Raw genomic sequence first — 288358 nt, forward strand, 5'->3', positions numbered from 1 at the left:
TAACACATAATCACTCTTTATATAATTCATATAAAAATTATAAACAAGGCGAGTCACGCCTGGGACACTGGAAGAACCGCCTCAACTAGAAACAAGAGCTCTGTCTCCTCATAACATAAGACAAATTCCTTCATTTTCCTTCATATATTGCCTTCATTTTTACCTGACACCCACTGCAGACAGCGGTGTTTCGTGACAAGAACACTTCAGCGTTTGATAAAGTGTTCTCTAGGTGAGAACAAAGATTTTTAAAGCAGAGTTTAAGTTATTGACACGGTATTTTGTAACTGGACTAGACTAGCCTTTATTTAGCAAAACCTCCTTAACTAACGGGTTCCCACTTACCTGCGACAAATATTGTCACCTGGTTGAAGACATGTTACACCGTAACTTGTCCAGATGTGAAATAGTTTGATTGAGACTGCTTTTTAATACTGCACAGTTGACCAAATCACCGACGACACTGTTATCCGAATAATCTCAGACAAATACCAAACACACCTCTAACTAACTTGACAGGAAAAGGCGGGACATAAACACAACCGAGGAACGGTGATTGGCTTTCATTGTGCGTGACAAGCCCTTCACCCTATCATACATTCACTACAGCAATCCACAAGGTTAAATGTCTCCAGGTTAACGTTTAGCCAGAAAATGTTTGGCACATACCGATCATTTTAGATGGAAAATCGTCTAGGAATGACATCAGCCGCAAAGTGTATTGAGAATGTCGTTTTAAATCAGCTGACAAAATACGTTACTTGCTTCCGGTGTTGTCACCTCAAGTTTTGATTTAATGGACGCGAGTTGTAAAATAGAGCTTACAGTATGATATACATGGACGTATCTCCGTTAAACGTTCATAAACATTCCTGCATTAGAATGGACTTCGACAAACTTACCGTGCTTAAACTCAGGACATTTCACACGTTTTTAAAACACGTAGTATTCACCCTCCCTGTTGACTGATGGTACAGAATGGATTCGTGTTCTGTCATTGGCTTATAGAGATTCGCGGCAGATTCTATTGGTGCTTTTCCCTGTTTATCATGTCAGACCAATGTAGTAAGTTCGGATTGGTCCTTTTATTCATGCTTTTATGTGAATTTATGAAACAGATTCATGGGTAGCTTCATAATACATAATAAGAGGTCAATTTATTACGAGCCTCAGTGCACCTTTTAAAGTTAACCATTAATTTCATATAAATTACATATTATAATAACAGGGATATCTAATATTTTTCTTTATTTTTATTTTATAAAAACAATACTTCAAATATTACTGCGCTTTTACTCGTCGTTTGCAGGTGAAATGTTTTAACATATTTAATATATCAGTTATCTTACTAAAAAATAAGAACTTTTCCACATCCAGGGTTCTAGAATAAAGAAAAGAAGGAAATACTTTTTCAGCACATTGGCATTGGCAAGAGATTTGACTGGTTTTGCAATGCCCCCTTTAGGACAACAGAGGGAGTCAAATACTCAGAATTAGAGTAAATCAACAATCTCCCTAAATGACTGCCTAATTTAATCCTCTCTGAATAGGCACATGGGCTTTTACTTTGTAAAGTAGTACTGTCATTATCAAGACTGTTATAGATGATGTCATTACATGGTTAGTTTCATGGTGGCCTACTACAGTAACATATGACTTTTCCTGCTTAATTCTAGAGTAATTGCACTGTAAAATTTGGTACCTGCTTGATTGATTGATTGATTGATTGATTGATTGATTGATTGATTGATTGATTGATTGATTGATTGATTGATTGATTGATTGATTGATTGATTGATTGATTGATTGATTGATTTCTTGAGGGATATGCCTAATAATAGCTAATTTATGAGGAACACATAGGGGAGAAAAAAGAAAAAAAGTAATTTACTGCTTCACCGATTTACCTAATTGAGGAAAATGACATTGTCCAGGACTGAAAGTGGAAGCTAATTATTGACTTAATTATTGTTCAATTATCTGATTCCATTTTGTTTTTCAACACAGTCTGTTAATAGGAGTACTTGGCCTGTGGTTTCTTGATGCAGCCAGTAAACAAAACAAGGTCACTGACAGAATGAATTTGACTGGATTCCAGTGGCATTTCCAAAATGTAAATGTTGGACATGAAAAAGGTGGTTGCTCTCAAACTCAAATGCTAATACCCTCTGGCGTACCTGACCTGGATGTGTTCATAATGTTAACAAAAATGACAGATTGCTTTGTGTAGCAGGTAAAATTATTTTTCAACCAGATCTTTTTCATGACAGCTTAACACTGAGATTGTAAATACAAGTAAACACTGAATTTTTAATATGTTCTGCTATGAAATAGTTTAATATTTGTGCTACATTTGTACTATCTCTCATGGGTTGTAACGTCTGAGCTCAACTATAATGAGGTCTGACAGAGAGAGGTCAACAGAGCAAAAATTCAGCACATAGATGTTATTTTGTCCTTCCATTTAGACCTTAACATGAGCAGGAAGACTAAAAAATGCTTTTTGAACGTTAACCCGAGAAGACTTTGAAATAATGGATTTCCAGCAGGCTTTGCACAAATTTTTGCTTCCTGAGACCGTTGTTTGAAGCGAAAAGGCAAAACTAATGAGCGCCTGGGTTATTGTTTTGTCCCTTGTTTGTTAGTATTGATTAATGTACCAAACTTCCTAAAAAGCATACACTCAGTAGGCCATTGTGTTGAAACTGCAGATGAAAAATATCCTGCGCTCATCCTCTCCATCACTCTGTGTCTCCTCTGAGACTCCAAAGGCCTGCTTATTCTGATCTCCAATTTGGTTTAAATGACAGTTAAAAATTGCAATTGGCAGCCCCCCAGTGAAATATGCCACGACAGCAAAAGCCATAAAACAGGCAGAACGAATGACTTCACGTCTAGATAATAAGTAATAACAATGTTAGTTTGAATAAGAAAAGCCAGAGCTGGATTCAGATGCAATATTCATTGTTGGAATATGCACAACTGGGGAGAGGAAAGAGGAGGGGAAAAAAGCATCAACCGAGTCCCACACACAGCAATAGTCTTGTCTTATCCCTTAGGCTATGGCCCGGCTAGCACCTCAATGCAGCAATTATTTGCTATAATGACTGCAGTTCAAATAAGCCTGGAGATTTTATTAAACCAAATGAGGAAATCTTCAGTGTATTATCACCTTGTGATTGACAGTGACAAGTGTTGGGCAGGCTCAGATGTGAGTGTGATGAAGAAGCTCTCGGCAAAGCTCTCAATAATGTTCCCCCTGATAAAGTTGCCTATTGAACTCCAGCGAGAATAGAGAGCAGCAGAACTGTACGCATATTAATTCTCATTGTCAAGAGGTGGTTGAGGGAGCAAGGGCAGACGGAGAATCTGGCAGGGCTGGAAGTCCCTTACACTGCCTGGCTGGCATTTTACTGCACTAATGAAAAGGAGATCTATTGTGCCCGATCATGTGCATAGATTTTACTATACGATAGTAATAATGAAAGAGAAATATTCATATTAAAAGCAAAGGTCATTCACAGAGTAGACTAAGCTTTCCTAAGCTGCAACCTTTATAGGAACAGGCAACCTGTGCTGCAGATGAAGAGGAAAGAGGAGAAAGAGAAAGTGCTGTGTCTTAGTATGGACAAAGGGGGGAGTTCTTCAGCTGCGGTTAAACACAACCAAAACCTCCTGTAAGGGATTTATTTTGAGATAATGACCATTATTCCACCTTACACAAGCTATTAAATACATGGACATATGATTTGAGATGAAATTATTTTATAATCTACACGTTACATTAATGCTTCTGTTAGATGTGTCCATTACAATAGGCAATCAGTGTAACAACAAGATGAACACTTTAATAATATTTACAATATCTAATACTTTTTTATCTCTTCTGTTCTCTGATGACGTCTCTCAACCTGTCACTCACACAAGATCACAGCAATAGCAAACCACAATGTTACTTTGACACATACCACCTACCTAAGCATTGTTGCAGACCATGTACACTCTTTCATGGAAATGGTATTCCCATAGTGGCTGTGGCCTCTTTCAGAAGGATAATGCACCCTGCCACAAAACAAAAAAGGAATGGTTTGAGGAGCACAACAATGAATTTGAGGTGTTGACTTGGCCTACAAAAAATTCCCCATCCCAATCCAATCAAGCATCTGTGGGATGTGCTGAACAAACAAGTCTGATCCATCGGATCCAAAGGATCTGCTGTTAACATCTTGGTTAAAAGTGGACCAAAACAATATTAAGAAGGTAGTCATAATGTTATGCCTGATCGGTGTACATCACAATAGGGAATAAAAGACTAACGCAACTACATGCTGACCTTAAGAATTTGCAGGGCAGATGGGGCCAGATTCACAAAAATCTTTTCTTTAAAAATATGACATACACTTTTTATGCAGGCAGCGCAAAAATACGACCTTTGAGGTGTTTTCTATTGAGTTGATCAGTGAGTTTTCCAATAGTATAAACCTGCAATTCTGATGGCTTTAGAATAGCAGTCTGAGGACAGCATTTCTAGGATCCAAGTTTTTTTGTGACAGCGCCACCCAGTCAAGACTATTCCATCAGAGAAGATTCAAATCTGAAACAGTGCAAAGACCAGACCCAGAGAAATGTTTCATTGTTATTATCTTTCAACCTTTTAACGTAAGAGTGAGTGTGATCATTTTAAATTTGTGAAACTAAATGTAATGGTTAATGAAACAGAAGTCTCGCACATTAATAGAAAATAGCTTACTTCCAAGAAAACGGAAATAACTGAATTTAGACTGAATATCTTAATACATTTCTTAACTTCTTTCCTAAGAAGATTTTTGTGAATTGAAAGTAAATCAATAATTAAATATAATGTAATAAAATGCATGAATGATAGTCATATTTTAGCTATAATGCAATATTATGCAATCTGTATATTAAGCTCATCTCAACAGATCTGTACATAGAATAACATTATAACTACGAAACTAGTGTCAACACAACAGTTTTAATCAAAAACATAGGCAAACTCACTTTTAATAACCAATGCACAGACGATATGAAGAATTCTCTCTTTAGGCCGGATGCTCTCTGCGTTCTTTTTTTAGACTCGGGCAGAGATGCTTTGAAAGAGAGTGCACACATTATTGTCTGCAGTATGTGAATGAGCAAGTAAGTGATGTGGGCTCTATGTCCGCATATGCATCACACACGCCATCATTTATTAGAGCCGTGCACTAAGTACAGGCCATGTTATTGGATTTGAGTACCGACTCCCAGACACGTTCTCTGGCGCTGGATATATATTAAGATGAAGCAATCTCATTTAATAACACCCAAACTAATAAAAGGCAGAGAAGATTGGAAATTAAATTTATGAATATTGCTCAGCAGCAGGGGCTAGCCCAAAAAGTCAGGCTTGAGCTGTCAGTCTTGAGGCAGATGAGTTCTTATGAGGTTCAGACAGTCTCCTAGAGAAACAGGGAGACACTCTGGTAGCCTACAACCTTCAAAAGCAGGAACAGAGAAAGCACTGTGACTTATCTGAGGTCTCCGTGTCACCATATTAAACTGAGTGAATTAGACATCTGAACATATGCTCCTTGTGTAAATTCTCTATGTATGCTTGAGGATAGAACACTTCATATGTCATGTAAGCTTTATTTATGCCTGTATATGACATACTCTGTGGCATATTTCATCAGCAGAAAGCATTTTATAGGCTATATTCTATAACAAAGACAAAAAAGATACTGAAAGATAAATAGCCTATCGGATAATATTGAATGATACAAATCACCATTATTCTTAGCATTATTATTGCACTGATCTGTCCCCTTTGTAATGGTTCATTTGTGCCTACTTCCAGCTTCCACAAGACATTATCTATCTCTATATCTATCTATCTATCTATCTATCTATCTATCTATCTATCTATCTATCTATCTATCTATCTATCTATCTATCTATCTATCTATCATTTTTGTTATTATTATTTTCATTAGGCTATGTTGTACACTGGTGTGTTTTCTTCCAGATCCGGGTAGCTAATGAGCGTGTCCCGCGGTTGCAGTGAGTGTCTCTGCCGCTGATTGGCTGCAGGCATCGATCTGCGCGTTCATCTTCCGCTGCACTTCACAAACCTCCATCAACAGATGTAGCGCGCGATTGATTAGCAAGCGAGTCTCTTCGGAAACATATTTATTTATGTGTGTATGTAGATAACTTAGACGTCCATTACTGTGATTACCTTTGAGAGTTGGTGGAACAACAGATGCTCAAGGACAGCTCATTCAATATTACTTAGTGAGAGCACCTGTCCCCACTGTGAGCGGAGCAAGAGATGAGATGCCTAAACAACAAAGCACTTTAATTTATTCGTCGTTAATATTTGCCAGTCTTAATCAATAACTAATTGTACAATGTAACCTACTCTGGAAATATAATTAATCAGGGGAAATATTGCTTATAAACCGAATATTGAGCGTAAATATGACTTGAAGGAAAAGCTTCTGGACACTAGAGGGCGCTCCAATACAGCATTTATTATTTTCACATTAAACCGTGTGTGTACACGATGTCTCAAGCCCCAAACACAACATTCTACACAGCTAACACATGGCTTATTTCGAACACCATATGAGCATAACTAAACCAGTTTAGAAACATGTGCACTCGTGATTATGATAACCTACTATACCATAATCTATAGGTAGGTAATTGTAGCCTATACAGGCCTACAGACTTCTGAGGGAATTAAAGAATGGTACTTGACATGGTACTATCATGGTCAAATGGTACTTTCCTGTGTAGCCTATTACATTATTTTTATCTGTAGACTATAGACTGTAGGCTATTAAATAAATATATGTTTACATTTTTTTTTTTTTTTCTTGTCGAATAGGTCCTCAACATGACTGAATTTCAGAGATGCATATTTAAAGCATTTTTACAGACTCATTCTCTTGCAATTTTATTATGGATTTGCCACAGTGGAATAACCCAGCAATATCAACATTATTATTATTATTATTTTAGCTCATAATATGCAAGGTAGAGGGCTTGGTAGGATTAGGATTATGTGATTTGTAAAGGATGTGGTAACAGAAGAATGAAGGCATGTATGCAAGACACTTCTCAAAAAAAAAAAAAAAAAGAAAAGAAAAAAAAAGCACAATACGACTAGTTTATTTCGAATAAAAAAGTCAAAGTTATGTGATATGAATACATAGTCACACAGCTACATCTAAATTATATTTTATATATTATGTCTATATATTTTATATCCATGCTTATTTTTAAAAAATAAAAATAAAGTAAGGTAGTCGGCAACAAGTATCTTAGGCTACACTTTACTATTAGCTTCATCCGCAGACTTCTGTTAAAACACAAGCAAAAGCATAAATCATAACACAAAATGAAACGAAAAGTTTAAGTGAAACAATTTGCATTGGGATTGGATTAAATGTTAATTCGTTCTCAAACTAAGCCCCTAACAATCTACTCTCTTCCATTTTTTCCCTCTGATTATTTTTTCCACACGGATGCGCCCATTCATTAAACTAAAATTATAAACATAAAGGATATCTCGGTATTAATATTTCCTCTTTTTGTTAAAGCTCAATCAACCATATTGTCCTAATTTTTCTCTCCGAACCTCATTTCGCATTATCTCGCTAACCAAAGATGGGTGTCCCAAAAGGGATTTATTTCATTTATCGGGATTATTGAATTAAATTAAACTAGACACTTAACGCAGTAGGGGAACTGCGAGCCCGTCTACTTAAAGCTGCACTTGTGTGTGATTTAGGCATAGGCAGTCGACTTCTGTTTGAGAGGCATCTGCAGTCAACTGCTTTTGCCTTAATCAACGACGTTCATTAGAAGAGCCGTGAGCTGAAATGAAGGTGGGCTCGGTGTTCGACACCACACAGTCACTAACGTATTCTGAATAATGTAAAAAAAGAGGAATTGAGACAGAATCAGTTAAATTTAAGTTGATAGTAAAAGTAGGCTATTCAAGTTTTGCAGAATCATTTGCAGACATATGAGGCACTGAAGCTAGGCTATTGAAATGATGTCTATTCATAAAACAAGACAATTAAATCGTGATGAAATTCAGTGTTTCTGGGCCCCTTCCCCTGAGCTGCCAAGCTGCTTGACAAATTTGAAAACAAAATCTTAGTCTTAATGAATTAAAAGCCGTTTCATGTTTTATATTCACGGACAGACACACGCTTTTTCGCCTGCAGTAATTCAGTACACAATCAGCAGGTGGCAGGCTTTCTCCATCACTGCCTTGGTATGTCTCTCCTGGGCTGAACTTCTAAACCCCATTTCTGTGATGTTGCTTTCCCAAGCCTCGGAGCTCTTGCCTGTGAAACGCACTCCCTATTAAAATGATTTTAAAAGGCAGCACCACGGTTTTACCCATCATCTCCCCAAAGCTGGTGCCACACCAACACCATGTGGCGGCTGCCGCAAACAAAGGCATGGCACTTTCCTCTCCGATCGCCACGGTTACAGCCCCAGTCTTGCCAGAGGCAATTACAGCCCTAACCAAGTGTGAGGTCTGAGAGAACCAATCACTGCTAATAAGATCAAGACCTAATGCCATACCACCCTCCAACACCTCTCTCTCTCTCTCCTCTGGTGTGTTAGTCATAAGACAAAAACAGATTGGCATTTCACACACTGGAGAGTTAGAAATTGTTATTTTTACTCTAGATTTACACTAAATATTTTTGGGCTGTTTATGCTCATGCTGTCATTGGACAAAAGCTACTTCTAATATGCTAGCATGGGCACTTCCTGGGTCAAACATTTAGTAGTCAACATTTGAAGTGGATCAAAAAAAGTTCATCAAAGTTGTCCTAAGAACTAAGTTGACCTAAGAATAAGGTTTTAGGACAACTTTGATGAAAGGTTTTGATCCACTTCAAATGTTGACCAGTAGTTCAAGTACTTTTTTTTTTTATTATCCTGATTTAGGTTTAGGCACTATGGGCCATATAGACATGTGGCCAGTTTTTCCCTGTATTGTCATACAGGTGTGGCCAGCGAAGTACAATTTCCGAGCTTGACTCTTCCGATACTTTATAGTGAATCAAAAACACACAGCGGCTGCGTCCTAAAACTGGAAAATGCTGCCTTCGGAGGACACATTTCAAGTTAGGAAGGCATCAAGGCACCTCTGAATCCAATGTTAGCTTCATTTCCTGTTTCCTGAGATACGTCATCTGATTGATTTTTGAGGTATCCTTCGCTGCCTTTGATATCCCACAATCCTGTGATTTCCATTCTGTGACAGTTGGCGTCCAAAAGTTGTAAATGAAGACTTCAGATGCAAAAGCCTCTAAGTGCCGTCTGACATTTTCTTCTAAATTGAGCATTTTTATGAAGCTTGTATGTTTAGGTTCAGTAATTTCACTTTAAAGGCAATTAATAGGTCATTTTCATTGCCATGAAAGTGAAATAACTGAACATACAAGCTTGATAAAAATGCTCATTTTATATATATATATATATATATAAAAAAAAAAATCAGATGGCACTTATAGGCTTTTGCATCTGAAGTCTTCAAATGTATGTTTTTGACCAAAATTTTCCACTTTTGATGTAATTTCTAGCAACACTCTAAAAAATGCTGAGTTAAAAAAAACCCAAGCTGGGTAAAACATGGACAAACCCAGCAGGTTGGGTTAAAAGGCACCTATTATGCCCTCTTTCACATGATGTAATATAAGTCTCTGGTCAAGTTTCAGCTTAAAATACCCCACAAATTTGCCCCTATTTGAGGGTGAGCAAAACACACCTTTTACTATATTACTATATTGGCTTAAAAAAATAAATCCAAAAATGGCTGGGTGAAAACAACGCAATCCCTGGTTTTGTCCATATTTAACCCAGCAGTTTTTAAGAGTGAAGAAATAACTATTGTAGTAATTAAATGTTTGTTTAGTTATCTATTTTGCTGTATATCAATAAACCGTTACGCTGCCTCAGAAGCCTGTCCGAAATCAGTTTTGTGAGTTGCCTTCATGCACAAACGCTGCCTTTCAAGTCATTGCCTGATAAGGCAGCAAGGCAACAAGTCAGCTTCCTAGGTTTTTGGATGCAGCCAGCATGACCAGTGTAGTAGTCTGATTCCTAAGAAAATTTATTTTATGAGCCAGTTCTTTTTAGTGAATAAAAAGCATACAATGCAACCAGTGAAGTTAAATTCCCGAGATTGGCTCTTCTGGTCCTTTTATAGTGGATCAAAAACATACAGCATGACCAGTTACTGTAAGTTGATTCCTGAGCGAATGACTTTTACGAGATGGCTCTTTTTAGTGTATATTAAAAAAAATATACACCCTATGACATTGCGTTCAGACATCAGCTATGTCCGAACACTGACTCATTATTGGCCAACACTACACGTGAGTAGCACAATGCATGTGTGTGATGCTGATGCAGGAGCCGGCCAATAATGAGTCAGCTTTTGGATGTAAACACAGAAACATGCATTGCATTCACTACATCATCAAGGTAAAAGTCATTTAGGCATAGGCTTTGAGTGTGTTTCGACCAAAATGGTATGTTTTGATTGTGTTTCTGTCATAAGACAAATATAAGAAGTAAATGATAAAGAATTAAGTGTTAAGTTTTTTAGCTTTTAACTTATGAATGTTAGCTTTTCATCAGATTTTCTGTCCAATCAAATGCTCTCTAGAATCTAAAGTGTCCGCCCTCTACATTATAAATAGACGCCGAAGCTGCAGCTGAAATTGGTCACTTGTTCACACATTTACAATTTTCTACATGGTGAATGGCACATAGTGCACTATATAGGGCATAGGGAACGATTAAGACAGTGTAAATATGCTTTCCATTGAGGCGAATGAATTCTGCTTTCACGTTAGTGTCACACAAACCGCAGCTCACACAGTCTGCTCCAGCCCAGAGACACGATAGCACAGAGCGGATCATATCCGTAAGTCAACCACAAAACGTATCAGACCCATTTGAATTCTGCACAGAACGCTATATTTTAAAGTGATATGGAGGAGATTAGGAAGAGAAATGGTTAGAGATTAGAAGGAAACTGAGGTTTTACCAAGCTCAACGGCTCAGGTTGAGCTGTGATATAAACGAAACGCTATTGGCTATTTTTAAAAAGGGGAGGAGTTCGAAATGTCCCGCCCTGTCTTCCTGTTTCAGTTGAAATTACGTCAACACATTGAATAATGCTGCACGTTCCAAGGCACTTCAGTAGGCCTTCTTCTAGTCTTCTCGATGCTCAAAGTTAATGAGGAAGCGTGATTTTTCAGTTGACACTAGCGCAACTAGTGAAGTTTCTTTCCTGAGAATTGCTTAGTTCTTTACAGTGATTCAGCAACGTACAGGACGACCAGTGAAGTCATTCTGCAAACATTTACGAGCTGTTTTTTTAGTGAACTGAAAACGGCATGACATGTAAAGTCTCATTTTGAAGCAGATGACTTTTACAAGCCGGTCCTTTTTAGAGAACATCAAACAGTACAACTAGTGAAGCTGGATTCTCGATTCTTTTTAGCAAATCACAAAACACATATGAATTTCACTTGAAGCATTTTTTCAATGATGCAGACTCGCTTACTGAAACACAAGTCAATAATTGTGTCATGTCCTACTCCATGAACAAAGAACTGATATTGTATTATATAAAGATGTACATGAGTTTCATCAGTGGCATTTAGAAAAATGAAGCAATGAATGAAATCCCACATAATTTATTCTTCATTGATTTACTTTGATTGATCCCAGTATAAAATAGGTTTGCATCTCAGAGAAATATCAATATTGTGTCCATTGAATTCAGGCTTTATTATATTCAAGGACATAATTAGACTACGGCATCAACTATAAGGCAGTCTGCCGCCAAACCCAGCATGTGTCAGCTTTCAGGTGCTGGTGTTGAATGCTGGGTACAGAGCGGACACCTGAGACATCAGCGGTGTGCTAGTGTCCCCAAACAACCCTGAACAAGTTCGGGTCCTGCCGCTATCATCTCATCACCTGCTACAGGAGTCTCTCCGTACATTCTCTTCTTACAAAAGAGACAGTCGATGAAAGAAAAACAAAGAAAGTATTCTTAGATCAGCGTGTTAATGAAGGCCTTACTCTCACCTGCTGTTTGGGGAGACTAGGACATTAGTGACAATGGGAAATCAGAACATCTGTGAGCTGATGCAATGGATGAATATGTATAAGGTTCTCTCTCTCTTCGTCTCCCTCCCTCCCCCCGGTGGCCTCGTACACCCGTGGTTGTGCTCAGGGAGGCTGCGCTTCACGCGTGTAGCATCACTATCGCTCTGGCAGCTTGCTAAATAATTTGTGCTCTGTTAGTGGGGTCATTGGATAGAGAAGCTGAACTCTGAATAATTTATCCACAGATACAATCTGAGCTGCCCTCTCTCATATCCTTCAGCTTTCAGACGGCCGGCTGCGTGCACACTCGCACACAAACCTGTTACCGTTAACACGTTCATTTAGATGGAAATAAGCACCGACAAAATGGGAAATACAGGGCTGGCGGACTTTGTCCTGATTGCGACCCAGAGGATCTGTAAGAATCTCATAGTCTTCCATAAACACAGAAAAATTTGCCTGTGGATGGAAAGGAGACAAAAAGCAGCATACGCCAAGGGGCTTTGTATACCTACCTAATTGGTTTTCATTATTAAGTAGACAATGGGAACCTGAGGAGAGGGATGAAAGGAGTACAGTTGTTCTTGTTAGGGTATAAATGTACTGTATTGATGTGGCTGTGTCTCAGATGTGCTGAAACAAATAGTGAATCGTACCTGATGGCTTGTTGTGCCTCCCGCTGAATATTAATGAGAGCATCCTTCGTTACAGTGAGATCAGACACTTGGACAGAAAGAAATGCACACCTGGACACCACACACACACACACACACACACACACAATTGAATTCTGAACAATGAGCAGATGAACCTCCTGTAGAGCTTTTTGTCAAGGAATCAAGGTTTTCAGCTCCTGGAACAGAGCGGAACGGTGGGCGGCCTCTTTCTCGATGACCTGGGTTGCTTGCAGAAGTGTTTTTCCATTCATTTTCTCCACAGGAACTTGAAAGTTATTCAACAAGCCAGACCTGAGATGAATCACAACATTACAACAGTTGATTCAAAGCAAAAAAGCATCTAAAAAAATCTAAAAGAAATCAAAAAGTGCTTATAAGTGAGTGAACTACTAATCCCATGAAGCTTTGCGAAAGATTTTCATGATAACAGTGGCTTCTTTGAGTGTGAATGTTATTTAACTTTTGAAATTTTAAGATAAACTTTTATTCTTAAAGGGAATATAAGATTAAAATCTGAACATCTTAAACTGACCTACATATAACATATAAGGCCCCTTCATACCAAGGACTATAACTATAATGGTAACTATACAGTTTTAATAATTGTCCTAATTCTATGAGAACAGATGTCCACACAGGACACAGAGGAAGAATATGATTGGGATCACTTTTAGAATGATTGAAAAAAAAAAAAAAATGACAGCCAGAATTCATCGAATATAAAGAGCTATAATGCGATATAACTACAGTGCACGCTTATAATAAATATAATTTTATTATCTGTTGGTGTGGATGATAATACAGTTATCGCTACACTCTAAAAAATGCTGGGTTGTTTCAACCCAAGTTTGGGTCAAAAATGGACAAACCCAACTATTGGGTTAAATTTTTAAATGCATTTTTTAACCCAACAGTTGGGTTTGTTCATATTTGACCCAAATTTAGGTTGAAACAACCCAGCATTTTTTAGAGTGTATAGTTGTCTTTATCATTCTTGGTGTGGATGGGCCTTTATAGCTGTTTACAATGCCAAAAATCTTGCTGATTCACATGCACAGACAAACTGAAAACAAGACGTACGCTCAAAGCCTAAAACCTAATCTTACCGAAAACCCTAACACTATTCTTTTGCTGCGTTAGTTTTTATTTTTCTATACACAGAGAAGGACCTCACAACAACTCTGGTGAACCACTGGCGGTATGATCAGCCAATTACCATAGAAAATCCCGAACAGACAATTATGAGAAGAGAAGAACGAGACAAAAAGCAGAAAAGAGGCTAGTCATCAGATAACCGCACTATGTTGGACGTGTCTCTCTCTATCAGAGCTCACCAGTGTGGCAGGCAGATTTGACTGGTTCTCACCACAAGAGAACTTTAAACTGGGGACATCCTGTTTGCTGCGAACAGCAACTACAAATGACATAATTACACTAAGCCAATGCAAATCACTCATTGTATTACTATCCCTGAGATTCCCTTGCAGTACAACAAATTTTGCCTAAACACATCACAAGTACTACATTTCCGTGGCTAAGAGCTGCGGATTGTGTGCGTGTGAATGAGAGTCTCTCTGTTCCTGTTGCTTCCCAGCAGAAAAGCAAAATTACATTTCAATAAAGCCATAATGTGCTAATTTTACCCAGCCTACAAAGATGAATTTTTTCAATAAGCCCAATTAGTGCGACAGGCCTGACCCTCTACCCCTCACACTGGCTATAATGAATTGTCAGCTAATCTATCCCATCCCCTGGACATTAGTTGACTGGAAGCATAAGCTAATATGAGCAGTATAGCCTCATTTTCCAGATCTGTGCTCACATAGCACGCCTCTCATTTAACGCTCAAAGTCAGATGTGCCACACGGCTTTAATATATCATGCAAAATTAGGTCGGTATTAATAAAGCACAGATCCAAATGAATGCTCCACATGTGCTGCAAGGATGGACGTTTTAATAGAGGAAAGGTGTGTGAAATAAAATGTGCGTCTTCTGAACTGGAAAACGAAGGCTGTTTTTAGCAACAGAATGGGTGGAGAGAAGAGGGGAAGAAAGGAAGGATAGATATGAAAATGCTCCATAAATCATGACGTTTTACCTCAAACCAGTCCGCACATGAAAAATGCGAGTTTACGGGAATAACTCCGACTGCGAACAATGCGGCAGTGTGTTTGAGTGGGAGTGTGTTTGTGTGGCAGATCTGGAAGCACTTTGCATCCAGCTTTTCTTTTGTCTTACTTTGGACAACTGTCCTTTGAAAGCTGCTTGCATGATCATAAATTCAAAGTGCTTTTGGATGACGATCTTGTCAACACACCCTCATAAAGAAACGGCACTCTAGAGACTTTTATCATTCTTGTGCTGTATGACGCAGCATTCGTCTCATTCCAGAGGTTTCCATTACGAAGTAACCAAGGCTTAACCAATATTTCAGAAGTTCTTCCAGAATGTCATGTTATTTCCGAGACACTCTTTTCACAATTTAAATAAGTGAATTTAAGAAACTGTGAATAGGAATACATTTATGCTCTGAGCAAAATGGGCTAATCTCCCTCACGCCTATTTCAGACCACTACGTTTAATTGATAGCTGTTGCTACATGAAAGAAAACACACACTGAGATTTAATTGGCATAAAACATACATTAGCATTTTTAAAAGCTGGATTAAAACCTTAATCCGAGCAAATTTACAGACAGCTCTTCTTGCGAAGAGATGGTCTCCGGTTAAATGGCCCTAATGGAGAATTACCGGCTGCCGCGCTGAAAGACACTCACAGGGATAAAAATAAGGTTTTCCAAAAATGAAAGTCTGCACTTAAATCCCTTAATCTGTATTTTGAAAAAGCAGATCATGTGTAAAGGATGTCCAACTGACATGTTGAACATCTAGGACGTGTTGGTTTTTACGTCAACATATCAGGATCATAAAATACAGCGAGGTCCATTGAGACATAACCATAACAAGAGCACAGCAGCACATACAACTACTTCTTGCTAAACTTCATGCATAGCCCATCTTGTCACAGAGAACATGACATTGGCCATCAAAAACAAGTAACAGTTCAGATCCATAACTTTATGGTCTTACAGGTGACAGGTAATCTATCTGAAAGTGGAAAATGAAAATAATAAGTAAAAAAGAATAAACAAGTACTCCACTTACAACCTGAAAAAACAAAGGCGATTCCGGAGCTGTTAGGCTGGTTTGAAATCACATGCATTAGAGAGTCACCTGTTTGTTAATATTAATATCCTCTCCTCTCATCTCCCTGTACATCACTCATCAGACAAGGGTTTGCACTCAAGTCAGTGTAGGAATATTTTATTACATGGATTGTTAAAATCAGAACACTGCTGAGAATTAATAAACAACAGACTATATTGCTCTAAGAGGGAGAAATCCTCTTATTTTTTTATTAGCTGGTGTTATTTGAGGATCATGATTATTTTAGTAAGATTGTACTGGTGAGATATTTTAAAGTAAAGATCCATTAGACAGAGAGGTTTCTCCTGTCCTTCCGCCATTATCAGAATCGCACAGCTCTCAAAAAAATAAAAATAAAAAATAAATGTTTTTACCTGGTACTGAAAACATCTGTGTGCACACATCAACCTATAATGACATGTGCTCACATACCTCTGCAGAGTGCTCTCTCTCACACACACACACACACACACACACACACACACACATTCATTTGAGCTCAAAAAGGGTCTACAGAGACCAGTGCTCTCATCCACCTACTAAGTTTGGTCTGTCTTTGCGCATGTACAAGTGAAACTGTGCTTCACATCAGCGATAGCACAGTTAAGTTATCCACACACTATTTAAGGTAAGGGATTTACACCTTTCATTTTCAGTTTTCTTTATTGACTAGTTAGTGGCTAGACGAACATGCCCAGGGACAATAATCTTCACATTTCCCAAAAATATTTACAGGAAAAAGCACAAACATTTGACAACAACAAACAACAAAAACATAGAATCAAGAGAAGCAATAAGATACACAAAAATAAATTTTGAAAACTGAAAAATCTAGAATAAACCAGCAAGAATTCCATGTTGGTCCAGGCTGGTTTATGCTGGTTAGAGCTGGCATAGTGCTGGTCTAGCTGGTGGACAAGCATAGTCATACTGTTCTCAAGCAAACTTAGCTGGTCACTCTTGCTTCCCATGCTGGGGACCAACAAACCAGACACCAGCATCCCATGCTGGTCTTAGTATGCAAATCTTACCAGCAATGCTGGATTTTTCATCAGGGCATGCGTCTTCATGAATTGATGAACATAAAACGATGATCATGTTCTCCAGCATGATTTGAAATGATCCACAGAGCATCTTCAATGGAGGTCAAATGAAAATCTTGTACAACTGCACAAATCGTCGATCAGTGTGGTGGTGGACCTTTGGACTCCACTGTTGTCATGGACTACATTTCCCATCATCCTCCCTGGCACCTAACCACATGCACCTGGAATTCATCTGGTCCTCATCACCAACACTATTTTAGCCCTGTCCCAAATGGCCCACTCCGGACTTGTGGACTTCCTCAGAGTCCACACTTTGGTGACGTCATGTAGTGCAGACCTATAGGGCCCTTGGCGCAAGTCCACGAGGGCGCATTGAGAGGTTTTTTTGGGACAGACTCGATCGTCACGCCGGAAATAATGGTCTGGTCTGTGCGTGAGTTTCAGATGAATTTACAGGTTTAAATATAAATACTAGGTTTACATATGACTCAGTAAAGCCCTGAAATTCAGTTCTATTTATTTAATGAATTGTAATGTGATCGTATTATTAAAACGTGCTATTATTATGTTTGAGATATCAACCACTGGTCAATGACCATAATGTTTGTATAAACTGTAGGTAACAACTGGTAAAATGTACACCTAGGTCATAAAAACCGTAATAATACCTACACTTAAATATTTTCTTCTCATCCATGTCATCAATCTCCTCCCATCCGTTGTCTGATTGGCATTTCGCAAGGATTCCTGGGCAGTTAAAGTGTGCGGAGCCTGTATCTATGCGGGCTTCGCGGAAGACTGCTTCAAGGGTACAAAGGGAGCGCTGCTGAGCACACTTCAGAGCATTAAAATGCTGAATGGGATGGCCTACGGACTCGTAGACTCGGCGAGCACGTGCAATTTAAGTCCACGAGACCGAAAGTCCACATGAAGTGCGCCATTTGGGACAGGGCCATAGAGCACATACACTCCCTCATTCATTGTTTGACCTTGTCTGATGCTATACAGGATACTTACCTGCTTTTTCTGCCTGATTATTGCTAGCTACTGCTGTTATCTCATCCAAGTCATCTTTCAGTCATCCTTCGTCTCAAGGTGTTTGTGCTCCAACGCTTTTGTAAGACCGTGGTCTCAAACTCAATTCCTGGAGGGCCACAGCTCTGCAGAGTTTAGCTCCAACTCACACCTGTTTGGAAGTTTCTAGTAATCCTGAAGCCCTTGATTAGCTGGATCAGTTGTGTTTGATTAGGGTTGGAGCAAAATCATGCAGAGCTGTGGCCCTCCATGATTTGAGTTTGAGACCACTACTGTAAGACAAAGACTCAAAGTTAACATTTACAAGTCTATCTTATCAGCTTTCAATCTCAAGTATTATCACTTACCTGTTTATGCATTGTGTTCCCGCAATATCTGCAAATAAACCTACTTGTTTGAGTTTTTTCTCAGTTCAGGTCATTGCGTCTCTCTGTCATTATAATAACAAACTACCATTGAGAAGTCAAGGCACCAAGCTTAACCTGTTTACCTCTATTGCCCTCAAGGGTCATGAACTCGTAAACCCTCCTTTTAGTTAGCTGGTTAAGATTATACATTAAACTGGGTGTTTTTACTTAATATGAATTTACTGAACTGTGTGGGATTGTGGTTTTAAAATGTGGAATCATGAGTGCTTTTCATTAATGGAATTGACACAAGTAATGGCAGCACCTTCACCCTTCATTTAAACACGCGAAGAACACTGTTAACCTTCTTCCAAAGATAACATCACTCCTCAGTCCATAAATCACTGATATCCAGCCTCTCCCAAATCTCACTCTCTGCACTTTTTCTGTGCGTCTAATAACAACTGGAATCAAAATCTGGTCTGAATTTGTGAAAAAAAAATACAGATAAAGGAACATTTTCACCCAGGGGCAGAATAATGGTTTCATATTTGAAACAATATCCAAAAGTTATTTTTCCTTTCCAGATTTTTAGAGTTGTTGTGTATGTGTGTGCATAATTATGGTTATCTTCTCTGTCTGATGTACATTAGTGGCTTGAGCATTGGCCAATGCAGTTGGACACACCAAAGGATAAAATTCATAGTGAGGAGATTGTCTTTTGACATGGCTTGGCAGAGAGTACCGGCCTTTAGTGACGATAAAGCTCAATTGCTTTGAACAAACTGATAGAAATAATTTAAAGCTGCAAGGACATAAAGTTAAGTGGAATCCAAATTGAAATAATTTTCCTCAAATAATCCCAATGTCTCTCTGGAGGGGAGATGCTGTTAAAAGGAATAAAATCAGTTTACAATGCCAACAGTAATATGGAAAACAGCGCAGATGACAAAATGAAAAACAGACCATCTAACAACAAAAAAAGGACAAAATCGAAACAAGTAAAGGGTTAATGTACGGTCAGTCATTATCACAAAATCTTTTATATTATCTTCCAGCTTCTGCTAAGTAAAAATAATCTACTACAAAACAATCATGAAGGACACAGCAACTATATTACAGTAATATTAATACTGAAGTCCTCTAAGATCATTTTTCACATGCAGATAATAAATGAGATGCGAGATGGCAGCAGTTGCATTTGTCAGAAACAAGTCCACAGTTATACGAGAGACATAAAAGTAGTGCTAGTTTCAGAAATTTTGTGGGCAAAAACATCACTTTCAAATCAATTAGATTTCTGTTGGTCAAAGCGGCAAATTCACATGACCAACTTGAACCCGTTGTGAAATATGAGTGGGGAAATCTTTCACCCTCACATGAAATTCCCAATTGCATGAAAATTACTGGATTTTGCCCGCAAAAAAATTGCAGAATAGCGGTAAATGTGACCAAATGACTTTAATTCTGATGAGCGGAATACATAATTTACTATTAAATTATCGTAATTATTAGTAATTTAGTTGCGGTATGGGAGAAACCATTCAAGAGTGAATGGGAAAAGCGATTCTCCAAAGAACACTGCTGTACGATTAAAGTGGCACTCTACGCAAGTAATGTGGAAACGAAGTTTGAGGAGGAAATTCTCAATAAGGAATGTTCGCCGCTGCTGTTGAATTTGGATGTAAAATATTTAAGTCCATGTATGATAATATGTGTAGACCTTAAAATATTATTCTATGCAAAGTATAAACAATCAACGTGGGCTTGGCAGATTTGGAGGCACCACTGATGCTCATAGAGATGTACCAATCTCATAGTTATTCTAGCAGAGGAAAAGCACGCAGTGTTAATGTGACTTGCTGTATGTGTATGCGAGTGTGTGTTTGTATTTTAATGCATGGCTAGGGCGATATCGCGTATTCTTTCATCATTTCACATTACCCATGAGCCATCTCTTGCTCGCAGACAGACACAGGTAAATAAGGCCCAACTCTTGTCACTGATCCGCATTCCAAATCAACGCTAATCATCATCATTGTCTTCATCATCATTACCATAATCATTATCCCTGTCATTTCTGCCACTATACAAACTAGATTTCTCTCCTCTCGCTACCCATCCGCTAATCTCCATATTCATAATGGGGACGGATATTCTAATGATGTGTGTGAATATTCCTGAAGGCAGTGTGGATAACTGAGACTAGCAGCACTGACAGCGTGGTCTGGTCACATCCTGCTCGCATCTCAGGTGTGAGTCCTTCATTTAGCACCGATTACCGTGACGCCCAGCTTATGCATGTCACTTCCTTTACTCTTCACAATTTAACCAAGACTGAGGCTGTTTCCATGGCCGCAAGCCCCAGTGGCGAATCAGGCGGTACGCTTCCGACTACCGGCATCACCTCGTCTGTGAGCCTGCACTTGTCAGGCGTGTGAAAATCACCCGACCGGGCCTTCAAGGATCCGGCGCGCGTGCATGCTGCTGCATGAACTGACGCCTGCTATGTCCAATTAAATTCTGGAGTGCTGCGACGAGCGCTGTAACTACACATACAGACTCCTGGGCACGTACACACTTTGTGTCGCTATCTGAGTAGATTATTGGTCTGTTTCCTGATTCAGAGAGTGCAACATTCATTCCCTTTCCTTTACCAGGAGCCGTCACTCCTGTCTACTGAGTTAGTGGCAATGGAAACATGTATCTGCTATACTATTACACACACTCAGAAGCCCACCCTGTGTTCTGTCCTGCAAAGATGTGAGGACCAAGGTCTTTGTGCATTCCTCAGCGAAAGTGACAGATTAATGAATGACACTTGTCTGTGATTAAAACTCACTCACGTTTAATGCAACGATGGTCTGGTAAGACATGCTGCACCAAGCTGGAAGCAGAGGAACTGCCTTGAGACCAAGCATTCTCTCCAAATCTGCTGTTTTCAGAAATAAAAATACAATATAATTGGCATGAAATTAAATTTCATCATATTTTCTAAACAATTAACAACCAATGAATAGAACTCCCTGCCCTACTTTTTTTTTCCTTTTCGATAATCCATTTCACTTGGATGTATGTCATAATACAGAAGAGCTTGAATTTATGCCATTATTCACTGGAAATCTTTACATCCACTCACTCAAGTAACGATGTTGATTCAGAATGAATCGTTCTTTTTAGGTGGATCTTTTACATTCACATTTATGCATTTAGCAGATGTTTTTTATCCAAAGAAGAGGTTTTGAGTTTACTGACTGATTGATTGAATGATTGATTGATTGACTGAGTTTTTTTATATTCTTTTAAATATTTTCCTTTTGTGAAGAAAGTCACACACACTGTAAAAAAAAAAGTGATTTTAACAGTAAAATATTGTAAAAACGCCATGAGAAAAAAAAAAAAAAACTGTAAATAGGTAACATTAAGTTCCCGTAACTATATACAGGGAAAAACTGTAAAAGCTCTAACCAGACATTTATGCAATTTTCACAGTAAATTTTTACGATTTTCATAAATTAAAAAAGACAAAATCAATGTGTAATTTACAAAAACTGTAAACTGATGTTCCCACAATTCCCTGTGTGACTCCACATTTGAAAGTATTTTGTTTAAATAATCATGTTTCTTAATAGTTTTTTGTTATCAGTTATGTTCATTAGGTTTTTATGTTACATCTTCTGTTGTTTAATGAAAGTTTATTGCATTATTTAAGTATTGTGAGTTACCATGATGGTGTTTTGCATTTGCGTGAATGACTCTTTGCACCTTCTTTATAATATAAATACTTCAGCTAGTGGAAAAGCTACTTGTGATGAACTCCGATTCTTCATGTGGCTTTCTCTTTTACCACCTGCATTATTATGGTGGTTGTCAGTATATGTTAAAGGTACAAAACAGATTTTAGTAGTAGTGTGCATTGTTGAATTTATTGGATTACATTAAAATTTTCTTAAATTACAGTTTTATACTGTAAAATTTACAGTTTGATCTGTAAATGTGTGTACAGTTTTTTTAAATTTATTACTTACCCTCGTCATTCCAAACCCATAAGACCTTTGTTCATCTTCGAAATACAAATTAAGATATTTTTGATGAAATCCAAACTTTTTTTTTAATCTTTAATAGAAAGCAACGAAATTACCACATTCAAGGTCCAGAGAAGTAGTAAAGACATGGTTAAAATAAAACAAAAATACAGACTTTATTCGGACTTGATTATTTAGTCTGTTATGCCGTTGGCACAGTGAACGCATTGCAGAGCTTCCATGCTTCCGTCCGAATGCCAGCTCAGTATATCGGCCAATACTGAACCGGCGTTCAGACGTAAGCATGGAAGTTCTGCAATGCGTTCACTGTGCCAACTGCATAGGAGAATGACAGGGAAGAGGAAAAATTGTTAAATAATGTCATTATTTTTGTTTTGTTTTTGCGTACAAATAGTATTCTCGTCACTTCATTAAATTAAGGTTGAACCACTGTAGTCACGTTGACTATTTTAACCATGTCTTAACTCCTTCTCTGGAACTTGAATATGGTCATTTCTTTGCTTTCAATGGAGGATAAAAAAAACCTCTTGGATTTCCTCAAAAGTATCTTAATGTGTGTTCTGAAGATGAACGAAGGTCTTGTGGGTTTGGAACGACATGAGTACTTAATGACAGAAATTTCATTTTTGGGTGAACTAACCCTTTAATATTAAGTTTATAACCTTGTGTAACAAGTCTGACCTTATTGCATGAGACGATCTTGTTTTGATTTTTGTTGTTTTGTTTTCAACATTTGAATGATAGCCATCTAGCACAGCCACTGAAAATGTGGTCAGATCTTCATGGAACTGAAGGGTAAACTATTTAATTCTGATGCTAGGACTGCAACATTTATTGTTCGAAAATTGTTTTCATTTGCAAACCCACATTCCTGCAGGCCTGTTTAGTGACCTGCTCTTGAAATGTGTTTTCTCTCATTCTCCTGCCACACACTGAGCTGTTTCTCTGTCATCCCTGTTCACAAAAAACACCGAAACAAAGGGAAATGCTGGACGTTTTTCAGTGGTTTGTTGTGTGTGTAGTCACGGTGGCCTGTCTAACTTTCATCATGCAAGGATCTCCATAACAATGATGTCATCACAGGGTCAGTCTAGCACATGAAAGCGAGGACTGTGTTCACCAAGGTTTTGTGGGCAAAATCATTTTACCAACCGTGGAATACATACTCAGACATGCACTCTGCATTTCAGGCTTCACCTGGTTATAGTTTATTAAGCAATGCAAGAGCAGAGGAGTGTAACATCAGCATACAATTCAAAGTAGATGACGCCTGTTTCAAAAGCAAATGATTTTTGTGATACTTCTGTGCATAAACAGCCTAAAAACAGCTTAGAATCAACCTCTCAACTAAAGCCGCTCATTAATTCAGTATCAGGGGCCGAATGTGTGATATGTTTTAAAGCGCGGTGATAAAAAATTCACCATGTCAAATGTCAATGGAGTTCACGGCAGAGCCAAGACTGCTGAATATGGTTTGCCAGGAAGCTTGTGTTTCTAAAGCTACTTATGTTAATCAAATTTTTATATATTTGTCGTTGTTTTCACTTTTTCAAACAGAACAGATTTCCCCGCCTTTAATTTTTCTGTCCCTCATATCAGAGGAAAGCAGAGGGTGTGCGATCATCCCAGCTGTACCTTTCTCAGACATGTGTTATGTGAGGATAACAAGTCGTGTTTCTAAAGAGCTCGCTTTTTAGCCGCAATCCACGCTCAGATGAACAGGAAGGAGGAAATAAGACAGACAGAGGGGAAGAGACAAAGAAAGGCACTTTCAAGCTTTGCTTTTTAGTACAGGAAACAGATTTAGCAGAGCTGTGATTCCTGTCTTTTCTGCATCTCCATTCTCTCCATTTTTTATTCTCAAAACAGAGCGTGAACCTAAATCTCATTTTTTAAAGATTATTTGATGGGAAAGTCTAAATATTGCAATAAGAGGCTGTTTTATTATTCAGGATGTTCGCAGGTGTTTTAACATCCACCGACTGGTGCTTTCTACACACACCCACCCACACACACGTTTGTTTTTGTGAATTGTGGGGACATTCCATAGGCGTAATGGTTTTTATACTGTACAAACCGTATTTTCTATCCCTCTACCCATCACAGGAAACTGTGCTAATTTTTACTTTTCTTTTTACACACACACACACACACACACACACACACACACACACACACACACACACACACACACACACACACACACACACACACACACACACACACACACTCACACACGCAGGTAACCTGCTCCAGCCAGCAGATTAGCAGAATGTATGAAATATTTAGTGTATTCTTCTCATCTTTCCAGTCCTAATATCTAATAAATCAAATGACTGCCAAATGACATTAACAAGACAGACGTGAGAGAGAAAGCTTTTCATATTCAAATACAGGCCAGGGGAAATACAGCAAAGGAAAAGGTTACTTGATTTACCACACAACCCTGACTGACCTATAGTGAAGAAAGCCATAGAGAGAAGGAAAATTACTAAAGAAAAAGAGATTGAGAGAAACATGACTGATAAAATACATGAAGTAACTGAATGAATAGGGATAGTTCACCCAAAAATGAAAATTCAAAATCATTACCTCACCCTAATGTCGTTCCAAAGCTGTGCGACCTTCTTTTTCCCATAGAACACAAAATTTATTTTATTTATTTTAAAGAATGTGCTAATTGTGATTTTTCTGTGCAGTTACAATACGGACTGGAAAGTTCAACCCTCAAAAATGACACAATAATAATAATAATGTAAATATCATAAAAATGGTCCTAGCTACACTCATGTGCAATAATCCACTAAAGCTTTGTGTGATAAACAAACATAGAGAGACCAATTCATGAATGAATCATTTTATTTTCATCTGCTCAAATGAATAATTTGTTCACAAATTGGTGAATGGCAACATATTTTCATTGAATAACTTAAACTTTAGGTCTGTTTATAACACAAAACCATCTTACTGCTTCATAACATTTAAAATATTGCACATAAGGCTATTTTTTATTATACTTTTTTGGTGGTGGTGTATTCTTTTTAAAGACTGAAAGCTCCAGTCACCATTCACTGTGTGGAAAAAAAGTGGTATATATATATATATATATATATATATATTTATACAACAGTTCTGTCTGGTTCTTGAATCTGATTGGCTGATAGCCATGCGATATTTCAGTGATAACAGCACTCCTACTGCCTTTTCACTGTTTGTATCACTCCGCTTGAAGTGACCGTCATGGCAGCTGATCAAATCAACCGTAATCTTCACAAATACTACTTCTTGTACCACGAACTGTAGTTTTAATAGTTTTTTAGGCGAGAATGTAGTTGTTTAGACCTGAAATATGTGACTCATATTTAATAACAGCGCCTATTTTACAATTTGTTTTGACGTTTTCGGAGATGCGTTCTCGAGTGCGTCAGCGGCCGTTCAGTGCTTCTGTGACCGCCGAGAACAGCTTCATCTCGGCCAGTGACTCGGGGATTTGCCGCTGGCTCTTATAGTGGTTAAACACGAGACATAATTCAATTTGAGTACATAGAACGGGCAATCTTTGGTCTTATTAATCTATTATTTGTTACAGAGCAAGTTGAATTGTGCTATATTAAATTTGATAATAATAAACGTTACGTTACATCCTTATATAGCACATTGGCTACAACTAGACGGGACATATCAGACTCTTCTCCGCTTCAGATATGTAAAACATTAAACTTTATAAACACATGTTTTTTTGAGTAAAGAAAACACTTAACAAGTTTTTTTTTTCCAAACATCAGATCTTTATATACCTTTGCATTGCACAGAGATGTCCAAACTGCGTGCGCACTTCATTCACGAGGTGAGGCAGATTAATGAGGTTTGATTGACAGTTTGAGGATCCAATGGAGTTAGGAGGTTTTGTCACAAGCTCTTTAAAATCCTTTTCATTTGTTAAATATTTGTAAAACCCACGTACCAATGTAAATGGTGACCTATTTTTTTTTGTAATAACTAGTGGTTTATGTTTGACTGAACTGTACAAATGTGCTTATATGTTGTTCAATAAATATTATTTTATATAAATATGTCCATTAAGTAATATGGATTGAGTGAACATTACATTAATACGCCATTAGATGGCGGCAACACTTTACAGGAGAATTAGTCAGTGAGACTTTTAAATTGAAAGGAACTTTTGCAAAAGGAAGTTGTTTTAGCGCTGTGGTGTTATGGATGGAAAATTCCCAAAGCTGAAAAAAAGACAATTACAAAGATCGCTTACCTCAGCGGACATTCAAATGGACTTGTATAAAGGATGTAATATTATGGACATCGACTTGATGAATGAATGTAATGCAATATACCAGACAGGTAATAGCCTACTCTCTCTCTTGCGCTCTCTCTCTCTCTCTCTCTCTCTAATACTGTAGAAAATTCAATGTGTTTCAATGAAGCGACTCAACGTTCCTTCGTTACTAGTTCTAAAGTGACGTTTTAGAGTTAGCAACGGAGGCTTGGTTCAACTGACAACTTGAGTTTTGAAACGTTCCTTCGTTACTAGTTCTGAAGTGACGTTTTAGAATTAGTAACGGAGGCTTGGTCCAACTGTCAAATTGAGATTTGAATCCGTGGCGGAAGGAAGTAGTGCTGCACAAAAGAGGGTTTTAAAGACACTCCGTTGTTGTTCTTATTTATTTACACACTCGTGCCGTCGAACTGTTGTATAAATGCAATATCACACTCGTAGCCGTGCGATATGGCTGTATATCAGCACGCTGTGATTACCTACGGCACTCGGCCTGCGGCCTCGTGCCTACGGACGAATCACAGCGTGCTCATATACAGCCATATCGCACGGCTACGAGTGTGATATTGCTGATATATATATATACACAGTGGGTATGGAAAGTATTCAGACCCCTTTAAATTTCTCACTCTTTGTTATATTGCAGCCATTTTCTAAAATCATTTTAAGTTCATTTCTTTCCTCATTAATGTACAAACAGCACCCCCATATTGACAGAAAAACACAGAATTGTTGACATTTTTGCAGATTTATTAAAAAAGAAAAAGAAAAACTGAAATATCACATGGTCCTAAGTATTCAGACCCTTTTCTCAGTATTTAGTAGAAGCACCCTTTTGATCTAATACATCCATGAGTATTTTTGGGAAAGATGCAACAAGTTTTTTTCACACCTGGATTTGGGGACCCTCTGCCATTCCTCCTTGCAGATCCTCTCCAGTTCTGTCAGGTTGGATGGTAAACGTTGGTGGACAGCCATTTTTAGGTCTCTCCAGAGATGCTCAATTTGGTTTAAGTCAGGGCTCTGGCTGGGCCATTCAAGAACAGTCACGGAGTTGTTGTGAAGCCACTCCTTCATTATTTTAGCTGTGTGCTTAGGGTCATTGTCTTGTTGGAAGGTAAACCTTCGGCCCAGTCTGAGGTCCTGAGCACTCTGGAGAAGTTTTTCGTCCAGGATATCCCTGTAATTGGCCGCATTCATCTTTCCCTCGATTGCAACCAGTCGTCCTGTCCCTGCAGCTGAAAAACACCTCCACAGCATGATGCTGCCACCACCATGCTTAACTGTTGGGACTGTATTGGACAGGTGATGAGCAGTGCCTGGTTTTCTCCACACATACCGCTTAGAATTAAGGCCAAAAAAGTTCTATCTTGGTCTCATCAGACCAGAGAATCTTATTTTTCACCATATTGGCAAACTCCATGCGGGCTTTTATGTGTCTTGCACTGAGGAGAGGCTCACTCTGCCATAAAGCCCCGACTGGTGGAGGGCTGCAGTGATGGTTGACCTTCTACAACTTTCTCCCATCTCCCGACTGCATCTCTGGAGCTCAGCCAAAGTGATCTTTGGGTTCTTCTTTACCTCTCTCACCAAGGCTCTTCTCCCCCTATAGCTCAGTTTGGCCAGAGGGCTAGCTCTAGGAAGGGTTCTGGTCATCCCAAACGTCTTCCATTTAAGGATTATGGAGGCCACTGTGCTCTTAGGAACCTTAAGTGCAGCAGACATTTTTTGTAACCTTGGCCAGATCTGTGCCTTGCCACAATTCTGTCTCTGAGCTCTTCAGGCAGTTCCTTTGACCTCATGATTCTCATTTGCTCTGACATGCACTGTGAGCTGTAAGGTCTTATATAGACAGGTGTGTGGTTTTCCTAATCAAGTCCGAATCAGTATAATCAAACACAGCTGGACTCAAATGAAGGTGTAGAACCATCTCAAGGATGATCAGAAGAAATGGACAGCACCTGAGTTAAATATATGAGTGTCACAGCAAAGGGTCTGAATACTTAGGACCATGTGATATTTCAGTTTTTCTTTTTTAATAAATCTGCAAAAATGTCAACAATTCTGTGTTTTTCTGTCAATATGGGGTGCTGGGTGTACATTAATGAGGAAAAAAAAAAACTTTTTTTAGCAAATGGCTGCAATATAACAAAGAGTGAAAAAATGAAGGGGGTCTAAATACTTCTCGTACCGACTGTATATATATATATATATATATATATATATATATATATATATATATATATATATATATATATATATATATATATTTATATCAGGGGCGTTTCCTCCGAGTAGGCAAGGGAGGCAGTGCCTCCTCAAAAAAATAGGATGAGAAAATAATCCATATTACATATAAAACAACACAAATATTACAAATTATGACATTAAAAAGAGCGCAAGTCACGCGTATTTCTTAAGGAACACTGCCCAACAGCGACACCCACAGGTAAAGTTACACAGAGGAGTCATGCCTCCCTTTCCTCTCATAGGAATCTATAGAAAATCATCAGAACCCCGGCGTGCGGTGGGTTTTGTGGGGGGCAATTGAGAATGAATGGGGGAAAGTCACGTGAGAGGAGGCAATGTCTCCATCGCGCTATCATTGGATGTAATTGGTTATGATTGGATATGATTGGTTTGTGCGATAAATCCCGCCTCTCGTTGACGTTCGCGTTTCGCGCGTAGATTTGACTGAATAAATGATGGCGTCAATCGGAAGACTAATCGAAAAGTAAGTAAACAGATCACCCAGTTAGATATCACCGCTTTATGTTACGTCAAAATCAAACTTGAAATGGACTGAAAGCATGATTACTGCGGGGTTTTTTAGTGCAATCAGCTTGATGAAATTAAAAATGCAATTCGTGTCTGTGACAGACGGTGTTAATGGAGCATGACTGATGATCCAAAATATTCTAGGTTGACAATTAAAAAGAAAAACCGCAATAAACAAATAAAATATATTGTTTACATTATTATTGCCTTTAGTTATCATTTTGGAATTAATGTAGAAATGCTTAAAACACTTGATGCTTGATGAGATTGACTTGGTTTTGATAAATAGAACATTGCATTGTTAATGTAAAATTACAAAATAGAGTTGTATTTGGTTTCTTTTTTTTTTTTTTTTTTTGATGTACTGTAAAGTAATGTTCATTTAACAAGGAACATTTGTCAACTTTAAGAGTAATGCACATGAATTTACAATGATTCATAAAAAAAAAAAAAAATGTGCCTCCTCATTTCAGAGCACCACTGCACGCCACTGATATATATATATATATATATATATATATATACACACAGCTATGGAAAAAAATTAAGAGACCACTCCAAGTTCAGAAATCAATGTTAAGTGGTCTCTTAATTTTTTTCCATAGATATATATATATATATATATATATATATATATATATATATATATATATATATATATATATATATATATATATATATATACACACACACACTTTTGATTCCCTGAAAAAGCAGCAAGACTTTAAAACACTGTATAATACATTAAATTGATATTGCAAACTTTAATAAGTTACAGTAGGACCATGAAATACTAATGGAGTCTCCAAAGTTGTTTTTCCCCCTACTTTTTATTCTCACATTTATGAGACTTTTTGAGTGTTAATTAGTGAGCCCCTGAGCTCTGGAGGGAGAAGAACAGACATCATCTTGAATCATCCTGACAGGACGGCATGGCCCAATTACAGCAACGCTCCGTTTCACTTTGATGTGACGGAAAGAGAGAGAGATTGGGGTGAATCACTTACAGACACATGCACACACACACGTTATGGTAATGATGTGATTTAGCCCCGATGCTAAACTCTATGTAGCACCTTTAAAAACAATGCTAATGCTATTTATTCCGCTCTAACAGAGAGGAAAAGGTGGGGGTGAGCTAATATTTTGCCTAAATGAAGAGGCTCCTACTGTATGTACATTGTCAATGAAAATGAGACAAAGTGACTTTTCACTTATCAGGGTTTAATTATACACGGGGTGAAGTGGGAAAAAGGTTACAGGCGGAGTTTCCTGCTTTTACATCGAACCTGTTGGGTGTCTTCCATTAATTAGAGCTTTGGAGAGAATAAAGACAGTGGAAGATGAGAGGTGAGGGAGAGAGGAAAGAAGAGAAGGAGAGATAGACTAGTCTACAAGGAAAGCTTGATATTATCAGGCTGTAATTAAGTTGTCACTTCAATTAGGGCGGCTCAAATTAGAATTGTCTTGGGTTGCAGCACTGAGCGATGTCTGTTTGGTTAATTAGTCTGGTGAGTAGCCAGAACATTGCGCACACACACACACACACACACACACACACACACACACACACACACACACACACACACACACACACACACACACACACACACACACACACACACACACACATCATCATCAAGCGGGGTCATTTACGGTCTTAGCTGACTGGTTTATTGTCAAGCATCAGGCAAACACGCTGGAGAACACATACAACCCTCTAAAGAATCATGTCGATTGAAGGTCAAGCACAATCCATCTGTTATTAGTGAATAAACCTGTACTGGAGCGATACGTAGATGTCAGATTTACTGAGCTCGTCCCAAGGGCTGGTGAGAACACACAGAATAAATAATCAAGTGAATGTAGATAGCAAATAAGGTACTCTATTAGTCTTTTAATGTGCAGTTATGGGAATGGTTTAATCTGGTAAGCTTTACGAAATCTGGACTGATTAAAGTAAAATTACACTAAGGCATTAACCGAGCACTCATTTAAGATAAACTGACAGATCAACTCTTGCAGTTTCAGCTCTTGCAAATCAAGACATTAAATCAAAACACTTTTTTTTTCTGTAATGAAGATTTGATTTTATTTCAAAAACATTTGTTTGATATGGCTTAGTTAAAGGTGCCATCAAACGTTTTTTTTACAAGATGTAATATAAGTCTAAGGTGTCCCCTGAATGTGTCTGTGAAGATGCAACTCAAAATACCCCATAGATTTTTTTTTATTAATTTTTTTAACTGCCTATTTTGAGGCATAATTAGAAATGCGCCGATTCAGGCTGCGGCCCCTTTAAATCGCATGCTCTCTGCCCCCTCCCGAGCTCTCGACTCTATCACTGCATAAACAAAGTTCACACAGCTAATATAACCCTCAAAATGGATATTTACAAAGTGTTCATCATGCAGCATGTCTAATCGCGTAAGTATGGTATTTATTTGGATGTTTACATTTGATTCTGAATGAGTTTGAGGCTGTGCTCTGTGGCTAAAGCTAACATTACACACTGTTGGAGAGATTTATAAAGAATGAAGTTGTGTTTATGAATTATACAGACTGCAAATGTTTAATAATAAAAAAAGTGATGGCTCTTGTCTCCGTGAATACAGTAAGAAACGATGGTAACTTTAACCACATTTAACAGTACATTAGCAACATGTTAACAAAACATTTAGAAAGACAATTTACAAATATCACTAAAAATATCATGTTATCATGGATCATGTCAGTTATTATCACTCCATCTGCCATTTTTTGCTATTGTCCTTGCTTGCTTACCTAGTCTGATGATTCAGCTGTGCACAGATCCAGACGTTAAGACTGCCTGCCCTTGTCTTGAACGCCTTGCCTTGAACATGGGCTGGCATATGCAAATATTGGGGGCGTACATATTAATGATCCCAACTGTTACGTAACAGTCGGTGTTATGTTGAGATTCGCCTGTTCTTCAGAGGTCTTTTAAACAAATGAGATTTATATAAGAAGGAGGAAACAATGGAGCTTGAGACTCACTCTATGTCATTTCCATGTACTGAACATTTGTTATTCAACTATGCCGAGGTAAATTCAATTTTCAATTCGATGGCACCTTTGCTGCTTTTTTTAAAGGTAGATCAGTGGTCAGCATATCTCAATTAGGGATGTGAGACTGGAATCTTTTGTGTTTTATTGGCCATGGAAACTGTTAAATGAATAATTGCCCCAAAAATTATTGTCACCATTTACTCACCCTTTTCACCCTAATTCACCATTTACTCACCCTGTTTCAAACCTAATTAACATTTGTTATTGAGTGGCACACAACAAGTGTTTTTTTTTTTTTTTTAATCTCATTATATGATAATAAAAGTGAATGATGTCCAGGGCCAGTAGTGGTTCTGTACATATGTAAACATCTGTTACATGAATTAGCTTATTCAGGGCAGTGCTAAGTAAAAAATAACATTAAATTTTTATGATCCTTCTTAGTTTGTTAAAATGATTAAAATTTTTGCAGATTCTGCTAGGGGTATGTAAACTTTCGAGCTCAACTGTAAGAGTCAGCGACAAATTCCTGAAGGACTGGCCGAGATAAAGCTGTTCTCAGCGGGTACATGAGCACTGAACTGCCGCTGACGGCCTGGAGCTCACATCTCCGAAAACATTTAAACAAACTACGCTACGTTTATATAAAGGTCACATATTTGAGGTCTACAGTAAATAACTACATTCTTGCCTAAAAAAACTCATAAAACTACATTCCGTGACAACAACAGTAGTGTTTGTAAATTTATGGTGGGTTTGACTGTGAGAAATGCTGCAAGTGGAGTGATACAAACGGTGAAACGGTTCCCGTGGTGATACTGGTAGAATATCAGATGGCTGGAAAAGGCTCTCAGCCAATCATATTTGAGAACCACAATGAACTGTTTTATAAATAATGATAGTAAATAGTAATTTTTGGGTGAATTTACCCTTCAACAAAAACACTGTAAAACAAATTGCAGTCCTTCAATTGTGATTATCCTTTTTTTCTTTTTTTTTTTACTTTTTATCCCATTTTCTCTCTCACTAGCCGATAAATACTGATGTGGGCTATATCCCATTAATCTGTTCTGCCCACTTCTTAAGTTCTTTTATGGTTTATCCATCACTTGCTGTCAGTGGCTTGCTTCATACTCACAATGAGATGCATTACAACTACACTTGAAGATGCTCTTGTAAAAGGCTGGCCCGCAGCAGTACTGATGCTTACTGCTGTCTGTAGATAAAGATCAGTTTATCGACAGCTGTCGTAGCACATGCTGGATGGTCTTGAGCTGTTAAAAGGAAAAACAACCGGGTCAAGAGCACTACAGTACACGGGCAGTTTAGATACAAATTCTGAACAGAACACAACCATGGTGCAAAGACAATTAGTAATGTACTTATAGACTCAATCTGACAGTGTTTACAACACAAAACACAAAGGACAGCCAACAACCACAATGATGCAATGTCTTATCCAAGGGCGGATCTTTGGACTCTGCTGACCATAGCTATCTGTTTAGCTAAGCACACAATATAAGAAATAAAGAGAGAGAGAGATTCGTACCCTTGAGGTCAGTAAAGATGGAGGGTTTGGCTGGAGACAGCAGGCTTTGTGGTGAGAAAAAACATGTGAAAGTATGTTTAATACTGGACCTCTCACAGTTTGTTTCCTCTGTGTTATGGACCTCATCCTGTGGTTTTAGGCCCCTGAAACTTTAAAATGAGAGTCCACACCACAAATCTAAGTTTAAAATAAAGGCTTTCTTTGGATGTATATGGCGAGGAGGGCAGATATGTATATATTAGGGTTGTAACGGTACACAAAAATAACGGTTCAGTATGTACCTCAGTTTTGAAGTCTGAGAAAACTATAAAAAAAAAAAAAAATCTTTTTTTTTTATTAAACAGTGGTTTACTGAACAAACTGTGTTTCTGTCTTTAAATTCATTCAATTATAATAAAAAAAATCTTAAAGGGTTAGTTCACCCAAAAAAACAAAACAAAAAAAAAATCTGTCATTAAGTACTCATGCTGTTCCACACCCTTAAGACCTTCATTAATCTTCTGAACACAAATTAAGATCTTTTTGATGAAATCTGAGAGGTATATGACCACCACTTTCCAGGTCCAGAAAAGTACTAAAGACACTGTTAAAACAGTTGACGTCACTGCAGTGGTTCAACCTTAATTTTATGAAGTGACGAGAATATATTTTGTGTGCAAAAACAAACAAAACAAAAAATTTTTATTCAACAATATCTTTTCTTCTGTGTCATTCTCATATGCTGTTTACATTCAGCGCTTCCAGGTATTCTTTTTGCTTCATAAAATTAAGGTTGCATTGCAGTCACGTGGACTGTTTTAACGATGTCTACCAAAAACCACTAGGCCAGTGTTATATATGTGACCCGTCACAGAAACCAGGGACACAAGTCGGCAGCACAACTATTGAGCAAACTGAGGAAGAAGCATTTTTTTTTTTTTTTTTTTTTCAAATTTGGTGATTTTCGGGGGTTTTTTCAGAATCTGTTAGTTGAGATCATGAAGAAGCATCTCCGTGTTTTAGATAGCAGTATTGGTTTATTTAAAAGCGTACATTTTGAGGTTGAAATCGGCTTGTTTTTCAGAGATTATATCTCGCAGTAGGGGCGTGTCTTTCCATACTGGAATCGGATACGCCGGCTTTTGTTTCTTTTGTTATTGCCGCCGCCCTCCAGGGAAGCGTGGCTACTTATTTATGCAGCGCTCTGGCCGGATCTAGCTGATATCAAAATTTAATGAAGATATATCGCAGACAAGCTGATCCGTGGCCGTTACACTGAAAATATTTTAAAGTACAACATACGGCTGGATTCTTTAGCTGCGGAAAAAGAGTGGCAGGACATGCGAATTATTGGACATTTAGAGGCAAACAGGCGCATAGTGCAAACTTCGGAGATGGTTACATCCACAAAGAAGACCCCGACAAAGAGAAAGTGTGCCCGAACAACTTATTTCATTGGAGGCAACAAGATCTTTTCTGTTTCTTATGGGGTGAGTTTCCATAAACATCATAGTTTGTCGTTTTGTGTTCATTCTAAGAACATGTAGGCTACACGTTATCTCATGTGTCTATTGTTATTAGCTAGCTCAGGACTGTTGTTTTAAATGTAATCGTTAGCATCGTATCACTTGCCAAAAACCCCCATTACTTTAATGGCCTTTTAGATGGTAATGTTAGCATGTTAATTTGAATAACGCTTCAACTGCTTGAATTGACTGGTGTGAATGTAAACCTTACTATTCTTGAATTGAATGTGACGCTAATAATTTTGCCAGTTACTACTACTTAACAAGGATTTACTGTAATAGTAAATGTATCAGATTAAATTCCTACATAAGTAAAAGTATAAAGTATCCATAGCCGTAAAATGTGTGTTATAAGTCTAAAAGTAAAAGTATTGAAGAGTTTAATGTACAGGATTTTTTTAATCCTTTGACTCAAACCAGGTCTAACCACTAACTGAGGTCTAAACCAGGACTATACGGTTATCACAGAATCCTGTTCAAAAAGTTCTAATGTCAAAAAAGATAAATTACTGACATTTACAATGCACATTATCCTTTATTATTAATAGTATGCGGTCCGATTTTCCCATTGCGTCTGTCGTTGCTATGCAACCATGCAGCTTTACAGGGGGTATGGCTTATCTAAATGAGATGTAAATGAGCCCTATTGTCACTCCCAGCAGGTGAGAACAGGCCAGAACTGCAAAGTCTTTAGGTCATTTTCTGCCCTTTGAGCTTTTTTGAGTGCCTACCTTCAAATGGCCACAACTTCTCCAAATATTATCAGATTTCCATGTGTTGCACATCGTGTTGCGCAATCGCTCCAGCAGGCCTCGTTCAGCTCCTTCAACACTCGCTCCTGCTCTGCTTCATACTACAATAATGGTAAGAATCACATCCATGAACATGATTTCTGCCCGAGTCCAATCCCAATTCTTTTCCACCGGCTGTGTGAGGTGAAGACCACATGTCCCAAGATTCCGCGCTCAAACTTGCCGTCATCAAGCTACGCCTTTTGTTTTGAATAGGCCTCTAGCGGACAGAAAATATTACATATTGCAGCTTTAAGGATAAAAAAAAAATCTATCTCTGATGCTGTAAACTATATAGTGAATCCTTACTTGCACATTACTATAATATGAAAGTGTGACGAGCAGGGCGGGCGAGAGCCGTGAGGGAACGGCGCGAGGCCGGTGACGCGAGTGATAATGAGCGTCACCGTTCATTAAAAGTTACGTTCAATGTTCGCCGGTTCCCGCCTCCTTCTTCCCATATCTACTAACCTCGTTACATTGGTGCCGAAACCCGGGAGGAAGGAGGCGGGAACCGGCGAACATTGAACGTAACTTTTAATGTAAAATAAACAAAGAACAAAACGAAAGTAATGCCGGCAGACCCTCGCGGACGTCTGCCGGCCACACAAACATAACAAAACATAAAATAAAGTCCAGGCCTGGTCCTCTCTCGTCTTTCATTGTAGTCGCTCTTCCTTTTATGCCTCCGGAGCTCCTCCGTGAGAGACTCGAGGCCGGCACGCCTCGCAGGTGACGCTCATTATCACTCGCGTCACCGGCCTCGCGCCGTTCCCTCACGGCTCTCGCCCGCCCTGCTCGTCACAGAAAGGTTATTATTAAATTCAGTTGCTATTTATTTTTAGACATAACAATCAACACTCAAATAATAAAATAATAATAATAATAAATGTTTGTAAAAATGTAAATTGCACATAAGGCAGTTTTTGCATTAACTTCTATATCTAATTATAAAATTATTTTTCTCCAATTCGTTGTTAAAATAAAATCATTTACACAGTGGTTGTCATTAACCTGTTAGTGATGTCTTGATTATTTAATGTATGTTTAAATAAATCCGTAATGAAAACAAGTTAAGTAAAATATAATTAATATATAGGCTATATATAGTGCATATTTAGCTAAAGAGTTTCTCTAGCGAACTTTGACGTAAATGTAATGCTACATGACATTGTTTACAAGCTGTTTTATTGACGTCTTTCCGAGGTTGAAACACTGATTTTTGAGCGATTACACATATTCTGTAACAATAGTAAAGAAGAAGGGATGATTGTGGACAAATGGACAGAATTTGAAAGATGGCACTTTTTTTCTTATCGAAATTAACAAAACACACAGCTTAGTGTGATTATTTATGGTTAAAGGGTTAGTTCACCCAAAAATGAAAATTCTGTCATTTATTACTCACCCTCATGCCGTTCCACACCCGTAAGACCTTTGTTAATCTTCAGAACACAAATTAAGATATTTTAGTTGAAATCCGATGGCTCCGTGAGGCCTCCATAGGGAGCAATGGACACTTCCTCTCTCAAGATCCATAAAGGTACTAAAAACATATTTAAATCGGTTCATGTGAGTACAGTGGTTCAATATTAATATTATAAAGCGACAAGAATATTTTTGGAGCGCCAAAAAAAACAAAATAACGACTTATTTAGTGATGACCGATTTCAAAACACTGCTTCAGGAACCATTGGAGCATAAATGAATCATGATTCAGATCGCGTGTCAAACTGCCAACGGCTGAAATCACGTGACTCTGGTGCTCCAAAAAGCAGATTCGCCACATCTGTGCTCTGATGCTTCCTGAAGCAGTGTTTTGAAACAACTAAAATATCTTAATTTGTGTTCTGAAGATTAACAAAGGTCTTACGGGTGTGGAATGGAATTTTAAATTTTGGGTGAACTAACCCTTTAATGATGGTTACAAGTGGTTAGGCTACAATGCATTAACACACAGACCCTCTTCTGGATTGGAGTGTTGATCAGCTCTGACTGACTGTGATCGTCGTCTGACTGTTTGCACCGAACCCTGATGGTTTGGGACGAATACATGTACCATAACACCCTTAATATATATGGCACATTGTCTTTAACATCATAATTATTATAATGTTAACGACACTGTTATTTGGACAATCAGTCTAATGATACTGACAAACAGCTGAAAATAATTATCAGTTGAGTTTAGTGAAGGATTTGTCAGAGTGATTCTAAACAGTAGCTCATTGTTTTGAACTATTCATTAAAAGAACTGACTCATAAGAGTAATTTGTTTGGAAACCAGACTACACTGGTTACCCTGTATGTTGCTTATTTAAAGATTTGTTTTCTTCAAAGTTCTTGCCGTTATTAGATAGTGTAATGAGGAGTGGACAGGAAGCAGGACAGAAAGAGGGATGGGATTGGAAAGTACAGTAGAACGAGATGTGATTTGAACTTGTGTTGACAAACTGCTAGTAAGGCTTCTGCTCTGACGAACTGATGTTTTCGATTCACTTAAAGAATTCGGCTCATAAAAGTAATTTGTTCGTAAGTCCTACTACATTGCTACTCTAAACTATTTTTTCCCATCATGTTCAACAATGACAGCAAACCCACATTCACAGCTCAGGTAAAACAATAACACCATCACAATTTTTGCCATTTTATTACCTCTGTGTTTTAACATGTGTTTACAACAGATCCACTGGATGTCCGTGTCATTCTGAACAATGAGAATAAGGCACATTTCAGCACCACCAGCGTCTTGAGAAAGACCAGATTGAAATACACAAGATGCTTAACAGGACAAATTTGAAGTGTACAGTTAGACTGTTGGATGTCAGTATTCTCTTGGGGTAGGTCAGGAGGCAAACTAATAGTGCCTGACAAACACCAAATGATACAACTAAACAAAAAGCCAAGCTATCAAAGGACCAATGTAATTTTGGGGAGAGTGAGACATGCAGAAAATGCAGCCAAGAGATTTTTACAGTTGCTGAGCAAAATGAGTACGTCTCTCTCGTCTTTGCTTCAGTTATTATGTGGGAGAGAGTAGGATCCAAACTTTCATAGAAACACATTGTTAAATGTTTGGCCAATAAATGTTAAAGACTGAAAACAACGAGGCAAACACAGAGGACTTGGAAGGAGACAGAATGCAGGGACGGATGAAGGCCAAGTTCGGTAATGGTTTTAAGTGCTCTTTGTCTCCAACATATGTAAGCTCTAACCCATCCACACATGGTCGCATTCTCTTCACAAACCTACACGTTCACGTGTGACGTGCCATTTTAACTCTTGGGTGGTCACGCCAAAGAATGATTTGTGTTGGCCATTTTAGATGACATCACAGTGAATTGCATTAATCATCAGGGAAATACATGGTTTATCTCTTCATATCAGGGACGCCTGCCCGCTTTACCTCCCCTAATAAATCCCATATGGGACTGAAAGCTGCCTCATCTGAACTGAGCTCTGGCATTCAACGTCTACGGCCAGGAAATGGCATAGGCAGAGAGGCGTGTAAACACTCTCTTGAGAAATAACAGCAGTTGCAAAGACCTGATCAACTTCACCAGGGCATGTTTCACTGCAAAGGAGCTTTAAGTCATTTTTTACTGTCACAAGCCATTGAATAAAGATCTCAGCTCACAAATAGTCTGGAGTCAGTTTATTAGTATGGAGTTGCGATCAGGGATCTGGGTATTATTAAGACTGACATTGTCGTTTTGAAATGACAAAGCATCTCCGCTACGGCGAGGCATTAAAAAAAGAGCAACAAAAGTGCTAACACAAACATGCTGATAAATTACATTTATGTGTCATCGAGCTTCAGCGTTTGCTGACAGTAATGTTTTAACAGATCTGCCGATGCAATGTGTTTTCATTATGATACTTGCGCTAACAGAGCAGAAGGCTAATTAAAAGCACAGTGACCTTTAGTAAAGTCGTTCAAACAGAAGACGCAAATACAGTAAGAGCAAAGAGAAGGAGAAAAAGATGCAGTGAGAAAAAGGTTTAAAGATCTTGCATGAACTCAGGGTTGAGGTCAAAACATTCAACACATTTTGACAAGCAATGAGTTTATAAAATCGCATGTGATACAGTGAATGTGGTTGTCCACTTTGACAAAGAGTTCATAAAAGGTTTTTGCCTTTGTCACCTCTCAGACACCTCACAGAGCAAAACCACAAAACTGAAATGCCCCTAAAATGCAGCTCTGAGTGCTTGGCAGAAGTCTAAAGAACATTACAATTGTATAATGAAAGCACAAGAGTTTCTAGAGAGGCTAATGGCTTAATTAGCCCATAAGAAATAACAAAAGGCAGAAAAAAATGGGGCCGCCAAATTATGACAAAACGGCAATAACTTTTTATCCTTGCAGATTCTTAAAAAAATATGCAGCTCATTAACCGAAAGGGTATTAGGCTAATTTCCTATTCTGCAGACAAAGTTTATTCGTTTTTATTAAAGATGGGTGTGGCCGACAGACAGCACATAAAATTATATTTTGTTTCCTTTTATGCACTCAGATATGTAGGCATCCCATTACTGTAAAGTCACATTAAACTTTAATTAAAGAAATACAGTTATGTTTTACAATAAAGGAACATGTTAAATATAGTTTGACCTTTCTTTGCCCTGCAGCCACATTTCTCATAAATATTATTTTGGATTAAAGGATAAGAGAGTTTTTAGTATGGTTTATATGAAGGTCTTTGCAGACTGGGCATGGTTACTCTTGGCCTGGTGTTTTTAGAATGTGGTTTTGCAGGATAGCAATTCTCTGGGTATTAAGAGTGCAGTGTGATCATTAAACAAGGTCTATAAAACACATCTCAAATGGCCATGGCTGGACAAATGACCTCTCGGTGACTGCAGCGTATGGCAGCGAGAAAAATTTCATAATTCGAAAAAAAATAATTTTGAGGTGCTGCTTGTCAGGCATGTAAATACCAAAAATTAAAACAAACACTTTTTTTGCCTTTATTTTAACAAAAACATAAATGTGTATGTGTGGAACAGGCCACAATTTAAACTTATTATTCACAAAAAAATACAGTAGTTACTCAAGTTGTGGCTACAAGTAAGTGATTAAAATGTTCATTCAACTGACTGGCTCAACACACCGATTCATTCATCATATTGTTATTATCATCCACGTAATTTTTGCCTACTGTTTTATGAATATTGTGAATTCAGACATACTGCTCTTTTCACATACTGGGCCCTAATTTAAAGACCTAAGTGCATGGTCTAAAGCGCAGGGCACAGGTGCGCTTAGTGTGTTTACTTAGTTAGCTTAGTTGCCAGTTTAAAGACTGAAAAAATGGTCAGCGCATGGTCCAAAAGCACATGATCCAAAAGGGCTGTACCTAGTCTCTTAAAGGTGCCGTAGAATGTCTTTTCAAAATATGTAATATAAGTCTAAGGTGTCCCCTGAATGTGTCTGTGAAGATTCAGCTCAAAATACCCCAAAGATGTTTTTTAATTATTTTTTTTTGGGGGCATCATTAACTATGCACCGATTCAGGCTGCGCGGCCCCTTTAACACTAGAACTACCAAGGCAGTCATTTTGACCGTTTTAAAGATTTGCAATGTAATAACTTTGTTGAAATAAAACCCATATAACTACAGTTCCATGACTTTTCTTAAATGAATGTAAATTTTATTTTAACATTGTTATTTTATTAAAATTACAAAACACAAAAGAGTTCTGAGTATTTCTACCTTGAATGGCCATAGTGGTCAATTTGACCGCACATATTACAGGCGTTGTATCTCCTCAGCGCTTTTTCCCGCCGTTAAAGATGTGCGTAGCTGTTGCCTAGCAACCTCTCTCTGGCAGTTTTGTATGCTTTTGCTAAGCTAAAACTTAGCTTTACCGTCAAAATGGCAACAAGAAAGAAAATTAGGTTTTATCCTTGCTTGAGAACATTGATGATGCAGAGTCTGATGGAGGAGCAGAGAGCGATGTCTCTTGGTCTCTTGACAGTTCGTCTGACACTGATTCTGAGAGTGATTCAGAGATAATTCCGGTTCGTAAAAAAAGATTTTCTAGATTTCATTAGAGGCTGCATAAAATTGTTTCCGATTCGTGTGGTCCAAACATTTCCGATAATGCTAAAGCATTGTAAACTCCAAAAGTCAAAATGTATTGAATAAAGACAGATGTAATCATTTCCAAAATTCACAATATGTTTTTATCTAACGAAATATTCTGCTTCATTTTATATTTGTTGACATTTTGACTTTCAAAAACAACATTTTAACTGCGGTGAAAAACTTTGATCTCCAGCTTGCCGGATGCAAATTGCGGAAAGCAAATTGAGGCATGCACTTTTGTGGGAGGTCTATAGCTCTTACACAATATCACGAACATATTATATTATGTATGCTTAAATTACCCCACATTTTTCATAAAACATGACCATAGAAGCTTTGAAGTAAATATAACATGACAAAAATGACATTCACTGCTGTCTGGTATGAACAGTCAAAATGACCGCTATTGGCAGTTCTAGTAGTTATAGAATTCCGGTAGTGCTAGTGTTAAATCTCTCGCTCCCTGCCCTCCCGAGCTCTCGACTATAAGTGCAGTTATACAGTGCATAAACAAAGTTCACACAGCTAATATAACCCTCAAATGGATCTTTACAAGATGTTCGCCATTCATGCTGCATGCATAGATTCCTGTGAGTATAGTATTTATTTGGATGTTTATATTTGATTCTGAATGAGTTTGAGGCTATATGCTCTGTGGCTAACGGGCTAATGCTACACTGTTGGAGAGATTTATAAAGAATGAAGTTGTGTTTATGAATTATACAGACTGCAAGTGTTTAAAAATGAAAATAACGACGGCTCTTGTCTCCGTGAATACAGTAAGAAACAATGATAACTTTAACCACATTTAACAGTACATTAGCAACATGCTAACGAAACATTTAGAAAGACAATTTACAAATATCACTAAAAATATCATGTTATCATGGATCATGTCAGTTATTATTGCTCCATCTGCCATTTTTTGCTATTGTCCTTGCTTGCTTACCTAGTCTGATGATTCTGCTGTGCACAGATCCAGATGTTAATACTGGCTGCCCTTGTCTATGCCTTGAACATGAGCTGGCATATGCAAATATTGGGGGCGTACATATTAATGATCCCAACTGTTACGTAACAGTCGGTGTTATGTTGAGATTCTCCTGTTCTTCGGAGGTCTTTTAAACAAATGAGATTTATATAAGAAGAAGGAAGCAACAGAGTTTGAAACTCAATGTATGTCTTTTCCATGTACTGAACTCTTGTTATTCAACTATGCCGAGGTAAATTAAATTTTTGATTCTAGGGCACCTTTAATGAGTCATGGGTGTGTTTTGGGCATAACGTGCAATAAACCAATCAGAGTCTCATCCATGGCTGATTTTCTATTTACATGGTGGAATTGCCAACAATGCACCTGAACACCTCGTTTTCAGATCAGCACGCCCATGGGCGAACAGATGGGTGCGAGTGCATTTGCTATTTAAACAACGTGGCATTGGACGTGACAATGATATCTGCATCAGGCTGAAACTAGCAAAAAAAACACGTTTTTCTGCCTATTTTCAGAGTATAAATAATTCTTTGGTTAGGCTAGTCATGAAGTGTTATTGTAAGGTTTCAGATGATTCATTTATACATTTTCATTGTGTTTTTTGTCCTTTTTGGAGGTTGACAGTTCAAATCACCATCCATTTTGTTTGAATGGAAAAGAGCATCATGAACATTCAGTAGAAAATATCCTTTTGTATTCCACAGAAGAATTTGTTCGGGTTTGGAACAACATGAGGGTGAGTAAATAATGATGGCATTTTCATTTTTGGATGAACAAGTCCTTTAAAGTAAATGCCACATTTATTTTTACAACGATTTTCCAGATTGTGGTTCCAGACTGCAGTATGTTGCAGCTTACATTAGCTTCGTCATTGCTCTTTGATGGAAACCTCTGCCCTTTCTCACACTATGTATGCGGTCATATGGCCTTAACTAGAGGAGGCCTCCATCTTCACACCACTAAAAAGGTGTCACACCTAAATAAGAGAAATCAAAGCTCTCCTCTGCCTTGAACACAACCAGAGAGCTGCACCTGCCAGACCACCCCGTCACAGATACAACCTGTCCAGCATTTTGCTCTGACTCACACACACTAATTCAAACTTTGATTCCAATCTTCCTGTATTTGTTATTCACAGGGGGTATGTGTGTTGATTATCATGGGATCTAACTTAACTGTCACATCACTGCTTTTATAGTTGTTTTGAGGTTGTAAAACCACAGTTTTATGTATTTGTTTGTTTGTTTGTTGTCATGTTTAGTCATGAAAAGCCACAGGCAAGAAGAAGTAATGCCAAAAAAAAGAGGAAAAACTGTGAGAGACAAGGAAAGGGTTCTGCCATCTCCACACTGCCAAGCCATAACCACCAAGGCTTAATTGTGATGAGGTTTCCACTTGTTAAACAACAGCTTTGGCTGGTGACAGAAACAGCTTTTCATAGGACAAACATGCTCACAGCCCACAGTTCTCCGCTTTCTTCACTGAGCATGCCCAGGGAGCTGTTCTGGGGACTGTCATTAGCGAATTCCACAGAGGCAAGCAAGATGATTAAATGCTAACTGCAACGAGGCAGCAACTTCTGTGCCTTGAAAACAATCACCAAAAAATGAGGGCTGTAAATTTTTTTGGGCATTGGCAAGGCAACAAATAAGCAAACAGGGGTGAAAAAATCCTGTGAGGAAGAGAAAAGGGGGAGGCGATTCAACACTATTCTCCGTTGTTGATTAATTAAGGGATATTTGGGATTATTGAGCTTTCAGGATGTAGAGGTTCAGAGACATGTGTTGGATCCCTGTTCCAGTATTCCACTTTATCCTCAGAAAATAATTAACTTAAGTATGCACACCCAATTGAACTAAACCTTTTTAGTCCAGATTGATTTGGGGAAATGTCATGGCAGATCACGTTAATGCTCCACTCTCGTTCTTTTCTCAAAACGGTATTTGCTTCTTCTCTCCTCACATTACTGCAAATAAAATGGTTGCCTTTAAATACTAAAATATTTTCCACCAACAGAGCAAAACATGTAATTGGGGGACCCTTTTACAATTTTTTAATTTAAAAAATGGAAATGGTCAGTCACAAATACCAAAAAGTTAAATATAGGTATTGTGATCTTACATGTATATTACAGTACCTTAAAGGGATAGTTCAACCAAAAATGAAAATTCTGTCATCATTTAGTCACCCTCAAGTTGTTCTAAACCTGTATGAATTTGAATGTATGAATGAATGTATGAATGAATTCACCTGTATGAATTCCTTTTTCTGCTAAACACAGAATAAAATATTTTGAAGAATGCGGGTAACCAAACACTTTTCCAGGCAATTTTCATTTTTGGGTGAACAAGATGAACACTGCAATAATATTACAGTTATTGTAATGGGCCAAGTGAAGTCCTCTGAGGTCATTTTTTCACCAACTCTATTAAATCGTTCACGGTGCTTCATGGAAGTGGGCAGAGCTGTTTTGAAGCAATTTGCTTGTCATGATTCTCTAATTGGTGGAGATGTCAGTGCAGAATTATGGGCATTGTTTTTCAAGTTTTTCAAGAAGAATTCTGCTGTTACAAGATTATTTTAATACATGAAATAATGCAGGCTGATGGCTCCAAAAAATCAGAATAAAACAAAAAACATATGCCATCTATTAACAACCCACATAGCTCATAGGTCTGTCTTTAAAGATTTGTAAGGTTAAAAATCAATTTCCCTTTGGATAAAATGAATGGGATTTTTACTTCTGGAAACTAACAGTTTTTCTCTACATCAGAGAGCTGGATGGAGCAATCAACCAATCAGAATTGAAAATTCCTGAAAGAGAAACAGCGCCATAAAGACAATATGGCTGCTGTAAATAATATCTTTACATTTGCTTTTTTTGTGTGTGTGTGTTGTGACATGGCTTAATTTAATTATAAATTAAGTCATACTGTGGTGAATTTAAGATAAATAGTTACTTTTTCTTGATAGCAACAAGTCTATATATAAATAAATTTAATAACTGATAAAAAAAATAAGCTTCAAATTTACAAAAGATGTGTAGCGTACTTGGGGAAAATAAGATTGGTATCATAAAACAGACATTTTAATGGTTTGGTATTTGGTAACAGCTTTGTGGCATTATGTTATTGATATTTTTCTGGCAATGAATAAAAGACACAGAAGAGAGGGAGCGGGAGATCGGGGGTGGAGGGAGTAGAGAAAGAGACCCAGGTCACACTTGAAAAAACACAGATGTTTTTATCAGAAATGAGTCAGTGTATGAAGTAAGAGCTTATCAGTCAAAAAGCTGTGACTGCCAGATGCAACTGTTTCAAGACAAAACCATTTTTTATGAGCACACTAAAAATGAGGAGAGCAGGCCTCATAGTGTCAACCACTGGTCAGTTTAGCATTCAAAAGCATTATCACAGACCTAAGTGCCCTGAGAGGCTTCATTACTCAGTGAGACATAAACATGTTTTCCCACATAACATATATCACCTATAATTATATCAGTATAGTGTGTATTAAGTAATATACGCAAAGTCTCACTGCAGGATTTGTGTGCAAGTGTTGTTGGAGACGAATGATATAAATATTTGGTTTTAACTTTACTTCTGTTAGTCCACTGTATTTCGATCATGGATTAAAAAAAAGAAAAGAAAAGAAGTAGTAACTGCACCAGGTCTGTGTTTTTACATTCTTTGAAATGTGGAAAAAAATAAATAAAAATAATAATCTTTGTGTAAATATAGCAAATATAACAGGTTTTGTGGTGCATAATGCAAAGTTAATTATTTATCTAAGGCTTTAGATTTCATTTTCACAGTCAGACAGACCTCATGCAAGGCATAGTATTCAACCACAGTGAGTTTTGCAAGCGTGGATACATTTTCATCTGTGGTTGTTTATGATAATTCATAGTCATACAATCATAATTCCAACAGACATGTTGCAAAAGTATTTTTCCTTGAAAGGTTTCATAAGAAATTCTGAACAATCGAAGGTCTACACTTCTAAACCTCATAGAGGGAAAATATTTATAAATGCTTTAATATGTCTGTTGTTTACCAATTATGAAAAAAAAAAAAAAAGCAATTACCTGTGTTTTACCAGCAGGCTGCTGTTTCCACAGGTGGCAATCTACTGGCTAAAAATAATATTTATTAGTTATATATCTTGTTTTTATAATTTCTTGCTATCATGCACAACAAGCAGACAAAAGAGAGAGAGAGAGAGCATAATATGTGATATGGAAAGCAGATTACATATTCAAGTTAATATTCAGAATGAATATGCAGAAAAAAAGGAGACATCTGGGAAGACTAGGAAGCTCAGCTTTTGAAGTACACATAGTGTTTTTAAATGATTAACTACTGCTTTATAGAGCAGATTATATATACTTGTTGTTTATTTGCGATGAAGAGTTTGCAATACCATGATCCCTCATGATCCATAGCCTCATTTTTTTCAAATCTGTGAGATACGGTTTATATTAGAAATGTACATTTTATTCATTTTTTCTTCAAGAATAAGACAAAAACAGTTATTTTCATTGACATTAAACTAATTTTCTAATTGAAAACTGCATCATTTATATTCGTAAGAATAAATATTGATACGGTTTTTTTTAAACGTTTCAGTTTTCAGTTGCTGTGCATCAATTTCTAAGTTGGATGTTCTGTAACTTTCTACACATCCTTGTTGTTACATTTGAACTGAATTAATTCAGTGAATGAATCGTTAGGAATAATCCTACAGTATATTGAATGATTAGCTATTATGTTGTCAGTCAGTGCTGTTTGACAGATCAACAGCTATTGTAAGATCAGTTTGATATTAGCATCTGACAGAAAAGAAACATCTTCTACATGAGGGGTTCTCAACTGACAGGAGAGGAAAGTTCAGTTTTCTGAGGTAAGATACTTTATTTCGTAACAAGCTACAAAAATAACGTTAGAATAATGACACTGACATATAGCCTGACAACATCTCAACTGACCACAGATACTGAATAGGGACAACACTTTTTTCTCAGGCACTCCGCAACCCACTCAGAACAGTCTGGTTCGCGACCCACCAGTTGAGAAACACTCAACTGTACCATTACCATTTTATTAAACATGCCATTCCCTTGGCCTAACGTGGTTCACCATGAACCGCTGGCTTGATGGGATTTATTGAAGATTTAATGGTGATGATTATCTGAGCTTAAAATTATAACAATACATTTCATCAGTTCCACAACATCGACTGCAAACTCTCCCATAATTCTGTAGAGTTTTAGAGAATTGTGGAAAGAATGGATATGAGGGATGGATTTTCTTTTGAAATGAAAAAATAGGGATGTTGCACTCCAGGTGATCTAGGACCAGTTTCCTGTGAACTGATCTGAGGCATTATGAGACTACACAGCTATCAGGTCAATGGCAGGGGGACACCTCTAACGAAACCAAATGTTAGGCACAAAGATGTGTGTTCATGTGCGAGGTGTTAGCGAAGGGTGAAAAGCAGCAGTCTAACGTCTCACGTGCTCATGTTGGCGCACATAGAGGATGGCTGAATGGCCACCAGATGTATCTAGGAAGGCAAAGACACAAAGGCAACCGAGTTGAAACATTTCAAAACTCACGTCAGCGTGTGTGAGCGCACACAAGCACGTCTTAATGAGTCTCAGTCACATCAAAGCCAAATTACACCCGTTAAAACCTGTCTCGCACTTCGGTCTAATACAGTGAGCGAGAGAGATCTGATACCAGAACAAAAACCACACAGACAAAAGCTAGCCATGTGCTAACCATTACGGAGCTGCTCTTTTCTTCCCCACTCTGATGGAAGCAACATGTATAAAACAAGAGAGACATAATCTCAGCAGCGGCAGCGAAGAAAAGATCTCAACATCAAAGACGCAGCGTGCATTACCAAAATGTACGCCTTCACCCTTCTTTTGTCTTTATTGCTTTTTCAGATTTTTACATTTGTTAGATCATTCTGGGAATGAAGTGTACAGGCTACACCGCACCGATACTGACAGCTGTTAGCAGACATGCCTGGTCCTGTCGCGATGGCAGAGAATGAGAGAGAGAGACTTGAGTTAAGTTGCTCAAAATGGACGAGTGCGGCGCGTAGTGAGGATGTGATGACTCGCTGACAGAGCACATGAATGAGGAGGGAATGTTCCGGCATGTCAAAATCAAGTTCGCAAAGATGTGAACTAGGCCATAAAACAATGCCGGAGACGAATGAGAAAAACAGAGAGTGTGCGAGAGAAAGAGAGACCACAACTGCTTTCAGTCTGTGCTTGTGGCTAAGTGACACCATGTTTGCTAGCGTGTCTCTGTTGTGTTCTTGTGTTTCAACAAAGCCAAAACAAAAACAGACAACAGGCACACCAGTGCCCCATGCTTGTAAGTGTGGCATGAGGCCTTGTAAGAGGCTGAAAGAGATAATAAGCAGCCGTCTGCAAGACCGACAGCTCTGTGTTTGGTCTAGCTTCATTTCAGTCACACATACACGCACATCGACTACTGCCCAAACATTTTCAACAACTTATATGTTATTTAAAAATACCATTTTATATTGGTTTAAATGAAGAATATGTTGTTTGAAATAAAGTAAAAAAAGGGCTGAGTACACTACATTTTAAAAGTTTGGTCTCAATGACTGTGTTTATATGGGCACCAATAATGCGATTTTCCTACAATAATCAGAGTAAGATTTTACTTTTTTATATATATATATATATATATATATATATATATATATATATATATATATATATATATATATAAAAAAAATGAATAAGGATTCATTAAATTGATCAAAAGTGACAGTAAAGGCATTTATAATGTTACAAAAGTTTTCTATTTCAAATAAATGCTTTTCTTATGCATTTTCTATTAAAAAATGAATTATGATTTACACAAAAAAAAAATTAAGCAGCATTATTTACATTTTAAAATATACTAAAATACAAAACAAATGGTAATCATATTTCACAGCACTACTGTTTTTACTGTAATTTTGATTAAACAAATGCAGCCTTGGGGAGCATAAAAAATATTACCACCCTCATACTTTATTAATGTATGTCCAGCGATGTACTGCGCTGAATAAGATTTAAGCCTTGGTCACATGTCTGAAGCCCCTGCAGATACACATATCAAAACATGAAATGATGACAAATTATATTTATGCAAAAACATTGCCAAGAGAACTCAAAAATCTAGTTCACTTTCAAATTAAAATTTCCTGATAATTTACACATGTCTTCCAAGATGTTCATGTCTTCCTTTCTTCAGTGGAAAAGAAATTAAGGTTTTTGATGAGAACATTCAAGGATTATTCTCCTTTTACTGGACTTCAATGGCCTCCAAATGGTTGAAGGTCAAAATTACAGTTTCAGTGCAGCTTCAAAGAGCTCTACACGATCCCAGACGAGGAATAAGGGTCTTATCTAGCCAAACGATTGGTCATTTTCTTAAAAAAAAAAAATAATAATAATAATAATAATTATATATATATATATATATATATATATATATATATATATATATATATATATATATATATGATTTAACCATAAATGCTCGTATTGAACTAGCTCTCTTCTTCTTTTTCTCTATTTGAATGCCAGCAGTGTAGACACTTCTAAGTGTATTACTGCCCTCCACAGGACAAAGTTTGAACTAAATTGTCATATACAATATGCTAGTTCAATAGTGTATAACAATTAGTTCAAACTTTGACCTGTGGAGGGCAGTAAATGCACTTAGCAGTGTCTACACTGCCGGAATTCAAATAGAGAAGAAGAAGAAGAGAGCTAGTTCAAGATGAGCGTTTGTAGTTAAAATGTATATAATTTTAATTTTTTTTTTAGAAAATGACCGATTGTTTCGCTAGATAAGACTCTTATTCCAGCTCTTTGGAGCTGCACTGAAGCTGTAATTTTGACCTTCAACTGTTTGGAGTCCACTGAAGTCCACTATAAGGAGAATAATCCTTTATTTATTTTCTACTGAAGAAAGGAAGACATGAACATCTTGGAAGACATGAGTAAATTATCAGGAAATTTTAATTTGAAAGTGGATTAATCCTTTAATGTGTCATGATGCCTTTTTTTTTTTTAACGGTATAGTAATGAGTCAGTAATTGAAAATCAGGGCTTGTAGTTTTGAACCTTGCTGCACCATTGTGCCCAAGACAATAAACATCAGAGGGAGGATTGTCTCTGTAATAAATGTACTGTACTTTAAATAAAAGACACCCACCCGTCCACTAGCAGTCAAAATGTTTTATGGGCAAATAAAGTCCACATGAAAACAAATGTATTATTTTGGGTTGAAGTGAGCCCCTCTTCCTTTCTAAAGGGAAATGGACGTATATGTGTTGCTATGCGTCTGATATAACTTCAGGTTCTTGCCTTACTCTCTCTCGGCCTGCAGTACAGCTGGTTTGGTCTCTCAGGTTTCCGCCTTCAAGTTCTTGATCCCACAGGATGCGAATCACACCTGCGAACAGAAATAGCAAAAGACGAATAAAGGAAGAAGAAGAAAAAAAAAGGAAGTAACGCCTGCCTTACATTGATTTCATTTCTCTCTGTCACTCCATTTCCAAAACTCTTTCTTTTTTCTTTATGAGGTGGGATGAGTTTCCTGCATGGACCAGTAGAAATATACTTGCTCAATTCCTCACTCACCATATTATCGTCTCTATATCAGCCTCACACACAGATCACTAGTTAAGACTAAGAGTCAGGGCCTTCAATTTTTGTGGATCCGATTCTGTTTAAGAGATTACAACAGTCCGATATTGTTCTATAGGGCATGAACAGATGAGTAGGTGAAATGTGTTTAGAAAGAGAATGAGAGAGCAATAGTATGATTTTTTTATTTTTTTTTTGGTCACACTTAATTAAATAAATAACCAGGACCAGAGCAGCGGGCAATGCCAATGTGTAGGCAGGTGATGTCTGAAACAACCATAAGACATCAGATCATCTTGATAAGAAACACAGGTTTGTCTCTCCCTCTCTCCTACTGAGTTTAAAGTGGATCCATGTGATTTTGGACAGGACACATCTGGAGCTGAATGCCATGACATGTGTGTGTGCTCTGGTGCTCAGCCCCTTATTAGAGAGCACATTTAGCTTCTTTGTTCATGAATATAATTATCCGTTTTTAACTTATGCAACAGAGCAGTAGCCAAGCCAAATGACAAACAGACCACAGCCATAAATTAAGATTTTTTAATGATTTTCACTCCCATAATGTTTGCCACTTACTTTGTGCTGCAAACTGCAGTGCTATTTATTTTCTTTCCATCATGTTTCTCTCTTGCTTTTTCTCTCACTGTCTCACTCTCTCTCATTTAACAATAAGTTTCCAAGCAACAAAACAAATGTGCCATATGTGGAATGGCTTTGCTCTGTGCATTTGGGTTTCACTGCTGAACACATTGAGAGTAAGTGCACTAAATGATACTGAGAGTTTATGAGGATATAAAAAAGTTGTGTGTGTGTGTGTGTGTGTGTGTGTGTGTGTGTGTGTGTGTGTGTGTGTGTGTGTGTGTGTGTGTGTGTGTGTGTGTGTGTGTGTGTGTGTGTGTGTGTGTGTGTGTGTGTGTGTGTGTGTGTGTGTGTGTGTGTGTGTGTATAAAGTGGTAGGCATTTTCTTACAAAGGTTTTTTTTTTTTTTTTTTTCAAATTATTTTTACACAACACACAAAATCAATCAGCAAACTTTCTCACAAATGTCCATTCTTTGTGGACCATTATTACATTGATAAAATAATAATAATAATAATAATTAAATAAAAAACAAAAATACATCACATTTTATACATTTATAGTTTTTCTTTTTATCATTATATGATAAAAAAAAATATACAAAAATATTGCAAAAACAAACAATTCATTTGGGACTGCAAGAGAAGGACAGAAGAATATGAATGCATTAAATCATATTTGCAACTTTTGTCACTTGATTGTTCAGGGAAACCTAGATTGATAAAAAAAAAAAAATCTAGGGTCCCCTGTATGTGTGTGTCACATAGTCTAATAGTTATGTGACACACACACACACACACACACACATATACAGACACTCCTGTATAAGTACATATCTTGTGGTGAATTCTGATTTACAACAGGCCAGATGTGGAATCAGTCGCAGCTTCTCCGACTCGTTCATGGTGTTTTTATTTTGACAGTCACCAGTAACAGCCAGAGATGCTGCTTGTTATTCAGTGTTGGCTGAGAGCAGATCCAATAACAAAACACATTTGGTTTATAAAAATAGAAATAGAATCCACATACTGCTTAAAATTTTGCGGTCTGAAGAAATGAAAGAAAAACAGCTCATATAAGCCCATTATAACCTCGCTGTCTCTCTGTTTCTGAGAAATGCTGTGATTTAGTGCTTAACACACACAAATGTGTAAATTAGGCTTATATGTTCATACATCCGTCAAATATTGTAAGGGTTCAAGCGTTTTCATTTCTCCACATAGCTTAAAAACACACATCTGCGGTGGATGGCAATAAGATGGCTTTAAATGCATGCCAATGCTTACCACTATGAGAAAAAAAAGACTAAAAACAGCTTTAAAACCAAACTAAAACCAGACTGAAATCAAACCTAAACACAAACCTAAGAAAAATCAGATCCCCTCCTACAGATACGCCAGCCGCATTCACTCACTTAGTGTGCAAAATACATTGGGGTTTGGCTTTTTTTTTTTTTCTCTCCATATGATAATCACTATTCCCCAATTGTGCTCATCCAGCAGACAAATCTTTATGTGTCTTCTTCATTATGACCAAATCCTCTTCAGCTTTAGCACACTTGTCAGTGCAGAAGCAGCTGGAGAGAGGATAAAACAGCTTGAACTAACGCGAGTTCCAGCTGCTGAGGTATTATTACTAAATTAACCACACCATGTATCTGTTAATTGCTTTCTGCGTAATGTGCTTTTCAAAAGCCCTGATGTTTTATTCTATCTTTGCGCACTTTAAAAGGGAAAGGGATATCATGGGCCATTTTAAATGAAAGATTTCATCTTTCTCTCTTGGATGGATGACCGCAAGACTCTCTGGTGAAATATAACCGAAATGGCAGCATTAAGCACCTGTTACTGTGTCTTTCAAACGAACAGTTATTATACGCTTATGAAACTGTGCATTATGTAGCATTTCCAGGCTCTGAGGTTTCTATTTCATTTTTTTTTTTTTTTGTCACGCTCCCTCTTGCTTTATACAGAATAACAGCCATTTTAAACATCCTAATGCCTGTATTTAAAGGGTTAGTTCACCCCAAAATTAAATTTCTGTCATTAATTACTCACCCTCATTGCATTCCAGATCCGTAAGACTTTCGTTCATCTTTGAAACACAAATGAAGATTTTTTTTAATGAAATCTGAGAGCTTTCTGTCCCTCTATAGACATCTAACACAACTAACACTTTAAAGATCCAGAAAGGTAGGAAAGACATAATTAAAGTACTCCAGTAGTTTAACCTCAATTTTATGAAGAGGCACGAGTGCTTTGTTTGTAATTTACCATTTTATTTACGAAAATATTGATCTGCAAAGCGCATTTATGATAGCATCACGACGCACGCACGTTGTGTTCAGACTCTCGCGTCAACACAAAGCACATGCGTTTTGAGTTCACGCGGGAGCTGACATTGTTGTGTGAACATGCTTTGGATAATATTATTTTGTTAATAAATTGTCAAATTATGTTTTTTGCGCAAACAAAACAATCGCGTCACTTCATAAAATTGAGGTTAAACTACTGGAGTCACATGGAGTAGGCTACTTTAGGGTGCGTTCACACTTGTCATGTTTGGTGGGATTGCTCGGTTAGTGCGGTTCATTTGAACATATGTGAACGCTGCCATCCGAACCCTGGTGCGCACCAAACAAGCGGACCGAGACCGCTGAAAAGATGGGTCTCGGTCCGCTTCCAAACAAACTCTGGTGCGGTTCGAATGATATATGAACGCAACACGGACCAAAGACATGTAACAGAACCAAAAACAAGAAGAAAGAGACCCTAAAACGGACAGAATCCTCAGGTATGTCGGTTTTTCTCGTCATAGACGCGAGTTTGCCCATGACAGACATCAGACGTGCGTCTCCACGCAGCAGATCTTTTGTGTGTGTGACGGATGGATTCCCGCCAGTGTTTTTACTACTTTACACAAGCTCTTCACGAGCTTATAAACACACACATGACGAGCTAACTTACCTCAGGATGTTCGGTAAGTTCCGTCTCAAAATAGGCAATACGTCATAAAATCCGACCAATCATGTTGTGAATGTATCCCTATATCTTTAGGTTCGGTATCTTTTGGTTCGGTGATGAAAATTGCCAATCTGAACGCTAAATGAACCAAACGATCCGAACTACAAGTGTGAACGCACCCTTAATGATGTCTTTCCTACCCTTCTGGACCTTGAAAGTGATTGTTGCATTGGATCTCTATGGAGTGACAGAAACCTCTCAGATTTCATTAAAAATATCTTCATTTGTGTTCCGAAGATGAACGAAGATCTTATGGATGCGGAACGACACGAGGGTGAGTAATTAATGACAGAATTTTCATTTTGGGGTGAACTAACTGAAAAACATTCCACAATTATCTGTTTACACCTCAAACATATCCAGTTTGATTGTTGTGTCATGTATAAACTAGTACCGTGTGTGTGTTTATGTGTTTTGTGTCCCCTGCTGCCAGGCTCCAGTAGGCTGTAATTGATTGCTGTAAAACATTAATTAGGACCAGATGAAGTGGGAGAGATTTCAAACATCTTTGTTTTATGGATAATTTGAGGTTATTTACACAAAATAAATGAGATAATAACAAGTCACTAACCAAGACTGAGAAGAGACAGAGACTTTAACGAGAGACACAAACTCACACAGGCATTTGATGAGCTTGTGCATCTCACACAAAACTGCTGTTTACTCAACTCTATCAAAAATCTCTTTTTCATTTTTAATGTGTTTATCGTATAATCCCTAACTTCTATTAATGAAACAGTCCAATTTAGAGTTTGAATTCCTCTATTACAGACAGAAAGTCAAACCTGATTTGGACAGTCATCCTCCTGGCTACAACACATTGCGTTTAAACCAACTGCTCTTGTTCCTTTGCTGTCCATTAGGTGGCTGACTTGTACAGCATCCATTCTTTTTCTCATTCTCTCTGTGCACACAGAGCCACAATTTGGGTACAGCCTTATTACATTAAACTTACCAAACATACTGAAGTCTGTCAAAAGCAGAGATTCGGTTCAGGATGGGGAGTAAGAGTGAGGTCTGTCACCACAAATCAGACACACACACACAAACATCTGAAGCAAATAAACGGAGTCACAAGATCAAAATGACAAGTGTATACTAGGTTTCCTGTGGTAAGAGTAGGAAAGAGACAAATGATTACATCTATGGTCTTAAAGGGATAGTTCACCTAAAATGAAAATTCTCGTATTTTCTCATCTTCACATTATTCAAACCCATATGTAGATGATATTTTTTTCTGTTGAAAACAAGGAAGAATCCTCACACAGATCTTTTCCATAGTGAGCACAGACTGTCAACCTCCAAAAGGCACAAAAAAGTATCATAACATTAGTCCCTGTGACATGTTTATTATATTCGGAAGCCATGTTGGTTTTGAGCGCAAAGATGACCAAAATCTAAATCAATATTCACTGGGATTGGGAATTTAGAGTTTTATTTGAGCCTCATGCTCCAGTCCCTCCATTACAGACAGCAAGTCAAACCCGTTTATCTCTACCACCATCAAAGATTAGTTAAACACAAACTTGTAAAGCAATGTTGAAGTCTTTCTCATATACCAGCTAGCAGTAGTTTGTAATGTCACGGAAAATTTTGACCCCCTAATGCCATCAGATAAGATTTGGACAGTCATCCTATTTTTGTCAGTCATTTGTTTTTGTGTTATCAAAATCGAACATCATGCCTGGAACCATATTTAATTTACAATTTTGGCAGGGAAGATTTGCAATGAATAACTTCAATTTTGGCCTGTTCCTCACAAAAGCTATATCGTACAGCTTCAGAAGAATTTTATGGTGTTTTGTGCTGTATTTCTGTGCACTATGAAGAGCTGGGTGAATATTCTTCTTTAGTTTTCCATGAAAAAATAACCAAGTAATGTACAGATTTGGAAATGACATGTGTGTAAACAATGAATGTCATTTTCTTAATTCAAGAATGTTTAATGTACATTCTTTGCGATCAATTCAAGTGTTATATATGACTTCCTGAAGAAAAAAAAATGTAGGAGAACTTCACGCTATCCTCTCACATGCAAATGCTTAATTGGTTTGATGTGAGGTTGCTTTGCTCTATAAATCTAACTCTGAGCATGGGGCAGCATCACATTCTGAATCAATGTTCTGCACTTTCAGTTGTTGTTAAGGTGTACAGCACACTGAACGGCCCTTAGCCCATGCATAACACAGAAGATAGATGTTATGAATTAATAAATGCCCATTCCACACCAGTAGCATCCCCTCTGCTTTTAAGATGCATATTGCTGCATATATAAAACATTATTTTCCACCTAGACAACATCCTGAGTAACAGCCCCAAAAAAAAAAAAAAAAAAATAGAGAGAGAGAGAGAGAGAGAGAGAGAGAGAGACAGCCTTTATGTCACCAGTCGCAAGTTGGAAATGTAATTTTTTCCTCTTTCTTTTCTTCTGTCTTCCATCATGGCATGATTTATTGTCACACTCATTTCTTGTTCACAAACTTGACATTTGTCTTTTAATTCACCCAACTTCCATGCCAACAAAACTGAGCTGTAACTTCTGGCTGACTGTGTCAAGTTTCTCTCTCTCCCGCTTTCTTTCCTCTCGCTCTGTCTCTTTCATTTGAGTGCTGAGAGGATTAAATCAATTATGTTGATTTTGTATTTATTGCGTGCATGCCCTCAGTCGTTTGTAATTAGCTTATAGCTTTTGATGTGAGGTAATGTGATGAGAGGGTTACAGAGTCTCTGGAGGCAGGGAAAAGAGAGCAAGAGAGAGTCGGGCGCCAACGCTGGTGGGTTTTTGGCCATCCCTTTGTTCTGACCCAGTCACAGTTGAACAGGTGAGTTCCACCTGAGCGGAGCGGGACAGAGGGGGAAAGGGGATCAGTGTCAGGGCTAAAGGGGCACATGACTCAGGCTAGGACCACCCAACTGACTGGCGTCAATCCTGATTCAAACGTTCATTACATACTGGGGTACCCCCCAATCTTGCCCCTACCCCACAAATACACAATTACCTTAAAGATGGTCTTACCAGCACTTTCCTCCCCAGCCCCCACCCCGTCTCTCATATTCCAAGCCACCACTCACTCGAAAGCCTCAGCCACCCTGCTCTTGCGAGATGTGGGTGGCCGCCTCTAAACTGGTCAGTTCGTGGGGATGTCATTTTGACCCCTGTAAAGGGCAACCTTACATATTTGGTAGCTTTGAGGAGGGAAGAGAGAGAGAAGCAAACTTGTCAGAGACAGTCAGAGGCTGGGACCTATACTGTAGGGGCTCAATCACATTAGTGATGTTAAAGTTAACTAAAACGAAAACTATTGAAAACAGTTTTCATTTATTGAAATAAAACTGATGAAAATGAGAAATGTTTCCTTGGAAACTATAGCTGAAATAAATTAAGTTTAAGTTACTGAAAATGCAGCGAGACATAGCACCAGGGTCAAAGATGTGTGTTTAGTGCAAGTTTACATATAGCGAAACAATTAAAAAGCTGTACAGGGAAACTGTAAATTAGTTTGACTTTTTAAAAAGTGTCACAAGACCTTTTCAGTCTCTCAGAGCTGTGTCTTGCACATGCTTTTTAAATGTTTTTATAGAGTATGTACTGTAGACAGATATTTTTGACCAGTATGCCATGTTTTAAAGTGTTAGTTCACCCAAAAATGACATTTCTGTCATTAAGTACTTACCCATGTGTCGTTTCACTCCCGTAAGACCTTAATTCATCTTCGGAACACAAATTAAGATATTTTTGATGACTTTTTTTTTGTCATGCCCCATAGAAAGCAACATAATTCAAGGTCCAGAAAAGTATTAAAGACATCATTAAAATAGTCAACGTGACTACAGTGGTTCAACCTTAATGTTATGAAGTGACGAGAATACTTTTTGTGTGCAAAAACAAAACAAAAATAATTACTTTATTCAACAATTTACTTTATTCTACTCTGTCAGTCTCGTACGCAGTTGACGCAATGAACGCAGTTCAGCGCTTCCGTGTTTACGTCAGAGCGCTGGCAGAGTATTGGCCGGCTCCTGCAAAAACTTCCAATACTGAGCCGGCGTTTGGACGTAAACACAGAAGCGCTGAACTGCATCTATGGGGGATAAAAAAATATAAAAAAAAACTCTTGGATTTCATCAAAAGTATCTTAATGTGTGTTCTGAAGATGAAAAACGGTCTTATGGGTTTGGAACAAGATGAGGGTGAGTAATTAATGACAGAATTTTCATTTTTGGTGATCTAACCCTTTAAGATGGTGTCTCAAGTTAAAAAGAAGTTTTTTAGTCTTTTTTAATTGTTAATTAACTTTTAATCTTTTTAATTTACAGTAGAATATATTGAACAGACAGCATATTAATTCCTCAAAGCAAATAAAATATGGCATCTACCCTGACAATGGCCCCATGTGGAGTATCATAGGGGTTAATGTTATATCTTATGTTGAACAAGAGATAAATGAACATTACACTACTATTCAAAAGCCTGGGGTCTGTAATATATATGTTTTTGAAGGAAGTCTCTTAAGCTTACCAATGCTGCCTTTATTTGATCAAAAATGCAGTAAAAAGTAATATTGTGAAATGCAAAGCTGGATTTTCAGCATCATTACTCCAGTCTTCAGTGTCACATGATCCTTCAGAAATCATTCAAATATGCTGATTTGGTACTCAAGAAACATTTCTTATTATTAGCAATGTTAAAAACAGTTGTGCTGCTTTATTATATGTTTGTGGAACTGTGATACATTTTTAGTATTCATTGATTAATAAAAAGTTCAAAAGAACAGCATTTATTTGAATAGAAAATAGAATAGAAATGTTTTGTAACATTAAAAATAAAAACGTCTTTTGATCAATTTAATGTATCCCTGCTGAGTAAAAACATTAATTTATAAAAAAAAAAAAAAAAATCTTACTGACCCCAAACTTTTGAACTGTAGTGAAGTTTATCTTTTGAAATGTTCTTTCAAAGTTTTCTATGCAAATGTCCCAATAGGAATCAACAAAAGGAGTGGAAGTCCACCTGAAGAGAGATGGAAAAAGTGAAAATAAGTTCAATTCATTCCCTTCTCCTCTCAGGATCTGAGCGAGGGGTTAAAGTCAAGGGTCAGACACTGTTACAGGCATTTAGAGCTGGAGTCGGATGGCTCTGGTTGGACCATAGACAGAGAGGCTGTTTGAAGATAATTTTAGTCCCATTCTCTGGTGTCAGTGAGGAGGAGGCATTTTAATGGGCCTGCTCTGAAAATGACTGAGATGGACTTCAGACAATAGACGACTTTCAAGTCTTGCCCGCTGTTTTTCAAAGACAGACGCCTAAATACACCTACTCATTTCCAGCATATATATTCACACAAACACACACAATACAATAAACGCACACAGACAACCATCAAACACACATACACACACATATCTCTCTCTTTGTTTATCTTAGGGGTCACTGTGCCACATAAGGCCCCAGTGCTAAAACACACGGCTGCTGCCACAGTTACTAAAATTGCTCTGCGGCTGTCTGAACATCCCATAATAAAATAAACTCTGCATGTTTCAAACTGCCTCACTGAGGATTTAATGACTGAGGATTTCAAACTTTGGTCATATTCGAACATGTTACAGAAAGGCAGAGCAAAAACACTCAAACATCTTAAAAAGCCTAAGGATATTGGATTGGACGTCAGCAGCTTTCAAGAGCTGTTTGCATTGGCAAATGGAGCGGCGGATATTCACGGAAGGAGTGTGTGTCGTGAGACACTGCTCTACGAATAACTGCATCACAGTAAGCCATAGGAAACTGGTGGTGAAACTCAACACATGTAATGGCAGCCACAGGCTAGTAATGCCAGCCAATGCTGTCTCTCCTCTGGAAGAGACAAATCCCACAAGTCTGCAGGGCATCTCTGATTTCTTAATTTTTTGTCTGCTATAATATCATAGATGTTCTGATGATATTCCTTATATATACACATTTATATTTTTTTATTTTTCTAATGTCTTCCTACTTGCAAATTTATGGAAAAAATGTAGTAATTTAAGACTGTTAGAGATCCTCAGAAACTGAGAGGTCAACTGACCCTTTGCTAAGCCCCATTTACTGATGTCACACATATTCAGGAATGAGGATGAGTGCATTGTTTAATCCACAGAATGAACTTATATATTTATATTAGGGAAAATACTGTTACAAGTGAACGGACAACAATGTTGCATTATTGAGTTTAAAACTATCCAAACACACAGATCCTCCACAGACTTGCATTAGAAAAGAATAAAAGCTTGTCTGAGAAAACGGCAGATGGCAACTTAGGTAGGTTTAGGTGTATCATTTTAAGGCGGGGCTTAGATAAGAGTCAACTGGATCCCAAAAGACCTTAGTCAGGGTAGATGGTCATGTCTGATTTATAACAGAATTTTGTTTAAAAAAAAGATTCACTCATGTTTTGAGATTGCAGGACATTGAATGGACTGTGCTTTTATCCCTCATCATGTCTATGTCAATGGTTCTCAACCAGTGGGGCAGGGCATAAAGGGTGTCAGCATTAAAGGGATAGCTCATCCAAAAATAAATTTGATGTTTATCTGCTTACCCCCAGGGCATCCAAGATGTAGGTGACTTTGTTTCTTCAGTAGAACACAAATGATGATTTTTAACTCCAACCGTTGACGTCTGTCAGTCAAATAATGGGAGTGAATGGGAACTTGATCAATAAGAGTCGAAAAAACCCTGCGGCTCGTGATGTCTGATCGAGCTCTGACAACGGCAGTGACGTCTCACGCATATACTTCAATGAGTGCTAAACATCACTTCTGCTGTCAGAGCGCGATCAGACCTCACTAAGCGAGTGCTGAACGCAGTTGGACATAGTGGTGTTTTAGTGGAGGTAAAAAATGATATAAATACTGTTCAGTTTCTCACACGAATCGATCGGTTTGTGTCTTAGGACATCAATGTGTCGTCACGAGCCACAGGGTTTAATTTGGATTTGTCTGTGCGTGTTTATTTGACTCTTGTTGTTGTTCCCTTTCACTCTCATTATTTGACTGACAGACGTCAACGGTTGGAGTTAAAAACATCATTTATGTTCTACTGAAGAAACAAAGTCACCTACTTCTTGGATGCCCTGAGGGTAAGCAGATAAACATAAAATTTTCATTTTTGGGTGACCTATTCCTTTAACTAGCAAGGGGGACTTAGAAATGACTTAAAACTTTAAAAATTACAAGTACATGCTTTAAGTTAAAATAACCATATAAATATTAGAAAAGCACCAAAACTAATTTTTTCTGCTGATACTGATTATTCAGAATGATGTCTGCTGATACAGATACCGACAGTTTGATTTTCTTAAGGAAAAAAAAAAATCTCCAAACTAATGCTGTAAACGGTGAAATCAGGTTTTGCTCTCTGGTACAAAGTGCAACATGTTCCTGGATCAACATCTTTGTGGACTTTGTGGATATCTTTGGAGCAACATTCTAATCAACCAATCAGATCTGATGAACAAGTTTACAGTTTATGTCAAGTTTAGGATTACAACCAGGGTTTGGTGCTTCTCCATTAGTGTTATTCACCCATCATTTCAACTTATGGGTAGGGTTAGGTTTATGGATAGAGATATGGTTAGGCTTAAATTTTCACACAGGAATGTTGTTCTAGGATCAACAAAATATGTTGACCCAGGAACGTGTCTAACTCAGCAAAATCAGGACGTACATACAAGGAACCCTCTCATTAGGTACAATACTATAATATTAGAGGTTAAAATTAACAGCAGAGCCCAAACTATTATAAACAACTCTTTATTTTCAGATATAATAATTTCACTCAAATAAAACTGAAATATTTGTATACAAGTTGCACATAAATACATTTCAGTAAGTTGTATTGTATCGTTCAACATACTTTTTGATGTTCATGCATGTTTTTTATAACTAGTATTAAAGTGGAAGAAAAAACCCATGCTGCTGCTTGAACTGAGGTGCTACAGCGATCTGTCACATTTAAGAGCATCAAAATGGCATTTGAATTTCATGATAAAAAGAACCCATCTGGAGAAAATACAATTTAGTTTTAAGTTATTTTGAATAAAAGCGTCTGCCAGATAAATGTATGTGGGTCAATGACGTATAAGACTTTTCGACAGGCCAATTTTAAAATACAAAAAATAATATAATATCTATTGCAATTGTTCAAACATTAAGAAAGTTGTGTATACATAAATTCTTATTAAAATTTTAAATTAAGTTTTATGTTAAATGTTAATTTATTTATTTTATTTTTTTATCTAGATGAGTTGGCCATAGCCTTAAAAAAATGTCATATGGTACAACCGTGATTTATCTTTAAATTCATTCATTTCCTTAACATGCTTAACATTTTTTTACAAGTTCTCAGTAATTAACGTGTTTAGAAACAAAGTATTTGCAGTTTGTTTGAGATTCTGTAAAGAATGACTTTTAAATAATATTTTTGCTCTGTAACTTCAGTTGCCTTCTTAAATGTAGTTTAATACTTATTTTTCCTGTAAATTGTTTAAAACTGATAAAAATGTTTTAAAAAATACCATTCACTTAATTTCAAATAAATGCTGTTCTTTTAAACCTTTTATTCATCAAAGAATCCTGGCAAATAAATTATATCAAAGTTTCCACAAAAATATTAACATTGATAATAATCAGAAATGTTTCTTGAGCAGCATATCAGCATATTAGAATGATTTCTGAAGAATCATGTGACACTGAAGACTGGAGTAATGATGCTGAAAATGCAGCTTTGATCACAGGAATACATTGCAGTTTACTATTTATTCACATAGAAAACAGATATTTTAAATTGTAATAACATTTCACTCTTCTCCTAGCAAGGTGTAACTCCATTCTTGCTGCAGGGTCAGAATTAACATGCCAGCGGTTTTACGGCCAGCAGTTTTTGCTTGGCAGTATTATCTGGTAAAATAGATTGAAATAGTTATAAATAAACAATAAACGACTTATAAATGCATAATTACCCAACTGAAATTACATGCTCTAAATAATTTTGTTTTACATTTTTCTCATAAAATCTATTTTATGAGAAAAATATATTCCAAATGATACTAAAATAAAGTACTTTGTGTATATAAATCATCAACTGAATATAAAAGCACAAATACAGCCAATCTAGGATATCTATCTATCATGGAAAACACTCTGCAGTGGTCGCACCACATGATATTTGGTACCACCACATGATATTTTCAAATTCAGTCAAAAATTAACAGGAACAGAATTGGCCACCTAAACAAAACAAGCTAGCTTTCCACAAAAGGTCACTATGAAATTTGTAATAAAAGTATATATTTGCAGAAATAACTCAATATTTGTTGTTTTTTTGAGGTCATACCACATGATATCCAAAGTATATGGTCATACCACATGATATCCAAAGTAGTGGTAACTACATACCAGCCGTTAAAAAGCTTTTTTTTTTTTTTCCAAATTTAAGACCATGGGTCCTTCGCAAATTGGTATATGATGCAACTTCTTTTCATTGAATGGATTTCAACATGAAAGTCACAAAGTGGTAGTTTTTTGATGGTCGCACCACATGATATTTCATAAAATGGACATCATCGGACAAACTTTGTTTGTATATTATGATATAATATAAATATAAATATAATATAAATACGAATGCTTTGCAATTTTGTACAGGATTACAAAACATGTTGGAAATCATGCCAATTAGTATACAAAATGAATTTGAATAAATTTAATTTCAAAGACATTTCCAAAACAGTTATGGCCGGACGGTAACACCACATGATATTTTGACACTTTAAATAAAAGAAAATTACAAATAACTGATGTTTTTTTGAAAAGTTAAAGTGAGTACATGCACTGGAGAGGTACTACATATATATGGTATCTTTTTGTGCATTTAAACCAAATTTTAACTGAAAAAAAAATGCAACCGGACAGACAATGTATGCGTTACGTCATTGACCCATGTACACGGTGTTCAGTGCAGCTTTAGCATTCTGTGCCATTTTGAACAAAGACAACAACACAATCAGACAGAGTCAGTGAAAATGTTTAGCACATTACTTGTGTTACTCTTGGAACTCTGGCATATCAAACTAGTTTCCTGATGCTGCCAGTATGTCCACACCCTAAGACACATATAGGGTAGAAAAAGAAAGCGTGATAAACAATGGAGAAAGAGAGCGAAAAAAAAGACACATGTGGCAGGAAAACCTGTGGTCTGTTACTTCTGGAAAATGTCAGTATCAGAAAGTAATAATTTAAGATACACAAACCAGAATAGGGACAGGAGGATGGAGAGAGGAAGACAAACATGACAGGCAAAGAAAGTTTAAGATGAAAATCAATAAAAGACATAACACAGAGCGAAAGAGAGAGTGAGAATGCTTTTTTTTCACTCGTGGCAGGGAGGCCACTGTCATCATGTCTCAGGAATTAGGCAGACACATGCGTTGGTGCTGCAGTAGGAGTGAGGCGCCGCTCTTGGCCTGCGGTTGGGGAACATAAAAGGGTTTGTGGGATGAGCAGGAGGGCTGGCCTGGCCCCTGGAGCGCCACGCTGCTCCTAGCCAGAGAAATTTGGCAGCGTGCTCTCTATGCAGCCCAAGGAAGGAATCCACTCCTATATTCCAGAAGGGAACCACAACTCCAAACAATCCCCCGAGAACAGGGCTTCTGACAAAACAACTCTGTCCACACACATCCGTACACACACTAAATCATTAACGAACACAAGTATACACACGCACAAATTAGCAGACATGCCCTCGGCGCACAAACGCACATCTCAGACTGTTTCACCTGAGAATGTCAATCTAAAGGGCCTTGCAATGGAATCACTGTCTCTCCATTTCTCTTTCTCCCTCCTCTCTTTTCTTCTCTCCAGAGGGGAAAAACTCTCTAGTCTCTCTCTCTCTCTCTCACACACACACTGACTCTGCCTCGGCGCTCATTTGGCCATAATATTCCCTTAACAAAGTTGGCTTTGTGTTTTATTTTATTGCAGCCAATTAAATGGTTAAATTTGATATCTATCATTGAGAGGTCAGCCGGCGTGGTGAGGGGGGGCAGAGACCAATGCAGTAAAAAGGTCAAAGGAAACCCTCTGTCACTCCTCTACTAATGGAAACACTGAGCAAATGCTGCATGTCTCAGCAAAACCTCTTCTGATATAGGGTGGCTATAACAATGTCTCGATTTTCCAGAGGAACCTTCCAACTTGGTGATGTGTTATTGTTTGAATCTCTGTATTACATTCATTTTAGGACGCAGAGTAATTACTTATGTGTATTGTGTGCAAATAAATAGGAATGAAAATTGGGTTCGGAAAAAAAAGAATGATGACAGTTATTTATTTGCCCTTTTTTGTTTGCTTGTTTTGCTAAATTTGAATAAAAATACAGTAGGAAATCAAACAAGGGCTATGAAAGTTTGAAATATTATATAAAAAACCCTTAATACTGTCTGAGAAAAATACTAAGCATCATATTATAAAGACAATACATTGTTTCCAAAATCATTTAATTTGATCAAAACAGAAAGTAAATACATTAATAATGTTACAGAATATTTCTATTTAAAATATTCTGTTCTTTTGAACTTTATATCAATCACATAAATAAACCTTAAAACAAATACAATTATTATTTCTTACTGTTTAAAACTAGGGCTGCCAACAGTAATCAAAATTCAGTAAATCTGTTTTTATGTGTAAAGCATATTTTATAAATATCTTTGGTCAGCATGTTAACTTTGACAACCCTAAAAATAAATTCTATAAAATCTTTTTTCTCTCTCGAATTTTCTGCAGACTTCTCGGCACTCCCTTGCAGCTCCATGGTCCCATACATTAGATTACTGCATGTAAATTAAACATTTAATAGCAATTTAATGTACAGGAATGTCATCTGCAAAAGAAACTTTTCTTTAATATAATGATTTTGCAATTACAGGTTCCAACAGATCTCCTGGCCATTCCCGTATTGTCTGCCTGAATGAGATGGCTAAAATATAAGCTCCGACAGTAGGAGGCAGCACAGACCGACAGATAAGCCAAGTACCATCAAACTCTCTGTCTTCTGCTTTCTTGCCTCTCTCTCTCTCTCTCTCTCTCTCTCTCTCTCTCTCACACACACACACACACACACACACATTCAAAAACAAAAAGAATCAACTGTCCATCCCTCAGGCCCAGTATCAATAGTACCAAGATGTGTGTCTCAGTCACACACGCACGCAGCACTGTGACATGTGGCCGACAGACAGAGAGAGAAAGACATGTGCCCGAAAACCAGCTTCCATCTCTCACGTTCTCACTTGCTTTCTCTTTCTTTTCATCTCTGTATTCGCATCTGTCATTTCCTCTTCTGTGCTACAGGGCCAGATTGTTTTTGGCTGCCGTTGTTGTTAGTGGCCGTCATTTTGTTGTTATCCTTCACAACAAGGGCTTACATGCAAACACACAGTTATACAGTTGCTACAGACACATCTTTCCCACAGAATCAGCAGAAAACACTGGTCTGACGCTGCCAAACCAGCAGCCGAGTGGGAAAATGACTTCTGGTGACACTCGATTCATCCGTACGACCACAAAAGATATTGCGAATGGCCACTGACTTGAGTTTACATCTGCAAATGATTTTGAGGATGTCACACTATCAAACACACAGAGGGAAGGCTGGTTTAGGACAATTTATAACCCTTCACAGGTATAATTTACAGGATTCAGAGGTACCGAGGTTTATGTAAGGCCAAAGTATATGGTCTGTAAAACAAGGCTTATTCAAGACTGTGTACAATGAAATCTGACAAGATGTTATCCCGAAGAAAAAAAAAAAAAAAAACCCTCAGTCACCTCTTCAACTGTTAATACAGAAATTTGTCTGTTCTGCCATAGACTACGGTTTAATGATAATGTCTCATAGAGCATGAGCAAGACACACAGAGTATGCACTCAAGCAGTAAATTGGCCATTAGACATAAAGAGATGAGTTTAAAAAAAGAACCATGAAGACAGAGAGAGAGAGGGAGAGAGATGCACATCATCAAACCCAAAAATACACTTCTGCGCATCTGTCTCTCTTTAAACACATTCACTCAGCTATTTCACTTTATAATTTCATGTTCGCAATTAAAACATCCTGGCCCGTCCCTGAAGCTGGCTGTAATTTACTGAAATAATGCTCTAAATCAAGCGTTTCCCCTCTGACAGACTCCTGTCTCTCTCCGGAGGAATCTGGGATTCAGAAAACCGCAGTCTGCCATCCGCATGTTGTTGTCTCTCGAAAACACATTTAATCTGCCATCGCTGACTAATTACCAGCAGCAAAGCATGCTGGGTAAAGCCTCAAAATGGCTGTCTTCTGTTTTCTGCGGTACAACTGCGCAATAACGTCCTTTCTTAGCGTTTTTAATTACGGCTGATTTACGAGGCAGGGAGCTGAGGTCAGAGCCGTATAAAAAAAAGGGGTCGTGCTAGGTTTACAGCTTCACTGCTCCGCAAATCTGACGCAGCCAAAAAGTGTCAACAGTTTACTATGTAAATTTAGGGGGAGACAAAGGGAGCACTATTGTATCCCAGCTTGCTTAGGGCCAAATGCTGTTTACTGCTTAAACGCATGATTATACGCATCCCTTCACCCGCTCATCAGGTCGGCGTAACCACATGTTAAGACATCTCTAATTGCTACATTCGTTGGCACAACCTTATCCTTTGCACAAGTCAGACCGTTAGCACTGAAAAGCATGTAATTAGTCAACATTTCGTAGCACTTGTACGTGATAAACGGTGTCAAAAAACATTCAGACTAAACATTCCTGTGGGTTATGGCTCAGGGAGATAGTCTTTGTCCGGGCTGTAAGTCAATAGATTTATGGGCTCAAAAGGGCCAAAAGAACCGGCATTGTGTGATATGCACATGTGCAGTTAATGTTGATCGAACAACTCATGGTCTTCTGGCGTGACACGTGGCAATGTTTTTCTCTGGACAGCACTAGGACGTTTCACCCCTCCTGCTGGGGTCATTTTGGGCTTTCGCAGCTGCCCGGAATAACGCCAGTACTTCTGTCACCTCTCTGGTTAAGGATAAACAAACATGCTTTATTCACTGGCTGAGAGAAGTCACTAATGAGAACGTCTGGAAGCAGTTTCTGCAAAGAAATAAATTGATAAGTCAGTAAATATTGTTTTGCCAGCATTTTGGTTGCAATTGCCATGTCAGTCGAAACAAAGGGAAAATAGATTATTAAAGCCTTGGACACATATTCCGCTGTTAGAAAACCCCCAAAAATCCAGTCGAAATTCAGCCTGCAACCACCATAAAAGTTAAAAGTCAGCCAGCTAGGCCCTTTTTCTTTAATGATAAGAGGAGCATTATATGTGGTCACATATTCAAATGCCACCTGCAAATTATTGGACCGTGGAGGGATTTTTTCCCTTTAACACATACAAATGCATTGTGTGCTTTTTATTGGGGCAAGCAAAAAAAAAAAAAAAGAGTCACTAATCTGATCCTGGTTCAGTCAGAGGACGCCCACCACCAACACATCTGCGGACCAGCTGAGCGAAGTGTTCTTACCCGGTCCAACTCCTCCCGCTTCAGCATATCAAAGAGCCTAAGGGTGCCTTGGCACTGCTCAGATAGTTGTCCTTTTTATAAAAGACAAATAAGCTCAAACCTCGGGCCGCCATCCAAAAGCCGTCTATGACACCATGTTGAAACGAGCACTTGGCCGGCAGACATGTGATCAACATGCGCTTAAAAGCTGTGGCGGTTTCAGGACGGCAGCTCTTGTCTTCCACATTCTAATACAGTCACACATTCTTTCATTAATCTGGCCCAGCGCTGCGCCGCAAAACAACATAATTTGCAAAACCACTTGATGGCTTCAAAAGGTTTTACCCAGACAGCTTTGGTCTCCCTGACAGTGAGAGAGACAGAGAGGGGGAGGACGGGGGTTATGGAAAGTGTCAGCACTAGGTGTGTGGTAGGCCTCTGTCTTTTTCGGCCTCTTGCGTGTGCTCTTTTTTCCTTGAAGGTTGTGTTTACATGTCAGATTGTTTGTTTGACATTCTGATATCATCATGAAAATCATGAATTACAGTGATGTTCAATTAAGAAAACATCACAGAGTGCTTGTTTTTCTTCCCCTCGGCCTCTCGCTGCTTTTGCAAGTGCTTTTGTAGTTGATGTTTGAAGGGTCCTGTGAAGGCTGAAATAATTGGGCATCAGGACAAGGGCAAAAGGCCTCATGATGATGTAGCTGGTGTGCTGATGATGTAGAAATTGAAAACAATACTGCTAGTAATGATGGAAACAGCCGCTGATGACCGTCAGCAGCTTAAGACACACGCGTGTATCCTCTAAACGGTCTCGTCATCTCTCGCTAATAAGGCATCCTGTTTAACACGCAGGCGACACATCGCCTCCACTGAGTCATAGAACAACTGCATCTAAATGGAAACAAGGAGCTTTTGGGTTTCAACATCAAAGCAATTAATGAACGATGGATAACCAGAAGCCACTCTTTAGCCCAGGCCAAACCAAACACACACGCATATACACACCAAATCAAAAACACAATTAAACACATGCTGTTTGAGCAGAGAGACTGCTTTCTTACTGCTTAGATTCAATCAACGGCTGCTGAAAACCTCAAACGGAAGATAATATTGCTTTATCCTCACACAAGCATGTCATTTTTATATCCTCATGAGGACAGAATCATTCACTGGGAAAGTAAAATATAAATAAATCATCTGCTGAGCACAGTTATAGGCCACAGAAGAGGTATTTAATGGTATTTTATTATTTGTAGATTACATTTAATAGATTACACTCTAATGAAAACATTTGCAGTTGGTTTTTTAAAGGATGTCATTGTAGTAATTGGGCAGAGATTTCTCTCCATTTACACAGTTTTGACCTGCAGTTGCCGCAAGGCTTTGGTGTATTTAACACATCGAAACAGAATCGTTTTGTGAAGCAATTAGCTTAATTTACTCGAGTTTCGAAAGCTTCTTTATACCCATCACTAATGAACGCCAATATCGACAACAGTGAAAGGCCCAATACTTTGTAGCTACGACGTGCGTGTTAGGAAATTTAATAACGTAAGCTAACGGAAGTAACGTTACGCGTTACATTCTCAGGTAACCTTAGGCGATTTTCGTTTATTGCCAGTCTTCACTTTGAAGTAAACTATAGTCATAGTGCAGCAATACGAAAGCTTGCTATGCAAAGGTAGTTAAAGGAAACCTTTATAGCAACTTACCTGAATGACACATCCGGCCGATTTAACGATGCAAACGTGAAGGTAACTCCAACATTGCCAACAGGTTTATGATTTCCTGGTCAACACAAGAGCACACGGTAAAACTCTCGCACGTTTGCGTAAAAGTACGTTTCTGGCCTAAGGACCTCTGCCATTCATGTTATCTTTTAATAAATAGCGTAGTTTTACCATGCTCTAGACAGCAGAAGAAAATACCGGAGATGAAAAACATGGCAATTCTGTCACAAACTTAATCACACTTCTTTTCTCCATTCAGGCAGGCAGAGAACTCTACTAAGCATGCGTGTCATCACTCTTTGCTCGACATGACTGACGTATTTTCAGTATAATTTCAAGATAATATGAAATTAATTATATATTCTGTTGTGTAGATTAATTATAGTCCATATACATTCATTTTAAAAATCTGCTTCTTACCTTTCATTATTGGTGTGCAGTTATGTTCTGATAATAATCTCTTGGTTCTGTGTAAAATGCAAAGTTTAAAAATAGTGGTAGTAAAACAAATATGTCACACTGCAGAATAACCTTTTTTTTTCTGTGCAATTCTCATGTCAAGTTCTCAGTGAACCTTTCTGATCACTGACAGATTTATTATTTTACATTTAAATAAGGCCTGCTGTTGAATACTACTTGGGTTTATAATTGCTTAGAGTTCTGTCACCTTTTTTTTTCTCCATTTATCTCTCTTAATACAAAAGCATTGACTCTTGAATAAGGAATCAAAAAGCATGTCACCAGCTTTAGTGACAACAATAAAACATTTAATTTTGCAGTTTTTATTTAGTACTTCTCCTTTTTTTGCCCTCTGCACTTTGGTAATGGCTCGTGCACAGTGCATCATGGGAAAAAATGCACAATGGAGTCCAGAGAAGCCCTCATAAAAATAACCCAAAACATTTGGGTTCAAAGAGTTTGCTTTTAATATTCATTTACCTCTTAATTATTCCATTATTGTTCTTCAGCTTTCATTTTGAAGAGGCTTTGATCTGAGGAGGTTGTATAGAACTGAGATTTCAAATATTTTGTAGAAGCTGCCAGGACAAAGAGATCAAGCAGAAGGATGGCATTTGTTGATCTGCAGCGATGTGCCCTTACTTTCCCTTTGAAAACTCAGAACAATGTTTTGTGTAGAAGGCAGATGACTTCAACCTACTGCAGTAATGCATGAATAAAAGCAGTCATTCCAGGGCAACCGCTTCAGTGGCTTAACCTTCACCATTAGGACTAGCATACGAGGCACAGACACACAGAAAAGATGTGTGCTTCTGTATATATAGAATTTTATAATGTCTTTCAGCCTGACATTGGGCATGAGTTTTAAAACAGGGCTCTTTTGTATGTCAAACCTCACATTTTAATGGATTTCCTATAAAACTGTTCACCGATCATGGTATTCAAATCACAGCTCTAGCAAAACTGCCCCCTCTGATGGCGTCTGGAAGCGATCCTAGCCAAGGAGGTACGCCACATCTAACGGCAGGCTGCACGCTCTTCCTTCAGCAGCCATCAGGCTTTTTCCTGTGGTGCGTGTGTGATCATTTATAGGGGGCTTAATCAACATGTATTTAGTGCATGTATTTTGTGAATCATTTTTATAGGCCCTGGTTGCCTGATTCTGTGTACATAAGCCAAAGGTTGTGCCAGATCTGAACACGGATCCAACAAAAAGGGCCACCGTGACATTCAAAGAAGGGGTTGTTAACCCTTATTTCACAAACTATTACAAGGTGCTGTAAATCAGAGACTAATAATGTTTGTAGAGCTTCATAGACTCTCAGAAAAAAAAAAAAAAAAAAAAAAAAGTACAAAAGCTGCCACTTGGGCAGTATCTTTTTATTTACTTCAGAGAGGTGCATTTTAGCACCTGAAATGCACAAATGAGTACCTTTTGAAAGGGTAGTGCCCTAGTGACACCTTTTGTCTCTTTTTTTTTTTCTGAGAATGTATGGTCCTTGAAACACTAATTATGTTTTGTACCCAGACTTTCCAGTGCCACAGGCCCTCTGACATCCGAGAGCTTTAAAGGTGGGGCATACAAACAGGAATATGAAAATAAAACTGAGAACAGGGGGGGATCCCTTCGAGAGGCAGGAATGCATAAAGTCAGCAAGAAAAGAAAATCTCTTTTGAAAAGGGTGCATAATCATTCTGAGAGCTCCAGTGTGGAACCTAAATAATACAGTTCAGGTTTTGATATAACTATTACTGCCTGGGAAGAGCGCTTTGAAGTTAATTGAAACCACTGGGCAGCAATCTTCTTTATAGCACTGACAAATAACAGTTTCCTACAGCTTATCATTGAAGGTTAGGGCATGGGGAGGCACATGCCTGTTCCATATGCCCACTCAATACAAATAAAACTCAAAAGGCCTCCCTTTTCTCCCAGGCACACCACGGAGGACACTGAGAAAATAGTCACGGACAGGATGTGGGGAGGACAAAATTGGTCTTTAGCAATCTTGAACAACAGCCTTAATGTCTGACCCCCATTACTGTGTGTGTGTTTTACCAGACTTTACCAACCCTTTAGAATAAACCACATCACAACTTGATAATGCTACATTAAAGTATAGGTGGCCCAATATACTGTATGCGCTCAAAGGGAAACCTATTATTATTCAAAGGAGAGACTGCTTTTAGTTACAAGCTGTTTTCCAAACCATGTAGCAGGTTCTGGTTCTAATATTTGAGCTGAGCACAACGGTCACTGAATTTGTCTTTAATGTTCCTTATTGTTTTTCTGGCACAAGGCTCTTTTTCACCTTTGATTTCAACCCTGTGCAGTCTCTCTCTCTCTTTTTTACATGCCTATTATATTTTGGTAAAACACAGGCCCGTTGGAGGGTCATCCGCTGCACAATAACACATAACATCCCCCATGTTGAAAAGTGAGAACAGAGAATTGGCCAGACAAAAGACAAGGAGGATTTGATGAGCTGCAGGAGTTCAAAGTTTTCCGTCTTCCGTCTTTTTTTTTTTTCTTGAACCCGAGCTTGTACCACATCTGAAAGCGCGCTGCCCCTCAACCTGCGTTTAAGTTGCTGATCACGTATTAAAAGTATTCTTGAACATGATGAGATGGATGATTGGATGCAGAGCAGGCTGACAGGCACCGGCTCAAAGACACAATCCGCCACTGCTGGGTCTGCAAAGTCCCGCTGGTGAGCGTTTAAACAAGCCTTGATTGACAGATGTAATATACGGAGACCGGTTTAACACGCACACCCTAAAGAAACGTTAATTGAATGATTGGATGTGAAGCATAAACAGACATGAACTTTTGTTTCCTAATAAAGCTATGACAGAATAATAATTTCCTTTCCATTAGCTTACAAAAGAATCCCCCATAGACACATGTGCTTATGCTCTTATATCCATATGGAGCCACTTTGCTCAAGGTATTTTTCAAACACATATTTCCCTCCAAAGCTAAAAGAGAAGGGCGGAAATGTAGGTTATAAATAGGAATCAAAAGAGCCCTCCTGTTTATTGCAACAAGATGACAGAGACACTGAAATCTTTGAAAGTATGAGTGCTTTGAGCTTTTTACAAGACAGGTGAAGAGAACACATGTGTTCAATCTGCGTACCAGGCTCGCCTGGCTCAGCCCTATCATAAAAGAAGAGAGATTACAAAGAAGTCTAATGAAGACACTGATCAAAGTCTGTAATGCTAATACATAGCAGGTGTTTTGAAACCTTTTAATACCCCCCTGGCCCTCCGCGGGGCTCGTGCCTGTATATCTTTCACAGAGCGGGGCTTTTTGTCCTCGGCTGAAACTGGGAACCAGCGGAGTGCTTTTCAACACTGCTTCACATGCATTACGAGATATCTGTTGACCTCAGACGCTCAGAGGGGGTTATGTCCATGTCATACACAAATGCTGCTACATATTCTATTACAGCTCAAAGTGGTGTTTTTGGAAAATGGAATATCCTGCTTTGGGGCCCTTCTGTCTTCAGCTGTACAGCACCTGGGCAAAGGCTGGAGAAGAGGTTGTAAGAGACCTGGCAAAGACTAACTTTTTGGAATATGCTCAAAGCACGATGACTATTTTTGTAAGAGCTGCAAAGCTCTGTTTCTGATTTCCATTCATTGAAGGCAAGGACAAACCTCAGGAGAGTACAAACAGTGGCTGAGCTGCTCTGTTTTAACTCAGCTATGTGTTATTAAATCTAATCATGGTATAATCATTTATTATTAATTTACTCTCTATTGTCCAAAGAAACTACACCCACCTGTGAGCCTTGAGTCAAACTTGAAAACCATAGTGATATAATCAGATCAGTTCAGGGGCTCTAAGGCAACCCTCAAGGAAAATGTGTTTTAATTTGATCCTAATATGTGTTATTTACATATTTTGGTCAAATTTGATTCACGTGTAGTCCAAGTTCAGTCTGATGCAATGAGATCCAGTCAGTCGAAGAAGTTGATGAGGACTTATTTCTTTGACAAACTTGATCTTACCATTATTTGTAGTGCATGGTGTTTAAAACCCTCTGAACCCCTGAAAATATGAATCACCTTCAGTGGCAAGTAAAGAAGTATTTTCAAGAACTTTACATTATATATCATCAAATGTTTTAGAGAAAATAACAAAAAAACTATGTGTTGCCTCAAGACAACATTATATTTGTAAGGAAAAGAGTATTATCTAAATATATTTGCATTTCCGCATGATGTTGTAATGCACTTATAAGAATAGTATTTCACATACTATATCTGTATATATTATGATCTGCACATTTTCTATTGCACTTCATAAAGGTATAAAACACAGGTATCACTGGCAGTTGATGAGGGGTCATATACTGTGATGAGGAAGATGAGGTCATAGTGACAGTCCATCAGGGAGAGAGTTGAGAGAGAAGATGGAGATGAGGATGAAGAAGGATATTATAACTTGATATAATAACATAGTAATATGGTTTGGTAATACTTGTGTTCCACGATGGTACAATGCCTGAGAGCAACAGCTGGATATAAAATGTTACTTTTTATTAAATATGAACTTTTAAAACTGGATAAATTTGTTTGTTCAAGTGTCTAGTTAAAGAAATCAATGTTTTCAATAAATATATTTCTTTTTTCTATGTGAAATGAAAATGCCAAATGCTTTAATTTGTCCATTGTGGTACAATGTTGCCTACAAAAAATTAATAAATTAAAAATTTATGAAAATGTTTATTGATATTGTTAAAGTGTCCAATTTTAAGCAGGAAAAACAACTCAAATAATTTTTCCTCATTGATATCATAGCATTCCATAGTTTAAACAAAAAAAAACAACAAAAAAAAACTCAATGCTAAAAAACCCGCACACAAATACATAACAATACATATTTACAATCTGTGATAAAACAAAAGGCAATAAAGTTTTTCTTTATCCCATTATTGTCTTTATCATAGATTGTAAATATGTATTATTGTTTTATGAAATAGGATTACATGAATATATGAAATCAAAAATAATATTGATAAATCATAAGCAATATATGATTAACATGAAATATGAATAAAATGCATGAATGGCCATTTTGTATCCACCAAGTCAAATGTAGATTGTTTTATGGAAGAATATTTTTATTTTTTAATACACACACTTAATACAATATTTAATACTAAAAATAATGAACATTTGTTTTTGTTATATTGCATTTATTTAAATAACATTGAAAAGGTCACAAAACCTGGTCACAAAACTGTGATATTAATAAGTATTCTGAATATGCATATAACTTGGTTATACCTAAACTCTATTCTAAGCTGAGTTTCCATTATTCACTGAAGGGTAAGTCACTTTATCAGATAGTTACACATTATTAATACATACTAGTCTACACATTTAGTAAAAACAACCATTATTTTAACATCAGGTCTAGCGCTACATAAAATCTCTCTCCTCCACACAACTGCGGAGCTTTTCGCCCATATCCACTTCCGGTTCTACTCAAATTACAAGCATGGTTTTTCCTGGCGCGAGGATTCTGGGAAACGCAGTCCTAACCGGAATGCTCGGGACGACTTAAAAATAAAACACCAATATAAAGTAACAACACCATGTCCATTGCCATACCAGTTTCCTAAAAATTCATAAACATCGCTAAGTGTATATTTACATCCACTCAAGAAAATTTTCACACGCTATCGGCACAATCTGAGGACTACATACCCCAGCACGGCGCGCTATGAAACCGAGGCAGCGTAAACAGTACTTCAGGAACATGAAAAGATCGGATGACAGTGAGAGGGAAAAGAGGAGAAAGGTATCGCTTGTAGTTTTCTCTCAGTTAGCCAAGCACCACATGTAGTTGTGGAGTTTGTGATACACCGTCCAGTGTGCCCGTTGCGGTATTGCATGCGCTGGTTGGTTCTGTGTGTTCATTTGAAGTGCGCATGTGATGCTGCTGATTGCTCCTGAAATGTTTCCTTTCTTTTATCGCAAGAGTTCTGTCTGTGTGTGTACACAGTCATCCGGCACACGAGTGTGTGTTGAGGCACAGCGGGGGGAGTGTTTTCTCATGACTGCCACACACTGACTTTGCTGAAATGGCTTCTGTGGCGGCATTACAGTGCGTTCAATCATGGTGCTAATGAATGAAGTAAAGAGAAGACGCGTGTCCAGGTGTCTGTCTTTTTACAGGTGTCTCTGCTAAACCAACTATTCCTAATTGATTTTACTTATTTATTAAAGCGCATGTGTCGTGTTTTTGGTCTGGGGTGATTCATCCATGAGCTGGTCTGGAAATGAATAGGTCGTGTTTGTAATTTAGCAGAGACTGTAATAGGTTGTGTTGCAGCTGTATTTATCTGAACAAGTTCCGTTACTTTGTCGGTGTGTCATTTTGAGAAGCTTGTTGGTACTGAAAGTATACAGTGACATATTGGTCTTTATCACAACATAAACGCATCTTTGACATAAATGATTACACTGTTTTTTTTTTTTATGTGCATAGAAAAAAATGTCCTCTTAAAGGAGCAGAATGCCCGAAAAATCGATTCCAGGAGCAACCATTGCCCCATTAAAAAAAAATAAAATAAAATGAAAAATAAATAAATAAATAAATAAAGACTCTAATAATTGTTTACTGTTTTGTTGAATGGAAGTAAGTTATGTTTAACAGGCTGGCATATTTAAAAATGTTAAATGTATTTACAATACTTAAAGCTGTCCGTAACTTTTTTTTTGGTTAAAAATTATCCAAAATCAATTTTTGAGCAAGTACATAACCAGCCAGTGTTCAAAACTATCTCATTATCTTGTCTCCATTCACAATGGTAAGCTTGTAATAATGTTTTATAATAAGAGCGACATGTTGGACTTCCGCGGGAAAATTGAGCATGCAGCAGTTCGTCTGTGCGTCATTACGTCACATCCGTAAACAGAAAGGAAGGAGTCCAGGCTAGTCGGTTTTATCACGTGAGGATGCAGCTGGTAGCGGATCATTTATAGCCTTTTCTCACAGCAGCTGAAATAATTAAACTTATCATTTTGATGGTGGATTGTAATCCAGAAAGATCCAAATGACAATCATCAGTGACAACTGGAGATTTGCCCATAGTCAAAAAGCAAAAGACTTTGGACTGTTGAGTGGCTACAGAAATTGAAATCTACAGGTAACGCTAATATACACTAAATACACATAGTCATAGTAATGCTGATGTTAACATTAACGATTTGAGAACAAAGTATAACAGTAATAATAATTTGCACGGTTTGGCATGATCCGAGTTAAGCGATCGTTAGATTTAATCATCTTTGGCAGCACTAATTATTGTAGGCCTAATACTTTTTTCCTCAGTTGGTCAAAAGTGGCAGATGTGTTACTTGTTCAGATTATATTTTTCAGTGAAAATTCTGATATTGGTCATACTTTCAAGACGTAGAATCTGTGATTCTGAAGTGCAGTATCCACACCAAGTGTTAGATTCATCCGCGCTGACGAGCTGTGCCAATGCACAACACGCGTACAGATAACTGTTCCGCATATGACTGCAATTGCAGGTTTCAAACAGAGATGGCGACAAAGAGGAAAAATCACGGACTGCAGCTTTAACAAGTTGACGTCACTTTCTGATCTTGTCTGTGATTAAGATGCTTTGGTTTTGATAATCAAAATACATTTAATAATTTGGCATTTTGTTTGCTTTTCAAATGACTGTAGTTTGATTTGTGAGTAGTTAGTGAAGTTATTAGAAGTAAAGTCAGCAGCCTATTTCTCATCAGTTCTCACTTTCTTGAACCATACAATTAATTTTCCACTCCTTGTTCTTTCTTTTGTTCAGTTTTGTTCAGCTCACTCTGATGCATGCTTTTGGTTCATGTCTGACAGCAGGGAATCTATGTAGTATGTGGTTCCTCCACATTATTGCAGCTGCCACAGGGACCAGATGAGTCTCTGACTTCTTGAGAACTTGATCCAGCTAGTTTTGGGTCTGTACAGCAGACATACAGACTGACAGCTCTGCTACCCTTCCCCATCTTATCTCTCTCCTTCACAAAAAAAATGGATCAGGGCAGAAACCGCAGATCAGCTAGACTGAGTGATTGGTGTGTGGATTCCTGTGGTTCCTCAATATAAAATGCAAGTCCATTTAATCATTTTAATAAATAAAAGGGAGTACATTGTTGTCTCAGCCATAAACATGTGTGCATTTATGCCCAATAACTGTAGGATGTGGATGGATGTCAGCAGAGGGCCTGTGAACTATCCGTCTCAAAAAGGAATTATATTTATCCTTAGTTCAGCTCTGCCAGGCATTTCCTAACCATATGTGGCACATGTGTATGATTTTTTTTGTTATTATTATTATAATTTTTTTAAAAGACCACTTCCATTATCATGCACTAAAAGAGGAAGACTATTGGCTAATACCCTTTTAAAAACTGACTTCATGCTTAAGGCTAAAAGTCACCTTACATGGCCTTCAACCCAAAATGGATGGTCAGAGACATTGGACAATCAGAGTTGCTATTTTAATATTGCCAGGGTGACCACAAATATCCCACTGAAATCATAAATGCCATTTTGGCCATTTTATTGCATTTGCAGAGGTATGTGGGCCCTGTTGTTTTTCTTTCCTTACAGTTATGAATTGGAAAAGCGCTTTCTTGTTGTTTTCTTCCATCTGTTGAGCATGTTTTATTTCTTCACACCCACAACTTTGTTGATGACTGCATATTATGTTCAGCTTGTACTGTGATGAATAGTGCATTTGATTAAATAAATAAACATACTAAAAAAATAGTAGTTAAATAAACAAATAAAAGTTTTTTGTTTTTTTTTTAAATAATGAATTGCATTATTTCACAGCAGCAGTGTACGTGAGGAGCACAGAGGGTTGCCAGATGTTCAGAGGCTTTCACTCCTCCCGTCCCATCTTTCAGAGAGTTCTCGGCTCATTGGCTTTCTCGGCTCGTGTGTTTTGCTGGGGAAAGCTGTTTAGGCTATTTCGTTCCTGAACACTCATTAAAATGTTTTGTGTTCCCCTTGGCGATTCTGTTAAATTAACAGCTAGGTTGAGTTCAGGCCTGATTATGAGGCCACACAGCCAGTCTTGATTAATCAATTTCTCCCACAAAATGTTCCTCTGTAAATTAGTGTTAAAGTAACGATTTATAGGTCCTAATGCCGAGCCGCTGTCATGTCGGAGCTGGTGTTTTAGCGGGAGGTGGTGTCACTTTCGGCGTAATCAGCAGCTTTTCTGCCCCCCTTGTCGTTTTCCCCCTCTCTGTTCGTCACCGTACGCCTACGTCCTATTAATGAGTCCATAATAGAGAAACAGTGTCGGACAGCCACATAAAACACACTCAGGAATACATAATTAGACCGGTGTTCAAGCCACGCTAGGGGCAGATTTATATCCGGTGATGAAAAAGAAAGAAAAAATGAAAGAAAATATGGAGGCAGTGTAGTGTAGCTCATGACTTCTGATTCCTGAAATCTGAAAAGACGAAAAAACAGTCGAGGGAACGAGGGAGGGTGGGAGTGTTAGAAAAAAATACTGCCACAGTTGATAATGATACCATTACACTAATGGAGGCAGCAAATGAAGTAGCAGGCGGACACTGTGCTTTATTGCCATAGGGGGTCGTTTTCTGCCGCATTCCTAATGGCTGGAACCGCTGGTATTGATCAGGCCATCATACCGCTAATCCACACGTGCATTACTTACTGCCACAACACCGTGTCAGTCTTTCCACTGCTGCTACCCACAGCCCACCCTGCTCTCTTCCCACAGGCCCTGCACAAGACCCTGCAAAGTCTGTGATTTAAGGGTCGAGGGTTGGATTGTGGTCATTGAATGTCCCCTTAGTCAGGCCTCTTTTGTTTTATGATACACAGAGGGAGAGTGAGTGGACAGAGTGATTAAGTACAGGCATAGGTGTTTGTTTAATTAAGAGGTAACGCATCATCTGCGCTTCTTCCTTTTTTATAGTAGTTAGTCTGTGTTCAGTTGAACCATGTGTGTGCCGCTGACTTTTCTAATGGTTTGGAGCTGTAAATAAGTCTAGGCTGATCCATATCCATTGGTGAAGCCATCTGCTAAATGGCAAGTAAAAACACCTGCCTTGCCAAATCCTTGATCAAGTGTTTTACTGGACTCCTGGTGAAAATGTTTTCAATTAAAGAACGACTGATCTGACAACACTACATAAAAAAAAAAAAAAAAAAGGAAGCAGATTTTTATTTTCACACTTAACTCTTAACTCATTTCAGATCTTTTTTTTTTATTGTTTTTTATTATTATTTCATTATTAATTTACACATTTATTGTTTTTATATAGGTTTTTTTTTAAATATAGAACAGTAAAGGTAACAAGTGTTTCATTGTCTTTTTTATTTATTAAAATATTAATATATTTCTTTCATTCTTTTACTCTGATGCAGCATTGGTGGCCCAATATGGCCCCAAATTTCATTAAACTACCTTTCAAATGTTTGTAAAGGCTGCATCTATTTGATTAAAAATGCAGTAAAATAGTAATATTGTTAAGTAGTATTACAATTTAACATAACTTTTTTTTATATTTGAATAAATCTTACTTTTTCTTTTTTTTTCAGCATCATTACTCCAGTATTCAGTGTCACATGATCCTCCAGAAATCATTGTAATATGCTGATTTGGCCGATTTGACCTTTGTAATCTTTATTATTATATTTTGTCATTATTAATGCTGAAAACAGTTTTGCTGCTTTTTAAAGGTGCCCTAGAATTAAAAATTGAATTTATCTTGGCATAGTTGAATAACAAGAGTTCAGTACATGGAAATGACATACAGTGAGTCTCAAACTCCATTGTTTCCTCCTTCTTATATAAATCTCATTTGTTTAAAAGACTTCCGAAGAACAGGCGAATCTCAACATAACACCGACCGTTACGTAACAGTCGGGCTCATTAATATGTACGCCCCCAATATTTGTATATGCCAGCTCATGTTCAAGGCATTACACAAGGGCAGCCATGAATGTCTGGATCTGTGCACAGCTGAATCATCAGACTAGGTAAGCAAGCAAGAACAATAGCGAAAAATGGCAGATGGAGCAATAATAACTGACATGATCCATGATAACATGATATTTTTAGTGATATTTGTAAACTGTCTTTCTAAATGTTTCGTTAGCATGTTGCTAATGTACTGTTAAATGTGGTTAAAGTTACCATAGTTTCTTACTGTATTCACGGAGACAAGAGCCGTCATTATTTTCATTTTTTTAAACACCAGCAGTCTGTATAATTCATAAACACAACTTCATTCTTTATAAATCTCTCCAACAGTGTGTAATGTTAGCTTTAGCCACGGAGCACTATCAAACTCATTCAGAATCAAATGTAAACATCCAAATAAATACCATACTTACGCGATTAGACATGCTGCATGACGAACACTTTGTAAAGATCCATTTTGAGGGTTATATTAGCTGTGTAAACTTTGTTTATGCACTGTTAAGGCAAGGGGAGCATGAGAATTTAAAGGGTCCGGAGCCTAAATCGGTTCATATTTAATGATGCCACAAAATAGGCAGTAAAATAATAAAAAAAAAAAAAAAAAAATTTTGAACTGAAAAATAATTTTTGTAAAATAATACATTTTCTGTCATCAATTAATGCATCCTTGCTGAATAAAAGTATTAATATCTTTCCAAAACTAAAAAAATCTTACTGAACCCAAACTTTTGAACGATATGAAATGAACCAAGAATTATCTTTAGGCCAGATTTCATTGTGTTTAAGATGAAAATGTGTGCTTATGTAACCTTTAAAAGAGCGATGAGTTACATGCTTAGATTACCCAATGTTCTTTGAGAACATTTTTAATGAATGCTCCAGTTCCTTCCGTAAGCCCTTAGCACCTGATGATGAAATCCGCTTCATCACTAATGACTTAAAGCTCGATTAACAAGTACGAACAGGCCTTACTTTAGCTCAGCCCTGTTCTGCTGTCATCTCCGCAGCCCCTGCCTGGCCTGAGCCATCAGTCTCATTTTCCTGTATCAGCATATCGGCACTAACCTCTGCCCTCCGCTAATCAAACACTTCACCTTAAGGGAAACATTCATTCAGCTCTCTCATTATGATGGCTTCTGTGGTCATAAAGATGTATATTTATATTTCCCCACCTCGTTGCTCTGCTGTTGCAGGGAAACTAGATATTGATCTGGATATTTAGTCATTTCTTTCTGCTGGGACATCAATATTACGCTAACATGTATGCGAGCTGTGCTTGACCCTGGCCCCTGTCTCTATCCATTCTCCCATTGGAGCTCAGTGATATACTATTTTGAAAAGCAAATCAATGAGTGAATATGAAGTTTGAGGAGTAATATAAGGCGACCCTGAGGCCTATAGCAGTCGCATTGATCCGATGTGTGGATTAAGGTTGATTTGTTTGTTGTGAAGCTTTTCACCTTTATATCATCAAGAGGTCCAGTGTACGCACACACACACACACACACACACACACACACACACACACACACACACACACACACACACACACACACACACACACACACACACACACACACACACACACACACACACACACACACACACACACACACACACACACACACACACACACACACACACACATGTTTGTTTTTGTGAATTGTGGGGACTTTCCATAGACTTCAATGCATTTTACACTGAACAAACTGTACATTCTATCCCCCTACCCTGCCCCTACCCCTAAACCTAACCCTCACAGGAAACTGTGCAAACTTTTACTTTTTCACAAAAACTCATTCTATATGATTTATAAACCCATTTACATTGTGGGGACCGCTGGCTGGTCCCCACGATGTAGGTGAACTCAGGTTTATATTACATCATGGGGACATTTGGTCCCCACAATGTAATATAAACAAAAGCACACACACACACACACACACACACACACACACACACACACACACACACACACACACACACACACACACACGCACACACGCACACACGCACACACGCACACACGCACACACGCACACACACACACACACACACTCATATCCCCTAAATGCCTTTTATGGTTATTTCCATCATTTCCATTATAACTTATTTGCATTTATTAAGAATAATGATTATGAAATAACCATTATAGGCTGTTGTTCATGCTTTGTTTATCAGATATTCATGTGGGGTTGTATTATAGGCCCATATTATGCACATTATGAACATCCTGTTAGATGTCTGACCATTTTTATGGTTCTATTTTATAATGTAATTTTTATAAAGACATTAATTCCTAAAGTTGGGCTTCAGTAGACTTGTTTCTTCTTCTTAAAAGGGCTGCTTTATCAGCTTTTATATTCTTTTTATAGACTGTCTGAGATTGTAATTGGTTTTATGAGTCATAGGGTGAGATTTGCCATTGACACTAAAGATTTTACCTTCATTCTAACATTTAGTTTTTGTGTTGAGATCCACTTATTGTTTTAAAATGTCACTTGAAAGGAGTTATTTATTCTTGATCATGCATACTCATAAGATCCGATCACAAAAAGGCTGTCAACATCATCCAATATGCCACCTGTTTTTAGTTTTGAGAGCCTCGTCAAATGCAGCTATGTTTTATGCTGTTATACTGTATTTGTGTGTAGTGCATTACAGTAGATTGGCTTTATATTTGTTTTTCACCTTTATGTGACCAGCTCTACACCCAATTGGATAAATGCATGAAGTAAGAACCAAACGTGCCTCTGTCAGCCGTATGGCTCAAGGGGGAGGTCTGGCACATACATAAGGGTTGATTTGGCAGCTATTGGCTGATCAGTGGTGATGTATAGTCAATAATCAATGTGATCAATTACAATAGGATCACCTTAGAAAAGCTTTGAATAAACATAAGATTGACCTTGTAACCTAGACATCAACAGTTTAAGTCACCCAACAATGAAAATTCTGTCATTATTAATTACTAACCCTCATGTCATTCCAAACCTGTAAGACTTTCTTTCATCTTCGGAACACAAATGAAGATCTTTTTTGATGAAATCTAAGATTTCTGTCCCTTCATTGACAGCTATGCGACCACCACTTTGATGCTTCAAAAAGTTCATAAAGAGATCGTAAAACTAATCCATATTAATCGAGCGATTTAGTCCAAATCTTCTGAAGAGACTCGATCACTTTATATGATGAACAGATTTAATTTAGGCTTTTACTCACAGAAGCTTAACCGAAACAAGAAAAAAACTCTTCCAGAAGCTCAAATGTGCTGCGTAACACATGAGAATGAACCTCATTGGTTCTCAAATGCATCATGCAAACATGCTTGAGTTTCCGTTTATCACAACTGATGTGCGAGTTGATGAATGTTTATGTGTGAATATAAGCCTAAATTCAATCTGTTCATCAGCTGTCTTTTAATTCTATTAAGAGTCTTTTCTTTTCATATGTTATAAATAATTTAGTTATATATTATAGTTATTATATTTGTTTACTTTTTTTAACATTACATAATGCAACAACATGGAATTTAAAAAAGAAAAAAGAAAAAAGAAGAAAAATCACTGTATAATTTTTCCATCTGGCTGCTCAACTGAACAGCAGGCCCCTTCTTTGCTGTTTATTTGTGAATTTATTTTCTTGTGTAATAGCTCACCTTTTCTTGTAAAGGGAAACTAGCTAATGGCAGCCCTTTGCCCAACATCTGCTTCCTATTGCCAGTCCAAAGTCCCTCTTTTACTCGAACTACAGGAGGCCACTTTCACTAGAGCCTGTAAACACTAACTCTTAATTTGTACATCATAAGTTATGTTCTATAAATGAGGGAAGTGAAAGTGGGCCTGAGCACCTGGTGTGTGTGTGTGTGTGGATGCCCAATGGGTGACGAGGCACTGCCCCATAGTTGTGCCAGTTGGAAGGCTGTGCTTATGTCTGCATGCGCCAGACAGGAAAATGTATCCTGCCCTGCCAACCTACTGCTGGGTTCGCACAGGCAATGGATTTAAAGAGAGAAACAGGAAGCTTTTAGATGCTTCTCAGATGAATTTGATGGATATACCTGCTGTTGCTTATAATGAAAAAAATAAATAAAATAAATTAATTAAAAAAAATAATAAAAGACGAAAAATATCTAATCTAATAATAATAATTTTATATCGGATTTTGGATGCTCATATTGTATTAAAGGATTAGTTCACTTTAAAATGAAAATTACCCCATGATTTACTCACATTTTTTACAGCACATTTGTCATTCCTCAAGCCATCCTAGGTGTATATGACTTTCTTCTTTCAGACGAATACAGTCAAGAGTTATATTAATAAACACCCTGATGCTCCCAAGCTTTATAATGGCAGTGCACAGAAACCACCTGTTTGAAGCTCAAAAAAGTGCATCCATCCATCATAAACGTACTCTACATTAGGGCTGTCAAACGATTAATCGCGATTAATCACATACAAAATAAAAGTTTGAGTTTGCATAATATATGTGTGAGTAATGTGTGTAAATAATATGTATATATAAATACACACAAATTAATGTATATATTTAAGAGAAATATGTTATTTATGTACAAAAAATGTATTTATATATAATATAAATTATATAAAATATAAATAAATACATATACTTGCAAATATTTCTCAAATATATACATGGATGTTTTTGTATTTATATATATACATAATAATTACACACAGTACACCCACATATATTAAGCAAACTCAAACTTTTATTTTGTATGCGATTAATCGTGATTAATCGTTTGACAGCCCTACTCTACATGGCTCCGGAGGGTTAATAAAATCCTTCTGAAGCGAAGCAATGCGTTTGTGTAAGAAAAAATATCCATATTTAACACGTTAATAAGTAAAATAACTAGCTTCCAGCCAAACGGCCATACGGATTCTACTTTTGTTTAAAATCGAACTTACTTATATGACGTATAACGTAGTACGTCATGGCGTATAGGGTAATACCAGTAGTATGTTGCTTAATTTACGTTATTTTACTTTATAATGTGTTAAATATGGATATTTTTCTTACACAAAAGCATTGCTTCGCTTCAGAAGGCATTATTAACCCCCTGGAGCCGTGTGTACTACATTTATGATGGACGGATGCACTTATTTGAGCTTGAACAAGTGGTTTCTGTGCACTGCCATTATAAATCTTGGGAGCATCAGGGTGTTTATTAATATAACTCTGATTGTGTTCATCTGAAAGAAGAAATTCATAAGCTATAGACCTAGGATGGCTTGACGGTGAGTAAATCATCGGGTAATTTTCATTTTAAAGTCAACTAAACCTTTAAGGGGATTGATCCTCACATTAAAAATGTTGTTCCAAATTTTTTTTTTTTTTTTTTTTTTTTTTTTTTAACCCCTGTGATCTTATTACTTGTTTAGGATGGAATTAAAGCATATCTATGTTCAACCAAAAATGAAAATTCTGTCATTTTGTGAATGTCTTTCTTCTGTGGATCATAAAGATATTTTGAGAAATTACTGTCTATATAATATAAGTCAGTGGTCACCAAAATGGTTTGGTTTGCATTGGTATCAAATCATTGGTAGCAAATACTGATAATCGTGATTTTTCTGAAATCTGAACTTTTCTTGACAGGTGACTGCATAATTGAGTTGACCAATGAAATCGGCTGCAGGACGGGGTTTGTGTTTAACCAGTTTGGAAAATAAATCTTTAAAATTTTTAGGATTGAAAATTAAGTCATCACCTAATGATGAGCAAAATATAATGTTACTGCAGAAAATGTATTCAAATGAGTGTGTGTGAGTTAGTTTGTGTGTGTGTGTGCAAATATGGAATACAGGGGTTCCCAAAATGGGGATGATTGACAGTTATAACCATTGCAACATTTTGACTGCTCACAGTTGTAAACTAGAAACACAAATGTCAATTGTTTAACCAGTTTGAAACTGTTTTTCCATTCATCAATCAATTTTTCAAATTGTTTGTTTGTCCTATATAGAGGAAGCTGTTTTTACCAAAGTAAAATATTTTTTGTAGATTTTGTCACTTTCTGATTTTTTTCAGCACGTTTGTCATTCCTGTAATTGACCAAACTCTTTGTGAACTGAATAGCAATAAGCATTTAGGAAAAGGAGTGACATTTGTGCAGTTTATACATGGCCATTGTTTTCTTCACTTCGTCACAACTTTTGTTGGCATTTTTCAAGAGTGGCATGACCATACTAACAGGTTAAATGACACCTTGTCAAATGTCTAGTTGTTTCAAGGTGAGGTGCAGGAGGAGTGAAAGTGAGAGCGAGTGCGAGCGCTTGAATGGTCACTGGTGCGTGACACTGGCCTCTCATTACTGTCTCTTCTGCCTTTACCAACCCACACACACAGTTTTGGTTGTGAGCGGTGGCCTATTGAACGCTCATTGGTATGCTTGTGGTAATTTTACTGTCAAAACTCCCTCTCTCTCTGTTTCTGGCTGTCCTTCTCGCTCTCTCGGTCTCTGTGCCCCTGGTCATCCAGCTGTAAGTTCACCCTGAACTACTGTCAAGCACATGATCAGGGCTGCATAAAGAAAGCTGCTCTGTTTTGCTGTCTATCATATGCTCTTCTTCCTCTTCCTCCTCTCTCTCTTTCTGTGTGTTTGTGATGGGGCCGGACCTCTCGTCTCTCTTTTTGTTTATTTAGATGAGATCAGCCAAGGTTGGTGGTTCAAGTTCAGTTGTTATGGTGATGAGCAGATGTCAGTGTCCTGTTCTTCTAGCGAGACTGGCTGAAGATGTCTGTCCCATCATGCCTTGTTTGAGGGGGATGTTTATGCACTGCCTTTTTTTTTTTTTTTGCTGCTGTTTGCAAAGTTTTAAAGTAAGTTTTAAACATATTTAAAAATATAATCCATATTGTAAATACATTAACATTTCAAGACTTTTTTGCTTTTATCGCAGATGAATCGCCTTCGATAATGAACGCGATATTGCGTAGCTTGTAAGTGAACTACGGTTCTGTCTATTAAATAGCGCTCCATTTGGAAGCAGGTGATGGTGATTTAGCGGTAATCAGGGAACCGGCTTTACTGATGAAATGCGCGTGACAGTCGCATGCGCTATATCACCCAGCCCTATTTAAAGGGATAGTTCACCCAAAAATTCTGTCATCATTTACTCACCCTCAAGTTGTTCCAAACCTGTATAAATTTCTTTGTTCTGCTGTACACAAAGTATACACAAAGGAAGATATTTGGAAGAATGTTTGGAACCAAGCAGATCTCGCCCCCCATTGACTATAGTAGGGGGAAAAAATACTATGGTCATCAGTGATTTCTGCTTGGTTACAAACATTTTTCCAAATATCTTCCTTTGTGTATACTTTGTGTACAGCAGAACAAAGAAATTTATACAGGGTTGGAACAACTTGAGGGTGAGTAAATGATGACAAAATTTTCATTTTGGGGTGAACTATCCCTTTATACAAGTAGTCGACTAATTGCACGTGTACATTAATAAGCCATATAATTCATAATAATGAGCATTTAATTGCCTATATATAACACATAGGCTAATCAGTGTCGTGAAAAAAACAAGGAGACTGTCTAAATATTTTAATAATTTATTAATGATGTTTTCTGTTTTTTCGGCTGCAGAGATTAAGTCGACGATACTGACTCATCATCTATATGTACGTTTCATATGGATTACATAGCTGATTTGAGAATATTTGTTTTCCACTTGATTTAGTTGACAATAGCTTGACATTTCTATAGATATATTTCTCATGTCTGTGAGTCAAGTATAAACTGAGTTTTGTTTTCATTTTTGATGCGGTCAAGTTCACAAAGACAGAGACAGCAGAAAGCACATCCTGTTTGTTTTCTTTATTTTACAAAGGCACAACGTTTTCATGTTAATGTGAGTTTACACAAATAAAAGTAGAAGTTTCGAATGGTGTATTACTCTTATCTGTTTGACCAAAAATGACAGAATATTTCCACTGTTGCCAGCGCCTCATGACGTGCAGTACGCACGCTAACTTCCACACTCTGCACAAACACATGGATATGCTCCTAATAGGCTAATAGCACACGTTTATCTAGGTTAACTTTAGAGCGAGCAGCCATGTAAAGTTGTTACTACTTACATGTTTCAAATGATAAGCCAAATTTGAGTTGATGGATAACACAAACGTTTGGATTTCCTGCCTGACATACTGTAATAACCACAGGGAACTGCTGTTAACAATCTGTCCCTTTTTTTTCTGTGACTAACTGACTAATAAAATTTTTGGTCAACCAAGCCTCTTCTAGCGGACTAACGATTATTCGACTAGACAGCCCTAGTGTAAATGTAAAACGTAACATTATTTTACTCCTTACTTCCAAAAAAGTTAGCGCCTTGCAAGCTCTCTGAGGAGGTTTGACTACATTTGGCCCGAAAGAATAACAAAACAAGTGTTCACACACACACACTCTGCAGGCCATTGTCGCACACTTAAAGCTGACGTATACAGTAATCTTTGCTTATAAACAGCCAGATCAGTATGACACACACAGTGATTATGAACATAATCCTTCTCTGATACTTTCCCACTGTGTATGTCTGTTTTTTGAGCTGTATATACGTGTCTGAACACATTTTTGCTTAATCGCATTGTCACACATAGTTTGTCTGACATTTTCTCCATTCGTAGTGTGTGTGTGTGTGTGTTTTTGTGCAGTTGACACTCTGACAGGCCTCTTCGCCATTGACGGATGGCACGTATGGTTGGACTAATCCAGGAACCTGGTTCCCCTCTCTCTCTCACACACATACACATACACATCTGCCACACACACTGTCTTCTGTTCCTCACATTCGACAGCTTCAGTTGGGATATCTATGTTTGTAATGGCGTCCCCTGCTCCATGATGACAATGGGGATTAAACGGCAAGGTTTTTTTAAACGTATTTCTTCTCTTTTCCTGGTTCTGAAGAAAGAGCTTCCTTATCAGCCCTTCCAGGATCCACCATCATCCCTCTCTCCTCTCCTCCGCTGCCAATTACACAGCGGATCATTTACTTCAAGGGTATAAATGTTCCAACACAAGTATTAGCGAGCAGAGCTGAGTCGCTGACAGATGTACCAACTTTAATTCTCTACTTGTGTGTGTTTTTTTTAACTTTAATTAATTTATGTATCATCCTTTCTTCCCTCCCGCTCATTCATGATAATCTGGGTTGCCATGGTGATGGGGAGGAAGTGTCACTGCTGTCACTCCAGTGTGTGTTTCAGTTAGCTAATGTATTCAGGAAGACAGTAAATGAGACAGTAAATGCTATGAATTGAGCCTGTGTGTATGTTTAGATGTGGGTCTCTGACGGTCTGCTGTCATTTCTGGCACATATAGTCTAATTCTTATTCATTCTTAATTATAGTTGTTTAATATTTTTTAATTTGTTCCTTTTTGTTTAAATTTGTTTTAAACACTTTTGTACTTTTTAAATTTAATTCTGCATGCTTTTATTTTGTGCTACTGATATTTATTTATTTATTTATTTTTACACATTATTTACTTAAATTTAATTTCAACCATTCAAACGTTTGGGGTCAGTAAGATTTTTTTTTTTTTTTTTTTTTTTAAATGAACACTTTTACTCAGCAAGGACACATTATTACATTTGTTCAAAACTGTCAGCAAAGATGTTACAAAGACTCTTTCAAATAAATGATGTTCTTTAAATGCTGAACTGAATCCTGAAAAATAAATGTATCATGGTTTCCAAAAAAATTTTAAGCAGTGCAATCATTGATAATAGGAAATGTTTCTTGAGCGCCAAATCAGCATATTAGAATGATTTCTAAAGGATCATGTGACACTGAAAACTAGAGAAATTATGCTGAAAATTCAACATTGAACAAAGGAATAAATTACATTTTAAAAAATATTAAAATGGAACATGGATGTCTTAAATTGTAGTAACATTTCATTATATTACCACCGTTACTGTAATTTTAATCCAATAAATGAAGCATTGGTGAGCATAATATTCTTCTTTCAAAAACATTTAAAAAAAAAAAAATCTTACAGACCCCAAACTTTTGAATGGTAGTGTAAATCACAAACATATTGGTGCTTTCATTTTTTTATATTTTACATTTTGCTTAATTTTAATTTTATTTTGGTGGGTTTTTAAAAGCCAAAATTTTATGTTTTGCATTCTGCTGCAAAGAGGTTTTATGTGATCAGTCACATGACATTTACTGGAGAGAGTAAGTTAGAAAAGGTAAATTATCATTTTGCTGATTTTTTGTGATGTTCGGTGTTATTAAAACTTCCAAATTTAATTGCAATTGTTTGTAATTGTGGTTTGTGAGCAGGAGGAAGACTTTAACATCGCTGTGTCAGTGCACTAAGGGTCTTTTGCAGATATGAGTGTTTGAAATAGCTGCTAATGGGCTAACTCGCATTGTTTCTCACGCGTTATCATTTGCTTTGTTTTTTCCTTCTCTGTCAGGAATTGTCAACTTTTTTTCTGTTGATCAAACAGTGCACTGACACCTGATTAGCCTGCTGTGTGTGTGTTGGGGGAAGTTTCCCCTGTGCTAATTAAACGTGCACCTGGCCTGTCAGCTCAAGAGGAAGCAGAAACAGGAAGCATGTTATACCTGCTTTTGTGTCACTGTCCTGACATCTCTTCAATGGACACTTTCCCCATACTATGATGATGTTTCCAAAGTTATTAATTACATTTGTAAATATAAAAAACGTTTGTTATTTTTTTTTATTTAAAGAACATTTATAAAACTACACTTTGTGTTTTATTACCATAAGCACTAATTTACAAAAAAAAAAAAAAAAAAAAAAAAAGAAATCAGTGTGAGGTTGTTTGTTATACAAGGGCTGAAGGAATGACTGTAAACCTCTCATCTCTCTATTTTGTCCTCTTCTTCTGAAATGCTGTCACCCCCAACACAAAAAATCATACTTGCTGTCATCTTCTTTTCACCACTATTGAGTTTTACCCAACTATGACTTCCGAATCAGTTTTGGTGACCATTGACTTCCATTGGATGGACAAAAAAAAAACAAAAAAAACAAATCATGTTTCAAATATCTCCTTATTTTCCATGTTCCACAAAAGAAGGTATGTCATCCCTTGTGATCCCTAAGGGTGTGTTCACACACTTGGCATGTTTGGTTTGATTAAGGGTGCTTTCACAATAGCACTTTTGGTGTGCAGTTGTGTGTGTTTTACTTACTTTCCTGATAAGCGTGACTGACGCACTGCAAGCAGAGAATGTATATCTAATTTCTGCTCGACTCCCACTTTCTTTAGAGCATTTGCAGTACATTTGCGGCAGATAGATGCAAGTGCCGTTATGTTCTGAAGCTTTGGAAATAAAATGAATGGTTAAAAAACAAAAAGAGATTTAACTCAGACTGAAAAGTCAAAAATTATTAAATACTCACGAGAAGGACGCAATACTAATGCAATACTAGAAATTGCAAAGTTAAAGCATGACCAAGGGACAGCAAACGTTCATTGGGTCAGCAGGGTCATACAAAAACAGGTAGAAAAGAAAAGACACGTTAACTGCAAAATAATTAAGAATTAAGGTGAAGAATTAAATGTGAAACCATCAGGAACCCTTTAGTCTCCAGCGCCACCATTTCCCAGTACTGAAACCTACCTGGAGTCTTCAGAAGTGTGAGGTGTCAGGATCTCAGAGACTTAGGTTAGCTAAAGAATCCTAAAAAATGACCCGTTCTTAATAAGAATCACAAGCTGAAGTAGGGATGTGCACAAATAGTCGAATATTCGTTCTGTAATTAATATTCGAAAAATAAAAATACTATTCGAATTTTACTATTGCTTTGCTGGCCGTAAATGCAGTGAATCCATGATACTGTACATCCTAAGCACTAAAACTCGCAGTTATAACTAAATGCACCGGGTGGCGCTGTGGAGCGTGTTTAATAAGTTTATTTTATGTGATCGTCACATAATGTTGTCGTCTGCCTCGCAAAGTTTGGAATTACTTAGATGAAAATAATCATACAAAATGAAATTACTTTTGATCAAATTAATTAATGAAACCGAGTTATCATAATATCAACACCATAATGAGAAAGCACATAAAATACCCATCGAGTGAGGAAAGACAGCTGTCCATCACTGCATTCACGACAGGTAAGTGCAGCTGTAAGTTATCCCCGAGTGAGCAAAGATGATAACTTATCTGATAGCCAAATGATTTTGAGACGTATGCGTCCTTTAACTTTCCTCGAGGGAGATATATTTACGAACAGAAAACAAAGTGCTACTGTTAGAAACTTAGCTTAGCATACAGTTATGTATTGTTATCTTATTAGTCTCTGCAACGTCTGTCAGCACGGCTCGTTTTCTCACCCGAGCATGTGGATATTATTGTTTTTCTCAACATGAACATGTGAAACAATATAAACAAGATAACCATATACTGACTCGAGTGTATTATGTACGTTTTATACAAAAACTGGCGCTGTCTGCTTTATTAGTATTTTTCCCGCTCGCGCTGCTTGAGATTAAATGCTTTTGTTCTTAATATTTTCTTTTTACACACATTGTTTAATGCTTTGAACTAAAAGAAAAAAAACCTTAAGACAATGTAAGCTTGTTGTGTATATTGCCTAATCGTAAGCTTGTTCAGAAATGGTTACAAAATATTGATGAATATAAAACAATAACGTCTTTCTCGTTTAACCTCATTTAAATAAACGAATATTCGTTTTTTACGAGCCCAAATATTCGAATACAATATTTTGGGAAAATGCCCATCCCTAAGCTGAAGTGTTATAAAATACATGAAGACTGGGTTTTTATAGGCCTTATAGACAGACAGCTTGAGAGTGACTCCTGAAGGTCCAGCACCACATCCTCTTACCACTGTTTGAAAAATGTATCTTCCAGAATCTGGCAGTGGTCTAAATTCTCCAAACAGTGGTACAAGAGGATGTGTACAGTATATATATAAAATGCAGAATGTTTTCTGTAAAACTTAGGTATAGAATGTAAGGTTAGTACAGTTTAAAATCATCATGTCTATGGAGAGCACTCATAAAACACTCGCACACACAAAACATTGTGTGTGTTTGAGTGGCACGTCCTTTTGCTCTCCACAGGACTATAATTCACTCCCACCCCTCTCCAGGCAGATGACTCCTCTGCCTGAGCTGGTTTGACCACTGGTCATGTGGTGTTACGCGGGTCAGTAGGAGTAATTATTTCTAGCCGCTGAATACACACTGAAGATGAATAGTTTTTGAAGAGAGTGTAATGTGTGGCTGACCCATGCTGACACATGGTTCATCCCAACTCTACAGCTGTGATTTATCCCCTCGGTCTGTGTGTGTTAACCAGAGGAGGGTGACAGTGCTCTTAGCTTCACTTCCATCTTCATCATGGAGCACACGAGACAGTTGGAGAGAGAGGCTAAAGGGGATGCCTTTGCACTCATCATCATTTCCTCATCTCTCTGCTGCCTCACTTATGTCTGATCTCTGACTCACAAAGAAAGGGAGATGCTGAGACACTTGTAGCCCTCAGACAGTGTGCCTTGTTTTCAGATTAAAAAGTTAATCTAAAGGCCCTAGTTTTGCCATCTGATTTAAGTGATCCAGTCACAAGTGGACAGTACTAAAAAGATGTGTAAAAAAGCTACGTTCACATTGCAAGTCTTAAGTGCGCAATTATGATTTATTGCTCAGAACAGATTTATTTGTGTGTCTGTTCACATTATTATTATCATTTTTTTTTAAAGGTGGCCAATATCTGGTCACAGTACTGAACTGACCTGAACTGTTAAAGAGGAGTTTCTCTCATTTTGAGTGGATGGGGGCGGATTTGAATGCAAGCTTGCAGTCAATTGTAAGAAAGGGCAAGGGTTTAAGTCAAGTGTATTAAATTGGAGAAGTCTGTCAGCAGAGTTTGTTGTTTCACTGTAAAATTGAGTTATGACATTTTGAAAAAACAAAAAAAACATATGCATGGATGAATCATTCACAATAAGATCGCAGGCTATATAAAAAATAAGACAAGGATTAAAAAAAAGAGAGCAGAGTTTTTAAACATTTATGATAGGAGCCCTCATGTTTTGCTTGCTGTCACTGTAATACTTCTAAGTTCTGATATATCACTGTCCTTCCACTGACTACCTTTCGCAACTGTCCTGATAACTTTGGGTATGCCAAATCTTTGAAGTAACTCCAGTGAGCACAGAATTGTGGCGAATGTTGCTCTAGAGTGACGTTAAAGTCCGATATGACTGTTCAGAATGAGGTCACATTACAAAACATCAGAGCTGTATCGAATTTAGGACCACATATGGAAGTGGCCCAAATCAGAATTGAAAGTTCAGATTCCATGTGGTTTGTTCCGTTCACACTGTTATGAAAAACAGATCTGAGTTGTATATGAGCAAAATTTGGGACACTTTTGCCTGCAGTCTGAACATAGCAGTATCTTGTGAACTATGTAGTAGGACCAACTCACTTACTTGATCACAAGTGTCTACTGGAGACACATGCATGTTGAGGTTTATTTACAATTTGTCAGTTTCGTCATTAGCAGCATTTCATTAGCTCTTCATTAGTTTTTACTGATTTGAAGTTTTGCATTTGGCGGGCGGTGTTTTTAAATTCAAGGTTGGTGAAGTCAAATTTGACAAACAAAGGGTCTAAATGTTACAGATTTACCTCTGGGCTGAATTCAAAGAACTCAAATTTTAAATATATATGATATTGGCTGTAATGTGGGGAAGAGTGTATTTCCACATTTTGAGTGTACCTGTATTGTGTTTTTCTCATTTATGATTTATTACTTAAAGTCCAGATGTAAAGTAGGTAGTGTCATATATTGTTTCTTCCATATTGTGATGTACATCTGAAAAAAAAAAGTAGGACGGCACTTGGTACTTTCCATCAGTTGTTGAGTGGATTGAGGTAGATCTGAATGCGAGCTTGCAGTCGAAGAAAGGGCCGAGGTTTAAGTGGACTAAATGATTGGAGAAGTCTTTCTTTTCACTGGAAGTTTGAGTTATGACATTTTGATTTTAAAATTACAAGGATGAATGAATGAATGAACGAATGGATCAGTCGTTAGCAATAAGATCAACAACATGCATTTAGAAAATAGATCAAATTTTTATTTTAATGCCGACTTCAAATGTTGATGTTTGGGTGTGTTGTGGAAAAAGGTAGATTTCCACATTTTGAATGTATTATGTCTAAAAACATAAGTTCTAGAGTATGACATCACATCCTGTTTGTTGCAATGGCCAATTTAATTTTGCATGCTCAAAATGTTGTATGAATGCATTTTAAATGTAAATACCAAATATAAACAGCAATCTATTGGATGACCATGAGATTAGATCACCCGAAACATAAAATAGTTAAAAAATAAAACTAGCATAATCATATCTGTGAACTATAAGAGGCAATGTTAATGGAGAAATGGGGCGGCTGCACCCGTTCCTGCTGTGATACTCTCACTATATAGGGCTAGAGATTTGTCACTAGGTGGCAGCTGGACATCATGAATGTATCTGTTTTTACCTCCCCCTCTCTCAGCAGATGTTAAAGTGTAGTGTTTTATAGGGTAAGGCTGCTCTATGATGGCTTCTCTTGCCTCTGTGATGCTGTAAAGAGCCCAGGAGCATGACCCGCCCCGCTCCGCCCTGTTAACCCTTCTGATTGGCTCTAATTCTTAGTGGCACAGTACACCGGGCACATGACAGTAACAGTGTTCCAGATCGCTGGTGAGCAAGCCGCCCCAAAACACACCCCACATGCTTTCTCCCACACACACACACACACACACACACACACACACACACACACACACACACACACACACACACACACACACACACACACACACACACACACACACACACACACACACACACACACACACACACACACACACAGGATCGTGTTAGTGTCACTTCTGTTTCACTGGTCTCATATGAACTTAAGTGCTTAAGCAGACTGTTCAATATGCCACCAGCAATTACATTTTCAAATGGGTGGGTTTGCAAACATCATCTGTGTTAATCTGTCTGTCACTGCCCGAGTTCCTACCGGAGGGAGGAAAGAGGATTAAGTTATTCAGTCCCGGGTAGAATATTCTCTTTGTTCACCCTGACTGAAGGAGAAGTAAATAAAGCAACAAGATTTCTTCCTGACGAGTTAAAAAAGGCATATTCCTCCTGCCATGTCTCTTGGATTTGGCTAATGCTGTTCAGATAAGTCGTCCTCCCAGAATCCGTTTAGAAATCATCAAAACGCGAGAGGACGTCATGAGTCCAGTGGTGGGAAGGATCAGAGAGCGGCCTTGGCTATAGGCTAGGGAATATGAACTTGGACGTTTAGGTATGGATATACACATTTCTTGATTCGATTCAGAAGCTCTCAATTTTGGTATATTTAGATGACATTTTGCTTACACATGAAATAAGTTCTCTCTTAGCTAATGCTGTAGATTATACAGGGAATCATTTGTAATGTTAGAAAGATTTCTATTTCTACTAATTTCTTTTTTTTTACCTTTTATATTCATTAAAGAATCCTTTCTATTCATGGTTTCCACAAAAATATTCAGCAGCACAACTGTTTTCAACATTGCTATAATAATAAGAAATGTTTCTTGAGCAGCAAATCAGCATATTAGAATGACTTCTGAATGATTATGTGACACCGAAGATTGGAGTAATGATGCTGAAAATTCAGCTTTGCCATCACAGGATAGAAATAAATTACACTTTAAAATTAAACAATGAATCAGACTAATGAAACAGTCTGAACACGTACACACTCAGCTCTGTTTGTGCCATATAATACCAAAGTGATACCCATGTCTTGATTCACAGTGCCAGGGAACAGCTGATAGCAGTGGTAAAATGATCTGATTTATTGTTTGAACTACCAAGAACGGCGTAATCAGTGTGTCACGCTGGGATTTTCAGATGTGAGTCTACAGCACAGTCCCTCACACAGAAACACATTCTTTAGCTCAGGTTGACAGGAACGCTTTTAAAACATCATACACCAGTGTGCCTAAATGTTATTGAGTTGTTTATTGTAGGAAGATCCCAGCTCCTGTTCTTTTCAGCTTGAAACGCTCCGAGCGGGGCAAGCATGCTCCATCACTCAGCTGGGCCAAACGAGCGTGACGCTCCCGCTAGCTGAAATTTAACGCCTCACTCGCTTATTGATCCTTCCTGCAGAGGAGAGGGAGAGGGAGTGAGTGAGTGAGAAAGAGGCAGCAGGTCTAGGCTGGGCACTGTCCTTGACTCCATGTCCGTTGGAGAGCCTTGGAGGACACACCACTTCTACTGCCCTCCACAATAGCAGCCTCCTCCCTTGGGCTCACTGCACTTTACAGCGGGATATTGATTTTGTAGGAGGAATGTAAGGGGGAGAGTGAAAGAGAAGAAGAGGAGGATGAGGAAAAGAAAGTGAATGAGACAAACTGGAGGCTTGAATAGGTGAATAGAAGAGAAGTAAAGGTAGAGATTTAGACACAGAAATAAGTGTTGATGGGTAAATGAAGTGCTTGCCTGCTTCCCAGGATGAAGGACAGTCTGAGTTAAACCGCTATGAAGTATCTTTATCATACTCTTTCAGCCGACACAAAGAACCATACTGCAGTAGTCGTTGCATAGAGCTGAATACTTGACTTATTCGCATGGTATTTACATGATACTAAAAGAATCCATTAAAAAAAAAAAAAAGTGTATTACCATGTCATTTTTTTACAATTGATTAAAAGCTACACTGTAAACAAAACAAACAAACAAAAAAAAAGTTAAATTTATGGTAAAAAAAAACAAACAAAAAAATGGCAGCTGTGGATGCCAGAAATTTACCGTACAAAATACAGTAGCAACATTTTGGGTTTTACAGATTTAGCTTAAATTTACAGTAAAAAACCTCATCAAAGCTCATCACAAGCAGTTTTTCCAAAAGCTGAGAATGAGAATACTAATAGAAGGTGCATTCACTCAAACACTAAACACCATCATGGTAACACACATGAAATTTTAAAAATGCAATAAACATTAATTTAACAACATTAGATGTAACATAAAACCCTAATATACATAACTGATTAGAAAAAAAACTAACAGTTTTTCAACGAAAATACATCAAATATGAAGTGTCACGCAGGGAATTGTGGGAATGTCAATTTATGTTTTTTTTTTTTTTACTGTAAATTATACAATGTCATTATTTTTCACTTCAAACAACTGTATTTTACTGTAAAATTACATTAATGTACGGTTAGATGTATTACAATTATTAACCAATTAACTTTTTTTCACTGCTTACAGTCTTTTACTGTTAAAATAAATGGTTCAAGTAGTTATTCAGTAGCAGATTTGTTTTTGGTATCATGAAATGTGAGAATTCACTGGTATTGTTACATTGCAAGATCCATGTCTAAAAAATGTTATTAAAATGGTATTTTATGACACTTTATGTTTGTAAGTAAACATCCTCCATCCATTTCACAAATTTTCACAATTTTCACCTCTTTGTATGGTGTACACTATTTAGGATTAAAAATACAGTAAAACATTAATATTGTCAAATATTACAATTTAATATAACTCTATAATAATATATATATATATATATATATATATATATATATATATATATATATATATATATATATATATATATATATATATATATATATATAATTATTTTTTTTTTTTTGTACTTTGTACTTTTTTTTACTGTAACATATTTTAAAATGTAATTTATTCCTGTGATGGCAAATAAGAATTTTCAGCATCATTACTCCAGTCTTCAGTGTCAAATGATCCTTCAGAAATCAATTTATTGTAAAATAATACTGATTTGATGCTGAAGAAACATTTCCCACTATTATAAATGTTGAAAACAGTTGTACAGCTTAACATTTTTGTGGAACCTGATACATTTTTTTTTTTTTTTTTTTTAGTGGTTCTTTAAAAGAACAGCCTTTATTTGAAATAGAAATATTTTGTATCATTATAAATGTCTTCACACCCATGCACTTTTGATCAATTTAATGCATCCTTGATGAATGAAAGTGAATAAAAGTACCAATTTCTTTAAAATAAATAAAACCTTCTGACCATAAACTTTTTAACAGTAGTGAGTGCTTATGAAATTTTCACTTGGATCAGCACAAACTTTGTGAAACAGAAACATGTGTAGTCTAAACTGCAGGTTAATGCTAAACTGTCCTTTCCATCAACATAATCCTAATATTGATGTTTGCTAACTAACACAGTGGATGGTGTGCCATCGACTAACCCAGTGCCTGTGTGTTTTTCTGCTTGTGTGAGAGTGTAGCTCCATCAGTGCGTCTGACCTTTCACCTCTCTTCGTTCCTCTTTCTCCTGTCCTGGCAGCTTGTGATGTGATCGGCCACAGAAACATCTTTTTCTGCTTTTGGATGAGGATGGGTGTGAAATAGATGTCGACACACACACCCTGAAAAGCACTTAAGCTCAGGGCTCTGTGTTGTGTGTCAGGCAGGCAGTGGAGCAACTCTCCTGTGTGCATTTTTAAATACTTTCAGGTGATTGATTTGAGAACCTGGGCTTCAGTCGCAGGCTTACACCTGCTAAAGACCTTACCAGAGAGAGTGAATGAGAGTAACTGGAAAAGACATGCGAAGTGTCGTGTGACATTAAAGCTTTTGATGTGTGAGAGTGTGTGAGTTTCTTGGGTGTGTGTTTTAAGCAGGTGTAATATTGTACTGTATTTAAAGCTAATAGATGATCCATGTCTTAGTTGGCACATTAGTAGTTTTAAACTCTGTGTGTGAGCTTCTGACCTAGCTATGATTTATTTATTTTTTCTTGTTTGTGCTGACTTTTCCCCCCAATTTTTTTCTGTTTATCATTTCAACAATACAAAACAACTCTTTTTAGAGACAATTTTAGTAACTTTGTAACTTCTGATTTATTTATTATTAACTTAAAATAAATATATAATTATTTTTATTTTAGTTATTTATTAGCCAAAAATGTCAGAAGTTATTCTTAAAATAGTAATTAGTCATGCTATAACTATCGCTCATACTTAGGGTTAGAAAAAAAAAAAAAAAGAAAAAAAATACTATTTACTATTAATCTTTGTCTAGTTTGCACAGTTTGTGCTCGCCCCGAAAAGTATGTGAATGCAATGCAAATACTTCTATCTGTGCAAGTTCCTGATAAAGGGGTGCTCTATAGCAGGAATTATGGTTTGTCTTTGTTCACTTTGTCAAAGTAGTATTTGTTGCCTCTCAGGTTTATTACCTCCAGACCAGCGGAAGAGCACATGACAAATGTTCAACCAGACTGCATGTTGGTGGTGCATTGGCAAAGCCCTCGTGCCTGCATTTGCATACTTGCGTGATTGTTTCATGTTAAATTGTTAATTATTTTAACAAAATGTGTTCTTTTTTATTTTGTACTGTCCTGAATAAGATATTTTGCATAAAAGATGTTTACATATAGTCAAAAAATAGCTGAATTTATAAAAATTACCCTTTCAAAAATTTACACAGGGGGTGAAAACTATTGAACAAGATGAAGATGTCCAAATTTGTTTTATTTTGTTTAAATATCAATTATTTTTTTTTTATTTAGTACTGCCCATCGGAAGCTATAGAAGATACTCACATGTTTCCCAGAAGACAAATTAAGTAAATTTATCTTGATCTTCAAATTCAATAAGTTTTCACCCCCCGGCTCTTAATGCATCGTGTTTCCTTATGGAGCATCAGTGAATGTTTGAACATTTTTTAATAGTTCAGTTTGAGTCCCTCATTTGTCCTCAGTGTGAAAACACAGATCTCAAAATCCTACAGTCACTGCTGGAAAGGGTTCAAATATGCAGAAAATGCTGGAAAACTTAAGAATTTGCAGGATCTGGAGGATTTTTCTCAGGACAAACAAGAGACTCATGAACAACCATCACAAAACATAAAAACAGTTGTGGATCATCAGGTAACCACACACAGTATTAAAAATCAAGGGTATGTACATTTTTGAAAGGGTCATTTTTATAAATTCAGCTATTTTTTGACTATATGTAAACACATTTTATGCAAAATATCTTATTCAGGACAGTACGTTGCGTCGCCTACTAACAATAGAAATTGGGTACTACAGGGTGTAATTTTGTAGACAAACCCAGAAGTTAGCATTACCCTGGTATAAAGTGTAAAAATATCTTGTGCTAGTGGTAACAACAGACCATATTTCAGGTGTTTAACCAAAACCCATTCAAAAAAACCCATTGGCTTTAGGACAGTGGAACCGTTTCCAGAATTTTCATTCAGCCTCACTCTAGTCAGCCAAATCTAAATGGTCAATAATATGGTGCCTGTTTCCATGGGACCGTCCTGTTTGAGGTGAGCTAACCGTGAGTTTGCCACATGGATCATCTGGCTGTCAGCTAAACCTCCTCTGCGGTGTTCACATCTTTTTAATATGATGGAAACTCTTTCCTGTTACTTCGAGATGCTGACACTCTGACTACATTTCCTCTTTAGTACGGCTGTGAGTCTGTTTGAGCCGGGTCCACGGGCGTGTGTCATGGCACCTATGTGGTGTGTTCTCGCAGGCAGGTTCGATGCAGTCACACACAAGCCTTCAGCATGAGGTAAACGGCTCTGTTTACTCAGGTGTGTCCGTTTTCTCATTCCCTTCCCTTCAAGGAGGACATCCCCTGCTTTTCCTCTTGCCTCTGTCCGCCTGTGCCGCCGTCACCCACAGAACACATTCCGCAACTCCCTGACAAATAGGAGACGTGGAGGAAGTGTGTTTGATGTGTGTGTCCACCGCCATGTTTGCGTTTGATGTTGTACAGGTTAGCTGTCGGAGTGTTTGATTCAGCAGGAGAAGAGGAGCTCAGTAACTGGTGACACACAAGCTCCAACCATGTACTTGCCAAACACGGGGCTCTATTATACACATGGATCTCAGTACCTCCAGATACACATACACATGAAACTCTCTGATGTGTTGGCAAACACACTGATTTTGCTTCATCAGTATTTTCAGTAGCCGCACCATAGAAATAATTGGTAGTAGCATATTTGTATGTTTATTACAAAAAAATATTAATTTGCACTTTACAACAATTTACTAGTTTTATTTACAAAAAAAAAAAAAATTCAGTGCTGTGAAAAAGTTAGTACAACCCATAAAAACTGTAGGGTTTTATATTTGTTTTAACATTTTTTTATATAATACTGTATTTACAGTGGCATGAAAAAGTATGTGAACCACTTGCAGAATCTGTGAAAATTAGAATTATTTTAATAAAATAAGAGGGATAATAAAAACTGCATGTTATTTTTTGCTTAGTACTGTCCTGAGTAAGATATTTTACATAAAAGATGTTTGCATTTAGTTCACAAGACAGAACAATAGCTGAATTTATTAGAATAACCCCATTCATAAGTATGTGAACCATTTATTCTCAATACTGTGTGTGGTTACCTGATGATCGACGACTGTTTTTATGTTTTGTGATGGTTGTTCATGAGTCTCTTGTTTGTCCTGAGCAGTTAAACTGAGCTCTGTTCTTCAGAAAAATCCTCCAGCTCCTGCAGATTCATCAGTTTTCAAGCATTTTTGCATATTTGAACCCTTTCCAGCAGTGACTGTAGGATTTTGAGATCTGTGTTTTCATACTGAGGACAACTGAGGGACTCAAACACAACTATTAAAAAAGGTTCAAACATTCACTGATGCTCCAGAAGGAAACACGATGCATTAAGCTTTTGAACAGGATGATTGAAACTTTTGAACAGGATGAAGATGACACAGTTTTTCTTATTTTGTTTAAATGTCGTTGTTTTTCATTTAGTACTGCCCTTCAGAAGCAACAGAAGATACTTGCATGTTTCCCGGCAGATAAATTAAGTACAATTTACCTTGATATTTGAATTAAAATGTTTTCACCCCTCGGCTCTTAATGCATCGTGTTTCCTTCTGGAGCATCAGTGAATGCCACTGTATATATAAAAAAGTGCAGTTATATTTTGCATATTGGCTCATACATTTAAAGGTAGCTGTTTCTCCTTGAGGTTTATTCAGCCACAGTTACACAAGCACACACATTTTTTCAAGTTTTCAAGTTTTTCAAAGGGACACTTGCAATGCATTAGCCAAATATTAGTTTTTTTCCTACCTAGAACTAAAAACTAAAATGCTAAATTTATGTTGGGTCTGTCTTTGACTAACTAGCATCTCTGATTTAAGAGGAGAGCTGTTAGTTTGGTTTGAATGATTGTTTGTGTGTGTGTGTGTGTGTGCGCACTTTCCCCCCCCCTTTATTTGTTTACATGTGTGTATGTTGTGTGTGTGTGAGAGGGAAAAGAGCACTCGCTTAGGCTCATCTGTGGAGTAGAATGGGTCTGTCTCTTTTTTTCTTTGGAATTTGTGAGCAGCTTGATGTATTTGACATCTGCGTGACAGGCCACTGCTCCTCGAGACTAGCCCAGAAACTGCGCTGTCCAGACCAGCTGTGTGTGTGTGTGTGTGTGTATGGCATTGTGTTTGCACATCAGAGCAGCCAAGCATTGCCACTGGTGGAAAAAATACACAAACACACACATCCATTGGCCCTTTTTTAATACCCATCGCTACTGTCATGAGATACATTTTGACACCGACAATGAGTGTGTGTCAAGTTGTCAGTTTATCTCTCTCTCTCTCTTCCTTTTATGCATTCACTTTGTCTCATTCTCACCCTCTTCCTCCGCCTCATTCTTCCCTTCTCTTCCTCTCTCTCAGGCCTTTAAGTCAAGACTGTCCATGAATAGTGCATGTTATTTTGTTTTGTAGATTTCTATTTGACAGTCTGTCTGTCCTTTTTCTTTTTATTGTTTTAGTTTAGCAGAAATAACTGGAAGAATCGGGTCCAGACTGGGCTGCACCAAACCCTCCAGGGTGCCTTTTTCTCAAGAGTCTCCTTGTGCCGTTATTGCAAAACCTTGCTGTAACTTTAACGATTATACAGGCCTATTTCCCCTCATGGACACATCCGCACACTCTTGCACGTGCACCCATGTCCTTTCTCAAATCAGGACACAACCTTTTTAATGCTTTTACTTTAATATTATTAACAGGACATTTTATTTTACTCTAAAAGTCAAGACCTATTTGGGTGAAGTCTAGCCGCTCGGCGCACTCACAAAAAAGCGCTTCCCATGTGAAAACACTGCCATTATTAACATGGCTGAAATGTGAAACTCAGTCTCCGTAAATGTCAGGGAATATAGGGCATATATATATGGCCCTCTTTCTCCGTTAACATCTCAGCTGTGTGTCTACGTTCTTAAGGGAACAGTGTGACCATTCTGACGTTCTGCTTGACGGGGGTCTCGGGCATGGAGGCTGGAATGGGGGTAACTGATGATGTAACACCCCCCACCATCCCACCTGAACGGGGTGAGAGAAAGCCGTCTCTCTTGCACCTGCAGTGAAGAAATGTAGGACGTGTGTATTTTGGAGAAGGACTGGAGTGGGTGCACTTGTGAAATTTATTTGGGTATCAGAGTTTTACACCGGTTGCTGTTGGATTTACAGGTTGGAATGGAATGTAGCCCAATGAAACGCTCTTTGATGGGCAGAGCAGGTTGAGTTTTAACAGACGAGCAATGCATAGAAGGCTGTAGTTTATGTGGCTTTGAGAAGACCCTCTGCTGCCTGCTAGAGTCGTAAAAGCCTGAGATACCCATGAACAGGAGCATTATGGGATGGCAGCAGAGGGTTCTGGGATATGTGCTCTGACTAGAAAGAGACATTTGTTAAAGTGTGTGAACTTTTCCTCTTTTGGAACTCTTTAATTGTGAGGTTGTGTGAATGTGTGACTTCATAAATGTTTTTACATCCAGTTTTGCATTAATTAGCTGGTAATCTATTGGTTAATAAAACCCACTATGGACTTGCCAATATGCCGCCTGATGAAAACATTAAAAAATGTGTGAATAAAAGTTAATTTAGGTGTGTGTGTTTTTTTTTTTTTTTTTGTCATCTCTACAGAGGCGGAGGCTTCTACAGGAACTGGGGGAGCAGAGGATTCCTTACCTTTCTCCTACAGACCCAGGATTTCAGGAACTGGTCAGAAATTCATGCAAATCTCCACAATACTTTATCATTTAAAATCTGCTATATATACTCTACCATTCAAAAGGTTGGGGTCAGTAAGATTATATTGATCATATTGTCCCAAACCTGTAAGACCTTCATTTATTTTTGGAACACAAATTAAGATATTTTTGATGAAATCCAAGAGTTTCTGAACTACACATAGGCAGCAATGTCATTTCACATTTTGAGGTCCAGAAAGATATTAAAGACATGGTTAAAATAGTCAACGTGACTGCAGTGGCCTTAAAGGATTAGTCCACTTTTAAATAAACTTTTCCTGATAATTTACTCACCCCCATGTCATCCAAGATTTCCCATGTCTTTCTTTCTTCAGTTGAAAAGAAATTAAAGTTTTTGATGAAAACATTCCAGGATTATTCTCCTTATAGTGGACTTCAATGGGCACCAAACAGTTGAAGGTCATAATTAGTTTCACTGCAGCTTCAAATTGTTTAACACGATCCCAGATGAGAAATAAGGGTCATATCTAGTGAAACTATCGCTCATTTTCTGAAAAAAATTGAAAATTTATAAGTTTTAACCAGAAATGCTCATCTTGAACTAGCTCTCTTCTTCTCCTCTATTAGAATTCCGGCAGTGTAGACACTGCTAAGCGTATTACTGCCCTCCACAGGCCAATGTTTGAACTAATTGCTATATACTATTGAACTAGCATATTGCATAGAAAAATTAGTTCAAACTTTGACCTGTGGAGGGCAGTAATACACTTAGCAGTGTCTACACTGCTGGAATTCTAATAGAGGAGAAGAAGAACAGAGCTAGTTCAAGATGAGCATTTCTGGTTAAAATGTTAAATTTTTTTCAGAAAATGAGCAATGGTTTCACTAGATAAGACCCTTATTTCTCATCTGGGATTGTGTTGAACAATTTGAAGCTGCAGTGAAACTCATTTTTACCTTCAACTGTTTGGTGCCCATTGAAGTCTACTATAAGGAGAATAATCCTAGAATGTTTTCGTCAAAAACTTTAATTTCTTTTTGACTGAAGAAAGAAAGACATGGACATCTTGGATGACATGGGGGTGAGTAAATTATCAGGAAAAGTTTATTTAAAAGTGGACTAATCCTTTAATGTTATGAAGCGACGAGAATACATTTTGTGCACAAAAACAAAACACAAATAACGACTTTATTTAGCAATTTGAACTGTTGTCATACGTAGTGAACGCAGTGCAGGCCTCCGTGTTTACATCCGATAGCGGACTCAGTATTGGCCAACCTGTACACTTGAACCGCACGACGCATGCATGTGATGTTGATGCAGGAGCTGGCCAATAATGAGTCAGCATTCAGACGTAGAACATGGAAGCCTGTAAAAAATGAACTAACCATTTAAAAGAAACTTTCTCATCTTCTGTCCAAACATACCAGGCCATCTTAAATGTATTATAGACTTTTACATACACCAGGTGACCTGTAAATGTGAAGTTTTGCAAAATATTCCGTTTTCGAATTTCCTGAAAAACCATCTCATGCAAGCGCAAAAACTTTTTTTTGCGATATATGGGAGTTTTTGCAAAATTTATGCGTTTCCAATGGTCGTATTTTCAATTTTCAATTTCAATTTGCACAATTTGTAGGGGTAATGTAAACGCTGCTATTGTTTGGTTGACCCAATGTTATGCTAGTCTCCGGCCAAATTGGGCAGTTCAAACTGACTGCAATTCTGTAATGTAATTTGTGAAATGCGGCTATTAGTGCAGAAATGACACACTTCAAATTTAAAAGTTTATTTCTGCTCTAAAATATTCAACAGTGAATTGTTTTTCAGTGAATTGGTTCACAATCAGTCAAAATGATTAGTTAGCAAATCAGTCTGGATTTTCAACAATTTAAAAAAAAAAATCTTATCAAATTGTCACAAACAAATGGAAAGAAGTCATTGAAAAGTCTTGGTCAGAGTATGGTGACTCCCGTAAATATCTTGACAGTGGCATCAGGACAGATTGCTCACATCCTTTTTTTTGTTTTTAATAATTACATTATTTTTTTTTGTGTCTGTAATCTACCAGTGGGACTCCAGTTATGCAGGACTGGCTTTACGGCAGTCTGGTACCCTGCCAGATGGTCTCCATGAGAAGGTGCAGTCTGCTCTGATAACTCTACAGCGGCGTGGATGTCTCCTCCGAGATCTTGTCCGAGTCCGAGACCGGGATGTCTTCACGGCTGTTTTGCGTGCTCTCGTGGGTCAGCCGGGCTACACGTACCGTTATCTGGATACCCGTCTGTTCACCATCCCCTGGCACTGTGAGGGAGAAGAAGGTCAGAAAGATGAGAAAGAGAAACCGTGCTGTGACCCTGACCTGAGGGACGCTTGCAAAGCATTGTGGGAGCTCAATCAGTTCTTTTGCTCGGATGTAAAGCAGCAGACAAATGCGAGAGGCGTCAAGCGTTCCCACAGTGACACCGAAAACAGCGAAGACACACCAGGGGAGGGGACGTGCGAAGAGAGTGTTAAGGACAGGTTACTTGAGAAGAAGGAGAAAGAGGAGAAGGAGGAGGAGGAGGAGGAGGAAGACAGTGGTCAGGGCTGCTCTCATTCCTCACCTCCTTCATCCGCTCCGCCGCCTGCTCTGGCTGGCCTCGTTCAGTTTAACGTTACCCTCATCAATTACATGGACCCCACTGCCATGACCCAACTGAAGGAAGAGCCGTATTACGGCATGGGCAAGATGGCAGTCGGTTGGCATCACGATGAAAACCTGGTTCCTCTGTCACCAGTTGCTGTCTACAGCTATAGCTGCCCAGCTGAGCCAAAGAATGAAGGTGAGAGGTCAAAAGTCTTTGGTAAAGCATGTAGAATAATATTGTAAATTAACATTCCAGATGATAGGGACATCCTGAAACTTAGTGTTTAGGCAGTTAGGATTTTGAGTTGTTTTTTTTTTTTGTTTTTTTTTTTAACACTAGAAGTTTAAATTACCATTGTTTATAAAATGTGCTACATAAATAAACTTGCCTTGCCTTGTACCAGAGCCATAGCACCATATACAGTGGTGTGGTTCCCAACCTCTTTAACTTCTTCTTTTTTTATTTAACATTTTAGTTAGGATTATGTTAATATAACTGCCCCCTGGAAGTTTGCAGAGGTCCCTGTCCTGAACCTGTGCTTTCTCAATAGTTTCATGTCCCTCTTCACTCTTTTTGTGCAATAAATCCCACAAATAGGAATAAAATTATTCATTTAAATAAATTTCGTTTTGCATCTGCTGATACTGAAATGAATATGGATACCTGCTTACCTTATTTGTTTTTGACTTGGTTAAATATCCACATTCTTCATGGTATTGTTTGCAGGGAAGAGAAGCTATTTTATCCCGTTGAATGATAATTTGGTGTTTTCGCTTAAGTTTTGTAGTATTCCGTTCACAATGTTGATCTGGTTACCATGAGAACAGTGTCATGCGCTGCTGCTTCAGCCATCATATGGTAGACATTTTTAACAAGCTGACAGAAGTCGATTCAACAACAAAGACAAAACTTTCAAAAACACTCAGCTATGTGATTATTTTATTGAGTGATAGGGAGTGGATTAAATCCGTGACATTATTAGATTTGATATACAGCGTCTTCCCGTCACCTCCTCAACCTTCCCTTAGTGTGTTTTTCTTTTTACACATATAAAAGGCAACAATTGTATTACACCATCCAGTTTTTTCTTTGAACGATGATGTGAGCTCCTGTTGTAATTCTTGATTCAGCAAATGACCTACAATTGCGACATTTTTCACAATCGCGGCAGAAAATCAAAAATACTGTCCTAACTTCACTAGCAGAAAGCGAGCGTGATATAAACAAACCCAGACTAGAACTGAACACGGCGTGACGGCAGCTTCACATCCTCTAGCTATATCTACCTCCTCGATGGCAGGAAAGTCTTTCAATTCAGTGGAAAAAATACTCATATTCATAACATAAAGATCACGTCCAGCATATCTTGTGATTTTCGGTCACCAGAAACCACCACGGTATTTCACGTGTCACCAGAACCACGTGATTGCAACCAACCCATTGGGCTAGTTTTGAGTAGCAATTGGGCGGGTTTTGTTGTGAAAATCTGGCAACCTTGGTGTTGTCGCTTTAATTCCAATATTATCAGGTGCAGCACAGCAAAAATAGGACTCGGTGCGGAAACTGCTCCTGGAACGCACTGCCGGACTGCAAAAACTCTTACTAGTAACTGTAAAGACATTGACCAAAGTATCATCAAAGATGACGACGTCCATAAACTTAAAAATCATATACCTTTTGACACGATAAGAGTCAATTTGAGCCATGAGTTCATTTGTCAAAACCAACAGAAGATTAAAATTCTAAAATAAACACGCACTAGCCGGGCGCCGTTGCACTCCCGTCTCAAGTCCTTTGCAGCGTCTCGCTGCATTTGAGTTGTGCATTAGACACTGCCGCTCCGGTGGAGAACAGTGACTGGATCCAAATCCTTCAGATGACACGCAGCTCATATATCCGTCACTGTATGTTACGAAAGCAAAACCACACGCAAAATCCCTTAGCAGAGCGACTCTCTGCACTGTATGACGTGACAGGGACATACAACTAGTTGTCCAGTGCGGTTCTGTTCACATTGCGGGATTTCCGAGAATGCGGTTGTGTGTACTGAAAATTTACGGTTGTGAGTTCGGTTATAGAATGCGGTTGTCACTTCCATAAATAACTATACTGTGGTGATCGTAACCATATTAAAGTGATAGTTCACCCAAAAATGAAAATTTGATGTTTATCTGCTTACCCCCAGAAGTGATGTCTTGCGCTTATACTTCAATGAGTGCTAGACATCACTTCCGTTGTCAGAGTGCGATCAGACCTCACTAAGCGAATGCTGAACGCAGTTGGATATAGTGGTGTTTTAGAAGTAAAAAATGATATAAATACTGTTCGGTTTCTCAAACAAACCGAACATGATGTCTTAGGACATCAATGTGTCGTCACAAGCCGCAGGGTTTAATTTGGATTTGTCTAAGCAAGTTTTATTTACTCTTATAATAGAAGTTCCCATTGACCCACATTATACGGTTGACAGACGGTAACGGTTGGAGTTAAAAATCATCATTTGTGTTCTACTGAAGAAACAAAGTCACTTACATCTTGGATGCCCTGGGGGTAAGCAGATAAACATCAAATTTTCGTTTTTGGGTGAACTATCCCTTTAAGGAGTCAAATTAGACTGACAACCAAATTCTGTTGCTGTGTGAACATGGCTTATGTGTGAACGAAACCGTATTAAGGACTCAAATACAGAACCGACAATCTTATTCTGCTGCTATGTTAACGTGGCCTATTGTCTTTAAAAAAAAAAAAAAACAACTGAAAATGTCTTAACCTCATTTCGTTACAACCCTGTATGACTTTCTTCTGTGAAACATAAAAAGAGTAGTTTTAAAGAACAGCTTTTGTCCAAAAAGTGAATATCATTGGGGTCCAAAACAGCATTATTTTTTCCAAATAGAAATATCAATGTTCTGCAGAAGCAAGAACTGCATTTTAATAATTTTCATTTTTTTAATTGAACTCTCTCTGTTAACATTCCTACCCCATTCAGTTTTCACTGAAGGAACAAAACAGTTCTTTATTTTTCTAGCTCACCCCTGCTGAGAACCTAAAACATTTATTTTGACACCAGCCAGTTCAAAACCATCCTTCACTTGATAGCTCAAATGTGCTCATGCAGTCATTGTATGAACATGCAAGGAGCCAGATCTTCCATATTTCACATGAATCTCACTGGAGAAGTTTTTCTGGACATCAGTCTCTCTTCACGTCAGCCTAACAGCTTAACATGCAGCTGTGTGCGTGTGTGTGTCAGTTCGACAGAACAGAGAGTGGTGTGCTAACCAGAACCACCTGCCTCACAAGCTCTGTTTCGCCAATCTCTTACTGACCGATTTGACCTTTGACCTCCCCAGGGCCCGCTTCAAACAGTGCATGAATGGTTTGTGTGTGTGTTTTTGTGTGTGAATGTGTCAGTTTGTGTGGAATTATTCCACAGCTGTTCTTTTGGAGGTAAAATTGACCCCTAAGTTCCAGACTTCAGAGAGACTCCCCTGATGGAACGCTTTTGCAGCGCGTACGCACCCGTGCAGAGCATCGCACAAAATGTTGCCTTCACTTTAGAGAAATCGCTGTGAAATGCTGCAGACCAGCTGAAACGGATTCTTGCTCAGAGGAATTCCACTTTGTACATCATTTATTTGTTACTGTGTGTGTGTGTGTGCTGCATGAATGGGTTTTATTTTTTTATTGCCCCTTTGGATAACATCTGTGTGTTGTATAGATTTGTGTTTCACCTGAACACGCTTTGAAGAGAATGCCTTACTGAAGTTTTTCATGATGCCTGCATCTTTTAACACATCTGTGATGGGTTTATAGAGTATGTTGGCCGTACTGCAGGGGAGTCGCTCGGTGACAAATCTGTTCAGCTCTTCATCCAACGCTGACTAGATCCAGCTCATTTCCTTTTCTAACAGGCATTGGTTTATGCCACTGTGATTTTGAAGTGTTTTTGAAGGAATCTTTTCCGTCGCTGCTGTGTTGGCTGCAGATGGCCTTTGGAGAGCTGTGTCAGAAATCACAGGCTGAAATTAAGTTACTATTTATCCCTGCTGAGCGCAGAGAAAGCCTTGCTCAGGGCTCATGCTTCCAAGAGTGCTTTAGTATTGATTTTACTGATAGGTGTCAGACTGCCCTCTTTATTTTTTCTCTCTCATCAGTTACACTTTTATTCTTTATTTCTTTTTGGCTCTGTATTTATTTATTTATTTTTTTGGTTAACAGATCTTTGGTGGAAGTTGAACAACATAAACTACAGGCCAAATATTTGGAATAGTTTTTATTGTTGAAAGAAGTCTCTTGTGCACAATAAGGCTGCATTTATTTGATCAAAAACACACTAAAAACTGTAATATTGTGAAATATTATTACACTGCTGTAAATTCTATTATAGTACTGTTTTCTTTGATGAATAGAAAATTCAAAAGAACAACATTAATTTGAAATACAAATATTTTAGAACATTATAAATGTCTTAACTGTCACTTTGTGTATTACTCTTTCCACAGATATATTAAGGAGCAAAAACTGTTTTCAACATTACTGAATACAAACTGTTTCTTGCACCAAATCAGCATATTAAAATGATTTCTGAAGGATTGTGTGACATTGAAGACTGGAGTAATGGCTGTTGAAAATTCAGCTTTGCGGTCACAGGAACAAATTGGCCTACATTTTAAAACATAATTACAATAGAAATTATTTTAAATTGTAATCATTTTTCATTATATATTTCAGTGTTCTGCATTTTGAGCAAATAAATGCTGCCTTGGTGAGGATAAAAAAAAAAAAGTTTTTAAAACTTAAACTGAACATCCAGTTGTTAATACAGTGGTCACAAATTCAAATTAAAATAAAATACAATTTTAAAGGGTTAGTTGACCAAAAATGAAAATTTTATAGTTAATTACTCACCCTCATGTCGTTCCACACCTGTAAGGCCTTTGTTCATCTTCAGAACACACATTAAGATATTTTTGATGAAATTCGAGGGCATCTGATCCACACGTAGGCAGCAATTTAACCACCATTTTCAAGGTTCAGAAAGGTACTAAAGACATTGTTAAAATAGTCGATATGACTGCAGTGGTTCAACCTTAATTTTATGAAGCGACAAGAATACTTTGTGAGCAAAACAAAACAAAAATATTCTCATGCACAGTGTTCAGCGCTTCCAGGTTCTACGTCAGAATGCCGACTCATTATTGGCCGGCTCCTGCATCAGCATCACATGCCTGTGTCGTGCTGCTCACGTGGCCTGCTGCTCATGTGACCAATTCTGAGCCGGCATTCGGACGTAGAACCTGGAAGCCTTGAACTTAAACAATGTATGAGAATGAACAGAAGAGAAGATATTGTGGAAAAAAGTCATTATTTTTGTTTTGATTTTGCACAAAAGTATTTTTGTCGCTTCATATTTTTAGTGTTGAACCACTGTAATCACATCGACTGTTTTAACAATGTCTTCAGTACCTTTTTGGACCTTAAAAAAGTGGTGGTTAAATTGCTGTCTATGGACGAGTCATAAACGTCTCGGATTTCATCAAAAATATCTTAATTTGTGTTCTGAAGATGAACGAAGGTCTTACGGGTGTGGAATTGCATGTGGGTGAGTAATTAATGACAATTTTCATTTTTTGGGTGAACTAATCTTTTAATATTATCCATTTAATGGTCATTGGCTATAAAAAATAAATAAATAAATAATATAGGTACATATCTGTTATAAGTGTCAAACTACATCTGTGTTTACAGGGGTGACTGAGAAAGAAGGTGAGGAAAAGAGTAAAGAAAAAGAACCGGAGACAGAGGGTGAAGGAACAAGTAAAGAAGAACTGAAGGAAGGAGGAGAAGGTTCGGTGAAGGAGGAAGCGGAGAAAGAGAAGGTGTGTTGGCGTGTTGGCCTCAAGGTGGCCTGGGACATTCACACACCAGGTCTCGCTTTGCCTCTACAGTCTGGAGACTGCTACTATATGACAGGTACACAATCACATTCATCTGTGTCCAGAAACAGTAGACTCAAGTACATGTGTAAAGAGGATTGTACCGTCTCGGTCATGTTGAAATGCATTAGACCAAGAATTACATTTCCCAGAGGATGAGCACATCAACATCCCTTTATATACATGTGTGTGTCTGTTTCTCTAGGATTTTGCTTCCACATGTTTCTTTTATCAAGTGTATCAGAGAGTTTAAGAAAACCAAATGCTATGTTATGAATCTCCGTGACCCCTGTCTGAGAGCAGGACTGAGACAGAGATAGAATCAGTAAATCAAAACTTATATTACTGATGGCTACAACAGATGCCCCCCGTCTACGACCCCACATTTGCACAAACCGTCTCTAAATATCCCATAAAGTGTGTCTGATGACCTTGATTAGGACACTATTTCCCGATTTCTGTGTACAAGCATGACTAATGCTTCCTCTCCATTTTACACATTTATCATTCCTGTTTGGACATTTTCATCTATTTGGAAGGGCTTTCCAGTGGTCATGCCTCTTTGTTGCTGGCTTCTCTAAGCTTAGAATTATTTATACCTACCTAATGGGGCTCTCAGTCCTGTGAAGTGACTTTAAGTGTAAAGCTAAAGCAATATAAACATAATGGGTCATAATGGGTTTTCTGGGCACAGGACAAGGGTGAAAGTGTGACTGGGAAACTGCCTTATGAACTGTTAATGATACTATGTCTTCTGGCTGAATTAGATTTTTTTTACTGTTGAATTTGTAGGAAGCTACTTTTAAAGTCATATGAAGTCTAGATGGCAGTGCTATGTGTTGGGGTTTTCAGCAAGCATCTATTCTCTGAGATGTGAAGAAAAGCACTCTAATAAGATTTGGGTACTGTAGTGTCACAACCTACATCTCACAGAAAAATGAGTCAAATGGAAAAGGAAGGGAAGGAAGGAAGGTCCACAAGTTCACAACAGGTGCTTTTTCAAAGGAAAAATAAAGAAAGGAGGAAAGGAAGTAATAGAAGTAAACATAGGACAGGCAAGAATGAAGAAAAAGAAGGTGAAAAAAGGTGAATGAAGAGAAAAGAAGAATGGAAGAAGCTGTAGTGTAGTAACCCACTCCTAATGTCAGGTGATTTTTCAAAGAAAAAAGTAAAATAGGAAGTAAGTAAAATAGCAAGGATAGAAGGTGAAAGAAGAAAGGAAATAAAAGAAAAAAGGAAGGTTTTAGGAAGTACAAAAAAGTTAAATGAATTAAAGGGAAGAAAGGAATGAAGGTAAAGGAATTATTAGGAAAGTAAAAAGGTAGGAAAAGGAATTAAAGGGATGGAAGAAAGGTAAAAAAAAGTAAAAAAAAAAAAAAAAAAAAGAAAGGCTAAGGAGAGGAAAAGGAAAGACGGAAGAAGGAAGGAAGGATGACATACAGTAAATAACTTGCAGATATTCAACTCCACATTCCCATCAGTCTCTAACACTGTCACAGCTCTTCCCCTCCACCCGCTGATGCCTGCGACTTCTGTGTGCAAATCTAATCAGTGGATTCTCAAAAATGGAATTTGGGGATGGTAGCAGGAGCTATTTGTTGGACCGACACCGGGCCCGGCTGCTAATAAGATTTCTTGTGCTCAATGCTCCAGGGACAGCGCAGACCTAGGGAGAGGTTTTGACCCAATAGATTTAAAAGCCCACTTTCAACTCGAGTGCAGCAGCCACCTGACGACGAGAGAATAATGATAAATATTTATTAGAGCAATTTGGTACAGCCCATGATTCACATTGAGGATGTGACAGAGACCAGGTTGAGAGATGCCGAGTGTTATTAGATAGCAAGTGTTTTAAAGACAATGTAATGTGACAGGAAAGAAAAATAGTGTACAGAGGAAATGAAACAGACGTTACTGTTGTGCTCACTCTAGTTTAGGCTGCTGTACGTCGGAGAATGTGGCGAATCCATTGATTTCAGTAGGGCATATCAGAGTCCCTTTCAAGGAAAGTTGCTTGTCTGACTTATTTGCAACGCCTCCTCAGCTAATTTGGGCATGCAAGACCAACTCTTATCTATTTAAATAGGGAAATGATGTCTTATAAATGTTGTTTCTTATTCTCAAATAGTGTTAAAAAACAACAACATATATTTTAGGTTGGTCCTGCCAGTGTGCAGCCCTAAGTGCGCGTCTCTAAAGGCAGTTTCATTGAATTTTATTGATTTATTTGCCATATGGCTCTTTCTTTTGGAAAACGGGACTTGTATTACTACAGCCACCCTGTAGGCATCAATCTTGGTGTATTTATATTCTTTGGATATGTATCTCTGAATAAAGGCCCCTATATACTCACAGCGAAGTTCTTGTTTGTTCTTTGCAGTGGTGAGAAAACAGAAGTTTTAAACAGTATTAAACATGGAAAAAATATTTAACTATAACCAGTTTCTACTATAAAGCAGCTAGGGATGCTCCGATCTGGATTTTTTGCAGCTGATATTGATTACCTATTTTTTGTCATCATGATTGGCCGATACCGCTCCCAATCATTCTAGCTTTAAGTAATGTAATAATTAAGCTCTCTGTTGTTGAATGTCAGTGTTTTTTTCCCAGATAAGTAATACCACAAACATTATTATTTATAGTAATGATATAGATTGTTTTAATTGAAAATCAAATAAATAATCACAACATATATTAATTTTACAATCAATATTTTATAGCCAGGGCTTATACAAAACACTATCTATATTAAAGGGTTATTTCACCCAAAAATGAAAATTCTGTCATTTATTACTCACCCTCATGCCGTTCCACACCCGTAAGACCTTAATTAATCTTCGGAACACAAATTAAGATATTTTAGTTCAAATCCGATGGCTCCGTGAGGCCTAACGTTACATAGGGAGTAATGTCACTTCCTCTGTCAAGACCCATAAAGGTATCTAAATCAGTTCATGTGCGTACAGTCGTTTAATATTAATATTATAAAGCGACGAGAATATTTTTGGTTCGCCAAAAAAACCCAAAATAACGACTTATTTAGTTATGACCGATTTCAAAACAATGCTTCAGGAAGCATCGGAGCACAGTGAATCTGTGTGTCGAATCTGCAGTTCGGAGCGCCAAAGTCACGTGACTTCACCCGTTTGGCGGGTTTGAACCGCGATCCGATTCACGATTCGATACACTGACTCATAACGCTTTGATGCTTCCTGAAGCAGTGTTTTGAAATCGGTCATCACTAAATAAGTTGTTATTTTGTTTTTTTTGGCGCACAAAAAATATTCTTGTCGGTTTATAATATTAATATTGAACCACTGTGCTCACTTGAACTGATTTAGATGTGTTTTTAGTACCTTTATGGATCTTGACAGAGGAAGTGACATTACTCCCTATGGAGGCCTCACGGAGCCATCGGATTTGAACTAAAATATCTTAATGTGTTCCGAAGATGAATGAAGGTCTTACGGGTGTGGAACGGCATGAGGGTGAGTAATAAATGACTATAAATGAATTTTCATTTTTGGGTGAACTAACCCTTTAAGATACTCTGGCATATTAAAGAGCCTACAAGACTTAATGTCAAACTGAACATAATTACAACCCCAAAGGTGTAATTAAACATTGTCCAATATGTGACTGAGGACAAAAACAAACAGAAACACTGCATCTTCTAAATGAACAAAATGAGTAACGTTAGTCTGATAGAAAAATGATCAGGATTATTCAGCAAGTGCTGAGTATTTGTGTCCTTCCTTCCTACATCCTTCTTAATAGGATTTTCTTTAAATTCTAGCATTTTGGGGAGATTCCTCTATTACTCTTTTCATGCAAAACATATGCTGCTGTACTGAATAGTTGCTCACCATCAAAATTCAAGTGTTAAACTTCAAGCACTAGCAATAGAAATACAACATAAATTGTATAAAGTATTGAAATGTACAAAATCAGTGCATAATCTTCATCTTTAGTTAAGAGCAATGAGAGACTTTCATTAACATGAATGGCAAGGACAGCAGCAGCAGCTTTATTAGCTTTTATTATGTTCACTTAAGACATAAACGACTGTATTTACGAAGATAAGGCAAGGCAATTTTATTTGTTTAGCACATTTCATACACAATGGTAATTCAAAGTGCTTTACATAAAGAAGAGTCAAATACATAATGCTGAAAGTGGAACACATAAGAAATAGAAATAACAGTAAAAACAGAGAATTTCGCTCTCTGGATGGAAGAGCTAGGAAGTTTCAGGGAGTTTTTTGTTGTCTGTCAGAGCAGATCTAAATGGATCTTCCTCACACGTCAGGACTGCTGTCTAGCTCTGCCTGTTAAGATAATCAGAAATAGATGGGCATTTTGACATATAAGTGTGATGTACTTTGTTTTGTCCTAATTTTGTTCAAAATGATGTCCCGCCAGTCCGTTCTTCAATTTCGCTTGAAATATATCAGGAGGTAGTATATTTGATCGGCCAAGACAGATGCTCCCTCCCACAATTTATGATATTGTTAAAGTATGTTTCTCCTGATTGTTATCTGTGTGTGTGTGTGGCTGTTGGCATGTGGTTGTATAGATGATCTGAATCGGACACATCAGCACTGTGTACTGGCTGGTGACACTGCTAGATTCAGCTCCACTCACAGAGTCGTACAGGTGAGCGTCATCTCTCGAGTTGTCCTGATCGCACATGTAGCATCATCAACTTTAATGTCCTCAACCAATATCAGCCAATTTCTGCCTTGAATGTAAATACGACACTATTATCTATCGTGTTTCTTCAGTGTTGTACAGGTACGCTGGACTACATACAGAAACGGTGCTCAGAGGCATTAGAGCATTTACACACTGACCCCGAGAAGAACACCAAGAGTCTGAGTTCCCTCCTCCCTTCCACCCTCCAGTGCATTGAGGACATTCACAACGAGGTGTGTATGTGAATGTTTTTTAAGCATTGTAAAATGTGTACTCGTAACACTAAATCCCAGATGTGTGTCTCAGGCTATAACAGATGAGGTTGCTCTGAGGTTTTTTAAAGGTTATACTTGGTATTAATTTTTCAAACCCCTAACAATAGCTCTTTCAAAGGGCCTAACTATCAGTGCGGCTTTGTTTAGGTCTCTGTTGAACCCCAACTCACCTGGATTATCGCTCAGCACCTTAAAAACCCTTTGAAAATATAAAGTGTTTATATATATATATATATATATATATATATATATATATATATATATATATATATATATATATATATATATATATATATATATATACACATACACACACCCCTGCCCGGGGGCGGCAGCCTCCCTGGAGGTTACCGACCTCAACACTCTGACCTGATTGAGGCTATTTTGTTGAAACTGCCCATGAGGGCCTGTGTGCGTTCTTAAATGATGTATTGTATTATTTATTATTGATATGTGTATTTATCTCAGCACACTGCTCTAGCAGAGCTCAGTGTCTAGCTCTTGTTTAGTGTGGTGGACTGCATGGGGATTGCAGTAAGCAGCCCCTGATGGGGTAATCTGTTAAGGAGTGTAGTGTGCAGGATTAATGGACTGTGTTAGTCTATTGATGTTGATAAAGGCAAATGTTTACTTATGTTTTTAGGGTTGATGCCGGTATATGGAGGTTAAAGGGTTAGTTCACCCAAAAATGAAAATTATCCCATGATTTACTCAACCTCAAGCCATCCTAGGTGTATATGACTATCTTCTTTCAGATGAACACAATCAGAGATATATTTAAAAATATCCTTGCTCCAAGCTTTATAATGGTTGTGAATGGGGGACCACAGTTTGTAGCCAAAAAATCCATAATAAAAGTAATCCATATAGCTCTGAGGGTTAATAAAGGCCTTCTGAAGCAAAGCATTGGGTTTTTGTAAGAAAAATATCCATATTTAAAACTTTAACTATAATAACTAGTTTCAGGCAGATGGCCGCATGCATTGATTTACGGCGGAAGAGTATCCTTTGACTCTACGCACGACGTAATGACACGGAAGCACAGAAGAGAGAGAAAAACAAAACTCTGGTCACGAATTAGAAGTCTAAAATGATACTTTTTAAAGAGGATTTCAATATAAGAGAAGAGGAGCTTGAGTTTGTTGACCAGCCCTATTTGTTTGAACCTCAAGAGGCATCTAAGCTTACGCTACTCCTATATCCTGTGTCATAAATCACTTCAGGGATTACTCACTGCACAAATTGACTTGCGCCAAATATGCGTACGGTCGTACAACTGAAGCTAGTTATTTGAATTTATAAAGTTTTAAATATGGATATTTTTCTTATAAAAATGCATTGGTTTGCTTTAGAAGGCCTTTATTAACTCCCTGGAGCCTTATAGATTACTTTTATTATGGATGGATGCATTTTCTTTTACTACAAAATTAGATCCCCGCCTTAACAACCATTAAAGCTTGGAGGAGCAAGGATATTTTTTTTTAAATATATCTCTGATTGTGTTCGTCTGAAAGAAGATAGTCATATACACCTAGGATGTCTTGAGGGTGAGTAAATCATGGGATAATTTTCATTTTTTGGGTGAATTATCCCTTTTTGTTTTTTTGATGGAGAGGTTGATGGGATCCTTTCCTCACATTCCCATTGTTTTGAGCCTGCAGAGTCTTCTGAAAAGGTGTTGAGCTTGCATTTTTGTGGAATTAAAGGGCTATTTCACATAACAATTTCATAATTTACTCAACCTCATGTGATTCTAAACACGTATGATATTTCTTACATGGAACACAAAAGGAAATGTCGAAATTACTTTTTTTCTCATGTAGGGCTTTCACAAAATCAGATTTTCACTACATGATTATGGACAAAATAATTTACTCTAACAACATTATCCTGATATCTATCGAAATTGTGAAAAACGAAAAAATGCTATTAGTCAAATTCATCATCATAGTTTATTTTGGGTTTATTGTTTAGGTTGGGTACAGAAGCCTAAAAAAAGAACTTGATATACTTTTGATCAGCACTACCAAAAAAATAAAAAATAAATAAATAAATAAAACAAAAAATTTTGGTATGATGATATGGTATGGTGATAGCTTTTATGAGGAACAGACAGAAATTTAAGTTGTTATTCACTGAAAATCTATTCACCATTGCTCTCAAGTCTAATTTGCTTGTGCATATTCAAGTTTTACATCAATAATCAGATTTCCGTGAATGTATTTTTATCAACCGATCAGAATGTACCAGTTTTGTATAAGTACTAGATATGTTTGTGTTCCCTAAGTTATGTGCAATAGATGGGTTTCTAAACACCAGGATGCAAATAAAATCACAAAAATACACAAAACTATATGCATAAACTACAACACATTTAAAAAAAAAAAAAAAAATCCTAGATATGCATCAATAAACCTTTCCTTCAAGAAGATATGTGACTGAATGCTTTAGTTATGTGTTCTTATATTTTACATCCCTACAGTTCTCATTGTCTGAGATGATGTATATGCACGTATATGGCTCTTCATTTGTATGACCAGGTGTGCATATGTGGTTTTACAGAGCAAACAGCACAGACTGGCCTCTATTGATCGAGTCACAACAGTTCTGGACTCGAGGGTGCCCTGGTAAAATTGATTGGTGGTCCTAACAGTGAGCCGTGTAAGAGAGATGTCTAGAAACCTTAACCCATTTGATATTTAAGATGCCGCATTGCTATATCTGCAGGTCACCGTGACGAGCACCTGACCAGTACCGTAACTAACATATAGTTACCACCATGTTCAGCTGGATATATAGAAAGACAGACTCTCCACCTGTCACTGAAAGCCTTTTTGTTTCTGTCTGTTTCCTCTCTCTCTCTTTCTCCCCTCCAGCATATGCAGGTGGCATTTAGTCTCAGTACCTCACAGCAGCAGACAGCTTGGCTCTAAATGCCAGTCTCATAGTTTCCAGCTCTGTGCCTGTTGCAGGCCTGCTCTGCGGGAAACTGGCCTCCATGTTGGCTCAAAGCTCTCGGCGCTGTGGGCTTTCAACACAGAAGGACAGACAGACAATCAGCGTGGGGGGGGGGGGAACGACAGACACAAAAGCGGCTGCTAGCATTTGTAGCCTCCGGCGACCGTTGAGAGGCTGTCAGCGGTCGGTGTTGGTCTGAAGCAATTGTAGGTTTGAACCAACACAAAGTGTAGCATTTCTTTGAAGGTGGCCATATGTGAAAGTGAACCCTGGATGTCTGATCTCAGTCCAACTAAAGATGAACCTGTTCAAGCCAGTTTGAATGCTTAAAGACTGATTGCCAGCACAGGTATTTATGAAGTAGAATAAGAGAGTCAGCTGTGCAGTTTTACAGTCCATCAGATAAATGACCTAATTTTTTTTTTTTTTTTTTTGGTGCAACAAGATTTAAAAATACATGCAAATACTACAATGCTATTAAAACTAAACATAATACTCAGAACTCAAAAGAAGCTAAACAGTGAGTTTTTTTTTTTTTTTTTTTTTTTACTGTTTTTTTACTTTTTATCCCTTGCCTCACCATGAAAGAATGTCTGAAATCTGTTTTTATTTTTGCAAATATATTTTCATATTTGCTAGACATATTTATATTTTCCATTATACATTACAATGAAATGTTTACATTTTCTTCCTTTTTTTCTTTTTTCAGCTATAATGTAAGCAAGGAAACTAGCTATTTCTATATTTTATATATATATATATATATATATATATATATATATATATATATATATATTATTACACATTTTTGAAAGAAATTGATACTTTTATTCATCTAAAATGCATTAAATTGACCAAATGTTGCTCCAGATCAAACCAGGCAACTTTACAGTTAAATTCAGTGCAGAGAGAGACATAGCGGATGTTCTGGTTGCTGTTCTGGTGTGTTGTCGGTGTAACTCTTAGCAAAGGCGCAGAGGGTGTCTGTTGTTTGGAGAATGAATTTTGGAGCAGTGCTTTGTTCATAGCTTGTGGGAGGGCAAATGTGAGGTGCTTACATTTACATGTGGGGCAGACACAGATACACACGTGCACGTGGCTACATTAAGCATCATTAGGAGGGTTAACTCATCACTTCAAAAGAGTCAAAGATGGGGAGATTCCCAGAGGAGAAAGGTTGAGAGCCTGTGGTGGATTCTGTTGCTCCCTGTAGAGAGAGAAAGTGAGAGATTGATGGGATGAAGAATGAAAGCAGTGAAGTAAAGTATGAAAAGAAAGAAAGAGAAGTGTGTGTAGGTGCAGTGTTTTTTGCCTGTGTGATAAATCTTTACGTCTCTCCTGGGTGTAACGTAGCAGCAGACATAAACAAAGGAAACGAAACAACAAACAGGAAAACAGGAAATGCAGATGTCATCACCCTCCTTCCTATTGTGATGACACAGTTATGATCAGCGCCACACAAAAACGCAAAGATGTCAAGTACAAAGCAAGCGGCTTGTGTTTGTATGTGGTTACAGAAGTGTGTGATTTGTTCCGCATCTGTCGTCCTCTAAGAGTATGTGCAGCTACCTGCTTTCCCTTGTTAGCGTGACCTTAACGTGGGTGTTTAGTTTTGAAAATCACTCCTACCACCATATACAAATGCCCTTCCCCCATCTCCCCACCTCACTGACTCAGGTGACTAGCACACAGTCCCCTCTGCTGCTCTATTTTGCTGCTAAATTGCCCACTGATGGATGGATGGAGTTTGATAAATGAATGGACGTCTGGATTGCTGCTGTTTCAGAGCGCGCTGATATAATACAGTACACATAAGCCAGAGAGCGAGATAGTGAAGAATGACTGGAGCACAAAACATTTTTGTCCAACAGCCACATTTTACAGACTATCAAACACACTTGACTGCTGTTTTTTCAGATGTTGTTAAGTAGATGTCAGCTTCTTGTTAGGGTTTGACCTCTTGTTCAAGGACTGGACTTCACTGGCCTAGTTTTAAAAAGTCTTTCTGCTTTAGAGTTTGTTTTGGCTTTTTTAATGGTCTTTGTATTCAGAAACCAATAATATTAACAGAGTAATGTAATAATAATTGTCTGTCTCAATTTTCCAGCACTGTGCTTGTTTTTTGTAAGTCTAATGTAGATTAACCTTCTTCGTCTGTTCTTTCTGGTTGATTACATGTTGTATACTGACTGTATACTTATATGTATTCATATTATATAGCAACTTACTGTAAAGCGTCCTTGGGTTCCTGAAAGGCGCTAAATAAATAAAATATATTATTATTATTAATGTCTGTATGGAATGGTGGTTCCAGACCCAAAAGCTTATGTCTAATTGTTTTTTTTTTTTTTTTTAACTTTATTGAGTGAATATTATAATTATAATCCTATGTTGTCTAAAATTCACATGTAGCATTTAAAATGAATCTTTTAGTTTTTAGTGTTTTTGTTTCTCTAGAGAAAATTTTATAGAATATTCTATAGAATAATGTTCTATAGAAAGACAATTATATTCTATACAATATTTAATAATTATTAAAATAGACCAGATAATGTTTTTTAGCAATGACATGACAATAATTATAGTAATTATTTACTTTATTATTATTATTATTTAATTTAATATTTTTTTAATATTTAATTAATTAATTAATTTATTTATTTATTTTAAGGTAAGGCAAGTTTATATATATAACACAATTCCTGGTATACAATGGTGCTTTACATAAAAAAATAAAAAAATAAATAAATAAAAAAACATTGTAATAACAGAAATAAAAAATAAAGGGCAGCTTTATATAAACCATTCATAGATTGTTTTCCCTGAAAAGTGAAAACACAGTGCTTCTTTTTTTAACATTGTTTGAGCTATGTGTAGTGTCATTTGTTCAACCAGTTGTGTGAGTTTGGGCCAGAACTGTTTGCCCAAACAATGGCAGACATAGGGTCCGATTTGGGAAATCAGTTTGAAAACACTCATTAATTTGTGCAGTTTTTTTGGTGTCTAGTGGTGTGAAAATGACATTCTGCAGCTTTAACGTCTTGACCCTGTGCTGCTTCTTTCAGGTGGAGTTTGAATGGCTAAGGCAATACTGGTTCCAGGGCCGGCGATACGCTCGATTCTGCAGCTGGTGGACTAAACCCATGGAACAGATGGAGAAAGACTGGAAGGAAATGGAGAGAATGGTAAGAGTGATGGAATGAACTGTAAGCAGGCCTGCACAGAATCTGCACCCAGATTTCCACTCAATTCAGCATCTAACATTCAGCTCTACATGTGCATGTTTGTTTATGAAATATTTTGGCTAATTTGATTATGCTTTCAGCTACCAGTACAGTGTTGTAATCCCAGCACTGCTTAACACATTTTACAATATTTAAACCCACAATCCATGCGGTAAATGTGAAACAAGTGTTCAGATTCTGAGTGTGGCTGGCTGTAAGTCAAGAAACAAGTATGCAGTAAAAGATGGAGAGAATAGGAAGTATAGAGTAGATTTTGAAAATCTGTGTTAACAGCATCACCACCTAGTCAATGTTTTTTTTTTTTTTTTTTTTTTTTTTTGAAGTTGCATTTGCCACAAAAACATAAAGACACATTGTCATTTTCTCCCTCATATTTTAATTGTGGTGGCTTAATGTGAGGGATATGCCACATAGGTGTATTTGCTGTCAAAAGTAACCATTAGGTGTCCTTTGAGATAAACCTGTGTGATTACATTTTTCCACTGAGGTAAATGTTGTTGGAAGATGTGCAACTTGTTACAGCTTTTTAGTAATAGATATTGTGTGTTTGTAGATGGTTGCATTGCTTGTCACATCAGCGCATTTCAGCCAATTTTATTTGATTTAAACCACGTTGTGTTGCTGCTTTTAATACTCACTGGCCAAAGTTATTTGCTACAGCCATTTTTTGGACCCTGCCTGTCACCCATAGTCACCCTTCTGCCCACAGATGACCCCAGTATGCAGGACAGGATGCACCAGAGGTTATTTAAATAGGCGATTTCAAATGATCAGTACTGTCTGACACATGTTTGATCCATATGTATGTGAATGTGTTGAGCACACAGCTCTCCTCTCAGTGTTATAGTTATTTTCAGTAGGGGGCACTGTTGTATCATCACAGTCTGTCTGTCTCTCGCTCTTTGAGCAGTAATCACATCTAATGTGCTTCTGGGGCTAAGGACCAGCTCTTGAGCTAGTAGATGTGTGTGTGTGTGTTTGTGTGTGTGTGTGTGAGAGACAGGGGTGAGACAGTCTCAGGATCACAGTGCAATACTGGTCCTCCTTCTGTCCAGAAATACAATTTCAAAAGGCTGACATCCACCCTTCAAAGATGTACATGTTTTTGTGTCTGTGAATACCATGTAAACTTTTTTCCTGAGGGGAAAAAATAAATAAATAAATAAAATAAATATATATATATATATATAATATATATATATATATATATATATATATATATATATATATATATATATATATATATATATATATATATATATATATATATATATATATAAGTTAAATGTAAATGTGAGGGTGCTTTAATATATATAATTTTTAATTTAGTTTGATATTATATTACTGAGTATATAGTATTTTCTTTCATTTATTTACATTATTTATGTTGAAATTGTGGGTGCATTTTACCTGAGTTTAACCTGATCAAGCTATTTTCTACGTTTTATTAGTTGTACAAATATTGAATTTGTAGGATTGTTAGAGCTTGAATGAATAACTCATGAATGTGAAAGCACTTTGAAAATAAATATTCATTTTAATTCCTAATCTGATATTTTCATGGCTGATTTAAATTCATTTAAGTATTATTTTGAGAGACAGTCATGGCATTTAACGGGGACATGTGTTTATCTAGATTCTTGGGAATTGTCTCGTTGGCCTTCCTGCACTTCTCTTGATTTTTCTGCAGTCTGAGCAGGTCCAGGGTTGGCTAGTCCGTGTGTTTCTCTGTGTGTTAACCCTCTTCCTGCTGTTTATTAAAACCGCTCCTCTCCCATGGGGGTTTCTCGCTTTCGTTTTCCTTCTTTCTCTTTTCTTGTGTCTCCCTCTCTTGCTCTTCAGGCTGTTGTGATGCAAATTTTCACCCCTCCATTTGAATGACATCCTGATAAAACAAGTCTCTCTCTCCTTCTCTCTATGGCTGTCTCTCCCCCTCTCTCTCTCCAACCTGTACCTCATGAATTAATGTGAACTGCTTAATGGAAACAACATAAGAAAAATGGCAGAAAATAGAAAAGAAGAAAGAAAAGAATAAAGATAGCCATTTAAATGTACTCTGATAAGATGAGGTAAATGTTATCAAACATCAGGTCTCAGGTCCTCTCCTCAATTTCTCTCTCTCTCTCACACACACTGGGTGAACGTCGGGTCCCTACAGAGAAGCTATCGTACTCCTCATACACCACTGACATTTATTTAGGCTTTAACCAGTGACACTTTCTTTCTCTCCCGCTCAGTCTGTCTATCCTGGCACAGGAGAGATAGTTGGCTATATGCAAAATATTTTAAATACCATCCAGGCATTTTTTTTTTTCTTTTTTTTTTTTCATTTGTATGTGGTTGCAGGGCTTAGAGTGAGACTGCTGAGAGTGAGACAGGTCTGTTAACAATATCACGGGTTTATTCTGATGTTTTAGGTCTAATTTGTCACTTTTTCCACCTCTGTCGCTGAGAGCGTCACATCAAAAAGCTTTTTTCCCCTCTAACCGTATCCATTCTGTCTTTCCTCCACATACGCCGTCATCAAATATTGCACGCTGAAACATTTATTTTCAGACTAAATAGAAACTATTATGTGTTTATGGGAACAGTGAGCCATTTAGATGCATCTTCTGTTCCTTTTCGGTGGTGTTTGTGTTGGTCTTTATTTGTGTGTGTGTGTGTCAATTCGTGCACAGTGACCGTTTCATAATTTCATCTTCTCCGTCCAATGAAAGAAACCGAGCGAGCTAGAGAAAGCGAGCAATCATGACTGCAGGGGTCACCATTGATATCTGATTACGTTATTGACCTAGCGTGCGCGTGTGTGTGGCAGACAGGAAGGTAAAGACCTCTCTCCCCAGCGAGAGAGTGAGAGTGAGGGTCAATGTAAATGTTATTGCAGTGTGAGCTCATTTGATCAAAGCCACTGAAAGGTTAAGCGAATCCAATCTGGTTTAGTGTGTCTGAGGGTAGGGGGTGTATATGTGTGTGAGGGCAGCAGAGAGAGAGGCGGACGCAGTGAGGGGATTATCGTTTAGCCGCTGAAATGCTGGATGTGGTGCGGAGCGCTTCTCTCTGTCTCTAATGCGTTTAGACAGCAATTGGCCTTAATAACCTTTATTGACTTCACTAGGTCAGTGCCAAGGATCTAATTATTCAAGTGTATCAATTTCATCTAGTTTAGAGCTGCTTCGTTCTAATAATTATTTTAAGGTCGACCGGGGCAATTAATCTCTATTCACTTATTTGATGAGTTTGTAAAACATTATAAATGTAATGGCTTTGCTGTGCATTTTCATCATAATAATATTCCAGAATGCCTTTCGCAGGGCCGCTGTGCATTTCTCTATGTAGCTCTTTTCATTCTTTTTATGTATGCATTTAAATTTGAGCATGCTGGGGCAGTTATACATTTATAAATTGTATGTGTGACATACACACACTCATACAATGAAAATATGAAAATATTGCATTAAATAATAGTCCTATATCAAAATATAAATAACGATAGCTATAATAATAATAATAATAATTATAATAATAATATTTATAAATAATAAACAAAATACAATTTTGAACCATAAATCTTTGAGTATTTTAAAAATCAGCTGTCACATACAAAAACAAAGGCATGATAGTTAGATAGTTTCTTTCTCGTTCGGGCCATTTCGTATGTTTTTGTTTTTTCTCTGAGCAGTTATCTCTTGTCAGATCAGAATGAACCACAGATCTATTTACCAGTGTTTTTCTTTTGACTCACCTGATTAAATAACAGCAGAAATTACCTCCTAATTTCTCTTATTATACTTATAAACTGTAAATAAAAGGCTTCTAATAAATTTCACAGTAAGGGATGGTTTTTATTGGAGAATGGGGGGAAAAATGGGAAGAAAAGAAGCTGGAAAAGGGGGGCGAGGAGAAAAACACTGTACAGTAGAATTTGCGGGCAAAAGGTATTTATGATTCCCTTTGAAGTCCTTATTGAACAGGGTAAGCTGAATTTTAGCAGGCCTTCATAGTGGGGAGGGTAAATACTTAAACCCCTTTAGAGAATTTCATGCGCTGATATGCCACTTGCAGGCTGTGTGTTTGTGTTTTCTACCTACAGGGAGAGAGCGAGCGAGCGAGAGAGAGAGAGAGAGAGAGAGAGAGAGAGAGAGAGAGAGAGAGGGGTCGCTGGCTTTGTACCTGCATACAGAAGCTTTGCAGAATACTTTGGGCAGACAGGGAGACTGGTGGGCCTGTTTTTTTTTTTTTGTTGTTTTTTTTTGGTGGCAGGGATGGAATCTTTGGGAAGAAATATTGTTGTCTTTTTCCTTTTTTTAAGTACACACACAGAGACTAAATGTTCCCCACAAAACCAGTTAAACAACCTGCAAAAGGAAAAACGGCACACGTTATAGCCCACCAACAATGCTGTGTGTAACTAATCACTAGATTTACCAAAGGTTGCCAGATTAGTTGAGTCAAATGTTTTAGACATGATGTTTGGTTGGTTGGTTGTTTACTTGTTGTTTTTAGCCAGAATAAGCTGCAGACGTCGATTTTGTCTGGTTTTAGCCATTTATATAAGATCCCCAGTTCTATATATATACTTTTTTTTTTTTTTTGTTATTCACTTGCATATTTAATGTCTTTACATATTATACAGGAGAGCTCTTCATGTACACTGTTTATATATATATATATATATATATATATATATATATATATATATATATATATATATATATATATATATATATATATATATATATATATATATATTAGTACTGTGCAAAAGGCTTATGCCACAATTAGATGTTGTTTTAGCAATGGTATAATGACCATGTATAATTATTTCTCAGTCTCTTTATTAGAATATAACCAGAAAATAAAGGAAATTTGTATGCAGCATTAAAAACAAAACAAAAAAGAAAAAAGAAAAAATGACTTGTATAGGCTAAAGTGGCAAGTATTTAGTGACCTTGCCTTACTCTTGAGCAATAGCAGGAACCGGTTCTCTTATGGAATGGAAAAGGACTGTAAGGCAAGAAAACTTTAAAAATATGATGTGAAGTTTCTCAGATTTTCTTCTTTGTGAAAGTGGAACAAGTTTCTGTTTGTATTGTAATAAAGACCAACAAATAAATATGGATGGTCATTAAAACTTTGCTAAAACAACAAAGCTGGTGGGTGGCCTAAGAATTTTGCTCAGTACTGTATATATTTAAAATGTAATTTATTCCTGTGAGAGCAAAACTGAATTTTGAAGTCATTGTTTAAAAAGCAAATTTTCGAACTTTAAAGTGTTTTGTGGAAACTGATTATTATTATTATTTTTTATTTATTTTTTATTTTTTCAGGATTCATTGATGAATCTAAAGTTCAAAAGAACAGCATTTCTTTGGAATATAAATCTTTTGTAATATTTATAAATGTCTTAACTATGAATAAAAGTATTCCTTGTTTTAAAAAAATATATATGCTGACTTTTGAAACTTTTGAACTGGAGTTTATTCTCATATGCATAAAGAGAAAAATCAAGCCAAGGCGTTCTCTTCCACATTCTTTCAGATGAAAAGAAATTTAAGCAAAATAAAAGCTAATTTAGTATGCAATATAGTTTGTTTTCATATGGTTCAAATCACAGGTATTATTGTGTCATTAGCAGGCCCACACAGACTCCACTTGCACAGCACTTCGTAGAAATCCCTACAGATTTCAAAAAGGCTTGGAATAACAGTCATTCCCAAACTTTGACCATGTTTATGTTAATATTAATTTGGCTTATTTTGTTATGTTTTTAGCTACAAAATAAGAGCATAGTACTACTAACATACTAATACCTTGTTTAAATCAATTTCTGCAAAATTCCACCAATTCCAGCACTGAAAATGTGGAAAAGAAAAAGATCCTCAGAATCGGTCTGTGTCTAGTTTTTAGTATTGTCATGTGCATGTGCGTGATTATGTGCAGACGGTTCAGTCTTGTTCTGCTGGTGTTGAGTGTAACTCAGCTTGTGCTGGGGCAGACGCTCTCTGACAGCCGCTGAACTCTTTGAAGTCGAATTTTTCTTTTTCTTAGAAAACCAATAAGTGCTTTATAATGCCTGATCTGTCTTATCTCCTGAAACCCTCCTCACTCTCTCGGTTTATTAAGCGCTTTGTTTATTTATTTATTTACTCTGCAGTTTTTCCAGCTCACTCCTTGATCAGTGAGATAAGCGGCTGAAGAAAGAGGAATAAGATCTGGTATTACAGACCATGACTGATTAATCACTACTGTGGATACACACACAAACACAGCATATATGCTTTATTAAATGCTACTGAGGAACACAGACGTGTTCAGTTTACTGCCGGTCAGGTAGAGGCCAACTTATTTAGTAGATATATGTCTTTGTGTGTCTAATGTGTCTGTCTCTCTCCTCTATCCTTTCTTTTAATTCCTCAAGAGTCTCCAGGTTGGCTATCATGTCGGGGCTCTTAACCGAGTTAAGCCACGGTTCAGAACAATGAGGGGAAGAATGGGAGATCCTGATGCCAAGCCACTGTAAAATTGTTGGATTCGCTTGAAAAATCGCGAAGAAAGAAAGGAATTATAAAGAAGATATTGCTGATAATTCGAGAGGTTTTAGGAGAAGAGAAAGAAGATGATATAAAAGGAGACAGAGAGAGAGAGAGTGTCTGCGAGTGAAGATGTGTTATGCAGAAGTGCAGTCTGGTGGCTGATGCATACTCAGAAGTTGCAGTCTCTGTGTTTGTTTTTGTGTTTGTTTGTTTGTGTTTGGACAGAAGTTGAGAGCGAGGGATGACACTCTGGCTGAGATGAATAGACACAGATGTGTTTGATAGTAAACACTCTCTCCTTCTCCAAGGGGAAATGTTCCTGTAGAAATGTGTTATGATCCCCTCACTTTCAACTCTCTCTTCCGTTCTCTCTCTCTCTCTCTCTGGCTTTTTCGTATGTTACAGTGGAAAGTGGCAGATGATTTTGGGATTAGAAAGCAAATTCAGCATCTTACACTGAAATAAAGCAGGCTTGACCACAAGGAAGTCAAATCACATTATTGGCGAGGACTGTTGAAATTGTAGCAGATTGGTTCTGAATGATAACCCACATGAAGGCTTCAGGCCCTCTGATTAGAACTCATTAAAAAGTCTTCTGAGATACAAAATTATGTTTTCATTGTATTGAGTGTTATTGTTTGGGTATAGTGGGGCTTTGCCTGTAAAATATTTGAGATTTAAGTCATAATTTGAGAATGATGCATCAGATAAGTAAAGGTATATAAAAAGATATATTACAGTAAAATGTTCTCTTGAGACTATAATGTATTATCGGTAACACTTTACAATAAGATTCCATTAACATTAGTGCTCAAAGTGGGCCTGTATGCAATAGACAGTATGTAGTACCGGCACTTCTATATTTTAATTTAACTTCTCACGGATTGCCGGCACTCAGACCGCCCCCAGAACGCGATTTCAAACCTCGGGAGTACCAGCACTTTGAGCACTGGTTAACATTAGTTAACTACATTAGTTAACATTAATAATAAACAATACTACTTCAGCATTTATTAATCTTAGTTAATGTTAATCTCAACATTTGCTTCTACATTTTTAAGATCAAAAGTTGTTAACATGTTAAAGGGATAGTTGACCCAAAAATGAAAATTGTGTCATCATTTACACACCCTCAAGTTGTTCCAAACCTGTATAAATGTCTTTGTTCAGCAGAACACAAAGGAAGATATTTGTAAGAAAGTCAGTAATGAAACAGATCTCGCCCCCCATTTACTACCAAAGTAGGAACAATAAATACTATGGTAGTCAATGGGGAGTGAGATCTATTTGATTAAAAACATTCTTTCAAATATCTTCCTTTATGTTCTGCAGAACAAAGACATTCATACAGGTTTGGAACAACTTGAGGGTGAGTAAATGATGAATTTTCATTTTTGGGTGAACTATCCCTTTAATGCTCTCTGAAACACCATGAAAACTTTTATAATTCAACAAAGGTTAATAAATGCTGCATTTGCTGTATTAATGCTGTTATAATACTAAAATATATTGCTCATTGTTAATGTTAGTTCATTTATTAACTGCTGTTAACAAATGAGACCTTATTTTAAAATGTTACCGCATTAACATAATCATCATTATGGATTTAAGAATACTTTTTTTTATAGAGATAGACAATAATTGGTTTAAAACTAAATTTTATTTATGATTTCCATACAGATAGTAGCTACTCTTTCAGTTAGACATATCAAAACAAAGATGTCGATAAATTATTACCCTCTAGATTGCACAACAGCTTTGTATAATAATGTGAAATTAAGAATGCTTATTATTATAATACATACTGTATTATTATTATTATTATTATTATTATAAACAAATAAAACAATAATAAATAAGTATAATCACTTATCAGTTGTTATATACACATATCTGTATCTGTATTAGTCATGAAAAACCATTATTGGTCAATCTCTACTTTAAAGGCCGGAACACACCAAGCCGACGTCGACGAACTAGTGGCGACGAAAGCAGACTGTGGGGTTGACTCACGTCGGCAGCGTCTGTGTCCAAAGTTGCCCTGATACACCAAACCAACGCTAGACAGCCGACGACCAAGTAGCATGTCCGTTCTGCGCCTGCGTGAGATGAAATGCCTTTCCGAACCAGCAGGTGGCAGTATCTGATCAGCCAATCAGAATGATCAGATGGACCAATGGACCGACGAGCTCCGACGCCGATTCGACATTTCGAATCGGCTGAAAAAAAGCTGACGAGGACCAACTTCAGCCGACGGTGCAGAACACACTGAGAAAACTTAGCCGACGAACAAAAACTGCCAGACGGCTGACCGTCGGCTTGGTGTGTTCCTGCCTTAAAAGGCTTCATAGAAAGTGTTACTGATGAAATAAATTATAGCTAACAATGTGAATAGAGCCAGTGTATTATACATTCTGAACAGACTTTGTCTTATTAGCAGTTTTTATACTTTTATGAATAGGTTTTGCTTGTACGGGCTATAAACATTGTTTTCTGCTCTTTTGTACTCAATGTGAGTGTCTGTTTCTATCCGTTTACTCACTAATATTATACTTACATGTCATAGCGAATGATTCCTGCACATATTTTTAAGGCATTCTAGCTGGAGGTATTAAGCTATCAGATTTTGGAAAGAAAATGCTTTTATTTGTTACACTTACTCATACATATAACTAATGCACTGGAAAAATGTGTCCTGCTATACAAGAGCCCTCAGGCTTCCCAAAACCACTGAAGCATATTACTTCATTCTCTTCACTACTGATATTTTCAGCATTTAGATGACATATAAATTACACAACACGGTGTCTCCTATAACATCATAAAATGTAGTCAGTACAACTTGGGTTGGGTTTCGCTCTTTTAGCGGCCAGCCAACGTTAATCGTTTTCCACAATGTCACATTTCAGCCACCGTAGAAAAAAAGACATGTAATGAAAATGGCTTCAGGTCTATGTGATGGTAATCTCTGCCTAGAGTTCACATTCTTTAAGTGCTGAAAATGAATCTGTGTGGAAAGTGAGGTTTTGGCCTCACTCCCACTGCCAAAAGCTTTCACTGGCAGGAGAAACGTGGGTACAAGATGCTAATCTCTAATCTCCAATCAGCAGGCAGATCCAGAAGGAGATGGAGGTGGAGAGAGATGAGGCATATGTGTATACATATATTTGTGTATGACAGAGAGTGGAAGTGGGTATGACGTAACAACGAAAGTGATACATTCAAGAGACAGAGCTTAGAAAACAGCAAAAGTATTTTAAAGACATTGGTATTGCATTAGTTAGCATAACCAACCCTTAAATATACATACTACCGTTCAAAGGTTTTAGGTTAACTCTTTTCTATTTTAATGTATTTAAAAATTAAATGAATTCCTGGGACGGCAAAGCTGAATTTCCAGCAGCCATTATTCAAGTCTTCAGTTTCACATGATCCTCACAATGACCGCAGATAATAATGCCATGATGCGTCTAGATATCATGATGCTAAGCTACTTTTTTTCATGTACTTTTCCAAGGTACTTCAAAGACTACCATATAGTACTACGATAGTACTTGGCCATAAACATGGTTTAACCACAATACATTTCCCTGATTTATTAGTACTGTGCTAACTTGCTAATTGTTTTGTGTGTCAGTTTTTGTATTCGCTGAATATATTTGAAGTCATTTGAAAGGAACTGCTCTACAGGTCTGTAAGATTTGTGGGGCTCATATTGCGTACAGCAAGAGTGGTAGAGTCATTAAACTCTCAATCTCTAGACACATTAGGCAGCAGATTTGGTGTTTTGAGATGTTATCAAGGGTTTGCCTTCGCCTTTTTAAAACTTTCCCACCTAAAAAGCGAGCAAGAGAGAGAGAGAGAGCGACAAACTGAGGCAGAGAAAAAAAAGAAAATCACAAAGCTTTTAGCCTTTGCCTCATTAGCTCAAGCAAAAAGCATATGTCCAGTTGCCCCTGGCTAGAAGAATCACAATCCCCAGCACAAAAGCCTGCGGCCCACAGAGCTGCCCCACAATGCCTTCAAACGCTTGCACTTGTTGCGTTGGGCTCTTCAGCAGCTGGGTTTCTATTATCTGTCCCCTCCTCTGTCCTCGGATACATTGCTGTGATGTTGTGAACACATTTTTCTAATGTTTTACACTTCATATAATCCATTCTCTCAGCGTGCTGGCTCTGAGGGGAGAGGTAATTGATGAGCCTCAGAGAGATCAGAGGGTCAACGTGGCTGAAAGGCCAAACTCTCAATCTCTCTCTCTCACACACACACTCACACGCACACACATACTAGCGCACACACTCAGACACACACACATAGGCATGCGTGTATATGTATATATTGTCTCTGCTTTATACGTCTAACATGGCATAGTCTTTATAGTACTCTGCTGTAGTTGTATTGTACCCTTACAGTGCTTCAATACATCGACTGGGGTAAGGGCCATCTGTCCTGGACATCTGCCCCAAAAGGTATTTGAACACCTCAACTACACATTCATTTGTATGAATGACATTTATTTGAATGAAAGATAGCTCTTTTCAAGATAAGTATTTCACAGAAAAGAGGATTGTCAAGTTTTAAAAGATACAACATTATAACAATTTAGACAAAATGTATTCAAACAAATTTTTTGATTGTCAAACATTAGTGGAAGGTAGATGGTGTCGTAGTTCATAGATGGTGTGATGAATTACTGTACACCTTTGGTCACTCTGCTGACTTGATACATCCACTAAATTAAACAAAGCTGACATTAGCTGCTTCCAAATTTACGGTGAGAGTGTGTACTGCATTTGAAGAAGAATCTGCTTCTTCACTGACATTATTCACTCATTATTTTACGTTGGTATAAAAGTTCACGTGTGTAGTTTGAATACAATCCGGACATTTTGTATGTGCCATGTTGAAACTGTCATGTGACCTATGAAGCCAGCTGTGTCACTGTTGCTCAGCACTGAATACTTGGCTGCATCCAAAATCTTAAAAATGCTGCCTTCATATAGTATGCATTTCAAGGTAGGAAGGCATCAAGGCACATCTGAATCCAAAGTTATCTTCACTTCCTGCCTTATGAGATACCTCCATCTCATCGATTTTTGAAGACAGCATAGATGTATCCTTCGCTGCCTTTGATATCCCACAACCCTGAGCTTTCCATTCTGTGACAGCTGAGCTAAGAAATAAACATGGTGTCTGAAAGTTGCGGCTGTTGGTCAATTTGTGTGTAAATGTGTTTTTTTGACCATTGTTTTCCACTTTTGATGTCATTTGTAGCAAGAAATTACTATTGTAGCAGTAAATATTTGTTAGTTATCACCAAAGCTCACGCTATTTTGCTGTAGATCATTAAAAGGTTGCGCTGCCTCAGAAGTCTGTTTGAAATCAGTTTCCTGAGTGTCAGTGCCTGATAGAGCAGCGAGGCAACAAGTTAGCTGCCTAGGTTTTCGGATGCAGCCCTTGTTTTCTGTGGCCTCATGGCAAGGCCGGCACCAAGGGGGGCATTCAAACTAACAAACAAAAAACGGGAAATTTCATTTCAATACATGTTGTTCCAAACCTGTATGACTTTCTGTATTCTTTGGAACAAGAGGGGAAAAAATCTAAGAATATTGGTAACTAAACCATTTTGATGACCGTTTACTTCCATTGTATGGACAAACAACATTGAGACATTTCTCAAAATATTTTATTTTCCACAGAAGAAAGAAAATACTGAAGTTGTAGAATGACATCAGGTTGAGTAAATTATTATTTTTGGGTGAACTCTCCATTTAAGAAATAAGATTTAAGACATAAGTTTAATGCGCTTGACATTTACAATGATCTATGACAGTATGAAAACATACACGTTCATTAATTGATACATAAATGTGGAAATTCAATTTAACATGTTTTACAGCACTAATGTCAAACAAAATCATACTGACGTAAATGAAAATGATGCTTTCTGTACCTTATGTTTGTCACATTGCCTATGTTTTGTATATTTTACAAAATTATAAAATACAGTCTAGTTGTGTAAATGTAGTTGTGTGTTTTGTCTAACGTAGGTTTTCTAAAGAATGCCCACTGGCTGTTATGTGTTTTAAGTGCTCATGTCATACTTTATCTTAGTGTCTCCTGTCTGACGCTAGCTGTTCAGGTTTCTATAGGTATTTTGGATGGCCTTTCTGCTATTGGTTGGCTGGTGTACCTGCCACATAGTCCTGGTGAGTGTGCATGTGTGTTTATACTTCCCCTCTGTTAGTGTGGGGTAACCCGAAGTGTGTTTCCTTGTACAAATACACACAGCCTCTGTTAGTCACTTGCCCTCTGTCTCACCCTCTCCACTGTGGTCCTTAACCCAGGAGCACTGCACAACATCACCCAGCTGACGACAGCTATCGTCATTCAGGGGTAAACAAGGGCACACACAGATAAGGTGGGCATATATAGGGTGATAAACGCAAGTTGGTTGTATAAATTTCTCTCATCAACCCGCCTTGTAAACACATTATACACAGTCTCTCTCTCTCTCTCTCTCTCTCTCTCTCTCTCTCTCTCTCTCTCTCTCTCTCTCTCTCTCTCTCTCTCTCTCTCTCTCTCTCTCTCTCTCACACACACACGATCATGAGTCACTGTTGTTGTGTCATCTATGTTTAGTCTGATGTGATTCAACTGACCTTGTGACCCCACAGTCAGAGTTAGTCTTGGCAGACTCTTTCACCTGGCGCTTTCTTAGACAGGAAAACTCTAACAGGTAACGACCGCTGACAGGTAATGCTTCAGTGAGAGACAGAAGTGCTGTCTCACGGATGAACGCGGGATGAAAAGAAATAAAGAAAAAAGAGATCGCTGTGAAATGGGTGAGGTGAACCAACGCTGAGAGCACTTTTTGCGTATGCTTTCTCACCTGTCAATCATTTTAAGTCCTGCTACTGTAGAGAAAGACAGCGAGAGAGGGAAAGTTTGACATCTTACGTCTTTTTAAAAGAGAAGAAAACTCTGATAACTTTAAAGTAATATTAAAAATATTTTTAGATGTAATATTTATGTTTACATTTTATATTTTTATATTCAAATACTGAAGGGGTGGATTTACATCCCACTCCTCTTTTGTTAGAACGAATAGGATATCAGAGTTTCTTAAATCTATTGCATTTGTCCTGGTATTAATGTTACGGCAATGTCTTTATTTAATGTTCTGAGAAGTGACTGAGGGTCTGACCAATGTCAGGAATACAGTAATAGTGCCAAGTGTTATTATTTAGTGTTTACAGCACCATTTACAGCACCAATTTCTGTTAGTAGAAGTTCATATCACTCAAGTTTGCTCTGCATGGATGTATTGTTCTGTCCTGTGATGTGGTGTGTCTCAACCTTGAAAGGAGGGGTTGTTTAGGAATGTGACCATGCTGAAGGAACAGGAGAAATCAACAGTCACCCAAATGTGCCCTTTTGGGATTTATGACTCTCCTCTGACCCTTATAATAAGTGCTTACGACTGAGAACTTAATATGTTACAATTATATTTTTTAAATAACCACATTTGTGTAAAGAACTGAATATCATGTTCGGACATTGCTAGAATTATCTGTATTGTTGACCTATCACAACCTGTAGAAATGATGCCTATAAATATTGTTTGTTCTATGTCCTTAGTTATTTTGGGGCTGGATACTCATGTCCTATGGCCATTGGAGGTTTGGAGAACTTCAGTAAACACTGTCAACTAATCTTCGTTGAACATATTGGTCTCTCTTTTTGCTGTCAAACTGTGTTCCACAACTTTTTTCAGTAACTTTTTTTCAAAGAAATGTACTGTAAAGGATGCATTAAGTGGGTCAACAGTGGCAGTACAGACATTTACAGTGCTACAAAAGATAAAATAAATGCTGTATTCTTTTAAACTTTGTATTCACCAAATAATACTGGGGGAAAACTGTTTCCACACAAATATTAAGCAGCACAACATTAATAGTAAGTGTTTCTTGAGCAGCAAATCGGCATATTAGAATGTTTTCTGAAGGATCATGTGACATTGAAGACTGGAGTAATGATGCTGAAAATACAGCTTTGCGGTCACAGGAAAAATTACATTTTAATATGTAGAAAGAAATAGAATGCAGTTATTTTAAATTGTAATATTATTTAACAATATTGCTGTTTTTATGTGTTTTTGATCACATAAATGCAGCCTTGTTGAGCATAAGAGACTTCTTTCAAAAACATTTAAAAAATCTTACCAACCCTAAACTTTTGAATGGTAGTTTATATTTGAAAATGTTTATATATTATTAAATATATACATATAAAAAAATATGTACAATGAAACATTGCTGAAAAGCAAATATAATTTTGTCCTTCTGTTTCTGATTCTGGCTTAAGGGATTAGTTCAGTTCAGAATTAAAATTTCCTGATAATTTATTCACCCTCATGTCATCCAAGATGTTCATGTCTTTCTTTATTCAGTCGAAAAGAAATTAAGGTTTGTAAGGAAAACATTCCAGGATTTTTCTCCATATAGTGGACTTCAGTGGGGACCAACGGGTTGAAGATCCAAATATCGGTTTCAGTGCAGCTTGAAATCTACATGATCCCAGATGAGGGTCTTATGTAGAGAAACAATTGTTCATTTTCTGAGAAAAATAAAATTTATATACATTTTAAGCACAAATGCTTGTCTTGCACTAGCTCTACGATGCACCACGCATTACGTAATCACGTTGGAAAGGTCACGCGTGACATAGGCGGAAATACCGAACCAGTGTTTGCAAAGTGAAAGTGAAGCTGCACTGAAATTGACATTTGGACCTTCAACCCGTTGAATCCCATTGAAGTCCAATATATGGAGAAAAATCCTGGAATGTTTGCCTCAAAAACCTTATTTTCTTTTCGACTGAAGAAAGAAATACATAAACAGTTTGGATGGCATGGGAGTGAGTAAATTATTAGAACATTTTAATTCTGAAGTGAACTAATCCTTTAACCATCAGAGTTTGTAAAATGGAGTCCTGCAGCATAAATAAAGAATAGATTTGACCTCTGACATGAAGGGGATGAATGTATATTGATTTGTTTAAGCACTGGCTAAGAGCTTGTCTATGGGATTGGCAGTAAAGCTTGATTCCTTTATTTTCTTTATTTAAAGATAAGAGATGTTGTTTTTTTTATTGAGGATGCTCAGGGATCTTTTACGATCCAGATCTGCTTTGTAAACCTAATGTCGTTTTATGTTACCATATTTGTGCCAGTCATAAATGTGTTACTGAAAAGAAGAATATTTACTATATAATTAATATTCTGTCCAGATTTTATGAGATGGGTAGAGAATGGTTGTTTATTATTACAGTTGTTTTTGGTGCAGAATTTTAGGGATAACTAATTACATCACCAAAAAAAAAAAAAAAAAAAGGAAAAAGCTTTTTGAAACCATACTGCATGAAAGCTTTGTGCGACCATACTGGAAAACTTGCATGCCTTATGGCATGACTTTCAATTTTAATTAGATTTGCATTACATCACATCCCTGTAAGTTACGAGACACTCCATAACTAACAATGTTTTATCATTGGTGTCAAACCTGGCTTTGCGCAGTTTAAATTGAATCTATGTAATTTTATTGTCAAATTGTAATGCTTTTGCCCATTGTAGAGGTATCATGGAGTTGTGGGTTCTGTATATAAATTTCACTACCGTTCAAAAGTTTGGGGCCGGTAAGATTTTTAAAAATGTTTTTGAACATTTTTGAATGTATGCTCACCAAGTCTGCATTTACTCAACAAAAAATTCAGTAAAAACAGTAATTTTGTGAAATATTACAGTTTAAAATAATGGTTTTCTAAAATGTTAATATGCTGATTTGGTGCTCAAGAAACATTTCTTATTACTATCAATGTTCAAAACTGTTGTGCTGCTTAATGTTTTTGTGGAAACTGTAATACGTTTCTTTCAGGACTCTTTGATGAAAGTTCAAAAGAACAGAATTCATTTGAAATCGAAATCTTTTGTAACATTGATGTGACATAATTGACTGACTTGTAGTTTGAAGTTACAATTGACTGTGTTGTCTGTTTCCAGACTCAGCTGCTGTTGGCTGTGGTGGAGGATGAGAACACAGCACAGGAGAACAGAAGAGAGATGGCCGACATCTTGCTGAACGCTCTAACGGACAGACAGCAGCACAGACAGACATGGAGGGACAGGTATGTGCCCATGTGTTAAACTTTTGTGTTTAATGTCACATCTTCAGTGAATTGTATAGAAGAAAGGACTTTTTTTTGTTCAGCAGGAGGACAATCCTTCAGGCTGAGAGAGTTCACACAAACACACGCATACACATGTGCTGATAGCCCATTGACTTCCTTCCTCTGAGATAAGGGCGACTGAGAGACATAACCCATTTGTTCCGATAACAGAGAGAACCAGCCTTGTGCACATAGATATACATACCAACAAATAGCACACACACCATTTTTTCTCTTTCTTTATTATTTCCCAACAGGCTACTCTGTGTGTGTGTGTGTGTGTGTGTGTGTGTGTGTGTGTGTGTGTGTGTGTGTGTGTGTGTGTGTGTGTGTGTGTGTGTGGTGATCTGTCTTGAAACAAGTAAATTTCCATGTTGAAGTTGCGCTTTAACCTTTACTACATTAAGGGCTCCTCCCTGTCCTCTTGTTTCTGTAAAGTGGCCCCTTTAAGGGGGTCGCCCCCTCTCTTTGACCCCAGAGTGATGCCCAGGCCTGCTGGTACCTGTAAACAGTGTTGATGTTGTGCTGAAACTGCATTCTTAAAACAGTCGATGAAAACTACAGACCAGGCTGTGGTTCATTTGTCAGACAGCGTCAGGGACACAAGCGCACGCACACGCACACATGTTTAGCCCTGTATGGTTTAATTTAGTTTTATAGAAAATTGCTAAAATATGAACGCTGACATATGACAGCAATGTACTGTAACACAAAGGAAAAATTGAAAAATGGCATTTTTTTCTCACATTCTTATTCTGTCAATAGTGGCATCAACTATATTATTGTATTACTATGATATAAATAGACCAATTTGGTGTTTGCAAACAGAGATGACGTTTTTTATGGGCGGAGCCTACCTGGTTGCAGAAAATGACAGTTGAGCAGTAGCAGTCTATGGAAGCCACGAAATAAAAGAATAAAAAAAAAGTTAATTTCGAGTTTATATCTCATAATTCTGACTTTTATTTCTCGCAAACCTGAGTTTATATCTCAAATTTCTTACAAAGAAAAACAGAATTGACCTTTCGCCGGGAGTTCGATTGACAAGCGATCTAACCAATCAGAACGCCGCATCCGCCATTTTGTCCGACAAAGCAGCCAGTAGTTAAAAGATTCACCTCGGTGGAGTTAAACTTGAAAAATGGTGTGTATTGACATCTTTCCGCGTTTGGAACAACATTCATTCTCATGTTCATGGACTAATAGGAAGAGATGATCGGTTTTTACAAGCGGTTGAGCTGAGGATCTAACGTTACAGCAATCTGTCACGACCATGGTCACGACACATTAAAGAGCAACAAAACGTTTTTTATTGTTTGAATTTCTTTAATAACTACACGGTTTGAAAGCTGGGACTTTGTTTAATATCATAAGTAACCTGCTCTGTCTTGTCTGTCAATGTGTGGTTAGTATCCTCTTTGTTCCGAAATGTATTTTTCACTGCGTGTGGAGTGACAGCGCCACGGCTTGTCGGACAAAGCAACAGTAACTAAGGGGGGCGGGGCTCGACGAAAGGCTAAAGGTGCGTTCACGTGGCCTCGTAATTCCTGTAGTTACGAGATTCTAGCTTGTAAAAAGCGTTCACGTCCTCGTAGAGCTCGTAATTACAGCTTGTAAGCTGGGAGTTTTCTGAAAGCTCCCAGATATACCACATGGCCGCGCTGTACCACCTGACAGCTGTAGATTCATTTAGGCGTTGACAGTGCTGCCATGGAAACGCTTAATTCCCAGTTCAAGGACCAAAAGGACGTGAACAGCTCCGAATATAAAGTCACGTGTTGTCATTTCAAGATTCCGGTAAATACGAGGTGACGTGAACGCAGCTTAATTGTGAGATATACTCGTTATCCTGTCTTTTCTGAATTGCAATTTATCCCGCAATTCTGAGTTTTTTCCCCTCAGAATTGTGAAATAAACTCACAATTGCGAGTTATAATGGCCGAACTGGGAGTCATAAACATGCAAATGCAAGAAAAAAAGTCAGAATTGTGAAATCAATTTTATAGACTGTTTAAAAGTTATCTATGTAAATGTTATAGGTTCAAATATTATTCCATGCTGTAACTGCTATGTATGTATGTCCTCTGAACTGCATATGTGAATATTATGTAGACTTACTGTTTACATCAAATTCCTGCTTTAATAGTAGACTAATCCTTGCAGGTGTCATCAGTCCAGTCTGTGAAACGTCTCTGTTTAGCTTCAAAGGACGTTTTCAACGATGGTTTTCTTTAAAAATTAAAACTATATTTTTTTTGCATTCTGATTCCAACATCCAGAGGCACAACAAAAACGTTTTTCTCTTATTCTGTGGATTTTGCACATTTTCCTCCAATTGCTACTGCTATTTTTCTGCAACCACTATGCGCGCGCAGCTGCAAGTGACGTAATTGTGACGTCTGTTCCAAAGAGGTCTATAGCTTTTACTGTATGCATAAATATAATAGCCCATTTATGATTTTTTTTTTTTTTTTTTTGGAAAGATAGCAATATTTTTATTCAGCATTAGATGCAATACTGTGGTAGTGACAGTAAAGACATTTAGAGTGTTACAAAAGATTTCTATTTCATATATATGCTGTTGCTTCTATTCAACATAGAATCCTAAAAAAAGTTTCAGTTTCATAATAATGAATAATAATTTAAGATCTCATAATCTTAATAATAAGAAATGTTACTTAAGAAGCAAATTATAATATTAGAATGATTTCCGAAGGATCATGTGACACTGAAGATTGGAGTAACGATGCTGAAAATTCAGCTTTGCCATCAAAGGAATAAATTACATTTTAAAAAAATATTACAACATATAAACTATGTTAAAATATATTATGTATTACATATATAACAGTTATTTTAAATTGTTATATTTCACAATATTACAGTTTAACTGTATTTTTGATCAAATAAATACAGCCTTGCTTGTCTTACCGACTCAAAACTTTATTTTTAAATCTGTACTTAATAGTTTTTTTTTTGTTTTTTTTTGTATTTTACATCTCACCGCTAAAGAAACCGAGTGGTTACTCACACATTAACCTGTACAACTTGCACATTTGCACACTGCATCACACGCACGGAAGTTTATTTCATCAGTCGGAACAGCGTGATTAGATAAAGCTACCTTCACTCCTCTGTGTGCACACACTGCAATGTGTTTGAACTCATCCCTTTTCCACTATCACTTCCTGACCCCCTTCTGGAGCGAGATAACGTCACTCTTCGAAACATCAGGCACAGGTCTGTGAAGTAGCTGTCAACAAATCGCATTTAGGGAGGCAAGGCAGATAGCTTGAGCTAAGGTTAAGACGCTGTTAAGACAAAAATGAACTCATAGCTGATAATATCTCCTCCGACACGAGCTGATAAAGTGAACGTTGTACACCATGCTTTGCTCACCTGAATACGGTGATGTATTTATACTATTATCATGACAGACTGTTACAACAACTATCATGACTCACAGCACTGAACACAAACATTAATTTCTGACCAGTCTTCTTGAAAAGAAACTTCTCGGAGCAGTGTGCTAAATCATGTTGCTTATTTTGTTGTGAAAGGCTGCAATTGTTTTATTAATTTAGTATGCAGCAGGCCCGCTCCTCACATTATGCCATTCTTTTGTCTTTGCGTCTGTGTTTTGAGTGGTAAAAACCAAATGATGGATGGTTGGCGCTACAGGCTCATAAACATAAGCACAGCGGGCTGATTGATTAAGGCTTTTATTGTCTTACAGACATTTGCTTTCTTAAACAGTAGTTTGAGTGTTGCAGACTGTGGGGCCTCTGGACCTGCTTTCAGCTATCTGAAGTTACCCTGAGGGATAGAGATGCTAAATGTGACTGTAGGCTCCTCCTGTTGACTTATGGGTACTCAGGCTTATTAACTTAGCTAATGCACTCATGCGGGTCACCTCCAAACATTTTGGCTCTTGCATTGTTGAACAGATACAGTGGGATACTCTGCATGTTTATTACCATGTGCCCATTAAATTTATTCATTTGGCAGATGCTTTTATCTAAAGCGACTAACGAGGCATTTAAAGGGTTAGTTCACCCAAAAATGAAAATTCAGTCATTAATTACCCACCCTCATGTCGTTCCACACCTGTAAGACCTCCGTTCATCTTCGGAACACAAATTAAGATATTTTTGATAAAATTCAATGGCTCAGTGAGGCCTCCATTGACAGCAAGATAATTAGGCTAACACTTTCAAATGCCCAGAAAGGTACAAAAACATATTTATGTAAAAACATGTAAAAACATATTTAAAACAGTTCATGTGACTACAGTGGTACAATCTTAATGTTATGAAGCTACGAGAATACTTTTTTTGCTCCAAAAAAACAAAAAACAAAATAACGACTTTATTCAACAATATCTAGTGATGGGCGATTTAAAAACACTGCTTCATGAAATTTCTAAGCTTTACAAATCTTTTGTTTCGAATCAGTGGTTCAGAGCGTGTATCAAACTGCCAAAGTCACGTGAACCATTGAAATTTCGAAATGTTTCGAAACACTTATGACTTAACAAAGCCTCATTTACTGAAATCTCGTGACTTTGGCAGTTTGATGCATGCTCTGAACCACTTATTCAAAACAAAATATTTGTAAAGCTTCAAAGCTTCATGAAGCAGTGTTTTGATATCGCCCATCACCAGAAATTGTTGAAAAAAGGCGTTATTTAGTTTTTTTGGAGCACAAAAAGTATTCTCATCACTTCATAACATTAAGGTTGAACCACAGTTCATGTGACTACGGTTTTAAATATGTCTTTAGTACCTTTCTGGGCATTTAAAAATGTATTAAATGTATTATCTTGCTGTCAATGGAGGCCTCACTGAGCCATTGGATTTTATCAAAAAATATCTTAATTTGTGTTCTGAATATGAACGAAGGTCTTATGGTTGTGGAACGACATGAGGGTGAGTAATTAATTACAGAAATTTCATTTTTGGGTGAACTTTTTTTTTTTTTTAATGACATACAGACACTCCGGTCACCCAATTTAATATCCTGTGAGTTATTTCTATGGAAGACACCTGGAATCTCTTGTTTCCTTTACTGTGGGAATGTTTGGAAAGAAGGAAAATGCAAGGCCAGACAACTTTTTATCTGTTAAAATGACACACATCATTTTGAATTTAAAATTTGGTAAATAAACAGTGAAGGAAAAAATCTGTAACATTAGTTGATATCTTACGATGATACCATTTTTTCTGGAGTGTGGGGTATTTATATTTACTTAATATTCAGTAAATGAAATGGGGCCATTAACATAGTGCCTCATGGAACCTCTCTTTTTTGTGCAGGTACATATGATTGGATCTGTATTTCTACTGCAGTGGTTCTCAACCTTTTGGTCTCAAACTCCCCATTCTCCAACACAGTATTCAAAGGCTCCCCAATATATGCAATTTTTGGTATTTCTGTTGTAATTATAACAACAGAAACTGGGGGTGTCACTATATTAACCACGATGATAAACCACAATTCATAATTTGATTCAAAATCAACCATAATTCTAAATGATCTGTGATTTATTTTGTGGTTTTAGAAGTTTTAAGAACTGTATGTTCATCAATAAACAATTATTGAGGAGAAAAATGCTTATTATTTTTATTTTATATTACATAAAAATATATATATATATAATTTCAGCTCACGTTTAGATTTTATGGGATTGAGATTTAAAGTTTGATTCTTTTAATATATCAGTAAAAATTTCTGTCCTTTTTGGTGTCTTGAGCTACTATCTAGTTACATTTAAATTAATCAATTGATACAATTCACTTATTGTGTACATACATGTTGTTACATTGTACTTCTATTTAAGAAATACCTGAATGTAATTACAGATAAATACATCTATAATTGACTATTCCCTTACCTCTTAACCCAACCTTAACCTACTCATACCACTAAACCTGTCCCTAAACTTACCTGTATCCCACCTCAAAAGCAGCAAAAGTGTTTTATAATGCAACTTGAACACAATAAATAATACATAGTACTTATTTTTTTGATGCAAGTACAGTTAAAGACACTTAATGTAAAATGTGACCATAATTTCTTAATGTAATTATTTTTAATTCATTCTGAGGCCCCCTGGTTGAGCTCTGTTTTAAAAAGGTTAAGTGCAATGCATGTTAATGCCAGTTGTAAAAGGGACCATATATGCATATCCATCTGTGCATTTGGAATATGCTGAAATGATTTGCTCTTAAAAATGTTTTATCTTCCATAGGTCAAAATCAAACACTTACAGAAGGAAGACCTCTTAGAGATTAATTTGCATTGGCAGACGAAAGGGGTCGACCTTGTGGTTTTGTTTCATCCATATGCAAGGCGCAGTGTTGTGGGTCAAAACCATTGATCTCATCCCCTTTATGCCTGCACAGACACGCTGCAATGCAAGTTTACGTAAAAAGTACACATGTGAACACACGCTCAGATAGAACCGACCTTGCTCAGGTAGATCGTTCAACTCCTGTCACATCTACATCCCTCCGTTGACCTCTGCAGGGGTCACAGTCCATTCCTGCAGTGGGCAGATTGCGTGTTTGGGAGGTGATGAAGGGGGCAGTGCCGGGAACAGCTGTGTGGTTTGTAGTGACCGTGCTAACTGCTGTAGGCTTTGTAAGGTCATTATATGATAATGAAAATGATTACTGAATTACATGGGGGTTTGGGAGAGGGGAGGGGAGTGAACGGGCCTGAGTTTGATAAATGATCTTGGAAAATGCCCATCTGTCTCCACCCCCCCTTTCTTTCGGTCTCGCTCTCCCTCATATTTCCCTTCTTTTCCTTTTCATCTCAATCTCTGTGTTTTTGCTTATTCTGTCCTTTGTTTTCTTGCAGTATCGCACAATTTCGGAAAGTGATAGAGTGAAAAATGGAACAATAAGAAAGGTGTAAGTGGGATGAGATGAAGTGTGCATTTGTGGGCATGTGTAGTGTTGAACTCTCGGTGAAACCACAGGAGAGAGAGAGCAGCCACCGTTCATACTGTATATCAGATAGTGGGAAATCAACTCGCCCTCTTCCAGATACACAAGATGTCTATCAGGTTTAAGTGGACAGGGCAGATTTAGGGCATCATTTACTGAAACATGTAGGTCATTCAAAACCATTTTTTCATAGATGAAAAGAGCAGAAGATCATGCACTTGGATGGATGAGTGGCTCTATTAAAGGCTCAATTTATCAATCATTTAATTTAAATCGGAAAAGATTTATGAACTTCTAAAGACTAGTTAATCTGCTTTCTGGTTTTATTTCCATATGTTATTTTGAAATGTATGTAATATATAACACATTTTTTATGAAAAAAAAAAAAAAACTACCAAAAAAAAAAAAACGCCTAGGTTAATGTTCATTTATAAATATACAATTGCTCTGTAAGTCATGCTCTTTCACAACGAAAAAGTCTCTTACACCGTGTCTACACCGGATGCGACCGTTGACGTGTCGCATCACGTTGCGCCACAACAGCTAGAAGCTGTCTACACTGGATGCGATAAAGTGACCATTGCAAATCCATTTGTTCTTCTTATGAGAAGTATCGCGAGTGCTTGGAGTACATCATACATAGTTTACTGTCGGGGATTTGTCGTGTCGCGTCGTGTTGCATTCCATTTAGGGTTGGGCGATGTCCCCTTAATTGGCAGTTGTAATCAATTGCCAAATTCAAATGTGCGTGTGCGCTTTGGCTGGTGCTAAACCAGAGATGGACGCGCGCAGCACTTTTCATATATCACAAATATGCAGTGTTTTCAACCACATAATGTTTATTTTATGTTTCGGATGTTTAAATACATATAAGATGTTGTGAATCCAACAGAACATGTGGCACAAACTAACATGGCGACGCCCATAACATGTATAGCTCAACTAACGCAATCATTATAAAGTTGTTTAAACAGCAAAACACATCCACTTTCACATATTTGACAATCGGAATATAAGATATTTCATGTTATAGTTAACAAATAAGTGAATATTTTGAATAAAAAAGGAAAACTGAAATAAAAGCAGATCATCAGTCATACAGCGCTGCGGTGTGTGTGACATGACAAGCAATGACGCGTCACCATGGAAACCATAAAGCGATATGTTCTAAATACGTTCTAAATAAAGCCAGAATATTTTAAATTTACAAGCGAATGGGTTATTTTATTTCCCAACTAATGACTCATCCAGGCTTTCCAATAGGTTGCACGTGAGGGGAATAAAAGGGGCGGAGAGGAGCGGGGGCGTGGCATCACGATGGTGTCTCTCCGGTGGTGATATCGTCCATCGGCACAACCCTAATTCCATTGCAACATCACTGATTACGATGGGTTCTATTGTCTTTTGTCGCATCGCACTGCTCACGATGGTGTTATGCTTGCCAAGGCTTTTGATTAAAAAGGCTGTATAAACACTAATAGTGTGAAATATTATTACAATTTAAAATAACTGTTTTCTATGCTAATATATTTCAAAATGTAATTCATTCTTGTGATGGCAAAGCTGAATTTTTAGCATCATTACTCAAGTCTTCAGTCACATGATCCTTCAGAAATCATTCTAATATGCTGATTTGGTGCTAGGCTTGGATGATACACCTATCGGCTGATTCAATACTACATCATACTTGGGTGCAGATTCGATACGTATTGCGATTTTTTTTTAAATTTTTTTTTTATTTTTAAGAATTGCGATTCTACAAGTATTGCGATTCGATATTGCTATTGTATTTTCCTTTGTTTTTGTTTTTTGTTTGTTTTTTAAACACTAGACCATGGGAAATAGTTGAATTATACACTTATACAGACTGTACATGATATATAAGATGTCATATTTACAAAAACAATTCTTCAAAACTTTCTGAGTTTTATTTCAGAAGCATCATCCATTATAGTACTACATTATCGTGAATGATCTAAAATTCAATGAAAAACACATTTTCAGTCTATTGTCGCCACCTAGTGGTGAAACAGTCGTTATTTGAAACGTTATTTAATCAAAAGGTGATTTACTCTATTTTGATCACTACTGTAGACATCAGTGTTTATATTTGAACTATACACTTTTATCCTAGTACTTGTGTGTTAATTTGAACTATTGTAATACAGAAATAATGTAACTATGAGTTGTAAAGACTGTTTTTGAAGCTGCTCTACACCTATAACAACGGCTCTCTCTAGTTCAGCCGCAGTGCGATTTGAATGTTGCGATATGATTTTGTCAAAGGTTTATTAGACAGATGAATAATCGTTGTTATTTAAGAATAAAATTGCATGGGTGTTTGAGATTAATCATGCAGCTCTACAGTATTTTTATACTCTCTAAGCATTGATATTTAATGTGCAAGGGCTTTTCATTTAATTCATTTGACTTTTTTCATTCATTGAAGCGGGGGTAATCTCATTGCTTTCTCGCATATCTTGAAAGGGATATTAGGTCACGTAACACTCAGATAGCACATTTTGCCATGTTTGAACAAAAGTGGGTAACTTCTGTCCTCCCTGTGTATATGCAGCAATATAATTTTAATTTATATCAATACTGGAGTAAAAAAATAATAGGCAAAAAAAAATTGCGATAGTTAGGTGAATCGATTTTTTTTGTCCCAGTCCTATTTGGTGCTTAAGAAACATTACTTATCATTATCAGTGTTAAAAACATTTGTGGTGCTTAATATTTTTGTGGAAATACTAAATTTATATAAAGAAGTCTGTAAAAGTATTATTACATATGCATTAACTGGTGTTTACTTAGATCTTTATTATAAAGTGTTAACAAAATATTGTCATTCATAGGCGCATTGAGTGAATACGTGCATTGTGGCAAATATTGTTTGCATTTGAGCGCATGAGTGTTGCATCCTGGAGGTCGCAGCTGCCCTCATCACTCACCCTCAGTGTGTGACCTCTGACCTCAGCCTCTGAATGTCTGTATTTCTGTGAGTGTCTCAGTATCTTGAATGTGTTGTGACCTCTCGTACTTCACCTGGGTGGAAACCTTCTGAACAAAAATGCCACAGGCTGTCATCACACACTCACACACACACTGAAGGGTCATGGGGTTCAGAGGGCAAGCAGAAGTTTCTCCACAGACTAGAACATCAAACACCAAACATTACACACACAGACAAACATTGCTTATTAACCTCTGCTTTGGCAATACAAATACAGCCATTCTTACCGCATCATGGATTTTGTTAAATAAGTAATGCACACTGTTTTATTTTATAAGGTTTAGTTGCAAATGCAACTAAAAACCTTTCCTTTCATCATATTATACTCTTATAAAAGTGCAAGCAAGTGCAGCTGTCATGCAAGATCCTATCCTCATGCAGAATTCTATTCCCCTGCCTACCAAATCCATTCCATTGGACAATGTGTATTTATTCTTAATCATAAAAATATATTAAATTGCGCTTACAGTGTTTTTATATTTATTTGAAATTACCATTGTTATTTTATTACCTAGTTTTGTCTTGAAAGTCTGTCGATCCAGGCTGATGGGTCTTTAACTCATTTGGTAGCGATCACATCATTATCTACACAGCACAGCTGATTGGTTGCTGTTGCATCAGCAGCCAATGAGCTTTCTGCTCAAACATTCAAATATTTGGCATTGTTTGGTGTTAGCAGTCTCCCCCCTCCTTCCCCAGCTCCACCTGTATAGATCTGTTGCGGGGGTAAATGTTACATGTGCAGCAGCAGCGGCATGTCTTACATGCTCACAGCAATGTCTGTGAATGTATTGGTAGTAGCAAGTCTCTGTACTTGCTCTGCAGCAGCAGCATAGCAGATCTATTCCACCAAGACCAAATACATTAACATTGTCATATCCATTACCATGCCAATCTCAATTATTATTATACAATCTCAATAAATTATTATTTTTTGTAAACTTTTTTTAGCATTTCAACTTATATAATATAATACACAAATATATATTATATATATTATATACAACTACCTAGAGTTTTCATGACAAAGTTTTTCAGTTTTCATTTAGATCTAGAAATTGATGTGCTTCTATCATTTTTTTATTTATTTATATATATATATATATATATATATATATATATATATATATATATATATATATATATATATATATATATATATATTTTTTTTTTTTTTTTTTTTTTAACTTTTTAAACTTTTTAAACTTTTTTTAGCATTTCAACTTATATAATATAACAATATATATTATATTGTTTATTCCAGCTTTATTTAAATTACCGGAAACATTTTTTTTTAAACTACAGTTAACTGGTTATGAAAGCTGGTCAACGATAACACTGTTTTCGATCAGGCATTTAGGAAAGATAAGATTCATCAAATCTTGTATGCCATCACAACATGACACATAACACAACATTACTAACAGTACAATATAACTAAAAAAAAAACAAAAAAAAAACAACAACAAAAAAAGAAACTAGTAACAAGAAATAATGTTAATTTCACAGTCTACATATATACATATATATATAATTTATTTATTTATTTTTATATATATATATATATATATATATATATATATATATACACAATTTTTATTTATTTATTTATTTTTATTTACACAATAACTCTTCTATTAAAAGTAACATTCCTGAGCCCTGAATGTACCAGACATTGCATATTAACACATTCACACTCGGTTCTCTCTCTGTCTTTATTCCTCAGTCTCACTTTCATAGGCACACAAATTCACTCCACCGGTTGTCGTCTCATGAGGAACGGGGTGTCTCCATAGCTGTCAATCGTGCGTGGTATCTTTTGTCCCAGCAGTGACTGTGTCCCTCCCACCAGGGTCTGACGGGACAAACAATAGAGCTGCTGTCCCCAAGTGGAGGGAAAAAGACTGTTAACGTCTATCTTCAATGAGAACGGACAGGCTCACCCTGCACATGACAGCTCTGATGCTGGGGAGACCTTTACAGTTTGTAAGGATGGAGATATCATGCACACACAGCGACGCTGAGGATTTGATGCCGTTTGCTCTTGCAGACTCATCTGTTTAATTAACAGAACCTTGTTTGTCTGAGAGTTTGTCTGCCAGTAAGACATGTTAATGAAAAAGGCAAAACAATACATGGGTAACATACACAACCACAATGAGCCAAATGATGGTGCAGTGTGGTTTTTCTTAGGGCCTGTGATAGTTGTTTCAGCATTGCTGTCTAGAGCTTCTTACGTGTTTAACCGAAGGCTCCAGTGCTCACGGGCAAACACCTGGACTTGCTTTTTGTAAACACACACACACACACACACACACACACATATATTCTCCTACTGGTCCGTTTGCTCACAGCTCTCGGAGAGGTAACAAATTTATTTGTGTGCATCTGGGTGTGTTTCTTTCATCATCGGCAGGGCTGTAATTAGTGTGAAACTGATGGTTGGGCTTAAAAGCTGTCATCTAATTTGTCTGTCTTTATCGAAACAAGCATGTGTGGTCCCTCCCTTGCAACGTGCATGTGATGTGTGATTACCAGTAGAACGAGCGTCTGAGAGTTTGATCGTAAATTACTCCGATACGCCTAAACCACTGTTTAGCAATCATAAAGCTATGCGTGACATACCCACCATGGCTGCCGCCCCCCTTTTATGCCCGCTCTCGTATGCCTGCGGTTGTCAGGATTGGAGAGTACATGCAGCGACCCATTCGGCAAACCACTTTGATTTGGGGGGACGCCAGTACACACTAGAATGTCGTTCTTATTATATTTGTTTGTGGGAAGGAAAAGTAAGTCCTATTTGTTTCTTTGCTCATATGTTTGCGGCGAACCAATGCAAACAAATACAAGGGATTACACCCAAATGCACACATGCACACTGGTGAACACATGTGGCATCCTAATAGCTGAGAGGATGAGGCCTGTTTCTCGGCACATGGAAGACTTCATTATGTGACCAAACTCTAAACAACAGTATACCAGAGGACATGATTCAGCAAGTTGCCTCCCAGTGTAAAACTAACAATTCTCGGATGCGTCCAAATGAGAGGGGAGAACGCCATTAAAAAAAGAGAAATTGCTTTTCGTTTTAATTGCTCACTTGGCTTAATAAAAACAGCATCGCATAATTATGCTTTTTGCAGCCATGGTAAATGGTTTGCCGTGCTTGATGCAATTATGATCACCACAGAAATTTGGGGCCCCAGCAAACGGTTGTGCACTCTGCTATTAAGCATTGATTTTATATGGAAAGAGAGACGGAGAAGTGCATGAGGCTAACCAGAGCGGCGCAACATTGCTGCATTGTAGAAAAGGCCAAAAACAGCCCAAACTGAAGCAAGCGAATGGAGTGAAGATATGTGAGCAAGAATGTGGAGCTTTGCTCGGTGGGAATGCACATTACACATAACACATTAAACATAACACATTACACATAACACTTTTTTTAAGGTTCCTAATATTATTTTGGGATTCTCCTACAACAGGTTTACATGCATGCAAGGTCAAAAAACACTGTTGTTTTCTCATAATATACATTTAATTTCACTTGAGTTTTCAATGTTTTGTAAACGATTCGTTAGAAGCTGTTCAAAGAATCAGTCTCTCTAAACCCCTCCTTTCTGTGAGCCTACACTGCTCTGATTGGTCAGATGGCCCAATCCTTTGTCTACTGTGCACACCGCGTGCCCATTGCTATAACTGAATGACAGCTATCAATTCACAAGACATTGTATACAATGTATGGACAGAAAAGATAGCATCGATTTTACTGTATCAATTTGAGCCTGAGTGCGATGATGAAATGTCTGAAGTAGTTGATCAACCAGAAACTGAATCGCAATCATGACTGGAATAAGATGTTTCTATATGGTAAGTGTCAACTTAGTTATATATAAGATGTGATAGCAGCGTCACTGTTATACTTTATGTAGGTGCACCTGTGGGAACTGTATCAGAATTTCAAGTGAAGCTGAAAACCTCTAACATAAGATAAACATTTAGGCCAGATGTGTACAGACTTTTTCGGCATAACTATTAACAAAGAAAAATGGATATATCATTGTTTGACATTACAATGAGTGTTTACTGTTTAGAGAGAGAATGCTTCAGCTAATTAGCGCGGACTTGCATCTTAACATCCTATTACAATACAGATAGTGCTCCACTCTACTGTAATAATAAAAACGAATATGAAAATAAAAAAAAAAAACAGTTTTTGTATGTTGTAAACTCCCATGTCAGCCGAGCACAAACATGAATAGCTGATAATGCACTACACTTTGTAAACAAAAGTCATGCTCCATCCTTGATCATTATTCCAAGTAATAAGACAGGCAAGCTGTATTAATTGACATATTTTTAGACAATATTGGACCCACATCGAGACAGATGAGGGTGTACGTTACACAACATAACATACAAAACTACGAATTTTGAATGATCACTAGAAAATATAAACATCAATTATTAATCATACTTACAGGTAGAAATTCAGTGGAATAAACTGGTCATTGATCCATATTTTAAGACCAAGTGTTTTGTGAATCCTGCGTTAAACTCTCCGAGTTTTGAGAAGCAGTATTTAGTAAAATGATGGGAACATAACAAAAGATTGTACTGCTGTGGTATTGTTGAAAAAATTAATTTTGAAAGTCGGCAGGCAATATGCTAATGTTTCGTTGTGGTAATTATTAATTTTACAAGCGACTCATTTAATTGACTCAGAGTCAACTCTTAGACAACAACTTTATATACGGTGCACTTTCAGATTTAAAATTTTGCAGGATGTTTTCATTCACTTAGAGCTATGTTACACAGTACATGAAAGGTAATTTTCAAAAATCCATAATAGGGGAACTTTAACACCTTAACACCTATTGTTTTATAGAGGATTATAGTTAACCAGTGAAGAACTTTTTTGGATTGGCTATTTTAAAATAGGTCTGATGATAGGCCTAAAGGTGAGAGTTCACCCCAAAAATGAAAACTCATTATTTACTCACACTCATGTCATGTGTCTGTCTTTCGTAGCTTGAAAATGGTGATGTTTGGCAGTATATTCTTGCTGTTTTTGCCATACAGTGAAGGTGAATGGTGCACAGTTGACAAGCTTAAAAAAAAAAAAAAAAAAACACCTAGGTTACTATTGTAACCCCTGTTCCCTGAAGGAGGGAACGGAGATGTAATGGGGTCTCACTTGGGAGCCCAATCACCTCAAGGTGGTACAAAACGAGCCAATGGGAATTGGCTCAGAGCTGACCGGGCATTTTTGGGGGTCTTCCCGTCGGGAAAAACACCACTCAGTGAACAGACTGCACTTCATGGCATAAGCGCACCTTGTAGAGGGGGCTCTAGCCGAAGTGATAGTGTCAGCTACCGCTGGCGGTAGGCCACTTAAGTCCTCCGACTTAACCCAGACCATTTCAACACGTCCCGTCCCAACCCCGACCGTCGAAACGGTCTGTGTTGAGGGAGGATCGAGACATGAAAGTACGTGTCCTTCAGGTTGATCGCTGCAAACCAATCCTGGGCACGAACACACGTGAGGATGCGTTTCATCAAGAGCATCTTGAACGGGAGCTTGTGAAGGGCCCGATTCAAGACACGCAAATCCAAGATTGGCCGTAACCCCCTGCCTTTCTTGGGTACTATGGCCAATGCCCTGCCCGTGGCGATTGAGGGTGTGGCTGAGAGTGAGGAAGCGGTGCGTCGCACACTGTCAGCAAAGACCCTGTATGCCCTCTCCCAGGGGAAGGAGCAGTGCCTCCACTGTCTCCTGAAGCAGAGTAGTTCCCTCCATCTCTGGGCCACCCATCTCGGAGCCGCTTCGGAGTTTTCTTCTTTGAGGGCTTAGGTTTCAACCAGGTCCAGCCAGAGACCCTGGACCACCAGGGTGGACATCGTCTAACCGAGGGCACACGCCATGACTTTTGTCGCCCGGAGGGCGAGGTCAGTCGCGGTGCACAGTTCTTGCAGTAGCCCTGGCTGAGAACTACCCTCCTGAAGCTCTTTCAGAGCTTTCGCCTGATGGACCTGCAAGATGGCTATGGCATGCAGGGTGGAGGCTGCCTATCCAGCAGCAGAGTAAGCCTTAGCAGTGAGAGCTGGCGTCTTCTTACTCGCCATGGATGGGAGGTGCGGGCGATTACGCCAGGTGGCAGCAGACTGCGGGCACAAGTGCACCGCAATCGCACGCTCCACCTGTGGAATGTCCATGTAACCCTTGGTGGCCCCGCAATCAAGGGAAGTGAGAGTGTGCTAGAGGAGTGGGAGGTTCGTGGGGGTGGACCCGAAGAAGAAGCTCCCACTGTGACCCTCAGATCTCCCAGAGTGCTAACCAGACCAGCAGTTTCAGAAGCCGCGGACGGCTGGGTAGCAACAGAGGGAACTCGTACCTCCGTATTAAAGGAGAATCACGATCGCAATGCCAACATGGACATGCCCTCACAATGAGGGCATATACCATCCACAAGAGCCGATTCAGCATGCTGTTTGCCCAGGTATGTGAGACAGCGATCGTGGCTGTCAGATTTATACCTGGATGCCGGGGGTGTGGCCCGGCATGTAAATCTCACTGGCCAATTCCCATTGGCTCATTTTGTACCACTTGGTGGTGATTGGGCTCCCAAGCGAGACCCCATTACGTCAGAATCAACGTAACATCGAACTTGACTGACTGAATGGGAACATAAGATGCATATGAATTGTATGCTATTTCTGAGGTCTTCAATGTTGTGTTAACAATATAAAACTTAAATAAAAATATGAAAACTTAAATTGTAATAATATTTCCCAATGAAACTTTATTTTACTGACTGGAAACTTTTGAACGGCAGTATATTCTTACCCTTTGCCTTAGTTCTGTTTTTGTTTTGTTTTTTCTCCCAAAAAATGTGCATATGCACACATTATTAAGGACAATTTTTAATATGCTTTTATGTTATCTTTTTGGAGCTTGATTACCCGGTCTAATATCAGTATAAGGGCAAGTAAATGATGACAGACTTTTCATTTCTGAGTGAAGTATCCCTATAAGATGGAGGTGATTGACAACTATCTGAACACTTCCCCAGTGTATGTAGGAATTGTGTGCTTGTATTAGGTCTAAGGTTAGAGAATACAAATCTCTCAATTATGATACTGTAATCTGAGTCAAGGCACTGGGTAGTGTGTTTGCTTGCAGCATTAAATTAATGCTATAATGTGCTCATAAAACCATTTCCCTTTTTCTCCTACACACAAGCTTTCTCAGTCTTTCTATATGGGGGCCAAAAAAGTGGTGGCAGGGGGTATAGGCTTTATTCTCTCTCTTTCTGTGTGTGTGTGTGTGTGTGTGTGTTTGTGTAATTAGTACTTCATATCTTTGACTGTACTGAAGTGACATGTACGTTAATGATAGTGTTAGCTCTCCTTAATCTCCCTCTTCACAGACACACACACTCACTCCTTTTGCCCTTGCACTGTTAATTATTTCCAACACCGCTGGAGTAGTCCCCTTCATGGCAAGCATATTGTGTCTGGCAGGCGAGTGGCGGGTTATAAATGATCCTGAAGGTGAAGATGTGACTGTGAGGAGATAGTTATGAAAATTTCATCTGTCTATGCGTTACGGCTACAGCTGCTGCTGTCAGTGGAGAAATTACTGCGGGTCAGCCCTGTCAGAGAGAGAGAGGGACATCAGAGCGGACCTGTCAGACCCCTAAACACACACTCGAACACTCAACACAAGACTGTCCCCAAGCTGTCTGTGTTCATTACCAAACTTAGACAGGGATACAGCAGGCAGGTGGAGCAGACCTTTTAACCTTACCTACTGCCATCAGCTGCTGTCTGTGTGTGGCTACATCTCGCTTTGAATTACCAAATGTTGGTTTGCAGCTATATCACTCTATCAAAGCAATTGCTTGTGATTGTGAATATGTTTAAGGGGGCACTGTTTTTTTTTTTTTTTTTTGGTCTTTCCGGCTGAATGAAGAGGTGTCCAGGTCACGCTTTAATTCCAGAAGTTTATATTATTAAAAAATAAAAACGAATTACAATAATGAGAATAGTTGTCACATTTTAAGCCATGTGAAACAAAAAAGCAGCACAAATTAATGACTGAAGTGTTTTTCAAAGTTTACAAGAATGTGACCATATACAAAAAGGAAAAATCTTGAAAAAAAAAATCAAGCCCAAAATTCAGGAAAATACAGAAAAAAAAAAACACATGTGAGATTCGTCATTAATTAATTAATTAATTAAAAAAAAGCAAAAATAATTAGTCAATACAATATAATTTCATATTTTTATTTTGGGTTACTTTTTGTGATATTTACCCACCTTAACAACAACTGTGATCAGTGTGGATGTTAAAGTTTTTCGTCATTGTAGACGTGCCATATTTATAGATATACAGGGGTTGGACAATGTAACTGAAACACTGGCCAACAAAGTGTTGGAGGATCCGAGCCTATATGCACAGCCTGGCAGCTAATCTTCACTGATTTTACATTCTATCAGTAAGAGCAGAGAGTGAAGGTTGAATTAGCCGAGCAATAGCACAGTTGTGCATAAAATATTGCAATCCACACAACAAAATGGAAGACATATCAAAGTTTTAAAAAAGACAAATTGTTGGTGTGTGTCTCGTTGGCTCATCTGTGATCGGGACAGCAAGTCTTTGTGGTGTTAAGAGATCTATGGTATCCAGGGTAATATTGACATACCTCCATGTTGGATGAACCACATAAAACATGGAGCAACTGACGATGCACAAAGAAATTGTCTGAAAGGAATATCCAGGTATTTACTCGGATTGTATCCAAAGAAATCCATAAAACCACAGCTGCCCAACTCACTGCAAAATGAAATGTGTACCTCGGCTCTCCTGTTTCCTGTTCGTTAGGAGCTCCACAGATCCAGTATTCATGGTCAGGCTGCCACAGCCAAACCTGAGCGACCAAAATTTAGTGACCAAATTTGGTCATTCATGCCAATGCCAAATGTAGGTTTCATTGCCAACAGTGCAAATTCTGGGCTGTGACGAGTCCACCTTCATGTCTTTCCCACATCCGTGGGAGTTACGCATCACTGCCAATGACTACTGAAACATTCTCGAGGACCATGTGCACCTAACAGTTCAAACATCTCCCATGACCTGCACAGTCACCAGATCTAAATATTTTTGAGCCACATTGGGGTATTTTGGAGGAGCAAGTCAAAACGTTTTCCCCCACAAGCATCACATAGTGATCAGGCCACTGTTCTGGAAGAGGAATGGCACAAAATCCCTCTGGCCACTGTGCAGGACTTCAATCTGTCATTCCCAAGATGAACTGATGCTGTATCAGCCGCAAAAGGAGGTCTTACACCATACTAATAAATGATTGTGGTCTAAAACCAGGTGTTTTTTAGTTTAATTGTCCAACCCCTTTATTTGTCACCCATAATTTACAGTACTCAATAAAGTGGAAAGTACTCAGCTGGTGACCTGAACGGGGACCACCAGCCTAATGAAGAACTGAAATCGTAATCTCATGTGAGTTTACACCAGTTTAATCATGTCAAGCTTTGTTTATTTTTTTTGTATATAACATTTGAATATGGAAAAAATGGCATGGTGCACCATTAACTCATCACTGGTGATTGTGTGCACATGGATTTGTGTTTGACAGGTAAAAATAAGTCCACCTTTCTGATGTCCTTAAAAGGATTTTCACAACTTCAGTCTATCCTGAAGCATTGTAATTAATATAGGCATGGCCTGCCATCTCCATCTCCCTCTCCCTCACCACCAACTTACAGTTTCCAGAGAATTCTATTAGCCCAGTCCAGCAGCTGTTAATTACCTCTCAACATCCGTCGCTCTTAGACAAATGAAAAGCTCTGGTACAGATGTAGGATAGGATGATACACTGCCTTTCCTCTGCCTCCTATAAAGCCACTTTCGGAAATGGGTCATGAATCCGCCGTTGATAAGTGTCTTTGGTTGGTAATGAGTGTTTTATCAGGGTGGGATTAGTGCAGATATTTTTTGTAATTAGTGTACTAGCACAGCTCTCGCTGCTTTCTCCGAGGTGTTTGTCCATGTTTTACTTGAAGCGAATTGTGTGTGAACTTTTCTGAGGATGAAAGGAGCCGGCCCGTGAGGGAGCGCAGCTTATACAGGACTTAGAAATAAAATAAGAGAGCTAATCCACAGCCAAGTACTTTACAAAGAGATTTCAAATTAAGTGAGATACATCGGATGGCCTGGATATAGGAGTGAGGCTGACAATAGGCGATTAAATCAGAGCAAGCTAATATTAGTGCTGTAGCTTGAATGTGTTTGACTAAAGCTTTTGGGTATGTTTGACGGAAGGTACTGAATGTAAGCTTGAAGGAATAGTTATTTTCAACTCGATTACCACAGATCATTTCTCCCATCTCTCAGTTTGTAAAAACAAAATAAATGTTTACTGTGTGTTTCTTCAACTATTGACACCTTTGGCCTTTATTTAATGAACGTTTATACCACCACAACCTAAATTATGTATTGTGTAGCTTTTTTCTTTTTTTTTTTTTTATCATTTGCTTGAAATGATAAAGGCAGAAAGGACATTTTTTAACTCTTTTGGACTAAAATTACTTCTTTGTCTTGATTTGACAGCTTTTTCAAGTTATGTAAAGTTGTGAAAATGTGATTTAGTTGTATCATAAATACACACAATTTTGACAACTTTTCCCCCATAATGACCAAATTACATTACATACTGTACATTCCTGTGCACAAACAATGGAGTATAATGCTAGCAACACTAAGGTCATGAGTTTGTTTCCCATTGAGTGTATGAATTGATTAAATAGGGACTTTAAGCAGCAGCTGCTGATACAACAGCAACGGCGTTCTGTTGGGCATGTGCGAACTGCTACTTCTTGACGTTCTACTGTAACTGTCTAGTACGGGAGAATAGCCAATTGGCCGTAGTCGATAATGCGTGGCAGAATAGATAAGTAAATGTTATGTTTTATGGTTATGTGGTATTTAAATTGTATCTGTATGCCATTTAATACCAAAAGCAACCATTCTCTTGCTTTTTTTTTTAAATGTAATTTAATTTTTACTATGTCAAATGTTTAAATGATCCGTTGAGCCGTCCTCTTTGTTGTTGCTTAGGGCTTTTTGCATTCTTTAGCTACGGCAGTTGACAGTTTACTTACGGTTGACGTTGCCGTTCCATCAGCAGCTGTTGCTTAAAGTCCCTATGTCTACCTTGAATGCAGTCACTTAAGGTAAAAGCATCTACCAAATGCATTAATGTAAATGTATATTACATGTTGATTGGAGATTATGGACAATAAAAAAAAAAATATATTGTATATACTGAATTACAGTTTTAAACAATTTATATTTTCTCAAAATGTTCTCATATTTTAAGATTAACTGGCTGGGTTTGGGAAAAGAGCTTTACAATAAGGTTTCATTAGTTAACATGAACTAATGATGAACTGCACTTCTACAGCATTTATTAATCTTTGTCAATGTTAATTTCAACATTTTACTAATACAAAAAATGTTTGTTACTTGTATAAATTTGTATAATCATCCTTTTGATGGACTTCTTTCTTTTCTGGATTCTGGTCACCAATTAATTTTCTTTCGGTAGGGTTTGCTGTATTTAAACAATGCTTTACGGATGACGGCATCACATCTATATCCTTTTTCTGCTGTCATAGTTCAGGTACCTAGTGAAGTCATTGAAATGATTCACTGTACTAATAGACAGCTACATATGCAGTCTGTAGACATTAAGTTGAAAATTACTGCCATTATTTCTTTAATAAGTTCAGTTTGACCCTCTAGTTTGAGTTGGTTGTGTGTTGCAGCTACTTGAATTCTTATTCAAGAGTACAGTATAATAATGTCTCTCATGTAAGAAATACATGCTGTTTTCTGTCATTTTCTGCATCTGCTTCTGTCCTATACCTGTTTTCTTCAGCTTCGCTCCATCCTGAGGCTCTCCAGTGCTAGTTTACACAGCCTCTGGTCTGCCTGCGAGTCTGCTAGCTCAGAGGTCACATTATCAACCGACTGCTGGGGGCCTTCAGCCTCAAGGTACCCACTTAACTGCCTGTGGGAAGAGGAGGATTCACTTTTAACTTTCTTCTCTCTTTCTTGTTGCTTTGAGATATCCGCTGCGAGTCATTTTTGTTTCCTCCACTCTCCTTTATATCGGAAGGCTGCCTTTTTTTCTCGCTCATGAAATCACAATGCGATGTATTTCGCCCAAGGTGCAACTATTCAGAATGCCGTTTGACACAGAGGAACCGAATTCGTGCTGCTAGCTGCTGTTTAAATGACCCCACGAGCTCCGAGAGGCCATTGAAACACACACATCTCTCAGGCCACAGTCGGTGGCTTATCTGACATTTATGAGGCTCTAAACTGCACTAGCAGGCCCACTAAAAGAAATCAGATAAATAAACACATCAGGCTCAGTGCATTGGAAATGCTCCTTCCATCCTTACGGATGCTTTCGTTTATTTCTCTCAGATGTTTACTTTGAAAGCAAAATGATGAATTTCTTTTGCTTTTGCTGAGGGAATGAGATTAGCAATTTGTAGCCAACACATGACTTCTCAGTGTTAACTGGAGATTCTGATACTTTATGTACTGTATGCAAGTTTGTCCATTAAATTTTCACTAGGTCGGGTGCTTATCACATCTGATAAGGAAGTAGCTATTGTTGTTGGAGAATAGTCATATAATATGTGTGAGCATGGCCTATAATTAACACTCGCCAAGTGCCAAATGGGAGTAAAAATCAGTGTTGGTGAATGGCATATGAAACTGTGTCAGTTGCCAGGTGCCCGGTAACATTTTTATGAATTCTAACAATGCAATATTGTGAGTACATGAACGTGAAGAACGCTCTGTACAGTTGACGGTCAGTGCTGCATCATCACGAAAGTTTAAGCCTTTCCACTCTAAATATTCAAGCGCTAGAACGCACGAAAGGGAATTTGTTACTCACACACTATGTGGGAAGTTCAACATCCAAAACATATAAAGCGCGTGCCCTGAAAGCCGCGTCTCAAGGCCTGGGTATACTTCGGCCGTCTGTGCGGAAAGTGAAGTATACCCAGGCCTTCAGACAATGCGCAAATACTAAGTTGAGCTCTTCTTCATGCCTTCCTGTGCTTGAACGGACAAATTCACACAAAAATGTCAAAAAATGCCCATCTCGGCCATCTCATACTTCACCACTGTAATTGTTTTAGTGTACACTTCTCTACACAACTGTGCTGTTCACTACCTGTCTCTGATGAGTGTAGTGTGCAGGCTGTGCAATAAAAGACTGTGGTAGCTCTAATTAGTAACATGCAGTATCTAATAATGAAGTCTAAGCGGTTCCTCATTATGCGCTCTTGGAGCTTGATTAAAATGTCAAGGTTTAGTGAGGACAGATTTGGCCAGAGGGTCTTTATTTTTGTGTATTTGCTTTGTAGTAGTCCGTAAATATCTGTGCTTCAGCTTGTTTCCAGGCTTTTAATTGCTGGCACCAGCTGTAGTCATTTCACTGAATCATTTTAACAGAAACAAAGCTACGGTATGCCCTTCCCAGCAGCTCTGTAGTTTGATGTGGGCATTGTTTCTGTTGTATCAGCAGTTGTGTTGACTGTGTCACAGTGGGTTAGTTAGTGGCTGTTTCATATTTTTCTTCTTCAAAAGCCAGCCAGTATCTTAGCCTAAAATACTTTTGTGTTGTGTTACTGTCTCCTGAGGTACGTTAATATATATATGGTTCATTGGCGAATAAGGTTTTCAAAAGAGTACAAAAACATAGTGGAGATAATTAATTTTGAAGTTTTAAGTGTTAACAATGAGATTATGTGGTTTTTATAATTAATTAACACTGCTTTTGTCATTTTTTACAAGAAAGTAATTCGGTTTAACCAAAATTTCGGTTTTTACCAAATTACACTTTTGGTTATATTGAATGACGATATTTTACAATGATAACAGACTGATATCTAACTAGTTAGATAGTTAGCTTGCTAGCTAGCTAGCAAAAGGACAATCAAACATCTTATATTTAGTACAAGTTTTTAAGTGTTTTAAGTGTATAAAATATTACAACATTTTCCATGTTTTATAGCGGTTGTACCGAATTACCTGTTTCAAGTGAAAACATAAATTTTTCAGATAGTTAAAAGAGAGTTAGTTACTTTGCTTTATGACCATGTGGTCCTTTGCAGGTGTCTGAATGATGTCCTGTCACATGATATTGGCCGCATGACTTGATCCAAAATGGTCCCTTTATATTGGTTGCTCCGAATTACATCAATGAAATTCAGTTTTCAAAGCAAGGACTTCTACACATATTTATAATACCATTTTACACTATGTTGATATTTGATGTTATAAAATCATGCCAGAATATATATATATATATATATATATATATATATATATATATATATATATATATATATATATATATATATATATATATATATATATAAAATAATAATAATAATATATATATATATATATATATATATATATATATATATATAAAATAATAATAATAATATATATATATATATATATATATATATATATATATATAAAATAATAATAATAATATATATATATATTATTATATATATAATAATAATATTATTATATATATATATATATATATATATATATATATATATATATATATATATATATATATATATATATATATACATACATTTATTACATTTTAAAATATTTTAATCACAAATTAAATGGCTGTTTTGGCCTCTGGACTGTTAAAACGAATGACCTTTTGACACTTCAAAAACTTAACAAAATAACTTCAAAATAACTTGTAGCAAAATATAATTAAAACCTTTTGGATTCAATTAATCTAGTTGTACTACTATATATCTATATCTATATATCTATATATACATCTATACATATATAAATCATAAATCAAAACATACATATATAAATCATGGCCATGAATTAAGAATTTCTTTTTCATTACTTAATTCCCTCGATTTAGTAAATCATGGCCATGTTATACTAATTCGTTCCCTCGTTTTGATTTAGCTAAAAAAGGGGAACAAATTATTACAATGGAGCCATGATTTAGTAAAATGATTGAATTAATTTTGTGCACGCGTTTTTGTAAAATGAGGAAACAAATAATTTTATCTTGTGCACAGTTTACTTAAAACGAGGGAACGAATTACTGAGATGTGCTGACGTTTTAGTAAGTTGTGGGTACAAATTGTTAAATTGTGGCCACGATATATGTTTTTCCTCCCGCATTTCATGTGCAGGGTTCTGAACATTACATAATTTTTTTATTTCAAATTTTTGATTATGTTGTGTTGTTAGTTGTGTTGTGTTGTGTTATGTTGTTTTATGTTATGTTATGTTATGTTTTGTTGTTATGTTATGTTATGTTATGTTGTTATGTTATGTTGTGTTGTGTTGTGTTGTGTTGTGTTGTGTTGTGTTGTGTTGTGTTATGGTCTCTGAGATGGAAGAGATGTTTCTGATAAACCAAACCTCTCTTTTCTTTTTTTTCTTTGTCAGGTTGTCTCTCTTTTGTGGTTCTTTTTTGTTCTTCTCCCATCTTTACATCTCTTTTACTCTTTTTCTCTTTTCTGTCCTAAAATACTACATGTTTGTAAATGGTTAATTGGTACATGAAGGAGTGTTTCTATTGCATTGTAATCAGGGCTGATTTAAATTGCAGGCAGCTGAGGCTGACATGAGGGGGGTCTCTGTGCTTTTATAAGACACTTAGAGTCTGTGTTATCAGACTCAGTGCTGTAGATCCTGTTTGCTAAATGGCATTTATTCAGCCGGTTAGTCTGGGAAAACATATGGTGCCATTTGGAGCATCAGACTGTGGCATGCTGTTCCTCCTTAATTAGAGCAGGCCAGCTAGTGAGTGCCACACTTAGCACTCTGTCAATTTCTCATGCACCATGCAGACTCATAGAGGTCACACACTATTGCATTAACTCTACTGACTTACACCACACACTGGATGGCCAGGGATCATCTTTAACTATTGTTGTGTCCGTGTAGGTGTTTTGAGTGCAACATTAGGAGCTATGAAGGTTAGGGTTCTTCCGTATATTGGTGATTGGTCAGTCATCTGGGAGATACTTACAGGGAGAGAGAGGAAGAGCAGGTTGGCAGCACTGCAGGTTGTCTCTGTTAGGAGTCACTGCAGGGATTTCACTCTTGTGAAGTCAATCAACTTAAAGACACACTGTAGATAAATGCACTTCTCATTCTTTTATAAACAATGAGCCTCTTATAGCCATCCCACTTTGCTCTCTCTTTCTTTCATCACTCTTCTCAGGTTATATACTTCACCCGTTTTAAAATAAAGACCATATGGCTGTCCTATTTCATTTAACCATTTTGCAAGCAGTATGCTGATCAAAAATCAGCTGGCCAGCAATACAAATGATGTAAACTGGAACAAATATCTGTTGGTGTCTCTTGGGTGCTTTTACACTAGAGCTTTTGGAGTCTGTTTGTCACCATAGTTTAGGGTTTTTTTTTTTTTTTGGTTTGTGTGGAAGTGTTCATCTTGAGGAGGTGGTCTGGAGTTTTTGTATGAATTGTGGTACGATTCACTGTTGGTGTGAACATGAGCTGCCCCAAATCACAAAAGTTAAACACTATTGATGATGTAACATTTGATGTATTATCTTTGCATGCTTATTTTCACATTAAGTATATTCTACCTTTCTCATAACTATTTGTAAATAAATAACCTTTGCAAAGAAACTTGCACATTTTGATTGTCTTGCGATTATATTAGGGATGTGCACAACGACTAATTTAATTAATGCTTAAATGGAAATTTTGCAACCAACTAGTCAACTAGTCTAAAATTTCATACAGTATTGTTGCTCATAACCGATAGTATAACAAGCCTATAAGCAAGCCTTAATTGTTATATAGGTGCTGGTCATATAATTAGAATGTCATCAAAAAGTTTATTTATTTCAGTAATTCCATTCAAAAAGTAAAACTTGTATATTATATTCATTCAGTACACAGAGACTGATAGATTTCAAATGTTTATTTCTTTTAATTTTGATGATTATAACTGACAACTAAGGAAAATCCCAAATTCAGTATCTCAGAAAATTAGAATATTGTGAAAAGGTTCAATATTGAAGACACCTGGTGCCACACTCTAATCAGCTAATTACCTCAAAACGGTGAAAAAATGGTCTCTCAGTCTAGTTCTGAAGGCTACACAATCATGGGTAAGACTGCTGACCTGACAGTTGTCCAAAAAACGACCATTGACACCTTGCACAAGGAGGGCAATACACAAAAGGTCATTGCAAAAGAGGCTGGCTGTTCACAGAACTCTGTATCCAAGCACATTAATAGAGAGGCGAAGGGAAGGAAAAGATGTGGTAGAAAAAAGTGTACAAGCAATAGGGATAACCACACCCTGGAGAGGATTGTGAAACAAAACCCATTCAAAAATGTGGGGTAGATTCACAAAGAGTGGACTGCAGCTGGAGTCAGTGCTTCAAGAACCACTACGCACAGACGTATGCAAGACAAGGGTTTCAGCTGTCGCATTCCTTGTGTCAAGCCACTCTTGAACAACAATCAGCGTTAGAAGCGGCTAAAGACAAAAAGGACTGGACTACTGCTGAGTGGTCCAAAGTTATGTTCTCTGATGAAAGTAAATTTTGCATTTCCTTTGGAAATCAGGGTCCCAGAGTCTGGAGGAAGAGAGGGGAGGCACACAATCCACGTTGCAGATTTCAATTTCCAACAGGACTTGGCACCTGCACATAGTGCCAAAGCTAGCAGTACCTGGTTTAAGGACCATGATATCCCTGTATTTAATTGGCCAGCAAACTTGCCTGAATACTTGCCCATAGAAAATCTACGGGGTATTGTGAAGAGGAAGATGCGATATGCCAGACCCAACAATGCAGAAGAGCTGAAGGCCACTATCAGAGCAACCTGGGCTCTCATAACACCTGAGCAGTGCCACAGACTGATTGACTCCATACTACGCTGCATTGCTGCAGTAATTCAGGCAAAAGGAGCCCCAACTAAGTATGGAGTGCTGTACATGCTCATACTTTTCATATGTTCATACTTTTCAGTTGGCCAAGACTTCTAAAAATTCTTTGTATTGGTCTTAAATAATATTCTAATTTTCTGATATGCTGAATTTGGGATTTTCCTTAGTTGTCAGTAATAATCATCAAAATTAAAAGAAATAAACATTTGAAATGTATCAGTCTATGTGTAATGAATGATTATAATATACAAGTTTCACTTTATGAATGGAATTAGTGAAATAAATCAACTTTTTGATGATATTCTAATAATATGACCAGCACCTGTATACTAGTTTCGCATGACATAGAAGAAAACGGAAAAGTTTTGTTTAGGTTTTTAAAATACTTCCCTACCTTGCTCATCTTCCTGGTGGACATTTATGTGAACCCGCCACAATTGCAGAGAAAACTAATGCATGCGAAATCTGAGGTAAAATGAATTTATTTTGTTTTCTGCTCCAGGGTCCCCATGTATAAAACGTTCCATAGATTTTATCCTTAAAGTGTGCATACGCATAAAAGCCAGAATTTCCGTAAGCACAAAAGTTTTCAGATTTATAAAACCATGCTTACGCCAGAACCTGCACAAAATTCCCTTTTATAAAACCCAGTCAGCAGAAGATGCGTACATCAATCTCTGCTCCGTCTCCTCTCCGAAATAACCATACAAGTAGTTTACAACGCCTAGTTTTACTATGCATTAAGTCATCTGCATATCCTTTCCATGCATATTCCCATTCATGTGACACTGTGTTTAGCGGTACAAAATATAATGAAAATATGACAATAAATGCCGTCACATTACATTGCAAAAAATCATTCACTATCCTTGTCTTGTTTTAGAAAAAAATAAATAAATCAAAATATTATAAAATACTGTTCAGATTAAGTTTCCAATGAAACTTTCCAATTCTTCTTTTCTTTTCTTTTCTTTTCTTTTTTTCCACTGGCTAAATAGTATTTTATTTGTTTTAAACAAATCAAATTTATACAATTTTGCCTATAAGGTAAACATATATTTTAGGATGTTTATATATTTTTACTGGAAACGGATAGGCCTTATTTTTGCATTGTAAATAATTGTCTGACTCTGACAAAACATTTTAAAAATGAAATGTGCATATCTTACCGTTTCCTTCAAAATCTTTCCTTCAGATACAAAGGTATTGGGAAATCCACAAAAGGTGTTATGTTTCGGCTACTGTCTGTCTGTGCACAACACCAACAGCACAACTGCGTTCAACAGAGGTTATACAGTACTGTGTACAGTAGCTACTCGTCGAACGATCACCGAACGATTCCTTCAGTGTCTGTCATCATGTCTTTATGTTGCTAAGCTATCTGCTTAGACGAAGTGCGCATCTCTGATCATGATTTGCGCAAAAATATTTTCTGTGTCTGCTATTGAGTTCTACACAAGTTCTGCTATTTAGAACAGAACAATTACTCCTGTACGGTGTGCACATATTTACACTGTTTATTTTTTATAAATCCCAATATGCGCATCGAAAATTGACTATGCACATTTCAGTGCCACAAAAACATGAATAAAACACTAAATATAGCATCTTTCCTAACCAAGTTACAGTGGTAAACATCTGCCGCTAGTACTTACTTTGATGACACAAACATACTGCAGTCCAAAAGTACAATGTTAAAAGTGGGAAATCAACTTTAGGTTTCAATCAAATAGTTGAAATCTTTTTCAACTTTTAAATCTTGTTCCAAACTAAGCATGCTCCTTAACATCACCAAGAATCCGCAAAACTTGCCTCATATTTTGTGGTCTTTCTCACTCTTTCTGATTCTTTAAGCACAAATTGCCCAAATAAGAGTGTGAAAGAGCTAGCAGTCAAATTAGCATATGCTGCATTTATATTTCAACAGCATTTAAAACGCATATCTTCAGTCGTGAATTATGCATACTGTACAGAGAGGTTCTTGTCTTGGAGCCACCTGGGAGCCTAGTCTGATTTATTTATATATTTATATATTTGCTTTTTAAAAATGAAATTAATTATTTAATTATTTATTTTCATTTTTATATGGCATTGTTATTATTGTTGCTATTGTTTTTATTTTTTAGAAAAACAGTGAAGCGGTAATGTATAGGATGATCTTAGTAGGAACACAAAACTTATTTGCATGAAAAGAGAAACGGCACAAGTTTGAGGGTTCAAAAGAATTCAGATGTCACTCGAACTGTTTCTCATTTTTTAATATCGTTACTGCATCACATGACTAAGTTTGAGAATGTACGCGTTTGTGTTTTTTTATCTCTGTGAGTACGAATCATTGCCAGTGATGGCGGAGTGAATAATTCAGATCCTCATGTCCTGTGGAATGTGGCGTAAGCGTTGTTTGATTGTCAGAGGATGGAGATTGTGTAATGGTAAACATGGCTTAAAAGACTCAAATTTATTATGGACAAGCTTTTTCAAAACGCTCACAGATGCAAATACACCACAGATCAGTTTAAATATGCAGTGTGCACTTCTGCAGAAATATCTGAATGAGTTTGAGATGTTTATGTACATATTATCTTGCTTGGGTAAATCGGATGAGAAGCGTTCGGTCAGGGGGGGATGGAGTAAGATATGTTTTATGTATCAGTGAATATGCTCTGAAGCTCGTATTCATTACAGACTAAATCATCCCATCAAAGCCCCGCTGTGAAGCACTGTCACATAGAGACCGCTTTTAATTCATACTCTATATGTCTGTTTTTCTCCTGTTAGCGGCTGTTTGTGTTTAGCAGGCCGTAATGCTGTTTACACATTAAGCATCAGGCTAAATTGAAATTAATAGCTGCTTTGTTAACGACACAGTTGTGAGCTTCCTCATGATGATAAGTTGCGGTCTGTACTCATCTCATAAACAGCACTTTCAGACACATGTTGGCCCGGGGCACTCATAACTGCTTTGTATCACCATTTATTGCACCTTTAATAAGTATTTAATAGAGTGTAGTGAGGTAGGAGTGAGAAGAGTAACCTTTCCTAATGGGAGCTGGGAATTGGACCAGGTATCACTATTTTTTGTTCTTTCTTTCCCAAGCGTCTAGTTAGTGAATGCTATATTTAGCCCAGAGTTGTTGGCCCATCCTGTGAGTCTGTGATTTTTATTCTCTGGCATGAAATGTTTGGCTTTTAAAGCTCTTTACTAGAAAGGTGAATTGGAGCCATGCTGTTAGATTGGAAGAATTTGGTTTTTAACTGCAGAACAGAATAGCAATACAAATTATTAATTGAACTTTAAAGGTTAGTCTGGTTTTCCTGTGTGAAGACGATCTTGACCGCATCTATCCGGCTCTTTGTTTTTTAACTTTAAATATGCTATCGATTTTTTGCTTTCGATTTTATTGCCTCGCTTTAAAGTATTTATTCTTTTGCCAGAACTAATCTATCCTCCATGTTATAATGGCTGGAATGAGGTACTGAATAAATTACTTTCTGTTCAAGTACAACGTCTTCTTTGTTGGATGTGATTGTGTTTGTCGAGAGGAGCGGTGGCTTCCTTTTCCGAGAGCACGTTTTCAATCCTGTACACAAAAGTCAGACATTTTCTTATTATCTCTTATTAAAGTTACCTCTGGGTCTGGATATCTAATTTTGCTCGCTAACTCACTTTCTCCAAATACCAATTTGACCTCCCTTTTATTATTACTTTCCTCGTTCTTTCTGCCTTGTTTTCCACTCCCTCTGTAAAGAATAAAGGTATTAATCTTTTATGTTTTGGAAAAATCAGACGACTGCTATTTGTGGGACCTCCTGTGTGGTTCAGGTTGGTACTCTGGCGTTGGGAGAGAGAGACACCAAATTGCAGAGTAAATCAATACGTTGCTGTAATGTTAGGGGATCTGCTTTCAAAGGGCGGCGTTGAAATTTGTAAGCCGTGGTTTTGATCTCTTTTCCATTCCACTCCAGCTCTTCTTGTTATCATAGTTGCTGTTGTTTGTATGTTATTTTAGCTTCTTTTCCAAGTAGCTATTTTGCAATTTGGACAGAAATACAATTAAAGGCCCATCTGGATGTAATGGCACTAACAGCAGACAGATGGATGGCTCTATTGAAGCCATACCTCGGCTTTGGCAGGTCTAGGCCCCAGTAATGTACGTCTGTAAATCGGGATCCTTCAGATTTGGGTAGTGTAAACTGTTGAAGGAGCTATCGGAGAACCAAAGGATGGGTTTTTAAGTGCTTAAGACAGTACGTTTGTTGGTGCCAAACATTATGCCCCGAGCTCGACGTCATGGCAGCAAGCAGTGTTCATTTGTACACTGTTTTTTGACATTAAATATGCTTTCAATTTGGTTAATTTTTCATATTTATTGATTTTAGTCAGAGCAGAATTAAACCAACAAACACATTCTGACTAGCATGTAAGTATGCATTCAAATCATTTTGTGCAGATGCAGTTTTTAATATTACATTCATGATTTGTATGCACAATGTTCAAAAAATGTGGGGTCTGTAAGATTTTTTGATTGAAGTAGTCTCTTATACTCACTAATTATGCATTTATTTGATTAAAAATAGTAAACCATAAATACTTTTAAAATGTAATTTACTACTGTGAAGGTAAAGATGAATTTTTAGCATCATTACTCCCATCTTCAGTGTCACATGATCCTTCAGAAATCATTGTAATATGATGATTTGGTACTCAAAATTTTAATATTATAATATGCTTAATATTTTTGTAAAAACTTCAAAAAAAGTTCAAAAGAACAGCATACATATGAAATATGACATCTTTTGTAACACAGGTCTTTACATATATATGTCTCACTTTTGATCAATTTAATGCATCCTTGCTGAATAAATGTATTAATTTCTTAAAAAAAAAAAAAGTCCAACCCCAAACATTTGAACAATTATTTGAAACAACTATCACACTATCAGTGACAGGTTAATCACAGGTTATAGATTTGACTGACTACCTGCACTGCTTGTTTTGTGCTAAATCTCCTAGTCAGAGATACAGGCATCTCACATTTCTCCCCGACTGTCTTCAGGGTGATTGATTGTGCTGTGAGAATGAGGAAAGACCTGGACTACATTTAAACACACTTCTCTCCCTCTCTTTCTATTTCTCTCTCTTTGTCTCCTAGAGCATGCAAGTACAAACATCTCTGACACCCTTTATTAGCTAGAAACAAACCCTGAAGGCTTGGGCCAAACGGGAAATATAGGAAAATTGAGCTGCTTTGAACCAAGGTGTTTTTGATAACTACTTGGTATGCTTCCTGAAGGATAACCTGTAGGCTTGGCTTCTTCAAACCCTAATCCCTTTGATTAGGTGCCAAGCCAGATAGCGCGCTCTTCCCCTTTCTCTCGTCTCACTCCCGATCTCTCTGTCTCTCTCTCCATCTGAAGGCCTGACCTACTCCTCCTCATCTATCCTTTGAAATTGTTCTTGCCCAGGCTTTCTCCGTATAGGTGGACAGGCACGTAGACCTCATTAAGACCCTGATCAGAAGTTTGGGTTTTAATGACGCCCTCCCACACAAAGAAACACATGCTCCTCTCACTCCTGTTCAGGGTCACCGTGGTCTGCTCTTCTTCCTCCTCCCGTACACCCTGTGATGCCTCCATACTAACCTCTGCCTGGCATAACCCTTGGCACTTCTGCCAGACTACTGTTTCTCTGGATTACCACATCTTAAGGAGTTGCTCGTTGACTGGCTGATGGGGTCATAGTGACAGTTGCTAGCGGATACAAGCTGAAGCCTTCAAGTCGGCCGGATCAGGCTCTGCAGATTCCATCCCAGTGCTTGTTATCCAGCTCAGACCCTGGGCTCAACCTTTGTAAACAGCCACCGGTTACCTAATCACCTCCTAATAGCTCTCAGCTTTGCCACTGAGCTATTTGACCAGAATGTGGCACAGCCCCCCATAATCCTGTCATAGTCCATTGAGAAGGCCCACTCTACTCCAGTATTCAAAAATGCAAACTTCTGCAAAATGACAGGATAAGGGAAAGACAAACTGTCCAGCTGACACTCAAACAGTAATAGGCAACCTCCACTGAATTAATCCATAAAACCCCCAAACCCCTCTTATAGTATTAGAGCTCATTTCTGTCCAGTTCATGTTACCCAACCCTGTTCCTCGATTAAATTTAGTCCATCACCAACAGTCTCGAACCCTAGTCCCAGAAGACCCCGGTTCCAGTAATCCTCCAATTTCATCAGTGGCTTCCGGCTCACTGTCAAACCCACATCCATAAAGCGTCTCTCAGTTTGCTTTCTTACGTGTGCCACTCTAAAAACACTTTTGTCAGTCTCTAGAGGTTTCAAAAGACATTTTTTCACAGTTGCAGTTTGTCAAATATTTCATCAATTTAAATCTTTTAGAACATAATTTTCAGGCCTTTCTATTAAGCTAAATAGTTTATTTATATAGTTTCATATTTGACTGTACTATGTTGACATTTGTTTACTGACTATATTTTTAGCTGCATATTAGGGCTTGGTATTAATTCTAATTTGTTAATTAGTTTTAAATTCAGATATGCATCTTATTATTAGGGGCCAAGCACCGAAGGTGCTTAGGCACCTATTGTTATTGTTGGCGTTCCGTACGCTTATTATTATTCTTCCGCTTCTTCTTCCGCTCTTGAAGTCTATGGCAGCCCATAGAACCGCTTGCGGGAAAGTTGTGAAATTTGGCACACAGTTAGAGGACAGTCTGACCTTTGTCCATAGCAAATTTGGAGTCTCTAACTCAATCCCTCTAGCGCCATCAGCTGTCCAAAGTTGCACTTATGTTTATGTTAATAACTTTTGAACCATAAGGGCTAGAAACAAAATTCTTTTTTCCTCTGATTCCTTGGGTCAAGACGAATCGATTGCACCATATGACGTCATTTTCCGTCATGAAAATTTTTCCGCCATTTTGAATTTTCTGAAAAACGTACTTTTTCGAACTCCTCCTAGGCCGTTACTCCAATTTTCACGAAAATTGAACCAGATCATCTTCAGACCATGCCGACAAAATGTTATGGAATTCAAGTTGATTTCTCAAACCGTTTTCGAAAAACACGCAAACGAATTGTACGTAGTGCTTGCGAAAATAGACATAAGGCTGTATCTCCGCAACGCTTTATCGTATTCAGACCAAACTTGGTAACTGTCATCACAAGCATGACCTGAGGCAACATGCAGCGTTTCGGCGCAGCGCCACCTAGTGGTGCGGAGATATGAAAAATGGCTATTTTTACTTATAACTTCTGATGGGTTTGGCCAAAAATCATGAATTTGGTCTCGTTGGATTCGGGGAATCATGCCGAGTCGAATGATATCCAATTTTCCCATATTGGACATTTTGGCCGTCGGCCATTTTAAATTTGGTGCTAAAATGCTGTATTTTACGAACGCATTAGCGTATCGTTATGAAACTCGGTATGGGTCATCAGCACAATGCCCTGAAGGAGCATACCAAGTTTAGGACCAGCGCCACCTTGTGGTCAAAAGTTATAACAAAATTTACAAAAATGCTAATAACTTTTGACTATATTAACCGATTGTAATGAAACTGTTTTCAGTAGATTCCTTGGGTCATGCTGAGAACATAGATATCAAACTTTCCATAGTCAGCTGAACTTCCTGTCCGCCATATTGTTTTTCTTTAAAAACCTACTTTTTCGAACTCCTCCTAGACCGTTGCTCCGATTTTCACCAAAATCGAACCGTATCATCTTCAGACCATGCTGACAAAAAGTTATGGATTTCAAGTCGATAAGTCAAACCGTTTTCGTATACCAGAGCAACGAATTTGAGGCATGATGCAAAAATGACTCTTGAAGCTGTATCTCTGCAATGCTTTATCATATTCAGACCAAACTTGGTATGTGTCATCACAAGCATGACCTGAGGCATCATACAATGTTTCAGCACAGCGCCACCTACTGGAGTGGAGATATGAAAAATGGCTGTTTTTGCTTATAACTTCTGATGGGTTTGACCAAAATTCATAAATTTGGTATGGTTCATCAGGACAATGCCCTGAAGGAGCCTGAGAAGTTTCGGACCAGCGCCACCTCGTGCTCAAAAGTTATAACAAACTTGACAAAAATGCTAATAACTTTTTTTTTCTAATTGCTCACTGCTGCTGTTGGTCTGATGCTCACGGCCATGTTGGCTGGCTTCTTGTGCCGTTTTTGTGCTTGGCCCCGTAATTGCTGCTTGCAGCTATATTTATTATTATTATTATATTTTTTTATTATTGTTTTTTTTTTTTTTTATGAAAGAGCAGGCATTGACTTTTTTCCCCAATATCAGCTGCTTCCAGGTATATTAGCTATACACAAACAGTCCGTTTGATATCTGTTAAATTGCTCATAAGAGACATTTATTTTGTGGGTCTACACTGCTCTCATGATTCACTAAAAGAATGACTCATGAGAGCCATTTTCTATTTATGTGTATTTATTGTAACACTATTTATGTTAAGAATAATTATGAATACCGTGTTAGAATAATTGTGAATACTTATTTGGGAATGTACTTCAAACTTTAAGATTGCCACACATTTTTGGCATCTCGGTTGCCACCGGTTTCTTCCCGGTTTTGTGGCTTGAAAACAAATTTAGTAATAGTGTTTCAAGTTAGCTTGCTAGAGGATCTGTTTCGTGTCACTGTTTCATAGAGCTGATAAACCTGTCAATTTTCTCTGTCTAACATAAGGTGTCCTTGGTTGTTTCTGAAGGGCCAAGGCTACCAAGTAATCCCTGCTAAGTAGTTTTTTTCTTTCTAACCCAATCCAGTCGTGTTTGAGATACACCATCTCCAGTTACTTTTCCTTCATCCACATCAGATGTTTTGTAAGAGATCACAGCTGGCTCTCAACCATGTTTTATTTGCCTTTTTCCAGCAACCAATTGAAGAAACAAAAGCCGCCTCAACAAAAGGCACGTCAGTGTTTTCAGTACTTCTGGTGGAGTACTTATGCTTTTCATTGCCATGACATGCATGAATTCTCAGGAGATGTTTCTTGTTAAGCATACTGATCAAAACATATCATCAGTGTGAACAGCTAAATCTGTAGTCTTGTTGAATTGTGATGCTAACAACTCTAGTATCCCGTCTAGATTCCCACTACCACTGTCAACCTTCTGATCAGAGCAACGTCATTTCTGAAGTTTCTTATGTGTTGAAGAAGTAGCAGTAAGTAAACTTTGATGTCCTAACACGGAGTTGACGTCCTGAAGGAAGGGTAAGCTCCTCAAAGTGGCTCCACCATGATCTATTAAACATAAAGCAACATTTTTGTAGAGTTATTTATTTATTTCTTCCAACTTTTGTCATGCCAGAGCACAGGGTGTGGATAAGCATGTGTCACAGCTCTTTACAATCCCTTATGATGAAGTCCCGCCCTATCGTAGCTTAGCATTGGATAGTGCTAAAGCCTAGCCCCCAGCAACCGGAGAGCACAGAGAGCTGCTGATATCCATGACTGGATTTGAGCAGGCAGGCCAGCCCAAGCCTTGTGCCGATCGCTTTTAGTCAGGGATGGGAAGCTGTCTTGAAAGGCTTGTTAATGGGAGGGAAGCTTCTGTAGCCGTGCGTTCTTGAGCGTTTGTGTGTATACGTGCTTGTCTGGAGGGGTCGGGGATGATTCTAGGCTAACAGACGTGGAAGATGGAACAACAGTGACCCCGAGCCATGCTACTGCTCTGAAGTTACTGTTAAATACTCCAGGAAACAACTTCTCTTAGAACTCTGTGTTTGCTACCACTTTTTTCACAGAAATTGAAAACTGGTTCTCCACCGGAATGTAAAAACTGATATTTTAGTTTACATTTTAGGCATTTGAAGTATGATTTCCTCATATATAGTTGAAATGTGTTATTTTCTCATGAGTATTACTTACAGTAATTAGATGCTTTCAATTTCAGTTGATTAAATATTTTTGTGTATGTATAGTATGTGTGTAGAAAAATTAAATACAAATTTAAATATAGAATAACATACACTATAGTGTCAAAAGTATTGGGACACCCCTCCAAATCATTGAATTCAGGTGTTCCAATTACTTCCATGGCCACAGGTGTATAAAATCAAGCACCTAGGCATGCAGACTGCTTCTACGAACATTTGTGAAAGAATGGGTCGCTCTCAGGAGCTCAGTGAATTCAAGCGTGGTACTGTGATAGGGTGCCACCTGTGCAATAAGTACATTCGTGAAATTTCCTCACTACTAAATATTCCACGGTCAACTGTTATTGGTATCATAACAAAGTGGAAGCAATTGGGAACAACAGCAACTCAGGTAGGCCACGTAAAATAAGCGGGGTTAGTGCATGCTGAGGCGCACAGTGTGCAGAAGTCGTCAACTTTCTGCAGAGTCAATTGCTACAAACTTTGTGTGGCCTTCAGATTAGCTCAAGAACGTAGAGAGCTTCATGGAATGGGTTTCCAAAGGGTGGGCCAACTCCATATTAAACAGTATATATATATATATATATATATATATATATATATATATATATATATATATATATATATATATATATATATATATATATATATATATATATACTGTTAATATATACTGTTAATATATACTGTTAATATATATTGTACATATTCACACGTACATTTTCATGTTGAGTGTGTTCTCTGTTTCACCTTGTCCTCAGTTTTTCATAAAACAGTCTTGAACATGAGAGAGACAAATTGCAGCTGAGTTATCTGCAGGTGTGAGGAGTGTTTTCTAGTCTATAGCTCTGGGCCATGGAGTATATGTTTGAGACTACAGGTAAAGGTGTGTTCGCTCAGAGAGGAATGCATGGCAGATCACAGCTTCTCCCCACACAGAGAGAAAAAAAAATGACTTGAGTTGACCGAGTGGGCCCAAGGTGTACAAACTGTCCCCATTAGCTAGGGAGGAGAGAGTCAGCTTGCCTAGGACATGGAACAACAGACGTGCAGGAGGAGAAGGAAGAATGTCGGAGGTCAAAGAGACAGTGAAAGAGAAAATGAGTGGAAGTGAGGGTGTAGAGGGTCATGGCTGGAAAAAAAAGAGAAAGAGTTAGAGTGAATTAGGTGACTGCCAAACTGTACTTTGGACAGCGAGAGTCTGACACGTCCTGCTCTACCTCAGTGAGTTCTGCTGAGGGCCATGACATGTAACATGTCCGCCACAGGCACTGCTCCGGTAATTATGTGATTACAGATGAAATACAGCCTGTGTCGCAGACTGTGGAACAGGTTTTAGCAGGCTTTTTTGAAGCTCTCAAACCTGATAACTCCTTGACACTAATATATATGTATTCTGACAGTGAATATGCTTTCAGATCTGAGAGGTCATACATTACTGATAAAGTCATGGAGAGGAAAACGCATCAGGTGACTGCATCAGACAGGAATGAGGGTCTGGATAGTGTGAAAGGCCCCTCGTACACATCTCTCCTGCATCAAGAGTGATGAAGGTGCGCACACACGGCCACGTCTAAGAGAAGAACATGTTTGTGCATGTAGGTTAAGAACGATGGATGGTGCACTGTGCACTTTAGTTTATTTTCAATTGCAGCTTACAATTTTTCACGGTCATATCATTCCCCTTTTCAAAATAATCTGATGCCGGCTGGCTGTGCTGGCCACCTTTCATTTGAGGTTTGTTTCTGAAAAGGTTGCTATTATAGCCAAATGGGTTGTGTGCTTCTCCAAACACGGCAAACATTAAGCCGAGCTCCGGTTTCAGCACTGCTCTTTAATGAGAGACTCAAGCAGCAAGGGGGAGAAAGGAAGATCAGTTGTATAGCATGAAACCCCAAGTGTGGTTTTACCCCTTCAAACACCCATTCTTTCATTCTGTCATTCTTTTTGGTTTTCTTTCACTTTTCTTTTCCTTTCTCCCCTGGGAGATACGTGTTTATTTGGTTTACCAATGAATTATCAGCTGTAACAGCCGTTTTTAATATTGTGAATGGGCACAGTCACAAGACTGGTAGAGCTGCACTTTGTTGGTTTTTAGCATGTGGAGCCACTGACTCATTTTTTGGCCTTTTATTCTGACTCCAATGTGGTTGTTGGATCTTTGGACATTTCATAGGTACTGGAAATGCTTTTTGAGAATTATCAATGGATGAATGTTTTTGGATTATTAATGGATGCAAGTGGCTATTTTGGGTATTCTCCCATTGTATTAGTAGTCTGATCATGTTTGTATAGTCATAAATACCATTAAGCAGGCCAGTAGTCTTTGATGTAGTCGTCAAGTCTAAAGTCTTTTTAGGTGAGGTCTTATTATTTTGTCACAAGTCCATGTTTCCTTCCACAGGGTCCATGGAAAATTACAGAGAAAATAATTGACAAAAATATTGTGCAAATTCAAACAAATCAAACAGGTTTGAATGACATGAGGGTGACTAAAGACAGAATTTTCATTTTTGGGTGAACAATTCCTTTAAGTGTGACTCACTTCTGCCAATGTGTCTGTAGTCTAGTTCGAGAACAAACAAGTAACTAGACTGTCCATACATTTCATCCAGGCCTTGGACAGTGGAGATGGTGGAATGGCATGTGGATTTGCTTGAATGAATCATGTGTCTTCGAAAACATGACACAACATATGGACATGATTATCTTAATCATATTCTGTAGTGTGTGCTGCGCTACAATTTCAAATCTTGTAGTGTGTGCATGTTTGAGATTTGCTAGAAAAAATCTATGAAGATTCTCCGTATGTGCATGCTGCAACCAGATTTCATAATCAAGTAGGATTTAAAAACTCATGTAGTCTGAACCTGGCTTTACTGATCCATGCAGCTACATTCTTAAAAACAAAGGTTCTTTATTGGCATTGATGGTTCCACGAAGTTCCTTAAAGGTGCTAAAGAGGATCTTTTCGTCGACTGAGAAACCAAAGACTGTTAGTGAGTTTTTGAAATGAGCGCATGCGTAAGAACAACCCCCCTCCTTCGAAGGAATGCCTCCCAAAACTCGTAAACACTTGTATTGGAACACGAGTGTTTACCACCGGCATTCGCTGTATCGCGTTTGTGGATTCATTATGTCGGGCTCACCGCAGGTAACTCATAATCTGCAGTTGTTACTCCCGTCTCCGGACAAAAATATTGCACGCGGCGCCTGTGGAGTGTGGAAAGTTACTGGAGCGCGCAGCCACGCTCGTCTCTCACAAGGAACGTCACGGCAGTGATTGACAAGCCAGATGGCCAGTCGCGTAAACGATTGGCTGATGTTTTTAAGGCCCTACCTCGTGCACAGATGATGTATATTAATATTATTCCTTTCAGTGCACCTAATAAATGGTCTTTTATCAGTTAGTAAAGACAGTTTCAGGTAATATTGCAAAAATGTATAAAACAAAACATCCTCTTTAGCACCTTTAAATATCCATGGTACCTTTCAATTTAACAAAAGGTTCTTTATAGTGGAAAAAGGTTCTTTAGATTATTAAAATGTTTTTCACACTAATAAAATAATGGTTATTTTAAGAGCTGTTCTCAGAAAGGTTATTTTGAGAAAGCAAAAATGTTGTTCTATGGTATCACAGCGGAAACCCCTTTTTGGAACCTTTATTTTTAAGAGTGGAAGTGTCCATCGTTTCCCCCATCGTGCTCCCTGTCAACCCTCAGAGTATCTGCTCATTGTCATTTGGTCATGAAGCCTGTCATGCGGCTCAGATGAATCCTCTCCTCTCTGCCTCGATATCTCTCCTTTTTGTAGTCAGAAGCAGGTGTTTCTTCTCACCCTGAAGCGAGTGTTTGTTTAATGGTTTATATATTCTTTTTCTGTCTGCCTGATTACTGGGGCGGTGAATTGGGTTTGAAACATTCACCATGAACTGTTTGAACTTGAAAGCTGCCCCCCCCCCCACCCCTTCTGGCCTTGTCTTACCAAAAAGCGTGAGCACGCTCACACATACCCACCGCTGAGCTGTCTAATAGCGTTCGTTATCTACACATTATTGCTTATTACTGTATAGCTTGACGTGGCTGATGTAAAAAAAAAAAAAAAACATCAACAAAAAACAGCGTGGCAGAATTTCTGATGAACAGGAGCCTTCATTGTTTATTACTACAACACACATGCCACAATGCTAATGCTGGGTTTGATGGGGGATATGCACACCTTTAAATTGCTCTCATACACATATATCCATGAATGAGATTAATTTAAATGGACTGCATTTAGAATGTTGGTGTAAATTCACCTCCTTTTTACCAGCAGGTGTCGTCAGGCTAATGGAAAGTAAACCTGGTCTTTCTCTATCTTTTTCACACACATATGTTCACATACCCACGCACAGGTGCACACATAAAGCTGGAGGGTACAGATAAAGGGTGGAGCGCTTGTGCAACGGGCAGGTGAGTTACTGCATCGGTGTCAGTGAGCGCATCTCACCTGTGAAAAATCTTCCAGCCTCGGGTGACTGTCATACAGATGTACTACCTCGGTTCCCATCATTACGGGCCGTGTCGGATCAGGACTGGATAATCACGCCTCCTGCTCCGACATGCAGAGGCCCAGAGCTGCTGTCTTGGTTAATGACTAACCTGACGAGCGTTTGATGTAGCTGAGCATCGACATTAGCGTAGACTAATTTACTCCACCGATGCGGTATTTGGACTCACAGCACGCGTTCCTCCGGGCCGCCTCAGACTGTTATTAAGAGATGAGAGAGGTGTGTTTAAGTCGATCTCTCCCTCTCTTTCCCTCACTCTCTCCATTTGTCATGTTTGATGATCTAAGTTGAGATAGTGTTTGGGGAGTTCTTATGAGAGAGGTCTTTTGTAATGAGTGGAACGGCTGAAAGGCCTGCAGGTGATTCTAAATTACCCTTTATTCCATAAGTCTGCATGATTTACAGTCAAAAGAATAACATGCCATTCTGATGAATGAACAAGCAAGTGTGAAAATGGGCCAATTTCGCCATAAAACTGTGGCAAGCTTTATTGGGAACACTGCGTGTGCGAATCCGTACTGTAGCGTTCCGATTTTTCACTAGCAAACTCTCTGAAGGGAGCCTCGTGCGCTCGGAGAGAAACGGTTTTTAGTAGTTTGAAGTTGTAGAACAGACGTTTGGGAAGATCATGAATAGTAACAGTTGTTTTTGGCACTGTTGGATCAGTGTTCTCATTTTGGCTGGGTTGCATTATCTCCGGAGAGCAGAACTTAGGATGGCTACCAGCTACGGCTGCGGGATTTCTCGGCTTACCCCGGCGCCGCTTCGCATCTTCACTTAAGGCGAAATTATCCTGCAATTATGTAAACTCATTTTCCAACACACACACAAAAAGAAAGGCATTAATATATGCCTTCACCTCCAGCCAGTGTTTTATATGCTAATGTGAGTTAGTTTGCAGCAGAAAAAGGAGGCGTTTCATCACAGGGGCTTTTGACTGGGCCTGAAAATGGATCCGTATGTAGAATTAGATTAGAGACAATGTGGAACTCGCGGGAGCAGCCTGGACCGGAGCGTGATGCACTGTAGCGGTAGTTGCAGGTCCCACCTCTCTGCTGGCTGCTCTTGTGTGTGAGCTGCTGCAGTGTTTGTCTAAGTCATAATGAACTCTAATAAGCTGAATAAATCATGCTGACTCTGTTGAGCTCTAAAGGTACAAGCTGGCATTGATGGAGGGCCCAACTGTTGGGGATAGCTTCAGTGAAGAACAGGCAGTAAATACAACTCTGGCATTTATTCCCCTTCATGTTATTGTTCTTCCAAGTTGAATTGAGCAAGGTGTTACAATAATGAAATGTTTTCATGGGTTGAGATCTCTATGCCAGATTGTAAAGTCCAAACAACTAATAGAGCATTTACAAACATGGAAACTATTTTGCTCACAAATGGATAATACTAAGGTTGCACAATTATTGGTTAAAGGGTTAGTTCTCCCAAAAATGAAGTTTCTGTCATAAAGTACTCACCCTCATGTCATTCCACACCCGTAAGGCCTTTGTTCATCTTTGGAACACAAATTAAGTTGGTTTTGATGAAATCCATGAGCTATCTGAACCACCCATAGGCAGCAATGTCATTGCACCTTTTGACGTCCAGAAAGGTAGTTAAATATATTGTTAAAATAGTCAACGTGACTACAGTGGTTAAAACCTAATGTTAGAATACTTTTTGTGCACAAAAACAAAACCAAAATAACGACTTTATTCAACAATTTGAACCGTTGTCATATGTAGTGAACTCAGTGCAGGCTTCCTTGCAGGCTTCCCAACGCCAACTCTGTATTGGCCGAAGCTGAAAATGAAGCTGAAGCCAAACGACGTATGAATGTGACACAGGATCCGGCCAATAATGAGCCGGCATTCGGACGTAAACAAGGAAGCCTGCTCTGTGTTCACTACATATGACAACGGTTCAAATTGTTGAATAAAGTCGTTATTTTGGTTTTGTTTTTGTGCACAAAAAGTATTCTCGTCACTTCACCACTGCAGTCACGTTGACTATTTTAACCATGTTTTTAACTACCTTTCTGGATGTCAAATGGTGCAATGACGTTGCTGCCTATGTGTGGAACAGATACCCTCGGATTTCATCAAAAATATCTTAATTTATGTTCTGAAGATGAACGAAGGTCTTACGGGTGTGGAACGACATGAAGGTGAATAATTAAAAACAGAAATTTCATTTTTGGGTGCACTAACCCTTTAAGGTAAATTGCTGAGTTTGCACATATCTTTATGTATCTTAAGTTTGTGTAAATGTATGTTCAAATATATGAGTGTGATGAATGATTACTATGTTGTATATTTGTGAGTTGTATGTCTGTAATCTGGTATGCCTATGTAAGAACCATGTCATGTGCTCTTTTATTGTTTGGAATGTTTTTTTATTATTATTATTATTATTATTATTTCTTCATTATAAAAGTCTATAAATTCTCAGTAAATCTACAAATGCAGTTAAATGCAACCTTGTTACCACACATTCTGTTTTAATGTGTCAATTTGCTGTATTGCTTGGAAACAGTAAAGTCTGCCATTATTTATTTATTTATGTCTTGTTAATTAAGACATTTTCTCCACTGTGTGTCTGTAAGTTCTACAGTGACTTGACTGCACAGAAATGCACATAGTACTGCCTACTGATTAATTCTGCTCTGTCCTTATTGAGACTTGTTATCTACAACTGTTGTTAATGCACTGGGATAATTGTACTGGGCTGTAATTACAGCCTCAGACTTCAAAAGTATTTGTGTGTAACATCAGTCTTCACACATAAAGAGTGTGATTTACTGTAAAACTTCATTTAAGGCAACTAGTCTCACAGATTGTGATTAGGGTTACGAATGGAGATAGTCTGTGTGCCATCAGAGATAGACAGGTTAGAACAGGATCTGAACAATATTACAGCACAATGCTGCAGGTTATGAAAAATAATTAGAGATGCTTGTGTGTGTGCGTGTGTGTGTTTGAGGAATAAAAACACTCTCACTGTTTTGAAGTTGCATATTACAGTTTTTACAACTTTCATTGCGTGTGCACTCTCTTTTAATTCACCTTCAAATGAAGACCATTACTCTCACTTTCACATACTGTTATTAAGGGAGGAAAAATATTAAAGTAGCTATTGCATTAAAAATCTTAAGTGCGCATTAATGAGAAAATAATGCACCGCAAATGATTCTCGCCTTCTATTCTGAGCGCAGAGGAGACGTCACAGGTATCATATACACTGAAGCAAGAGCAAAAAGCGTGTTGTGTGTCACCAACACAATAGCTTCAAAATTATTTGAAAAGAATACTGAAGATAAATGGACAATTTATGTCATATTGTATCCAGTTATATTTTATTTTTTATTGAAACGCCAAAGCTAATAAAAAACATCAAATAGGCAGCAGCCAGTTTCCAAGTTGTTTCTAAAGGTTTCCTGGCATCATGTCCAAAGCCCCTGAAATGCAAACTATAATTAGAGAGAGTGAATGAAAACGAGAAGGAGGGGAAGGAAAGCGCTTAACGTTAAGCGCACGATCGGGCGTTTGAACCGCTCAGAGTTCAGGCTTCTCGGTTTTGTGTTGCTGTCAGACTGTGTCACCGTGTTAGACTGTGTACTTGTGTGAATTCACAGGAATAAAGATGAGATGAATCAGATGTGCGCGTATGAAAGCTAGGGAGTGTGTGCCTGCATAAAGAAGAGACTAAAAAGAAGAAGCCGAGAGAAAAAAAAAAAAAAAAAAACCTCGGCTTTGGTTTTTCAGGCCCACTGGCAGAACTAAACAAACGGGTGCGTATTGCAGGGGGAGCACATTAACTGTAACGGCTCTTGATCTGTTCGAGCTGAGAGTGCTGTCGGCATGGCTAATAAACACTTCATTTAGTTTTAATGGTGCTGGCGCCTCTCGGCAGCCTTCAAAAGCCCTCTTTATTTGGGTCATTTATGTCTTTCCTCGAGGAGCACCCTGGGGACGCGGGATCTGTCCACACTGCTGCGTGCCGCAGCATTTGAAAGCAAGGGGGAAATTAATAGGGCTATCTCTAAAAAATAAATAAATGATGGGCAGAATGCCGCCAACCAGCCCGCTGAGCTTATTAAAGAGGGAGAGAGACACTCGCAGAAAGAGAGATTTTAATATGAATTTTGCACCTTTTAATGTGTGAGTATTTTCCTTTTCCTCTTTGATTTTTCTTTTCTTCTCGCCCTCCCTCCGTCTTCGCTGGCTCTCTGTTTCAGATGGAGTAAATGTAAACATGGCAATTATGGATTGTGTGAGAGTTAATTACTGGGTGTGCTCCTGCCCTGGGGGACGTTTGGCAGTGTGTTTGCGTTGATAAAACGTTCTACTCATCAGCAGCCCTCCAATGGTGGCTCAGCCCTCCGAGAGTGGACCGAAGGGAACCAATCCCTGGAGTCCTCATGGCTCAAGGACCAATTAGTATTAAGCAGAATTAATCTAAACGGAATATTGCCATCAGAGGGGGTCCACTGGAGGTGAGGGGGAATTAACCGACCGGATTCATCGGCTGGGTCTTTTTAACGGCCTCCTCTTGCTTCCTCCTTCTGGCAGTCTGAAGTAAAGATTTTTTTTTTTTTTTTTTTAAATGACACATTTGGGCTGGAATGATAGAGTGTTCTTAAATGTCTTAATGAGGACAACAAGCAAACAAAAGTCAAAGCAGCTTATTTTGTCTTTGTAAAGCTCTAAACAATTGAGCTTCTTCGTCTGTGGTTCCATGAAGAACTTTTAACCTTTCAACTGCACAAAAGGATCGTTGCACTCTTAAAAATATAGGTTCTTTATTGACATTAATCAGAAACTTTCCATTGGACAAAAGGTTCTTTAAAGTGGAAAAAAAGGTTATTTAGATCATTAAAGGGTTAGTTCACCCAAAAATGAAAATTCTGTCATTAATTACTCACCCTCATATCGTTTCACACCCGTAATACATTCAATCATCTTCGGAACACAAATTAAGATATTTTTGATAAAATCCGATGGCTCAGTGAGGCCTCCATTAACAGCAAGATAATTAACACGTTCAAACGCCCAGATAAGTACTAAAGACATTTAAAACAGTTCATGTGACTGCAGTGGTTCAACCTTAATGTTATGAAGCGACAAGAATATTTTTGTGTGCCAAAAAAACAAAATAATGACTATATTCAACAATATCTAGTGATGGGTGATTTCGAAACACTGCTTCATGAAGCTTTTGTTTCGAATCAGTGGTTCGGAGCATGAAAGTCACGTGATTTCAGTAAACGAGGCTTCGTTACATCATAAGTGTTTCGAAATTTCAATGGTTCACATGCTAGACTTACTTTATGTAATTGCATAATTTCCGGAATTTTTGTGGATAGAAGTTCACAGCATTAAAAGCTAAAAGTTAAAGGTGCTTTATGTAAGAATGACAGCTAGTGGTTGAAATGGGTACTGCAGTCCAAATTCTAAATATTGTTTGCCCCGCTCCATCCTCCTCAGACTCAATGCTCTTGCGGGTTGCCAGTTGGAAGACACGCAACAGGAGCGAGCTCGATTGACATTGGAAGGCGAGAAAACTTACACACTGTAACATAATTATTTGATTTATTGATTTATGATGAGTTTATATCGCGTTTTAATATGCTCCTGTTCATAGAGATTTTTTAGATGGATGCTGAGGCTTTTTAGGTAGGGTAGAATCTGCAATCTCTCACCCAGCTTGTTGCAGCTTCCATGTGTTTTCGGGGCGACTGGCAACCCGGGGTGCCGAAATACTATTGTGTAAATTGGCAACGTGTGGTCTTGCACAGACTAAAACAAAAACAGAAATTCCAAAACGGACCGCAAATTTTAAAGTAAAATAACATGCTGTAGCAATGGTTTTCAGGGAAACAAGTATGCAAACTCAGCATGTTTAATAAATATCTGCAAACATATTATGGTATTTTTCTGCTTTAGTACAGTCAAAAACTTACATAGAGCACCTTTAAAAGCTGGAGGGTTTGAATGTTTGTACAAATGTATGTTTAGGGCATAAACTATTGTTGTAATATAATATAACATAAAATTATAATTATCAAATATGAATTTCATCTAGGGTTTCAGCTGACAAAAAGTTTGGCAACCCCTCTCCTGTCACATCACTTTGAAAACCCCCTTTTGGAAACTTTTTTTCTAGTACATTAATCCGATGCAAAGATTTGCTGTGGTTTTGGTCTAGATGAGCACTGGTTCACTTCCCTTGTGTACTCTATTGAATAGGGCTAAATGCGGCTCCATTAGACGTGCAGTAAGTGTGCACGCTTGTTTGGGGTGAGAGATGTGACATTCGCGACCCCAGCTGCAGTGTAGAATTGATTTGCTCCAGCTGGAGAGAATAGAAGTCGGGTCAAGGTTAACCCTGCCAGGCCTCGTGCACAATTATGCTACATTAGCCTGTTAGCGGTCAAACAGGATGGGTCCTGGTCAGCTAATTAGCACTTTCTCATCATATGAGCACTGACAGGAATTCACAGCCTTCCATTGATCCTCTTTTATCTGTTTTCCATTTCGCAGTCCTGTCCCAAGTAAGCAGGCGCACCTGACTAGAGCTTCTCTGTGGAAAACACGCTCATTTGATTACCTGGAAACGATTAGCGCTAGTTGTCCCACGATGCTACGCTAATACACTCAGCACTGCAATGCTTTCTCACTGGAGTTCTGTAGGAGGTTGTATTCAGATTTCACGAGTTAAAGAGTTGATTTAGTAGCCCGTGGAGAGCGAGTCGGAGTCTCTGCCTCCGAGCCATCTGCGTTCACATCAAAAGCAGGTCAAAATTCACAAACGTCGTTTCGCGCAAGCAACCCCAGTGCCTGTTTACACACATACTCTGAAAGCTACAGGGTTTTATGCGCTGTGACAGCTGCTGAGATGAGCGCTGCGTTTGAAGACTGATCTCCTGGAGTTGCAGGTGGAAGTGTTGGGGATGCTCAAGCGAGTGAGAAGCAGCTAGTTGCCTTTTATGATAGTGTGATACATAGTCTCTTTCTCTCTCTCTCACACTGAGAGTCTGATTCATTTTTGTGTTTTTGAAATCTTTCCCTCTATACATGTGCTCACACACACACTTGCTATCGGTAATTTCTTCCTTCTGCGATTAAAGCAAGGAAGTGTCAGAGGCACGGCGTCTTTGTCTCTGTCTCGTGGTGAAACACTGATCCCCCTGTCACATCACACCTAATCCCCTCATACAGCAAACTGCCATTGTCTTCATTTCACTTCCTCTTTTTCTGCTTTGCTGTCTGTCCTCTCTCTCTCTCTCTCTCTCTTTTTCCTACTGTCTTTCACTCTCGTTTATTTACTTTTCACAACATGCTGGCATTTGGATGCTGCTTTGTCACCCAGCAGTTAAAATGTCTGTGACTCCATCTGTTTTCACACTGTAATAGAAAGCATTTATCATAAATCAATATTCACTCTCTACCTTAAAGGGTTAGTTCACCCAAAAATGAAATTTATGTCATTAATTACTCATGTCATTCCAAACCCGTAAGACCTTTGTTCATCTTCAGAACACAAATTAAGATATTTTTGATGAAATCCGTGAGCTTTCTGGTCTGCAATGTTATTACCACTTTCAAAGCCCAAAAAAGGTAGTAAACACAGTGCAGTGCTTCTGGGTTCAATGTCAGAATGCCGGCTCAGTATTGGTCGACACTGTTCACGTGAGCACCACGACGTATGCACTTGATGCTGACGCAGGAGAGCTGGCCATTAACGAGCCGCCGTTCTGACGTTGAACCCGGAAGTGCTCCAATGTGTTTACTATGTGAACAGCGTAGGAGACTGACATGGAAGAGACAAAATTGTTAAATAAAGTTGTTTTTTGCACACAAAAAGTATTCTCATCACTCGTCATTTTAAAGGTGTCCTAGAACGTTCTTTCACAAGATGTAATATAAGTCTAAGGTGTCCCCTGAATGTGTCTGTGAATTTTCAGCTCAAAATACCCCATCAATTATTTTTTTATTTTTTTAACTGCCTATTTTGGGGCATCATTAACTAAGTGCCGATCCAGGCTGCGGCCCCTTTAAATCTTGCGCTCCCTGCCCCCTGAGCTCTCGACTGTAATACAGTGCATAAACAAAGTTCACACAGCTAATATAACCTCAAATGGATCTTTACAAGATGTTCGTCATGCATGCTGCATGCATGCTTCGGATCTTGTGAGTATAGTATTTATTTGGATGTTTACATTTGATTCTGAATGAGTTTGATAGTGCTCCGTGGCTAAAGCTAAAATTACACACTGTTGGAGAGATTTATAAAGAATGAAGTTGTGTTTATGCATTATACAGACTGCAAGTGTTTAAAAAATGAAAATAACGACAGTCTTGTCTCCGTGAATACAGTAAGAAACGATGGTAACTTTAACCACATTTAACAGTACATTAGCAACATGCTAACGGAACATTTAGAAAGACAATTTACAAATGTCACTAAAAATATCATGATATCATGGATCATGTCAGTTTTTATTGCTCCATCTGCCATTTTTCACTATTGTCCTTGCTTGCTTACCTAGTCTGATGATTCAGCTGTGCACATCCAGATGTTTTGCCCTTGTCTAATGCCTTGATCATGGGCTGGCATATGCAAATATTGGGGGCGTACATATTAATGATCCCGACTGTTACGTAACAGTCTGTGTTATGTTGAGATTCGCCTGTTTTCCGGAGGTCTTTTAAACAAATGAGATTAATATAAGAAGGAGGAAACAATGGAGTTTGAAACTCAATGTATGTATTTTCCATGTACTGAACTCTTATTATTCAACTATGCCAAGGTCAATTCAAATTTTGATTCTAGGGCATCTTTAACATTTTTACAATCAGATTTTCTACAGCTATGTCCCACTACACAGCCCACAAGTAAAATTAGGGCGTCTAGTAGCAGGAACACCTACTAGCGACTTCCAGCAATAAAATCAGTGTGATCTAGACTTTAGAGAAGAAGAATGAATCAAAGAATGAACCAATGTACAGCATGAAGATCTGAATGGAATGGGCAAATTAATGAATGAAAGGTTGTGTGATCTATTTAACAGATGTCTTTGAGTGCGGGTTAGATGTTAAGCCTAATTTGGGTTTGGCCCTTTTGTTGAGAATGTTCTCAGGTGAAGAATGCTGCCACTACAGATCCCCCACGTGATTTACTGGGATTGAGCACAAGCGCAGGCCTCAGGCTAAGAGGGTCATCATGACAATTATACAATCTTGTTTTCTCTTTCTTTGCAACCCTGCCCTACATTCCTCTGGGTAATTTACAGCACTGCAGTGAATAGCTACTTCATTTTGGCATTTGTGACATATTGACATATTTTTGCTGTTAAACAATGTTTAAGGTGGAGATACATGGGGTATAATTACAGGTTCACTCTGTACCAGAGTTTAGTGAGATGTCAGCAAACCCAACTTGAGAAGAAGAGAATTACAGATAAGAGGCAAAATTAAAAGAGAGGAGACATGTTGTTTGTTTAACTCTACTGGCCATTGTTCTGCCAAATCTGGTTAAAGGTGCCCTAGAACTTTTTTTAAAAAGATGTAATATAAGTCTAAGGTGTCACCTGAATGTGTCTGTGAAGTTTCAGCTCAAAATACCCCATAGATTTTTTTTAATTCATTTTTTTAACTGCCTATTTAGGGGCATAATTAGAAATGAGCCGATTCAGGGTGTGTGGCCCTTTAATTTTCGTGCTCCACACCCACGGAGCTTGTGCTTGCCTTAAACAACATAAAAAAATTCAAACAACTAATATAACCCTGAAAATAGATCTTTACAAAGTTCGTCATGCAGCTTATCTAATTACATAAGCACAGTGTTTATTTTGATGTTTACATTTGATTCTGAATGAGTTTGAGGCTGTGCTCCATGGCTAACGGCTAATGCTACACTGTTGGAGAGATTTATAAAGAATGACGTTGTGTTTATGAATTATACAGACTCCAAGTGTTTCAAAATGAAAATAGCGACGGCTTTTGTCTCCGTAAATACAGTAAGAAACGATGGTAACTTTAACCACATTTAACAGGACATTAGCAACATGCTAATGAAACATTTAGAAAGACAATTTATAAATATCACTAACAAAATCATGATAACATGGATCATGTCAGTTATTATTGCTCCATCTGCCATTTTTTGCTATTGTCCTTGCTTGCTTACCTAGTCTGATGATTCAGCTGTGCACATCCAGACATACTGGCTGCCCTTGTGTAATGCCTCGATCATGGGCTGGCATATGCAAATACTGGGGGCGTACATATTAATGATCCCGACTGTTACGTAACAGTCTGTGTTATGTTGAGATTCGCCTGTTCTTCGGAGGTCTTTGAAACAAATGAGATTTATATAAGAAGGAGGAAACAATGGAGTTTGAGACTCACTGTATGTCATTTCCATGTACTGTACTGAACACTTGTTATTTAACTATGCCGAGGTAAATTCAGTTTTTGAATCTAGGGCACCTTTAAAGGAATAGGTCACCCAAAAATGACCCTGTAATTCGAATAATTTACTCACCATTGTGTCAAGTTTTTAAGAATATCCTTGCTGCTCTTTTCCATACAATAAAAAAGCAAAAAAAAGAAAAAAACAAAATGCAGGGTCATTCGAAATTTAAATCTGTCACATTTACATTCATATATTGTATAATGTGTCAATATGGTTTATTCCATGCGTTTGCATTCTCATTGCAATTGTCATTTAAGTTAAATGGATTAAAAGTTAAGTAAAATTAAGTTAAAAAAAATGTTCATTTGGAATCTTGGAATTAAAAATGGAATGAAAAGTAGGGCGGAGTGTGTAGAAACCAGGACAGAGGAAACTTATGTTTCTCTGGAAAAACAAACGTGCCAAAATTAGTTTGAGACAATAAATAGTGATAAACAAACAACATGCACAAAGTGTAGGGCTGCAGTAAAAAACAAAACAAAAAAACAACATTTTCTTTATTCTTTCTCCAAACAGGCATATTCCAGTGGTCTGTAAATCCAACGCAGCTTCTTGTTAAATGTCTGGTAAAATATCATGTGATCATGAGAGCTCATTAACAATATTTTCATTTTTATCTTTGGAAAGGTTACAAACTAACAACAGATGTACTGTATGATCTCTTTTTCCCTCAAAGTCTATCCATCTGTATGTTGCTCGGGATGTCATCTAGTTTTGTGGGTTTCTTGGATATAAGGTCCCAAAAATGGGTTTCTGTGTGTGGTGTTTGTTTGTGCCACCTTTTTCTGCTTGTTTTAATTGTGGCGGGTGGAGGAATCCGCGGTTGCACATTCATGTGCTCAGAGCAAGGATAAGGGCCAATTATGAGGAACGCAGAGGGAGACAGAGTGGCAGAGACAGGAAAGGAAGGCCTGGTTTGCAGCTGGCCTCCTTACTGGTGCGATGCAGTCTGTCTCATGTGTCTCTCTCTCTGCTCTTGTACTGTAAAGTTCTGCAGTTGTTAATTTTGGTTTCCCTTTTCTCTCTCCAGCATTTGCGCTCTGTGTGGCCAATTAGAGCATGGCTTATGGGGGAGTGTGGAGATTAGCTGTGTTCTGCTGTTTCCTGGCCATGCTGTGTGGAGGGATCGAGTGGGTGTGTTCCTTTGTGCTAAGCACTTCCTCTGTCCTCAGGACCCACTGACTCTTCTTACTAGACATGCAAAACCGCATATTATCAAAAGCAGTCAAAGCAGGGTCAGGCCAGGGATCCTGGGCTTCTAGTTAAAGGGATTGTTCACCCTAAAAGGAAAATTCTGTCATCATTTACTCATCCTCATGTCGTTCTAAACATGTACGACTTTATTTCTTTTGTGGAACGCAAAAGAGGATATATTTTGGATGTTTTTTTGTCCGGATAAAAAGGCACAGAGAAATGTTTGTGTGTGTGTTCCACATTAAAGTTAAGTGCATGAAGACTGATTTTTCATTTTTGAGTATACTATCCCTTTAATACCAATTGGTCTAATAGTCATATAGGCAACTCATGAACTAGTTGTCAAATGTTGTAACTGCAGGCCCTGTAAAATTACACTACCATTCAGAAGTATGGGGTCAGTAAGATTTTGTTTCTGATAGAAGTGTATTTATTGATAGAAGGCTACATTTATTTGGAGAAAAAAAAAAAAGAAAAGTAAAACAGTAATATTATGAAATATTACAATTTAAAATAACTTTTTCTCTATTTATGTATCTACGTATTGTAAAATGTAATTTACTCCTTTGATGGCAGGGCTGAATTTTCAGCATTACTATTCTCCAGTCTTCAGTGTCACATGATCCTTCAGAAGTCATTCTAATATGCTGATTTTGCATTTTTTTTATTTATTAACAACGTTGAAAAAGTGCTGCTTAATATTTTTTTCAGGAATCTCTGATGAATAGAAAGTCTTTTATAACAGTCTTTTAAAATGGTAACACTTAACAATAAAGATCATTAGTTAACAATAGTTAACTACATTAGTTAATGAACTAATAATGAACTGCACTTCTACAGTGTTTATTAATCTTTCTTAATGTTAAATTCAACATTTACTAATTCATTTGTAAAATCAGTAGTTGTATTTGTTAACATTAGGTAATGCACTGTCAACTAACATGAACAAACAATGAACAAATGTATGTTTATTTTTAACATTAACAAAGATTAACAAATACAGTAACAAATGTATTGCTCATGGTTAGTTCATTTTATTTAATACATTAACTAATGTTAACAAAAAATAACATTATAGTCTTTACCTTCACTTTTGATCACATATATGCATCCTTGCTGAATAAAAGTATTGATTTCTTTCAAAATAAATCAAACCAATTTGCTGATCCTAAACTTTTGAACAGATGTTGTAAGTTGTAATTTTCAGTTGATAAAAATACAATGTAATAAATAAAATAAAAAAATAAAAAAAGAACCATTTAAAATGACAAATGTGAAATTATAAAAAAAAAAAAAAAAATATATATATATATATATATATATATATATATATATATATATATATATATATATATATATATATATATATATATATATATATATATATATATATATATATATATAAGAATTGTGCAAAAATGTTTGCAGAGCAAGAACAAAACTACTGCCCCAACCAGGCTAGCAGAATAAAAAAAAAGCCTCACTGTTGAGGTTTGCACCTGAGTGGTGCTTGGTTATTCAGTCTGATCAAAGGTTGTTTTGGCCTGAAAAGTTTGAGAGCCTCTAAAGCACAACAAGTTTCAACTGCACAGATGAGTCTCTTCTACAGTGACTGGTCGTCAGGTTTTGGTTAGGTACGTCAGGTATGGTTATTTGAGAAGTTCATGTCCTGAGGTGAATATGTATAGCTACAGAGTTAAGGTCCTGACCCGGGGGGAAGCTCGTCTTATCTCCTTTCATCCACATCACTCAAAATGATGGTGTTCTGGGCTCGGCTCATTGCTGTGTGATAAAGAAAACAGCGCATCATTTGTCAGGCGGATCCACTGACAAAACCCCCATTAAGATCCCAGCCTGAGGCTTTAGGTGGACGAGTCATTGCCTGTCTGTTTTGAGTGACAGTTGATAAAGTGTCGCCTGCGTAGGGAGGACATATTTGTTTACAGATCACTCTCTGGCTAATTGTAGGTGTCTTTTTTTTCCCAACCCAGCGTCCCTCATCACAAGCTTCACTCTTCTGTCTGTCTTCAAACTTACCGCTCCCCTCCAAATGAGTCTTGACACTGTGGAGAAACGGCTAATGGATCTGTGTAATGGCTTCTGATGACAAACTCCACGCTTGGAGAACCATGTAATCTCTCCACAATTAATTAAAGCGCTTACCGCTCTCTTACACACACATATGCACACACTCTCTCCACCTCTTCCTCCTCCTCCCTCTCCTTTTCTTTTCCTAAGCAGATGTGGCTAAATGACAGGAATAGCATCGCTGTCAGCGGTAAAAAATGAAGGCCTGGCCTGTTAACAAAGAGAGGGGTGATATGAGACACAGATGCGGGGTTATCGCTGCCGTAACGCTGGGATGGATGCGAGGGTCCTGCGCTCCTTAGCATCTGCAGCTAGGCACTAGTAATTACCAAAACAACCCCCAGCAGCACAACAGTCTGTCAACACCTCAAGCTATACCACACCACAAAGAGATGAAGAGGTAATGTGTGCGGCAGTTCTGTCTATACCGTGAAAAAGATTGTTAAATTAGTTGTATTTGATTGGCTGGAATAACTTTCCTCTGTCACTGCTGTGAAATGGTTACTGATTCTATAAGTATGGCGTGCTAGGTGTCCACAGAAAATTTGAGAAAAATAAAGTTATTATTATTATTATTATTATTATTATTTTATGAGTTTATTGATATTATCAATATATATGTTTTAGTGTTGTTTAAATCAAGATAATTGTCTAACACAGATTTGGTTTTACAACTTTCAATTTTTAGTCTGCTGTCTGAACACGAGACTGATCAGTTATTCTACTGACAGTCTTTTTTAAACTGTTATATTATATTATATTACATTACGTTACATTATGTTAGGTTACTTTCCATTCCATTCCATTATATTCTATTATTAATCAGTTCTTTTCCTAAATATACTCAATGTAATGTGCAGTTTTTTTTGTTTTTTTATTGTTTTGATCACAAGGGAACCATCGCATTTGGGCGTCCATGACTTTTAAAATGCCTGAAAACCCCTAAAGTCATTATATTTATATATATATATATATATATATATATATATATATATATATATATATATATATATATATATATATATATATATATATATACTTTGTCAATTTTTTAATCAGAAGTCAGAATATATATAAGATTTAAATTTACACTAAAAAATGCTGGGTTAAAAACAACCCAAGTTGGGTTGAAAATGGACAAACCCACCAATGGGTTGTTTTAACCCAGTGGTTGGGTTAAATGTGTGCCCAACGTGCTGGGTAGTTTTATTTAACTTAACTGTTGTATTAAAATTACTGTATTGCTTACTTAAAATGAACCCAAAATATGTTGGAAATTAACATTTAGTAATATGTTTAATAAATGAGCATTTATTAATAAGATAATGAATAATAAACAATAAACATTTATTAAATTGCTTATTAATAAATGTACACCTTTTGATTATTATTGTTGCCTCTAGTAATTATTTGTCTGATTTTTAATTTTTAATCAGTTAATAGTTGGGTTAAATAAAACTACCCAGCAGGTTGGGCAAACATTTAACCCAACCACTGGGTTAAAACAAACTAATTGCTGGGTTTGTCCATTTTCAGCCCAACTTGGGTTGTTTTTAACCAAACATTTTTTAGAGTACTGTATATATAGGATTGAGTTGTTGAATGAATGGAAAAATGTCAAACTGTAGAGATGTGATTATCGTTTTTATTTGGAAATCTTCAGTTCAGTTGTTTTGTGGCGGCTGATTTCTAATTTGGAAGATAAGGATGAGTGGCCACAAAATGCGTTTAGCTCTATACCTATTACCACATCATCTGTTCAGTCCCATTAATAATTAGTTACAGCAAATCCTGCATGAACTCCTCTCAGCCTTGAGAGAACTCTGATATCCCTTCAACTCCATCACCTTTTCTGTTTGTCTTTTTCACCTTTGTGCTTTTGTTTTCTTTTTCCACTGTGATATTGATCCGAGCGCAAAAGCATAATTAAGCTCATTTTAGAGATAATTCCTCCATCTTAGTTGATGTTTTATAAATAAATGAGAAATTCTCTATGCTTTGTGTAAGTTTTGATAGGAGCCATCAGTTTGGAGTTGCTTTCGCCATTGATTTGATTAAAGGCATTATGCATTGTTTAATGAGTTTTACACTTGGCTGGGTGGAGAAGAATTGCAACATGTTTTTTGACCCAAAACTCACTCGTTTTCCTTTCTTTCCTGATCCTCTGTCCTCCTCATCCTCCTCTTCCAGCAAAGAAGAGCCGGCATTGTCACACAGCGCAAACATCGCACAAATCACTGGAGCCTTTTATTTGGAAATGTATTTGTTTCCCCCCCTTCAAATTGATTTTCGAAATCAGTTTTGCTTTAATTTCCATTTTCATAAGAGTTTAATAACTACAGCAGGAATTAATATGAAGATTGGTTACCTACCGTATACGAGAGAATGTTGTGAGAAAAAATCACAGTGCCGCAAATTCCCTCGCAATTAGAATTCTCAAAAAAAAAAAAAAAAAAAGAAAAAAAAAATCTTTTTCCCACTCTCTCTCTCTCACCTTCTCTTTTTCTTTCAGTCTCACTCTTTCATTTAGCTTTCGAAGCAGTCTTGTTTAGACACCCAGTTCATACCTGTGTCTGTTCAGAAAATGCAGCGTATAAAAGATGAGCTGAATATGTTTGGCTGAATATTGCCCTCCTTCCCTGTGCCGATCTGTCTTGCTTAGGGAAGCAATCCTAGGTGCAGTGGATAAACTAATATCAGAGCATCACCTCAGAGAGACAATACAAACGATGGGGTAATCTTTCATCTCTTTATGCATACAGGGAAATATGAAAAATTGCAGTTTAGGAATATTTCTGTGAGATTGGAGGCTCAAGCGGCGGTCGCCGTGGCGCCCAGGGCCACTTCTGACGCCATGACAACCAGAGGAAGAGTGATGAGAGTATTATGCCCGCCTGTCGCCCCGCTACGAGCCCCCTGCCAGGGCCGCACGTCAACGCACACACACATGCTATTTCTCTCATCGCCGTGATTGACAGCTGGGCTTGACATAATTGTCTCCGTCATCTCTCTCTCCGGTCGCTTTATTGCTCCTGCTGCGGTGGCGTCTCTGCTGGAAGAGAAAGATAAATCTGTCATTTATCACTCCTCCTTTCATCCCTCCATCACTCGTCTCTAACAGACCCTGTTAAGGGGGTAATCTGCCTGTGTTAGCCAGCGAGCCTATTCATCACCACGAGCAGACCCGGAGGGGTCACGCCGCTCATCCCGTCCCCGGTCCCTGTGCGCTGCAGCTAGGCCAGCGGTGAGAGTGAACTGGTGTGAGCGAAGCTCAGGATCAAACTCAGGGCAAACAGAACAGGCTTACAGCAATAAGGTGGCATTAGGCTGGGATTGACGCTTACGCTCGGGTCTGAACTCCCTTGATTAGATCTCATATTAGCTTTTAGCATATGGCTAGCACCTGAAAACCCCAGTGCACCGAGTAAGCCCTGGGACTTATTGAACACACAGCCATATCCCTCGCCTGTGCTCAAGATGATATCAAAATCCCGTTGATGGGTACCTCGGTCATATTGCTAGCCTCTTAGTGCTAAGTTTGCCTCCATGACCAGCTGTTAGCTGCGCCATCGCCTTATGTGTCTGAAAACACACCTCATTTTCAACCCAAAGACCGTTTTGTGTGTGTTTTGCACACACACACACACACACACACACACACACACACACACACACACACACACACACACACACACACCCCCCAACAATCATAGAAAGTGCTGAATCCCCTACAATTTAACAGGTAAATGTGATTGCCTTCACCTCTGAAGTGTTTTCAGAGAGAGAGGATTTTATTTGGTAGTTTATTGCGTCATCTTTCTCTAAAGCTTCTTTGTTGCAGAGAGTCTCTGAGCGTCTCTGTTTACTCCCCATATATATGTATTATCAGTCTATCTCTCCTCCCCTTCAATATATACTTCTTTTTTTTTTTTTTTTTTTTTACTTCACAACCGACTGCTTATTTCTCTCTCTCTCTCTCTTGTTTTTGTTTTTGTTTTATTCAGCTAAATAACCTCTCCGTCCCTGGGTAAATCTGAGAAATATGTATGTGTGTGAGAGTAAGGGAACCGTTCGGGGTAGATGAGATCAGCGTTCTCATATCTCACGCGCCGAGTGTAGATTTATTGGGCTTCGATAAGCAACAAGCGAGCCATCACTCTGGGCCAATAGACTGCCTCCTGCCTGCCTGTACTTATTTCACAGGACTGCTCAGCTCCACACCAGCGGCCCCGTGGGTCTTCTCTGCACCAGAGGCTGCCCACACAACTGCCTGAGTCATTACCTGTTATTATATAAAGAAATGGCACACAGAAGGGGATGAATGTTGATAGGTCTCACTCTCGGATGCTTTAAGGTGAATATAGACTGTCTTTTTCCTTCTTTCTAACTCTTACTTCCCTCTCTTTTTTTATGTGTGATTAGCCAGATATTTTTTGATTTGATACATTTGAAATTATATGTTTAAATCACATTTTAATCATAGTTATAGTTTTGGCTCATTGAATATATATTTTTATTTATTAACTTATTTATTAACTATTTATACTTTTTTTTTTTTATTAACTTAAATATAGTTGGCTTTATTTTGTTAGTCAAAAAGCCATATTTGTCTGGCAAAGTGGTGTTTTTTGATTAATGGGCATCTCAATTAGTGTGGCAGGGTGGCATTGAACTTAAATATTGTAGATAAATGTACACAAAATACTAAAATAAAATAATAAAAAATCTTGAACACACCCTTACTTAATTAACAATAAAATAATCAATAACAGTAATAAACAGTAGCATCTAAATTAATATTCCCTCATTATAAAGACCCAAAATGACCCACAGTGTCTCAAATCAGTGACTATATGTTGCTGTACTTTATGTTGCAACCTTATGCTTATTTTCACATCAATACACTACACTCCCCATAATGGCAAAAACAAAAAATTTTGTTCGGCCGGAGTGTGTGTATGTATGTATATGTGTGTATGTATATGTGTGTGTGTATATATATATATATATATATATATATATATATATATATATATATATATATATATATATATATATATATATATATATATATATATATAATATATATATATCACATCACATACTTACACAGGTGCATCTCAATAAATTAGAATATCATGAAAAAGTTGTTTTTTTCTGTAATTTAATTCAGAAAGTAAAACTTAAATGTATTCTAGATTTATTAGACATAAAGTAAAATATTTCCAGACTTTTTTGTTTTCATTTTGATGATTACAGATTGCTGCTCACAATTCACGATCATCAAGACCCTCTACAATGAGGGTAAGCCACAGAGGGTCATTGCTGAAAGAGCTGGCTGTTCGCAGAGAGCTGTGCCAAAGCATATTCATGGAAAGCTGACTGGAAGGAAAAAGTGTGGTATGGAAAGGTGTACAAGTGAAAGGAATGACCGCAGGCTTGAGAAGATTGTCAGGCAAAGCCGATTTAAGAACTTAGGAGAGCTTCAGGAGTGGACTGAAGCTGGAGTGCATCAAGAGCCACCGCACACAGACATCTTCAGGAAATGGGCTACAACGGTCACATTCCACATATCAAGCCACTTCTGAACCAAAGACAATGTCAGAAGCATCTTACCTGGGCTATGGAGAAAAAAAACTGGACTGTTGCTCACTGTTCCAAAGTCCTCTTTTCAGATGCCCACACTGCCAAAGGTACCAAAAGCTGGTTCAGTGTCCATGGTGTTACTGTGCTTGATTGGCCAGCAAACTCGCCCGACCTGAACTCCATAGAGAATCTATGGGGTATTGTCAAGAGGAAGATGAGAGACACCAGACCCAACAATGCAGATGACCTGAAGGCCACTATCAAAGCAACATGGACTTCCATTTCACCTGAGCCTCCATGCCATGCCCAATTGAGGCAGTAATTAAAGCAAAATGAGGCCCAACCAAGTATTGAGTGCATAGAAATGAACATACTTTTCAGAAGCCTGACATTTCTGTTTAAAATATCCTTTTTTCTTTTTTTTATTGATCTTATGAAGTATTCTAATTTACTGAGAATTGGTGTTCTTAAATGTGAGCCAAAATCATCACAATTAAAAGAACCAAGTACTTCAGTCTGTGTGCATGAATTTATTTAATGCACAAGTTCCACAATTTGAGTTGAATTACTGAAATAAATGAACTTTTCCACGACATTCTAATTTATTGAGATGCACCTGTATATTGCGTAACTATTCAAACTTATAATTTGACACTTGAAATTTAGCCCAGATCACATCCTTATTCTGTATTGTGCAGGTGCAGATCCTGTGTGGGTCCAGTCTTGCGTGATTGTTTTAGTCACACTCTGTTTTGATCTTCTAAAAGCCGCACTTGTTCCTGTTGTCAGTTCTTCTTTCAGTGAGCATAGAAACCTGTAGTTCAGAAAGAGGTCAAATACTCGTTTTTCACAACACATGTTGCCAAATACTGTGTAGATTGCCTTTAGACCTTCCTCTCCACACACAGAACCGGTGAGCTTTCTGTTATCGGTGTGTGTGTGTTGCTTTATGTGTGGTATTAGAACCAATCTCTATGTTTGTGAGATGTTACGCACTCCTCTGACCCCTGATATCCTGCTGAGAGAAATTTCATCAGATGACACGCTCTCTCTCATCAGGGGGGTCTGTCTTCCTCTTTCACTCTCTCTGTCTGAGATATCAAGTGGTGGTATTCTGGGTCTTTTCCAATATCTCAACGAAATAAGGGATTTGGTCTGGACAACAATAGACCTTCCCCCGATGTGCCTTGTTTTTCTTTTCAAATCCAAAATGAGCTATACACATCGAACCCAATGTTTTCATGGTTATTTGCTATTTTGACATAACATTTAGCCTTTTAGGTGATTTTTATAGGCATAAAACATGCATATTTTTTCTTTTTTTGAGAGAGAGATTTTCATTAATAATAGGAACAGTGTGTCTCACTCTGCCGAGGTTGTCTCTTTTCTCCATACGCAGACACTATATTAGTTAGGACATTGCATAGACTTCCTTTGATTTTATATCAGGTTAATGTTATTTTCTAACTATTTTCTTACTAGCCCAACCCCTACTCCTAAACAGAAATCACAGAAATGTGCAAAACACTGGATTTAAATAAAAACATGTTTTGACTGATTTATAAGCCCTTTTAACTAGTGAGGAATGGCACAGAAAAATGTCCTCACTTTAGTCGGTTATCATAATATTTCGCTATGTAACTGAGGACATTTGGCCCTCACAAGTAGCCAAACCTGTACACACACACACACACACACAGGTCTCATATAGATTTTGTGTGGGTGAGCAATATTAACAGAAACTGCTACAGCAGGCTAATCAATGCTCTATGTAAAGACATGCAGACTAGTGAGTGAAATCGCCGTTCGGACACAATGACTGTCAATATCAGCTGTCCTCTTGATGACTGTAATTGGCCTGGTGTGACCAATCTAAACTCAAAGGATTTGTGTCGTGGTAAATTGAACAGTTCTCGTTTGTGTAGAAGAATAGAGATGTGTCATGTTTTATTTACGGTTCGTTTATATATAATGAACATGGTTAATGAAATCATTGTTCATATATATATATATATATATATATACTGAAACCACCATTGATAATAGCTATTCGGTGATCTACTTTTTCCAATAGCAGCATCTTATGAAATGTTATTTTTGCACAAGGACTTCTGGCTTTTATAACTTTTGACAGAAGTGTGTGTATGAGTGCATCATCCATCATAGTCCTGTGTAAAGTCTGAGATGTTTGAGAACAGCTGTGTGCACAATGATTGATCTGGAGAATTTTGTGTCAGTTCCTTAATGTTAAACTCATTTCGACAACTGCTTATGAGAGTGCGTGTTTCTAATCTTGCCATAATCCTGAAAATCTTATCTTGAAAATATGACCTCTGTAAATATGCTAAAAATATGGCATCAGAAAAAACAAACTCCTTCTGTGGATGTCCTTAATGAAAAAACTGATTATGTAATGTTTAGTTTTGTTTATAATTATTATTGTATTTCATTTTTATTCAGTTAAAATTGCTATTTTATATTCCCATTTAGAACATTTCCATGTAGGTAAATGTGTGCATGTGTGCTCGTCTAAGTTAGTTATGTCTGTAAGCATTTATGCCACCATTTCTACCAGCATGTGACTCTGCTAGTAAATCAGCCAGTTACATCACCGCACGCCAGCACAAAGAGTGTGTCATATGAGAGTGTCTCATTGCACTGTGTGTGTGTGTGTGTGTGAGGTGAAGTCTGCACAGTCCACTCTCCATTAATTTAATGTTAGGCTGCCTATCATCATGCACAGATGCCTATGGACACATAAATGGCCCTCTTGTGTGTGTATGCTTGTGTGTGTTTGCACAAGCGTGTAACCCACCGAGCCTAATGATGCGGAAAGATAGCGTATGCCACTGCAGCACACAGCTTTATTTACAAACACGCTTTTCACACACACACACACACACACACACACACACACACACACACACACACACACACACACACACACACACACACACACACACACACACACATACACACACTCATTAGCTGATCAGTACAGTTATAATAATTAACACATAAAACACCAGCTCTCCCCCCCCCCATCATTAAGATGATATCATTGAGCATTGAGATGGAATGGTTACGTCTGTTCATTCATTAGAGAATGCATCCATCTGGTGTGTTTGGGTGTGTGGGAGTGCGTTTAGCGGGCAGTGTGCCCATCGATCTGAAAGGCTTCATTAGATAAGTGCTGACATCACAGATTGATGTCTCTTTAAGGCAGCCTGCCACAGCGCTGACAGGGGAAATCAGAGATATTGACTTCCCTGTGTATGTGTGTGTGTGTGTGTGTTTGTGTTAGTTTTGGATGCTTAGAGATGTGAGTGGTGTATGTAAAGTGCATGCATTATTCTTGCAGGTGAATTTGTGGTTAGGTGTGTGTGTGTGTGTGTCTGTCCTATTCCTCTGGTTTAATGGGCTCCCAAGCTTTAGGTGTTCACTAATGATTGCTGTTACACACTCCACTGTGCGGCTAAGGGCCTTGTCAAACTGTCAGCATCACATACACACGTTCACACACAGCTTTTCAGTAGAAGAGAAGAGAAGAGGCATCAGACTAATTAGAACCAAATTCAAATTGAACAATCCACAAACTACGGGGGGGTGTGGAAATAGAAAATGATGATAGATATAAACTGAACAAGAATAAAGGAGAGAGTAATGGAGTGAGAGTTTATCTGTGTTTAACCCATGTCTCTGAGTGCTGATAGCAGATTGATTAGGGATGTATTTACTATTCAGAGTGTTTTACTAATGAAGACCAGGGCAAGATCATTGACTGCCTATGAGTTGCTATTGATCTAAATTTTGATTGTGCAACAGAAGTGTGTGTGTGTGTGAGAGAGAGAGAGAGAGAGTGTGTGCGTGCGTGTGTGCGTGCGTGCGTGCATTTGAGTGTATGACTGCCTTTAAGGGCTTGTCTGGTTCTGTCACTTATATAAATAATCTACTAGACCCCAGTCATAACATTCTTCTCTCACCTGCTGTTTTTTATCCAATTGTTTCCTCAAGACCTTGTTGGTCTTGGAAAAATAGTCCTATAAACCAGTTAGATTTGAGTGGTAGTTATTGGTTAGATTTATTACTATGTTTGACCAACAACGATGTTGATTCGGAAACACACATCTTACTTGTAGATAAAAATTAGTAATAGGTGAACTCTGCTACAATGCATAAAATGTTAACGTTTATGTTTACTATTGTACACTGTCCATTAGAAATAAAAAAATATATATGTCCTGAGCACTGTAAAACTCAATTCAGAAGTTCAGAATACTCAAAACATTTGAGGAAACGTATTACATCAAAACATTTAAGTAAACTAACTCATTTTTTTCAAGTTAGCAGAACTTAAAATTTGGGCGGGGCCGAGAGCTGTGGAAGCGGAGCAAGGCCAGTGTGGTGCACAGGTGTATCTCATTAACAATCACATCACCGGCATCCCTTCGCACCCACAGTTTTCCGCCCCGCCCAACTCATCATAATGTTAATTACATACAGTTAATTTACATAAACATCACATTCAGATCTTGGTTAAATGTTAGTTAGCAAATAACACATGCTATAGATAACTATCAAAGAGACTGTCATTATTTATATTTATACATGTGTTAAATACATTACATGTATATAATCAAACAACATACAGTATATATGGTCTTAAAAGTTTTGCATCCTCAACATAACCACAGGCTCTACTCTTCACCACAAATGGTAAATAAAAAACATAACAGAACCCCCTGTAAATCCCAACATAACACAACATTAAACACTGATTTATGTCTCCCTATGTTAATCATGTCTAATCAAAAACACACAAAATAACACTTAATTTCAACATTTATTCATAGTCTGACGCAAAGGATGCTAGAAATTAGAAGTCTGCTACAACTCAACTCAATCATATTAAAGGGATAGTTCACCCAAAAATGAAAATTTGATGTTTATCTTCTTACCCTCAGTGCATCCAAGATGTAGGTGACTTTGTTTCTTCAGTAGAACACAAATGATGATTTTTAACTCCAACCGTTGCCGTCTGTCAGTCAAATAATGTGAGTGAATGATAACACAATTTATAAGAGTCAAAAAAACATGCATAGACAAATCCAAATTAAACCCTGTGGCTCGTGACGACACATTAATGTCCTAAGACACGAAACAATGGTTTATACGAGAAACCGAACAGCACTCGGTTAGTGAGGTCTGATCGCGCTCTGACAGCGGAAGTTATGTCTCGCACTCATTGAATTATAAGCAGGAGACATCACTGCCGTAGTCACCTACATCTTGGATGTGCTGGGGGTAAGCAGATAAACATTTCCATTTTCATTTTTTGGTGAACTATCCCTTTAAGTTCAGCTTACTACAAGGAAATTTTGAGTTCACGTAACTTTTTTCTATTAAGTGCAATGAACTTTCATTATTTGAGTAAAACAAACATCATTTAAGTAATTTCACTGTTCGGTTTTACAGTGCAGATATTCATTTACTCATCCACATGTTGTTCCAAGCCTGCATGACTTTCTTTCGTCTGTGGAACCCAAAGTAAGATTTTCTGAAAAAAAAAAAAAAAAGTTTTTGTCCTTACAATGAAAGACATTGGGGTCCAAAACAACAATGAACAAAAAACACAAAGATATTTTTTTTGTTTGTTTTGTTAGAACTAAAGAAAAGTTCTTGATCAAATGCAGTACTTACTCAATACGCAATTTCGGACACAGCTATAGGTTTGCCTTACTCTCAGTCTTTTAAAAGTGTCCTGTCCAGTGCTGTGAAGCATGATTCTAGATATGTATGAGAGAAGAGCAGTCTGATGCTGGAGTGATGTTTCTGTGGTCATTATGGCTGTTTTAAATCAGTAAGAATTATGTGCTACATGCTACTCTGCATCAGTTCTTTGTGTTATAGTTTTTACATTAGAGCCCAACTGATTTACCTGTCGCATATATATCTGCATCGGCGTATATGATGCAGATATACCAGCGATATGAATATTTTCGGCACGCACTTGCACCGCGGTTCATCTCTAATCTGATGACGCATCTATAATATTGTTTGTAATAGCAACATCTAACACAGACAGACAGAGTTCAGCTAATGTATGTTTCGGTCGATAAATGCACACTCTGGCTTCCCAATACGTTACAACAGTGATGATCAAAAATCATGGACGAAACAGTCACTCTTTGTTAACTTGGTTCACTTCGAGTGCCGTATGCTCGAATATGAGCAGTTATTTTACGGCGTCATCACCTGGGCGTTGATAGTGCGCGAGAGCAGGTGAGGCCTGAATAGCACACATTGCTATCTTTCTTTAAGCTTTGCCAATTTAAACATTCATGAGCAAGACACAAAAGTGAACTTGCGTGCGCTGTGAGAAGATTTGTGTGTGTGTGCTCATCCGAAGCTTATTTCAGACATCGTGCAAATACTGAGTTCTCTTTCAAGTCTTGCGCTTGAACAGACAAATTCAGACAAAAATTGTCAACATTCCCATTTTGGCGAGTATTCTACCAAACATAGTCAGCTATGTCTTAAGTGAACGTATAGCAGTCGAGAAATACAACGCATGTGTAACAGTATATACTGGATTTTGCATTATGTCTTAAAGGGAAAGAAGCCTAATATTCCTGCTGTCTTTGTTTTTAATGTTAATCAAACAGCAAATGACAAAGAAATCACTCACTGCTCTTGATTGAATAGCTTTTGTAACTAACCATAATGATTAATCTTTACTTAATTTATACAGTGAAGATCTGTACCTGAAAACTATTGTTAGATACCTGATAAACCTGCTGTTGCTTGTAGTTTGTTCTTATTTTTATTTTTTTTTTTATTTGAATGTTGTCCTTTTTTCCCTGAACATAGCACATACCGTACCGTAACCATGACACTAAAACTGTGAGAAAAACTGAACTGTGAGTAATTTGAACTGTTGCACCGCTATAATATACACATAAAGAATTTCAGCCGATATATCCATATCTTACTTTTTTTACTCCCTAATATCGGTAACGGCCCCCAAAAGCCCATATCAGTCGGACTCTATTTTACATGGAGGTTTAATTGTAGTTTTGGCTTCTGTAGCAGTTTGAATTGAATTGTTGAATTTGAATGATAAAGTCAGATTTTGGTCATGCACAAAATGATATTCAACAGCCTCGTTGCTTAATAAAACAAGGATTTCTGGATCCCTGTTCATGTGCTGTGTGAAAACAAAACAGAAAGTTTTAGTGGGAGATAAGCATAAATTTCAGAGTTTTAGTGTTTAGTTTAGCATAAGCAGTGTTAGCAGCCGCAGGCTTGATCCCTGCTGGGCACGGCTCACCCAAGGCTCTTTCCCCATTGGCTGCCTCCAGGAAATTAAAGAAAATAAATGCCACCTTATTGGATGTTTAAAATTTCATTAGCCTTTGCAAAATGTACTGAAATGGCTTAGTTTTTATAATGCACATTGTAGAAAGGTTTAACCTGTTAAAATGGAAGCTGTTTTGATGTTGAATTCATTACATAGTATAGACTTGAAAAGTGTCAGTCTCGTTTTCCTATCGAATGTTAGTAAGAAGTGCTGTTACAGTTTGCTTTGTTCTGCAGAGGGTAAATGACTTACAAGTAACTAACACAGATACACTTAAAGCAAGCACTGCCAATGTCAAGCAATTATTTTAAATTGTAATGTTTCACAATGTTACTGTTTTTACTGTATTTTTAATCAAAGAAATGCAGACTTTGATGAACATAAAAGATTTTCAAAAACATTTTTTTAAAAGAAAAATGTACTGACCCCAAACTTGTGTTACTCAATATTAAATTCTAGTTTACAGAGCTGTTGTATAAACACACACTTGTTATTGTGCTGTTAATCTTAGTCGGCATGACTGTGATTATCTATGGCTGATTCACAGCCATGCTGATATTTAGACAGCACACTTTTTATGTGATAATGCTTAAACATAGGGACAAAAAATAGCAACTTTAGTTTGCATCAGAATTTTCTTGTCTTCTCTTTTTCATAAGCCTGTGTTGAATCTCCCAAGGTGCTGCTCAGTATTTTATTCTGCTTGTCAGAAACTGTAACAGATCTATTGTGGGACGATTATTACAGAGTTTTAGTGAAAGCCACTGATCAACAGAGCAATTAAAAACAATGAATAAGGCATCCAGCTTTAGCTACAGCTTAGACAATAGAATCCTCTCCTGGTGGACACATTTGTTTGAAATGAAGCAGGGAGAAATGTCACTCTCTCTTTGTCTCTTTCTCTCTCACCATTTGGTAAGTTGTAAATTCTATTTACTTCTCTCTCAGTGCAAAATAATGACACAGATTGCAGCACAATATGAGGTTGTTTATGTTTGCTAGGTTTGGCATTGTGACTTAAGAAGTAAGAGAACTTATACAAGTGTTTATTTGATGTCCAGAAGTAAGTTGGGTCCATTACCACTGAAAATAATTATAATTTGGGCCTCAATGGATAGATTTAATGGCAAAGATGTGCGGTCATACAACACACAAGCAAATGACTAGACATGTGGCTTGCACTGTGTGTCAGGATGACACACATGCCACCTTATGAATAACTAAAGAGCTAGAAAGGGGCAGACTGATGTTTGTGTGTGTGTGTGAAGTGGTGTTGGTGCCAGGTTCATGCCAGGCTCTGCTGAAGGCGATATGCCTTAGCAAGATCCTGTGTAGGATAAGCAGAGGAAGCTGGCAGCATTAACATACCAATGCCGGAGGACTTGAGCGGAAACGCCTCTTCAGTGCCTGTCTTCTCTTCCCTTCTTATTTCATTTCCGTATGTTTCATTTCAAGCCTTTATTCCATATGTGTGCTTTCTCCTTTCTTCTATGTACTCCTCTTCCTCCATGTTTGTGAACACCACACTTTCTTCTCTACAGAATCATATTACAAATCCAGGTTGTTACTCAAAGTGTTTCACCATCTTCTGTAGGTAGATAGAAATACGTGGGTTGGAAGTTCATGGCAAAATCAGAGAGCGACAGCTTGTTGAGTCTGTTCTCCAGTGTGTGTAGGCTGAAAATTATACTCATAAAAGCAGTTTTAAATTTCATAACAATCAAAACATGGTGCATTAATTATCCAGAGACATTTAAAATACACTGACTGACTGTTGTAGCTGTGGTGGGATGTTCCCACTGAATAGTTTATCAGTTTACAGCCTATGAATTGTATTACACTTGCAATAACTTACCAGTCAGTTTGGCCCTCACGTCTAATAAATGTGAGGACTCTGAGTTTCCTCAATGTTTTAGTGAAGCACCATAAAGAACCAGAATGAACCTTTTTTACTTGGTAGCACTGGTGCTCCCAACTTCAAAAAGTTAGGATCATTAGCAATTTAGGAGCACCCACCAAAAATTAAAGGGTTAGTTCACCCAAAAATGAAAATTCGGTCATTAATTACTCACCCTCATGTCATTCTACACCCGTAAAGACCAATTCACACCGCACTGACAAACACCAGACAAGGCGAATTTAAAACGAAATTGAAGGTAAACATGCTTTGCTCTCATGGTGGTTATACCTCTCTCTTTTGGTGAAGTGGAGCAGTGCTCTTGCTGAATGGCACGGATTGCACTACGGACTACCATTTAAATGTTTTTTTTTTTTTTAAACTGTATTTTATTTTTTATAACGAACAAGCTGCAATGTCACTCTTCCACTGCTTTGTTGTGTCTGCGTGAGGCGCGGGCGCGATCAAACAGCTGTCTTTGCTGGGGACTTGCCTCATCATCATGGCAACGGTTCGTGGCCAGGTCAGATTACGTCAGAGTTTGTTACTGTTTATTGGAAAACTGTTCACACTGCTCAGACATTCCACGACCCAAAAAACGCAAATTAAACATGTTCAGTCGCCAAAAGAAGCCAAAACAGATTCTGACCAATGTCAACAGGGGTATCACCTATCCAACAACCTCCAACAGACGAGTTTGTTGGCGTTTGTCGGTGCGGTGTGAATTGGCCTCAAGAGCTTCGTTCATCTTCGGAACACAAATTGAGATATTTTTGATGAAATCTGAGAGCTGTCTGAATCCATAGACAGCAATTTAACCACCACTTTCAAGGTCCAGAAAGGGACTAAAGACGTCGTTAAAATAGTCCATGTGACTGCACTAAAACTATGGAATCTTAATTTTATGAAACAACAAGAATACGTTTTGTGCACAAAAACAAAACAAAAATAACGACTTTATTGATAAATATCTTCTCTTCTGTGTGATTCTCCTGTGCTGTTTACGTTCAGTGCTTCCAGGTTCTATGGCAGAATGTGTGGTCAGTATTGGTCGACGCTGTTCATGTAAGGTACACGATGCATACGTGTGATGCTGAAGCAGGAGCCGGCTAATAATGAGTCGTAGAACATGGAAACGCTGAACAAATTTCATAGAATTGAGGTGGAACCACTGCAGTGACGTGGACTATTTTAATGACGTCTTTAGTACCTTTCTGGACTTTGAAAGTGGTGGTTAAATTGCTGTCTATGGAGGAGTTGGACAGCTCTCGGATTTCATCAAAATTATCTTAATTTGTGTTCTGAAGATGAACGAAGGTCTTACGGGTGTAGAACAACATGAGGGTGAGTAATTAATGACAGAATTTTCATTTTTGGGTGAACTAGCCTTTTAAGAAGCACCACAACTAGATGCACTGATCATGATTTTTTTCATGGCTGATTCTGATTGTTTTACAAGCAAATTGGCCATTTCCGATACCAGTGGGCACTTTTTTTTTTAAAGCAAATTTATTTGTTTATTTGCTCTATAACAGGCCAACCTGTCCAAAAAAAAAAAAAAAAAAAACTAAACATACACATCTGTAGCCATTTGAAATTAGAGGCAACCACTGCATTTTAATCACGATCCAAACAAAGATGCATGAGCAGTTGTTTTTGATTTAAGTTAGAGTCCATAATTTCAAGATTTAGAGCAAATGCAAAGTAGTTTGACTTTAGCTTTGTCAAATTACGCTACATAAGACACCTGCACAAAACAAAAACAGACAGACTGAATGAAAATGCAATTCACTCTCTGACAGCAGGTGGCACTTATGGAAAAGAAGCGCTACAGTGTTTCTTTGAACAAAGCAGCAGCACTGTACTTCATATGGAGGTAAGAGGAAAAGAAAATGCCATCAAAACTGTTCTGAAGACAGTCAGTTCCTTTCAGAGATACATTCATATAAACCCCCACCCCAATTCAATAATTATATTTTTTTATATTTTTCTATATGTCGAGTATCGTGAACAGTGAGCTTGCTGTGTCTGGTATTTGCTCTGCTGCGCTTCTGCGCTCTCCTCTTTGCGTCAGTCTTCAGTGTGCCCTGCCTCTTGCCTGTGTTAACGTCCTGTTAACAGACTTCGTAATATTTTCACACAAATGACATTTCGCGAAAATGATTACAATGCAGTTTGTGTGCAAGTCCAGAATAGAGATGAAACTAAAAACTGGCCGGTTGCTGATCATGTGTTTGGAGCACAAACCGGCCATTTCTGATTTATGGCCTGTAGACCGATGCATCTTTATAAAAAAGTCGCACCACAACAATTATTTGCACTCGCACAAATGCTCCAAAATAAATTTGAGGTCACACAGATTCAATTTCGGGAGCATATGTGACCAAAATAGTTGCAGTTTTGAGCCATGATATGTAATTAAAACACTTTTATGAGAACAGTCTTCATATCATGTCATCTTGTGAGCATTTAGTGATGGCAAAGGTAATATATCAAACATCCCTCAAAACTAACACACTGACATGCTTTAGTTGCTATATGTGGGAATTTCCCACTAACTAGTTTCTCAGTTTACAGTCTCTTAATTGTATTACATTTGCAATAACTTACTGGAGCCAGTTTGGGCCTCACACTGGAGGCATTTTATTTTCAAAAAGCATCTGAGAACTGAGTTGAACTTGCCTTTTACTGCCTGTTGTGTGTGACTATCAGTGGTCCATTCGGAGAGAGTGTGTGCAATTCCCGTGTGTTGACTCCTTGTTCCTGTTTTGGTTTGTCAGAGCATCTGTTGTTCATGTCGCTCCCCTAGTCTGAGATTTGAGCATAACCCTGGCCTCTCTTTCTCACTCGTTCCCTTTGATTAAAGGTAGGATGGTAGCGGTGGCCCGTGTGCTTTTTAGAGCATTAAATCCAGCCTCTGCAGATTTGCACGCCTGTCGTTCAACCCTGTCAGGTGAATGCCAGAGAGACCGAGAGAGGTACCAGGGTCCACGGAGCTACATGGATAAACCATTTGTATCTGTTCAGTGCTGTGAACAGCGATCAGACAATGTACTCCCAGATCTCATGGGATGCGGTTAGCTGCGTGTGCTATATTTGAGGCGTGAGTGATGTGCGGGGTGGACAGGCAGTGCCAGCAAGAGACAACCATGGGGCAGGGTGCCACAGGGAACCACCCACACCATGTCTTCTTCCCCATAGTTGCCCTCCAGCATTCTCTATGCAACTCCTTTCCTACAGGTTAGCTACAATACTAAGAAGCTCCGGTTAGAAGCTCCGCTTCCCATATAAACTTGAGACTCACGCTTAGGACTGGCTGGTGTAGCCTGAAAAATAAGCTTTGTTAGCACTATTTGAGCATAAGAAACATTTATGGGTTCATGTAAGATTTTGTTGCTGATATGAAATATGTTGTTTAATTGTGATTTCAAGCAGTTTTTTTGAGATTTCAGGATTCCCCCATTCAAATAGATGGGACTTGGTCTTGGATGCTCAAAATAGCTGCATAAACATAAGCAAAGCACGACACCTCTGTTGACTGCGCTTCAGTTAAAATTGTTGAACATAACAAGTCTTTTGTTGCTGCAATATGTCTTTGGTCAGAATAGCGGAAACCAAACACATGAGACGCCAGAACCTTGCTATGGTTAACAAGGTGTCAATCATCACAGTTTCGGGAACGAGTCGTGTTTTGTACACCCAGAACGATAATTTATTGGACTCATTCTCGTATTTAAATCCGGTTGTCACTCCTGAAACTTTACAGTGTTAATACCTAAAAATATGTAATTGTGGTAATGTTCCTGCATATCATGCATCCCAAATATGCGTTCTACTTAAACACCATCAGATGCAGCCAGTGCTGTCCACCAGGAGGGGACACTCTTTACTCTGTGCTAATCCTGATAGCTATTTCTAAGATGAAATGTATCTATTACTTTTACAGAAGAATGTACATGTACCTTTGTACATATAGCTACCACACATCCTTTAACAGCAGTTCGTAACTTAAGACATGAGAAACTAATCATCATAAATCACTCACTGCCTTTTCAGTCAGTTCAGTATCCTGTTGAACAGGACGCAAGTGTTAAAGTAGGATCTGCTATATTACCAAAACAAAAGTAGGTGAGCCGCAATGTTAGCACGAGTAATTTGATTCTTTTGTAAACTTGTTTAGACAAGGGTTTAACTTTTGTCAAAAATGATTTGCATTATGATTCTCAGATGATAGTAGTGCTAGTTTAATTTAAGATCATTAGGCTATGTTGGGTTGGGTGTGGGTTTGTAGAGTTAAATCTGCACATAGACTAAATCAGCTATCTGTTTTAACATATATGACACAATCTCTCAAAATGGCTGGAATGAATCCACTTTGAACTCAGGACAAAACAGTTGTGTGTAAATGTGACGTCGTTAGCGAGGTCACAGGTGGGGGCAATAATTCTGTCACTATGATTCTCTTCTCGTTTCAGCACCTCCAAACCACTTCAATGGAGAGAAATTTGGCACGCAGCTTGGATTTTTATTAAATAACAAAAAGGGGAGGGAGCGTGATGTTGTAACCTGTTCGTTTTTAATTAAGTGAACCATCCTCATCAAAGGCTCACCTGGTGTTTTGGGTTTATTCAATAATGAATAAGTGTCAGAGCAACAAATAATACCGTGGGAGAGGACACGAAATCTTCACATGCCTTGAAATAGCAAACCGGTTGAGGATTGAATGAATCGGAAACTTGTTTTTGACAGACAGCACATTGTATCCCATGTTTGTTTTTCGTGAAACCGTGTTTTGTAGTGTGTATAATGGCAGGCAGCCAAAGCCTGGCTAAAGAGCTCAATTAAAGGTAAAACACTAAGTACACGAACATCACTCATGACGTAAAATGGCTAACCCTACAGATATGACTCACTCTCTGTGCAAGATGCTACAACGAGCAGATGCTCTGAACATATCAGATATAGATTCTTGGAAGGGGAAACGATTTGGCACCAGGTTAAATAAAGATTTTTGTTGGTTTGAGGTTAACTGATCTGGTAAATGGTAAATTTGTCCTTTAACCTTTATGGAAGCACTGATTGATGCTAACAGCGGAGGAACTGTTACTTTGGAAGGCGTTTATCAGCTATGGGAAACAAAAAATCTCTCAGATTTTCCTTGAAATAGCTGTATAAAAGGCAAGAACCATGCCGACACACACACACACAATACACACACATACTGTGTTCTTATTCACCATGGGCAAAAATACTCTCTCCCCATCAAATATTCATTCAGGCAAGCTGCTGAATGATTTTCTGTCTGTTCTAGCCATGTGCGGTGACTGGCTGGAGGTGGACGGAGCGAGTCAGGAGTCATTAGGCCTGAAGAGTCTGCGGGGTCCTCAGATTTACAGGAAGGAGGGGGAATGGATGGTGACATGTTGATGTTACTCAGTATGTTGGGAGTCCCTGGAGAGACTGACCCCCTCTCTTTTATATGTCTCTGTTCCTCTTCGTTGTCCTCTCTAGCCAGTATTTGCCCCTTCACTCCATTTTCTCATTCACACACAGCCTTTAGACTTCAGAGCGACACAGATGATAACTTTCTGTACTTGGTGTCAGTCGTTTCTTTCCAGGAGAGCAGAGGCTAAACAGTTGTGAAGAATGTAATCTCTCAGATTGACTGGGCTGTCTGGCTCATGCTTGTTTGCTCTCAGACACTGGCCTCGGGCCAGCTGAGGGTCTGTGAGTCTGTAAACTGAGCCCCTTTAGCGATCCACCCTGCTGTTTCCAGATCAGCAGTTAACCCCTTAAGCCGGTCATCTCACTGTCCCCCGTAGCTGAGCTCTGTGGGTGAACACAGCCATCCACCAAGGTTCAGAGAGATTACAGTGTGGTTTATGCAGCTTTAATGGGAATCGCATGAAGCAGAGGAAACAATTACTGCTGCTAAACACAGCGATGCAGTATTATACTTGCAAAAATGTAAAGGTCACATCATGAGGAATCAAATATTGCTTGATCTTTTGAGATAAAAGAGTTCAGTGTACTATGAACATTTTCATAACTTTAACTTTGTCCTGAGTCCAAAAACAATTAAGAAACCGCCATCGGAACAAAAGATTATATTGGGGGAACCCATGCTGTTTCTTTGAGAGAAAAAAATCATTTATTACCCTGACATAATGTTCACATTTACCGCTGTTCTGCAGTTTTCACATTCGAAATCCAGTCATTACAATAGGAATCCAAGCAATCTGGAATTTCAAGTGAGGACAATAAGATTTCCCCATGCAGATTTTGCAACAGGTTTAATTTAGTCACATGAATTCACCAAGTTAACCAATAGAACATTGCTTGGTTTAAAAGTGACTTCTGAACTGTGCTTTATACATCACTGCACTATTGACTGTATACAATGGACCTGTTTTTGCTAATGTGACCACACATTGTTATTTCTATGTAAACATGCACTAGATGGACCATTGCACACGGTGTTCAAAAAACGCAGCACTCAAGAAACATGTCTCTAGACTTTTAGGCTTTTTGTAATTAACTGCTATGTGCATTGTTTTTTAAATGCAAAAAAAAATGTGTTCTTTAAAATGGAACTGAATGATTTCTCACTTAACTTAATACACCCACTGACAGACTTTTACTGGCATACTGTTTTTGCTTGCATTATAAAAAAAATAAATAATAATAGATAAATTAATTTTATTAAACTTGAATCACTTGTTCATAAGAACATGCTTGCAATTTTGTGAGATTTTGATGGTTTTAGCATTTAATATTTTAATTGATTTATTTTATTTTATATGTTTTTCAACCCCTGTTCACAAACATACATAAACAATATTTATATAAAAGTTTTGAAGGTAATGCAGCATAAGGTGGCACTTTTAATTCTCAGTGTCAGAGAGAGGGTGAAAATGATCATTAAAAACAGTTATGATGATCATTTTATTAGATAAAAAAAAAAAAAACCCTCTTTTATGACCTCTTTAAATGATTATGCACATGAGTTGTCTGTATGTTCTTTGTATTCGTCCCCATTTGCTACTTTTGTATTGCATTACAAGAATTTTACTGGAAACTGAGACAAATGTCACGTTTTATCCTGCTATTGTGCTCTATAGAAACTTTTGTTTGAACTGGAACATTTCCATTGTCCTCTTTAAGAACCTTCTCCAGTTCAATTGTTCATGTGCTCTTTAGTCTCAATGTCTATGTTAGTCCTTAAGGTATAAGGCCACTGCAAAAACATAAAAGCTTCTATAAACCCTCATTGTGGCTTTTTGTTTGTGTGTTGACTCTAGTAAAGCTCAGTCGGTGTAGACAAAGGGCTGGGTACATTACACAGCAAATTACTTAACTAATTTCAATGGATGGGAAATATCCATTCTAGTTTCAACAAAGATAACTTGTTTGTTTCTGTCGAGCATGTGTTTACCTATCACTTTAACTATTACCGTTAACACACACACACACACACACACACACACACACACACACACACACACACACACACACACACACACACACACACACACATCACCTCCTCCTTATAGCTAGCACACATCCTTTTAAACGAACACACACATGCATGCACACAGAGAAATTGTCATTTATTTAATTTGCTCTCTTAAATTTTCCTTCCCTTTTTCCCTCTCTTACACACACACTAGCTATGTTTCCATTACCCTGTTTTTATGCACATTTCGAAGTATCACATCAGAAACGAGTGATGGAAACTCCACATTTCTAAAAATAAATAATTCACAAAAAAGTTTTTACGCTCACTTGAGATTGTTTTTAACTTGTGCGAAAAAGATTTAAGGCCTTTGCACACTGAGTCCGAAATTCGCATGCGAAACTTTCGCACGTCAAAAAAAAAATAAAAAAAAAATATTCGGATCAGGTTCGATTTTCTGCGTTTTTCGCATCCGTGGCATGCATTTTGAGAGACGTTTTGACAATTCAGATCCACCATGCGCGAACGCAAAAATCCAGAATGCCGTCTGACAAGTTGGTCTACGTCTTCTACAGCACAAAACAGTAGCACTTAATGACAAACAACGTGCGGAATACAAAGATACCAAATATAAAGACAGATTGTGCCAGTAGCAAAGCATCAAACTGAGCCACTGACATCCTGAAGTAAACTTTGAAACGCTCGGCTAATCCCGCAGCTCCTTGATGAGATGAATTCTCCTTTCTCTCTATGCAATCTCGGGATTAAATGGACCCAATATTTCCTCTTTCTTTTTTCTCTTTTTAAGAAGAGAGGAGACAACTAATGGTGCTCACTGCTGCGTAAAGACTTCATTTTATATATGCTTTTTTTTTTTTTTTACTGTTGGTTACTAGCTTACCAATACCGCCGTCATCCGCTCGAACAACTTGATGGAAATGCACCTAATTCACATTTGGTTTTTTTCCTTTTTTGCGAACTTTGAAAATCTTCACTTCACATTTGGATGGAAATACAGCTACTATGCAAACACAAATCCTCCATCTACCCATGTCTGTGATTCTGCTATACCAGCTTGTTGCAGTGCCCCTGGGGCCAGCATGGCCTGACCACTCCCTTTAACAAATTGGTGGCAGTTCACAGGCTTTTAAATGCCACGCTGTTTTAATTACACTGTTTACTTAATAGTCTTCAAAAACGCTATTCACACAGCAGGAGGAGCAGGTGATTCAAGGCTTCAAATAACTAGTGAATGTTATCTCGTATCTCTTTAATTTGATCTTCTGATTTTTTAGTTTCACCCTGATTAATCTGTAGATTATTCATTGCAGGAATGCTACAAGTATTTAAATGAATTCCTTTTCTTTTATGTCACTTTGTAATGTTGTCAGTTTTACTGGTAGAAGGTGCTATTTTACAGCTGTCATTCGTGAGAACATGACAGTTGGCACCTGCGGCTCTCTTTGTAACCATTTCTTAGTAACTGAGACCAGCCTTTCCAGTCCTCTGTGTTTCCGGAAGCAAAATATTAGTGGTACGTGTCAGTGATAAGTAAGCAAACAGTGTTATTTGTGTTAGAGCATGGATCTTTTTGTTTCTAATTAGATGACATGAATTAATTTGAGTTGTTTGATCCATTGATATTCTATTCACCTGTTTTATTTGGTGCCTACGTTGTTAAAACTCATTAGGATGCTTTTCATCATTCAGTGCATTTACATGCACTCTCATAATGGGAATGGGATTTTAGCTATATTGCGATTGAACTTTACCTCATGTAAACCCAATACTTCGATTAAAACAATGCGATTAAGCTCATAATCGTAGCAAGCATAATTGCATTAAACTAGGTGGTGTATGCCAATTGTAAAAAAAATGTAAATGTATATGCTTTATATAAGCAAATGATCACCTTGCACGTGCTTCCGCCAAAACCGCACTTCCGTATTCTTCAAAAAGCTTATGTTGTATGTGCCACGCCATCCCGATTCTACTTGCAGAAAAAAAAAAAACGGAACTGGCGCTGAGTTTGTTCGAGAATTTTATTTGAAAGTGAACTAATCCTTTAATCGTATTATTCCCGCTCTGACCAAAGTGGGCATGTGCTCGAAGGTACACAGATGTCGTTTGTTCTCTTCACCAAATCGCTAAACTCTGTCAACACAACTCGCTGCGCAGCATCTGCTCCGTATCCTCATTCAGACACGTGAAAAACACGACATAAGTGAACATTGTGATGTTAATCACGACGCCAAATAATATCCAGTACGTACATAAAAATGTATTTTGAATTTGATGTAAATAGATTAAAACAATGGCAGATAACATGCATATGCATTAGTATGCTTATCATAGTGTGGTATAACCGTATTTATTAGCAAATAATCAGAGTAATGAACATTGCATGTAAACTGGAGTGTAGAGTTCTGCTCATGTCATGTAAACATCTTACTGCGATAAAGACCTTACTCTGATTAGAGATGGTCCTCACTGCAGAACACGAGATCCAGGGGGTGTGGATCTAGATCCAACTCCTCCCCCTTGGATCTAAACCTACCCATCTCCACCCCCTGGATCTAGACCCAACTCCCCTAACTTTACATAACCCTTAACCTACTCGTCTCCATCCCCTGGATCTCATGTGTTCTGTAACAATGACTACAACTTTTACAGCATTCATTAATTTCAGTTGATGTTAATTTATAAATATACTATTGTTCATTGTTAATTAATTTTCATTCACAATACACCACTGTTAAAAAAGTCTGGGGTCAGTAAAAATGTTTAATTTCTCACAAAAAGCTGCATTTATTTTAACAAAAATACAGTAAAATGTTGTGAAAATTGTTGTGAAATATTATTACAATATAAAATAACTTTCATTTTAATATATTGTAGAGTGTAATTTATTTCTGTGTTGGTAAAGATGAATTTTCAGCATCATTACAGTCTTCGGTGTCACATGATCATTCAGAAGTCATTCTAATATGCTGATTTGCTGATCAAGAAACATTTCTTATTATTATCACAGTTGAAAACATTAAGTGCTGCTTAATGTTTTTGTAATAACTTTTTTGAAGAATAGTCAAAGAAAAGCATTTATTTGAAATAAAAATATAAAATTATAAATATATTTACTGTCACTTCAATTTAATGTGTCCTTGCTACATAAAAGTATTAATTTATAATAAAAAAAAATAACAATAAAAAAATCTTTGGACCCCAAACTTTTGAATGCTAGTGCATATTAATTTAAACAACTTGAAATTTAAAAAAATATACATATTTGTTTAAATGTTGAAATTTAAAAAATATATTTGTTTTGTTGTTGTTTTTATTTTTAGTCCATGATGCCTATTGCAATAACTTAAATAAATCAAAACTTCTTGTAGAGTGTTGCTAACACCTGAACAACATTTACTTAATTTTTAATATGTAATCATATATTTTGTACATGATTGATTATTTTCTTAAATGTAGAAATTTAAAAAGTATGCCTTATGAGTCATTCTTATTCTTTCTCATATCTGTAATTTTTTCGATAACATAGGACCTATATGTCCTGTCGACTCATCGGTCATATGACTGCGGTCAGCTGAGGGTCACTGAATTTGCAGTATATCTGTCAGAACAGGCCTATTTATCACATTTCTTTCAACTCTGTGATGCCATCTGTGATGGTCTAAGCATGAGTTGTGTTAGCATACAGGACACATAGGCATACAGGTGTATGTTCTTTTATGTATCCACGAGACTGATCGTTTTACTGGTGCATGTGTCAGTTTTCATGGCAATGATGTGGCAGACATTTAACATGTTAAACGCAGTGTTAGTGTTCCCAGCCTCACTGTTATCCACTTCCTGATCACTCAAAGATTTATTGGCCCTCAAACACTCCCCTGTGAAAAACTGCAAACATTCAGAACCTCATAACCTCCTCTCCCTCAGGCACTTTTCTCTCTCTCACACACACATGCACATATATAGCCCTTTCCTTCTCCTAACCTCTCCATATTTCATTCCGACATGTAAATAAACACCATCAGAGTGAAAAACCCCTAGTGTCTTTTTAAACCTACTAATTAGTTTTGGCCTAGAATATCACAATGTTGTATGTGGCAGGCTGTCACCTCAGTAGGTTGGACGTGTCAGGGCACGAGTTACTGCAACACTGTGTGTTTTTGCCTTGATGTTATCCAAAGGGACCCCGGTCCAGGTGGGACAACGTCCAAAGGAACACTGAGACCCATGCAGCTTCATTCAAATGTCATTTAACAGAACTGACTGACTGACAGACAAACGACTTCAGACCTCACTGTTGCCCTCTTCACACGCTTCTCCTTATTACAACCTGTCTTTGTGTGTATGGTGTGTCGTGTGCTGTAAACCGGTGCTAGAGTTGACATCTGGCTGCGTTCTTTCATGAGGCCTGAGGGGGGCGATCGGAGGGGCGTGTGGGATAATTTGTTACGGTGTTAACAGGCTAATAGACGTCCACCTGGTTTTGAGAGTAGAGAGACAGCAGTGGCCTCCTCTGCAATCAGCTTAAGACTTCAGCCCCTTTTTATTACCCCAATTATGAGAGCCGTTTAGAAGCAACCGCTGTGTGTGTGCGTTTTTCATGTCATCTGGTTGGGTTAGGACCCAGACACCCACTCTCACCACATCAAACGAGCCCGTCTGAGTAAAGGTGTGCTGGCGGGGTCTCTCCCTGCTCTCTCTTGCGGTGTCTGTGTCCTTTATCAGAGCTTGGGAGAGTTCATTTCATGTGGTCTGCTGGGAGCTGTTGGAGTACAGATGCAAAAGACCTCCTGCCTCTGGTGGACTCATTGCCTTCCACCCAAATATAGTTCTGCTCATTGTCTCCCAACTTTCACACTTTTTTTTTTTTTTTTTGTAGCCATTTATTGAGGGAAATGGTAGATCAGATGCTATCTATTAGCCTGAGGTTTTTAAAATGATCACATGTCAGTCATTCACCCAGACAGTCACCCACCTACATGCACATGCAAATATATTTACTAAATATTTATTTCTTTTTATTATTATTATTATTATTATTAACATGCTTGTTTACTCTGAGTTGATATAGTATTGAATTTTTTTATTTAGCTTTTATTTCAATTTTATTTTCAATTTGTCTTTTCTGTTTAATGTAGTTTTGGGGTTTTGTTTTGGGTCACTCTTTTTTATTTTATTTTATTTTATTTTATTTTATTATTTTATTTCATTTTATTTTAGGAGTCATGAAAAAGTACTTTAGTTTCAGTTTTTCCCTGTAAGGTTTGCATTATTTATTTATTTATTTTAATTTTAGTTTTAATTCTACTTATAGTTCTGTACAGATTTACAAATGATCTGAAGATGGGCACTTGTTTTCTGACATTGAAAATCAATGAAACGGAATCATTACTGATCCTAAAACTCATTGACAAACAATGTCCGTTTACATTCAGTTTATATCAGTACAGAAACAATAAAAAAGTAACCCCTTTTTTTATAGTTGTAAATGGGACTATCTGAAGAATCTGTTGAAGATGATATGTGTGCTTGTTCATACTCTTATATTGGAGATGTGATTGCTTGCATGAGCCTTAGAGCCAAACTCTGATTTATGATCGGCTCACTTGTTTTTGCATGACTCGTTTTGATGGTATTTTCTGAACGGGGCCAATCACTGCCAAAAATCATAAAACTACACACCTGTGTGTCAATACGCATACACCCTTCACACCTGTGTGCGTGAATCGAGAACAAAGAAATTTGAAAATCTCCAGCCCATATGAGTAACAACATCAAATATCTGTAAAATTTACAAACTGCAGAATTCGCATAGGCACACCCATGAAGAAAAGACGCTTATCGCATGTAGATACAGGGCACAGGCTAACCTCACAGTAATGTCCTAATCAAACAGCCCATTTGTAGCTGTACGGTTGTAAATGATCTCCTGGTGGGCTAATGCAATTAGCATTGTCTCCTGTCTGTGTACCCAGCATTTTAGCCCTACATCTATCAGCGTAATGGTGGCGGGCAGAAGCTCTGATGTTGTCTAATAAGGGCATTTTACTCCCTTTAAGAGAGGGGGGCAGGTAATGTACGACCTTGGAGGTGAAGTCCAGTGCCGTGCTATAAACCACAGCAATATGTCACAGAGAGGGAAAGTCCAACTGAAAAGAGGTTTTAATCATTTCATTTATCAGTTCCTTCTTGCTTTTCACTCCCCCTCTCCTCTAGTTTATCTCAGTTGGAGGAGGATACAGAGAGCGAGGGAAATCGATACGGAGAACATTACAGTAAAATGTATTGATCAGACACAGAGAGAGCCTTGCGTGCTGCCCAGAGATGGCCTAGTGATGCAATGCTTAAAGGAATTTATCCACTGCCTTCTGCATTAACCTTTTATTGACTGCTTGCCTGTCCATAATTAACACTCACTTTAGCTAAAGTGGTTAGTTTCAGCTGGGAGGCCAGGTGTGCGTGTATGCGTTGCATTGTTCGCAGACCGAGTCGAAGTTCAAGTGCGCCGAATGTGTCGGGTGGGAGTATGTGAGCCACCCCCCAGAAGAACAGAGGTGATAGATCTCCTTCTCTCCACATTAGCTCGCTATTCCAGCAGGCCTGGCTGTAGGGTTATAGGGTTTCAGAGCAAATTGAAATGAGTGATTGTAACGTCGATCTCTCCTGAGCGCGGGTCAGATGGGAGAGGTAGACTGCATCTCGCAGAGGTTAATCTGTATGGATGGTTGGCATACACTTCCAAATATACTTCCAATAGTCCACACACACACACACACACACACACACACACACACACACACACACACACACACACACACACACACACACACACACACACACACACACACACACACTCTTCATCCACTGACTGCAGATGGAAATGCGACATGGAGTTTCTTGAAAGGAAATTCCATTCTGATTTACTCACTATATTGTTTTTTGAAACTCTTATGACTTTATTTTCCGTGGAACACAAAAGGAAGTGTTTTTCTGAAAGTCCAAGCTGCTCTTTTCCATACAATGAAAGTGAATGGTGACCATGGCTATCAAGTAAGATATTTTGGGAGTAATTAGTAAAATGTTGGTCTCTTCTTCATGCAAAACTGTTATGACACCATAATATAGTGCAAAAGTCATGTGAACTACTTTTATGATTATTGTCTGCTGCTTGTTTGTTCTTTTTAGAGCTTGACATTTCCTGGTCACCTTTCACTTTCATTGTATGGAAAAGAGATCATACTAACATTCCTTCAGAAATCATTCTAATATGCTGATTTGGTGCTCAAGAAACATTTCTTATCACAGTTGTTCTGCTTAATATTTTTATGGATCCCATGACACATCTTTTGCTTTTGATGAATGGAAAGTTCATAAGAAAAGCATTTATTTGAAATACAATATGATTTTTAACCTTATGATTGTCTTTACTGTCACTTTTGATCAATTTAAGGATTTGTTTGATCAATCCTTTCTAAATAAGTATTCATTTCTTTAAAAAAAATACAACTTTTGAATGGTAGTATATGCTAGTGTTAAATTACACAACCTTATACAATCAATTAATGCTGTAAAAGTTTTGGTTAATGTTAGTATAGCAGCTTGAACATTTTGCTAAGCTTCTCCGTTTGTGGTCCACCTGTCGTTTACAAGTTAAGAACAAAATAAGAGTGTGTAAATGATCCCAAAATGTTAATTTTTGTGCAGACTATCCCTTTAGGTGTGTATGTTTGTGTGGATCTTTATGGCTAGCATGCATTCTTGTGCTTGCGGTCTCTTTCACCACAGTCTATTTACTTCAGTTACCTCTTCTCTGTCTCTTCCAATAATCCAGTAAATGATGAGAGAGTTTAAACACACACGCATGCGTGTATAGAACGAGGTTTCATATTATTTATGAACTGATGTGCTACATTAGGGTACTTAGCGCATGTTAACGGATGTTATTGTCAAGCCCTGATGCAGTATGAGGATGATGTATTGAAGCGCTATATGCTAATTCCACCCTCGGCATGTAATGCAGCCTCTCTTGTGGCTGGTGCAGTTGGAGAGACAGCACTTAACAGGAGAGCCACTCCACCATTAAGTGGCCCTTACAAAATATATAACCACAAATAGTGTCAGAGAGGGGCTGTCCTCTGACCACTGGACAGCAGAAACTCATCCATAACATTGGCCTCCTCTGCAGTCTTTCAGTGGAAGACCATAAGTGTTTATTATAGGCTTTGATTGCTTGAGACAAGCCTTTGTGGCAGAACTTTGTGAGGATAGTGATTATTCCTGTATTAAAGGTGAAGTAACTAGTGGTGTTAAACTGAATTGCAGTTTTATATATATATATATATATATATATATATATATATATATATATATTTTTTTTTTTTTTTTTTTTTTTTTTTTTTTTCCCTGAAGCAATTTTGAGTGATGCTTTCCCTTTCCCATGCAAACCTCTCCACCACAATCCAGTTTGTTGTGGGTGGTTGCCAAGGTGTTGCTATGTAGTTGCTAGGTTGTTTTGGGTGGTTGCTAGGTGGCTGCTTACTTGCTCAATCCAAAAAATCCACCCATGCCAAGTCTCTATGATCTTCTGTTTCCTAAATATGGCTCATAATTTTTCCAGTAATTTTGAAATAATTATTATTATTATTTTTTTTTTTTTAGTTTTTGAAAGTCTCTTATGCTTACCAAGGCTGCATTTATTTGATCAAAAATACAGTAAAACAGTACTATTTTGAAATATTATTACAGTGTAATATTTTATTTTCTATTATAATATATTTCAAAATATAAATAATTTATTCCTGGGACAGCAACGCTGAAACTGAAACTTTCAAAGCATTCTAAAATGCAAATTTGCGGGGTCAAAAACTTTTCTTATGCATACCTAATGCATTAATGTTGCTAACACCCATTCCCCACCCTCCCCCCACACACACACACACACAATTTTGTCATATTAATGAGAAGTTGCATTGTCATATTCTAGTGAAAACTACACTAACTAAGTGACAAAATGAAATGCTGTAACATCAAAGTTACTTAGGAATTAAAGCCACAGGCTTCACCTGCCCAGGTGTAAATGATTGAGATATGAATCAGCACTGGCCAGGTGCATTTAGAAGGTGATTTACACTGCTTACACTTGTAGGATTGCAGAAGTGCATTCCTAAGGCTTTGTTCAAAGGAAGCGCAAGGGGATGATGCCATACCACACACGCACACACACACACACACACACACACACACACACACACACACACACACACACACACACACACACACACACACACACACACACACACACACACACACACACACACACACACACACACACACACACACAAGCTATGCAGTCCTTTGCTTTTTCATAAACGTGTCATTAGGGCAGGTTATTGTGTGTCGTAAAGAAATCAGGAAATGAGTGTGTGGACTGCCCCTAGACAAACACACACTTCTTTGTGTGTTTAGGGTGAAATTAACTATTCACACATTCCCTGGAAAACACACACAGTAGCCTGGGGGTGTTTTCAAATTAATTTAGAAATGTTCAGTGTATATACACTACAGTTAAATAGTTTGTGGTCAGTAATATTGTTTTAAAGTTTATTAAAGAATTTTATTATTATTGTTTTTATTATTACAATTTAAAATAACTGCTTTCTGTTTCAATATATTTAAAAAATAATAATAAAAAAAATAATCTGTAATGGCAAAGTCGACTTCATTGTCACTCATTTCAGAAATTTCAGTTTCATGTGCTTCAGTAATTTATTTGGGTTAAATTATTTTAACACATTAAAGATTTTGAATTAACACGCTAACATTGAAAGTCCTTCTCTATCTATCTATCTATGCTCACCAAGGCTGCATTTATTTAATCAAAAACACAGTAAAACAGTACTATTTTGAAATATTATTAAAGTGTAATAATGTAAAATTTTATTTTCTATTATGATATATTTCAAAATATAAATAATTTATTCCTGGGACAGCAAAGCTGAATTTTCAAAGCATTCTAATATGCAGATTTGTGGGGTCAAAAACTTTTCTTATGCATTAAAACTTACCTAATGCATTAAACACCCATACCCCCCCCCCTCACACACACCCACACACACACCCACACACACAGTTTTGTCATATTAATGAGAAGCTGCATTGTCATATTCTAGTGAAAACCACACTGTATATTAATTAAGTGACAAAATGAAATGCTGTTACATCAAAGTTCCTTTGGAATTAAAGCCACAGGCTTCACCTGATTCATAAATGATTGAGATATGAATCAGCACTGGCCAGGTGCGTTTAGAAGGTGATTTATTTTAACACATTAAGGCTTTTGAATAAACACGCAAACATTGAAAGCCCCTATCTATCTATCTATCTATCTATCTATCTATCTATCTATCTATCTATCTATCTATCTATCTATCTATCTATCTATCTATCTATCTATCTATCTATCTATCTATCTATCTATCTATCTATCTATCTATCTATCTATCTATCTATCTATCTATCTATCTATCTATCTATCTATCTATCTATCTATCTATCTATCTAATCTAAATTTTTATTTCCTTTTCTGTCCCAATAGATGCCAATCCAGCCTGGCACAGACCTTGCCCCCTGAGGAAGCACCTGTCGACCGACCCTATTGGAGTAATGATGATCCTGACATGCCCCTCCCCTTTGACCTGTCTGACATCATCAACCGCGTTGAGTCACTTCTCTGGAGGTAAAGTAGAATTAGGCCATCCTTAAAAATATTCCTGTTTGCCGTAACCCGACCGACCCTGTCCATTTAGGACCGACTCATTTTTTTAAAAATTTTTTTTTGCTTTAAGTCCGACCGACTTGCCGGTTGTAAATTTGCACTAAGCCGACCAACCAGAGGAAGCCCCGATGAGGCACGATCAAGCCCCGGAAGTGACAGTGGAAACGCGACTGGCCCTGGCACGCACTAGCACGCACGCTTTAGGCCCAACAGTGGAAACACGGCTGCCCCCGAAGGCACAGGTTGAAAAACCCAGTCAGTGATGTCACGATATGCTAATTTGATTAAATTCATACCTACGTAATCACCATCACCAAAATTGTACTTTTTTTTTACATTGAAACTTGAAAAAAAAAAATATAGACTGACCTACCGACCCTTTTTTTTTTTTTTTTTACTGTTACTGCATGCAAACCAAAATATTTTAAAGGATGGCCTTACTGTGTTTTTGTTTACGTCGTAAGTCAGTTAAACTTTTTACAATAAGGTTTATTTGTTAACATTAGTTAAAGATTAAAGTTTTGTTTTGTTTTTGGGTTTAATTAGCTCGATTCACAATGGTAAGCCTGTAATAATGTTTTATAATCTGACTGGTACTGGTAGGATTTCGCGGGAAATATGAGTTTGCTGACGTTTTAAAAATATGACCTTTGCGTCATTACATCACGTCTGAAAACAGAAAGAAGGAGTCCTGGCTAGTAGGCTATATCGTGTGTGTGGATGCTTTTGGTGGCTAATCATTTGTAGCCTCTTTTTACAGCATAATACACATAGCATGACAATACACACTACGTAGTTTTTACAGCATGATAATACACACCACGTAGTCACACAATGTTGATGTTTTTAACATTAATAATTCAAGAACAAAGTATAACAATAATAATTTGCACCATTGGTTGCACGATTTATTGTAAAAAATGTTCAGTTGGTCAGACACATAGCTACACTTCGATGCACAACCCATGTAAAGACAATAATTTTGCAAATAACTGCAATTGCAGGTTTCAAACAGAGATGGCGACAAAGAGGCAAAACTTACGGACTTCAGCTTTAATGTATTAACTAACGTGAACTAACCATGAGCAATAGATTTGTTACTGTATTTGTTAATCTTTGTTAGTTAACAAAAATACAGCAGTTCATTGTTTGTTCATGTTAGTTCACAGTGAATTAATTAATGTTAACAAATTTGATTTTAATGTATTAGAAAATGTTGAAAATAACATTAACAAAGATTAATTATTGCTGTTTAAGTGCAGTGCATTATTAGTTCATGTTAACTAAAGTAGTTAATTAATGTTAACTAATGAACCTTATTGTGTTACCTAAGTGTTACCATGTTTTCTTTTACGTAGAGATTATCAAAATAATCTAAATCGGCCTTGATGATTGTTTGCCATTTATGAAGATCAGCTCTTATCTGATGATTTTCAATCTGTGAATGCTGTGAATGCAAAGTATTTCAAAGATTGAGACAGTAAAGCATAAACGCTGAAAATGTGACTTACTTTCACTTTTTTCTTTCTTCCTAGGATGTAAGATATTAGTAAAAGAGGGAGATAAATGGAGCGAAAGAATGTTATAGGTGGATGTTAAGAGATAGAGGCCATGATGGAGATCACAGGTGACAAAAACAGTACAACACACACCTGCTCAGTTTCTCCTTTCTGGCCCACCTTTGCCTGAAGACCAACATTCACCTTCACACACACCACTTTGAGGTCCACTGGGATGGACAGACGGATATAAGGATGGATACCGGGGTGGATACAGGGTGACATCTGGATGGGACATTTTATTTCCTATTTCCATCAGTATCATTTACTATCACTTTAACAGAGTCCGTAGTGTTACAATGACCCTTCATAGACTCATATCAGTAGTAGCATACAATACCTATCCATAAATATACGTATATATAAATATATATTCATAAATGTATGTATGTTTCACTTCATTTCTCCATATATCCTCTGAAGCTTTTTTTTTTTTTTTTTGGACAGGCATTGTAGATGTATACAGTATACACAGTTCACTTCTCCTCTGTGTGTGTGTGTGTTTGCCTGTGTGCCATCTTTTGAGGAAGAAAGTCGGTAAAAAAGGATATGACATTGTGGGGGTGTAATGACATCATTAACGGGTGTCATATGCGTGCCGTTGCCTTTCACCTGGCGTATTGTCTAGGGATTTAGTGTGTTTGAATTTGTCCCAAGTGTGTTTGAATGTTTGCGTGTGCGTCCGTCTGAATGTTTGTAGGGAGAAGGTAAAGTTAATGTTGTTAGACTGACTTTGTTGATGATGTTTGTCTATATAGGTGCATGTAGGTACATGGCACGCACATGTGTACGTAATCATGTAGGCGGTTTTATTTCTGTGTGACTGAATATGAATGTGTGTTGTGTATACATAAGATGTTTCTCTCCCAAGACAAGTAGTGTCGATAGGCGGCTTTTACGGAGCTCTCCAAGAGAACTTACACCCCTTGTGTCACGTAATTCTCGCAGCTCATTGGCTCTTAACCTTTCAATAATGCTTGCCTATGTCTGAAATGCTGCCAGTTTCGGGAGGAATGCACTCAAACATCTTTTAACGAGTGAAGGAGGAAGAAAAGCACTCTGATGTCCTCTAAACGAATGAAGGATGAATGAAAAAGGGATGACTGTTGAAGTCCAGCAGCTTTCTTTTTATTTTTATGCTTTTCTATGTCATCAGTGTTAATGTAGAAGATCCATATTATAGTATTCGATGAAGATGCTTAAATGTGTTTTATACTTCTGAAGTTTTTGAGTTGTCATTGGTTGCCAAATATTGTGTTCTTTCTGAGTAAATGCTGTGAGGTTGGTATATAAATATAAATGTATATATAATCTTTCTTTCATTGTGTTTTTTTTTTTTCTGTATTCTTTCTGGAGTGCCACAAGCCCCACTGCTTTTCTGAAAGCGCTGTGTGTGCAAAGCACTAGTTATGATAGAAATAAAATACAATGCTGGTTTATCAATCAGTAGATGGTTATTCATTCTTTTTGCATGACATTTTGTTTGTCTATTGGTAGCAATTTATATAATTTTTCATCAAAAGATATTGAAGAATTATTATTACATTTTTATAGTGCTTAACAGATAAGATATTGAAGAATTCTTATGTTTATAATGTGATTAACAGATCATTCTTTAATTGTGCATTCGGATAGTTACTCATAGTATTCAATATAATAAGCTATGAATATTTCAGATATTTCATTTATTAATGGTTAATTAATGGAATTTTTATGAAATACTGTAATGGAAGTACTAGTGGAATCCAAAAGTCAGAGAGCAGGGAAAATGCCTTTACTTTGTTCAGGTTTAATATTTTTGTTGTTGTTGTTGTTTGTTTTATTATTTTTTATTATTTTCTTATTATTATAAAGGACACTATCAGCATTTGAGGAAAAGCTGAATTTAAAACTGTACATATTTCAGAATGGTTTAGTATTTGGTTTATTGACTTGAACTCCAAGCAAGGAAAATCTGGTCTTTTGTACAAATTAGCTCAACATGGTCAGAGCCAAAAAATTATAATTTGTTTTAGTGACCCTTGAAATACAGAATCTTAAATAATTGTATGCATTTTGCATCATTCGCATTCTTATTTATTACAGTTTATTCATTATAGTTTAAAAAAAAAAATGGTAATAAAATATGACAAGATCTCAGAATAATCTTAATTATGTCAGACAACACTTAAGCAAAACATGGTCATGGTATCAATTTTACTGGTAGTCCTCTGTATGAGAAATTGTACTTTATTTTGCTATCCTTACTTACATAAATGAACTGTCCTGCACCCACTAGAAAAAAAAAACAACAAATTATATGTAGTGTCTGAATATATAAGAATGTTAAAATTACATTAGCTTCCTGTGACGGCTAGGTTTAGGTATAGTGTAGGGAAGGGTCATACTATAGTGACTTTTAAGATTTTGTCAAACATTTTTATATATGGCTTTTAAGATGTTGTCTTTGTGGGGTCCGACTAAAGGACACCACAATGTCGTAAATTCCTTAACTTACTATCTTAGTGGAGGTATAGACCCCACAAATTTGTATAAACAAGGGTGTGTGTGTGTGTGTGTGTGTGTGTGTGTGTGTGTGTGTGTGTGTGTGTGTGTGTGTGTGTGTGTGTGTGTGTGTGTGCGTGCATGTTTTTGTGACATGCCAGGACACAAATTTGTATGATGACATAGGTATTACAAGGAGAGGGTGACTTATGAGGACATAACCCCATGTTCCCAGGCTTATAAATCCTACAGAATGACTTTTTTTGAGAAAGTAAAAATGTGCACAGTTTCCTGTGATGGGTAGGTTTAGGCGTACGGTTGGTGTTGGGCAATAGAAAATACAGTTTGTACAGTATAAAAACCATTACGCCTATGGAATGTCCCCACAATTCACAAAAACAAACGTGTCTGTGTGTGTTGCCTGTAGGTGTTGGGGGTGTTTCCTCTAGTCTGTAGTGAAGGTGTGATAGATGGCTGAGCCTCAGGTGAGCAGTTGGTGAATGGCCACTCTAAACTTCACCGCAGTCTGTTTTCAGGCATGTGTGCACAGGTATGCATTGGTCTAAGGAAGGTCATCAGTAGATTATTATACGTTACATCACTGTAGATGAGAGGAAGATTACCAGATGCATGCGGAATTAAGTACTGTGTGTGTGTGTGTGTGTGTGTTTGTGTGTTTGTGTTTGTGTGTGTGTTTGTGTGTTTGTGTTTGTTTGTGTGTGTGTGTGTGTGTGTGTGTGTGTGTGTGTGTGTGTGTGTGTGTGTGTGTGTGTGTGTGTGTGTGTGTGTGTGTGTGTGTGTGTGTGTTTGTGTGTGTGTGTGTTTGTTTCCTACAGGCATACTGATTTTATAAGATTGACAGCTAAGTTAATGATGGATCACATCTCAGAGGTGACATTCAACAACATGCATGATTTGAAGGACAAATGCATTGTTACACATAATATAAAATACACCTGTTATGACTGAAAATAGGTTAATTCACTGAACATTTTTTTTTCTTTCTTCACAATATAGCTATTGAGTTTGCAATCTTTTGTAATCAAAAGAGAATTTGCATTTTTAAGTCATGTTTCCTTGTAATATTTCCTATGGGTTTTTAGAGTATCAGTTTCGTTAGAGTAACATTACCTTTTTTTTTTTTTTTTTTTTACTTCCTCTTCTATTGTATAGCTTATGTAGCACATGAATCATATTTACCACTTTTATGGTGTTTCTACTGTCCTAGCCTGACAGCCCATGGTCATTGCATGCTTTCATTGAGTGGAAAAGGGCAGCAATGTTTTGTCATAGATCTCCAGATGTGTTAAAGCTGAGCAAGTAATGGCAGAATTGAAATTTTGAGACCAATTTTTTTACACTTAATTTTGATTTAAAAAAAGAAGAAGAAATCTGATACGTGCAGACAATATCACCGCAAACGTGATTGTGTATGTGCACTTGTTCTCATGAGTCCATATCTCTACACAGACTGAAGAGTGAGTTATTCAGTGAGACAGCGAGTCCCAAGAGCACCGTGTGTGTCCGCATGATGAACACATAATGCAGTTCTCCCAGTTAACCAGCAATGAGTGGACCTGTCAGACCCATGAGCCTCATGGTTACTGCATGATGCTGCCATGACAACACTCCTCTGTTGCTGTGTGGGTTAAACGGCCACTCACGCCTGTCATGGCTACCCAAGCAATGGGGACTAACAGCCATGTGATAGTACTAGCATAGGAGAAGAACAGAGATCGTGCATTTCTGTGATTTCAATATGGTTAAAGTTGTGCTTTCTTAGTGCTTTTATAAAATGGCAGCAACAGCCGTATGACAAAAGATGCCAATGTTAAATAGATATTCAGATTTATTAATAATAATCAATTATTCTGTCATGTAATGCAGATCATTAGCATAACTGTTGGCTGACAGGTAGGGTACATCTGACATTTTAATTATCAGTCTTTTAGTTTTTCGATAAACATATCTAAAGAAAACACCATAGGACATGATATACTTTTGAGAAAATGGCAATTATGTTAGATCAAATATATAAATATATTGAGAGAATTTAAACTAGTTTTCAAAAGTTTGGAGTCAGTAAAACATTTTTAAATAAAGTATGTTATGCTCACAAAGGCTGCTTTTAATTTGATCAAAAATACAATATGGCAAAGCTGAATTTTCAGCATCATTACTGCAGTCTTCTGTAAATGGTTTTACTGTCACTTTTGGTCAGTTTAATGCATTTTTGCTTAATCTCTAAAAAAAAAAAAAGTATCTAAGCCTTAAAACACAATTTATTCATGAGAAAATCTAAATTGTTAATATGACCAAATATATATTTTCAGAGAATTATCTTGATGTATTTTTTTTTTTTTTTTTTACTACCATGGCAATTTGACATTTTCTTGTTTTAAGCATATAACTAAATTTAATTAGATTTATGTTTAAAGCAACTATATACCAACTATATACCCATGTGGTAAGAGCGATAAACCTACTTCAAGATGTATTATACAAATTATGATTCATACGTATCTTTTACTTTTTGAGCAAATTTAGGGGTGTTTAGATATTTTTACTACAAAACAAAAATACATAAAGATTTATTTATTTATTTATTTTCCAGAGTATGTATGTACACTTTGGGTTAAAAACAACCCATGTTGGGTTAAATATGGACAAACCCAGTGTTTGGGTTATTTTGACCCAGTGGTTGGATTAATTGTTTGACCCAACTTGCTGGGTAGTTTTATTTAACCCAGCTATTGTTTAAAAATTACTATATTGCTTGCTAAAAATGAACCCAAAATAGGTGGCAAATTAAAAATCAGACACATAATTACTAATAATCAAAAGGTGAACATTTATTAATAAGCAATTAACTTATTAATAAATGTTAATTTATTAAACATATCAAAAAATGTTCATTTACAACCTATTTTGGGTTCATTTTAAAAAAGCAGTATAGTCATTTTTAAACAATAGTTGAGTTAAATGAAACTACCCAGCAGGTTGGGACAAACATTTAACCCAACTGCTGGGTTTGTCCATTTTTAACCCAACTTGGGTTGCTTTTAACCCAGCATTTTTTAGAGTGTAGTTCACATGGTTTGAGAACAGATGCTCTTAGTTTGCTCATTTCAGGATGCAGGGTTCCAGGGCTCTCAGCAGTGTATGTGTCTGTGTTTGTGATGGAACGGTTCTGGCTTTTGACTGATGCGCTGATAGTGATGTGAAACTCTTGGAGCACATTTTTGGCACTTTGAGTGAAGGGACACTGCTGTGATCTGGCTTAAAGGATTCCAGTGTGTGTGTGTCTGTGCTGTTGACAGTTTCATTCTGCTAAACTCTGCTGTGACCTGACTTCAGAAATGTATTCGCAACGGTCCAGAGAGAGATACTGTGTGTGTGTGTGTGTGTGTGTGTGTGTGTGTGTGTGTGTGTGTGTGTGTGTGTGTGTGTGTGTGTGTGTGTGTGTGTGTGTGTGTGTGTGTGTGTGTGTGTGTGTGTGTGTGTGTGTGTGTATGTGTGTGTGTGTATGTGTGCGTGTGTGTCGGTGGCCCTCTGAAGTCCTTCCACTCTGCAATGGCTTTGGGCCCACTTTAGAAGTGACTGTCATGTCATATGACCCACTTCCTGTCCTATCCCAGAGCACTGGCCACCACTGGCCCCAAAAACCTCAAACACACCAAAGCCACTAGAGTTCCCCAGCCTGAGCACTGCAACCATTTCAAACACACTCATTGTATTTGAGGTGGTTAAAGTTAAAGCAGACCGTCTGTATGATGCATGCGGCACTGGTGTTTATAAGTGTTTGTTTTATGAAAGGTAGTGGCTTTATTGCATTATCTCATTCACTCACTCTCTCTCTTTCTCTGCTCAGCTCAATCTAGCCTGACATAATAGAGTCATCTGCAACTCATCTAATATGGATGAAAGGCCTTCATAATATCGCTGGCTTGTGAGTGATCATATGCTTCATGATCTCCTATTTCAAATTTCTTTCTTTCTTTCTTTCTTTCTTTCTTTCTTTCTTTCTTTCTTTCTTTCTTTCTTTCTTTCTTTCTTTCTTTCTTTCTTTCTTTCTTTCTTTCTTTCTTTCTTTCTTTCTTTCTTTCTTTCTTTCTTTCTTTCTTTCTTTCTTTCTTTCTTTCTTTCTTTTCTGTACACGTGACGGATAAAGCCGGCTATTAGAGGGGAATTAAGATGTTTCGATAGGCCTGCGAGAGGAGATGAAGAAAGAGAGGGTGATATATTCATCAGGTACGATATTCACCTTATCTGCTCCGACCTTGAAGGCTGTATGTGCGTTCGGCCACTTCGCAGTCGTACACACACCTACACACTCGCCTCTCTGCTCCTTGATTGACAGGTGCTGAAATGAGCCCCTGAATAGCTGTGGGCTTCAGTCTCCCAAATAACTCGCCCGTCAAATTACATCCCGCCCTCCTCACTTGCCCGGTCGCCTGGGAGACCTATTTATTTGTCTGTTTATTTGCTTGGTTTAAATATTTGGTGGGGAAAATATTGAATTTTTGTCCCCCGGTCAAAGTGCTCATATTTAGTTAATAACAAGAGGAGAGAAGGTTGTTTGCTCTGAGAGAAGGAGAGGACAGAGGAGAGAAAGGGAAAGGGGAGGGTGATTTGATTTTATATAGGAAAGACGACCTGTCACTGAGACTCCCTGTGAAGGCTGGACTATAAGCATCTCTCATTTAAGTGTTCTAGAGCTATGAAATGATAAATTGATATTTGTAGTATCATTGTTTTAATCTGTAAATTATGTTAGTTATGATGCCCCTTCACTACATGAACATAAATGTATTGAGCTAGTGTTGATCATGTCATACATGACATTAGGGTTAGTAATTGATGATAGAATTTTTATTTTTGGGTGAACTGCAAGTTTAACAGTGCAAAAGTTGATTAAAAACATTAACATCAAGTTTTTATCAAGAAATATTTCAGACAAAATTCAACTACCAGTATTTATAAGGGGTGTATATTTACACTAAGTGCAAATAGTGTCCCTTCTTGGCAAATGCTATTTACACTAACTCTGCCAACCAATGTCTGGTTGGGACACTCAAGTTTTTAAAAAAGATGCACAGAACTCAACATCTTCAGTGGCGCAGCCGTAGTGATTAAAGGGTTATTTCACCCAAAAATGAAAATTCTGTCATGTATTACTTACCCTCATGCCGTTCCACACCCGTAAGACCTTCGTTAATCTTCAGAACACAAATTAAGATATTTTAGTTGAAATCCGATGGCTCAGTGAGGTCTTCATAGGGAGCAATGACACTTCCTCTCTCAAGATCCATAAAGGTACTAAAAACATATTTAAATCGGTTCATGTCTGCTGTTCGGACATGAATCAAATCTGCTGTTCGGAGCGCCAAAGTCACGTGATTTCAGCTGTTGGCAGTTTGACACGCGATCTGAATCATGATTCGACACACTGATTCATGAAGCATCGGAGCAAAAATGAATCAGTGTGTCGAATCATGATTCAGATCGCGTGTCAATCGGTCATCACTAAATAAGTCGTTATTTTGTTTTTTTGGCGCTCCTAAAATATTCTTGTCGCTTTATAATATTAATATTGAACCACTGTACTCACATGAACTGATTTACATTTGTTTTTAGTACCTTTATGGATCTTAAGAGAGGAAGTGTCCATTGCTCCCTATGAAGGCCTCACGGAGTTATCGGATTTGTGTTTGGAAGATTAACAAAGGTCTTACGAGTGTGGAATGGCATGAGGGTAAGACAGGATTTTAATTTTTGGGTGAACTAACCCTTTAAGGCTCGCAGACCTGGCTTTTAACGAGATCGACGTGGGTTCGAAACCGCCTCGCATTTATTTTCAAAATGAAAAAAACGAGTGTTTAATAATATTAAAAGTGTTTATTGGGTAGGGTTAGGGGAAGGTATAGTTATTATCCCAATAAGGCAGCATCCATTTAATAATTTTAATAAATATAATCATTTACATTCTATGATATTATTGCATCCTGTTAATGTACAAAATATTGAGGTGCAAATAGCATCTGCCAATATAAATTATAGATATCATCTAATTATTATTTATCCTCTAAACTTTGTTCTGTCACTGACAGACCTAATGAATAGAGTTGATTAGTACATTCCTCCATCCCTTTGTTTTTCTTCTGCCAGAAATGGCGAGAGAAGGTGGGAGATGAGAAAGACAGGACAGGCTAAGCCCCTAGCAAGAGAGATCAGTGATTCCATATCCCCTCATATTACAGAGTTAATGTGTGTGTCATTCGGCCCCTCCCTGTTTATTGATTCCTGTTTAAAGGCAGTGGTTCATCAATACCTTGCCCTGCTCCATCTGTCTCCTTTTACTCATAAATAAAGTGCACAGCATTGACCGATCAACCCTCGTCTGTAAAAGCACACATGCTAATGAAGACAGCCTCACACATAAACACACACAGTCACTCCATATCGGTTTAAGCATATGTGCTAATCAAAAGTGGCTTGGAGAATACCTGAGGGACTAACACACAAATACACATATGCTCTCACTCCAATCATGGTAATTGCCCAGCAGCTCAGTCGTTGTTTAACGTCCCTCGTTGGTGGAGCGATGGCTGCTCTAGTTTCATCGATTTTGTTCCACTCATTGTTTTTCTTTTGACATCAGCCAACCTCGCGCCTCTCCTCGGTTTGTGTAGGTCAGCTCTAAAGGTTGTGTTTGGTCATTTGTCAGACAGCAGTAGCCGAAAGCACACAGACGCACACGTTTATCATCTCGATCAATTATAGATCATACACCGCAGCCTGGTTGCTTTGGTCTGACCCCTGCATTTATTCTCAGCGGTGGCTCAATGTTTCAACCCAGTGTACTTTGCAATACAAGAGAATGAAAGTGCTAATATTACTGTAAATAGAGGTGATGAATTAGTTTGGTGTGTGTTGTTCTCAAACAGAGTCTTACGACAGTATGAATGAGCCTTTATCCAACAAAAATCTGCTTTGCAGTTACTATCTATCTATCTATCTATCTATCTATCTATCTATCTATCTATCTATCTATCTATCTATCTATCTATCTATCTATCTATCTATCTATCTATCTATCTATCTATCTATCTATCTATCTATCTATCTATCTATCTATCTATCTATCTATCTATCTATCTATCTATCTATCTATCTATCTATCTATCTATCTACCTACCTACCTACCTACCTACCTACCTACCTACCTACCTACCTACCTATCTATCTATCTATCTATCTATCTATCTATCTATCTATCTATCTATCTATCTATCTATCTATCTATCTATCTATCTATCTATCTATCTATCTATCTATCTATCTATCTATCTAATCTTCTAATATTTTTTAGCAAATAAACATTAAATAATATTACACTTGAGTCACGCTGTTTGTGATCCATTTTAATCTCTTCACTCTTTGGCAAGTACCTATAGCATTGATTTTAATAGAACTCAAAATCAATGTTTATTAGACAAGAGGCTCTAGACATGTCATTTTGCCCCCTGCCAGGATGCTATAACTGAGTCACTGAGAGACTATGGTAGCATAATGAACGCTATTTGCTTTGAATCTGATTGGACATTGGGCTCTCAATCTGTATTTTTGTCCTGCCTGGACAACTTCTTTGTGATTGGGTGAATTCTTAAATGGGTAAACAACCAATCATTAATAAGAGTAACAAGATCAACAGTATTTGTCATTTAAAAATTCTGTTGTATATGGAGTAGCCAGAGATAGACATACAGTTAATGGTCTGTTGTGACTCAAAATACATTTAGTTTGATGTTCTAAAAAGTCACCATAAAATCAAAATTTACAATTTGTATATATATATTTTTTTGTGGAATGTTGCAGTATTCATTATAAATGATTTATCCGTGCACATCATTATTATTATTTATTTATTTTTTTTCATGAGCCCTCATATTCTTTAATCAAAGTAACCTCCCTCCCCTCTTGCAACGACATCTCTTCTCTGGTGACATGTTTTTGAGCGCAAGAACGGGACTCGTGTCACTCACATGAGATCACAACAATAGCAAATGACAATGATCCGACGATCCAATCAATTCCCGATGGACAAATACAAGTCCCAACCTACATTCTTGCTCAAGAAACCATTTCACTCTGATATATGTCACAAAAGGGAAGAAAAGACTATCGCAACCTCTGTTTCGTGCAGACTTTAATCTTTTTTTTCTTTTTTCTGTAAATTGCAATTTGTAAAAATTACAAAAGTGTGTTCCGTAAGTTCGCTGTTTAGTGAGAGCTTTTAGTTGAAACATTGCAGGCACAAACAGACAAAATTGATTTTAATTAATCTAGTACACACTGTATTTTATCTGTGTTTCATCACTTCCACGTCCATCACTGCATCCACTAACTTTGCGCCATATACAGAGCAGTTATAGAAATAAAATACACACACATGCTCCGTCATTGTACAACAGGGAATTACACTAGTAAATCTGAGTTATCTGAACTTTTGAGTATCTCGCAGAAAGTAGTTTACTCATGTAAAGAGGCCGAGAGCCCCTCTGTGGATCCCGGGGTGCAGCGTATGTATGTGTTCAGAGCGGCTCAGTGGTAATTCATCCTTCCTCTCTCCTGCTTCCGGCTCAGTCTGTCCCCCAGCATGCATTGCAGGCGTGACCTCAAAGCTAAATACTACGCCTGCACTTAAAAGAACACACACCGGGGTCCATGCCTTGAAGTTAGTCAGCATGAAACAACAGGATTATTGTATTACAGTCTGTGTGTGAAAAGAAGAGAGAGACTAAGTTCAGTCTGATCTTCCGTTGTCTTTCCGTTAAGCATCAGATGATATCTCTAAATATTGCTTTAGAGCACACACACACATATTTGGAGACCCATGGTGTGTTTACCCCCACATCATTATTGTTGTTTTATTTTTCATTTTATATTTTTTGTGTTCTTTTTTTTATTGTTGTTGTTGAGAGAGAGAGAGAGAGAGAGAGAGAGAGAGAGAGACTCCTAGAGAAAGACAACTTGGCCGAACTTGCGTCCTCTTTGTTCTTCCCTCTTTTCCTGTGAAGGGTGGCAGTTCTCCCTTCTCTCCCTCGTTCCTCTCCTCTCTTGCTCTGTCCGGGGAGTCATTATTGCTTTGGTAAATATTTCATAGCCTCCAATACCTCTGCACACAAACACCTGACAACCTTTCACTCTCTCTCTCGCTCTCTCTCTCTCACTCTCACGTACGCACAGATCACAGATCAAAACAGCTCCCTCCTGCAGTTCCATCTTGCATTTACATCTGCAGGTTTAACACACACACTACACAGACATTGAGGTTTGTGCTTTAAGAAATAAAGGAGATCTTCCTGGAAGTTGTCATCTCTATGGCCAACACTTCTTAGCTTTTCTGCAGCTTGACTGAGAGCTTTTCCCAAACATTACTCTTTGCACAGATGAAAGGAAGAGGTTCAGAGGCTGCTGGTTAGCTCATGAAAGAACGTGTATGTGAGTGTGTGTGTGTGTGTGTGTGTGTGTGTGTGTGTGTGTGTGTGTGTGTGTGTGTGTGTGTGTGTGTGTGTGTGTGTGTGTGTGTGCGTGCGTGAGTACTAACATCCTTTCTAACCTTGAAAAGGTCTGTAATCCGTCCTTCTCTGCCGTGTCTATGCTATTGCTCACTTTCTTTTGTTTTAGAGGGATGCAAAAGGATAAAGTTGGAGATGAGATACTCTCTTTTAAGTATGTCTATAGTGTGAATTTGTGTGTGTGTGTGTTCTTGTATACATGGTTTGTGAGGACACGTGTATAATGACATGGGTATTACAATGTAAACATGGTTTACGAGGACACTTCCTGTGTCTTCGTGAACCTAATGGCTTAAAAAACATACTAAATAGTATTTTTATTTAAATTTAAAAAATGCAGGTTTTTTTTGTGAAAATGGGTATGTTTTCTGTGATGGGTATGTTTAGGAGTAGGGGTAGTGTAGGGGGATAGAATATACAGTCTGTACAATATAAAAACCATATTGCCTATGGTGAGTCCCCGTAAACCATATATACAAGTGTGTGTGTATGTGTGCATGAGTGTGGTTACATTGATTTAGCATGGACTAAGGCGCTTCTAGCCTTTCATCTGTACGGATGCACAGGCCTCCCATCAAAAAACTGACCCATTTTTTATACTCTGATGCTGTAATGGATATATGGATAAAATTGTCTTTACCTGCAGTACAGAGTTGTTATGCATGTTAGTCATTTGAAAAATCACAAAAACAAAAACCCAGAAAATAATGCAAATTTTTTTATAAAACATAATAGAAAACAAGAACAATGTTTCAGTTGAAAACATTATTATTATTATTTTTAAATTTTGGTAATTAGTTAATAAAGTTCAGATCATTTTCAATAATATTTCTTTATTCTTGACATTTCAAAGTTGATTTAACCATGCTTTTATTGTTATGTGGTTATCATTTGGAAAGTATAAGTCTGAGCCAAAACATTAAAAAGCTGTTTCTGCTCAGAACTGACTAAAATGAAATCATTTAATTTCTAATCCTTGAAAGTCAGCCCATGGATATCTGTATTTTAAATTGCTATGCATGAACATATTTGATTATGTGGATTGTCATGCACAGAAACCAGAACAGAGAAAGGCTGTAGCATTTTTTTTTTTTTGGCTTCTCCTTCTGTTCAAAACTATTGTACTGCCAGCAACAGTAGTATGTTTTCTTTCACAGTGACCCAGGAGGAATGTGACCCTTGAGCTTTTGCCAAATAGAGAGAAATTTAAAGTCCCATTTGATTCACCTTTCAATTCTTTATGGATCTAATTTTTAAAACAGTTCAGCTGTTCTCTTATCCTTATTGTGCATTTGCTTTAGCCTACATAAAATGTCTTTATTTAATATTATTTTTTATGAATGAAAAGTGGAACATTTGCGTTATCATTGATAAAACAAAAATAAATTCAGTCCCACTTTATATTAGGTGGCCTTAACTACCTTGTACGTTTAAATTAATCATTTCATACAATGCACTTATTGTGTACATGCATGTTTTACATTGTAAAAATACCTGCATATAATAAATTTGTGTAATTACATTTATAATTACACTGTTGACCGGTCCCTTACACATTAACCCAAACTTAAACCTTAAAACTTAAACCTTAAACCAACCCAAACCACCAGACCTGCCCCTTACCTTATCCGTATCCCACCAGAATATCAGCAAAAGTGTTTTTTCAATACAATATGAACACAATAAATACATTGTACTTATTTTTTGATGTAAGTACATAGTAGTTAAGGTCACCTGATATAAAGTGGTACCAGAAATTCTACTTGAAAATAACATGACTAGCATATTCTAGTCAGTTGAGGCAATTGTCCTCTTCATATTTATTATTTTAATTTTAATGTTTTAATTGTCCAATCTGACTCCAAACAAACTTCTTTTATTTTATTAGAAATCTAACACACACACACACACAAAAGAAAGGATTTAGAGGACTTTACCCATCAACTTCTGGTGTGCAAAAAGAGAGATGATGGCTTTGGGAAAGCTGAGTACCAGTTCTGTTCAGATGAATGCCATGATGAGTTATAAAGAGGAGAAATAAAACAGGAAAAGGAATGGGGTGAGTTTGGCTTAGGCTGTCTAATGCTGTAATCCACCTAAAACTGAGTAGGAAACAGATAAACAAATGAAAAGCGCGAGTCAGATGGATAGACTCTGGTGTTGCAGCCTGCGGGTTAACTGCAGGTTAAGGCCTCTGCAGCTAGATCTGTCTGTAAACAAGATACTTTATGATTGCGTATGTGCTCTTTTTATGAGATTATTATAGAGTGTAATTCACAGACGCATTAGTAATCTGCAGTTGTTCATCCTAAATCAGGCCTCATACACTCCAGTGGCATAGAAACACTGTTCGTAGTCCCATATTAAAGAGGCCCGTTTCCTCTGCTGAAGGGGATTTTCTCTATTCTTTTCTCTTTGCTCTCCATCTTTTAGCCCCTTAACTCTATCATTTAATGGATGCATTATTCAGTGTTTAAACTATGCCAGAGGGGCTGAGCTATGATGTCTTTCTATAGGACACACACACATATTTTAGGCTTCCACAGTGGACATTAATAATGCACTGTGTGCCAAGGAGAGCCAGATTTACCTCGGCCTGGTTAGAGAGCACCATCTCATACTGATACTCTTTAAATATACAATGCTGCAAAAAATCATTTAGGTTTTCTCCTATGTTGGTCTCTCTAAATGAGCAGCTAACACATAGATTTGGACTGATGTTGGCCCACTGTAGGCAAGTCTGATTCAAAGACTGGTATTAATGTTTCAGAAGGCTGGTGGAGGACATTTGGGAACAAGAGAGAGATGCTTTTCAGAGCCATCTTCCAGAAAACGGCGAAATCGACATGAGCGCATGAGCACGGAGAGATAGACAGGAAGAGAGAAGTCAGAACAACAGCAGGTGTGTTAGAGCACTGTTTTATGATCCTGCGCTATTGTAATATTGAACAATGAACAAAAAGCCTGTGTGCGTTTGTGTATGTGGAACTGCCATTTAAACCCATTTATCTTGTAGACAGACTGAGCACTAAAGGTGTATAAATTTAATTTCTTTATTTTGAATTTCACCCCCAGCAATTCAGTAAATTGCATCTTGAAATGGGAGTAAAACTCAATGAGATTTCACATGAATCGGATATATTACTCGCACAACTGTATCTCCTGTTGCTAAGCTGAGTAGTTCTCTGTTTCTCTCTATCTCTATTCCAGAACCTAGTAAGCTGCCTATGGAGTAACAAAAAAATTCAAAGTATCTGCTGTGTTCACCGAGGAAAGATAGTCATACAGGTTTAGAGCAACACGAGGAGGAGACAATTATTACAATGTCTAATTTTGGGTGAACTAATACCTAGTGTTAATTATAGTGGTGCAAGAAAAATGTTGATTATAAATATAATTAATTCAGAAGAACTATTGGCTGAAGTACCTGGATTTTGCCGTGTTAGCAACACAGGAACTAGGAATGATTTTAGTTCTAGGAACTCCTTTTGGGGGAACTGAATTATATTTTAGAGTAGGGTCTAAACCAGCACTATAAGAACTATCAATGAAGTGAGTGTATGTTGATTGGTCAAATGCATGTCAAACACCAGCATTTTTTAAAAGCCATGTAAACATATTTACTTCACGAACATGGAAAACAGCGATAACGGCATTTACCTGTTGTCTGCAGGGTTGTGTTCTTTTCTCCTCCTTGATGATATGTAATACTAAAAGTTGTCATAGGAGATTTCGTCTCTTAGCCCCAGTTTTTGCTCTTTCAGTCACTTAAATTATGCATTTACATTCCATCTCCGTTATCACAAAACCCACGCCACACTACAAACACAGCTCCAATCACGACATCCTCCATCCACCATTCTTTGTAAATGCTGCGCTTAAAGAGACGCTGCTTCAGAGTTCCTATTCCCGGTGCGAATGCAACCAGGAACATTTCCTTGCGGAGAAATTAGTTCTCAGGGAACTATCCTAGTGGCTAGTTCCTATAACTGAGTTCCTAGAACTATTTGGTGTGAAAGCCCCTAATGATTGTCTGCTTAGCAACATGCTAACATCAAAGTATTAAATGTATGCTTTTGGCAGACACTTTTATCATGCAACATACAATGCTTTCAGGCTATACATTTTATCTGTGTGTTCCTTGGGAATCGAACCCACAATCTTGACATTTCTCGGCTAGCTGAGCTGCAGGAACACTGGAAGAACAAATATGAGTCGAGTCTCCCGCGTGGAGCTCTATTTGTGTAGCTTGTGGAGTTGCTGCCTATGTAGAGCGCTCAAAATGGTCATTATGAGCTTCCATCTCTTATAGGACACTGAGTAGGTATAGTTGGTAGCTTGTTAGATTTGGGAACAGATTTCTCTCTCTCTTTCTGTACACTATGCATCTGAGACTCTACTTCAAACCAAAACCTAAAGCATTGAACGCATTTGCGAATAACTCTCACAGTTATTCGAAATTTACATTATAAAGACTATTTAAAAATAACAAATACATGGTGTTAAACTTTTCATGCTTGCTTTAGGTCTGGCATGAAATTAATAAAAAAGGTGCTGTTTTTTTTACCACCAGGGGAAGAGCGAGAAAAAAGTGGGACTGAAAAGAGGAACTGTCATTTCATATTGCGAGTTAGCTGCTTAATTTGATCTTTGTAAAACTAAGTTGCTTCAGGTATGCAGCATACAGCAGTGCTCATAGCCTCAGGGCCGAAAGAGACAGAAAGAACCCTTAGAGATTCCCCGTCTCTCTCTCCCGTTCTCTCTTCTTGAACCTCCTCTGAAGTTGCCCTTGGTTCTACATGTGTAGTGGTAATTATGAATGAGGAAGAGTTAGATCGGTACAAACCCATGAAACATTTTACAGCTCGCTACTATTGTAATAAAGATCAATGAACATCATATCACTACTTGTCCTGAGACTTCGGAGGGGGTGAGAACAGTGTTTTTTCGTTAGTATTCTTTCATTCTATAGCTCTCTCTCATCATCCGTACCAAAGGGAAGCGTATCAGTTTTAATTGTCGTTTGCTAGCTTTTGTGATATGCTGCGCTGAAAGACAGCAGTCCTGAGAGAGATTCAGGAGACATACATTGAGAATAAAAGACGGTAAGAAGTGATTAGAGAGAGAGGGAAGGGAAGAGGTGGAAGATGGAGTGACAGACAAATTGGTCGACATACAGTTAGACAGACACCGTTTCTCTCTTGCACGGTGCACAAAGTGGCATATTTTGATTGATTTGTGGCTGTCTTAAAGGGGCATCATTTTAAACAGGCTTGAGAGATTTGTGTCTCTTTCAAAGCATGCTCCTCTATATAACTTTTCAGTCAGCCTGTGATTAATGCACTCAGGATCACTTCATGGGTGATTAAACTTACGAATAAGTATCTTGGCAACACATTAAAAATGAGTCACTGTCACAGATAGGAAAATATGTGCTTGCTTTAAAAGAGTGAGTGTGGCTTAAAGTTATTCCAGCTTGTCATAACTCAAGCCCTTTTTCAATTAGAAGTTTTTTTTTTTTTTAATCTTACTTTTTTCGAGGTTATGTGGTTTCAGCTCCATTTCAGTTCAGCAGTGCTGGTTTAAAAAGTTGTTTTTAGTGTGTTTGACAACAACGGTGGGTTCTTATCCATCTACTAAAGTCAACTGAATGTGTCTTTACTTAGTTTAAAAAATTTAAAGTTATTTTTCCGTCTTCCACTGCAATCGAAACATGTTGGCATTTAAACTTTAAAATAAACCAAATAGCTTAACAGGCTGTTTGAAGTTTAAATCAAATATTGTTTTGGATAATCATTTTATCAGATGAGAGCAAATCTCAAATCGTCTTATCAGAGCAGCTCTCGGACTAGTTATTTTAATCCCTTGTGCTGAGGACAGGGTTTAATTGATTCACCAGTACTCAAGCTTCTGTTAAGAGATAATGCAATGGTGGACTGGGGTCAAAACCATGTTTTACAATAAGTTTGTAGAATACTGGCTTATTAGGGTTCTGTACGTCATCTGTTTGCCCTTCAGACATACTGAAGACATACAGCTCAATGACAACATACTTTCTACTGTATCCTGTGGACTTAATGGTATTTTAGAAACCTAGCAAATGCTAAAGCTCTGCTGCTTTAAGGCATGTCTGTGAAATTTACAGAAAATGAGTATTTTCTGTGATTGCTTTTAGTATACAGTTAATAAAATAATTTACTGTATATACATGAATACAGTTGAATAGATGCAAACTTTATTTCCAAATGCACTTACAGTGTCAATTTTGTGAGTTTTCAGCTCAAAATACCCCACAGATCATTTATTATAGCTTGTCAAATTTGCCTCTATTTGGGTGTGAGTAAAAATATGCAGTTTTTGTGTGTATTCCTTTAAATGCAAATGAGCTGCTGCTCCTGGCCCCCTTTCCAGAAGAGGGTGGAGCTTTAACAGCTTGCGCTTCAGATACTCAACAATGACAAAGCTGGAGAATCTCACGCAGCCAAAAAAAAAAGAAAAGACAATTGTCAGTAGCGGTGTTCAACATTGTTCAAACTGAAGTTGGACACTGATGGAGAGACTCAGGAAGAAATTATAACTTTAAGAATGCAACTGGATGTTTCTGAATGGTTAGAGGATACATTTATGTTATTATTGTGAGTTGATTCAACTCATCGACTAGCATGTACTGTCATTTTAATCTTCTGTGCAAATCCAGTGTTGAACTGGCCCTCATGGGTGTCGTACAGCTCCCCTAGAGAATGAAATGGAAATGGTGGACACATATGTGTTAGGAAGGATGTTTGATTATTTGTTAAACTGTTATTTGGTGAGACTGTATATTCCATAATTCTCTAACATTCTTGTGATGAAGGACCTTTACATCAGGGTTTCCCAAACTGGGGTTCGTGAGAGAACTGCAAGGGGTTTGTGAGATCATGACAAGATACTAATGCATTAAATTATTAAAATGTAAATTTAAAAGAAAATAATTCACTTACTAAAAATTGTAATACCAATAAATCATGGTAATGAGTGCATTAGACAGGTAAGCTAAAACCCTGTGGGTCTGAAAAGTGTCCATGTGTCTTTGCAGTGTTGATTCGTAGTAAATTTTGTCATCCCAAAGTGACCTTTTTGATAGCATTGAAAAGGTTATTTCTTCCCTTGTTCATTCAGAAAGCTGTAAACTTTTCCTGTCCTCTGTCAGCACTGATATCACCAATTCCTGCTCCTGATCTTCCTGAACTTCTCACCTGTGGCCCTGGCCCAGGCTTGCAAGCACGCTTAGGCCATTGATGAATTTCATCCAGTGCTGTCAGTCATGTTTCTGTTTTATTGTCCCACCCAGGCCTTTCTGTGCTTGGACAGAGTCTTCTAACTCTGCAGCTATTTGAGGGTTCAGAGCTGGGTGATTGAGCAGGCTCACATAGTAGAAGTTGTGAAGTTATTCACCGTGTTACTTTCACTCTTTCTGTGTGTTATCCAGTGTACGTGTCTATAATCTTGACAGCAATCCCTTCGCAACCCGACCAGCCCGTAGACGTCTTTCCTCAGCCTCTGCACCGTTTGGCCCAAAAGCCCCTATTAATCATAGTCTAATTGAATTCCAGCAAACACATAAAACTCTGATTGGGTTTAGTTATTTCATTTTGCAAACACATGTCTCTGGTGAACCGTGTAAAGTGATATGCAGTGGTGAGCCATGTCATCTGGAACTGTCTCGCTGCTCTGGCTGATGTTTAATAAGCAGAAACATGTGTTGTCCCCGATTTGACTGCCATAGCTGGCCTGATGTCCGGGGAGAGCCATACTTCTGGATTGAGCCACGTCTGTTCCTATCTGTGATTAATGCTCTGTGATTTTATTTTGTGAAGGATAGCTCTTGTGGTTACTCGTTTCGTCTCTGTGACCTGCTAAACTTCAGTCTGGAATTGCTCGGATGGCAGCGAGACAACAATGAGAATATTTCCGTCAGAGCCGACCGACACTGGAAAGCCGAAATAATTATCAGCAGCTGTCCGCATCAAACTTCAGAGCGTCAGGAGGGACCCCGCTCCCTTCAAGCGGACACAAGTGACAGGACTCATGCCCTCTGTGCTGGACTGGATGTAGAGCGAAAGAGGAAACAGGCAAGGAAAACGAGGGAGACAGAAGGAAAGAAAGAGATCCATATGTCTCTGTTGTACCAGTCAGTGCTTATTATCCACGGAGAGTTACAGAAAGTTTTATGTTTGTGTGTGTGTGTAGATTCAAAGCTCCGCTCTGTTATTAGAACCTACGCTCCACTGAGGAATGAAAAGCCCTACTGTGAGCTTAAAAGATGTTGTCTCATTTCATCATTTAATACACATTTAAAGTGGTTTTGAAATGGCTGAGGCCAGTGCGGTCTGCAGCCCAAATAGAAGCTCTTCTCCTCCATTAATACATCCAGACTTGTGATCCTACCAGAGAAACACAGACCCGAAGTACAAAGCACTTGTCAACGGTTAACAGTTGCTGTGTTACCGCACATAGATCAGATTGAAGTTTTCCCCTGTTTCTCCTTTTTAAAGGAGCAGCTGTCGCCATCAATGTTCCGTCGCTGCCTAACCAAACTTCCCAACCAAAGAGATTAGCAGTGCACGACACTGATTCTGCAGATGGTATGAACGCACACCCTCAGTTGTCGTGCTTTTGTTATGAAACCTGTACAAAAACTTGTCTCGTGCTTATAAATTATGTTGCATGTATGAGGGCCAGCTGCCTCATTGCTACATGAGCACCAGCATTTCATCTGAACAACAACATGTGCATTCGCTGTAGATGACGCTGTCTTTCTGAATAAATCATAGCTGCATTTTTTCTTACAAACTCTTGCAGAAGGGTTCAGTTCATGTATGCAGACAACTCACAGGGACTGGTGGCCATTTTTAATATTAAAAACGTAATATTTGTGATCCTGGACCACAAAACCAGTCATAAGTCGCACGGGTATATTTGTAGCAATAGCCAACAATACATTGTATGGGTCAGAATTATCGATTTTTTTTTTAATGCCAAAAATCATTAGGATATTAAGTAAAGATCATGTTCCATGAAGATATTTTGCAAATTTTCTACTGTAAATATATCAAAAATGTAGTTTTGTGAGTGGATATGCATTGCTAAGGACTTCATTTGGACAACTTTAAAAAAAGTTGTATCTCGGCCAAATATTGTCCTAACCTAACAAACAATACATCAATGGAAAGCTTATTTATTGACCCTTACGACTGGTTTTGTGGTCCATGGTCACATATCCTGATAAAGCTGCTTTTATATTTGAAGGAGGTGGTCCCTCCAATGGGATCCTTATTTTTGAAGTTCCTTTGTCTCAGAAAGTTTAAAAACCTCTGATATAGTTTGATTCATTCACTGTTTTTCATTTAAGACAAATGACATTTAAAATGTCATATGCGTTGATCTAGCTTTATCATGTTTAGCTCCTCACTTTCTGCTATGTGGGGTAAGCTACTACCATTGATAAAGCACCTAATGTTCCACACTGCATTTTTGGTTGACATAGGCTACGTTCACACTGCAGGGCTTAATGCTCAATTTTGAAAAGATTCGATTTTTTTGCAAGGCCGTTCACATTTTCAATTAAATGCGACCTTTTGTGATCTCCTGTGTGAACGTGAAATGACCCAAAAGTGACCCGCATGCGCAGAAGAGTATGCAACGGTCAACGACGTCACTCGTTGTTTGCGGAAGTAGACGGCCACCTCGTTTGTTCCAGGCTTTAACCTCCTTGTATTTGGCTCGGAGGCTTTTTATTTTTCGCTGGCATTGGAGCCAGGATCGTCTGTAACCACGCTCGGCCATTTTGCTGGAAATGTTTTCGTAAACCGCCCGGTTCCGATAAGAGCCCTCGAGTTTGGCCTGAATAGAGCTGTCACCCCAAATATTAATTAAATCTGTGACCTCGCTTCCCTTCCATTGACTGGTCTCAGCAGCATCGTCCGCCATGGTTGTTGTTTATCTTCTCGTTCCCGCCTACTTCAACGCACAATTATGACATTTGTAGCGTATCAATGACGTACGGGTCGGATACATGTGGTCTGGCCGTTCAGACGGAGGTCGCATTTCAAAAGATCGGATACGTATCGGATTCAGGACCACATACCCAAGTGGCCTGGGTCACATTTGAAAAGATCGGATCTGTGTCGTTCAGACTGTCATGAAAAGATCAGATACAGGTCGCATAGGGGCAAAAAAATCGGAATTGGGTCGTTTCAGCCTGCGGTGTGAACGTAGCCATATATCCATTTTGGTATATATATTTGTGAAAGAAATGAATTCTTTTATTCAGCAAGAATGCATTAAATTGACAGAATTAAATTTACAATGTTAGAAAAAAAAATCTATTTCAAATAAATGCTGTTCTTTTGAACTTTCTATTCATCAAACAATCCTAAAAACATGTATCACGGTTTCCAAAAATATGATTTGATATGTTTTCAACATTGATGATGATAAGACATGTTTAAAGCAGTTCAAATAGAAAGCAGTTATTTTAAATTATATTTATGTAACCGTGTTACGGTTTGATCAAATAAATTGTGAGCATAAGAGACTTCTTTCAAAACTTCAAAACATTAAAAATCATACCGACTCCAAACATTTAAGCGATATGCTAAATGAGGCGCTCCTTTTCACTTCCCAGAAGTTATTCACCTAAATCCAGTATCCCCCATAATTCAGCAGTGTTGTCTCCCACCTTGACGTACAACTAGTAAACGTGTAAAACAGATTCCTAGGGGATTTGCAGTATTTTAATATCTTTATAAATTCATGATGGGCCACAGAGACCTGATATCAGTTACTGGCTTTTAAGAGTCTGGCACAGGCTGGGATGCCAAGGCTCGTGCTTCAGAGAAGACTCATGTCCAAAACTAACAGCGGGGACAAGCAGGCAATTTTTGGAAATGCGGTTTTCAGTTTCTGCACATATTTTTCCAGCCGTGCTGTGAGGCCATGATGAAATGTACATCTGGCCCCCGAGAGCGGCGTTTACCTGAGAGTGTGTCAGGTGATAGCCTGCCTAATGACTCTGGAAGGTAAACAGAGGGGCTTTTCTGGCTGAGGTTTCACAGAGCCCCCCCACGCCACTAAAAGTGTCGCTCCACCGGTAAAATGTGATCTTTTCGCTAATGAACGACACGCTTCGTTTGTCTAGCTCACACACCTCCTGCCCCGGCCTCCAGGGGGAGCGGCACTGAATGATGGTCTGTTTTTTTTCTTCCTGCTCACATTAACTGTTATTGGCCACTGTAAAGTCTTAAAGCAACGTTTGTGGAAAGAGAGAGAAAGAGAGATTGTTTTGCATGCTGTTCCTGCATACACTACCATGACTGTTTGCATGGTTACTTTGAGTTAAAGAAGTGTGTATGGGTATGCATGCTTCTCTCACACTCCACACCCATACCAGTCTGTGATGTGTGACATGGGAGTGCATGAACAGCAGCTTCACACACATCACTTTCACCTTGTCCTGCCACACTCACCTCCTCATCCCTCCTCTCTCTCTCTCTACTCCCCCTCACTCGGTCATATGCTGTCTAGCTGTCATTGGAATATATGTTTCACAAGCAGTAGTGGGACAGTAAAACTCTCCAGCCACAGTGTTATTCTAGCTGGACTAACAGGCACCACTCTGTGAGTTATGCTGCTCTCTTAAAGTGGACTACATGTCAACATTTTTTTTCTTTCGCATATCAGTGTCCAACATTCAGGCTCGAGCAGCTCGTTATAGCCCAGGCGTAATAGTGTGGTGTTTGAAAAGTGTGTTGAGGTTTTCTTTTTGGCATGTAAAGCTGAGTGTACACTACAAGACTGAGGCCTGTCAACCTTTAATGTTTTTATTCTGTCTAAAAAAACAAAAAAAACAAAACCTGATTGTAGCCAACTCAACGAGTGCCCACGCAGGATTAGCCGGATATGCTATGACTTGAAATTTCTTGAAATTCATCACAAGAAATATCTGCGTACATACGAAACCACTGAAACCAGCTCAAAGCGATGTAGCATACATGCCAGATCAGTATGTGGTGCTGTAATTCTGCCACAGAGATACACTAAAAAACGGAGAATAAGACTTGGAACATTCACATAAACCTTGCGCGCTGTATACAAACTTTAGTAAAGCTTAGAAATGAAGCTGTACTTGAGTAAAACTAATAGATTCAGTAGCTTCTGCGGCACAAACACAAGCATGTAGTCTGCTATTGTTGTTGTTGTTGCTGTTACGTTACATAGTGGTGTCTGACTAGGGTCGAGACATTAGGTGATGACATCATCGTTTCACAAAATACACACGAAAAGGCAAGGGCGTCGTTTTCAGATTTTTCCCCTCTGGGTCCCGGTTTTAAAAAATAGCGGTTTCAGGCTCCCAAAACGCCGGATCCGTGTGGACGAAACGCTAAATATGATACAAAACTTTTACAGATACACCTAAACGTGTCTTCGTGTGGATAGGCAATTAATGTTTTATGCAGTGTTTCTCTCAGGTGTATATTTTAAAGGTAGTTTTATATATATATGAAGAGTTTGGTTCCTCAATTTTTTTAAAAATTGAGTTTTCGGCAAAATCAGTATTGTATCTTGTCGGTATTGAAAAGTCAGTTATTTATTTTGCGCAAAATGCGATATCCGTCGTGTTATTCTGTCATGTTTTCTCCCCTTCTTTCCAAAACGCAACAAACGGCAATCTAATTTTTCTGCAGAATGCGATATATCCGCTCAACCAATCACAGCGCTCCATTCCACTCACTGTAAACAGTAATGGCGGCGCTCTGAATACAGCCGGCTTCCTAGTTGTACTTATCTACTTTGTACTTTGTGATCAACAAAAACAGAAAAATTTATAATTTTGTGGTGGTTCCTGCGGTGGGGAAAAAACTTAACTCATTGAAATGTAATAATTTACGTGAGGAGATTAAGAAGATGAGGAAAAATGCCGGCTGTTGCTTGTTCCACGACAGCATCAAACTTCTGTCACCGTCCCCAAAACTGAATCAGTTTTTAAAAGCCGTTTTTAAAGGTGCCATCGAATTGAAAATTGAATTTACCCCGGCATAGTTGAATAACAAGAGTTCAGTACATGGAAATAACATACAGTGTGTCTCAAACTCCATTGTTTCCTCCTCATATAAATCTCATTTGTTTAAAAGACCTCCGAAGAACAGGCGAATCTCAGCATAACACCGACTGTTACGTAACAGTCAGGGTGTACGCCCCAATATCTGCATATGCCAGCCCATGTTCCCAACATTATGAAAGGCATTAGACAAGGGCAGCCAGTAACGTCTGGATGAGCACTGGATTGATATTTTTAGTGATATTTTTAAATTGTCTTTCTAAATGTTTCGTTAGCATGTTGCTAATGTCCTGTTAAATGTGGTTAAAGTTAACATTTACCATCGTTTATTACTGTATTCACAGAGACAAGAGCCGTCGCTATTTTCATTTAATTTAAAGGGGCAGCAGCCCTGAATCGGCGCATTTCTAATTATGCCCAAAAATAGGCAGTTAAAAAATTATTTAAAAATAATCTATGGGGTATTTTGAGCAGAACCTTCACATACACATTCAGGAGACACCTTAGACTTATATTACATCTTGTAAAAAAACGTTCGATGGCACCTTTAATACCAATGTACACGGCAAATGTGTTTATTTTAACCGTGCGGTGGCGACAAATACTCTTGGGTTATGACAAACGGAGACATAATTTATAGCATTAACAAGATGACTCGTTGAATTCATTTTGGGAGCGACGACTGAATGTATTTTTAGTCAAATGCCTGTATATAAGAGTAGTATTGACAAAGTTCAGAGGCTGTCATATATGTGAATTAACTTTGTTGTGTATTTTCAATAGGAAAAATAACTTTTATATTGATGGATTAATTGCATTTTGAAAAAAAAAAAAAAAAAAAAAAGTGTCATGGATTCATTGCATTTTGGAGGAAAAAATTATCCGTTTTTATAATAAACCTTTGAAAATCAAAATCTAGATTTGAATTTTTAATGTTTTTTAACCAAAAGATGCTATGTGAAAGTTTGAAACAGAAAATAGTGTTGTTGTTTTTCTAGTGTGCAAAAGCCTTTCCTCCACTTTCTTTGTTGACCTATTATCAAGAATCAAGTCTTTGAGTATTTGAGTTTTGTGAAATGGGAATTTCATGATTATAACTAAATGATCTTGTAATTGACACGCCTAGTATGCTATTATCTAAGTAAAATGCACCGACATGACAGAAAACACAAAACTTGAGTCTTTAAATGTGCCCAGGGCGATGACCCTTTGTCTTGTAGTGTGTTCTTGGTTTAATTCAGCCTAAGTGGGTTTGAAATGGAAGAGATAATTGAGACATTGTTTTTCCCCAAAATCAGCACTGAAAATGTGGAGGAAAAAGCCCATGTATTCCATCTGGGTCTGGTCATATTCTGCATGTTAATTCGCATTGTACACTTGCTGTCTCTGTTTTGGTTCAAAACATGTCTCTCACAAAGTGTTGCATGATTTACATCAGTATTTCTTATGCTTTAGACCAAAAACAGACACCAATCTGTTGGCCAGGTTTTCTCACAACAGATCGGACTGTTACATCTACAAAGCATGTCTAATCTCTCCTATTGTTCTTTTCTCATGTTTTCACCTTTTTCTTGAGGGCCAGCATTTAATAATCCAGATACTTCTGGTCATGATTTAGTTTGCATATGTTTTCCTGTGATCTGGGGAGGCTGGAGTTGTAATAGCTGCTGTTGTTAGCCAAGCCTTGGAACTGCTGCACCTGGGTCAGAAAAAGGCTGTCGATTATGCCTCTCTCTCTCTCTTTGGCCACTGACATGCAAATCAATGTGTCCATAAATTGAGTTTGTTTGTTTGAAAGAGAGCAGGGATATCTGGGATATTAGGGCAGCGCAGCATCTGATTGGCTCCAGCCGCCATGGCATAACTTCAGTGGGGAAAGCCAATCTGGCTGCTGTGGTGTGTGCGTGTCTGAGTCTGTGTGTGTGTGTGTGTTTGAGTTGTGGTAAGGAGGTGGAAAGTAGAGCAAGTCTGAAGCTAAGCCAAGAAAAATAAAGACTTCTTTATTACTGTTCAAAAAAATACTTTGAGTTTGCACAAATACAGGAGTGGCAAGGAGTGTGTGTCAGTGGAGTGCGTGAGATACGTGTACTTGCACACTTCATGTGCGCATGAAGTCCCTGTGATTCCCATCTACAGTAGCCCCTCATTGGCGATCCAGCACTCAGAGCTGCTTGTAAGTAACCCTGACAGATCTTTAATGTGTTGGCACCAGATTCAGCCACTCAGCTGGCTTTCATTCGCTTTGCTCCAACTCCGTCTGACCAGCAAGCAGTTCTACCTCCTCTCACTGCTCCACTCACGGGTCCACAGTCTTGGTAAGGTCCATGTGAGCAGCTTTAACAGGGATGTAATATCTCATGTAGACCACAAGCCATTTTAAGCGGCCTGTGTGCCAGAGGTGTATGTGGGGCTGAGCTTCCTGAAAGATTTCCAGAGATGTCTCAGGGTCTTTCAGTAGAAAGCTTCAAAAAGCTTTTACTTTTCTGAGAATTGAAGTTTTGTGTTAGAAAATAATTTCTTGTTCATTTCATTTAGTTCTGTGCGTAATGTTTTTACACAAACACACTCTAAACTCAGTGGGGTGTGCAAAGTGTGTATGGACATAGAGTTAACATTCACTAAATGGTATTTGTGAGTTGGTATTAAAATGTTATAGTATAGGATATTCATATATATAAGCTTATGTTTGCTTAATTCACCATCATATATTTAATATAGGATATCTATATTATTTTTTCTTCATATGGTATTTTTTCTTTCTTGAACTAAGCCACCAAAATTAAAATGGAAGAACATCACAATTTTAGTTTTTTGTCTTTTTCCAGACTAAAATGATAAAATAAAATAATTTAAAATAGAGTTGCATGCCTGGTAAGAAGTATTTATGGCCCATACATTTTCCCAATTCACTCGTCATTATAAATAAATAAATAAACAAACAGACAAACAAACATACATACGTACATTTTGGGCCCTGGCTGCCCTTCTTGTGAATGGAAGAGGACGACAATGTTTTGCGTCATTTATTCAGTAATCAAACCTGCTGTCCTCGCTCTCTTGTTCATCCCTGTGTTTTCATGGAATTAGTTTTGGGTGTAAGTTCATTCTCAGGGGAAAAAAGGCATTGTGTAAGGCAGGCAGAAGCTCCATCCAAACTCCAAGAACACTGGGAAAATTAATGCATTTCAAGTTGCCACATGTACAGTGCCTTTAGGGACAGTCATGAGTTGTGCTGACTAAATCAGAGTAATAGGCATGTAAAACAGACACACTTTGTTTCTCATTAAAGCACTGCTTTTCTCATTCATCTTCCTTGTTACCCTTAGTACAGTATTAAGTATTATACTGTTTTTATATTTAATATTTCATATTTTCTAGATTATTATATATTTTATAAAATGTGTTTATTTTATTATCAATTAGTGATCTTTCTATCTCTCTGTCTTGTGTTTTGTTTAATTGTTGGATCATTTTCATCATCTTTCACATGGTTATCTTTCAGACATCTGTCCCTTATTTACAGTGGTGTTTTTCCCAACTTATCTTTACACTGAGGATAAGTGGTGACAATTACATTGCAGTTCTAGTAAACTTATTAAAATAAAAAGTATGAGGGAAAAATACAGTCATGTTACTTTAAAATATTTAGTCATCCACAGTGAGACACAGAGGTGCTCTAATAATGTATTTGAGTCAGATTATATATATATATATATATATATATATATATATATATATATATATATATATATATATATATATTCTCCACTTAGTCAAAGTGCTGAAACAGATTTAATCTGTCCATTCCAGATGCATGTTTCATGTGTCTGTTCTCTCTCTCTCTCTTTGAGTCAGATTCATGGACAGAGCTATGATGTCACTAGCTAACTTGTGTGAGAATAATAACCCTGTTTATATGGAAGTGAATCTATTTTCAGGCTTTTATTCACTGTACAACATAAATGTTCATCAGTGGTCCCTTCACCGCCTACTTTTGGATCCGTCAATAACCATTTGCAAATGCAACATATTTTCTCTCACCATTCTGAAGGCTGTCCTCTGAATGACCTGTAAGTGTTTTTTTCTTTTTCTTTTTTCTCTGAGTGAAGTTTAGAAAATGAAGGAGTGAATAAGTCTCATCATCACTCGCTCATTTAATTAAAACTCTCATGTCATTAAATCTGCCTCTCATTATGGCCCCATAATTTGCTGCAGCTCACAAATTTGAAGAGTGGGGAGGAGAGAGAGAAAAAAACCAAAAGCGAATCTGTTTACAGTGCATGCTTTTCATTTGTTTAACCAATCCCACAGAACACACTCTGGTTAGGGGTTGTGTTTGATATGACGATGCCGTTGTTTATTTTGCCATTTAAATGTGCTGAAAACGAAGGTATCAGGAGATTATACTGGTTTCCAGCTCACCCTTTAATTTGTAGCCCCACATGCAGGCCTCTAGTTTAAAAATACACTCACAATGTAAACTTGGGTTCACCCCTCTAGAAGAATACAGTCTGTGAAAACAGACTGAAGCCTTTATCATCTGGTTTCCCTTTTCTGACCCAAACAAAGTGGGTCTCTTATATGTCTATCAAGAAGACTATAATGTGGTTTTTCTACTTTGCTTACTAATAAAAATGTGAAATTAGCTTATTTGTATATACAAATGTGCAGTGATTTGAACAGTTTAATCTGTGGTGTTTGTGTTGTAGAGGCCTTCATGTGCTCAGATCATAGATCACGGTTTTGAACCTTTCGATGCTATGTACCCCAAAGTCTGAAGATTGCTTGCAAGGGAACTATTAAGCATCAAATTATAAAGACAACAATGTTCCAAAATTAAGTAATTTTTATTATTATTATTATTATTATTATTATTTATCCCCCTCCCTCACTTTTTAAATTGACTTATGCTCACCAAGACAACAAGACAGCAGTAATGTGAAATATTATTATAATTCAAAATATAATAATATAATTTTTGTTTAAACATATTTTAAAATATTTTTCCTATGATGACAAAGCTGAATTTTCAGCATCATTACGCCAGTCTTCAGTGTCACATGATCCTTCAGAAATCATTCTAATTTGCTGATTTGATTCTCAAGAAACATTTCTTATTATTATCAGTGTTGAAAACAGCTGTGGTGCTTAATATTTATGTGAAAACAGTAGTTTTGATGAATAGAACATTCAAAAGAACAGCATTTATTTTATTCATTTTTTTCTAACATTAAAAATAAGTCTTTAATGTAATTTTCAATCAACTTAATGCATCCTTGTTGAATAAAAGTTTTTATTTTTTTAACTAAAATTTGAACGGTAGTGGATAAGCTTTTAAAATATAAACTTGATGTGTGATTTTTTTTATTTTATTTTTTATTTTTATTTTTTTATTTCTTATTGTTTAGAACTTGAACTGTCAATAGAATAACATAATTGTGATTTAATACCATGATTTCCAGCCAGTTAGAGAGCAAAACGAAACGATAATATACAGCTCTTTAAATGTATTAATTAAAATTGTTAACTTAGGTTGACTTTGATTAAAAATACTTTTATAATATATTTTTAAATTTCACTTAAATATATATATATTTTTTTTAATTATTTGTTTATTTAATAGTCTGTTTAATAGTTTGTTTGTTTTTTAACTTTTTCAAATTTTCAGCAGGCTCCCAAGCACCCCCATGCGGAACCGACTTTGAAACCCTCTACCATAGATGACATGTGACAGGCACAGAGACAAATACGTACACACTGCAGACAGTAGGCTCTCATGGGGAGTTTGGGGAGGACTTCTTGAGAATGCATCTATTTATGTTACACTGACTCCATGTTCTTTTTCCTGTGACTTCACAAATCAGTCATGTAGCTGTGCTGATTGTGTGCCCACCACTGCCTGCTCGTGAGTGTTAGTAAGCAGACACCAGACTGGTCTTCAGGTTTCTGTGCTGTCTGACTGCAGCATGGTGCTCTCAGGTTCCCTGTCTGCGTAACAGAGGTTTGTGGGACAGATGACCTCAGTAGATTTCACGCTGGACACTCTACAGGTAACATGAGTACTTCTGCATCTCCTGAGCCAATGAATGAGAAACTGTGGCCATTTACACAGGTACACATTAAATTAGTACTTGCATCAAGGCTCTGCATATACTGGGCTTTGCGTATTAATGATAGAATAAATCTTTTACAAATATGCTACATATTTCACTCACAAACGGTCAATAATTCATGCCATTAGACCATTATTTCACTCCCGGGTGAATTAATTAGTCATGTAAGAGCTTGAATGTACAAATGCCTACAGTGTTAGACATGCTTTTCTGATTCGTGTGACATTAACAGGAGAAGCCTTGATGAAAAATAAGACGGGTTTGCTGGTCTCCTGACCTGTCTGATGGTTTAAGAAAGTTTTGGCCACTTTTCAGCTGATCAGGCTGCGGGACCAGCTGGTCGCCCAACGGAACACCAGCTGGGAGTCCATATTTAACTAGATGAGACCAGTTTAAACCAGCTTAGGCTGGTTTCAGAATTCAGAAGTTTTTTTTTTTTTTTTTTTTTTAAGAGTAGATCTGATGACATGTTATCACTCCTTCTTATACTAGATAACATCTTTATCGTTTAAAATAATAGCTTGCTATAAAACTTATTATCATGTGCTATTAAACTTAGGCAAAACAATGATTAAGTAAAGTCAGTGTGTAAACCTTATTATATCCAAAGCCAACAGGGCCAAAATAACTCGGGCACTTCTGCTGCCCTCATGTAAAGCAGCTCATTGTAAGTGGCCTGATATAGATGGTGTGGATAGACTGTGCTGTCTGGTTTGGTTCGACCACTTGTGGAGAGCTTAGAATAGTCTGAGAAAGACAGGAGAGACGGGGTGTGGTTAGCAGCTCTTAATGAAAGCTTTCCATTACATTTGAGTGTGTGTTTCTCTGATGACTGAGCACCTGTCTATTACTGATAGATCTCCTCCTGGCTGGGTGCGTGTTATTTCCTCGCCTTAAGCCCACGTTTCTTGTAACGATTTTTCCCCTGATCTTAACTGGTTGGATCATATTCTTTTACAAAGCTTGTCGTGCGTGCCTGTGTGTGTTTGAGCAAATGACCAGCTGTGTGCCAGCTGTGTGCCTACTAAGTGTTGATTGGATTGGAGAAAGAACCTATGTGACATGTACACACACACACGTTTCACACCTACCACCAAATACTTCTCTGCCAAGCAGACATTAACAAATTTTAAACTCACAAGATCAAACACAGCAGAAAATTATGCATCAGCCTTTGGTGGACTATTAAACATGCCCACGCAAACACAGCTTTAATAGGACCAGATGCAGTACGATGTCTTTACTCTGTGTACTATGTCTACATCTATATTTAACAAGCATCATCTTTTTATTTTTTATTAAAACTTATACTTTAATAATGCTTCACACTTATCCATCAACATACAGTACTTGTATCCTTTTTGATCTTATAAAGGAACAATTCAAGGAATATTCTGTGTTCAGTACAAGTTAAGTTAACATTTGTGGCAAAATACCACAAAGAAACAATAAATGCAACTTTAAAAAGTTATGGTGAGAATATTTCATAGAATGGAAGTGAATTAGGCTGATAACTTTATATAAACACATGCATCTTTTCTCTCTTGTATTCATTGAGCTGTAAAGCTGTTTAAATAATAATTTTTACTATCTTTTTTTGTATTTGTGATGCGCTGTCATAGCAACAAAGTGCTAAAATTGGATTTAACACCACACAGAAGTGGATAGTAAGCCATTTTTTCACACTAAAGTCATTTTGCACACATTATTTATCTCCTGTTGCTATATTATTGAAACAGCATTTATATTAACATTTTACAGATGTACATTTTACCCCCATTTACTTCAATATAATCCAGATTTTTGCTTTTTAAAATCAACAGTATGCCACAAATGCTGTGGATTTAACTTGACTTGTACTGAACTCACAGTCCAATATTGCTGACACCTCTGTTAAATGGAAAGTTGATTGGATGAATGTAAAGCCATTAGGGGTGTAACGATACCCTCACGTCGCGATTCGATACATATCACGATACTGAACTCACGATACAATATTATTGCAATACTCTAAGACATATGGTAAAAAGTTAACAAAAAATGTAGGCTACTGTTGATTGAAATGCTAAATTTGGCATTACACTGGTGGGTGGAAATGAACAGGCTGGGACTTGGTGCTGGTAACCCAATGCACAGGACAATGGTGACAACTGAATAAAAACATTCATGATTCTGATGCTGAAACAGATTAATTTTAGACGAATATGCTTGCAATCTATCACTGACTAGATATATTTAAAATAATGTAGGCCACTTTTTTTTCTAGTAAGACATCTGGCATTATCAGGACCCACAAATATTCCCCACTGCATTATTATACATTATATTCAATATTACATATAGCAGTTTAATGTAGTACTAAAACTCTGTAAACTAGAACTTTTTTCTCACACAGTAATTTTCATTTTGGGTGAACTATACGCAATACATATTGTCAATATCCACGATAGATATCATTGCATTTTTGTATTGCGATATATTGTGACACGATAATACATACTTATTATAAAACCCCAAATAGCCATAGATCTAAACTACAAATGACTTTTTTATGATTATTAATGGCCTTTTTTCATTGCAATTCCAGAACATTTTCATTACATTTTTATTTTAGTCACATTTAGCTTTATGGGAAGTGAAATAATTCCAGATGATGTTTCTGTCATTAGCTCTCTTTTTCTTTTCTTTTTTAAAGTGGAAAAAGAAATACAACTTCTATTTGCTAACAGTAACCATTTGTATCTTGTTTATGTTTTATAGTTTAAGATTTACACTAATTACAGTAATAGTTTTGAATGAAAGATCAATTCTCCTAACTCTATAGGCCCTAATTCCATTTTCACCATAAAATATTCTCACTAATGCCCCAAACTTTTTATCGTTTAAGATTTGTCCGTGGACACACTCAGGATCTCATAAAGCAATCGCATGAAAAGTGTTCTTTAAAAAAAAAAAAAGAAGAGATAGCGTGAGAAATACCTCTAATGCCTCAGTCTCTGTTCTATCCGTAGTTCTCGCAGGATCCAGCAGGCTCCAGAGCGCAGTTAGCAGTTGTTAGCAGAGTCAGGAATGCAGCGAGCTCAGATTTGCCAGAACTGTGGTTGGGTTGCATATGTTTGTAATTGATTTCTTAAATATTTATTTCTCCATTCACAATCTTTGTTTGGCTTTGTGTAACTCATATCAGAATGCCACTCTGAGCAATTACAAACTTCTGGGATGGCCTGCCGATGAACCCCGAGATACATTTGATAGGTGTCAGCGGTATGCGTGTGTGTGTGTGTTTGTGTGTGTATGTAGTGAAGAGATGAGAGAGAAAGAGAAGAGAAGACCAGACCAGCCGAAATGGATGACAGTTACATGCCTTTCAGCCAATTAATTGTCATCTCAGCTGTTGTTTTAACTCTCTGCCCCGCGCACGTCCCCACTGTTATTCTTATGGTTTCCGGAAGACGAGCTCATCTGTGTATGTAAAAGAGCCAGATGACCTTCAGCCCCACAGCAAAGGTCAAAGTTCACCCGATGTATATTTCATTAGCAAACGGCATGGATTCGGAGAGGGAGACACAGAAATAGATCCAAATAAAGCTCTGGGGATTTTTCCATGCTATATACACTATTAGCGCTAATTATTCGGCTCTCCGCTGCCGGTGAAATGGCATTCGACATGCTTGCGCAGCTCTCTCACACAGGAAGGACACTGTCAGTCTTTCTTCTCATCTTCTGGAGGAGCAAAATAATAGCGAGAATTATTTAGTCGTAAAGCAGATTATAGACACTTACATCAGAGGCAAATAAAACTGCCTGTCTGCCTGAAAACACACAGATAAATCAACTTTTCCTTGAGAGACTTGTCCTTCGGTTGTTACGCTTCTGGATGTCACGCTCTCCCTGCTGTTGTTTAGTCCCACATCCCGCTGAGAGGCCATCTCTGCAGTCTTTCAAAAATACACAAGCTTTTGTGCGATAGGAAGCGCAGAGAAGGGAAGAAATCGTGTGTGTGCGTCTGTGTGAAAGAGCTTACAGTTCCAGTGAGTGACGCTGATTTAGCATTACAACAGAGGAGGCGGCTCTGCTTGCCTACACTTTAAAAAGTGTGTGCACACACTTGGCAAGGGGTGGAAGGGTGTGCGTTTGGGCCTGACTGGATTGATCGACCATGGGCTTCTTTTTCTGCCTCCCTGGAGCCCCCTACTTCCTACTTCCTGTCTATCCAGGAAGAGGGGGACGAAAAGAATTCCAGAAAAGAATTAGTTTGCGTAGAATGCACAAGCACTGGCAACACACACACACACACATTCCAGAGCTTATTGTGCCCAGCAAAAGGAAAAAAAAACAACAACAAAAAAAAACCTTTGTCTCCGGTCCAATAGAGGTCCCCTCTCACCCGTATTTGGAAGACACGCTCACACAAACACATTCTCTCTCATTTGCATGGCAATGGCATTATTAGGGAGAGAGATGTCATGGTGACAAGAAGTTTATATGTAAGCACAAAGAGAAGTGAGGAAGAATGGAGTGCTCTTTGCTGTTCATTTGACAGCCTTTAAAACACACATAAACACTCTTTTTTTCTTCTTCTTCATTTATGTCAACTTCTTCCACTGATATTTTCACATTGTATGTTTGCATGTGCAGTTATAATCAAGCAACAGTGGGGTTTTAGTACAGTCTTCATCTGTCTAAGTATAACATGACAGTGTGCAATTGAATATTTGAAAGATTAAACCACACGCTTCTGTCTTTTGGAGCAAGTGCACAACTCAGAGGCCAATTGTAGTCTGATTATTAATGCTACAGTCAAATTATCTAGATCGGTTAGTCTGGATTTGCACAAACCGGACTGGAACCATTTTAAATATTAAAAAAATAATGCTTTTGTAAATGAACTTACATTCTCTCATGGACATCCGATTAAAACGTCGATAAAAGCGCAGTGGAGTATGAGCCGCAGCTGAACTTTTTGGCCTCCCGTTGCATCTCTATTATGAAAACGGACATGGGAGTATTTAATAAACCCTATTAATCTTGTTGAGAGAGCAAGTTCATTGGTGCACTCTTTCTTTCCTTGCTCTCCCAATCAATCAGCCGAGCTCCGCTAATGTATTCATGTGAAACGCACAGCACAACTTGTTTGACAGAGCTCCGAGAAAAGAAGAATTTATGAAGTCTTTCCTTCCACCGCAGCCGGTCCAAAGAAGCCCTTAGCCACTCTCACGATCAATACCTGAGCTGGTAAATATATGATCTATAATTATATAGGGAAAACATTAGCCATATATCTGTTGTCAAGACAAGGCTTGAGTGGAATTCACAGAATGTGACTCATGGCGTTTGATTTGCAGAGTTGAATCTGACTCTGGGACCCCACAGTATTGATAAGGGAAGCAGTCCAGAATCTGTTGAAGGTTCTGGTGACACTCCCGTCTCAGTCATGATGTCATGGCTTTCACAGGACCACGGAAGCTTTCTTATGAGTTCACACTGTGAGGAGAAATTCTGTACTACACCGCTGACTGATGTACAAGAGGAAAGCAGGTGATTCTCTTTCTTTCTCTCTCCTTTCAATGGAAAAATAAGATCTATTCTTACTCTGGTTTTGAGATGTGTATCAAAATTAAAGGAATATTCTGGGTTCAATACTAGTTAATCTCAATCGACAGCACTTAAGGCATAATGTTGATTACCACAAAAATGAATGTTAAGTTGTGTCTCCTTTTCTTTAAAAAAATCAAATAAAATCTAGGTTGCATTGAAACACTTACAGTGAAAGTGAATGGGGACAATCAGTGTGTGTGTTAACATGATTTTAGTGTTAGGAATTACTTACCTTTTCTGTGTAGTTATATCAAATTTGTAACACAATTTTTTTATTTTAACAGTTGTACAGTTCAAATAATGCACTAGTTGCAATGGAAGATTTTTTTTTTTAAATAATAAGTTTTAGATTTCTGATTTTAAATCTTCCAAAAATTGGCCCCATTCATTTCCATTATAAAAAAAATATGGGTCTAGTTTATTATTTATTTATTTAGTGGTACTCCACATTAGACAACAAACCTTAACTTGAACACAATATCTATATATATATATATATATATATATATATATATATATATATATATATATATATATATATATATATATATATATATATATATATATGCACAATATAAGAATACATCATGTATCTAGTAAATGTATCTAGTAAATCATCTTTTAAAAGAACTCTTTCTGTGATCTTAAAAAAGTTGCTTTTTTTCAAGCCTGGCACTGGTGTGATCCCTTTGTAGTTTAACCTTTACAGTTCAGTCGCTCCATTCAGATCACATTCACCAAGGCAGCCCTTTTTTCATACTATGGAGAAAGGGGAGCAAATGCAGGGGGAGACAGAGCCATGTCCGGGCAGAGGCGAGGAGAGAGGGATGGAGACTTCTCTTGAGACTTCTTTGGGGGGAGGAGGAAAAAAGTGCAGCACTCTGCTTCAAAGAAACATTTCCATAATTGCCCTGTAACTCGGCCATAATGGCCGAGGAGGCTGAGAAAGGCACAATCTTTCAGATGGCTGAACGGCAAAGGCTCTCACCACCTTTCTGTCTTTCTCTCTCCCTTTCTTTCTCCGTCCTCTTCCTTTTACACCCATAACCCTCTGCCCCACTTGTTGTCTTTCAGATGGAGTGAAAGAATTCCTCTCTCTAACCTCTGTCAACAAAGGGCATGAAATTAGCGCTCTCCACAGCCCCGCCTCCTGTCCTACAGAGTGTCACTCTCTCGTTCTTTTGTCCCCAGACCTGTCAGAGAAAGAATCAACCGACAAATACCCCACTGCACCTTCATCGCTGTGCGTTTGGGTGCTGTTTTCATAGTGTCCCAATCGCATTTCCTACATTTGACATGCCATCACTGTTCAGCTTAGATGGTGAACTCTGTAAATTTGCATCTATGTGAGGTACAAACAACTCAGTGGTTCTGAAGATGTTATGATGGATTTTCTGTGGATTTTTTTTCCCCATAAAACTAATCCTGGCTTTAGCAGACCAGACACTGGAGGCTGGTGTTTTTTGTATTTGTGTGTGTAAAACAAGATTTGAGGGTGTAAATATGGTTATCTCTTCTCTGAGGCAGCAGAAGTGTTCAGATGGCCTGTAACCTCATGCACAGTGACAGTGTGGAACATGTGTCCTCTATGCTTTCACTGTTTACTTCTATAGCCTTACAGGTCATCTAAACATGTCAGCCATGTCTGAGAAAAAAAAAAAAAAAAAAATTACACACTCTGGTGTGTGTGTGTGTGAGAGAGAGAGAGCTCTGAGCTGTGTATATGTATGTGTTTGCCAAGCTAACAATCAGCGGTGCCTCATAAAAGGATTAGTGACCTCCACAAAGAGAACAGGGCTCTTCAAAGCTTCTGCAGGGTTACAATAGCGCTGACATTTGTCCTGCTCAGTGCAGGGATGGGGTGTGGTGGGACATCGTCGCCACAGAGCACACTGACAGAGAGGGGTGGACAGGGGCACGGCACAGGGCTGGTCCTCTCTTTCACAGCCTGACTCTGGCCCCTTCTGCAGCCCACTCTGGTCTTCATGTCCTCCTCCGGTCCTGTCCATTCATGCAGAAGGCTGCTGATGACTCCATTGGCTGGTTTTCTCTAAAAGGTTTAGCCCTGTCTGTCCTCCCTCTCGGCATCAATGGCGAGTCAGAAAGATAGATTAGATTTGCCTTTGATTCCACTGTGTTTCATTGCTTTCCCCCATCCAAATTGGTATTTAACAAAGCATTCCTCACAGTGAGTGGTACAGCTATGTAGCTCTGTCATTGATGTAGAGGGAGAATGGTACTTGGAGATATAATGGGTTAGTGGTGGCTAATAGACTGAATTGCCATTTATTTGGAGAGTGTCAATGGTGCTGAATTTCCCACAGATGCTGCAGTTCTGCTGTGCTCAAAAGGACAGGTTATGTATGTATTTATGCACATTGATGATATTATCCCACCTAACCTATTCAGTCCCCCAAATATATATGCACAATGTATTTATCTGTGTGTGTGTGTGTGTGTGTGTGTGTGTGTGTGTGTGTGTGTGTGTGTGTGTGTGTGTGTGTGTGTGTGTGTGTGTGTGTGTGTGTGTGTGTGTGTGTGTGTGTGTGTGTGTGTGTGTGTGTGTGTGTGTTCACATTGTGCTCATGTCTGTTTGTAAAGCTGTTAGTTTTTGCAGCAACATGGTCTTTGGAGCAAACTAAACTGTCTGGAAACATCAATACCTAATTGTTTATAGAGAGTTAAAAACTATAGTTAAATCTAATTAAATAATTGTTTATTGCAATTGTTATAAATTGCTGTTTCATTTATTAATTTATTAGGTTAAATTAAAATGTTAACAATTTTTGTATGCTATGCTATCTAGAACAACATTATATAATAATAATAATAATAATAATAATAATAGGCTATATTTGTATTGTACCGAATCATGTTTGTAGCTCGGTAGCAATTTCTGCCAATTCTCTTGTGTATACGCGGGAGAAAAAATGGGCTCCCATTTTTAACATTACTGGAAGCTTTGGAATAAAAAGAGGAGTCACTGTTGATTATTGCTCATTAGCCACAAGGACATCCACTTAACTCTGAATAAATGAGTGACACTAACAGCCCCAGTCGGAATGTCCTCCGCGTAGCTCAGAGCAAAATGTTCATTAATGCTCTCCATTTGCTAAGTTGAGAAAGAAAGCGGTTGGACACGTATGGCGACATCGTTATCGGTGATTACTTTGTTTCTGGTGAGGCATTTTAATCCTTAATTTCATGCGATGATCAGAGACGCCGTGAAGCCCAGTGTCATCTTTTCAGGAGCATTTCAAATGGATTTTAATGATCAAGAGTGGCCCAGGTCCCTCAGCGCCTAATAGCTATGCGCAGAACACACTAAACAAGCATCAATATTTATGACAGCCCTGAACTGGCTCGTCACTGTAAAAGGCGCGTGATTTCGACTGAAAATAATATGTGTGATTAAGTCTCTATCGTCGATCTAACGCTGATTCTATTATATTTTGCTAATGAAAGAAAGTAGTTGTTTTTGATAGGGGAGGGCAGGGAGTGTTGTAACAAGAGTTGAGCTGTAACACCGTCGGTTTAACCAATTAAAAATGAGCCAGAGGGGTGAACTCATTATCACACATGACCACCATCCTCATAGAGTGAATGCAAAATAAGTCTTTGTGTAAAAACATAAAAAATATATTAAAAACATTAAATTGAATATATATATATATATATATATATATATATATATATATATATATATATATATATATATATATATATATATATATAGATATATATCAGAGAAGTACATTTGATCATCAACAAATTAGTGTACAAAATTTTAAATGTCGATATTTTACTGGTTGTGGGTTTTAACAGCATATTTTACGTACAATATTTTACATATATCTATTTACACAATAGGCTATGGCTACGTAGTATGCCTATTTCTGAACTGTTTATATATATAACAACATTCTAATGTTTAATTTAATGATAGCTTAATGTTAGGCTAATGATTTTATATATATATATATATATATATATATATATATATATATATATATATATATATATATATATATATATATATATATATATATATATATATTTAAAAATATATATAAGTTTTTGTTATAAAGCAGTCAGTGTGTAATATACGTCCTCGATCTGATGAAGTTCAAAAGGCACGCAAGTCTCTGCAAGCTTGTTTGCCACTGGCCTCGCGCTCTCCCTCTTGACCTGCACGGTGCGCGTGAGAGGGTCAGCACTGATTGGAGAATGTTGGTCACTCGCGCGCGGTGTCACTTTCTGCGCTCTAGCTGGTGGCGCTCTTCCGAGAGAGCACCAGAACGATGATTACATCAATCAGTGCCACAAAAGTCACATGGCGTTTTATGAATATTCATAGCCAGCTTTTACTTTGTATGAACGAAATCTCGGAGAGATATGATAATCGAATAGGCTTATATAAAAACAAAATAGCGGACACGATGAATTATTTATATATATATATAGGCTATTTTTGTTTGTTTGTTTGTTTGTTTGTTTGTTTGTTTTGTCAGCGCAGGCCAGATCTGCTTTCTTGCTTCTATTATTATGGGCTGCAGTGCATTGTAGTTCTACCTCAGAGGCATAATTAATGACAATATGCTGTGCACAGACCGACATACTTGAATTTGTGCTCCGTGTCAATAAAGCATTTGTAATGTGACAGGCTAAACTTTGCGATAATTGTATTTATTTTAATTAGGCTATTCTTAAACACTGGAATGTAGACATGTAGGTGTAGAATATTATTTTAATGCAGGTAGTTTTCCTTTCAAGGAGGTTTTGTAGCCTAATTTAAGTTTGATTCGTGCAAACGTACTGTTCTTTCCTGATTATTTAGGGTTTTTTTTTTTTTTTTTTTTTTCTGTCTTTGAAGCCCCGGAAATTAAATTTGACATTTAAACCTACACTAATAATTCTTTCGCCATTATTTATTATTTATGTAGCTGGTCTTCAATTTCGATGGTGTAATTTTGTCTGAACTGTGTCATAATATTCCGCCAGGCACTTTTCTTATTGGGAAATTGCTAGCCTTTTACGTTGCTTAACATTCTGCTCATAAGCTCCCAGCAAATTTCACAAAAGAAGGATCCCAAAATGCCCATGGTCACCTTTTTCGAATAAATGGCATAAATGGAAGATTATGATCGAAATGGCTCAGTCCATGTCAAGGCCGTTCAGACTGGACTGTAGAGGGAGCTCCAACTCTAAATTTCTCCAAACTTTGGAAACCCTGAAACAAAGCTGCTGCCATGCAAATCATCTTCAAGAGGGAAAACGCACATAAATAAATAATTTCGCACAGTATCGAAGGCATATGGCAAGCAGCACAACATCAATGTCTGATTAGAATTCATTACATTTTAAAAAGCGGAATCTCGAAAATTATAAATAGTCGAGATTACATTAACCATCTGTACAGAGGAAAACATTTAACTTTTTTTGTGTGACTTTCTTCTTCAAAGAAGAAAATATTCAATTCTCATTACAGTGAAATTGAGTTGTATGCTATTTCAACCCAATAAAAATGAAATAATTATTCATTTCATATTGGCTGTTCCGCCTCGGTGGGGATAATCCCCATCCATTAATATCCAAATGCGCGATTCAAGAAGGAGCTAATTACAGTTAAGTCCCTGAAATAGGAAAATACTTCAAATCCTCCGTTTCAAACCTCATAACCTCGAGTTAACGTTTCCCATGCCTTTCAAAACACACACTGTAACCGTTTCCGCGCAGAAAAGCTCACAACATGACATTTCTAATAACATTTATAATATTAACACTCCATTGTTTTCAAAGAAAAGGGAAAAGTGACGGTAAAGTTGCAGCGGTTCATTTATTAGCCAAAATATAGACTTTCTTGTACAATTTCGGATCACAAGTATATACATTTTCTTTACGTTATATACAAAACATTTCAACATCAAATCCTCACAGAGCTTACAAAAGAAAATGGGACTCACAGACTACTTGGCCTGACAGCATTAACATCAGCCATTGTACACAGGACATGCTTACAATGTAAGTATACAGAAGTGAGTTATTTTTATTTTACATTCCTTACACAGGTTAAAATGGGAAGTAAACAAAAAGGAGAGAAAAGCCTACGAGGACGAGAGGGCGGATAATACCATGGCAGCTTCGAGTTGGTTCTGGGGCCTATGGGGATATAGAAGGGAAGCGTGAAAAAAAAAAAAAAAACACGGGGCCAATACAAAACTAAATCTGCAAGCAAGTAGAGAACACAACGTTTTTGAAATCAACATTCTGAAATATCGCATCGACGCACTGGAGATTTATTGGTTTGACATCTGGGTTTATTATTGCACAAGCACAATACATAAATCATGTTTAAACCACAGTAGCCTATACCAGTACCCGAGCGCGTGACTAGACTGTCATGCATTAACACTATGTGATATTCAAATGTAAAAAAGAACAATAACACTTAAAAAAGAAACTCGCTAAATTAAATTCATGGACAGATAATGTAAGATCTCCACTCTTACCGTCTTTGAACAGGATGGAAGGCTGTTTTTAACAACTTTTTCTCTGCTTCCAAGGCACTAGATCTTTCTGTAATAATAAAACCAGTAACAACAACAAGAAAAGGAAAAAAAAAGAATGTAAATGCAAATTTATTATTAATGTATTATTGTTATTGTTATTATTATTATTATTTTAAAAAGCAGAGTCTTTAAAAAAAAAAAGATATTACAGCCAGCTGTTGAGAAAGGTTTGCGGCCTAGAAATATCAAAATTCGCACACACTAACACACCTTTCGAAAAGGCAACCCAAAACCTTTTTCCACAAATTTAAATTGACAGACTTTTTTCAATATTTGAAAAACAAAACAAATAAAGAAAACAAAAACAATATATTTATATATATATAGGATATCAGATAAGTACTCTCCACTATACATTTGCATTTCAAGTGTAATTAATTCTTTTTACTTGAACGTTTCACAGTAGTGATCAAATGAAAATGGATTTAGGAAGGAATAAGAATGGTGCGTTTCCAGTCTGTCAGTACAGTCTTAATGGTGTCAATAAAAAGCATGAATCGCGCTTCTCAGTGTGGGTGACATGTACCTGTGACTGTGGACTCGGAGTTTTGACTCCTGTCCTCTGCTTGTCTGCTGTACAACGCAAGGCCATTCGCCGAAGCCTGGTTACTGAGTCCTAAGTAATGGTTTGAGTTAAGCAAGGCGAGCTGGTGTGCGGTGAAACCCCGATTTGTCCAGCTCTGGAGTTTCCCTACGGGACACGAAAGGAGTCTATGAGGAGTTATGATGGTCTGAGTGGCGGACGTAGCGGAAGTCCCGTTCATCAGAGGAGATTTTCGTGGATTGTCTGGAGTTGTGGCAGTCTCTGCCAAAGACCAGATCTTAGGTTTTGGGGCTGGAGGTGGGTTGTTTTCTGAGGGCGGGGAGTTGATGATGGCCTGGTTGAGTTTGACCGGCTCGCCGTTGGCCTGTTCTAAGCTGTTTTGGTGGTGGTGGTGATGATGATGGTGATTGTGATGGTGAAAATGCTCTGCGCGGTCGCCGTGAATCTCTTTACCGTCTTTCACCATTGCTTTGAACAACCTTTGCTCCGGTCCTTGTAAATCCTCATAGCCGTCTGAAATTTCGGAGTCGCTCCTGCCGTCCAGTTTCAAATCAGAATGCAGTTCGTCCTGCTCGTCTAAATCGTCCTTATTCTCAATATTCTCCGTGTCAATATTCTCCAAATCGATTTCCTCCTCGTCCTCGCGTTTGTCGCCATCCTCTCCCTCGTGGTCGCTATTGTAAACATTTCCTTCTTCGTCCGTGCGACTCCGTGGGGTCCAGGTCATCTTGTTCTCCTTCTTTAGCCTCCTTCTGGCGTTGGCGAACCAGGTGGACACTTGAGTGAGGGTCATTTTAGTGATGATGGCCAGCATGATCTTCTCGCCTTTGGTGGGGTACGGGTTTTTCCGGTGCTCGCTTAACCAGGCCTTGAGTGTGCTGGTGCTCTCCCTGGTGGCATTTTTGGGTCTGGAAGGGTCTCCGAACTGGTACTGACCATATGGGTAAAAAGCAGGATGGTGGTGAGCAAATCCAGGGTGCTGGACGCCCGGACTGTCCTTCAGTTCGTATTGTGCCCCCTTAAAAACACAGAACACGGATCCAACATTAATGAGATTCATTATCATTATTCTTGGCCTGGCACATACTACGTTTTCTTGTACTCAGTTGCTGTTCCCTGATGTATTGTTGCTGAATATATTAACTGCGTAAATGATTTTCAGTCTATGCGAGCAATTAGTTACAAAAGCAAGGATTGTTATTTTAATTTTTTTTTTTTTTTTTTTTTTTTTTTAAATATAGACCTAATTGACTGTATTAAATCGGCTAGGCTACTTTGCACTCTATATAGCCTACTTTATAAAAAATATTCCAAATAAACTGACAAGATTTTGCAGCTACATATATTTATATTTATTCTGTATCTGTATAAGCTTTACATATTTGTTTTCATCCTGAAGACGTGGTACAATATTTGCTATTTAATATATTGTGATTTAGGCTATTAATAAAATCATAGGCGCACGAACTCTACACTTATTTTTGTTTTATACGGCTATCAATTAATTAATTACATTTTCAGTTCTTTTTTGTATTTACCAAACGGGGTAAACAACAAAGTTTACCACCGTCTTGCAAAACTAACATTCAGTAATGATTGGTATTGAAACGTAAACTGAAGTCTAGGATTTTGTAACATTTGATTTATTTATTTATTTTTATAAAGTTTACTACATTTGAGTTTGAGAGAGAAAGAACAAACAGCGCAAGAAAATAAAATGATTACTCACCAGCTGGTTGAAAATAGACAGATCATTTGAATAAGGAAGAAAAGCTCCATAGCTTTGTGCGGCAGCGAAAGGTGATCCGTACATAGTGGAGAGAACATTAGAGAGCGCTCCGGACGGGCTCAGGTCTGTCCCGGCTCGGGCACTGCCTATCCCCTGTCTGTCCTGCGGGTATATGGGTCGGATGTACTGATATCCCAGCTGTGGGAAAGACATTGTTGTGGAGAAAGTCTACTGAAGTCACAAAAAGCGGCGAATCGCCCTCTTGGTGCGCACCACGATATCCACTTTACAGTGAGTACAAAGTGTCAGGGAAGTCTATATTTCCTCCGAAAGAGCCAGTGTAAACGATCCGATTGCGCTTTCCTCCCTTACTTCCCTATTGATCTGAATGGACTAAGGTCAGGTCCTTACAGATTGCTTTAGATTATTGGAACTCCTTTTTGTGATTGACATTTTTAGTCGTTCAGAAGCTCCTCCTATTTCTCAAGTCTCACCCCCACTTACAGAGCCTCTCTCTCCCTCCCTCTCTCTCTCTCTCTCTCTCTCTCTCTCTCTCTCTCTCTCTCCATCTCTCTCTCTCTCTCTCTCTCTCTCTCCGCTCCTGCTCTCCGTCTGGATAAGTCCTCTGACGTCGCCATCTCTTATTTGAATGAGTTTCAAATCTCATTTTATGGCTCGCCAATCATTTCATTTGTTGTTTGTTCGCCGCTTCAGCCCTTCCAATTTCTTGTGTTACTTCTCAAAAAATTTTATTATCCACAAAATGGTAAATATTTTATTCTTGTTGAGTCATTAACTTCCCGCATATCTTTTGTGTCTTTATTTTACTCGCGTCTCCACGTGAAACGAAGAACTTGAAAGTTTAAATCGGACAAAACGGCCAGATTTTTTTTTGTTAGCTCTTACAAAGTAGGCTACTAAAGGAAATGTTATGTGAAGAGCGTTTTTAGTTCATCTAACACGGAACAAGCCAATCGAGGTCCTCTGACGCCTTTAGTGTGAAACATCAAAACATTGGCGTTTTACCGGTCACCTGCAGAGTAAGTTGACAAGAAACGAAAAGATTGAACAACAGCATAATTTCTTAATGTGACTATACGCGCTGTTATGGGTTTCAGCGAATTATAATTTAGTGTGGTTCATTTTAATTTGAACTATGTAAAATTACTACTACTAAGGTATATCAAGCTGTCAGTCTTCAATCTTTTTTGACGTATTAAAATATAATCGCAAATGTTTCAATTGCATTCATGTGTAAAAGCTTCTGTTCTTAAAAAACATATTTTGGGCGATTAACCTACAGGATTACTCTACAGATATCCACTGAAAATATCTGATATAATCTGCACCCTTCTGTAAATAATACGGATTAAAACAAAGGACGATTGAAATTCCTTGAATCAATATATGAAAATATGCAGGAAACATTCATAATCGTATTACGCCTCTAGTCTAGTGTCATCATATGTCTGCTAATCGTCTTCCAAACAACGGCACCGATTAGTGCTTTAACGAGTTTCGTTTATTTGAATATATGACTAAATCTCAATTCAGTAATGAAAGATTAGGGTGAATCAACTTCGGCTTGGATTTACTATGATGTGGTTTCCAAGAACGCAATGTTCCTCCTAAATCTTCCATCTGCTTTTAAAGAGATAGTTATTGTTATGACATCCTAATATCTGGAATGTCATTTGTATTGGCTCTTTGCTTAAGGACTCCCGGATTTCCATGGTCTCTTTAACACGTGCCTGCTGTTTTGAAGTCTAACAATGCAGGATTACGGGAGTTATTAATTAGAACAGCGGTCTGATGCCATTCAGAGCGCATGGTAATAACTACATAACCGTCAATACCGCACACGGACCTGCAGAGCTAACAAGAGCTTTTAGCCCACCCGGCTGACCCCACAGCACTGCGCCATCTGGGACAATGCAAAACACAGCTAACCCTCTAGGTTTCAAGCAGTCTTGTTTTCTTTTGAGTCACATTTCAAGTCGAATTTACCTACAGATATTTGCAATTATTCTGATGTAAACGTGCTGTTTTCAAACCGCTGTATTTAGTGAATTAGGACGCACGGGGGGAAAGGAGAAGTTTGCGTGCTGGAGTCCGCCCTGCAGCGCTCTGAGTTCGGATAGACACGTGTCTCATCCCGGGACCTGTCAGGGCCTCAAGGTTTGACTCTGATTTATTGGCCCAATCAAATACACATGCACTAACTTAACACTTTCACACTGACCCAGGAAACTGGCACAGCCATAAAAGCATTAGGATGGTGTTTTCTTCCTGCCTTCTTCTCCCACCCTTTTGGAAGCCCTTGTAACAATTTAAATAAAAGGCTTAAGCTTTTATTATTATTATAGTTCATGTTTTATAATAATAATAATAATTATAACAATAAAACCCACACAAAACAGTTGCATCAGTATTATTAATATGCATATGCTAATATGTATACCTGCGTATTTATTAATTTCTTTTCTTTCTTTTTTTTTTTTTTTTTAGTTCTACATAATGACTCCATTAAACGCAGGCCAACATTTCAAAGCACCGCACTAATACCAACGTGTATAAATAGGGCAATCTTGGATGTGTGACTTGAGGGATGGTTTCTGTGACTCCTTTACTAGCAATTATGCAGATGACACCATTTCGCATTCTCCAACACGCATCCAAATAAACAAGCAGAGACGTTGCGCTCAAAAGCGTTTCCTTATGCAATACACAAGATGCCTGCGACAGCGCTGATCAAAGACTTCAAACAGGGGCTCTTCAAATTACACCTCTGAATCAGCTCTATAATGCCAAGGCGACAGAAAACAAGTAACACATACCCATCGCACATGGTCTTTTAAAGGGGCTTTTTCTGATCCGAACTGTTAATTGAGGTGACAGATTTAAGGATTTAAAAAGAAAACACACTTAATTACCTTTGATGTGGATGGTGTATTCGACAGGGGGAGGAATGAGAAATGTGTGCGAGAGTGACTGGCCTAAATCACATTTTCTTTAACAGCTCTGGCACACATGATTTTATTTGGTTAGTTTTCAGCAGTGTCGAGATGAAATCAGATAGCAGCTTCTGTAAAGAGTTTGAATTTTGCCTCTAAGTTTTGGTTACATCAGGAAAACGGCTAAGAGTGATTTAGCTGCTTCATCTTCGTTATACAGAATCACACAATCACTATCCTGGATTGGTTGGTCTAAAAAATAAAAATAAATAAATAAATAAATAAATAAATAAAACAACGAAATTTCAATATAATAGCCTATGTTTTATATGGAGTTGTTCCAGATAATTGCATCACAGTCCATCCACGATTTTTATAACAGCTTTCTACTACTTCTCCCTACACGTTTTAGTTTGCTCGACATCGTTAAAACCGATTTAGCCATAGTTAGTTTTAATGCCGTAGCAAATAAATAAATGAAATACTACTAATAATATATGTAGGGAAAAGTTTTAATTCACTTGTATAAACCATATATCTGTGTGTATAGGCCTGTCTTAGAAATCAAAAGAAACACATTTATGTCGATGTATGAAATGGCTGAGGCAATTTAATCCAATAAATACTTTCAAAAATGAACTCAGGAACAAGTGTACATCCTGAATATGTTTAAAGTTTAATTTTTACTGTTAGCATAATTTGACTAATGTTATTTTAATTAGGTTTCTCCAATCAATCGTGTCTATTAAAGAGATAACTTGCACTGAATGAGAAAGTGACGAGTTTTGAACTGTTCCCTGGGCGCACACAGCAATTTGGAGCAAATTAAGAGTAGTCAATGGACTGCAACTTATTAAAATGCTTTAACAAATTGTATCAAACACCAAATTCAAACGGCGACGTCTGTTTTAACCCTTCATTAACCAGAGGAGCAAGAGCCGACCTCGTCCTATATTGAACATCTACAGGTGGTTTAGATTACACATTCTGGCGTCTGTACACTGGAGGGATTTTCTTAACCTTTACGCCTCCGTTACACAAACACGGGCGGATTTAGACTTCTTGTTTTTACAATAACAAGGGGCCTAAATAGAAAGGAAAAAACATCTTCTGTCTATCCTACCTATCCTATAAATGTTAATCGTAGGATATCTAATAGTATACTCTGTGCAGCCTATGGCAATTCAAGCAAAGCACAGACGAAAAGGGAAGAAAAACCATTTTCCTCAGCATCAACGCTTCGACGAGAAACTCCAGTCTATTAAGTGACTGCTGAAGTCTGTGTGCTGAGGTTGCGGAAATCTGGAGGGACTTATTCTCGATTGTTTCATCGGCTGTGATACGGGGCAGGCGTATATTCGGAGAAGCGCGGTCATAAGTGGGAATTTGGATTTGGTAAATTGCGCAGCCAGCGGCGGCCACGCGCAGTAATTGATTGAGAAGGTCAGAGCACGCGCTGCCCAGTCTTCGCGCGCTGCTTTGGTAAATATTTTGATGGCGGACTAGCGCAGGCTTCGAGTTCTATTAGCAAAGCACTTTCATTTATCGCTATTTGCCAACATCTGCCCTCTCAGCAAAGAGTGCACGCACCTACAAGACCATTTTTTTTTCTCAGTTGCTTTTAAGCGTAGCATTTGTATAGAATGACCATGTGATAGAAAACATATCACATATTGTATAGGTTTCCATTTTTTTTTTTTTTTTTTTTTTTTTTTGTTGTTGTACTTTTGTAGGTCATTCAATACATTTACCTGACATAATAATAATAATTGAACATTTATTAATATTAATACTATAATAATTGTATTATTTTTGTTGTTATTATGAATAAATTAAATAGTAAAAACAACAATAATTTAATGTTTCTGGAAAACAAAGCACAGAAAACTGTGCAGTGTCTTTGGACCATCTTCACAAGAGTGATTTGAATATTAGCCACATGCATGTTTTCGACACTGCTGCCAGCCTTTTTCTGCATGGTTGTCTCCTGTATCAGTAACAAAGCAGCCATTGATTTTATGGTAAAGTCACTTTGCAAAGGGAATGAGTTCCTGTGGCCGGGGATATCAGTGTGTTACACGGGTATAGCCCAGGTAACAAGATGAGCATTGATTCAGCATTACAGCTGATCAATACTGAAATAAGTAACTTCAGGCCTGAATTAAAATACAAGTTAGGGCTAGCTTCGCTGCTGTCAGTTTATGGAGAAGTGACAGAAAGACTCACAGGAGCAAGACTGAAATAAAGTGTGCGCGTGTGTTCAAGGGCACAATCACCATCTAGGAACTCTCAGATTCTTTTTATGTTGACAGATAAATTCAGTTCTGTTTGCTATAAAACTGTCATCTGCACAAATGCAAATTACTGTTCCAATGAAGACAGTAGATGCCATTCCAACTGTATGTTAATAGTAATGACTGTACCAGTCTGGTCACTTATGCCTAACGATTCATGTGATGGCACACATGTCAACGACTTCTGGTTTCAAAATTAATTCAGTAAGTTATAGTAAACAACATAACGTAATTATTGATCCATAGTTACAGTGACTTGCCTTGAGACATTTCATTGAGGGGTCAGTAATAAACCATTTGGACTAAAACCCTCAATGAACTACTAACTTTCTTGTTGTACACTTGATTAAGTGGCACAGCAAAAAAATGTCAAAATTATTTGATCTGCGTATTTTTTAGGCCAAATAATGCCAGTTTATTATGTACATGAAGTACATAAGGAAAATATGGTTGCATTGTATCGATCGCAAGTTGAAGGCAGCCACTGGGAAAGATTTTTTCATATAGATGATGTTTGCCTGAAGCAAGTTGTGTCTAATGTCTATAGAAAGATTACAGGGTACCCCAAGTAGCATACTGAGCTGCTGGATGTAGCATACACTCATAATAAGGACATCTTCCTTCAGCCACAAATCGAGTGATAGAAAGAGAGAGATGCTTAAAATCAGACCAACAAAGTGAATTTACGTCTAATACAAAGAAGCTGTTTGAGTAATCCAGTAATAATCTAATATGTGATTTTTATGCAGTCCATTCAAGATTGCCAGCTTGCTCTCTCTCTTTTTTTTTTTTTGCTCCAGCTGCTGTAGCAGGTTTGTATGTAGCTGCAGGAGAAGCAGCTGTACTAACACAGAGGCCCCTATCCACCCAGAGGCACTGATAACCCTGCGGGAAGAATAGCTCACAGAGTCTACATATTGATGCGTCCTCAAATATAAAGCCAAGTCGGTTTTTAAAGGTTGCATGCCTTATATAGCTTACCGAAACTAGCCTCTTGCCTTTTGAAAAAAAAAAGAAGAAAAGGCAAGCTAGTTATTTTTCCCCTGATTATTATTTGCCATAACAGGCTAATGGCAAACAGTAGTGTGAGTCTGTTATCAGGTCTAGACTGAATAGCATTATGGCCTTCCACGTGTATGTGTGTGTAATCAGCAATATTGAGTGGCACAGCATGCCAACACACTGAGGTCAGTACAGTTTATACTGCCAGCACTTATACTCAGCATGCTGTTAGTGATATGACATAGACCACATAAGAACTGTCCTCATGTATACACTTC

At 37.7% G+C, this 288358-nt stretch overlaps 3 protein-coding genes across 7 annotated transcripts in view; 1 reads left to right on the forward strand and 2 right to left on the reverse strand.

The window, feature by feature from the left end:
* aktip (akt interacting protein) overlaps positions 1–1010 on the reverse strand; it is a 13599-nt gene extending 12589 nt beyond the window's left edge. The window contains exon 1 of one of the 5 annotated variants that reach the window (XM_067402303.1): positions 346–824. The gene's annotated coding sequence lies outside the window, so the exon portion shown is untranslated. Of the gene's footprint in view, positions 1–345; positions 825–902 lie in introns of those variants that run through there. The other 4 variants (XM_067402302.1, XM_067402301.1, XM_067402300.1 and 1 more) reach the window with 4 other exon arrangements.
* Positions 1011–77907: 76897 nt separating this feature from the next.
* Positions 77908–237494, forward strand: fto (FTO alpha-ketoglutarate dependent dioxygenase). Its single transcript, XM_067402304.1, has 10 exons — positions 77908–78418; positions 108651–108728; positions 110791–111544; positions 117101–117325; positions 121864–121943; positions 122072–122215; positions 128281–128400; positions 145054–145178; positions 234375–234515; positions 236090–237494. Exons 1-10 carry the CDS (start codon positions 78341–78343, stop codon positions 236094–236096), a joined length of 1752 nt encoding a protein of 583 aa, XP_067258405.1. The 5' UTR covers positions 77908–78340; the 3' UTR covers positions 236097–237494.
* Positions 237495–278819: 41325 nt separating this feature from the next.
* irx3a (iroquois homeobox 3a) lies at positions 278820–282288 on the reverse strand. The gene is made up of 4 exons (XM_067400710.1): positions 281831–282288; positions 280084–281119; positions 279498–279564; positions 278820–279147 (listed from the first exon to the last, which is right to left on the reverse strand). The coding sequence occupies exons 1-4, from the start codon at positions 282041–282043 to the stop codon at positions 279093–279095; spliced, it is 1371 nt and encodes a 456-aa protein (XP_067256811.1). The 5' UTR covers positions 282044–282288; the 3' UTR covers positions 278820–279092.
* Positions 282289–288358: the final 6070 nt, after the last annotated feature.

This window comes from Chanodichthys erythropterus, chromosome 11, assembly GCF_024489055.1.
Source record: "Chanodichthys erythropterus isolate Z2021 chromosome 11, ASM2448905v1, whole genome shotgun sequence".
Taxonomy (NCBI): Eukaryota; Metazoa; Chordata; class Actinopteri; order Cypriniformes; family Xenocyprididae; genus Chanodichthys; species Chanodichthys erythropterus.

Excerpts from the sequence above, each read along its gene's own strand:
- irx3a (XM_067400710.1), bottom strand. The coding sequence starts at position 282,043 with ATGTCTTTCCCACAGCTGGGATATCAGTACATCCGACCCATATACCCG. Across the intron at positions 281,120-281,830 it reads TGTCTATTTTCAACCAGCTG|GGGGCACAATACGAACTGAA; the intron begins GTGAGTAATCAT and ends TGTGTTTTTAAG. Across the intron at positions 279,148-279,497 it reads TTCCATCCTGTTCAAAGACG|GCCCCAGAACCAACTCGAAG; the intron begins GTAAGAGTGGAG and ends ATATCCCCATAG.
- fto (XM_067402304.1), top strand. The coding sequence starts at position 78,341 with ATGAAACCGAGGCAGCGTAAACAGTACTTCAGGAACATGAAAAGATCG. Across the intron at positions 121,944-122,071 it reads CCACTCACAGAGTCGTACAG|TGTTGTACAGGTACGCTGGA; the intron begins GTGAGCGTCATC and ends GTGTTTCTTCAG. Across the intron at positions 145,179-234,374 it reads AGACAGACATGGAGGGACAG|ATGCCAATCCAGCCTGGCAC; the intron begins GTATGTGCCCAT and ends CTGTCCCAATAG.